The sequence below is a fragment of the Motacilla alba genome, chromosome 15, assembly GCF_015832195.1.
Source record: "Motacilla alba alba isolate MOTALB_02 chromosome 15, Motacilla_alba_V1.0_pri, whole genome shotgun sequence".
Lineage (NCBI taxonomy): Eukaryota > Metazoa > Chordata > Aves > Passeriformes > Motacillidae > Motacilla > Motacilla alba.
This window is the reverse complement of record NC_052030.1, coordinates 8029183-8251759: the sequence shown is the minus strand read 5'-3', so window position 1 is coordinate 8251759 and position 222577 is coordinate 8029183. Positions and strand designations below refer to the sequence as shown.

Sequence of the window (222577 nt, the reverse complement as noted above, 5' to 3'; positions counted from 1 at the left end):
CTAATTCTACTTTGTAATCCACATCCCCTTGGGCCTCCAACACACTGTGGCTAAAGAGGTTTTTGTTCAAGCAGTCAGTAGGGAGGTGACAGCACTGACCACATCAGTCCCAGCTGGTAGGGACACAGCAGGGCAGCCACACCCCAAACAGCTGCCTTTCATTACAATATCATGTAATCTGATTAATATCTGCATTCTAAACATCCATAAGCTCTTCTCAGGTATTTTTTTCCTCCAGCAGCATAATGTGAAGAAAAATAATTTTAAAAAAAAGAGTGCCTGGAAGGGAGCTGCCATCCCCCTTGTTTTGGGAAGCAGGGTTTGTGCCCACACTGTTATTGCTGGTTCAAAGGAGCAGCTTTGTGCACGCACTGTGGGAGAGCCTCGGCTGCCCTGAACAAGAACCACTGGGAGAGGTTTCCAACAGATGATGGAAGTCAGGGGCAAGAGGAGATTGTGGAACCTGTAGTGACTTTCTGAAGGTCACACATTCTGTTTGCACAAATCTTAAGAGCCCTGTCACCCCAGCCTATTTTAAGCAAAATGATTCTTTCACTTTGAGTGAAATTTTCCACCATGATATTTTGTATCTGAACCTACATTTTCCACACAGAACCAACGAAGTTCCTAAGAGCAAAGCCAGTTTGAGAGATGCTTATTTTGGCTGTCTAGAGTTTTACAAAAGAATCTTCTATTTTGGCAGGTATATGACCTCCAAGCTGCTCTGGACACTGCAATTTCCCAGAACCTCAACAAATCTGAGTTTGAAGGACAGGCTGCTGCATTTGCCACTTCTGCAATGTATAATGTCAGGAAAAACACAGTGATTCTGATCACAGTTGTGCTTCACACAGGGCAGAACAAGGGGGATGTAAACCAAAATGCTTTACCATGGATTTTGAATATATATATTGAATAGTGTAACCATGCCAATAACATCAGTGACTGATCTTAAGGTCAAAAAAATAAAACATCCTTCTCACAGGTGTAGGACACCACCCTCATAAGGTAGAGCAGCTTTACCAAACACATTCAAGTTCATTATTGTATTTCAGCCCCTTTTTTGTTCTCTTGGTTGCAAGTTCTGAATCGTGGGATCATCCAGCCAGTCCCAGAGCTTCCCTTTTCACTTGAGCATCACAATAGGACAACTCCCTCCAAAATCCCCCCCCAAAAACTACATTTCAGCTTGTGAAAATCCATCTAGAACACTTCTCCAATGTTGTGTGCTCGTGGCTAGCCAAGAACAGCTCCACTGTAGAATTACAGCTCAGCTATCTCAGTGTTTACTTTGATGAAAATCTAATCCTTGCTCTAGCCTCAGCAGGGCTGTCTGGGCTCAGTCTCTCTGCTCTGATAACCTTGCTCAGCACACAAGTAGCTGCAGCTCACAACTTTCCAGTGTGTGTGTGTTGTTTTGTTAGGTGTATGCTGAGCATTTTAAAAAGTGCTGCAGTCATTAATGAACAGAATTTCAATTTACTATCATCTAGCCATTTAAATGTGGGGACTTTCTAATTCTCTGCTGTTAAAACCCTCACGCCTCATGTTTCGTATTGGTTTCCAGGTATTATAACTACTGGGCTTGCATGTAGAATATTATTTTACAGTATTACATCTTGCTCAAGTCAGTCTTCAGTTGAAGAAGCTGAAGCTAAAGTCCTCAGTCTGAAGTTAAATGAAGCCACATTTTCATTTTCTTCACTGCAGAGACATATAACCAACTTCAGGAAAAAGAAATCTTAAAATACCCCAAGGTTTTCAAAGCCAGGATAAATAAAACCAAGAAGACAAAAGAAAAGACACGTGTTACAAGCCTCAAACAACCTTAAACACTAGGAATACTAAAATGTTTCAGCCCTAGTTCCTTCAATTCATCCATTGCCACCAGAGCAGTGCTCTAAATAGTTCAAATATTTATTTCTCGTTTTGATAACTCCAACAGAGTTCATTGCCTTTAGCACTGGGGAGATACAGACAGAGATCCCTTGAAAGTGAGTTGGACTCATGTCTCCAGTAGCTGAATCCCTCCTGTATCCCAGCATGGGTTACCCACAAAGGTAAGCAGCAAGAATCCAAATAAATTTACCTAAATATATCATCTCACTTTGGGTGAAATTCTCTCTTTGCCAGGGGAGAAGGAGTATTTATTTCAGTACGACACAACTTCTTTCCTTTCCATCCTTTCTGCTCTACTTTCCTCAGAAAGCTGGGAGGGCACAATGGCACCCAGATTCCAGTTTCCTGGAGAAGCTTATGCATATGAAAAACATATGCATAAGGGATTCAGAGTTCAGTCTTAGTACATCAGAATGTCAGTGTCAGAATAGCCTGCAGGAAAAAAAACCTCTAACTTTACTTCAAGTTTTCTAGCACTTTCTTACATATCCACACTATATACTGTAGTAATGTTCTTTTTTTCTTTTATTTTTTTTTTTCTTTGTCTCTTACTGTTTTTGGAAATGGCAAAGGTGAAACTGATGCAATTATCAAATAAAAATTGTGGTTTAGATATTTTGCAAGGTCACCTAAACCTTGGAATAGCTGATGCTTTGGTAGAGACAGAAACAGATGAATCAACACACAGTCATTTTTCAGAGTGTTCAGCTATGAATTGGTGATTAACCTTTGGAACATATCATGAGGGAAAGAGGCTGATTCTCCCTCTCATTGCCTTCAAATCAAAGCTGCTCATCTTCCATAGCCCAGACCGAGCTACTGTGTTCAGCACAGGACTGTCTGTCTGAAATTCTTCACCCCATTCTTCGTAGCAGAAGAGACCACATAAGCATATAATATTTTCCAGCTGAAACTCTGCCTACCATGGAATATCATTTCCAGTGCCCACAAGCCACATTTTAGTGTCCAGCTCACAACCTCATTTCATCTTTCTTTAATACTGTGTGGAGAAATTGCATTGTGTTGGTATTGCCACATTCTAAGCTTCTAGAACCAGTGCACTCGTCCTGAATTCTGAAATTTCCTAATGCCTTTTGTCAAATTAGATAGATAGCACCTTCTCCTGGCTGGGAAGCACTGCAATGGGTAATGGGTAAAAGAGAACCAGAACTGGGCAGGCACAAAACAGAACAGTGGGAGCAACATCTAACATTGGCAGAAAGCCCTGTCCATGCCCTTTAATTACAGAGAACACTATTAATGAGTGACAAATGAATCACATTCCCTACTGGCATTTTTTGATTTTTGGTGTACTTGATCTTCATGGAAATACAGCAGAGACTTCAGATTTGTAATGAACTATGAGGACTTGCCCTTTATACAGGGAATTTTGTAAGAGGGAAAAGCAAATTTGATGTCAAAATAATTCTCAGTTAAGACTGTTTGTTCCTTCTGAAAGTAAGTTTAAAACTGCAGAAATCTTTGTTAGGTGGGTAACCACAATATGTGGTCATGTGAGTCTGTCCAGAGATGCTCTGGCATCTTGCTCTAGGCTGTGCTATTGTTTATTTTGGGAGAAAAGAAGATACAGCACATACTCCTCTCCTGGCACACCTTCTTCAAACTCAGTCTTCTGGGACAGAAGTCAGTGAAGGATTTGCTTTGTACTTGACCTCAAAGAAGGACATTTGACTTTGGAGTAACCATAGTAGAAAACCAGGTTAAGAGAAGAACTGTAATGAGAACCAGATGCTGTATCTGAACTGAATTTTCATGAGTTCATGAATTATAGAAACCCCAGGGGCAGAGGTGGTATCAAACTTATAATTCAATTTCAGCTGCTATTTCAAAGTCCTATTCCAGCATATAGAGATCCAGGGGGAATCTGAACAACTTTTGTGAGGAGTTCTTTTTGTTACATTTGAATACCAAATAATTCACTGATTTGCTTCACACCTCAGATAAGAAACCTCTAGTTCTGATTCTTCCTCAGCTATCACAGCAGGCTGTTTCACATCCAAACACCCTTAATCTGGGTAGATGTCACGTTTCACCAGTGTACACATGGTAAAGAATTTGCAGGGCAGCTGAAAAACAGCTTGTCTTTGAAATCATGCTTAGCCTTGCTTGAAACTTCTCCCAGCTTTGCTGGATGCTTAAAAAAAACCAGTCAACCTACAAAATATTAAATAAAAGCAGGCACCAAATAGCCTTCTCATATTTTTGTAGAAGATTTAAAAAAAAACATTGCACTTGCATTATTTTAAAGATGCTGTTGGTAACTACAGGAGGTGGAAAAGGTTTTTTCTGCCTGTAAAATCTGTGCTTTGTAATTTGCTTCACTCAAACATGAGTGCGTGCACATGGAAACAAAATGCAAAGTTCTGAGCTCATTTCTCTTTCCTTTTCCTGGTGAACTGAGACTGAAAGTGGCTGTTTGAAGTCAGCCCTTTTATTCACAAGCCAGGAAGGTGTTGGATAAAGCAGGACCCTGCCTGACAGCAGCATTTTGCTGCTGCTCTGCCTCAGGTGCTGCTGGTGGAGAAGCAAAGGCAGCAGCGTGGAGCAGGTATCCCGACGTGCTTCAATAAACTCACGGAACACACAGTGCTGTGCATCTGCACAAAGCTGCACTCCCAACCTCAGGCCTCTCAAGCCCAGTTCTGCCTCCTAATTTGTTTATTTCTCAGATCAAGCTTAATAATAATAATAAAAGGAAGGATTTGGTTTTCTGATGAAGAGAGGTTTAACAAGGCTAACAGCGTGCCTGCAAGCTCTGAGGCACTTCAGCACAGAGGCGAACGTTCTGCTGCTCTCTTAATGGTTATGGGTGGTTAGTCATCAGGCATTAACCAGCTGTCATGAATAAAATCTCTGCAATCTACCAATTTCTAGACATATAATCTGGGCTATGGACAAAGGTACTACCTTCTGGACCAGGTGGTAGGAGCACAAGATGCTGCAGTTTACTTCGGTTTTGTTTTGCTGAGAAACTGGCATTCTTTTTGTTTGGATCAACCCTAATGTAACATCTGCTAGGTTTTAATTAAAATAAAATGGAATGCAGTTTCCTGAACAGGTGGAAGCGGGAGATGATATAGCATGGAGCTGAAATCCCTCCATGTGTTCAGAGACTTTGCAGAGTCCCAGCTATCGCATCCATAAACCAGCGACGGAGTGTGTCAAGAACATTTTGATTGTGCACACGAGTCTGCTTAAAAAGGCATCTACTTTGTCAGGGAACAGCAGAAAGATAATATTCCAGCAGCTCTACATTACACCCAGGTAATGGTTTCTTGCTTCTGATGTTCTACATGTGGTATTTTCCAGTTGTGAGAATTTGGACTACTCAAACCACTCACAATAAAACCTTAGTCACCAAAACATCAGCCACATATCAAAGTACATGAAGCACATAATGACTATGATGTTTAAAAAATTGCAAACCCACCAAAATCTTGGTTACTGCTCCCATCCTGTCCCCATCCTTTGCTGCAAAGAGCCACCCCAAGAGGCTGTGCACCTGGAGCCAGCTGCCAAACAGAGCAGGGCAGGATCAGCTGCTTCACTTCATATTTTGTTTAGGCACAGAAGAGAGGTGGTGCTCTTCAACAGTCTGCTGCCCCCTGAATTTGGCATGAGGGTAGGGACTGCCATCTGCATGTGAAAGGAGAGGGAAGGTGATGAAGAGTCAGAGTCACACAGTCCTGGCCTGGCATAAGAGGAAAGGAGCTGATGCTGAGATGTGCCTGGTAAGTGCCCAGTGGAAGAGACAGTCCTGGCGCTATCATTTATGGGCAATTTAAGTTTTCAATGACATAAGTGAGCTTAGTGAGCTAGAAAACCTGTCCCTTTGCCAAGGAATGCTTAATACTGATTGCTTTAAATTAGGTCTGTCCTTTAATGCTTTTATGCATCTACTGTCAGGGAGCCTGTAAATGTTCATCTATTATTACTTTGGTGGGTACTTTCTTCTAAAACTGTAGTTCCAGAACTAACTAAATAACTAACTAGCTATCACACATGAAGTGTGCAAACCTCTCTCATTTCCCTCTGAAGAAACATGTCATGAACTTTTCCTGTTGCAAATAAACTACTGCAGAGATCCTCAGCGTGCACCATGTTCATCAGTAGATAAAAGCTATTTAGTGCATGGGGTATTTAGCTTTAATAAACTTTTCAGTCTATCAGGTTGAAACAGTTCAATGTTATTAAGTAGTCATGCAAGAGTTGCTTTCCACACACAAACATCCACTAGCTCTTGAGACATATCACATAAAGCTTTTCTGATTTTTGCTTTCAAGATATAAAAAGACTTCTAAGGACTAATGGTTTGTAAAATTTCAGTTCAATATCAAAGAATAGGGGAAGGCACATAGCATGCTGCATTTAAAGGAGCCCTTCATTTCAAATAACTGCCAGGATTGTAATTGTGTACAATAAAAGGTAACATATGGAGCTGGAAGTTTGACCTGCAAGCCCCCTGCTAGTTCTGCTTGCTCTGTGCTTTGTACAGTGGGTTGATTACTGGTTATCTCCCATGAAACAAGGACTTCTCTGACACGCTCAACTCTGTAATTTGTAAAATGCCTCGAGTTTGGGCTTTGATTTAGAAAATGAAACAGCAACAGTATAAAAACACATAGAACTTGAGTAAAGTTCTGCTTTCCAAGGGATGCCATCCAGGCCACTGCTCCCAGGCAATGGGTCATGAAGACTAATGAGGCACAAGCCTGACAGAAGCTGGTAATTGAAACAATTTCAGAACTGTAAAAATGGTCTGGAGACAGCAGAGCATTCAGAAGGAAGGATAGCCTTGGTATGAGCCAGGTCCTTACCTAACCCAAACACAAGCTGTCCTATCCAAGGGCAAGGAAGTCACCAGGCCTAATTAATTATAACAGATAATTGAACATGTTTAAAAACATCTGTCTGTGATGTTTCAGTCCACAAGATAATTCAGAAACAAAGCACTTGGAAGGTGGGTTGGTTCTGACCTCCCATATTGAGGGCTATTTCCATAACTTTTCTTGCAACAACTTCACATCCCAGATGGAGTTTAGGGTTGAGCCAGGATTTTTGGACACGCCTCCCACAAAGCAGGCTGCTCTAGCAAAGTGTTTGCATAGTTTAAAGCCATGTTTTTTTTCACTCTCCCTCTGCCATCTACATTTGTAGATCACAACTTCCCTGGCAGCTAGTGATTGATTTTCTACTGGTTCAGATGCACAAAGTAACACTTGATATGGAAAATCCATTTAACAAGTTTGTTTATTTTTTAAATCAGTTTCTGCTGTCCTAAAATGTGAGTGATACGCATTTTAATTGTCACAGTTTATTTTTGAGTGTGAATCCCATTCCACATTAAACAAGAGAAGTCTCTCAAGGAACCTTACAGACAGTGGTGAAGTATAAAGTTGCACACTGTGGTAGGAATATAGTTCCTAGATAAGGATATTTAAAGCTCTGGGCCCGTGTGATCCAGGTCCCTTGATGCCCTGACCCACCTGCCTTTGCTACACTCCTCTGTGCTTTGTACGACCAATGTGTTAAACCTTTGCTACAACACAGACAAAAAGGCAGGAAGATATTTTTGTCCCTTTGTGGTCATTTGCTATGCCAGTTTGTGAAGCCAAATGCTCAAGAACACAAAGAATTTGGTAAAATAATAGTCATGGGGCATGAAAGGAAAGGCAGGGAGGTCCAGCAAATAATTAAACTTTTTGTGATTTGATAGCTGACTCAGAGTTCTTGTAGAAGGGAAAGCAAGCACACCTTATATTGCACAGGAACAGCCACTGGTCTGGCTCATGTTAGACAAGAAATTGGCCAAGGTATACAACAATGGGTAGAAATAGGAGCAAAGATGGAAACAGGTGACTATTGGGTCTGCATTCACTTTTATAGTAGTTCATGATCCAAGTTCTTCAGGTAACACCTACAAAGTAGAATCAAGACCTGGGACTTGCAAAGCAGCCTGCATTTTGGATTTTATTATGTACCATTAAAGTGGATAAACCATTTAATCACAAAGGCACCCATTGTTCTGGTCTGGAAAAAGAAGTAATTTCTACCTCTCATAACACATTAGCATGCAAGCTAAATCCTGTGTGGGGTTTCAATCAGCAACCACAAATGCTTCAAGGAAAGCCAGAGAAGCTCCACAGCAGACAATTATACAACACTCCAGTGGAGATAAAAGTACTTTCTAAAACAGTTAATGCCTTTTTTTGCCCAGAAGCCTGATAATCTGTATTGCACCAAACCAATTTTCTGAGCAACTGAAGAAGGATTTGGCATTTAAATGTGAAAACATAAGGCAAGTTGTGTCATCAATGCTGCAGATAAAAGGGTTGTGCATTTGCACAGGTTGCATCTCTCCAAGCTCTACAGGAGATTACAGGGATAGCAAATCCAACTGGCACCATTCTCTGTGTAAGAAGAGACTTATCTGGAAGACCACTGAGCATGGTTTTCTTGTTTGAGGTTTACAGATAAAACCATACTTGCATCATGAATTTAAATATTTATATTATTTGTAACACAGGCAAGCAGATGTCTCTGGCTTCTTTGCTATATGAACTCTGTCAAGGCAGTAACTTCTCAAGCACCTTCTAAAACAGATTAATTCCTCTTCTTGGACACTCATGGCAAGCAGCAGGGAACACTCAATTTACCACAACTTTTAGCATCAACAGGATGTGCTTCTGAATGCACATTGCTTCCATTCTGTAATTTGGTCTCTCAAGTACTGTAGGTTAAAGGTCTTGCCAGATTAAAAAAGAAAAAAACTTCTGGCTCTCTAGTGCTATGGGGGAAATAAAACACCCCACTTTTGAACTCTACTTGAATACAAAGTGTTTCTCTATGGGCAAGTTCTGGGATTTGTGGGAAGCACGAAAGGCTGGGAATATTTCACAAATCAGGGATTAAGTTTACTCAGAGAGAGTGAGGTGGTTTAGGATACTCTGTCAGTGAAGATTTGATTCTCTTTTCTCACCAGTTTTAATGATGACAGTAAAATGAGTCCCCAGTGTGCCTTGTCACTGACCTATCAGGCAAGTTTAATAGGCTTTCCTCTTAAATATTATATTGCACAGGGCCTTGAGACATCTTTCCCTATTTATAACCTGTCCCAGTCTGGGCTAACCCTTTTGTATTTTTCCAGTCCCATTCTTTTCTTCCCAGAGATAAAAACTTGGAATCTGGAACTCAAGAGCATAGGCAGCTCCTGCCTTCCCCAGTGAGCTCAGCCTGAGCTTTACTTACACCTCTGCTTCCCAGGTGCATAAAAAAAAACAACCCCAAAACCCCAAAATCTCTTCAACACTTGCAATACCCAAGCCTAGCACTTAATTTTACTAAACCAGAACAGATTGCCCTACTTTTTTTACATCCTAGTAACTGTCCATTAATAAATCCTACTCCTGCTCAGCCTTATCCTGCAGTTACCCAGCACCAGGCAGATTAAATCTGAAATTGTTCCCAGGAGGGCAGTAAGAAGGAAGTGAGCTTTTGCCCTTGGCAGATGTCAGTGATAATGGTGAGTGCTGGGCGCTGACCTACATCCATCTCAGAAACACAGGAGCTAAAGAAAGCCTTGAATGGCAGCACTTTGATCTGTTCACAGGTATTGCAATATCACAGGTTTGGAATTAGAGGGGTTTTTAGTGCCCCTCTAATAGGTGGGGGAGGCAGGGAAATTGTGCTGTGTAAGTAAACAAGCCAACAGCTCCTGGGCTGTTCAGTCACTAACTCTTCGTGGCTGTAGAGAGGAGCAAGGATGAGGGAAGAGGACACATCAGCATTAAACCTGGAGCAGAAAATCCCTTCACTCTGAGCCACGGAATTGTTCTCAAGCCCTCTCGTGGTGCTCCCTGCCAGCTGCACTCCAGAGGTGTCACTGCAAAGATGCTCAACACAAGCTCTGCCTACAAAACAGCAGCTCAGGGAAGACCACACTTGGTTTGAGCTAACCCAGAGCCTCTGTGCCCTTCTCATCTGTGGTGTGGGGAGGGCAAAAGTTACAGGAGTAGCACATCCTTGTCCCCATCGTGACCCTGAGCACCCTGCTCTCCAAGGGATGAGGGAGTCCTTTTTTAAAAATATTGTCCAGCAGCTGTTTAAAATTTGCTTTGCTTACAACCCTCTTCTCTTTCCTTGCCCTCCCCTGAGCAAACAATTCTTTCTCTTCATTTGGTTTCACCAGCTTCCAAAACAAAACCTTTAAAAGAGCACCTTGACCTCCACATTTGTGCTGCCTTTTTCAAATCTATTTAAACAAACTCATTCCAGGTTCTGTGAGGACAAATCCATTTTAGTCAACAGACAACTTAATTTTAGACTGAATTTATGAAGAAGACCCAGAATAACCCCAATTTAAAATAAACTATTTTTCCCTGAGATAGTAGAGAGCTTGTATGAAAATGGTTAAATACCACATATTCACAAAGGCAAAGTCTCATCCCGTTCTCAGTATGCCACTAGAATTTCCATCTAAATTGCCGAGAATCCAGAAGAAAAGTCACAAATCAAGGTCCAACTGGGAAAGTTTAGCTCTTTTTATTTCCAAGCTGAAAGATGGTAATAAAGAGATAACATTTGCTTCAGGGAAAAAGCTTTGGAACAAGTGTCACCCATTTGATCAACGTGCTGTCTACTTTGTCTGCCTCTCCTCCTTTAAAAGGCTAATAAAAATTATTTCTTTGGAGACTGCACACCATGATAAGTGCCACAGAGCTGCAGACCTCTAGTGAATGTGCTTATCAGCCACTTACAAAGGGCATGGAAATGAACAACTCCTGACTTCATCAGCAGATTGGGAAAAATTCAAGCACTGGACGTGCCAGGCATTGCCACCAGTGGAGCTGAGTTCTATCTGAAGGCTCCCAGGGCTAGCACTGCAACAGCTATTCCAGCCAGGGACACGCAGGGTAGCAACATTTAGATTAGCTTCTAAATTTAGTTCCCTCCACCTCCAAACAGATTTTCAGCTCCTGCCTGCTCATGTGAGTGCACCCAGCAAGAGCAGCTGGTTCCTGGCACGAGGTTTGCCCTTCTTGGGCTGTGCTCTCTGACTCCAGCTCACTGCTGCTTTCTGTTCACAACTGCATATTTCCAGGCATTTTCTATTATTTTACCCTGGAGCATCTATAATCATTGTCTCACATTTATATCCAGGGAGGAGGCAAAGAACTCCTGAAAAATTAAAGTGCCTCATGCTCCCAAAGATTATCTTAAATTTTGAAGCCTTCCCAGAGCAAGCCCCATATTTGCTGTGGCACTGGAGCTCACAGGATGTTTCCCCTAGAAAATATCACACAACATTCATTTAAACTAAAGATCATGGTGAATTCAATAAGAAAAATGAACAAAGATGACCACTGTGAAAGTGGTACAGAGAGCAATATTTTGGCCACCACAAGAAGCACTCTTGTGCTGAAGGCTGGTGTATTTATGTGCTCCTTTTCTCACTAGTGAACATCACTATTTCTAAGCAGAGCACCTTAGCAGCAAGCTCCAGGCACACATTTTCATTTAATGGTTGGAGGAGAGAAGGAGAAGGCAGAAAAATAAAATAAATGAAAAAGTAGGAATTGATTGTTTCTCAAAAATCAAGGTACAAGCAGGCAATCAAACCCCACAAACATGGTCATGCTGCTGTCAGCCCCACAGCTGCTCCTTTTGGTACCTCATGCTCTCAATCATCCTCTGCATGTGTTCTCTACAAGGCATAACTCTGCTGCACATTTGTGTTTATTTTTCAAGCTCTATTTGCCTCTAATGAGTTCTAGCAAGCTGATCTTGTGATCAAACAATAACCAGGCTAGGACTCATAAAGCAGGTTTATGATGTATTAACCACTGGTTGTGCCCCCTCAGCTTCACTGCTGACATGTCCCTAGTCCTAGAATTTGGCATTTATTCCGTGGTGTCAATCAGGACACTCCTCAAGGGCTCTGTGAAGAAGAGTGATGTTGAAGGAGAGCAAGTAGAAATGATGGACACAGTCTGTCTTTGTCATCCATCAGCAGAATTTTGTTCTGGGAGTCCTGTCCATGCATTTCACCCCACTGCACCTGCAGTGCTATGGTCTTCCCTGCACCCCAATAAAACCCAGCAGTCAGAAGCCCCCAGCCACACACCTCAGCTGCAAAACCAAGCCTCCCTCCACTTAATTTCAATCCTAGCCAGTAAACCTGGCTCCTTTTTCAGTGCTAAAACATGACTTTAAGGGCTTAACCTGACATTGCCTGCATTTTAAAGGGTCTCCCTGCCTCTCTTTGTATAAAATAAAACTGTCAGTCCTTCAGCTCACAGTTAATTGAAATGGGTTAGGCTGTGCAGGGTTCTGCTGAGGCAGAGTCAGCTGTGCTTTAACCACTGCAGGGAGCAGGGCAGGGCTGGCAGAGGATGTTTTATGGGGCAGTGCTAATGGATCCACACCGACCTTGCTGAGCCCAGTACTTGCACAGCTGCTGGTGGGATTGCTGTAACCCTGGGGTAGCTGCTACTGCTCCCAGCCCTGGCTCACACACTGCCTCAGAACTCAATTTACTAAAATAGAAAACTGTCCACCAAGCCATCACATTCTTCTTTGGGGAAGTTACAGGGCTTTGGATTTTTTTTTAAATTTTATTTTTAAAGTATCTGAAGACCACAGTGCCTCAATAGATAAGAATTCCTGCCTGCAAAAGCTCTGTAAGGAAACAAGGGCACTTTAAAGAGGTGCCTGTATAAATGTTTCATGGATTAACTCTTTTTGTTGATCTTTTCTATCCAGCTCTCCACAAATGACCTGCAACTGCCCTGAAGCAGCATGTTTTGGAAGTGCTGTGTTATTACAGGAGCTTGATTAGGGCTTATTGAAACTAATGGAAAAGTTGCCACTGACAGCTTCTTTTTGCTGGGTCAGTTTCAAATGTTTTCACAATAAACCTGCCCATTTACATAGCCTAGTGTCTAATTTTAGATGATTGCTTTTGGGGCAAGCAATAATCAGCCAACCTCAATATTTCACAAAATCCAGTGAGTAAAACTGGTAGTTAATGCCTTTCCAAACAGCTCCCAGTGCCATTTAGTTCTTACAATGGGGAAATTGGTTCTTTCTTGGCAATAAAAAGCAGAAGAGAAAAAGACCTTATAAGACTACAATCAAAAATACAAAACACACCCTTGGCAGGAGTTGCAAAGCAGACAGTTTTTCAGGCAATGAATATAAGTCTCAGTTCAGAATGCAAGGAGCTGCAGAAAAATCAATGCAAGGGCTGAACTCTTCTCCTGACACCTTCCCTTTTCTGAATGGCTCTCATAAATTAGTTTTTTAGCTTCTTGGAGTGCTTAGCTTCATAAAAGATTTAGCACTGTCTGCATCCAGCATTCTAGTCACTCCCCAAAACATAATGTACTTGCTCATCCCAAAAAGAATTCTATAGAAAGCAAATTAAAAAATGCAAGATAGATCAAATCAAGGAGAGTCGGTCTCAAATATTAATGCCTCATGTCAAAAAGGTACAAAATTATAAAAACACTTCTTATAAGCAATTGCAAAAGCAGCAGCTTGGCGAGAAATCAAGAAAACTGAGGCCCTGGTAGATAGGTCTGCTTGAAGTGGTTCAGCAGAAGAATGAGGCTCCTATTCCATGGAGTACATAAACAGGTGCATAAATCCCATGGTTTCTAACTGGATGCTGCCCTTGCTCATATGGTTTGCAGCACAAGGGTGTCAGGGAAGTGAACAAGAATTTTCGGGTAGGGGCTGCAACTTTCCAGAGCATGAATCTGGATTAGAGCAAAAGTTTCACATTTAAAGCAAATTCTTTAGTGAGAAGCCTCTGAAATGTCACATTTTCTGTTCTACTTATTTTGTCCAATTACTAGTACAACACAGGCACAGATTTTAATTCTGTTACCCCTTCAAGTGGACAAATGAATTCTGTTCATTTAAATCTAAATCAAAACTGTCCAGCCAGGCCACAGTATCTCAAAGGCTTGAAGAGAGAGGCAAAAATCTCTATAGCAACCTGTTCCAATTGGTAATTATGCTCAACTTTAAAAATAAAAGTATAAACACCCCATTTAAAATATATTTGGATTTCTTCTTCACCTCTTTGGCCTTTTGAGTTCACTTGAAGTGAATGAAATCCATCCAAACACCAGGAAAAAATTCAAAGTTTTGGTACCCACTCTTGGGAGATCATAACAGTGGGACACTTCTGGGTGGTGACAGTGGTCTTGGTTCCTATTTTTTGTAGTCACCAGCAATTTGTAAAACTCATCAGGGACTGCAAGCAACACATTTGCTGAGTAAGGCTTCCTAAAATACCTTTTACCTGCTGGAGCCCTTCCAGGAAAGTGTCAGTACAAGTCTGCTAGTCAGTGCCACACCACCACCACTGACCTGAAAGTAAATTCACTTCTTCCCCCCTCAGTCAACATTGCTGGATGAACACTGCAAGGGATTCTGGCTTGCACACCATAATGCAAATAAACAACTTCATTTTACCCAGGGCTGAGCTGCCCATGCTCCTGCCTTCTCCTATTTGTTCTTTATCGTGGCTGAAGTTTTTTTATCTGGCCATGAATAAGTCTCCTCTGTTTTTACAAGCACCTTTCATTTTAAAAGACTCTGGTTTTACTCCTCTCCTTCAGGCATCTTCATTACAGAGTACTTAAAAAAAAAACCACCAACAACAAAACCATAGCGCAGCGTGCCAGTCAATAGTGAAATTATGAGAAGTGTAATCTACTCTTCCCACCCTAATGAGCTGATGAGTAAATAACTGTCAGGCCATTGCTCTGAGCTATTGATCAGGGCTTCCCACAGAGCTGATGCACTGCAGAGGCACCTGCTGCTAACCAGCAGGGATCGATGCAGGAAACTTCTGAAAACAATCATGAAAGGTTTCAGGCTCCTTCCACCCCTTCTCCCATGGGCTGGGGCAGCAGATCTTCATTGCAGGATCAATTCTCACTCTTGGATCTCACCTCCCATGCTGCTCCCTGCCTTTCACCTTGCAGAGGGTGAGCTTGTTCTGTAAACGTGCAGTACCTGGCACAAGAGGCTGAGCAGGGGGGAGTTTAGGGCAGGGAGGGAAGCTGAGGAGCTTCACCTGCAGTGAGGGCCCCTCCTCAGAGGAGAATTCCTCAGAGACCCCAGCCTGGCCTTCTCTCCCCTACCCAACACAGCCACCAGCACACACTGGCTTCTGCCATGAGCCAAGGATTCAAATTGCTTTACTCCCAAAAGCTTTGGAGGGGCTTTTCCACTCCTCCTCCATTTTCCACACTCCCTTCCTTTAGTATCATATTTCAGAGCAAGACTTAAATTCTACTGCATGTTTCCTTTTTTTTAACTTGTCTTTTCAAGTATCAGTTGAAAATTTTCTCCCCTTCTAGACCTCAAAGTATAAAATAATCTGGCCTCTGATCCTATTATTCCTTTAGATGGTCCAATTTTATCAAGATTTATCAGAGCTTTTGCTTTTGTCCTCACCTTTTCTCTTTGAAGCCAGGTACAGATGTCAGACTTAAATTGTTATTTTGAAGTTTCCTTTGTATCTTTTTACAAAATTACATTTCATTTGAACTCTTATAATATTTATTCAAGTCCATTACTAAAATGAGAAGGTAACATTTACTTTTTTAATGAAAAATGTTCAATTTACATAGCTCCTGTTTTAGAGCTCTAGAAAGTCTGAACAACAGCAAAGACTTTATTTCATTTGGTCATTTGAAAAACAGTCCAATCCTGGAACGCTTGTATAAGCTGTAAAAATATTCACATGACATTCAAATCTCTCATAATTAATTCAAAACCAGGACTAACTCAAACTTCAAGTGGAGAGAACCAGATACCCTGTCTAGATCAACAACATATGGAAGCCCTTTTCTCTTTCCCACAGATCTGAGAGTCTGTAAACACAAACCATAAGCTTCTTCTTTTATTTTTGTATTGTCTCTCAGTAACAGAAATCCTGAAATAAACATACTGCCTTTTTCTATGGACTATTATCAATCTATATAATATCAAACTGACCACAAATAAAACCAAGTTTTTCTATTAGAAAATGGGGCATGTACTATTTTTGAATACTTTTGCGTAGTATTTTTCAACTGGGAAAATTCAAGAAAACATTTGTGTCTTTCCAAACAAACAACATGTTATTTTGGTAGCCTGGAAAATCTTCCTTGCACAGGGAGCCTTGATGCACAGCACGTTATCAAAAGATTAGGTACGGTGTTTTCAAAATCAGCACAAGTTTCCACCCTGATATATTTTTCTGTGACAGAAAAAAGTTTCAGAGCATCAGAGTTTTCTGCAGGACTGACGTTGCATTTGGTGATTTGTTGTAACAATTCTTTAAGGCATGCACTGCTTCACCATTAGTGCCTTTTTTCCCCCCAGCATTCTTGGTATGCTCTGAATATTTGGCTTCCTCACACACCCCAGGAGGACACAATTGCAACAGTTATTTGAAGTAATGTCAACCTTTTCCTGCTCAAACTCCATAATTAAAGCTAAAAAGGGAAAGTGGATTGAACAAGACACTGTATCCCTTCCTTTTACAGTGCCCCAAATCATTCTGTGTCAGGAAGATACCTGCAGCAGATGGGTACCTGTCTCCATTAGAATGCAGCAGAGGAAAGTCTAAGAATGATCAAGGGGACACATTGGAGTCTTCATGTTAAATAAATAAGAGAATTTGATGTACAACTACGAAAACAGGGAGTGAGAAGAAAGCTTAGACAAGGGATCACAGAGGATAAGCTATCAAACAGAAGACCTTGAAGCAAAGCATATTTTGTTCATTTCAATAAAGAACAGAAGATTACACACAAGAAGATGGAAGAAGATTATTACTTTCTCCTCTGACAGATTCATGCTTGTATCTTTTTTTGAATTTATTTTTATATAGCTGTACTATAATCAATTCCCTCTTTAGTCTCCGCTCCCAGGCTGTAGATCTCAAGTCCCAAAAGCTGGAGTGCAGTTGAAGTTACTCAGTCAGGAGATACTGTCAGCTATGACATTCAGTAAAAAAAAAAAGAAAGTAAGAAACCTGGAAACAACAAGGTTTTTAAAATGAGCAATGGACAACAGAGCAGAATGACCTGAAAACTATTGCATGCAGCAGTATCTAGACTGTTAAACTTGATATAAATAACTTCCAAAAAGTAAAAAGAACAAGTATTTATTCTTAAGAAACAATTTATTGCAATCTAGACTCCCAACCTCATTTGAGCCATAGGTAAAGAGGCATAAAACACTGTGGTATAGATGCTGGCAACATTCAGCATTGGTTGCAAGGGCTCATTTCTAAGATTCTGGTTCATGGACTAGGTGGAATGATCTAATAATGCGGAGTGTGAACTCTGCATCTACTAATTGAGGAGAAACACACCCACACTTCAGTGAAAACAGAGATGATCTATGAACACAGAGGATGGGAGGGACCATGAAAAATGCCAGCCTCTCCTCTGATATATCAAGCAGTGAAAAAGAGAAAGTAAAAGGCATTTTTACACATAGAAAGTAAAGCTAGTGACCAACCTGGACCTTGCTCAACATTAGAATCCCACCAGGTTTCTCCTCATTTCCTTTGTGAGGGTCACCTTCCTCACAAAGCGAACCTCAGCGTCCCTGTGAGAGTGATAATCAATAATTCCAGGATGAAAGATGGAAGATGGTAAAGTTCTCCTCCCATCACCTTGCGAAATGGTGCTAATAGACAAAGAAGAGCTGTGATAAGTCTGCAATCACAAAAGGATAATCTCCCTGTCAAACAGAACGCCAGCAGACATCAGAATACTAATCAAGGGAAAGCTTTTCTGGTGCTCCTGGATGTGACTGGCATTACACTGCTGATGTCTGGAGTACAATGGTTTTACTGCCATAAATCTGGAGATGCCATGTGTTTTCATGCAGTTAAGATCCAGCACAGGTTGGATTTTGCCTGAGAGCTCATGCATAGCATCATAATTGCATTTCCAAAAATTGGATATGCAGAATAGAACAAAAAAGACCCCTCTGTGTTTGAGGCTTGGGCTGCCATATGCCAATCTTATAGCTAGTGGTGGTAGCCAACTCTAATCAGAGCTACAAGATGGCAGATTAGGAAAAAAAAAAAAGAAAACCTACACTATGCAGGCACTTCATCTGTGACAGCGTGTAATTAGGCTGAGAAATTCATTGGCCACTGGATGCTCATTAAGGCTGAAACCATCCATCAAAGTTGAAGGGGGAGTGGGTGTCAGACAGTTATGCAATGTGGGCAAGTGACCCCAAATCTTTAAGGTCCACTAAATCTCCACTTCCTGGTATTAAGCCATGAGAATTTTTTGTTTGTTTGTTTGTTTGTTTTTTGGTGTGACTAGACATAAGGACAAAAGCTTTAAGGCAGGGGAGAGACAGTACAGGTTATTCCTCCTCCTAGCCTTATTCTGGAGTCCCAGGTAACAGGTCAGGAGATGAATCCAGCAGGTACCCAGGAGGATGTAGTAACTGGAAGCACAATCTGGCCATTGCCACATCCACAAATAATTCCCAGAGATTCCTGTTGCCATTGTTCCTGGCATGCACGTTCCCAGGCACAGGAACAGCCCATATCTTGCATTCCCTGTGAGACAGGCAGGCATTTAAACACATTTGCTGCCTTTCCATACACAGCACATGAGCCACCCGTGTCTTTTGCAGCCTCCATCACCCCATCCAGGCAGTGCAAGCTCAGCCTTTGCTGAACCAAAGCTGGGAATCAAGGTAATCAGGTCTTTTCCTTCCTTTCCCCCAGGCACTCTTGTAGGCTCCTTTCCAACTGGAGATCACAGGACAGGAAAGGCTGGTGAGCTTCTTTCTTGCAGAACTGGCCACAATCCACACCCAGGCATCTGTTAGAGAGCTCACTAATGCTCTTTTAGAGCCGATTTGGCCAGTAAACCTGGTAACAGCTGCACGAGCTGTGCCTGTGATCCATACAATTAATTTGCAAGCCTGTCATTGTTCATCACTAGATGACAGCAATGCACTTCTGAGCATGCCTTGAACTGTTCCTGGGGGCACCACTCCGAGTGGCTCTGGGACTTGTTTGCCTGCAGTAATCACAGCTCCTCCAGGAAATGGTGTGAGGAGGATGCACTTGGGGAGATAACTCTGCATGGATGAGGTGCCACAGTGCCAAAGGAAGAGGGGGCATCAGTTCAGGGGAACACAGATTAAAATAAACAGTGGTGGAGCTCAGGATTTATCCCAGAGAAGAGACTGAGATATTGGCTCTCCTCTCATCACCACAGGGACAGAGGAATGACTTTCCCACATCCACAGCACCAGTGCTGCTGCAACACAGAGCAGACATATGGAAAGAGAAACTTCTAACCATTCCAGGCAACTCTCCCTGCCAGAGATACCCATGCTGGCTGAAGAAAACAGGTACCACAGGAGGAGTGAAACCATGGAGATGGGGATGGAGGAAGTAGGAAAAAAAAGTAAAAAACCCCAAACAAATCAAACAGAGTGGATGCATGACCAATTCACAACCAAACACTGCTTCAGTTGGAGCAAGTATCATTTAATCCTCCAATCTCCATAGGAAGGCAGCCTATAAATTTACTTGCATACATATATATGTACACCCACATTCACATAAATCCTTGTGTGAGAACGAGGAGCATGAATATCTGCAGCTTCAGTAATTCCTTGCCCTTCTGGCAAGAGAAGAATAATTTTTTGTTTTTTATGTCTACGACAAGCCATTTATTTACACACAGTTTTTTCATGCTGCCCTTTTTCCTTCTCACCTGAAATTTTGCCTTTGCTGTATAGTTTTTCACTTACGATAATTATTTTAATTCTGAAGTAAGCTTTAGGGTAGACAGTCGTATAGAATATAAATGAAGCCCTTGGCCACTTGAGGTCATTAGACACTCCATGACAAGAAAATTATTTATGAGCAAGAAAAGTTAGTTTTCTCTACCTGCAAGGAATAAATTGATCCCTGGTAAGGGGAAAAAACCCCCACGGAAACCAGCCAAACATAAAAACTTGACCAACAACCTCCCAAACAAATACAAAGAAACACCACCCCCTTCCAAACCAAAACAGCAAGAAAAAGAAAACAACTCCAAAAAATAACCCCCAGCTATAAAAGTACAGGGATAAGTTCAACTGAGAAAAAGAAAAGACTCGTGTTTGCATTGCTTCTGAAATAACAATTTCTCTGGATTATCCACTCACAGCTGTCAGGGAAGCAAGCCTCGTTTCTCTCTCACTTTAGTATAATAATCTATGGTTATTTCCTTCTGGAGTGGGATCATCAACTAACAAGCTGGTCATTTTGTCCTAGTGGAAGCCATCAGCCAGAATTGCTCATCCTGCATAAAATATCTTTATAGAGTTCTCATTACTACAAGAAGAAAATCTTCTTAAAAGAGCTTATTAAGGGAAACTGCCAGTTCAGACACTCACCTTCATGACTCTGATAAAAGTTCCTTTTTTTTACAGAAGTGAGGGAAGTGGAGAAGGTAATGAACATACAAGCAATATTAATGCAATGAGTATTGATGACTGACTGGGAAGAGAAAAAAATAGCAATTTTCAGCCCCACAGTTCCTTGTAAGGTCTAAGAGGACCCAGTCTGACTTCCCACTGGGCAAGGTCCAGAGATCAGAAGGCAGAACAGGAAACAACAGTGGCTGTTCCAGGAGATAAATCTGTGTTATTTTTGCTTTAATTTGTCTAGCCAGATGAAAGAAGTGGGCTGTTTTCTTCGTGAAATAGAATGGGTTAGCAGAAGTTGAATCCTTGATTTTTTTGGCAAAACAGTGAAAATAATTTTCTGTAGAATGAGAAGGCCTTAAATGAACGTCATCCTGAATAGCCCTGCCCTCTTCAAAACTAACCTAATTAGTTCTTCAGTAAATGAACCCAGGTAGCTCTAAAGTCATGATATCTTTTCAAACTGAGCCTTCTCCTCTGGTTTTATGATTGTGCACAACTTGTGTTGCTTCATCCATCAGTGCAACACGTGATCCAGCAGCCCAGTACTTCACTGCAGAACTGCCTCCTGCTTTTTGTGCACTTCCACTCTCCCTCTTGTGGAATTCCCTGCCTTGTGTTCACTCCCCTCCACACCAGCAGCTGCGTTTGCCCCTCAGCCCAGCTGCTGGTCTGCAGGACATCCCTCTTCCAGCAAGCATGACATTTATTCCCACAGCCCATTCAGTACCTTGTATCTTGGAAAACAAGGTTCCTTAAGAAAACCGGAGACAATGTCACTGTGCTTAAAGGATGTTAATGACTGGTAGGGGACTGACTGCTCCCTGTAATGAAAGGGAATGTGGAACCAGCCTCAACTTTTGCAGCTCTTCAGGGAAGGGTTGTTGTTTTCCCTCTTTAAATAAATTTCGAGCAGACGACAGGTGAACTCTAACTGCAACTCCCTCTGTAGGCAATAAAGCATCTGATGGAATTTCTGCACATCTGTGAGTGAAGTGATAGGGATTAATCAACATATATCATCATCTACATGGAATGTATTAAAGCCTCCCCTGGACTGCTGTGCAAGTACATCCTCTTGGCATTATTTTGATATTCATATCTCAGTCTTTATTTGTTCCTCATCTTTTGGGGTGATGGATGAAGATTAGAAAAAACAAATCTCAGGGAAGAGTTTTCATTTGAAAAATATTTGCTCCAACCTTGCACACTGTATGTCAGGGCTGATAGAACCAGATTAATTTTCTTCATTGGTTTTCATTCACGGGATGGTAGGAAAAACTGGCTGGTCATTTCTTGACATTTTCCATCTCCACACCTCCATGGAAAACATGTAAAAGTGACATTTCTTTTCACAGAAAAGGTTTGATTTACCATAAAAATCTCCAGTAAGTGCTTTGTAATTAGTAGAAAGTTAATTTTAAGTTACAACGGGACTTTGGAAAAATGTGATTGCAAGTTAATTTTGCCAATATGAAAATGTGAAACTGAGATCCTCTGAAATGGTTGAAATTTACAAAACAGTGCATTCCAAACTTCATTGGGCTGGGAAGTTCAGCAAACATCAGGTTGTGGTTTGTAAGTTTGAAAAGATATGTTTTTTATCCAGTAGAATACATTTAAATAAAAATTTATCAAAGATCACAGAACTATAGAGGAAGCAATGTTAGTCTCAGACAAACAGACATAATTTGATTAAATCATTGGGATACTGGAAATATCACTGTTGATTTAAAATTTTGGCTTTAACAGCATCTCCCACTGAGTCTTGAGACAGTCTTGCAAGTTTTGGAGGACTTGCTTCAAAGAATAGCAGCCTGTTCTTTGATGTCACATGGGCTTTTCTGTCTCAGACTGATTTCAGCCAACTTTCTCTAAAACTCAGCTTTATCAAAAAAACCCCAGCCAAACTGAAACATTCAATTTAAACCATGATATAAAAGTAAGTCTTCAAATTCCAGTCTAAATTTATCCAGAGCCTGTTTTTACATGATTCAGTGCTTTCTCATCACACCATTGTCCAGCTCAAATAGCTATTTCTTATATTTGTAGTTCCTCCTAGATGAATCTTCTGCACCTTAAAACTACTTTTCAGCCAACCTGGCTAAACAAATGGGCCTATTCATCAACTTATCCTCCAAAATGTTCTCAATTATGAACGTGGTTCAAATGCCAGATCAAATCTTTCTAAATAAGCATCCTCATCAATCTTTGTGGGTAAACATCTGTCACACACCAAAGTAAACGGAAGGGAAAAGGAGATTCATGGCCAGGCAGGTACTTGCTGGGCTCAATTTCTCCTCACTGGTTCGTCCCTCTGGGTTCTGCAGCTTGGCAGGGGCAGGAAGCACGTTTGTAGCAGCCAGCTCTGCATTTGGGAAGCTTTGCTAAAGCACTTTTTGTGGCTGTATGAGGACACAAAGTCACAAGGGAGGTGTTTTAAGGCAGACACAAGTACCTGATCAAATTCCACCAGCAGCAGGACATGCTGGATAATGAGGATATCCCAGTGAGAAGAATGCCCAAGTCCAAACCTAGCCAGCAACTAAAAGAGCTGGTGAAGGTGTTTAACCCTGCCACAGAGCAGCAGCCAAGCCCTAACAAAGAGAGCTCAGAGTTTAATTTCTGCAGGTACCAGAGCAGCAAGGGCTGCAGGTACCAGAGCAGCTGGTGCGACCAGGGCTGGAGAGAAGCCACTGGACACAGCAAACTGATTTTTTTATGTTACAAGCTCTTAGACAACTCCCTCAGCCAGTTCTCACATGTACTTTTCTGCTTAAATCAATGGCAGGATGAGGAAGGACTTGCCTTGTGGCAGGATTGTGGTTTATTGGTGTCACCTGACAGAGAAGAAGAAAGGAAGGGGCATTAAGGAATCTTACAGGCCACCAAAAACCTGCTGCTCCACCTCAGGAGCTTGCTTCCTGACAATTCACATCTCTGCTGCTTGTCAGCTACAGAATAAAACAGGGCATCTTTAGCAGCAACAAGGTACCTTAATTGGAATTTAAAAAGAAATTACTTGCTTAAGAGCTCGCTCAACACTATTAGGAATACACATTACTTTTTGTTATAGAATGGGAGTGTTTTGGTAGTGACAGCCTCTTTTGACTAAATTTCTCTCTACATCATGACAGTGTAATGTTGATTTAGCACTATGCCTGTCAGTTATCTTAGAATGATAATTCTGTCATCCAGCTGGGGAATAAAACTTTAATAAAAATATTTATGGAACATATGATTTTTCTTAATGATGCCTAAGTTAGGCAAGCTCAACTTACAGTAGCTAAACAAACTGCTAAACCCAAAACAATTAAAATCAATTCTTTTCAATCTATCAGCAGTTAGACTTGAAGCATTAACAAATGCCAAACTGGGAGCACTTATAGCAAAGTCACTGAAATTAGATCAGCATCAGGGAAAAGATGTACTAATCAGCAATCTGAAAGGACTACTCTACAACTGCTTGGACATCTGCACCCTTAATGCCTTATGCTGCTTTGGTTGGGTCTTTTTGAATCAAATGCTCAAAAAGTCACTGCTTGGCAGTTCCCAGAATGTGACATTTAAAAATGTGGTTTGGGAAATAAAATGAAATACAACAGACAAGGCTCAGCAAAAGAGGCCATTCATTTTTCACAAATGAGCAGGTGGAGAAACCAGGGCAGACTTACAAACACAGACAAAGGAGGAACCAACTGAGCAAACCAAGAACATATGGTCCAGAGCTGCCATTGCACCATCTGCCTCCATTTGCAATGGAAATGCCAGGGATGGGAGTAAATCCATCTTTTGAGCAGTGGCTGGACAGCCCCTCATTCCACAGGGAATGCAGCTCCTTGAAACAAGACATTTCTGGAAGAACTATTCTTGTTCACTTATGGAAAGCTTATGTTTTAACTTTTGGCTGCTGTCATCTAAAGCCTTTCTATCTTGCTTCCATCCAAACTGCACATCTCACAAAACTTAACTGGCAGCCCTAAAATCAGGAATAGCTGCTGGAACAACTAAAGTAATCTTTGTAGTTGGCTGAAAGTCATCTGAGACTGTTTACAATAGTCACAGAAATGTTGACTGAAAAAACCCCAAAACAAACTAAAAATCAGTTTCATCAGCAGTAACATGTTTACAACTTGAATGTTTTTATTTATCCAGGAACCAGCAAAGAAAAATCAGTGAAAAGGATGAAATGAATGCTGTTCCCCCAGGGCTGAGGACATTTTAGAGGTAGATTTCTCCAACTTTCTCCATAGGAGAAACTAAAGATGATAGCCAAGCCTGATACCACAATCCTATTTTGCAAAGTGGAAATACTCATCAAAAAAGTTTTGAAAAAGGACAGCATTTTCCTGGCAGCTAATCAAGCAAGAACTACTGTTTTGCTCTAGGAATGACCAATTCATTGTTTCAATGTCAGCTTTTATTTGGGGAATTCACCACAGTACATCAATGAAGATGTGCAGGCATGCAAACTATTCTTTCTGACAACTGTCATCTTCAATTACTGTTTTCCTGCCTACCTCAGTCTTCTTGTCTTAACCTGTTGTAGTGAATTCTAAAATCCCCCTTGGGACCCTGCCATTGTGTAACAGTTCCTGGCAAGAAGGGATTCCAGCCTGTCTCAATTAGATCTGTGACTTGCTGCACTCATTACACAATTGCACAGGAGCAGCTGGAAAGAGTGAAAGTAGAATAAAGCACACATGCACAAGTGCAGCCCAGAGACACATTTCTGTGCATTTGTAAGCTGTATTGCTGTAAATTAAAAATTATATTTAAAATTACTCCTGAGTTTTTAGCCAGCAAGCAAGTTCAGCACAATCTCATCCAGAGATTTTAAGAGAGGCAGCAGTGGTTCCACTGGTGGAAACCAAACGAAGGCTAAGTTTTGATACAATAGGAGCACACATGGACTAGAAGCAGAGACCAGGCAGCTACTATAGCGTTGAACTAATCTCAAATCCCTGTGAAAAACCCACTGGGAGTTGAAACAACATTAATCCATTTTCAAGTGCTTGGAAATCAATCAATAGATTTGTACTATTGGCAAGGCTCAGCCCACATCTTCTGAAAGAGCTGCTGATTTGCTTTGGAGAATAGCAGCTTTGTCTTTTCAGGAGAAAATTTTGTTTAGCCACAGGTCCAAGGAATTCCCTCTGAGAAAAGAGATCAGCCTGATCTTCAGCCAGATGTCTGCCATTAGAAGACAAAGAGGCACTTTCTCTGTGTGGGGGTCATTGGTACACCTAGAGGCTTGGAAGGGTCTCCACAGCAAGACAGCTCAGTTTTAGTTCTGCAAGTCATGCAATTCTTGTGCTTCTTGCAGTGTAACCTGGACCAGACAGGCCTTGAGGAGTCAGAGCACTTGTGTTGGAAGAATTTTAAGTACCCTTACAATTATTCCAAGTATGAGCCAGAAAGCTGCTGTATAAACATCCCTCAATGTCAGTGGGACAATAGATGATATACCAAACGGTCTTGAATCCCAGAACACAGGAAAATGGAAGAACTTTTAAGCAGCATTTAATTCTCTTTCCTTCACACCCAAATTGCCTATTCTGTTTAAGAACAGATTGCTACTTTCCCAGTTTCTTCACAATAAATCTTCATTACAATCTGATCGATACATGACCCTTGTCGCCTTGCAATCAACTTTGCCAATAGCTCCAGATGCATGATCAATGCCTGTATTTAAGCCTTTCCCTCTTTGCTGTTAGTTACACTGGTAGCACACCCTCTCACTTGTGTTTACAGTGCAATAAACAGGTTACTGATATAAACTTCACACACATCTGGCCCTACAGGATCTCAGTTTTCTCTGGGAAATGTGATGGCTTTACAACTGAGAAATTCTTGAGAATATTATTGTCTTCACAACCATCAAAACAAGTAGATTCCATGAAAAAATAACTCTGTATGATTTTATTTCATAATTAAATCAGAAAAACAGGAAAATGGTGAGACTGTATAGTAATTAAAGTCATGAAAAGCTTTCATATTCTTATTTGCTATATTTTCCTAGCTTGCCTTGGTCACCAGGAAGTTGTAGTTACTCTGCTTTAAGTGGCAGCTTCCAGTGCTCATTTATATACACACACTGCCCTGCCACACTCACAGATGTGATATTCTCTGCCTCTATCAGCTGCCTTTTTTTTGACTCAATAAACCCCACCATAAATGGACCTATTCTGTCTTAGTTAAGGCTAATCTCCTGCCTTACAGTTATCACAGGCAGCAACATTTAATTACCCACCTGAATTTATTCATTTTCATTTAGGCCTGCTGCACCTCCAGCACGCTGTGACTGATGTGGTCCAGGAAGTAATTTGCTCTAAAGAAGAGTAAGAGTCCTTGGCATTTGTAAGGCAGTTATCACCATCAGGTGCTTTCACTGAAATCACAGGGCAAACTGCTCGCTACAACTGCAATTCATACCAAGCCTAATTTCCAACATGATGTAAATTCAATGTATCATGTAGGACTGTAGAAGAATCCATTTGCCTGCCTGGTTTCAAGGTTCATCTTCGTTAGGACCTAAACTCCACAGTTAGCTACAATAAATCAGCTCTACCAAAAAAAGGCTCTGGTAGCAGCAGGTTTCCAGTCTTTGTTTCAAATCATCTCTACCTGTAATTAATGCTTCATCATTGTCCTTGAGGGAGAGCATCTGTTTTCACAGATCATGCTAATGCTTGGTTAAATACAACCATCTTTACTGTTCCCCAAAACATATTTGGCAGGTCTTAAAAACAGATTGTATCAGATTTTTCAGGAGGTTTTTACAACTGCTTTCCTAGACACTTTATCATTCCCTTTGCAGGTCTCAAGCAACGTTTTTTTCTTTTCATTAACTGACAAGGAATTCCATCCTACTTCCACTGCCTGGAGACAGAGCTGCAGTACAGACCATTAACATTATTATGTTATCATTATTCTCAATTACAGTAAGCCACAGTCACAAACAGTGCCTGATATTAACAGCCCACCTATTAGTACTGGGGAAAGTAAAGGGTGAAGATAATTAGTAAAGGGATATCAAAACTCGCAGCAAGCACACATTCCTCAGTGTGAGAATTTCAAGCCCATTCTGTCCTTGAAAAGAGACCTTAGCCTAGAGACACAATGCAGAAAGGGCAGTAACTCCAACCACAGTTTGCTTAACCCCTCCTTTCCTTCCTTTCCTTATCAGCCCAGCTCAGCTGCAGAGACAGAACTCATGGTCAGTGATCACATGTGATAAGAGACCTGAGCGCCCTTTTTTTTTTTTTTTTTTGTAGGAGTAGTTGTGTTTCTTTTATTCTACAAAATACTGATGCTTTCCCTTATCTCTACCATTTCACCACAAAGCACAAAAACCACCAAAAGACACACCATGGTCTAACAGGGCAATCGCATGCAACGCCAGCAAAAACCCCATAGATTATTTTCCCAGTGCTGTGCAGGAAAACAGCAGCTGGGAACTCCAAGCTTATGGCACCTGACTAAGCTGTCACGAGCCTGAGGTAGGAGCACAAATGGCAGGGCAGGCTCTGACTCACCCTGTGCAGTAATAGCTGCCTGGGCTTCCATGGCTCCCACCACCTTTGTGCTTTCCCCATGCTGCAGGCAGAATGCGGATAAACAACAGGGATGTAGCAGCTGTGGGATGTAACTCCTGCATCCAGCCTAGGCCTGTGCAATTGCTGTGAACACATCAGAAAAATCTCATTCATTAACACAAATTACAAATATTTGCTTGCCCCACTGTAGGTAGAATAAGACTGGCTCAGAATTTCACTCCTCTAATGGTTGAGAGCCACCATTTTGCTGTACATTACTAAGAGAAGCACTGGGAATTAATAAACACCACACTGATCTCCACTGTTACAGATCTGCTGGAATAAAAGAAGATATTTATTTATAGCCAATATCCCAAGTTTCTGGGAGATGCTTAACATCCACTTCCCATCATTTCACTCTACAAGTTGTGGTACTTTGAAGTAAGGTCACAGCACCAGCACCTTCAGAAAACTCCCAGCTTAGACAGATCATAGGAATGTAATATGCTTGAGATGTTTTAGTCTCATATAGGATTAAAAAGAGCATAGACTTCAGGAACTGTTGGTTAGGGCATTCAGGGTTGAGCCAACACAAATCCATTGTCAAGGCAGGAATTATATTTTAACTGCAAAGTGAAAGAGGATAATTCTAATGATCAGAGATTACAAAGGCAACAGTCTTAGAATCAAATAACCATATTGCCAGCAGACCCATTTTATGGAAAGTAAAACTCATGATAGAGTTTGATAAATAGCACCTCATTAGCAGAGACTCAAAGAGCCAGAGGTTAGTGGGAGTTAGAGTCCAGCCAGATTTGTAACATCATTTTCAAATTAAACCATTCATTTAAAACAGCCATCCAAACTAAAAGCTGAGTTTTACACTTCCTGTACATTTGTTACCCTAATCAGGTACCAGCCATCATTTTCTCCCCAGTATACTGCAAAAAGAATGATTTTCCCTCTCCCCCTTTTACATTTGTACGATTGTCTGGTGTTTTCAGGTAAAAGCTTTAATTGTCAGTACGTGGCAAGTGTAACAATGGGGGAATTTGCACATCTGATGTTCCTTAAGCAGGAAGTAAGCCTTGCAATCCAATTAGCTGCCTTTCATGGTAACTCTAATTTCTAACCTTGGGGAAAGCTCTTTCATGTAAACCACTTTGTGCTCTGATCTCCCAGTGTGCCTGGCATTTATTTGTCACTGTCAAAAAAATAATACCATAAACTAACATATTTTAACTCTGAAAGTTAAAAAGTAAGGGTATTACAAATGCGGCTGATAACAGCATTCACAATCCCATTCCAAGCTTCTATTGGATTAGTCATTGTACAGAAAAGGATAATTGAGCAATAATATGACAGGGATTTCTGTTAGGGAAGAGTCTGTTATGAATTCAGACACCCAAAAAAGAGCAGGAGCAAGCTAAGAAGATTTTGAGTCATCCCAGCGAGAGAGCAAAAAAAGCAGCAAGTGATCTCCCACCAGTGGTCCAGCTCCAGCAGACAGAGTGACAAGTTCATGCTCTGGAGCCTCAAACTGTTTTGTCCAACCCATTGAGCAGAAAGTGACAGCATTTAACTACAAGAGTATAGGGGAAGAAGAATGTTAAGCTGTTGTCTCCTTCTAACAATGACTTTCAACTGATTATTACTTCAGAAATTGTAAAGGCAATTTCTGTTTAATTCTTTCAGAAATTCCCACCTGACTCTGAGCTACACCTGCAGGCAAACTTGTCTGAAACCTCTGAGGCAGTGAAAAGAGACTGCACAGACAACAGATCCTGAGAGCTACAAAGCTCCTCACTGTTTTTTCCTGAAAGGCTCCACATGACAAGGATCACAGACAGCACTCAGACATCAAAGACTACCCCAGCACCAGGCACAAATTTTAAAGCTTACTGCAGCACATAAATACCACCTACCTCCCATCCTGGTATCTTAACTCTGACTTGAAGCTTTGAATCCACATCAGGACTTTCTTCTTACTTTGATTCAAACAAAGCAGTGAGGGCATATGTACTTTGCTATCAGCACATAAAATAGCCTTTTATCCAATTAGACTTGTTTTATTGTAAGACTGAGTGATCCTTAGAGAATGAATAAGCTTTTTTCCTCCCCTCATGTACCTATAGACAGATGACACATCAGGTTAATATTTGGTGCAGAATTAGGTCCTAAAGCAATGAATTGCAAAAGCTAACAAATAAAAAGTAAAACAAGCAAAATAAAAGACCAGGTAAAAAAAAATATAAGGGAAAACAAAATGCTCATAGCCCTCATGAACTCACCAGTACAAGTTCCCCTGTAGAAGAAGGATAATTCAGTTCTCTGCACAGCTGACAAGAGTTGCCTCAAAAGCAGTCAGCAGCTCTCATTTTTTTATTTTTTATTTTTTTTTTTTTATTCCTGGAAGTTCTTCCTATTACAATATTTTACTTCTGTGAAACGAAGTCAAAGCACTCTTACATACAACAAGAACAGAACAGAAATAATTTCCCTTTCTCTAATTTCAGAAGGCTTCTCTAAGCTCTTAACAGACTTGAAAAACACAGAGCAGCTCAACCACCATCATTTTGTATTGCTAAAGGCACCTGTTTACCAAATGCTAATGGAGGTTAATCAAACATCAGTTAGAAGGGGCATTTCACCTTTTCAGATCAAAATCCCCAGGACTGTAGCTTGTCCAATTATCCTGCTCTAACTAGAGAAGAAGCTGCCTGTCTGTCTGTCTGAAGTTATCTTCTGCCTTGCTGAACATTTCTTTTTGTGGCTCAGTTTGCAACTTGCAGTTGATGACTTATCTGTTGCAGTTGCAGAATTATCTGTGTACAGTTTCTCTAGTAAATTCCTCCTGGTTAGTACTTTACAAGCAAAATAAACATATTTTTGGAATACCACATAATTTTAGTAAATATTCTGTTAAATCAAAAGTAATTTTCTAATTAAAATGTTTTTTTAGTGAGGATAATTCCTCTTTGTAGGCAAGTCTTTCTTTTTAACCATCAAAAGCAGTTAACAGTGTGTATGCTCTCATAAATATTCTTATATTCCTTCTCAGATATTTAGTAGTGTACTTGTTGTTTACATTTCATTTGTTTGCACTTTATCGAAGCTGCAGTGGAAGCTGGCCTGCTGCTATGATCCATCTCATTTCTGGATTCTCTTTCTAGTCTGATAAAACATTAAATAATATTGAAAAAGAAGAGAAAACAAATGGAGAGTTTTGTTTTATGAAGCCATCCAAATTTTTAATTTTCCCCAATAAAAAGACATCCAATTCTGGAATAAATAAAAAATTAGCTCATTATTATAAAGATAAATTACTGTAAGTGAATAATGTTGATATCATGGGTGCCTGATTTGCAATAATTTACTCATTGAAGAACTGTAAGCCAGACAATTTGCATTAGAATCGTTAAGTACTTTAATTCAATTATGGAATTACTATTGGGTGATAAAAGACTGAGAACAAATAACAAATAAGTCTGAGTTCATTTTATTTATCTACTAGCTGCTAACTACATGACTTAGCAAGCAGTTTAATTAAACTTGTCCCTATGGGAATTTATCTGGTATTGCTAAAAGTAAATACGTACAGGAATCCACCAAGGAATGACCTTGCCTTCCTAGGAATGGTTTGGGATTGAGAAGCAAGAACTTGTCCTTTTTTAAAACCATTGGGACAAAAATCTTTCATGAACTTCAGGTTATAAAACCAAGAAGAAATATCCCCACACTCTCACTTGGGACTTTTATAAATAAATCCACAGAAAACTGGATGGAACACAGAAGAAAATAAAAATTGGACCATAAATCTGTGGCTGGCTTCTCACTCAACATGGGTTTACAAAGAAAGAACAAATGCCTTGCTCGTGCGCAAGGTTTTAGATCAAAGTGAAAACTCTTTGCTATCTGTTGGGACCCTGGCTTAGTCAAGCAGGTACTTAGTGAGGTTCCAGGTTCCTCTTCTGGCAAAAGAGGATTTCCTTGCAATTAGACACCCAGCTTCATGAACAGGCAACTCATGCTCCTTTGGGCTCCTCCTGAGCCCTAAACATTCCTTGGCTGTGCTCACTCTTGGAGCAATGAAAGCTGGAAGTTGGTATATTCTACAGAGAGGCCAAATTGTAAAAATCTCTTTATTTAATGTACTCACCCTCCCATTTGTCCCTTTGGCACTCCAAGGTGATTGTTAATGAAAGTCACAATTCTGCAAAGCATTATTAAATCGGCTTAAGGGGCAGCAATTTGCATTGAATGTGCATGTGTGATGGGAACACTCGTACAAATCCTCCAACACCACCAAGTTATTGTCCAAGTCTTGGATTGCAGTTGTGCTTTTTGGCATGCTGGAGACCACTTGGCAATGGCTGGGAAGCTGGAGTGTTTTGATCACTAATTATAACTCTGCCATAATTGCATTACTGGGCTATTGACTTCTCCCTCACCCCACCTCTTTAACTGAGTCTGTCATGACAGCTCTTATAGATTTTAACAGTTTTTTAGGGCATCTGCCTTTCTATAAATGCTCTGTACAGCACAAGCTGTGATGGGCCTGACTCCTCTAGTCACACAACAGACCAAAAAATAAAAAAATGTAGAGTTTTTAATAACAGTAATTATTAGCATACAGTTGTGTCCCAAGGATAAAATATGAGCCAATGTACATGTGCATTCAAACCTGGCTTTCACAGTATTTTCCATTAAAAGATGATGGCAATTTAAATATTTCTGGTCATTTGCTCTTATTGTACCAATCACATTTCTAATTTTTTCCAGGCCCTTCCAAGAAAATGATTTAATACACAGTGCAGATCTTACATGCAAAAAAGACCAGAATTTTTTAATTACAGTCGTTTCAAAGGATCTAATAGCAATAAGGTTCTCATAAATGTTCAGAATCTAACAAGCTTCATAGTACTTTGCAAGGAGTAGCAATCATTCAGCAGAAACGTTAGAGTGCCCTTTATTCCCTTTCTCTATTTCCCAGCAAGCATCCCAGGAGAATCATGAGTTTTAAATTTGCTCAGGCATGAAGGGATTGTGCTCCCCTTGAGCCTTTGTATTATGATAATGCATACATAAAGGTAAGTTTTATTAATTGGAGATCTATCCACAGGGGTTACTGCAACAAAGGAGGCAGGGGAAAGAGAACAGAACGGAAGAAGGAATGACCCTACTGTGCAATGATTCCAAGATCCAAAATTCAATCCTGATACACTCCCCTTTGAGCCTGCACCTCTTTACTTGTGCACTGATTTAATGTGAACTGTTCCAGGCAGCACTAACTTTTTACAACTCACTCCAATTTATCGTCTTTTTTAAAAAAACTCAATACTCCAGACTCACCTTTGTACTTATCTTAAGAATTGCTCCCAGGCAAGACTGGAATTCATTACTGTAGCCTTTGCATAAAAGTACTGTGAGTTCATGCTCTGTGCCTTCCTAACAGCTCTCGCTGCCTTCTTAACACCAGGAGCACAGATGTGATAGATTTCTCAGTATTTTCCTCATTGCTGTCAAATTACATTATATTTCACTCTTTCTTATTTGTGTCATATCTGTGACTTCTCTCATTATTGCTTCCTTCTTATTTCTTTCCACATTTTAAAATGTGGGACATCCCAGGAAGTTTTGATGGTGCCAGACTCCTTCTCCCATGTGCAAACATGAGTAACCTGTTGCAGATGTTTTCCCCCATCCCCAAAGATTGAGCTTTAGAGGTGAGCTTCTGCACTTTGGGACACAAAATCCTTCATGACAAATACCTTCTTGCTTTCATATCAGCTAACCAGGCTTTAGAGGGAAGGAAGAAAATAAAATGTGGTGTCAAAGCTGCTCTCCTGCTCCATCACTCACCTGCTCCGAGAGCCAGCAAACTTGTGCTGTGAAGACAATCTGTGAGCTCTGATTTGTTAGGGGGAATGACATTGTGAAAATGTTCCATATTCACCAGAGTAAATTAAAAAGGCACCTGCATCCAGCAGATTGCCCTAATTATGCTGTCACAGATTTGTAGTGGTTTCAAGTGAGACACCCAGAGAGCCCCTCAGGGCAGAGGCCGGTCCAAAGACAATAAATACTGCTAAGAGCCCTGTCAAGTATCAATGCACTTGAAGAGGGGAGCAGGAAACAACTGGCATAGGTTGGGAACATACAAATAAGCCTTCAGACATATTTGGACAGGTTAGAAATGTTCTTTAGATAGCAGGAAAAAAATTGTGCTTTAAGGGAAAATAAGCAGGTTTTGTAATTTTTAATAGCTAAATTCAGTGTAATGTTAAGAAATCACACCAATAACAAAATTCCTTCTAAACCAAGACTACTTATGTCAAATTTTAGTTTCGTGCGAAAAGCTAAACTGCGGCATTCAGGCAAAGCTGAAAGAAAATTTGTTTCCAGTTTAAGCCACCAAACATAAAAAAACCCCATTGTTTGCTTGGATCTTCTGTTGTCCTACAGAAGTCAAGATATCAAATAGTCTACAAAGATCTCTTTATACTTTATTTCATATCATTTCACTGGAACAGCAAACACTATGATCAATAAAACCAAACGCTTTAAAGTGTCTGCAGCTTTCTGTGTTGTCGCTTCTGTCTGTGATACTTAAGCAGAGCCTTTTCACAGTTAAAAATTAAAACACTTAAGGGGCTCTTTCCTCTGTTTTCTGCTGGAGACTCATTCTCTTTTGAGCTAAAGGACACAAGCAGAGTGTAGCTAAAATAAACTTTGTAGGACCTTACAGCTGACAGCTGTAGTTTTTAAGATGAGGTTTGACAGGCATTTGGAAAGGCATACAGTGACTTCAGGAAATTCAAGCCGAATCAAAGAAGGCATGAAATGGGCCTCACTCTTCCATCCTGCTCTGTGGCTGGCCCATATGTTCTGGGTATTCCCAAAGCTGGCACTGAGCAGAGAATGCCCTGAACAGCCAGCAATGTTTGTGCATCAACCTACAGCAAAGGGAAATGGGCACTTTACAGATCCCTGTTTTGCAGGAATTGAGCAGGCTTGGTCCCCTCCCTCCATTATGTTCTTAGGGCATTCTGTGCCTTAGAAATAAGCTCCATGTTGTACAGCATATGAGGGCTGGTAAATAAATCTGACAGCACAAGCAGAGCTTGAATCAGGGATGTCTGTCTCATTCCACTATCAGCCTGGCAAGGATGTTGTTTTTCATATCATGCTCACACACATTTGTCTCAATGGCATCTGAGCATCCTTGTCTCCTGTACATTCACCTGGTCACAAAGCAAAGTCTTAGTATTTAACCTCATGTCTCCATTTAGCGACACCCCACAAATCCAGCTGGAATAGAATTATTCACAAATTTTTATCAAGCCCTCCCACACCTGCTACATATCAGAAAAAGAATAATTTATTAACAAAGGCCTTGCATAGTTGATATCTCCTCAGGTAGCTCCAGCCCCGCTTGCCCTTTGAGTTACCTCAGTGCTCCAGCAGAAAACAATAAGCAACATTCCATTTCCTAACCTGGCAAGTAAGGGAAAATTGACTTAGAAAGTTTAATTACTTAAAAAAAAACCCCAAAACTTATGACATTGGTTGTCATGGCAACACATTCTCATTAGGTGGCTTAGAAATGGCAGTACTGGAGAAACAGCCTGTCTTTGTAACTGCTAGTCCCACAATAAAACATTATTATTAACTGTAAATGCTTTTTTCCTGTTTAGAACTACAAATGCAACAGCCAAGGATTGCTTTTGCATGTAGTGTCACAGAAATTTGTGTGCTCATAGTCCTGTGAGCTGCTGCTGAGGTGCTGAGAAAGAACAAACTCTGTGTAGCATACGACAAAAATGATGGGTGGGTTCAGAGAATTGGGAACAGCTCGCCATAGTACAAAGTTTGATTGCTCAGAAAAATATTCATCTGAATGTTCTGGTCTTAGTCTTTCCTCAAAGCTTGCTGAAAACTGTCCAGGGGCTGCCAATGCCTTAGGGAGGGAAGTGCTAAAGCAAACCAACCAATGAATAGGGAGTGTGGAGCAGAACAAGTTGTTGCCAAAGGGGAAGGATGAATGAATGTGGAATCCTCACCTCCTTCTCCAGATTTTCTTCTTTTTCTGGCTCTTCACATTCCTTCTCTCATTTTCTCTCAGGATTCAAGTTTAGGTTAAAAAAAATGTATCCTGGAATAATCATCTCGTGAACCACTGACAGAGTGATGCACTGTCTGAATATAAGCACTTCCTTTTTGTTTAAATATTTTATCATTTAATTATTAATACAATTTTTTAGAGTAGAAAAACCCTACTGTTCTTCTTCCATCATTTTAGCTCTGCCCTTCAACAAACCTGATAGGTATACATGAAGCATAACTCAATTCTTAAATTTCCCTTTTTTACTCTTCTTTCCTTTTTATCCCCCCTCCCTGTCCCCCAGTATCCAGCTAGTGTATTTTTGCTGGCTTAAATTTGGTCTTAATTCATGCTACCTAACCCTTGTTTACTCCAGAACATTTAATTTTGAGGAAACTTGCTGGGTGATAATAACCAAGGTAAGCAATGAGTTCTTTAATAGAACCTGTGTTACTTTTTCTTAGAACAATTGCAAAAGAAAACCAAGAGTAGATCTGAGCTGCAACAACCAAAAAAACCAAAACAGAGGTTCTGTCAATAAGTCTATATTGTGCAAAACAGTTTCAGAAGAAAAGAAATATTTCTGTTAAGTGAAATAAAGTATAATTTTAACCTTCTATATAATGTATGTTTTACATGGCATAATAAGGAAGCAGAATTTTCTTCTTTATTCTTGACAAGATAAAAAAGATACCAACTAACCCAAGTTTAATATTACCATCCTATCTTTCAACTAACATTTCCCAAAATGATATTTTGCTGTTAAAAATTCATCTGGTAATGCTGAAACCTTGCCCTTATCAAACAACACACTGGGATTTAACACAGCTGAAAGATTTTCCCTTGCAGTTATCCCTGGATATTTGTATTATAATAACCAAATGAAAGAACATATGTATAATGAATATATGGCACAAGCTTCCCCCAGCCTCCAAAAGTGCAAACCACAGCATTTTATGATGATTTTTTTTAGCTTCTACATTCCAAAGTCTTGAAATTCACAAATTATATGCATTTTCCCCACTCTACTATTGACATACATCAGTAAAAAGTTGTAGGAAAAGGTTAAGGAGTAGTTTTCCACAGGAGTTGGTAATTTGAGCCTGTCTAATGGCATAAACAAAGTGATGAGTGGATTGAAATTTCTAGAACCCAGCATGCAGTTTCTGCAGCACAGAGCAGCCATTCCAGTGCAATTTATTTTGGTGGAATAAATTGCATTTGGTGGTGCAATTGCATTCCAGTGCAATTTATTTTGGTGGAAGCTTGGCTTCCACCAGCTGCTGCTCCTCATGAAGGGGCTGCAGTCACTGTTGCATAAATCAGCACCTCTGAGCAGCCAATTTGCACCAGTGGGACCCTTCCACTATTCCTGTATTGTTAATATTCAGCTACGATGAGCTGCATAAAGAAAGATCGATGCATCAACTACATTTTGGGCTGATTTGGAATGAATAGATCATCTCCTATCAGCTGGACCAGTACCAGCAGACCACAGCAAAGCACTGTACCACCTACCCAGGACTCCTCAGCAGCTTTCCATCAACCAACACCTATTTAAATTCTCTCTAAGTTATCAATGTAGGGTTTGATAATTGTTGTCTGCCCCGGGAAAAGAGCAGGTGCCAGATGTGGTGTGGAGCTGTCACACTGCTTCTCACCTCTGTTGGTCACTTGGGCTGACCAGCACTAGATCACAGTGATATATGGATCAAGCCTGACATTTATCTCCTGGAAATCAATAGGGATGGTATTAAGAGCCTATCCAGAACAGCATAATAACATGCAGAGCAACTCAGGTGATGGAAAGAATAAAAGGAAAATAAGTGGGGGTCACAGCTTGGTGTCAGAGCTGAGCCACCCAGAGGTCAAGCAGGTCCCTTGCCCAAAGGAGCCCATGAGTGAAAATTTACAAGCAGAGTTCAAACACAATGAAGTAAGCAGTGGAACTGTGAGATGGGGGTTTCAAGAGAAACCTGTGAGGGCCCTATTTCTTTTCAACTGTTAATGCTTCAAGGTGTGGAAATAATTGAGAAATTTTATGTCATTTTGTTTAAATAAAAAATCTGGATTGTTCATAACAATTTGTACAGTTACAGAGGAGAAGAAAGCAATAGTTGGTTTAAGAGTAAACAGCTGGAAGGAAAAAAAAAAGCCCTAAATTATATTGTATTGATTTTGCTCATTGAGATCATCAAGATCCTTTATCTTTTTCTAAAGGAAATAAAAACCACTATTTGCAGCTGAATACTGGGGTTTGGAAAGGACAAGTCTTGCTTTTGTTCTGTCAATATATTTCCAAAAAGCTCTAAGAGAGTCTGCCTGCAGGTGAGGATTTTGCAAGCAAACAAAATAAACATTTTCAAGTGTCTTTCAAAAGCTGACCTGGGAATCCTAATGGTAAGTACACATTCAAGGTATAAAGTTATCCCCCATACAAATGGCTCTGAAATATGCTCCACTATCAATTTTGAAAAAAAAAAAGTCCCAACAGTGTATATAACAGCAACATGAGATTTCCTTTGGAAGGCATTACTCTCCTATTTGTCATCCAGCATTCAGAAGAAACCTCTTTGGGTTTTGCTTTATATGAAGACTAGGAAAGAGCTTGTCATGCTAGCACAGTGTGGAAAACACAAATGGATATTGGATTGTTCCTTTAATGCAAAGGATGAGCAGATAGTCATGCAATATTTATCACTGAAGGGCAGAGGAAGCAATCAATAATGGTTTCCCATGTGGGCCATTTTTCTCATCACTTTATAGAACAGATCCAGATCTCCAAATATGTGAAGCATGGAAAAAACTCACCCCTGCAGTCAAGGCCATTGTTAAGACTCATCTGTTCCTCCTGCCTGATTTGCAGTCTGAACTTTTGCACTGGTTTCTGTTTTGCCCAGCAGATATCAATTACCCGGAAGCAGAGCCATACACAGGCTTCTGAATTTCACCAGTAAAAAGGCTTATGTAGAAAAAGATATCAATGCTCAATGGCTTGGGTTAGAAAAGAGAAAAACAAACCTGAACAAACAAACAAACAAAAAAACAACCCAAAACTACCTAAACTTTGACTTAGAAGCTGGGAATAGTCAGTCTTTCTTACTTCCATTAATCTCCTTACCTCCTACTTCTCATTCTTTCCCTGCTTCCCTTCCTCCTCAAATCCAGGTAGAATTATTCCTGGTGCTAACAAAATTCACCAGCTTCAGCTAATTATTCCAAATATAAATCAGGGGGCAGGAAGATCCAGGAAACGAGATGAAAACACCTAAACAGGAACAATAAGAAATAATTATCCTTCATATTTATTTAACGACTGGGATCCTTAAAGAACCAGAATTGATTTGTATGGGTTTCATAGCATGCACTGTACTTAAAAAAAAAAAAAAAAAAAAAAAAAAAAAAAAAAAAGTTATCACATAATTTGAACTTAAGTCTTAATGAAAAGTCATTAAGAAAAATGCCATCCAGGAGCAGTTCATTATTTGACAGCTACAGGAAAGGAGAGATAAATCCAGGCTGCCCGCAGCTCAACAAACAGTTGTTCTCACCCTCAGAATGTGTATCAAACCAGAACCCTGGGGTTCAGAGTTTAGCAAAATCTCGAGCTTTTCTTAACTCATGAAAAATAACATTTGGCAAAATGTCATAAGTTTGCTTTATACTGCTGTTTTGAGGATTGCAACAATAAAGGTGTTTTCTTTAAGTGTCAATTTAATTAATATCACAGTTCTCATACCTTCCCATATTGCCAGCAGCCTTTGAACTCCTAGAATGGAAACAGTGTTAATTTTTCTAGCTTTTAAAGAAGCAAGCAAGCAAACATTCATCTCAAATGCTTAAAAGAAAAACTGGCATTATTTTTCACTCACATGCATGAGCCTAATCTAGTTTGATCACAGCTTTAGAAATCTTCAGGTTTGAACAATGCATCTTACACCTTGTCTCAAAAAGGATCTTTTCAGCATTTTCTTTTGTTTGCAAGGTCAAGGTGAGGACAAAGCCTGGTTCTCTGATTAAAATCCTTTCCTGTGATTAAAAGCAACGCTACAGAGCAAGAAAGTGGAGTGGAAAAAAGCAGATACCCATCCACACATCATTACACAACCCTTTCAGGAGGCAGGCAATGACCAGCAGTCACCCCTCCAAAGTGACCACCCTGAGCTTTGATTCTGCTGCTCCAGAGCCCACAGGACTCAAAACCCACCCAGGCACTCCTGAGCAAATCTTTTTGCTCTTTACTGCACCTCCAGCACATCATGGAAAAATCTCAGCCTGCAATCTTGTTGCAACTGGAATTATCTTTAGCACAGTAAGCTGAAGTCATTATTTATTTATTCCCTGGCAGTGTAGGTGGATAATTAGCACATAATTTGAGGTTTCCTAGGCATGACAGCCTGTTCTGATAGCTGCCCCTAGTCCTGATTAAATCTCTGCCTCGGATCTCCCAGCAGCACCCATATGAGAAAATTCCAGGCTCTGTCAGTATCAGGTTGCTGTCTAGAAGTTTGAAACCATCATGAATGTTTAGGGAGGGAAAAATGGGGAAGAATTCTTCCCTCATGGGGAGAAGGAAGAATTTTAGGAACAATTTTACTTTATTTTATGAAGATTTCTGTGTCTAAAGGTTGCGTGGCATCCAAAGAACCTGTAAGAACAGGGATCTGACTGGCAGGGGAGCCAAAGGAATATTACACCTGAGTCCTTAAAATAGCTTTGGGAATAGAGACATGCATAGGCTTCAGAAAGGAAAACAAATTTATCTGAGTGCTAGAAAAATGAATTCAGTGCATGTGGTGTATTTAGACTGCTCTAGCCCACACCCCACAGAGAATACACAGGAGCTGCTACGATGAACCCAGTCTGTGTCTACATTTTGTGCCTGCTGCACTGCAGTGCCCAGCTTCCCAAGGGTCCTGCACTGAGCAGAGGCCATTGTCTGGCTCTGCGGTGCCAGCTCTGCCTCCAGGGATGGACAGGATGGGCAGGATCTGTGGCAGCAGATTTCTGGCTACAGAGAGTGGCACACAACTTTCCCAAGCATCGTCCTGGGGAAGGCTGTGAGAAGATCAGAGAAAAGAATGAGAAACAATTCTTATCTTCGCTTGCTGCACCTGCTGTTTTGAACGTGTGGAATGTGTTATGGAGATTTGTTTACCAAAGAGTGATTTCTTAATTAGCCAATGGTGATGGTGTTTGGATTGGAGGACCAGATGTATTGTAACTGTCTATGAAAGCAATGGGTTTCTTCACAAGAATAAAAGAATAATAATAAAGAGATTGATCAGCCTTCTGTGAATCATGGAGTCAATGCTAATTATTACCCCCCCAGGGACCTGCTGTTATGACAAGGATCCTCCAGTTTTCCCAGCAAGCAGCTCAGAGCATCCCTGAGCCTCCTCACGGACACCACGGGGTGCTGGCCACAGCCGACACTCATTAATGCTGCCCCTTTTGGGGGAGTACATGGGACTCTTCCTCCAGCCCCTTAGGAAAAGATCCGTATCCCACCCTCCTCAGGAAAAGACCCATATCCCACCCCTCTGAGGTGGCTGGGAGCTCCTGCTCTCCTGGCCCTCCCCCAAAAATGTCCCTGTGGGATCTGTTCCAGGCCTCCATGTCCAGCCGGGAAGACAGCTGCACCACACCAAGCTCCCCCTCACAGGGACACAGGGACACACAGGGAGAGTGTCCCAGCTGTGTCCCAGCTAAGGGCTGCTCCCAGGCACGACATGGCTCCTCCACAGGCGGAGAAGGCCTCGGCCTTGCTTGAGGCCTGGCCACTGAGGGCCTGTGCTGTGCGGTTCCAGCCATGTCCCCAAACCTTGGGATACGGCTCTGTGTGCCCGCCTGTCCCCCCACCTGGGGCAGCACGATGGCAGCTGTGCTGGGGTTAATGAGGGGACACTTTTACAGATGGTGGCAGTACCGGTTTCTGCCCGCGGTGCCCGGGTTTGTTCGCTCCTCATGAGATCGGCAGCTTTTCTCCGTGGTGCTGGGAAAGGTCACGGCTCTCTGGAGCCTGCAGGCTGCTCTGCTGTCCCCTTCATCCCTGAGCCGCTAAATGCCACTTAGCTGAGCAGCCTCAGGCAACAAATTAAAACCAGCGGGATAAAATGGACCAGCATTCAGGTGCATGAGTGGGGTTCTGTGCAGAAATTTATTTATTTAAGGCTGTTGTGCTCCCATAAAATACCTGAGCTTTTACTGATTTTCCTCCACGCTGCTACTCCTCTTTTGTTCCCATTTTCTTACTGATGGTACTGTGCCTGAGAGCGCAGGAATAAATGATGGCAGAGCCCAGGCCAGGGGCTGCCTGGGTCCCCAATTTTCTGTGGCTCACCAAGTCAAAATTCCAGTCCTGAGAGCCTTCTGAGTGCAGGTGATGAGCATTCAAGGGGAGAGAGAATCTGGCCCCTGTTTCATGCTCAAAGCAAGGAAGATGAGGCAGTATGCAGTCACTGGTCATGCCATTAGGCTCCAGGGGAGATTTTTACTATTTTTTTTAAATTCACAATCTCTTCAGAGTATATTTGGACATGTCCAGAAAGTGGTAGTGGAAGGTAGTTGTGTTATTTATCTGAGGTCTCCCAGGTCTCACACAAAGGCCTTTCCTAAGCATCTTCACAGGAGGTGCAGGACAGCTGTTCTCACCTTCTCTGTGTCCCAGTCTTGCTCATACAGGGACAAAAAAGTTTCCCTTGGGTACCACACCCCCCAAGGGACAGGGGGATTCTGGCAAGCACATTGCCTAAATCACTCTGTGGATATAGATTTGATAAAGGCACCCTCGACAAAGACTGGCTTCTGGAGGCCAGTCCAACATCTTAATCCATAGATGTTGAATAGATGTCACCCCAAACTCCCATCCCAAAAACATTACCTCTCAACACTTTCATAAACACACTTTTTTTTTTCTTTCCTTGGACTGACCCCTTATTGCATTTCAGGGGCTAGCTTGCAGAGGACAGGTTCATTTGCTAATACATGAATCATTATTGCTTTGAGCCTCTGAGCTAGCATTTTTTATGAGCATATTTCAAAATGGATTTGATTGCAGTTAGAAATCATTTCAGTTCACACTCGACAACCAGGCCAACCTAAGGCAATATGCTCTGCCTGGCACTCTGGAAGGATGTTGTGAGAATTTAATTACTAACTGCATGTTACTGTGCATATGGCAAATTTTAAATGTAGTGGGGTTTGGTTTTTGTTTTGGTTTTTTTTTTTTTTCATCCAAGATAAAACCAGCCAGTTGTTAAACCCAGTTGTTTAACTCCAGCTTATTAAGATTTTTATCTAGCATTTCTGATAAAGTTGTTTCACATTGTACAACCTACAGAGAACAGCATGCTGCCTTTTCCTGTCCATGAGCTGCTTGCTGGCCATAAATGTCATCTAAGCCAAAGAGAGCCCTCTTTGCCCTTCTGTAAGCCTGATTTGAACGTTAGAGATTAGATTTACTTCATTGCCTTCATGTGAGAAAGCTTTTGGAAAAACATTTGTTTTATGTGATAAGGTACAACAAAACATCACTAGAACAGAACTTAGTTCTGGCAGCAAGAGATTCACCTTGGGGAATGAAGGGAGGGAGAGAGGGAGGGAGGGAGGGAGGGAGGGATGGTGGAGGTGTAGACTGTAAAAACACACTTAAAATAGTTTTTACTTGTCATCTCCTTTTCCACTATGATGCTGTTGATGCTCTTCTACTGTTTGGCCTCCGTGTGCCATACGAGCTCTGTGATATATGTCACACTGATATTTACACACCAGGTGAGTCAGAACCTTATCTTGAATCAGAACCCATCAGCACATTAACAAGAGGAGGAGAAGTAGTTTTTAGAGTGTTATTTATTTTAAAGTGTTTAGAGTATTAATATATAGATGACAGGTATATATGGCACATTAAACCCACAGGTTTTCATTAAGTCCTCAGGCCTGGCACAAATTAACTGATTAGCAGCCTCATTCTTCTAAGCAGCCAGCATTTTTCTACTTCAGCTCAATCTTCAGAGGGTGTATCAAAGAACAGTTCTGTGAGACATGATGCTGTGTGCATTTGCCTCAGACTAAATTTATCACCCATGCATTTATCAATGCATTACAAAGGAAAAGAAAGAAAGACAACCTAAAAGTCCACTGTTTTGACTTGTGCTCAGGCAAAGAACTTAAGAATTTGCTTCAGAAACCATTAGAATTGTAAGGTCTTGAATAGTTACGCAGGGTCATAAAGAGGAAGAAAAGCCTTGTGTCACCCTGGCCTGATGGCTGGCAAAAGGGGTCTCTGATTCAGACTTAAGAAAGATGGTTTGGCTCCAGGATCAAAACATGAAGCAGGCACCTAAGAGATGAAAAGTGTCATGACTTTTTTTCCAATAAGGCTGAACACAACACAAATCCCTCACTGCCCCTCAGGAGCCCACTGAAGCTTTGAAATTCCTTTCTTTTCAGCAAAAGAAGGCACAATGCAGTATCCTGGGCTTCAGTATTATGATAGCTTGAGACTGTGAGGAAAAAACATGGCTTGAAGATGCTAGGATGTATTCTGAGTATTTGAAACAAAAACTCTAACAGGGCTATCATTCCAAATGTATCTTTCCAAAGAAAAAGGAAAAAACATTTTCAAAATACCTGTGCCACTTTAATGAACCCACACTCTGCTCTCAATAGTGACTCAAAATGACTCGTACTATCTAAAAAGAGAAAAAGTGGAGCAACATTATTTAGGTTCAGATTCACAAAAATATTTAACTGCATAATTGTGGTGAGTCGGACCTCAGCTGACCTGCTGGACTTGCATTTGCACCCTTGATGCAGATTGTAATCTCATAACTCTCCCTTTGGTCAGCAAGACCAGAACACCCAGGATCTGCCTAGCCTTCACCTCCTCTGCAGGGTGAGAGTGGCCAGGTCAGAACCTCGCCCAGAATCATCCTGAGTAGCCCCAACATCTTGCTAATTTCCTTTTTAATATAAAACAATCAGCTTTGCAATGAAAATAGCAGTTTCTCCAGTTTAAACACATCACTTTGGTATTTAATTTCCTCCTTTTTGATGATAAGTGGCACCAGCTTCTCCTCAGAATGCCAATGCTTGAAGTACACGGGGAATTTCAAGAGGTTTTGGCAAATGTTTCATTGCTAACACACCACAGCACTGACCTGTGTGTTTTGGAGCTCTGTCAACAGATTAGGCAGATTTCACTGTAATAAACTGCTAAAGCAGAAAAATCTTTCCTGAATATTGAATAAAATCCCTTTATTAAAGCTCAGTTATTCATGTAAAGATGCCAGGGCCTTATCACCAGGTGAATTGCTGTGTGACAGTTCACGCTTTCCAGCTTGGACAGTGCAGCTCAGTCTTTAACTCTCACTTTTCCAGCTCAAGGGAATCCTGATGTGCCTTGTCCTTCCCTTCCCATCCCATTACTTGAGCTCTGAGTTCCTCAAGAATTTTTTCTGCCAGCTGGGCCCACCCAAAGAGTCATCTTACAGCCTCCACTGTCAGCAAGACAGAGGCTGTTAGGAAGCTCTGCTTGGCTTTTTTAAAATAAATAATATTGCACACATGGTCCAATGAATGTCACACCACTTTGTTAGTTGCAGCCTTATCCCTGAGTTCTGTAAATGACAGAATTTTGTTAGTCAGAAGGCTCATTTTTTTTCCCAGTGCAGATCATCTACATCAGTAACACACCTGAAAGAATGACAGAAAAAGATGAATCCTAAAAGGAAAATGGTGGGATTTTGTTTAGCAGTAAAAGTGGGTTAATGGTAAGAAGAACAAAGTCCAGAAAAACCTTGCACTAAATTTGCATGGGTTTTGTTTGTTGGTTCTTAGGATTACAGTTAGTTTTAAACACTGAAATGAACTCTGGGATTAATTCACAAGTTACAAATGTTTCATAAATTCTAGAATAAAGAAAGGGGGTTTCGTTTGTTTGTTTGCTTTTACCTCAACATCACAGACAGGAAAATACCCCTGTCCTTGTTTCCTTGCTTTAAATTCCAGATGATGAGTCAGAATGCAAAGGCAAGGCTAACTAATAAAGGTGCTCAACTATGTTACAATAACAATAGACAGCCAAAACAAAACAAAACCATGATCAAGCCATTATAAGCTGAAAAATCATTATCACTGCCAGTCAGTGCTCAGTTGCAAGCACATATTAATGATTCACAGTCAATTCATGAAGAGTTATTGAACAAAAGGGCAGCTACATCCACAGGATACATTCTTCACAGTGAAAAGACTCATGCTTAGGAAAACTTCTGCAGTAAAAATGTAGTCAGATGCAGAACTGCTGACAAAATATTTATACAAGCCTAATTTTGCTGGATATTATTCACAAAACATTCTTTCTAGCAAGCATATGGTACCTTCAAAGGTGATGTTTCTCCTTCCAAGAAATGCTGGCTTGATTACAATAGGAAGTTGAGTCTACAGAATACCTTGGCTCTAAACAGAGCAGTGTTTCTACACAGAGTCCTCAGCATGGAGTTACAAAGAAATAGGAAAGAACACAAAGACTGATCCTGGGGATGGAGCTAAATTTGCCAAGGCTGTATCAGGCCATTCCTTCGGAGGCTGGTGGTATTCTCACCCACCTGAAGACTACAGCCAACCCTACCTCCTTTGGGAAAACCAAGGAACCAACAGCTGGTCCTCCACTTAAGTAGTCAGTGTCCTTGCAGAAACTGGGAAGGAAAAAGCTTGGGCATTCAGGTGTCACTCAGCTGATTCAGCTGAACCAGAGGGGTGTCAGAGAGTCAGGAACATGGGCACATGTCCCATCCTGGTCACTCAACTGTAATCCTGGGTGCTCCACAGCCGCCTGACAGCAGGAGCAGCAGAGCAGTGAAGAATGAAAGAAGGACTTGGATCCTTTCTCAGATGCTCTGTTCTCCTTGATCACAAATTGCAAACAGCCTGGCTGAGATCCAAAATCAATGTTAAAGCCAGCAATGTATGTTTTCTCCCACTGAGCAGCTCAGGAACCCGATGGGTTCTCACCCTGCTGTCACCCAGCACAAGAGATGACACAGACCATCTGCTTGTGCAGTTACAAAGTTGTTTGCTGGTGACACAAAAAAAGCATGACAGTCAGTTCAGAAATATATTTTAAAACAGGATGACAGAGGTCAAACTAAGAAGGGTGTTAAAAAAGAGTTGGCAGCAGTTATTCACAGCTTTTTACCATAAGGGAACTACAGGGCATCCTATGGAATGAGAGGCTGTGCTATTGACTCACAGCAACTGTGCTATTCATTACAGAAGGATTTTGTGATACCCAGAGCTCTGAGTGGATTGGATACATACAGGCCCAGTGTCATTACATCTAATAGTTGGGTTGGTGTGTAGAGCCTCTGGCTTGAGAAGGCCTTACCCTGAGAAATTAGGGGGAGATATGTGGTGAAAGGATCATTCTACATTTTCCCTGCATCCTATTTCATTCTTCTAAACACCAATTATTGACTGTTTGCAGTGGTGAGATGCTGGGATATGTAGATGACAGTCTGCACTGTTATCAATCCAGTTTTGGATGTGCACCCCCAGGGCCAAGTCTCTTACGAGTGTGTGGTGACTACCTTTCAGAACACAATATGTGCAATTTAAATTTTAAAATGCCCATATGCTTTGCTATTCTAGTTTTCCTTTGTGTGAATCTTGGAATTTTAATACACGTGTCCAAATGTACAATAATAAAATACATGCAGCTCATGTCAGCAGTAAAATGCATAGTAATTTATTAACTTTTTCAGTGTGAATACAAATTGATTTGATGATGTGCCACATAACGAAAAAATATTTGCAGTCACAACTTGCATTCTAGTTGCTGCATTTTTTTAAATTAAACATTACAAAGAGTTTGAAAACTGCACAACACTTGTTGATGGCCAGTAGGAAACACTAATACTATGAAAAGTAATCAATGCTTCTACATGTCTTTGAAGACACTCTTGATTCAGAAATTGTTCTTCAAAAGCAGATTGCCATATATTGTTTCACTGGGTCTTTGCAAGCATTCTTGGCCAAAACCCATTGTTTTTATTTAGGACAACTCCTGAACTCAATACCTTTTAGTTACATGTCATTAATGCCTTTGTAATGTAAGTCACTATATTTTATGAAGCCATTCTGAAATCCATTAAAATACACTGAAGAGGTCACTGTAGTTTGAGATTCTTTCCAAAGAGAATTTTTGGATGTTAAGTTTCCTGTGGTGGCATCTAGATCTAGAGACATGTGAAGATCTGAACATTCCTTGGTTTCTGTCCAGCCTGTTAGCTAGATTTTCTAGTTTGCAATACCATCTTTTATCTGTGGTATGACCTCTACCATTGACTTTGATCAGCACTAAGAAGCAGGCAGTCAAAATAGCAGCAGGAAAAAATAGAACATCATTGTTAGAAACACCTTCAATCAAGTGAATTCTAGTAGTTGTTCTTCCTCCCAAAGCCTCTCATGAAAAAACAAAGGTATTTGTGCCCTAGCTAAATAATAATATGCTAAACTCCCCCTAAACTACAACTTCTAGTGCAGTTCTTACAGCCCAAATCCCTGGATCCTGAAACTGGCCGTAATGCGCTATTGTGTGGCAGGTAATGAACCATTTCAAATGAATCCTGGGTACTGAAGGAATTACACGCTGTGTAATTGATCTAAAGAACAGATTAGGACTGGTGCTATTTCATTAAATCTGACTAGCTATGACTTAAGTACTGAAAATTGCAGCTATCCTGTGTCAGATAGATTACACCCCTTGTCACATGGCAAGTGAGGTTTTCATCTACTAGATCAGAATTTTTGAAAGGGACAGGCCAATGAAAAGGACTGTAAATGAAGGACCATGAAGGCTTCATCTTCAGACACATTGAGCCCCAAATTATTCATTCAGCTGAGAGAAATACTTCAACGCTTTCAAAATACGTATGAAGAGCTGTTGCTTGTTTCCATATTTTGGTCTTAAACCACTTCTGTGGAACCTGACTTTGGTTTTTTTTGTATGTGGAACAGCCCTGAAGAGTTCTGGTGGGTGAGCACAATAGAGAACTTACATGATTGCAGGGGAATCCAGTGGATCCTTTCTCTTGTTTCCTTCCCATTGGAGCTTTGCATGCTTCAGGAACCAGCAAGCCAGTGAGGCTAGAGGACAGGTCTGGCTGAGAAACAAATAGATTCAACCAAACCAAAATTAAATTCAGCTTGCAAAATAGTTTGTAGCTCTCAAAAAAGAAAGGGCTTTTATTACCTTAGGACTCAAACTTGTTTTTAGGGACTCTAACATGCTTAAAAAAGAATATTTTTCCTGGCTTGGCTTTCACAACAGTGTGCTAGACTTTCTTACCTTCTATTCTTTTGTCCTATGACCTAGTATTTAGCTCCATAATCCCCTAAATCAAACAAAATAGCATAGAAAGCCTTTGATTTGAATTTTCTCCACAAGGCATATATCACAGCGCATTGAATACTTTTCATGAGATCTAGAATGCTGCACTGTGGGAAGCAAGACTGAAAATTTGAACACCATTAAGCAGGATTTCAGATTATACTAAGGGGTGAAATACTGACAAAAGAACCATAGACTTTGGTTAAAACAGATAATACTCAAGGCTTTTTTTATTATTATTCCTTTGACGAGAGAATATTTAAGACCCTCTCACATGCAGAGTCACCATGTTAGTACCACAGCCAAAGCAGTGGTTCATACAGATAAAGAATAAAGTAAAATTAATCCAACAGATGTGTTTTGCAAATATAAGAAATTGTTCCAGCAAGTCTTAAAAAAATGACAATCACATAAAATACCAACTCCACCTTTTAAGAGTTATTTGATTTCTTTTATATTATTATGTAAATCTCAAAGCCATTTATCTACCACAAAAACCTGCTTTCCTTCTTGTACCCTAAGTCTGGTTCTTGCAAGCCTCCTGCAGGCGGTGGCCTTGGCACTCAAACCTGCCAGGACTGACCACTCTCAGACAGTGTGGCCACAGTCAAATGCTCTGCACTGAGCCCTGAGGGGCAAAATTCCAAGACACCCAATTCTCTTTGATCATGGTGGTGCCAGATGAAGGTTTGAAATCTCCCTTGAAATCTCTGCCAGTAAACACAGATCTATCTGGTCCTCTCAGCTTCAAAGCTCCCAAACTGCCCATGCAAGACTCCTTTCAGGGGAGTAGATTGAAACTCTGCTATTCCTCTAAATATTCAGCTTTCCTTTTTCATTTACCCAGGGTTTGAAAGGCTTGCTGCCCTACTGCTAATGAAGGATCAAGTTTAGATTGTTAATTCAAGACAAGGAAAAATAAAAGGGAAAAAGAAAGCACCTGGCATATTTGCTTCTGTTCAGTACTGTAACTTCATACTCTAATAGGTCATACTGATGTATAATTAATTTCCAATTCCTGCCACGTTCATATAAAATAGTTAGCACTTACTCACTGGAAAGACTAAAAATGGGTGTGAATGATCTGTTAGTCCCCCAAAATCTCACCTGGCAAAACCATCTTTTCCTTCTTTTGCTTTCTCACCTCCCTCAAGGAGTAAAACTCCATCAGAGCAAACAAAAGGAGAATAAAGCTTTCATACAGTTTAAAAGGTGGAAATTGTATTTGGAGAGAAGATGAAAACTCACTCACAAACTCACTTCTGTACAAAGCCTTCAACATCTGCTGCATAGAGGTAAATATAATTTTAAATTGTCTGATAGCTTAACATAAGGAGGTTAAATGCAGGGCAGCTGTTCCCAATCTATATTTAGCCTGATGTTTCCTACCTGTTTTGGACCTGCAGGAAGGCTTGAATACTGAGATTGTCCGTGATTTTATACAGTATTGCTTGATTTATTGAAGATACTACTCTCCCTACAGGTCTTATTACACTGTTCAAAAGGTTGTGTGCAACTTAACCACAAACACAGAATTTTAAGTATTTTTTTATCTAGAATCTCACCCAGAATTACTCTTTTCTATATGTTCATGCGTAACCTGGTCCATGAGACATGAATAAAGATCAGCAATTAGCCACAAGTAAACTCCAGGAGAATTGCCTTTGTATTGCATCTTGCACACTCTATTTCAAGTATAAAATTGGGGCAAAACAGTGATATGCTTTCTAGATACTAACCGAGACTTGACAAGACGTGATGGATTTTGCATGTTAAAAGTAAAAATTTTATTACATATCATGCCCTTGAAAAATTAACTTTGTTTCCATTAAATTTTGTTCAGCATGCCTTGAAATAGGAATGGCAAAAGTTATTCAAGGAACAGATCACCAAGATTCACGGTACCACAGTGACTGCAATTACCTATTTTCCTGGCTCAGTAAAACAAAACAATTTTTTTTTAACTATAAAATATTAAACAGTGAAATTAACAGATACCACCTCTGTCTCTCCTTCAGTATGACTGAAATCATCTGTACAGAAAAGCTGTGTGCCATGGACCCACACCCAAAACCTGCTGATGACAGTGCTCATCAATTTTGACAGCCTTTTGGATGAGACCTTGTCACTGCTCTGTCCATATGCACTGACCCTGCATGAACCACTGGATACATTATTAAATTCAGGTTTACAAAGATGCTGCCAATGGGTCAGCTACAGTAAAATATTTATATTTCAGAGTAACAGTATTTATATATGCTCCCTACCTCTTGCTCTAATTTCCCTTCTTATCACCAGGCTTGTGTTTGTTTTTCAAATGCTGAAAAGACTTTGTTGGTTTGTTCAGGAAATTTGTCTAGACAGTGCTCACACAGCATATTTGCTCACATTTGACATTTTCACAGGATGGGAAACAAAATGGAAGATCCAAGTTTTTAAGCTCCACAGATGGCACGTAAGCCAGTCAACTTATTTCCAGAATAAGGAGGATTTGGAATATTCTTGTTCCAGGCAGTCTCTGGAACAACACAACAGTGACCTGCAGGACAGGACACACACTCAGGGCTTTGGGGCCAGCTGAGGCCTCCTGAAATCCATCCATCCATCCACCAGGACATTTACTGCCTCAGAAGAGCTAAATATCCAAGTGCTAAATTGTGAAGTCTCTACAGCCAACAAATGTAAAATGTGGCAATATAACGGAGCATGTGGTTATTTTACCTATTCAACATTTATCTGTGCCTAACTAGAAGAGGTCTCTAAAATGCTGCTCTCCAGCAGCTCAAAGGTTGAGAACCACCTGTAAACATTTGCAGAACAGTCTCTTTCTAGAAACAGAGACTCCTAAACAATCAACCTTGAAATGTATCATATATTATAATATATTTCCAATGTTATTTACAGATTTTCTTGTTTAGTACAATGAACCAGACATGCTGAAAAGGTAGGATTTTTTCCAGTCCTCTTTTATACGAAGTACAATAAAAAAGGCACATAATTATTCACCGTAGGAGTTGTGCACCAGTCCAAAACTTAAAGCTAAAAAGCTACCCATCAGAGAACTCTCTTTTTGAGGCAGTATTGGAGTGTCTCCTTTGAACTCAGCATAGAAAGATCTGTCAATTCCCCTAGGAGAGCTTAAGGAATCCACTTTCCTGTTGTGTTCTGGTCTTCACAAGATTTCCAAATCAACAGAAAACTCTCATTAAGCTTCCCACATCATCTGCTGGAGCAAGGAAGAGTCAAACAGGGCATGGGTGTGTCTGCTTTCCTTTTTCTTCTTTCTTTCCTTGGAATGCCCAACAATGGAGGACTCTTGAGAGCCAAGACCTGTTCAAACTAATTTGCTTTAAGACAAATGCCTCACGAGATATGGCACACTGAGCAATGGACAGCAGCAGGAGAGGCAGCTCAGCCCCACAGTCAGTGCCGACCATGTTTGATCCAGTTTCTAATCATCCATTTCTGCCCCGAGCACCTTTGTACGACTAATCTGAGCCCAAAATTTGCATCCTTTGACATTTCCACTTCTAGACAACGGCCTGTGTCTCTGCTGATGATTGGACCATTCTAGAAAAAAAAAAAAAAGGGAAAAAAAATATTAGAGGAAGGAACAAACAAAGTGTATGGACTAGAAAAAACAGTGCTAGATCTTTAAATCCTTAAAAACCATTATAAAATGCATTTCTGTATATATCAAGTGATAAATGGCCCAGAAAATGCTAGAAATTCCTAGGAAAAGCTAGCTAATATAACAAAAGTACCAAAACAATTCCTTGGTAATTGTACATTTATGAATTGCTGGAAAAATCCCCCCAAATCACTATAAAATCTTTAAAAAGCACTAGTGAATCCCTACAGAGCCCAAGAAATAGGAAATCCCAGAGACTGTAATAATGCTTTTGAAAGTCTTAAAAATGATTTGAAGATTCTAGATCTTAAAAAAAATGCCTATAAAGGTGCTAGAAAAATTCTAGAAAAGTTCTAAATGCAAAAACCTCTTGGACAGTAAACAATTACAAGCATGTTCTTGACAATCAGGACAGAAATTGAGAATATTCCAAAACAGGATAAGTAAAAATTCCTAGAAATCATACTCCAAAATTTCTAGTAATAATGAAAGAATATTCCTGGGTAGCACATGATCTATGGAAAATGTATCTGACTATTTCAAAAAATACTGGGGGGAATTCCTGGTGTAGCCCTCCAAAGACCTCCTTGGCATCATTCCTCTGTAATTCATCTCGTCAAGGTTTCCTCAGCTCTTCCACACCTGTGTGAAATCCCAGAACCTCTGTGCTGGCCTCAGGACATCTTCACACTTCTTGAGGGTGGGTGTCCTGCCCTTGCCATCGTCCACCAGGCATTTGGAGTCGGGCAGGAAGGCGGTGGAGCCCAGTGGCCCCAGCTGCAGGACACCTTCTGAGCTGTAGCGGACAAGCTGGGGGAGAAAGGAGAGTTCTGAGCTGTTGAGGAGTCCTTGGTTCTGCTGCACGCTGGGTCTGGCACATGCTGCTCAAGGGCACATCTTGGCAATGTTGGTAAAACATAGAGCACAACGTTCCCTTCTCCCACACTTCTGCTCCCCACCACTCCCCACCCACTATGTCACTGCAAAAAGGGCAATCAAGGAAGTGAAGTAATCAATATGTAAATCATGCCCACTCAGCAGGAGTTGATTTAACAAGGACACGATGTCAATTTTGTCTTGCAGTTTGTTCTTAAGAGCTCTGTTAGAGGCTATTGATAGCAACAAGTCTAATTAGTTTTCGTAAATAAACATTACTGAAAAAAATCCAACCATGCAACCCATATCCAAAAATATGAGAGGAAAAAAAGAAACCATGAGGGAAATGGCAGCAAATTTGCTAACATATGTTTCAGGCCTACATAATAAAGAATGACACTCTGGTATTTCAGTTTTGTGTAAAGCACATTAAAGTGAAAATGCACGATGCTAATTTGGCAGCAGGCCAATACGTCAAATCAGACTTATCTACTTCTCACTTCTGTACTTAAACCCAGAGTCATTAAACCAGCATAATATTTTGCCCTTCTTACTCTGTAAGTGCAACACCCAGGTGCCAAAAGACTGCAGAGTGGAGTCAGCTACGTGGCTTGTGTGCTGTCAGTCTGGATGCTGCAGGGCGAGGATCTGAGCCACCAAAGAAATGCAATTACCACCCAGGAAATTCACTGCCTGTCTGGTCCTATTGCTGTTATATGGCTGAAATTACTTAACAAGAAAGGGAAGGAAGGTCAGAAGTGCCTGCCATTTATTGGATGCCACTGACCAGTGTGTGAGATATCATTAAGAGTCAATAAAAAACCCCTCAAATTAGAGTCTGGCTTTCTACTGCCATCCTTATTAACCTCAGAAGAATCATGCTGTGAATAATCATTTCTTGCTGGTGGTAAAAAGAGCATGGTCTACTTGCTCCCAGACCAGATGCTCTTTGACATAGTATGTGTTCATTTTCCCACCTGCCACTTCTGTTCAGAGCAGCCATGTGAAGCACAGAGGTAAAAGAGAGCCTACATCAGAGACATAACCACATGAGCATGCTCTGGGTATCAACAACGCCTTTGTCATGGCACAGTCTGGACACACTTAATCAAGACACTTTTGGGGTTTTTTCCACTCTGAGGTTAGGAGTGACATATGTAAAATAAGCTCAAGCAAGCAGAGTAATTCAGAATATGAAGAAACTGCCAGGTCAGACAAATTAACTTTGTTTTTTCACATAAAAAGGAGCTGTTTAAAAAAATGCAAATCAAACACAACATTTTGTCTTCTATTTTTTTCACTTAAATAAAACCAGACTGTATATTTCACACTTCTATTTAATGGGTTTTCAGCAGAATTCAAATGAACTGCAGAGGTACGGCTGAAACACTGACCAGAAAATGTATTCATCTTGCAGTCTTTATTATTTCTCTGTAGTCCTGAAATACTGCCCTACAAGTTTGTTGGTTTTGCCTGATGTACATAATCAGGAGCACTGTTCATAATGGGCTGTCTGCTCTGCAGGATGGGATCGATTTTCCTTTTTGAGATGAGCAGCATTTTCTATACTGGTATTAAAATGGTCTAAAACATTCTTTGTCATCAGAATCTCAGTAGCCAGAGCTCCATGTGCTCTGTATCACAGTGGCCATGCACTTTGTTATAGAGCAGCCTGTCAAAGCAGAAAGGACCAGTCCTGCTTAGGCTTTAGAAGTGGAAGATGCATTAACTCAATTCTAAACTATCTGCAGTATTGGAAGTGGCAGTTCGTGTTACAGCTCAACAGGGTCAGGGATGGCTCCGTGCAGGAGACTCTTATCTGTACAATCTTGAGACAAATGGAACAGCATGGGCCTAATTTCCTGAATCTGCACTTTCTGTCAAGTTTTTCTGGCTGTTCCAACAGTCATGAAAACTTAGGCTTATTCCGCAATAAAATAGAATTCTAAAAAAACCCACCCACAAAGGATTATCTCAGTTCAGACCATATTAAATAGGAAAGCTGTAGAGCCTGCTTCTGCAAAATCAGACCAGAAATTAAGTTTCAAGAAACTACTATATGATTAATAACATCTCTCTCCAAAGAATTCCTGTCTCAACTTCCTAGAGACAACATAAACTGTGAAAATAAAATAAGCATTAAAATAAGTTGCTTATTACTATAAGATAGAAAGCAGGAACTGGGATACAGCCAAGTAAAATTATACCTCCTGTGTTCAAACTTGATCTGAAGTGTCACTAACATATCCACAAAGAAATAATCCTATTTAGGTTAGGACTGTGGGCATGATACATGTATCAAATCCATTCCCAGTGCCAACCAGCCAAAATCAAATTACAAAGTTCCCTTTGTTAAAAATTACTAAATCTTATGAATTTAAGAAAAAAAAAAAATCTGTGCAGGTTTTGATGGGCTGAGATCCTTAGGTATCTACACACTCCAAATTGCAAGCTGCAGAACAGAAGCACACTTTCATACATCACATTGGGATGGACCTTCACTCTTTTATCTAGCAAAAGCTGAAGGATTCAAATGACACTGAAGCCAAGTGCTCTATTAAATACTCAAGATCTAATCCTGATACCATCTGCTTTACTGATGTAAGATAGGAGAGTTTTCCCTTCAACATTCAGAAATCTGAGCAGAATGCAAAAGATGGCAAAGGTTGTTTATCAAAGCCACCACACCTGGATCAAAAATAGTGCTGCTGCCTATGGAATATGATCCTCCAGGAATATTAATGTGGTATGAAAATGGCAGCTTTAGAGGGAGGATTTAATTTCAAAAACATCCTTTTCTGCTAACTTCCAGTCAAGTGAAAAAAGCACTAGATGATTCAGGTAATTGTTTGTAGGAAACAGTTACCAGGATGGGCCTGGTAGCTTTCCACACTAAATTTAACCTCTCTCTCTCACTCTTGCTCTCCAGGCAAAAGGAAATCTTTAATGGTTCCTCAGCCCTGCAGTTAAGACAAGCTGTCAGCTGACACAGGAACTGAAACAGTGAGCAGTGCAGGAATCCCAAACACCCTACATCTCCAGAATACCTGTCCCCTCAAGGCAAACAGATCACAGGTTATCAAACTTCCATGTTTGCTCCAGAATCCCACCCACCACTTCCTGCAAGTGGAGAAAGCACCTGTTCATCCACCCTGCTGCCCTGCACACAAATCTGGGCAGTCACAGCTCTACCCAGCAAAATGTGAAATACCTGCCCTCTAGCAACAGTTTAAGCAGAGCCTTTCATCTCCTCTCGCTCTGTTTGTGCAGCTGCAGCCCCAGGAATCCGAGCAGGGAGCTCTCCCTTCCTCCTGGTCGTTCTCAATGCAGAGGAAGTTCTCTCTTTCACAGCTGCAGTGCCTCCCCTCTCTCTGCTGTGAAAGGGAAGGGAGGAGGGTGGGCAGGGAGGCTGTTCACCCTGGCCCTTCTATCCCAAGATGCCATTTCATTATGTTCTCCTCTCCTTCAAATACCATATAATCAACTCCACATCACAGCACTTTGTGCAGGCTCTGAGACAGTGAATATTTCCACTGGGGCTGTGTAGTGCTCTCAGATGGTTCAAAACATGCATGCCCTGTAACCATTCTATGAAGCTTCCAGAACAACATGTTCCACTTTTGGGGGGTTTGTATCTGTTATTTTAAAAAATAGATACATGTATTTGTTATTTAAAAAAACTCACTTTTTTTTTTTTTAAATTTATTTTACAACAAAAGTGTATAGTACCACTGGGCTTTGCAGCTGATTGCACAATGGAAGCCACACACAGAGGCAGAGCAGTTTGAGACTCCAAATATATTTCTTTATTTACAAATATTCTGTAGCCCTGGACTGTTTCTCCCAGAAGTATTTGCAAACGTTTTTTTTCCTGAAAGCCATTAGACTCAAACTTCAGATCCAATGAACACATAAAAAAAGGACACTACTTTGCTGTAGTAGGTTTTGAAATCGACTCAGACTGATGCAAAACCTTGTCTGGATATTCTTAGCTGTTAGCTTACAATGACTTCACTCAAGTCAAACTCATTAAACTAAATTGATGTAAACTCAGGCTAAATGCATTCCAGAGTATCCATAAAAGAGTTTGTCCCTGTTTGAATAAAGAAATTTTAAAGCTGATATCATTACAAAGATGTGATTTATCAGGGTGAAAACTGGTCTTGAAAATACACACAGGGAAAGGCAGACACAGTGGAGTGGTTTTATTTTGCCACTGTAATGCAGGACAACAGCATCCAAGGGAAACAGAAGGGTAAGACACAGAGAAAAAGAACATTTTATCACAGATGAACAGTAATCTTATTCCTAATCAGCTTTCTTTAAACACCTGCCTGACTTGGGTGGGTTTCAGTGGAACCATGTGTACACTAAAATCACTGGTAATCTGCTTGTCAGAATTGAAGAGTATGAAAAACAAACAGTGCTGTAGCTAAACAGGGAGAGGCTTTCACATTGGTAGGACATATGAACAACAGTGATAACCCAACTGGGGAAAGGGAGTTCCATATTTATAGGAATTTACATTCTGTAGGCATGTACAAATAACCCAAATCTTGGCTCAGTAGGGGTATTTTATGTCCTATCCTTGAGATGAAAAATGTCAGAAATGGAAAGCTAAATGCAGCAGACAACTATGCTCACCCAGGCTGATTAGAAGAGAGGTTTTAAAAATGTTTATTTAATATATTAAAATGCTTGCTGTCAACACCTTTCATGCTGTGTGCTTGAATATCCTTGATTAGGGTTTGTGCAGCTGTGGTTCTCGCACTGAATTAATTTTGTAAATTGTGGTGAGATTATAGAAGTTTTCCAGCTGTGTAATCATTAATTAACTTGGCTGCATTTGAGTGGCTTCAACCCATGCTTGTCTGTGAAATACTCAACTTAGAATAAAACATCACCTCTGCCTTCACTTGGTGTTTCTTGCAGAATGAAAACCCTTTTCCTGTTTTTTGTTGGTTTGTTTGTTTGTTTTAAAGGGAAAAATTCACTGTAACTTGTGCCCTCATCTATTTTCTTCCTGAAGTCAAAGTCAAAGCCTACTCTGTGAAACAGGAATCATGGAGGCAAACAAGTAGGTTAAGGACTTAAATTGCAAAATAAATTACAGTCAGAACCATTTATTTCATTACTCTTCTGAGTGCTAGCACACTATGGTAGAGATTAGATGTTGCTAAGGGACTTTCAGGAAGGACTTAAATTTGCAACTTTCTGTTCCGATTAGGATGGAGCAGGAGACTGAGCTCTCTCTGAGCGCCTTGACATCTCTAATGAGAGTCTTCTTGAGAAGCTAATTTACATCTATTTAAGCAATGCTATTTTGTTACCTTATTCAAAGGCTGCTCCTTCCACCTCTACTTGGAGAGTGTCAGTCAAATACTCCATAATGATCCTGCCAAAGGTGGACATTGTGCCAGCAGGAATTACTGTCTGTCTCACTTCACCTCCGTGGTGATGCACGAGCCAGGACTCCCAATCAATATATGCATGTCTGAACCCCGGATAATTGTTAAGCCTGATAAGGTCAGAGTTTATTCACACATGAGAATGTTCATTAATATAGTTTTGATTCAGATGCTACTTCAAAAGAAACAAGAATTGCATTTCAGAAAAAGCTCAAGTCCTGGATTTAAATAATATCCAACTTGTAGAGGTAAAATCACTACGAGCATGGAAAGAAGAAATGTCATTTTAAAATCTTCAGACATCTGAAAGAAAATAATAATATGCACAGGGACTGACAAAAAAAAAGAAATCTTCTATTTTAGAAAGTCTTATAGGATATTCTTAATTCCCTTTGAAGTTGATGTTAAATATGTGCTTAACTTTTTGCCTACTTGGGGAATCAAATCAGCAGCTTGATAAATAATTTCTGCCCAGTAGCCTGTTGGACCAAGATCCAGTTAAATTAAACAGGTACCATGAATAAGTCATGTTATAGCAAGAAGAACTGCTCACTCACACAGACTACCTAAATTAATTAATCTTCAGTGGATCCCTGTTATTTAAACAAAGTAATGTGATTCTTCTGTTTTCCTAACTGGCAACTTCAAAGTATGGATTCACATGCTGGACAGCCTTGGAAAATGCACCTGACAAGACTGGGATAAAGCCAGACATTTGCCTTTGCAGCTTAGGAATTATACTGCTAAATTCAACCTAAATACATCCATTTACTCTTTGTTTCTTCTGAATATTCTCTAAGTCCAAGGTTTCTCACTCATGATGGGATTTTCACCCTTTACCTGGGAGGACATTCCATGGCAGGGATAAAGGATGGCTTTGTCATCCTCTTCGGCCCCCTGGTCCAGGCAGTAGCCGCTGGCTTTGCTGTTCCGCACCTAGAACCAGATCAGAATGAAAACATTTCAGCTGGAAATTAATCCCTCTTTTAGTCCAGTCTAGCTAGATCTCAGCTGTGCTACAGCTCCTGAAAAAAGTGCTATGTAAAACTGCTCTTTGAGGGACACATGCTTCTCCTTCAGCTATGACAGGGTGCCAGCAGTGAATCTGCTCCAGGAAAAGACATTATTTGGACAACTTGCTGTCTTTACACACCTTGGGTCAGATGTACATTTTTGGCAATTACTCAAGGATCAGAAGTTCCTAAAATTCACCCTAAGAAACTCAGGCCAAGTTTTGCTCCAAATTGCCAAAGTGCAAACATGAATTTTGACCCTGTATGTTGAGAATGTGGCTTGACAAACAGGATAGGAGCTACCCAGGATTGATGTTGGATGTGACATGCTTTTCTTTCTTCCTATTGCTGATATAAAACCAAAAAAGCACGTGAAAATTTTTTATCTGAACTGAAAATATAGTACATTGTTATGTACAGAAGTGACATAAAGCACATTTTATGAAAGGGCACAGGTTCAGAGATCCAAGGAAGTAAAAAATTCCTGTGCCTCCCTAGACAAGAAGAATTTACAAGTCTATAAAAACTGGGATGGAGCTCTTGTGAAAATCCTTCCAGCCTTTCTCTTGAGGCTGGAAGCATTACACACATATTTTGAACATAGAAAACTTTAGAGATATCGTAAACAAGAAGTTATTTAGACAGACACCTCAAAAGACTCAACAGGTCAATTTTGGTTTAGACTGTGAATTACCTGTCTGGCCACCCCCATAATTTAGAAACAGCTGCTGCATAAGGTGTCAGAAAAAAATCAGTATATAGTCCTTCATATTATAGTGTACAAGCATAACAGGGAATCCAATTGGATAAGGGGGCCCACCAACAACTAAATTTCAGGAGGTTTATTTTATGGCTTGAGTGCTATAAAGGCTAAAGAAGATGGAGACAGCTTTATGAGATGGCTTTAAAAAAAGGGGAATTGAGTCACTAGGAAATATATTTTTACTACTGCTTCAATCTGTCTCACATCTACTCAATACATTTCTTTTTCTTGAAACTCACAAAAATTCAGACATCTTTTCCTCAAGGAAAATAACCAGAAGTACTTTACAACAAGTTTGATGTCATCAGGATGAAGCCTAAAGACTGAAAAGGACCAAGGTTGGTTTGTAACAGGTAAATACCTTGTGTGGCTCTATTCTATTAAAAATGTTAAAGAACTTGATATTTGCATCACTGAACTTCCTTTTTGACTCAAGAACCTTCTATATGACAGCTCAAGAGGAACAAAATTTATTTTAGAGCCCAGATTGCTCAGGGTCTGGTATAATTGACACAACATTGGCACTTCTGCCAATGTTCTTCACTGTTAACAACCTTCTCAGAGCTGACAGATACCAACAGCTCCTCTTGAATTTACTCAACGTCTTTTCTCAGTTCCTGATGGGGATAGTTATATTAGGATGCAAAGTGATATTATGGGATAAAACCTGCACTTTGTATCAATGTCTCAAGTGCTTGACTTATTTTTATATGAAGTCAATCAAATGGAAGAGGAAGGAACAGTCTCCATTTAGCTGTCTTGTGGAAAATTATATTGCCTTCGGATTTAATTTCAGCTCATGTAGACATTCTGAGCTCTGTTGACCACTGACATTTTCTTTATGATGTCTGTGGCATCTTATTTGGGAAAATGATTGGATCAAACTTATATCTCAGTGTTTTAAAATGAGAGCCAAGGAGGCTGCGTGTAATTGTCAGTAAGGATGATTCCACCTGTGCTGCAGCATACCGCAGTTGAGATGGCCACGATACACAGAATATCACCATACAATTTCAGAAGGCTTCAACCCATACAGAGTAACATCAGGTCACTTCAGAAGGCTTCAAGCATCTGCCCTTCTTGTTCTTCAGCCCAACCTCTTTTACCCCTCATGTTCATGCAGGGCACCTGTGTGCCCTCTGTTCCCTCTGTGGCTCTCAGTGCCCCTGGGCACTCCACGGCTCACCTGCTTCTCACAGCTGTGCCCACTGGGGATGGGGCTCAGCCCCACTCCCAATCACCACAAACTGTGTGCCTACAACCTGCTGCCCTCCAACAAAAGGAACAGGGCTTCCCAAAGCCACACTCCTTAGTGTTGATTAAAAGGAGGGGAGGGCGTTTTTGTCAGCACTGCTGTGCTGATGTGTAACTGCTCTGTACATCCTGATAGCCAGCTCTGAAAGCAGAGGACTGCTCGAGTGCAGCTGTGATGTGTTTCCAAAGACATGCTGTACCTCTCCATAAGTGACTGTGTTATTGTAAACCCTCATCTCAGGGTACACGTTCTCCAAGTACCACTTAAAGCTCCGGCACTGCAGCCGCTGTCGCAGAGCAATTCTTTCAGAAACGTCTCCAAAGTCAACTCCGGGGTTCTGCAAAGCAGAAAACGCATAAAGAAATCTCACTGCACTGGCTTTATGGTTGCTATCTTTACTAAAATCAAACTGGAGTTCATTTTGTATACCAAGCTGTATTTCCCTCTTTTCCTTCTTTTGTTGTAAGCAGCAGCTCATCAAACAGCTGGTGTTGAGTGCAGACAATAAATATTAATGAAAGCCAGTGGAAAAAGGAGCATAAAGAACAAGCAAACCCCCAAAATAAATCAAAATAATAAGAATACAGTAAGAATGTTGTTACTTACAGCAGTTCTAAGTGTTTTCAATCAATCCTGAAGCCTTTGTTTTCAGATTCATTTAGAATTTAGGCAGTAATTCTGACCTAAAATATGGCAGCTTGGTCATGCTTTACTCCAGTAAGAGATTTGAGTATTCAGTGAAGTAAATGATGTCAGAACAGATCTGTTAAAACTTCAAAGCAAAGCTGCTCAAAAATCATTACGCATTTATATAGACCAGCATTCACTTTTTACTAGAACTGGAGCTCATTTGCAGACTTGAGCCATAGAATGCAGTTAAACTCAAAACCTTTATAATTCTACTTCAGAATTTAATTCATATTTAAATACAAATCCCATGAAAGACACAGGCTGAAAGATTCAAGTTAATATGAACAAAGTCAGCCATTTAAAACTGGTGGGTCCTGAGTTAGAGTCTCTTGATTTAAAGTGTTATAAATCATCACAGTTCAACATTAAGACAGTAAGAGTTACCTCATCCAAAAACCTTTTCCGACACTATATTAATCAAATGGACTGAAACTGGGGAGTTTTGCATGAGATCTCTCTGAAGTGCCTTGTGCTTTTCCTCCAGAAGAATATCTGTACATTTTACAGATTGTTTCCAATGCAGGGTTCCAAGACAGCAGCAAATCTTAGCTCAGGGTTTATTAAGATCCCCCAACAGATGCCTGGTTTTCAGGAGAGAATACAAGTGTAACACTGAACAGGTTTTCCTATTTGCCACATAAAGAGCTTGCCGTGCTCACTGCTGCTTGCTGATGCACGTTCTGTCAGGAGCCCTCAGTGCAGCATCCATTCAAATGGATGTTAATTTACGTAATACTTGAGGCTGCGTGGAAGGAGAGCAATCCTCCAAGGCACTCAGTGCAATAAATCATCCAATGCAAGATTCCTTTGTCACTAAAATTGTCGAGGAATAAATCATAAGTGGGGATGTACCAAGTATTTGGTTAACTGGAATAAAGCTGTGCTGACCTGCTGCTGAAGGTTATAGGAACATGATCTTGCAGGTGTGCCCAAGACCATCTGCTGATCTAGAAAAACATTATGCACACATTCTCAGTAACCTGTGAGTTGTGACAAAGATGGTGGGAAGAAGAGTTAATGTGGAGAAGTTGAGAATGTAAGTTATAGAAGAGGTAATTTGGGTCGGCTTTGTGGTATGGGAAAATGCATGTGTTTTACCTGCCTCTTTTCTGCCCTATTTAAAATGAGGCAATACAGTGCCCTTTTCTGCAGCGCTGTTTCTACAGAGCACAAGAGCAGCAAATGGAGCAGCTATGAAAACAAATTGAGCTGTGCTCACCCTCTGTGGCAGCTGCAGTCACCATGGGCAGGTTACAGTGTGATGGCACAAGAATGACATGTCCACAGAATTTACTTTGTGGACATATTCTTTTTAACCAGCTAGCAAGGTTTCTAATTCCCCTGCAGAAGGTTTTTGTGATAGCTTATGCCAAAACTACAGTATTTCTGTCCTCTGTATTGAATAGTACAGTGAATAATGTCATGAACACTAACAGCTTCCTTTTCCTGAGAGCTAATAGGCTTATTTTTATGATGCACATTTTATCAATCAATCAATTTATTTTATGAAAAGGAAATTTTAATGTTCAGTACTTCTGCTGATTTTATGTCTTTTATTGTAGATATGCCTGGATCTTTTTAAAAGCTCTGCTGTACAGCTCAGTGCAGAAAAACTGCATCAATAAGTAATCTCAGAGAGATTAAAGGAAATCATGTTTTGCTGTAAATGCTTATTTAAATATCATCTTTTCTCAGAATTCATTTGCACTTGTCATCAAGCAAGCAAATTTACAGAGGTTAGTTTTTCATCTCCTAATTGAAAACTGACCATTTTAGCAAGTGTATTTTATGTCTTCAGACAAGGCCAAAATGCTCATAAATTTTAATGGACACTGCACTGTCTTCCTCCTACTGTCAAAGAAATCTTGCGTGGAAAAAGTGATGCAGTATTGCCTTTTGTTAAGGCAAAATAATTCTTTGCAATTACCTCTTGTGCCAAAAGAAGTCACCAAAACCACATTGCACAGAGTGTCCAATATTGAACAGCAGTGAGTGAATTTAGAGCTGTGAAAATATCTGGCATATTCAGACATCAAATGGACAAAGAGGAAACACTGCTCCTTTAAAATGTGTATTTTAAAAACTGTAAGGGGAAAGAACAAAAATGGGGTTTCATGTATTAACTAGGTACCAAAGTATGAGTAGATGTTTAGAACAGACTAAATCTAATGAAGCCTTTGACAAGACTTTGATGAACTCCAGGTCATAACTGAATATTCCCAGACACCTCTGGGTCGGCATATTTTCCTGTTCTGATAGAAACATTCCTGTTCCTATTTGCTTCAGCTCTGGCCAAATCCCTGCTGTAAGGGTTAACTAAACCATCCTTACCTACAAATCAGTGTATGTTACCCCTCAGCTGCTCTCCCTGTGCCCCTTCACATGATAATTTGGATGCAAACACAGCCAAGGAACACACCAATAGCCAGCTTCCACCTGGCTGGGATATAACATAAAACTCTTTTCTTCAAGAATTGTGCTCAGTGCAGATGTAGCATGTGATATACTTACAGAACTAAGTGATAAATGGAACTTACAGTTTATCTAATATTTATATTACATGGATTCCTTGAGGCCCCCACATGCCATCTACAATTCATATGCACAGTGAGAAGCAGAACGTGCCCACATTGCACCTCTCAGCCTGTGGACAATAAAACTATTTAATGTGTGATTCTTTTATTGCATACTTTGTTTTTTATGCTGGTGAGGTCTACTGAGTCTCACAATGAATGATGATATTTATTTATGGACATTTCTGTTGTCCCCACCGTTGTTGCATATGAACACCTCAGAGTTTAACGGCGCCCCAAATTAACGACTTCTGGGGGAGCACATAAACCTGAGACATTTTGCTCTGGTTAAAGTATAAATCTGTGTCACTGCATACACCAGTCAGGACTGAGTGCACAACTAAACTCAGACTGAGGAACCAAATTCTCCTGGCAGAATTTTCCATAGTGAGCATGCATCAAAGCACTTTCCCTGAGCTTTGCCCACTTCGCGCAGCTGTAGTAACACCTTCACCTCCAAGAGCTAAATGGGAGCAGCTTCGTGTTTCTGCCTGTGTTCAGGACAAAGTGTGGGCTGTACTTACTGCCATGGGGATGTTCCAGGCCATGTAGACGTGTGACTTGAAGTCATCCATCCAGACCTCGGCGGCGCGCAGGGCGTTGCGCTTTGCATAGTAGTCGATGTCGTTGTTGTAGGGCTTCTTGGTGCGCTCGATGTGCGCCACGCGGGAGCAGGGCAGCACCTCCATGCTGCCCCCGCACTGCCACACCTGGGGGGACACAGAAAACAGCCACGTGGCTCCTTTTTCCCCTCTAGAGGCAATACAAGTGCTTCTGTGCAGGTGCTGTGTGTAGGGTGTTTGCTGGTCGGTTCAAAAGGAGCGCCCAATTCTCCTCTCGCTGCACACGGCAGGTAGGTCTGAGGGGATGCAGATGGCTCCATTAGGTACATAAGTTTAGAAGCCATAAAGAGAGAAGTCCTTCACCACAATATCTGTGTTCTTGGGACCATCAGGCAGAGAACAAATTGTGAGGTGGCAACCTCTGCCGTGGGTGCTATTTTAATCTAGGGTTTGTTACTGAAACTTCAACAAAAATCAGCTGTGTCATCTGGCTGTGTTTGACACATGAATGGGGTATAGAAAGGGCTCTAAGGTCACCCCAGAGCCTTCTCTTCTCCAGACTAAACATCTCCAACTCTCTCAGACTGTCTCCACAGGAGAGGTGCTCCAGACCTCTCATCATCTTATCTCTGTACCCCTGAGCTGATGAAGAGGGCTTATAGGGGCTGAGTAGGGACTCTGTCACCCAGCCTGCCCAGACACCATGGAACCCACACTGTGCAATTTGCTCCCTGCTGATTATTTACTGTCTGAGCTCCATGGCAGGGGACAATGAGGACTTGTCTCTTTGCATCAGCAAGATCTGGAGTGATGCAGAGTGTGGGAGGCTTATGGATCCATCTTCCTTCAGGTCTGCACCTAGTAGAAAAGTTTGAAAATGGAAGATATTAAAATATAAGCAGTAATCCAGTACTTTCCAAGGTTGCCTTTTACTGAGAATAAAAACACATTTTCAAACAAAATGCATTCCAGAACTATACTGGGGCATTCTCCACCTAACCTGCCTTTTCAAGGACAAAGATAAAGTGCTTGGGAAGTGGCAAATAAAAATCTCTGCTCTGGCTTTTCTTTTTTTAATACTTTGTTAGGTAATATTTACTTGCTGCTTTCCAAACAGTTGTGTAGTAAATCACTGGCCACTGAAATTTACATTTGATAAATGGAATACACTGAAAAACACACAGCTCATAAATATGGACTGATGTGTGCTGAGGGTTTCCAATGCAAAGAGGAAGTGCTAAAAAAAAAAAAGAAAAAGAAGAAGAATTTAGTGATTTTCACAATCAGAAGGAGAAATGAGCAGTAACTTTAGTAACAGCTATGTGCCCAACCCAGCCTGGCAGTCAGCTGTTTAATGCACAGCACATTTTTCTTTCTATTGATATGCTTAATGACCTTGTAACTCTTATTTATGTATTTTGGTACCAAGGGCAAGTACATTATCTGAGTGACAGATTTATTTCCTTTGAATGCCAGTGCTCACACAAACCTGAAAACAAAAAGCTACTTAACTGCAACATTAAAGAAAACAGTTTAGCTCATCTGTAAATTCAACACAAACAGTTATTTATCAGTGATAAATTCTTCACAGATGAAATCCACAGGGAACACAGACACCTGGCTTTGAAGGAAACACAATAAAACAAGGCAGCAGCAGCCTCAGGCCAGATAACTCTCACTCTGTCTGATCCTGGTGCTCAGCTCTCAGTAGGGGTCTGGCTGTGGTGTGTCCCATCCATAATCCCTTGGACTGCTTTTCCCTGACAGTCACTTCTTCTCTTTCCCCTCAGCCCGATTTTGCTCTTTAAAGAGTCAACATCTGCTGTAGAGGAGGAAAGAAGGAAGGAAACAGCCAGAAAATACTCAAGGAAATTTTTCTTCCTTAGAAGATGCTGAAATTTACCCCAGATGACTTGGGTTTTTTTATCGGAATATGTAACTTTTAACACCAGCAGGGGATGTTTCCCTGGATAAGAATGGCATTTCCAATCCCATAGAAAGAGAACTGGATGTGGAGCACAGGGGAAAGAAGTCAGATATCTGTGTGTCACCAGGTGAACATCATCATGCCACCATTTCTCCACATCCCAGACAAATGGCACAGCTCCTCAGTTGTGGTCATTTCTTTCCAGGCCAGACAAGGTCTCCTGTTTCACTTCATGAGGATCAGGTGCTGTTCAGTGGAGCACAGACCTGACTCAGTATCCTCACACCCTTTCAGCACAGTACAGGCTAAGGCCCTGGCTAAGTACAGGGTGAAGATTTTGTCTCCTTCCCTTTCAGCCCAATAATAACTTAAACTTACACTAAATAGAAGAGTTTCTGAAGTAGAATCAAACATGTGCATCCAAAACTGGGCAAGATCCCAGCAGCTGAGAGCCATCGTGTGAGATTTGGGTGAACACTCGAGACTTGTGCTTGAAGGAGGAGGATGGGATGTTCAGCTCACCTTCTCCTCTCTGGATACAGAGTTGAAAGGCAGAAAACCATTCCCTGTCTGCTTCTAACAAAGGGTGAAAGAATGAGAAAACTTTTACTCTATGAGTCAGGTGAGAGAGGTGAGTCAGCAGCTGATCCTGAAACTGGTTGATCCCTGTCCTCTTTTCATTCTCAAAACTGCACTTAATGACCCATTTTAACAGTAGCAGACAACACATTTCTTTCCACATCAAACTATGAAATTATGCCAGGAAAATAATTACATGCCTCTGTAAAACATTTATCAAGCAGGATCCTTAAAGTACCTTACTGGGGGAAGCAAACTATTTCTAACTGTGAACATAAAATGATGCCTGAGGCCCTCCAAAGAGACACATTTCAGGCAATCAGAGGAAACTGCCTTCTGTATCTGTGGCTTATCTTCCGGGATAAAAACACATTTCCAGCCCAAGTTATTCCTCTCATATGGAGCTGCCAACAGTAAATGTGCGTCTCAAGGTTCATTTACTGAGCTGGTGGAAGGGTTACAGTCTTTGAGCTGCTCCCCACAAGGCTGCACATCGCTGAAAATCCCACTCCACCTTCTTTTCCCCCATGCAGAGACAAATCCCTTAGAGCAATTTTGGGTTTTTTTGGCTTCACAGCATACATTCATCAAACCTCTACAGTGGGGCAGCAGCCCAGGCTCCATGGATGGCCAGGAGCAGCAGCAAAGCAAGATGTGTTCTCCTTGACTTGGTGCAGCTGAGCAGCCCAGGGACTCAGCTTTGCCTCTGTGAGCATCTCACTGTGCAACATTTTAAGACATGATCAAGTAATTCCAAGAGACACTCAATTTATTTGCTAATTGTAGCTAATTTCTAATTTCAGCACTACTCTTTAGGCTGCTATAAACAAAATTGATGGCAATTTAAATGTTACCATAGCGTGTTACCTTGGCATTTTTACTGCTAATTATCTCAATCAACTTTTCTATAAACAGACATATTAAGTATTGAGAAGAACAAGTACCCCCATCAGGAGTAAATTACAAACTGAGTGATTATGTTTGTGGCTTGCACTATAATGATTTACTGACACCAATTATCAGCTATTCCTGTACACCTGAGGTGTGGCTGTCCTACAGGAAAATGTTTATTTATGCAGCAGCCAGCTGGACATCACATTTTATGCATCAGAGGAAATCTGAGATGAAGCCGTGTCCTGTCTACCATGGCCTCAATTGTGCATCAGCAAAGTTCTCTGAAAGCAGGTTGGGTACATTATTTAGAAAGGCTAATAGGGTGCCAAGCTTTAATTCTTGCCAAACAAGAAGAAATTTTCCAAGGTAATGCATTTTCCCCCAAGTACTTTCTGCTGAAGATTGAAACCATCTTTATCAGGATTTAAAAAAAATTAAGTTAAAAAGAGTTAAACAAGCCTGGCCACCACTAAGTAGGAAGTAGAGCTGGGCTAATCAATTCCTAAATCTTGGCAATACACATAGAGAGAACATTGCTGATGTGTTCTCCTGCCCTGCAGGTGAGACCTGCTTCCAACAGCATCATGTCCTGCAGAGCGAATGTCAGAGCTCAGAAATATCCTGGAATTTAATATTTGCCATTTTTAGCACTTTAAATATTATTCCTGGGATTTAATATTTGCCACTGGCAAGAGAGCAGCTGCAGCTCCCAAGAGGCTGTTGCTAATTAAAGGGAGGGCTCTTCCCTCTCTATGGACTTGGTGCTCTGTAAATTGAATATCACATTATTGTGTACACTGGAGTGACTGCACAGGGTTATTTAATTTGGCACAGATGATCTCACCATAAGCAAAATCAATAGGTAAAAATAAAAATGGCATCAGTATGAAGGAAAAGCTGGGGAGACAGTTTTAACTTTGAAAACCCAGACTGGAAGTAAAGATTGTGGTCCTTAAGAACTCTGTACCTTGCTGTGAATTTTGCAGTTTAAACACCCTGGGGCTCAGTGAGAGAGAAGAAGAAAAGTCTCAGACTCTCTGTTACAACTCTTTTTTCCATCAAATAGACCTTTGATTTAAGCAGCTGGAGAGATGAGGTATCCCAGAATGTGTAACTGTGGAAAGGACACTTCAGTGTGTGGAGGATTTGCTTCCAAATAATCACCCTTTGCCAACACTTTTGTACCCTCCTGTCTTCATGGACACACCAGTCCCAGACAATCCTCTCAACACCGCAGGTTTATAGATGCCACAGCAGCTCCAATGACGTTCAATCCAGGCATTTACAACGTGTTGGTCTCTTTTAAAACCTGACTGTTCCAGGAGAGCTGGGGTTAGTCCAGCTTTTCTAATAATATAGAGGTAACTCTTAATTCTTAAAAACCTGCTGTTGTTCATCTCTCTCTCCAGCCAGCCATGAACCAACAAGGTCTAAATCAGAAGAGATTCTTCAAAGTATATTTGAAAGATGACAATAAAATCCTTTCCCATCTGAAGCATGGGAGCTCTGTACTTGTCCTCCAGTTCTTAAGGGATGTGGCAATTCTTCTAGTGCCCACCCTAGAAACCAAAAATTAATAGGAATATTGCACACTTAGTGTTCTTGCATTTCTGATATTGACAATTTACATAGTTCACTGAAAACTGATCTTCCAAAGTAATTTATAGCCTGACATTTTCTTGTTTTCTAATGGAGTCTCATGGATATTCTTTCCTGCACGTATTCTCAGAGCTGCCTAGAGAGTTATATTTAATCAGCTGTGCTAGATAAAGTGCTCTCTCTCTGTTTTTCACTTCACATAGGAAGCTGTTAGAGACTGGGGAGCTGTCATAATCAAACACATCATATGGAAAAATTAATCACATGGTCCCGTTTTGTTCATCAACTGCATTTTTATCATCGTCTTTAAAGGCTGCCATAATTATGGTTTAAAAAAGTCCCAACTGTCACTTCTCAAAATAGCCTGTGCTAGTTAATGGTGCACTTCTTGAGCAAAAATCTTTCCGTGCTGGGACAAACCAGCTTACATCAGAGAGACTTATAGCTGCCAAAAAGAGACTTGGACAAAGGAAGAAATCACATCTCAAGATCCACCAGTCTTTGTTTTGTCAGAGGTTTCAGGATAAACTTTTGACCTATGCTTTCAAATTACAGGACCCAAAAGGGTCCTTGGTTGACTGATCCTGACATTGACTCGGTGACAATCCTTCCTTTTTGCTCTCAACTCCTGCTCAAAGCAGTTTGCAGATAATCTGCTCACAGCAGATGTAGAGGGAGTGTGACAAAACCTCAAAAATGAAAGTTAATTCTGTTATTAGGAGTCTTCCCACCCTACGTGTGTCAGTACCCATCCTTTACTCCTGCTGCCCTGGAAGGCTGGAAACACAGAGCAGTGGTTTTGCACTAATGATTTTTGGAGGGTTGAATTTCACCTGGGGCTCTCCTCATGATTTTTTTTTCTGGCTCAAACAGCAAGAACTTAATTTGGAGAGAGAAGAAGAGATATGAAGGATAGAGAAGTGCAGCCATAAAAGTCTTTAGGATATGTTTGACTCTAGTATTACTGCTTTATGATTATTTTTTTATCAATATTTCAGTTGTCCCAATGAGGAATACTTGGAAGCTTACTGCTTTTCCCACAACTATTACAGCAGAGTTCAAGGGTGTGCTGCAAAATCCTCCTGCAGAGTCATTTAATGTGAATTTCATGGCAGACTCAAAATTATACCTTTTCTTTGTAGAAAAGTAAAAGAATTTTTTCACAGGTACTTGATTAGCCTTTAAAATTTGTTAGAATTTTTTGGACTTTCACCTCTCAGCTTTGATCCCTTTGGGTTTTCTGGTATTTACAGATGATTTGCTTTAAAGAAAAAAAAAAGGCAATGGAACAATAACATTCTTGCAATGAGACACTCAACACACGCATGTTTTATATTTGTCTGGTGGCTCTTCAGTGGCAAATTTAGAGGCTGTCCTTCACATGTTTCTTAGAGGTTACACAGAACCTCAAGCCAGTTAAGATCTCAGATGTGACAACAGAGAGAAGATAAAGCCCTTCTGTTAACCCTCGTACAGAGGCAAACAGATAAGCAAGAAGAAATTGAAACATGTTCTAGAGAAACTCACACTCAGCAACTGCTATCTTGCTGTAAAGATAAACTTTGTGTGTAAAGAACTAGGGCTGATAAATTAATAGACTGGCTGCTGTGTGAGGGACAAGATAGGATTTAAAATGATATTAAAAATGCCCCATATGCTTTAAGCACTAATCCCATCTCCATAAACCCATATTTTGCACAACTTTTACAAAGGGTAATGCATCTTGGAAAAGAGCGTGTCTGGGGAAGAAGCAGATCTCTCTTCTGCAAGGAAAATTTCAGACTCTCTGAAATGCCTTGCTGGTGGGGGATGGAAACTGAAAACCCCTTCAAGGCAAGAAGAGCAGCCTGACCCTGAGCTTTGCACATGGACTTCAAATGGCAAAGAATAAAATATCCCAAGCTCCTAAAGGTGGTGGTGGTGGTTCAGGAATTCCTGTTTCCTGCTAGGGAAGTTCAGTCCGTGCAGTGATGCTGGACAAGCTCCCCCTGCTCCAGTCTCCCTGACATCACTGCTCAGGGTCTGGCAGGCAAGCAAGCACAGAGGAATGGGAGAAGAGAGAAAGGACAGCCAAAGAGCAAGGTTTTCATTTTTAAAAGTTTGTTTTTCTTAGCAAATTAATGAGTGTTGGCACCTCGGAATGCTCCAGGAGATGTTAACAGCTCCTATCACGTAAATGACAGGCGTAGGAAAGAGACTGCTTTGAGGCAAACCCTCAAACTTCATAGACTGGAGATAATAACTCCATTTTCTCTGAATTCTCCTCCAGTCTAAAAGAGGCTGCAGATTTCTTCTGGTCTAGTACCATCCATATATGTTGTGTTTTGCAAGCACAAATCATTTTTCCTCTATAAAGTAAATGAAATTTGGTATCTCTAATGTAGTTTGCTAATTGTCCCAGGCAGATGCTTCTCATAATGTATTCTTTCAGAATGCATTTGATGAGAATAATTTTCTGCTTTCTTACAAATTTACTCAACTTTTTTCCCCCCAAATCAATAGAATCACTGTCAGTCATTTCTTTAAATATGCCAGCACAGATCCTGTTTGTACTACAACTGTTAAAATTCAACAAATTGGCCTTGGAAAAATACAGTCTATATGGGATTTATGAAACAGCATTAAAGACCAGCCTGTTATTCTTGTTCCTCACATCTCCTTCATGTGATTGCTTTAGGTTTTTTCTCCTCACTTATCCCAAAAGACCATAGAGAAAATCTCCCTCTAAGTTCAAACCCCAGCAAGGGATAAAGTCTTATGTACACTAAGCTTACATGAGAAAATCTGCAGCTGAGCTCCTGCAACATTTAAGTTCTTAGGAAAATACCCCTTTTTTCCAGACAGTGCTTTATGAACCTGCACCAAAGCACCAGGCAATGCTAGTCAGCTCAGCAGCTGGAACACAAGAACAGGACACTCACTGCCACAGTCCAGCCCACAGAAAGTGCCCAAGATCAGCTGAGCATGGCAGCAATCTCCAAACCACACTTAATCTCTGGCAGGTGCCAGGGGAAGATCAGCAAGAATACCTTAGGTCAGATTAGGGATGCCTTGCTTGTCATAGAGGTGTTCACACGGCCACAGAAATCTCTTGAAGAGCACAAAATTAACCCTCCAACAGCATCTCCCTTCAATTGTCACCTGAGCTAAGCCAGAGAGAAAATAAAAAGTTGTTAAACTTTTTCTTTTTTCCACCAAAGTGAGTTCTCAACTTTCTTGTGCAATACCAGCAGTTCACACTTCCAGCCTTTTGCTAATGAAATATCACTTACTGTGTGCTCAGCCTTCAGGAAGAAGGCTGAAAAATGATAACATGCTTCCTGACATTTTAGCTGAGACCACAGGGAGGGAGAATAAAGAGTGGGATTTATTGATGCTTCAATTAGAATAAAGTCATTCTTGAATGAGAAAATATTGAAACAGACTGACTAATGAAGTGATCACAAAGGGTCTTTTCAAAGGACCCTAAGTGGAGCCATCCTCATTTGTTTTCTCTTTCCACAGCAGACCCTTAAATGATCTTTGCATATTGTCTACACTAAATCCTGCAGGGTTGCTATTTCATTTTAAAGAAAAAAAGCTCTTAGGCTGCAAGGGATTCATTCAGTGAGAGCTATTATGCTTATTGTGGCTTTGCTGCAGAGCCAAGGGATTTACTATATGCTCATTAGATCCTGCTTTGTTCCAAAACAATCTTTTACGATGCAAATTTCAGCATGCTGATCTACTTAAAATAACATTTTCCAAAAAGAAAAAAAAAAAAAAAGAAAAGAAAAAGAAAGAAAAAAAGGCTGTTAAAGTAAAAGCTTCTTCCAAGGCAGGAACACTACGAATTCAGATTAATTACTAATATTTTAGACCACAAAAACATTGATGTCTCAGCTTAAACTCAGCTTTGAACATGGCTACAAGAAGCCCAAAGAACTGGGTGTTAGAGGCACACAGCAGTACCATGGGTGGTCTCACAGAGCTCAGAGGCCACGTTATGAAGCCACCACAGATGAGGCACATTTGTCACTTGGCTGCTTGGTGGCTGAAGCACAAAAGGTTTGATTTGTTCAAGCCTTGGCACCTGAGGCATGCACCAGCAGGGATGTTCACTCACCAGGAGCCCTGAGGAAGATACACAAGATGAGAGCTGGGAGTTCTCCACAGCCCTGCCCCATAGTGACCTCCAGGGCAGTGCTGACACAAAAAAAGAAAAGAAAGTGAGGCAAAAATGGGAAAAATGGCAGAAGTGATGAAACCCACTGCCCTCAGGCTGGATGTGTAGCACTCAGGGAGCTGTGGCAGTTTCCATCTCTTGATCTCTTGTCAGTGCTCTTTAAACTCACCTGCAGATGTACTGAGGGTGAGCGGGACACTCCTCAAAGTTTTTTTGTTTTTCAAAGCATTAATTCCACCTTGTTCCTCCTCTGTGACCTTCCTGAAGGAGCAGTTGTACGAACACAACGATGAATATTATCATCCAGGAGATCTACCTGATAGCTCATCCTTAATAGTTCCATAAATCTTGCTAAGTCTTAGTGCTTTAGGTGTTCAGCAGAGATAATCCTGCTGTAAGGAATTGTGTGAACTCATCCCTCACATGCACAGAGCCCAGCCAGGGTAGTGACACCACATTAAAGCATTCTGTGCCTTGAACAGCAGAACTGAAACTGGAGCCAGAATCTGTGCTGAAAACTGATCTCTAGGAGGAAAATCAGTAAAACATCTGAGGTGAGCAATAAGAAAAAGATCAGTTTGCCAGTAGAAGTACTAACAAATCATTACAGTAATTCCAGGCAGCCCTTCCCACACTCCCATTCTGAATGAGATCAGCAAACTAAACATGCAATTTATACTTAAAAAAACCCTCACAAATCATCACCTGCTTATAATGGACAAGTTCAGCTAGAGCACCTGCTCACTAAAACAACACACAATTACTGAATTCAGCTGATATCCTGTTTTATCCAGTAAGTGCCAAGTCCTTAATAAACACTAGATGCAGATGTTTGTGAGCATGGCTTTCACTGGGAATGCTTATTTACTTGGGATGACAAACCCATGATTAATATTCTCCTCCCAGGGCTATGGGAAAGTGCCAGAGGAGGGGCAATGCCCATAAAGGACTGCAATAGGGTATTTGAAACATGTCTGAAACTTGAAAAATGCCTCTGCTTACACTGCACTCTCACCCAATCCCCAAAAACCTTAGCAGCTACCTGAGCTGCAAAAAGAACATTAAAAAATGCAAAAACCTCCCTCTGGTGAGTCTGTTACAACAGGCTTTGACTTGACTTTCCTCACTATCAGACAGCAGATGTCTGGAATGGCTTTTGGATACCTCAGAGAAAATGCAAAATGGCACAGAAAAGGAACTTTTAGAGAAGAAAGTGCCATTATGTCCTAGTGATTCACTCTGCTTAAATGCTTTATTGCTGCTATTAATGGACAGATATTAACATTAATCGTAGGCTGTGAAATGAGTGACAAATGAAGCTATTTCATACATCACCTAAAGAGCTGGTAAGGGGATGCAATTTGGGTAAAACACAAAGGAAAAAGGCTGTTTGTGATTTTGATGGACAGCTCCCTAAAGAATCTCCAAATTCCAGGACTGCAAAGTAGGCTGTCATGTTTGCAGATTTGTTGCCTCTCCAGGGAAATTTGAAGTGAGGTGTATCACCAGACACAGCCTTTTACTGGTTCTTTTTACTTCATTTCTTCAAGATCAGTTACTCCCATTTACAAATATTTAGATTAGGGTTTGCTGTAGCTGACAAATTGTTTTGTTTGGTGGATTTTCTTCTTGGTTGTTTGTTGCATTGTATAATGAAACCAACAGAAGTTTATCAATGGTGACATAAAAAAGACTTTGCTAGGCACGTTTTTATTCTTTAAGTTACCTAGGCCACATTCCATCTAGCATAAGGATGTGAAAATACACACACACATTTGGCAGTATTTTTCCCAAGAGTTAGAAGTGTCCTCACAATTGAACTCTGCAAATATTAGCTTCAGCTTATTGGGAAGATAGTGTCCCATATTATAAAAGTGCTGAGCAAATATGGGATGTTCTTTGTTTGCAAGAGATTTCTAGAAGTTAAATATATAGAGATACAGATATGGTTTCAAACTGAACCAAAATGGTGCTTGACATTTCAAGGTGTTTGACAACTCAAAGTATGGAATGAAAGTTCATTTCAGATCCAGCAAAATATTTTCTTTCAACAACATCTGAAAATAACCTTTTTGAGGATGTAATATAATGGTTTCTCCTTTCTCAACACATGCACTTAGATACACTTCCTTGCCAAATCTATATTCTTTCTCAGATAAATTATTTGGCAAATTAATGTCCCATTATAGACAAAAAGATCATTAGTTGATTACAAAGAAGGCATTAACATTTACCTTTTGCCTTTTCTCAGCTTCCCTAATTAAGTCATTAATCACAATTCTTCACTTGTATCAGCACAAAACTTACCCTAAAAGCATGTCAGATGTGACCAGAAAAATCCTGCATTAGAATAAATACAGAGCTTACATGGTGACCCACAGCATTTTATGTTCCCAGTCAGTGCCTGTACTTTTACTTCAGAATATACACTTCAGCTTGGCTAAAATAAATAACAAAAACCCCACTCCTCTGTTACTCCAGTAATTTTTTGTTTCTGTAGAATGGCAGTAATCATTAAATGCTACTTTGCTTCATTAAAGTCTGAATTTCCAAGAATTGAAAGAGAGAGTGCCACGGGGTTAAGTAATTCTTTCATCACATGGCTGATGTGTTTTATCCCTGCTGGGTCACAAGTCCTCTTCATTTATTGAGCTCCAGGTTTCATCCAGCTATTTATTTGTGGAGCCTTTGTTGTAAACATTCTAAGCTGCCAAAGAAATAATCAAGAGTCTTTCTTATTCAACCTAAATAGAATTCTGTCAAAAAAAAAAAAAAAAAAAAAAAAAAGGTTTTCTGGTAAAATGGGATGGATGATAAAAAAAATAATCAAACCAACAGAACAATTACAAGGGCTGCATTGCTTTGCCTATCATCTATAAGAAAATCTGAAAAAAAATATAGCTTTACATCATTTTTATGAAGGTATTTTTCTGGACTTGCAGTTCATTTAATTTTGCCCTGGAGCATGTTTGCTGTGAGTAACATGGAATACAAGCCACTTGTCTGTCCTCTTGTCTCTAAATAATCTCTTTTCATCTTCTCAGAGTCAGGCTGTCACAAGCACCTAATACCTCTACAGAGATAAAATAAGACAAAAGCAATATCCACAGTCAGGGCCCCCAGGGATTTCTTCACTAGCTCTAACTACAGTGTCCACTCTATCAAAATCCTGCCTTGTTGCCCTGTGTCAATGTTTACACGCTCTGCTGCTTCTACCACTGGTGTTTTCAGAGGGATTCCAGCCTTATCAACTGCTCTGTCAGGTGATGGCAACAACTATTTCCTTTCCCCATCTCCCCTGCTTCTGTCACCTGCTGCCAACCAGCTCAGGTAACAGCTCCTGCTCTACGACTGAACTGTGCTGAGCAATTCCATTTTTACATGAAGGATGCTGTGTTTAAAGGAATAATTCTAGTACCCTGAGGCACAGCAGCAGGAAGGGCTTTGTGTCCTTTCTTTGTGTCCTGTGTCCCATTGCTCAGGTTAAACTGGAGGTTGGGTGGTTTATTTTGGCTGGGCCAAGTAAAGACCTGATCCCAGAGGTTTTTGTGCCAGTCCTGGGTCATTCCCCCTGCCCTCCATATTCCCCCATCCCTGCTGCTTGAGCTGGCTGTGCAAATGCTCCAGAAGTTGGGATCATTATAATTCAAGATGATAAAGACTAGTTTAAACAAATAATAAGATATTGAATCATTTTGACACTTTTGAGAAGTCTAAGCAAGCAGCTGAGGTTTAAGCAAATGGTAATCTCTGTTTCAGAATGAAGATGAAGAGGAGACATTATTTCTGGTAGCTTTGCTGGAAACAAAATGCCCAACTATAATTTATGTTGGCATGGACTTGTTAAAGGGTAAATTTCAGTTTTTTAAGAGGAGTACTGTGGCTGTTAATGTGGCAGCAGTTATGGAAGCCTCAATTACATCCAGATGCATTTTGAAATACCAGGAGTATTTCAGCCTCTGAAAGATGGTCATGGACAGAAAGAAATGTTTCCTCCCATCTGCCATAGGAAAAAAAAAAAGAATAATATACAAAAATAGAATGTCTTATTCAAAGTCAAATCTGAACCTGCAGCAGAGCCAGAAAAAAATGAATTCAGGTTTCCAAATTTTTGAAAATCTTTAGCCAAATATTATCCTAATGCAGCCAGCTGTGGTGAGTCTCTGGAACAGGCAGAGAGCTGTTGCTCATTAGCAGATCTCTGCAGGATTTCTGGCTAGAAAACATCAGTTCTGCTCAGTATTTCAAAATTAGTGTTCAACCCAGTCTTTCTCACCTTCCTTGTTTTGAAGAGAAATCCCCCTTGGTGCTCTGACAGGAGCTGAGAAGCACTGGCAGCCCCAGGTGAGCCAGGCCAAGGCCCCAGTGAATTCTCAGCCCTTCCATGAGTTTCCAGGATCCCCAGAGCTGCTCATGGAGCATCCAAAGGGGCAGCCAGGCAGCACCAGAAAGCTCTGCAGGTAAACCTGTCCCATGTCTGCACTTGTCAAAGTGCTCAGACTTGCTCAAACAGACAAGAAAAAGTCCTTGTCTTCCTCTGACAAATTCAGTGTATTTTACTAATGTTCCTCCAAAATAGCAGAAGTGTGTTTTTTAACCTCAAAAAATGTGCAATAGAGTGAGATGTAAAAAGTCCAATCTATTTTCTGAGAGAAGGCCAAAAGACAGTTTAATAAGCAGCTGCATGGGAAGAAATTCCTGGTTGTAGCTTTTTAAGGTAGCAGATGAAGACATAATGAAATCTAATAATTGGTAGATCATGCTAGAGAAATTTTGACTTCAGAATAAATTGGAGCTTTTAAAACAACAAGGATAATTATAAATTGAACAATTTGCTGACCCCACTGTGGCAAATTCTCTACTACTTTGAGGGTTTTTGCAGTCAGAGTAGGCATCTTCTAAAACAACCAAAACCAGAAATGATGGGGCTCTCTCTCTGTGCAAGCTGCTGGGTCAGGATCTTGGCCCTTCATCAGCCAGTTGAATTAAAGCAGCCTGATGGAAGTTGGGGAATTTAACCTTGTACATCAAATTCACAGAGTATCAGGGAGGAAGAAAATATCACAGCTCAAAAGGAAGTCCATCAAATGGCAAACTTTACTTCTCCACTGTTTATAAATTATACAAAACTCTTCTGTTATAAAAATTAATCAGGCAAGCTCCCTAGACTGGACTAAATTCAGCCTAATGATCCTTTGATGTAGAATTGGAAATTCTTCAGACAATATTTCTTTCTTCAATTTTCTCACACTGCGATTACTGTAGCTACAGGGCAAGAGATACAGGTGGAGATGTACAAACAACTCCTTCACAAGCTGGAAAATAATGAATGCACAGTGCATCGGGTTCTGGTAATCCAAGATACAAAAGAACAACCTCTTCCTCTGCTTGTCATGGCTAAGGATGTGCAACAAACCAAAAGTGATCAAGCAGAACACACTTACTGCATCTGTGAGTGGCACAGTCATGGTTTTATATTAATAAACTCAAGAGTAGGCAGCAAATAACAGCTATTACTAAAGAGGAGGAACCATGGCCAGGACTGAGCATGCTGTGTGACAACACCTCACAAGCAAATGTTCTGTAAATGCCTCCAGTAGAAAGTGGAAACTTTATTTTGGGACAGTCATCATGTGATGCTAGGTTAAAACTGAAGTAAAGAAAGCTAGCAGCAGAGTTACTGGGAAGAGGGCAGGTGAGTGAGGGGCTCCCAAACCCACCCTCTGTGAGCAGCAGAGCAAAGGCACCTCCCAGCCTGTCAGGGTGACTGCACAGGACTCCAGGGATGCTGAGGTGTCCCTGCAGGGCAAACCTAAGGCAGATGTCAGGACCTTCCCTGTATCCCTGTGTGGATTATCTCAACCCGGGCCTTACTTCCAAACTGCTCTCCATTTTTAACCATTAGATTGCCCTTTGCCTTTGCCTGCCTACATAAGGAAAATGTGCAAAGAAAAGCTTTTTCTATCCTTTGAGATCATTAGGAAATGATGCTTGGCTGCTGCTGCAGCATGGCCTTAGTGAGGGCAGGAAAGCAATTTGCAATTGCCTGTAGTTCCAGATCCAGCCAAGCACTTGACTGCTTGCCTAACTGCACAGCTCTGTGTTATTCCATTGACTAGAGCAGGACCACTCACACAGTTAAAATTAAATGCCTGGTTAAGTGCCTTGTAGGTTTTTGGCTTGTTAACAATTCACAGCCAATACCTCAACCTGCTTAGGCTGTCTCTCCTTCTCACTGCAGTGCTCCTCTGGAGTTTAAAAGCTCCTTTTAACTCCAAATTGAACAAGTAAATGTGATCCTGAAAACACCCCTGAGAAGATCTACTGAAGAACCTGCTATCTTTCCAACTTATGTAATTTTTTATAACAGATCTGTACATCACACTTATCTCATTAGCAGTCATCTCCTCAGGCAGTACATACAGTGTGGGTGGGTTTTCCTTTTTTTGATTTACCTAGGAAGTCTTGCTGTCTCTAATTTTCCATGAATCTCATGAATTGCCACTGAAATCTTTATAGCTACAGTAGCCTGGGATGTAATGTTCTAAACCAATTTTATACCCAATAAAACAATTTAATACCTAATAAACTTTATGAAGAAAGTGGCACATTTCTAAGTAGTGCCTCCTGCTAATGAAATCAAGCCAAAGATGCCTGAGGGAGAAAAGCTCCATGTCTGTGGGGAGCAGCCTCGGGTGTGTGCTGGCACTCAGGACATCAGAGACCCCCCAGACCAACTGGTACAATCTGATTGCCCAGCCAGGTTTGGCAAAGCTGTACCAACAGCTCATCAGTGAAGAATTACTAATTGCAGTCACAGCAGGCACAATCCCCTGAAGTGTCCTGCTGCAGGTATGGAGGGAGAGTCAAAATGCACCAAAGGCCAGTCAGGGGCAAGGAGAGCTCCTGCCTCTGTCCCACTGGCAGGTTTTACTCTGGGTGAGCTTCCCAAAAGCACAGACTTGGCTCCCCAGAACAGCCAGGCTGGAAAAGGCACAGAAACAGTCTCTCACCTTCCTAGTTCAGCTAAGAACTGAAAGTGCCTGAAAACCACCACATATGTGGAAAATGAGAGTTAATCTTGCAAGAACTTTCTGGAGCACTCACACATTGACATCCAAAATTCTGGGAAGAGATGATTTTTGGGTTTCATTTAAACAGAGAATAGCACACGTAACCTCAGGATGAAATTGGCATTCTTGAAAACAGAACTTCACTTGGGAGAACAGTCTCATCATTTTGCTCCACAGAGCAGCATGTAACAGATCTAATCAAATAATTGTAATATGCTTCAGCTAGAAAGAAGGGTAAGGAAGAAAAACTGTGTGTAAAGGAAAAGAGGATGGGTCACAATAGCAGCAATGACTTATGAGGGTTGTTTCTCACATCTGAAAGCCCAATAACTCACAAGTACCCCGGCCATAAGTGAATTATATGAGCCTTTTGTGCAAGTAAAATTTTCCATTATGTACCTAGTCTGATGCACTGTAACAATTTGTCTCTTTTCACAAAATCATAAGGAATATTTCCCAGAGAACATCAAAAGCCACAGAGGGTAAAAAGCTTCCTTGCCTGACAAAATGCCCATACCTCTATCATCAACACTGCTCTACATTTAAAGCTGCCTCAGTGCAGCATGCCCTGGATGGTCTCTAGGAGATGTGCCCACAATACATCATTGACACTCTGTCTATATCCTCTGTTTCCTTCTCTTTTTTTCCTCTGGCACAAAGACTGAACTGCACTTTTAGTTTGGCTGTGGTCAATTTGCATTGACTCATTGACTGTGGTGAAGTTACTCTGAATCTATACCAGCCTAAAGGCAGGACCTGGCCAGAAGAACAGCTTTTGTAATCCTCCCCTGTCACCTGATTTGTTATCACAACTGGACCTGGGAATGCTCCATGATTAAAAAAAAAAGCCTGATAACAAAACTAGTGGTGTATTTCTGCAATTTGCCTTATGGACCTCTCGGAGTAGTTTGGATGCTGTGCTCAGCTAGGTAGTGAGGGGCTTCATGTTTCTAAACTTACCTTAAATAAAATGAACTTTAAAATGAAATTTCTACACTATTTTTTATCTTATGGAGAAGCATTGCAAAGGATGATCATGTGCTTTCAGGAAAATAGTACAGATAATAGACCTGAACTTCATTTCTCAGTTTCTCAGCTGACACTTCCAGGGTTTGAAGAAAAAGTCCTGGATGTCATAGCGACTGTAGAGAAGTAGGGACCTCTGAGTGACCTCATTCTGGACAGAAAACTGCTCCAATTCTATCCTCTGACTGCTTCAAAGGCTAATTCAGAACAGCAGTCCCTGTTATCTAAACCAAACTAGAAAATGCCAGCCCTGGTTCTTCACTCCAGCTCAGGATACTACAACCTGAAGAAACCAATTTGTGGCCCCGAGATACTCAGCCTTGGCTAAATATTTGAAGTCTGTGCTTTATACTATGGTAACAAAATTTGCACATTCCCTCCTGTCCATATTCTGCTCCATCATCCATTTCTTCATTTGGAAAAGAAAAATGAAGAAACAGATGGGTGCACAGACTTAAACACATGCACAGTTTTAAGCATTTTCCCTGGCCTGAGTGGGAAGTTAAAACTGTGCTCAAAAACCTCTGTTATCCAGGAATGGAATGAAGTCTGCCCTGGGTGCTCTTGCATCTCTGCGAGACAGATCTGTGTAATCATCTTCCACTTAATCAAAACACAACGCAGCAGAGCTGTGATTACACAATTTCAGATGACAAGTAACAGTCCTCATCATTTGTTTTGATGAATTCTGAGTTCACTATGTAGATAACATGGTTAATTTGTTATTCAGATATGGCATTTAATCATTGAAGGACATTCTGTGTCTGACCAGGAAAAAAAAAACCCAAACAACTCAACAACTAAAGTAACAATAATGAAAAAATATTTGATAAATGTGATAAGTTTTGAACAATTTTGTTTAAAGTGTTGAGCTTAGCAAAAGCAGGCTAAGTAAGCAAAAAATGTACTAATCAATGAATGGAAACCCTCCCCTAATCCTGCCTTGTTTCACTTCTCTGATATTTCACATCTGCAAGTTGCTGCACAGGAGTTGTTTGGTTTTTTTTCCTTAAATTACAGTCGTTTTGTATTCTGAACAAATGCACTTGCTCAGCAAGAGAAATGACATTAAACTGCTGACAAAATGTACAAAGCAGGGCTGGTTTCAGATATTCATGCTTTAGACTGTGTCAAAAGCACTGCAAACATTAATATCAAACCATGACTACTTCTAATAGAAACTATGAAAGAAGCCAAAATAAAGTGTGTTTTCTAAAGCAAGAAGCTGAAAAAAACGTGTCTCAGCATGATAAGGAGACAGTGGAAAATTCAGGTACTGATTTCATGGGTATTAACTATGCATAATATACCTATGTAAGAAGGCAGCATAACCTTGTGGGTAGGGCATTTTTGTAAGCCTGAGAAGAGAAGCTGCCTGGAATCCTTGCTTCTGTCAAAAGCAGAGCTTTTGAATAAGACACCCCACACTTCAGTGTTCTCCACGTACAGGGCAGATAATAAAATTGCCTTCGGTGGAAGACACAGGAGAATCAGAAGCTGAAAAAATACACAGCAATTAAAAGACTCTGGAGTGGGGTTTTTTGTTTTGTTTTTAACAAAACAACATCAGAGTTTTAAAATACTGACAATTTGCTCACACATTTTTAGGCAGGGCTTTCTGTGTTGACTTAGAGTGAGGGTCCTCCAGATATCCCTGATTATTGCTTTGCATATGGCAGATCTGGGGCTCCTCAAAGTCAACAAATGCATCTCTTTTTTGCCACCTGCATTTATTTCCCAATTTAGCAGCAGCAAGAAGGTGCTGGCTGAGCAGGGTGACCCCTTTAGTGCTACTCCCTACTTCAGCACACTGTGCAGCACCTCACGCCTTCTGCTGGGTGGATCATCACCAGAGGAAGGGCACACACCATTAAATATAATTGTCCCCTAACTGAAGTGTCATCTGTGAAATGGTTACTACTCCCAGCAATTTGAAAAGACACATATTAGGACAAACCAGTATTTTATATCTGCAATAGATGATATCTACACCAAGAATGAAGTAAATTGTTCTTCTTTAAGTCTTTGATCTTTAAGGGCAGCAATTTAAACCATTTATACACAGTGAACATTTCAGTGTATACAGCTTTCATCATTTTCAGCCTTTCAGCCATAGAATAGGCCCTGTCTGTACAAAGGTTGGCATCAGGGTGACTGCTTTCTTCAGCATTTCCCTAAGCAAAATTAAATGTGGCATCAGGTACTGGGAGAGCAAAACTTGGCTCTCAAAGAAGAGGAAATTCAGTGAAAAGAAGAGGTCCAGAAGAGGAAATTCAGTGAAGCTTGAAGGAGAAATGATTTAGTCTCCAGCTCCTCTTGCCTTTTACAACCCTGAAAAGAACCAAAGCATTTACACCCCAGCTGCCTGGTGGTCCCCTGGGTAACCTTAGCACCTGGGGTAGGTTTGAGCACTCACAGTTTGCTCCAAGTTGTATTAGTCTGCCCCATCTGTTGGTGTGGAAAATGTACCTGCAGACACAGAAGCACTGGAAGTGCTCGGCTGTGCCATTAGTGAGGTGATTAGTGGCACTGGCACACTGTCAGGCAACTCTTGTACTCAGAAGGAAACAAAATACATTTTCATCAGCTGAAATACAGAAACTGAACCCATAAACATAAAGCATCTGCTTTGTGAAAGTGAAAGAAAAGAGGAGAAAAACCGAGAGGAACACCGGGGCTTTAAAATGATGAAAGCCCTTCTAAGAACCACACAGTGTATTTGCTGAAATGTCTGCAGCATCATTTGTCAGTTATGAAATTTTAAAGTGAGGATCCGAAGGTACTGAAGATGGAGCAGGTACATGACACCACTCTATCTTTGCTCCCTGAAAGCCTTACAGTGCTTTTAGCACAAGAGGACGTGGAGGTGCTGATCCCATTTGTGGCAGACACGTGGTGGGCACTGACAGCAGCAGTTGGGAACCTCTGGGTGCAGTTAGCAGGCACAGGAGTGACAGCACTGGGCATCAGACCACATCAGGGCTTGCTGCTGAGGAGGGAACCAGCCTGCTCAACCCTCTGTCACAGGGACACCAGCACTTCCTACCATGGTGCCTTCTTCTCCCATAACCACCTTGGTCCTGCCACAGCACCAGGGAACTGATGCTTCCACCAGCTGCTTTTCAAAACTCAGCTAAATATGCAATGGATTCAGGAAAACAAGATCTGATATTTCTGTTTACACTCTTTAAAAGCAGCCCAGGGCTGTAAAATTTTGCAGGAAACATCACTTTCATTTTCTCCAGCTGAATGATACAAAACAAATTTCACCCCTGCTGTAAAATGATGTTTAGTGATGTTACAACCATGCTGTTTAGGGACAAAAAAAAAATTGAAAAAAGGTCTCTGTGCTCAAAAACTTCATATTTTTTCTGTGCACATATGTTAATTAATAAAACATGATGTTCCTATTGAATACATGACTCCCTGTCTGCTTTGACAAGACTGTTTTCGTCTTCCACAGCAGTACTTTGGAAATCCAGTCTTGGACCCACAGACCTTCGTACCCGGCACTCAGAAACAAAGACCCCACCAAAGACCCTCTCTTTTCATCCAGTCACAATCCTGGCATTACAGGGTGACACCACAATGCAAACAAAGACATAAATACCATGGGTGGGATCCAGACTCTTGGCTCAGCCAAGTGCATGATAAAGACACCACATAAGAACTTAAACAAAAATTGTGGCTGAAAATCCCATGAAAAACCCAACTTTCTAATTGTTCTGATATGACCCGAAAGGTGCTTCAAAAGAGAAGAGAGGCAAACTCCACAAAGAACGGCTGTAGCAATGTGGGTAAAGTATTTTGCTGCCTGAAAAAAAAATTAAATGTTTTAAAGAAAATAGAGCAAGATAAAGGTCTTTGGAGAAAACTGCCACAGACTGACAAGAGTTTTGCCTGACTGAATTCAAAATACAGCCCTGCTCAGCCTATCTGCTGAAAGACAATGTTACAAAAAATCCAACTTTTGTGAAATTCTTCAGAAGACAAATCTGACTGAGTTGTCAGCAGTTCCTTATGGTTCTGCAGTTCCAATAGCATATGATATGAGAATCAAATATTAATAACTTTGTTTCTCAGGAATGCTTGTGTAACATAAGGAGGTGTCTCTCATGAACCTGTTGCTCAAAATGATTGTGATTTTTCATCTTAGATGAGCTCTGAAAGCCAGCAGCACTAAGTCAGAGGAGAGCAGCTTTTGCAACTCCTTCAAGTCATTCAGAAGAAACATAGGAGAGGCAGCAATTGGGTGATTTGAGTCACTGAAGAGCACAAGCTGTAAGTGTTCTGCTTTTTAGAAGGTGCATTGGTTCACACCATCACTCCTGGCAGTGCAGCATCACACGAGGGCATCGTTGCACTGTAAACACACTGAGAGGAAAACAGCTCCTACCTCAGATACTCACTGTCCTCTCACATAAATGGAGAAAACAGATGAAACAAAGGCAGGAACTTCCTAAAAGCTCAGTTTTTATCTAAGAAAAGAGCAATGGAGATGGTGCACCTATTGAATAACATCTCCCAATAATTTCTTCCTCCCTCCCAGTGAGCATTCCCTTTCTCACTGTTATTCATTTTCAGTGGAGGACCACGATGGTTTGAGCAGCTCCCTGCTGCTTTCTCACAGATTTCTTTGTGGAGTCTTTGTGAAAATCAATGCTACAACACTTTTCCATATGTAACTGTTTGGTTTGAGGCACTCATTTTTGCAGGCTAACACAGACAGAACAACTCCCAGCTCCCCTGCATTCATCTTCTGCAGCAAAACCCTTCAGCACGTGCTGAACTTTACCCAGGCACTCAGCTCCTGCTGACATCAAGGGGGCTTGCACAAGTGCTGCACTGATGGCAAAGCCCCAGAGGTGCAGTAAAAGTTTGGGTCTGCTCAAATGTCTGGCTGCTGCACCTCCCAAAGCTTCTCCAAGCTATTTAATGAAAAATCAACCTAAACACAAACCACGCTGTGTTTTCCTACCCAGAAAATCAGGTTAGAAAATTTTAATAGAAAGTATTTTTTTTCTATCGTTGTTTTTATATGTGAATCCTGTTATTACTATGTGTAAATCATCAATCAGGCAAACAGGCTACAGGTGCTCTGACACACCATTTCAATTTTGGGAGCATGTTTCCTTGTCAGTCATTAAATTGACATGGTGGTTACACATACTTTGACACAAAATATTAAAATCACATAAACATGTGTAATTTTAGGATATGGTGTGTGTATGTATAGGTATGTGTATATACATATATATATATACATATACACACACACACACACACATATATATATATTTGGGATAGATATATACACACTCTTGGCATCCTTCCACAAAGTGTTTTTCCTTGAGGGAAAATGCCCCAGTGCTAAGTTCCAGATTGTTCCAACTGAACAAACACCTCAGCAAAAGTAACACCACAAGTATGAAATGAAGTCTGAGGTGTGCTACAGTACTGTAAGCTCCCTGCAGAGAGGATCTGACAGAACTGCAGTTAAAGTGTTACCAGAGAAATTTTCAAGTGAAAATTTACTGGATTTGGACATCCAGGTCATCAAACATCCTCTGGAAAATTTCACCCTTTTTACTGATTATTTCTCAAATCAGATGCACACCTAGCTTCATAAAGAAATAGAAATGTGCAGCACACATTCTTGGGAAGGGGGAAAGCAAGGAAAAGGCACTAATCTGCCAGCCAAAAGAATATTTAATATTACAATTACTTCATTGCTTCCACTCCACTTGATTTTTTTGGGCTAGCAATCAAGTCAGGATTTACATTATCAGAAGACCTGACCCTCATTTTTCTTCTGAATTGTCTTTATTGGCTGCACATCAAAATAAATACGTCTTGGGCATTTGACAGGGCAAAGAGCCAAGATTGCAGGTTCATGGGGTTTTTTTTTTGTTTGTTTGTGATTTGTTTGTTAGTTTTCTTAAGCTTCTTTTGGAAAGGTTTAGTGGTATTTATCCACTGCAAGCAAGTGGGCAGGGCTTACAAGAGAAGCTTTGTTCAGCAGGCTTTGGTGTCAGGGAGGCTTGCTGCCTTATTTGAGTACCTCTCCTTTGTGTAAGGGATTTGTTATTTGTTTGTTGTCAAGATGCCTCTGGGCATTAGCCCCCACTCCTTATAAAGAGATTATTTTTCTATTATTTTTCACGCTGCTCCCCCTCAGCAGTTTCAGCTGCTGTAACACTCGAGGGTGTTCCAACAGGCAGACAGATAATGGAGGGACACTGAAAGAATTCAATGTCGTGCCTCCAGATTTTCTTTCCTGACATAATTTTCCTTTGAAGTGGCTTCTCAGTCCCCAGATACTGACTCCCCCTTTGCCTTGCTTGATCTCTACTTTAATAATTTTTTTTAAGTGCTGCAGGTTTACTTGTGTCCACATGGCCCCATACTGCTATTGCCAAACCCTGCAAGATAAAGAAGGATCAAGAAGCCTACCCCTTCTGGCAGGGTTGACCCTGGAAAATGAAAAGCCTCTTGGCATTTTGATGGAAGTCATAAGAACTTCATTTTCTCCAGAGCAGCTAATTTTCTTCTTGAGTCACTTACCTGGGAACTGACCCAGTTTCAGCACCCAGGTCCAATTCCTGTGCTGGATCACACAGCCCTTCACAAAACCCAGTGTGTCTGGTCTTTAAAATGGGAGAGAGAGGTCACTCTGGACAGGAGGCTTAATTTGGAAATAAACCCCCTAGTCAGCAACATGGGAGATGCCATTAGGGTAATCTCAAGGCAAGAGTATGGGGAAGAACAGGCAGGCAGGGGAAAAATTAATATTACAAGGTCCTATTTCACATCTCAGCAGGCACAAGGTATGAACTTGACAGGTTTGTCCTCTGAGCAGCTGAAGGAGCGAATCCCATGCATGGAGCATGAGTTCCAATGGCATAAGGCATTTCCAAGCTGTCAAAAAACCCCCAGCACTAAATTCAAGCTGTTCTGATTCACTGGTACATGACTATAGAAATAGTGAGTCTGGCACCTCTCAGCTTTCTTCAGGATTGCAGCTCTAAAAGGATGATGTCTGGAAAAACATCAACAGCTTTCAGCTTGCTAAGGCAGAAACATTTCACACAAAGCTTTTTAACACATTTGAGAAATAAATAAAATTTAAGTGCTACATGCCTCTGGATCCAGTACAGCTTCCTGGTTTATACCCTGAACTGGTGTGGACTGGCATCTCATTACCAATTTCAAGGAAACCACACTCATCTGTCAACTGAGAATTGGACATCACCCCTTTATCACCGGCCATAACCGAGCTTTAGGACACATCTCAGAAGTTAAGGAAAATGCAGTATCAGCAGGTTTACACAGGGCAGATAAATAAAAGCCTAAAGGAAGTGGTGGGTAATAACTTGCACAAAGGGGTAGTTGAGGTGCATGAAAAAGAAACATTAGGTTGCTTCACAAAAAATCAGACAGTAACACCGTTCAAAAAGAAAGTTATCTTGAGACACTGCTCTAAATCCAGTGATGAATGTGCTGATAACTCAATACTTAGCTTTGTGTCACCGCTGTAAATCAGAGGCAATTTTTCAAAAGTCTGAATGTTGTTCTTTCTTAGTCCATCTTCAGCTCAGAGTTCTCAGCTCTAATGGCAAGAACAAAATTTATAGTCCAGAACTTTGAGTTGATTCTTATGCTAGATGGGAGCTTGTCTCTAAGAGGTTAGGCTAACATATTTCTTACTCTCACAGATGCTTGAAAGTTGTTAAGGCACTCTGAAATTGACAAAAAGCAGAACAAGATATAGCCTCAGACTTGGGGAAGAGATAAGAATCAAATTTTAAACACTTTCTAATATTTGTCATGCAAATTCTTCCTTCTGGAAAGGTTCTCTTGCTCTTCACTACCAGACCAATATTTTAGAGTCCTCAGATATTTGTTTTCACGTTTGATATATAAATTTCTCCACGAAAAAAAGTCACTGAGCCCAGGACTCTCCCACCAGCACAACATGTGGCCCTAGCACAACAGAAAATCCACTTAAGGGCTTGGTGGTGCAGGACACAATATAAAACTTTTCCTTTTGATCCAGATACTTCGGGGCTTTTCAACACAAAGATAATTAATGCTGGTTAATTGATAGATATTGAAGTGAATGTGTATAATTAAACAAACACAGTGGGCCACTATGAAATCTCTAATAGAGGTGGAAGTCTCTTTACATGGCAGATCTGGGTTAGCAGTCTAAGGCAACTTTGCACACAGATGTTTCCTTCACACTTTGAATTGATTCACTCTTTCTGAATCAAATCAGCAAGACATTAGTTTCTTTGACATCTTCACTGAAAGGATGTGTCAAATTCTGAAAACACTTTGAAATTTGTCACAGACATGTAAGTGAGAGAAGTGATTTAGTCTTCAGTGTTGACATGAATAAATGGTTTAGTGGCACCCTCTTGAAACACTGCACAGTGAAACACATTTATGTCAGCTGGAGGAGCAATCTGAAGCAATCTGAAACTGGAGTTGGTAAACACAGAGACAACAGACAAGAAGGAAAACAACCTCACTGAGATGCTTGGAACAAAGGCAGAGAAAAGCCTTTCACACTTTGTCAACCCTCTGCACCCCTCCGTACAGCATTTAAAAAAAATAAAATAAATTAAACCCCATGACCATGCAAATATGGCTCAGCACTGACCAGGGCTGCCCACATGTCCTGACAGCAGCTCACACACCTGACCAGACCAACTGGGCTGGAGATTCTGTCCACAGCAGCTGCTTACAAGATGTGTGTAATGTAGTACTGAAAACTTCACCTGCAAAGCAAGGTAACGTTAGGCTCCAATTAAGATCTCATCACTGAAACCAAAGACATGGATCTACTTAATAGATCCATTTTTTAATAGGCTCATCAGCTGTACAACCATCTTTTCCCACTTGCACATGACAAGGAAGCATAAGACACTTGTGATAACCAGCTCTGTTCACATGTCTGAATCATTCAATTAGCTTTTCCCCTTTGTGACAAAAGAACAGTGCAGATGACACAGCACAAGCTGAGAAAATCCATCTAATGACTTCATGGGTATCTCACATTGGAAGAAGTGGTAGATTGAGCCCAAGGTTTGTATTCCAGCCTGACACTGATATTTTAAGCAGCCTTTTCTAACTCACTCATTGCCTTTCTAACCCTCTCTGGACAGGCTGAGCTGCAGCAACAAACGCTGCCACTGTGTGGTCAGGTTTTTTTAGCATTCAGGTAAACACAACACACTTTTTGTTCTTTATTCCCTCCCCTCAAAGGGGAAACTGACAAGCAAGTTGATTCATCTTGTTCTAGTGATGACCTGGATGCAGGAACAAATTCAGGCTTAATGTGTGTTTCCAATACCAGCACATCCCACTCCACCTGTGAATGAACAAACCCTAATGATCTGCACACAGAAGCAAAGATGAGAGGAGCACAGCTAGATGTGAATAAAGCAGAGAAAATGACTGAAAAAAAAAACCAGATTATTTTTTCTTCTGTATCATAGGGATTATTGAAATGCACTTTTCAATAGAGAAAAAACAAATTACAGAATGAATCAATGTTTAAAATCTGTCCCATTTCAGAAGAGAAAAACAAATGCATACTTTAAATTACATTGATAATGTGTTCTTTCTTCTCATCAAATTGATCTGCACAGTATTAAATATCTAATTAAAATACAACCACTGAATTGCTTCTCTGGAGGACTGGGATTCAGGCAGGACAGGAGGGCAGAGCTGAGGCTCAAACAGCTACAGCACCACAGATTCACATCTGGCCTTAATCTCGAGCAGCTTTCAGGGTGTGAATCACTGAGATATTCTGTCCACGCAGGGCACAGCTAACATTTACCCCTCTGTGATAATTTCTCTTCTGGTCCAAGCCCACAAGGCCAACAGACATAGTGCAATAAACAAATGTTAATGTGGCTCATTCTTGCCAGTTAATTAATAGTTCTTCTCAGAAACCATTTAGTAAATTATTTGGATGATGCATAGTGCTTTGAAGGCATTTTGCAGTTACTAATAACACCATTCTGCCTTCCTATTCCACAGCTGGTTTTATTAATGGAATCTTTTTATGGACGAGGGCTGATCTGCAAGAGTATTCACAAAAATAACAGCCAGAAATACGTTCCATATAGGTTGTTCTGAATGCCTAACCTCTAAGAGGCACAGATGTTTCAGGAAGCCATCAGTTTGCTAGCTGAAGAGACTGATTGCCTTCAGGAGCTCAGAGCCTGCCATTCCTGGGTGAGAAGGTGCTTGCTGTGACTTTTCTAACTTTCCAGAAGACACCAGAGCTCCTAACAAGGAAAAATTCACTTGCTCCATCCCTTATTGAACTCTACCAAGTCTAATGGGCTCTACTGATTCATTTTCACTTAATTGGCTCTAAGATGCTACCTCATTATTAGTTCAGCTGCAGGCATTCACACCATCTTGGAAAGGTAAATTGGACCTAAAACCAGGGAATTACTCCTTTAATTAGGTTGGATTGATCAGAAAGGCTACAAAGATCACCTGCATTAACTACAAATCAGCACATGCACCCAGCTTAGAGTCAGGGAGTGACAAATGACCACAGAAGCCCTGTCTTGTAGCACCCAGCAGTGTGAGACCAAGCTAGGGGACGTTCCAGTAAGGCCATCCATCCAAGGGGCCACAGACTGCAATCAGGCTTAGCTGAAATTTGTTATTGTAATGAACTGAACCTTCTCAAAGTAGCAGATGCCAGGAGGGAAGGATGTTATATGGATTTCCAATACCAGCCAAACAGCCTCAATCTTGGAGCCAAAATCCTGTCACTCTGATGCTCCGTGGAGTGTCTTGTTTATGGACTTTTATTACTTACTGGGCTTTGTAAACCACTCGTTCCAGAGCTCCCCGTGGTATCAGCAACTTATCACCACTTGCCATCAGCTGTTGCAGATTATGTACATTAGTAAAGTTCCCCGCAGAAACACAGAACAACAGAAGCAGTTTGGTTTATTTTCCCCAGCAAGAAGAAAAATAAAAATCAAGATTTGCACAGAAATAAGCTCCTGAATATATAAAAATTAATAACAAGGCACTAAATGTTTCTGTGCCAAATGAGAGAGTGGGCAATGAAAAGCTCTTCATTATGTTGCTGCCTGGCTAACCCAATGCACATTCTGGGAGGGGTTTTAAGAATTGCCTCGTGCTCCTGTAAGTGTCCTTTTCCAATGACATCACTGTCACTGCTGCTCAGGTGATCTTAAGGATTCTCCCTTTTTAGCACCCAACCTCTGCCACCAGACAGCTCTCAGTAAGAGCTGAGCCACATAGTGGGGCATGCAGAAGTCACTGCTGCTGGGATGGTGCCAAAATGTATTTTAAGAAGATTCCTGTTGCTTTATTAATTTCAAGTTCCATTGAAAACCAGTCCTTAGTTACCATACAGATACTCCTGCTTGCAAAAGCTCATAAAGCAATCTTGGTTGCTTGCAAAACATCTGTACTCTGTGTGCTGTTATGGCTATAAATCTGTATTATGCTCCTCTGCACACCAGTATTTATCTTTGTTGTTTAGTGCACCCCTGCACACTGGAGAATTCATTAGGAAAACGACAGAGTCATGCAGTGTGGCTATAAATTACTGTGCTGCTGCCTGAAGAAATGCTATTGATTTTGCATGGCACTCCTGGATTTGCATGTTTGCCAGTCAGCTTAACCATAATACCATCATGTGTGTCAAAAAATATCCTCAAGAGTTGAATCTGCAGCCCAGCTAAAGGTACATCCTGGCAGAATGTGAAGCCTTCACAGAATGCCAGGGAGGAAAAAGGCCTCAAACCCAATCAACTAAATGGCTTAGATTTAATCAAGCATGAAAAAAAAAAATAAAGGGAGTAAAAAGGACACTCCTACACCCAGGACAAAGAAGGAAGCCCCTGCAGGACTGCTGGAGAAGTGTTAACCAGGAGATGGAAGACAGGAAATTCCAAGAAGGAACATCAGCTTGCAAGCCTTGGTTTGTGCTCTCCACAGGCTGCAGCTGCCTTGGCATTTCCACCTGGGACAGGCCCACCTCTGTGTCCTGTTGTCACTTGGCTACAAAAGCTGAGAGCTGGCTTTGACTCTTTGGCAATCAATTATTTCAGGAGAGCCAATTGATCACAGATCATGATTAGCCAGATAATTTGCTTCATATTTCCACTAACGAGCCCAACGGGCATGATTAATTGCTGCAGGGGGTAGAATTTCAGCATGGCTAGTGGGGAACTTGCTTTGTAATATTGTGAATCCCATTACTGTTAATGGAAATTTAACAGCCAAATCCCCTGTGGATCGCTTAGTAAAAATTACCCCTTAAGGTTAAAGGGGATTTCATTAATAGTATTCCAGGATGCTCTGATTTAAAAGTACTGTGAGTCTTTAGTGTCACACAGAAATATGCATCCCACTGTTTTCTGCATATCCCTTGTTATTATATCTATCACTTTACCCTTCTCAAATGGAATTTCAAAACACAGCTCAGCTTATTGAAATGTAAGGCACATTAAGGGTAAATTTTCTAAAAGTTATTCAAGGAGATTTATCTGCTAAATTCCTATTAATATTAATGGGATTTCCTAGACACTGCTCTGAAAATGAACCCCAACAACAATTTATCAGTTTCCTTGGTTCTTGATGCCTACGTACAGCAGAAGGTATACCACATTCCAGCCCAGATTTGGGCTGGAAATCTCGATACCACATTGTCACAGCTGATGACATCTAATGCTTCATCTGGCACTAGTCTGAGATGTAGACAGAGTTTTATAAATGACAGTCTGGAGGCAGCACATGCACGTCACTTGAACCTAGCAAAAGGATATGCAGAAAAGTGTTAAGTTGTCACTCTAGAGTGCCTTCCTGACTGTCAATCACTAAGAAACACCAGTGACAGAGTGCTCCCATTGTTGGGCAGTCAAGTTGATAGAGAGTTAAGTTCCTCTGAAACACAAGGCTCATGTTCTCCAGAAGCCAAAGCCTGCTCAGACAGACACCCAGACGAGTCACCTCCTAAATACACATAAAACAAAAGCATAACTGCAGACACTGGACAGTGTCCAGTGCCCAGACTGATGACACCAATCCTTTAGATTGGATTTGGCCATTTGAATGTCAGCAGTATTGCAGTGTGTGCATGGGCTCACTCATTTAACCTCCACCATGAGCATTCAGTGAAAACACAGCCTTGAATGCAGGCAGCTGCCTGTGCACGCCTATTTGACAGGGTATTCAAATCATGTGGCATTGAACATCCACTGGAACTCCCTCCAGTAACATTTTACTGATGCAAACCAATAGAAATCCACAGGTGACTGCTAAAAAAAAAAAAAAAAAGTACTTTGATGTTTTGGTTCAAAGTGAGAGAAAAGACTGACTAGATCAAAATTCATAAGCTGGCACAGTTAGTGTCAGCCACAGCTTGATGCCACCACAGCCAAGTTATTGGCAAAACCCCTGACTAGTTTGGGAATACTCAGGCACATAAGCTGAAACATCCAAATTAATCAACCAAAACAACCTGTCTATGATATCAAGCAGTTATTAGCATTAAAACCATCCCTAAAACAATTTGGCTGCCCTGGATATGAAGAGGGATTCCCCCAGCCCACACTTCCAGGATTTAATGATACAAGGCACTGTAAGGATTTAAAATTTGTTTTCTGTTCCACTTCTACACCCCATGATTGTTTTTGTACTAAAACTGTGTCCATATTATGCAATCTGCTCCTAGTGCAGTGTGGGGCCTCAAGGTCTGTTTTCATCAAGTGGGAGAAAGGCAGCATTGGATTCTCATTAGCATGAGATAATTCTGAGCTACTCTGTCCAACTACCTGAGGGGAACGAGTGGATGAAAAGAAAGAAGGCAGCATTAAAAAACAAGCAGCCACACAGAGAAAGAGAGACCAAAGGAACAGAAGAGACAACCAGGCAAGAGATAACAGAGACATAAGGGATACAGCAGGCAAACCTCAAAACAGGATTCATTCTTGAGACCTTGAGGGTTTCAGAGACTTCTCTCTGTGCATCTGAGCCTGGCCCTCCTTCCACTCATTAATCAGATTCTATTCACATTCACCTGTGTTATTTCCTGAGGTCACTATTTCAAGTTTTACTTACAAACACATAACACCTCTAGAAGTCTTTACCCCGCTATCTTTCTACAATCAGAAGGGATGTCAAAAGAAAGCTCTATGATCAACAAAGGCTAATTTCCCCACAAAACATAAGCCTCTTCTGCTTTTCCTCTGCATTAATTTCTGTTCAAACTAAAACATTTCCTTCACATTCTCACTTCATGTCACAGACAGGACACCTGGTTATTTGTTCTTGTAATTAAAAAGGCATCTATATTCCTCTACCCTGAGTAATAGTAACCTGAGAAGATTTCCCCCTTCTCATCTAGTTAGGCTTCTCCTATTAGGCAAGAAACTCCTCAAACCTCTAATGCTTCTCTTACTTTGAACATCCATTGTGAAAGACATTTATGAGCTTTCCTGGGAGTTGCTAAGGTGCTTAAGAGGTCTGGTGTCCACAGCAGCACTGAGCTCATAAGTCACTGGCACAGCTAGAGGAGAATGTGGAACATTAAGGCCTGGTGGAGCTGAGCCAGGAGAGGTGGAGGGAGGGAGAGGAGAGTGATGAAATAGAATGAGAAACGTTGGCAAGAGCAGGAGACAGAAGGTGGAGAAAAAGTCTAAAGACTTGCCAGAAAGAAAGGATTTAAGACTGGGAAAAAAGCTGAAGCAAGGTGGGAAAAGGATATGAATTTTCAACACAGCCCTTGGACAGCACAGGATGATTTGCTCCTGGCCATTTGTCTCACACATTTCAGTGCCTCATCTCCACCATCCCCACAAAACACTTTCTTTGTTGCCAGCTCCACGTGCAAAATGCAAAAGATATCCAAACCTCTAAGACTGCCTTAGAGAGGATTTAATGAGTGCTGCTTGCATACCACACCTGCCTGCCAGGGCTGAGAACTGAGCAAAAGCAAACGTGTACCTCCCTCTGCATCTCATTTTCATGGTTGCCTGGCTGGTGCCTGTCACACAACCAGCCTGGTTACATCTACACCTTCCTTAGCCCTGCTTTGGCTCTCTATGTTGAAACACTGCCAGGCAGAACTGACAGCAGATCTGTGTTTAGCCCAGAGACTGCTGTGAAAGCACCTAGGGAGAAATAGGGATGGATGTGGCTGACAGTCAGCCCTCCACATCTAGATTCTAGAAAAAAAAGTCAGTGCCCCACGAGGTATGCAGAATGGCAAAACTTTGTGTAAAGATCTAAAAAAGCCATCTTAATAAGTGTGAGAATTTGCTATATTTTTATGTAGAAACTGCCTTTGACATCTGACATGACAGGAAATGTTGCTCCAGTAAGATGGACAACAGGGCTATGCCTAATTAAAACAGGCAGAGTGAATGGAGAGGGAGAGAAAGTAAGTTATAGCACACTGACACATCACTGCGTCTTCCTGACGAGATACTGAATAGGGATAAATGAGGAAAGAGAAAAATGAACCACATTTCCCTCAGCAATTATTTTTGCTGTGCTTCCAGCTGGAGACAGCCACGAGTAACCTGTTTGAATGAAAGCACCTACAAATGCTACAGAGCACACAGCGACACCAGCCTGGATCTGAATGCAGCTTTCCAAAATCCCTTCCCACTTCTGCTGCAGCCCAGGGAACGCCTCAGCACAACTCCAGAAGCAAAACACATTGATCCTCAAGTTAAAAAATGGCCTAGGGAGGAGATGGGAAGGAGGAGGCAAGGTAAAGTAGGAAAGTTAATGGACTGATTCAGTTGGTACCAGGTCTGGCTTAATACTGAGGATGCTCAGAGCAGAACACTGAGGGCTTGGCTCCATGATCCATTATCCACAACTCCATCCCCTGCAGGGATGGGCCAGGTTCATTTCAAGCAGCTGGTACTACCAGAGGTCGTTTCCAAACTGACTTTACCAAAACTCCACCTCTCCTCTCAGGAGTTTCCTGGCAAAGCTTGGTTTGACACAGAACCAGAGCTATGTCCCACTCTGCTGTCCTGCCCCCAGTCAGAAAAATAACAGATATTATGAGTGGAAGCAGGGAACCACTTTTGTATGGATGCAAAAAACATCCTTAATAACCTCTGCAGCCTTTTTGACTGAAGATCATTCGACTCTTATGAGCAAATCCCTCCACATTTCATTTGGCACGTGTTCAAGAAGCCCCAGTTCTAGCAATACTAATGCTTCTCTCTTATCTGTTTACTTCAACAGCATTTTTTTCTGCAATTCCTAAGTCTGGCACAATACTTCCCCAGCCCTCAAAATATAATCTTCATTCTCCTCCCTATTGCTTTGTAAACATTTATTTTTTTTTCCTTCTAATACCAGTAATCAGAAAAGCACACATTTTGAGGCTTGGAGACACCTGCCTGCATTGGCTAATCTTCCCAGAGCTCCTCTATGATTCTCAAAATCCTTCTTGCTAGGCAATTTGCTTCTTCCCACTCAGAACCATGGCTGCCCCTCCACTCTGTCATACACCCCATTTTCTGTTCTTAACACCATCCTTAGCCCTGTGTGTGCAGGATATCACCCATCTGGTGATTTCTTGTAATAAGAAAGGCCCTTCTTCTTCCCAGCCTTTTCTGTCTTGATCTCCTTCTAGCCCACCTTATTTTTATATTAAAAAAGGCATTTCTATACCAGTAAAAATCCCTTTAGTAACTCCTTCCATTCTAACACTACACTCGTATTGAAGATGCATCAGTTCATCAGAGCACCCAAACATTTTGGCACAGAAACAACAGATTTGTAATAGTCTCTTTTAGATTATACATATGTTATTGATTATGTGTATTAAAGGGACAATTTATGTACACAACTGGTGGCTGTATATTTATAGTTAAGACAATGGAGCTATGCAGAACATTCACAATGAAAATTTAAAATCCACTGAATTTAGACTCCGCTCTGCTTTCATTTTGTAAAATCGATTGAGGCAAACCCAAAGTTTCTCTCTTTAATTCTCTCGCTACAAAATACAGCACATCCATACCTTTCTGCTTTTGGAGAGAAAAACACTGCTGCATTTGAAATTGTGCATTTCAGATTAACTGTACTATGAAGCTCAGTGTCTCATCATAAATCCAAGTATTTCACAGAAACTCTTGTGAGGAAGAATGGCCCAAAATGAGCACCAGTCCACGATCTCTACTTACATATAAATATGAATACACAGACTTATTTACACAAACACACAGATGAGTTGTCAAGATGGGGAGACAGAATGTGTGCATGGTGCTGCAGAAAGAGGGCATGCTTAATTAAAGGATATCAGTAAAAGAACAAGTTGAAATGTCTGTGACAAAGTCTGGCTTTGTGATGTGTCTCATGTTGGAGAGGATTACAATATTCAATTGTTGATTTAAGAAAACTGAAAGTTCTTAGGGGGAGATATATGAAATAGAATCAAAAAACCCCACTCTATCCTCAAATTCTTTTCACATGCTCATTTAGCAATCAACAAAAAAGAAAAACCTCTTATTAAAAATAAAAGTAACTAGTGATTGGCATTGTTAATATTGATGCATAAGAGTGAAATGAAGCATCCCAGTTACGTTTTACAGGAAATCATAGAGAAAGAAAGCATGTAGTTTGTGCCATCTGAATTTCTCTAAATATCAGCATTGGTTTCCAAGTAAAAAGACCCTGCAAGGCCAAGATCTGACATACAGAATTCAGTTGTAGCTTGACAGTGTTCAGCACAGTATGACAACGTGTCAAGAGACACTTTCAATGCCTTCTACTTCTGTTTCACTGTAGTTGGAGACCTGCTTGCTGTTTGGGACCCAGAAGGCCTGAGCCCAGGCCATTTCAACAGCCCTGGAAGAGTGGGGAGGGCAGTGGGTGGGACAGGCTCCAGAGCTCTCTCGCTTCACAAGGCACAGCCACCCAAACTCCTTCTGACAAAGGAAATCAATACCGCAGCTGGAGACGTGCCCTGGCTTGGCACAGAATCTCAAATGAACAAAAGGCCTCCTCCTGCCTGAAGATCACCCCCTGAGCACTGTATCAAAGCTCACCTCATTTAACGCAAGCATCTGCAGAGGGTATTTTCCCCTCCAGGCCTTCCACGTCCTTCTCTAACATTTACTGTTTGAGATCAGTAGTCTATACAATTTATCGCACCTGTCAAGGCTAATTTATTCATGCGATCTGGCACTAATCAAAAAGACTGAGATCGATGTGCCAGCAAACCCTGACATTTATTCATATTTTAAAGTCCTATTTGACCTTGAACTGCAGCTAACTGGAGCTGAACTGTCAGCAGCTCTCTGAGGCTCGGGGGGTCTGGCAGATCGGTGCCTCTCGGCTGCAGGCACGATGTCAGGGCAGCAGACGCTGGGGCCAGCAGCAGGACAGGCTGAGCCACAGACAGAGGGTAGGGAACACAGCACCATTCACAGCCCAGTGGTCACTGACCCACCAGCCAGCCCAGCACATGCACCAGTGCAGCTGATGCCTTAAGATTTTCGATTTTGTATTTTTCAAATCCTATATTGCATCGGTGCCTAGCTCTAACCTCTATAGAAAGTGTGGTTAATTGTCTTCACATTTTAGTTAGGCTAAACAATCCCTCTGTGATCCAAGGACACCTCACAACCTCAGGCCCTGAAAAATATGGACAAAAGTGAATTGGGGAAGGAGCAAACTGGGGGAATATGGCTTCATTAGCTGAAGCCATAATTGGGGGACAAATGCCTGATATGCAAATAGACCACACTTATATCTGTCTGAAAAACTTGTGACCATTGTCCATCTCGGGGGTAGCCTCTGCAAGGCTTTTGGCTGCCCAGGCTGTATCTGTTGAAGAGCTTTGATAAATATCCACTTTTTCCTCCTAACTCTGTCTAGCCTCTGCTCTAGGCAGCCATGCCAAGGCATCACAGCTTGAGACTGCACATTCCTGCAGTACAAGAGTTTGGGAGCCAATGGAATTCTTGATGAGGGATAAGAAGGGTGAGGGAAGGGAGTGAAGCTGGAATACGATGTGTGTGTGTGCACAGGATACTCCACGCTGTCCTCAGCTGCCAGACTGGCCCCAGGGGCTGTTCTTGGCAAGCAGAGGAGAGGCAGAGACAGAAAATGGCACCACCTCTCCTCCCTGGGGAATCAGGGACAGCGGTAGTGAGCTGGCCACTGAAGATGTATCAGAAACTCTGCAAGCCACCAGGAACCTGCCAGCACAATGTGGCAACACCAGCTGGAAACAGGAAGAGGAAAAACAGATCTCAAGAGGATTGCTTTAATGTGCTGTGCACTCCTACTCAGACCCAGAAATTAGGACTCACTCAATTCCTTCTAAAGTCCATCACCCTTGTCCTTTCTTCACTCAGTCAGGCCCTAAAGGAACACAGGAATTTCAAGTGCAGTTCATATAATGTATGTAGTAATCATTTCCAGTAATCATTTCAGGCTTTGAATTCAGACCAATTAGTAGAGAAATACAATAAAGTTTGTTTTAAATAATTTCAGCCTGGCTCTGCCAGCAGATGATTCTCAGACATCCCATGGGGACATCTTTGGAGCCTTCTGCCTCAGTTTCCCCATGGTTAAATGAAACCAAACTCATTTACCTGCCTCCTCAGAGCATGCCAGGAATCACAGATAGGACCTGCTCCCAGGTTATTGAATCATTTGCTTTTCTTTGACAGGAAGGTATTTGTGCAAATGACATTCTCTCATAGACACAGAGGAAATCTAAGTGGCATTTTAGGTAGAAATATGCAGCTACAGTTTTACTAAAACACGTGAATAAATTATTTTATCACAGTCAAAACATTTGACTATGTGATATGCAGTTGCACCCAAAACAGATTTTGCAAATGGATTTTGTTGCTTCTCTGGGTTCTCCTTGGCTGCGTTTCTCATGCTATAAATTCTGTATGTCATATTAAATATGATTTTTCAGTGAGATCTGCTTTTTCTAAGCCTAGAGTACAAATAGAAATGACAGTTATGTCATTTTGTGTTTGTTTTCCCTCTCTTTTAAACAGCTAACACCTTTCCATTATGTTAAAAGAAAGCTACCAATGGAAAACAATTGGCATTTTGACCAATGCTTTTGTGCACATTAAATATATGTCTAACACTGCCATGAAATCTAATCTGATATTCATGGAAGAGAAACAATGACATATGAGGATGCAGAGAGAATTTATCTATGTGAATCTAGACTGGCTGCAGCAGCACGCCAGCAGTGAAACTGCACACAGAGCTGTGTTACACTAAACATGCTAATAAAACATTTCAGCTAACCTGTTTCCCTATTTTTTTCCTGTGTAGAAAACAAAATTTAAGAGCATCTTTAAATTTTGTGGCTATAAGTATTTTAATGAAGTTTTTTTTCCTGTCTGTGCTTGGCCAGATAAGAATCTGGTTTACTGTTCTGGTTTCTCTAAGAAGAGGTGCCAGGTCTCACTCCTCTGGGAGCTCTTTGGGGGAGAAGCACCAACTCACCTCTCCCTGCTGGCTAATCTGCTGCTGCCTTCTACACAAAATGCTCTTTCAAGCACCGTGTTAAGCTGCCTTTTTTCCATGTGTTACACACAATGCAGATAATGATAAATTTGGCACCAAGGAGTGGACCTTTATCCAACAACACAGCTACATGCATTATTCCTCCCCTGCTCCTGCTCCTCAGCTCAGAGGTACCTGTCACACAGGTCAGCTCAACATGCTCTGCCTTATTCAGGTGACGCTAGTGCAAGGACAATTATTAGTCAGTTAGAGATTTCTTTAGCAGACCAAAAATGGTACAGCAAGAAAATGTCACATCACCTTGCAAAGTCTTCCAGGCCGAATTAAAACAGAGCCAAGCAAACCCAGGCCCCACAACTCTTAACCCTCCAAGCCCACAACTCTCAAAGATCAGCTCTGTTACCCTCATGCTCCCAAGACAGAAAAACTTCTCCTTGCCAGTGGTGATAACTTATATGTTTAACATCATAAATAATGGTGACCTCAACACTCCTGCAAGGTTAACACCTCAGGTGTGCATTTAAATATCTACAACCCCACCTTCAGACCTGCACTCAGCCTGCAGGAGCCCAGTCCCAAGGCTGGAAAGCATTTTCCCAAATGAGGTCAGTAGCCCTGGTCACTGCCAAGGGAAGCAGTCTGGGCTGTGACCCTCACATCCACTGGCTTCTCCTCCAGAACTTACCCAGGCTGCTGCTCTGGGCATGACACCACAGGACACTGCCCCAAGCCAAATCTTTGCTCCGACTGCAAAAGTCTAGGCTGAAAGGACCCCTCCCATCTTAAGAGCCTTTTATATTTCTGGGAGATTCCTGATTAAACCTCTCATCCGCAAAAAAACAAGAACCAACTGGGGAGCTACTCAGAAAGTCAATTAGGAAAGGGGCATCCCCTCTCTCTGGGAACAGCTGGTATCCTGAATCACTTTCACATCTTGGGGTTTTTTTGTGTGGAAAAAGGATGCTCTCCACAGAACTGGTTTTTCATTTCTTTTTAAGAGTTCTGAGAGAGATTCAAAATGGTTCCAGAAAAACTCAAAGAAATCTTTTGCCAGGTGTGCTGGGACCAAGCTAAAGACTTACAGTTGGGCACCTCTGTGCACAAAACAGGCCAAGCCAAGCTTTCAGTAATCAGCATCAAAATTTAGAGTTCTACAGACCATTTGGAGTTCTGGATGAGCTGTTATTTTGCAACACAAAATATGTTGTATCAGAAAGTTTCTGAACAGCTGTAGCTCATCTCTAGTGTTTGGTTCAGACTCATCATTAGGCAAGTGAAACCTATTTCAATCTCAATTAACACTCTCCTCTTCATTTCCCCCCTCTCTCTCTCTCATCCAGTTCACACTTGCCTCTGAAGAGGAACACATGTTAGATTGAGATCAAACCTGCAGGAAAGGGGCTGAGAAGAAAGTGGCAAAGACTAAGGAAGCATTTTTTTCCCCTCAGTTCTTTTGCTGTTGATCTCTTTCTGAAATTTCCAGCCCTGTGCTTTGATAATGTCCTGGTACATGAAAGAGTTTGTAACATAAAATGTTACACTCGATGGAGCATGATGTGATACTGGAGCCAAATGGCCAGATGCTCTTTTCTGAGCCATTTCCAAGGCTCCCACTTTAGAGAGTGTTTTTAAGGGCACTCACAAGCTCTAGTTCTGTAGTGTGCTGGCAATTTCATGCTACAGCACCACTGTGCTGTGCTCTGATGAAACCATTGTTTCTCACGCAAGGTTAAAGTAATCCTTATTTTATTAAAAAGAAAAATAATAAAGAAAATAAGAAAGAAAATAAAAGAGGACAGAATGGTTCAAAGAAATTGCAGACAGGGAGGGATTTGGGTTCTGTCCCCAAAACCAGGATCATACATTAAAAGTACAATTAAGACTATATTAATAATCTGGTCAGAGAAAAGCCCAAGTACTCTTAACTTCATCAGAAGAGGCTCAGGGCCATGTTTTAGCTGTTTGGCTCTGCTTTACACTGTTTGCACATCCTGTTCTTTCATGTGGGGAAGACACTTTACAGAGGAGACCCTCTGCTTTGAAATGTGGCTGGGGTCAGACATTTGAACCTGTCCCCAGTGCTGGTTATCACTGCAACCAGCCTGTCCTCACCTGCTTTCCCACCATCTCCCTGGATCTGTTTTGCGGGGGGATCTGACCTCAGGGCTGGGATCAGAGTCCCTGGCACTGCTGACAGCTCCCTCCCAGTTGTGAGCACAGATGTTGCCCTCTGCAGCCCATGGAGCTGGCCACTGCACACTCTGGCCATGGGCAGCCACCAGTGGTGACTCTGCGTGGTTTTGGGTGACTCTGGCTGGTTTTGGACACTCCAGGGCTCAGCAGGCTGGGGTTTAACACCTGCAGGGGCTCCTTCCCTTGCCACAAAGTCTGTCTCCATTTCCAGACAGAATTTGTTACTGCTGGACACAAATGCCAAGCCTGATCCCATCCTGCCTGATCTGTGCAGCTCCGGTGGAATCAGGAGATGCTGAGCCCCTGGATGTGCTGAGGGCCTGGCTCATCACTTATGCACATCAGCTGCTCCAGCTCCTGCTCCGAAGGGGGAAGGGAGCTGGGAATTCATGGAATCCAGGCACCACGACTTCAATCCTTTCATGCTTGGCTCCACAAGCTTAGCATTCCTTTACCTTAGGAAATACCTGTGAAACTGCTAAATTAAACTGGAGATGGAAAAAGGGGACACCTTTCCTCACACACTTTATCTGGAGGGTGAGACCTGGGAGATTTATCACTGAGATCTTTGCAGCCTAAGCACTGGGGCACCTTCCAATCACAGCAGATTACATCACTCACCAGGATTTTGCTTAGGCAGTGTAGAACTGCTCAGAAACATTTTAATAGCATTTAACTTCATGCTGAAAATGCTGATTTATTGCACTCCAGTGTGAATAGGCATGTCTAAGGACAGAGCACACTACTTTTTCAGATGTCAGCAACTGTGGGGTTTTGTTAACATCGTTCAAGTGATTAAAGTCTTTGAACTAAAAGGCTTTAAGACTTTTAACTCAAAACTGAATTAATTTATACTAAAAATTACAGCTTGGGAAAGGTCCAAATAAAAATGAAGTATTTTCAGATTCACCATAATAAGACACTTTGATAAACCTCTATTTTTTGTGCAATTTTCACTTGTATTTTACCACAGCATGTGTGAAAAAATGTTGGAATTTTGAGTAACTCACCAGAACTGAGTTTCTATTTAGCTCTATGACTAGGGACCTGGTCTCATGAATCACACAGAGCAAAAAGCATTGTCCAGAATTCAGAATTAAAGTTTGCTATACATAAACCTTGTGACATTTTTATTACAGCATACCAGTCTGGAATCTGCATTTAAAACACTGACTGCTCAAAGGAATCTAAATCTCTTTAGCTAAAGTAATAAAATGAGGTCAAAAATTCACTACTCAACAATCTACCATTAGCATTTCTGCTCAGAAAAAAATGTAGATCATCTATTTTTAAAGAAAGTAAAGGCAGGGCATCTAACAGAAGCTGGGAAAGTGTAATGATGTGCTTGTGTATGGAAGTCCATTAGGTAACAAGCTTCATTTCCTCATCAAGAGATTTTGGTGCATCTGCATCATGATTTTTTTTACAGTGCACACAGTACTTGTGTAAGCCAGAAGTGGGACTGCATTTCTGTTTACACAACCCATGGTTTCAGCTTGGCCTCCATCACCAACTAAATCACAGCAGCAGAGAGCACACAGGGTCTGAGCTGGGTCCTGGCTGGGGTCAGCTCTTTTCAATCCTGAGGAGCTCTGTGCTCCCACACACATTCCACTGACAGTGGCCACAAAACTGGCCAAAGTTACCTGGGACACACCTGCTGATGCTGCCTCAGTGCTACTGAGAATAAAGCAGCCTGATGCTGGCCATAAAAGAAAAGGAGTTTTACTTGCAGTTACCAATGTGACAACATATTTTTTTAAATTTAATTTGTTTGGATTCTTAATGGTGGAAGCAGAACTTAATTTCTGCTGCAGTATCCTTTAAAATAAATGCTTGATCTCTTTCCACCCACCATAACAGCTGATGGGCACAAAGTAAAAAGAACAGCAATTCATTCACCTTATCACTGGAGCACCAGAGGAAGAGAGGGATCCTTAGTGCAGTGATTAATGACTCACTATAAAAAGATGCATCATAAACTGCTTGTATTAGGTTAAATCATAAACTAGGCTTTTAATGTTTATATAATCCCTTTCTAAATAATTAAGTGTGTCTGTAGCTCCCACTAGGAATGGAACTCACATGATGCTTGCAAAGCATGCAGTTTCTTACAGGGTCATAATCTGGGACCCTCACTTAAAGGGATCCCTGTCTGCCTCCAAATTCAAGCACTGCTTGAATTTCTCTTCCAATTGGGACATCTCTCTGTACTTACTACAGGTCAGAGAGACCATTTGATGTTCAGGAGCAGCAAAGATGATCTACCCTGAATTTAGAGTGACTTCTTCAGCCTCTGCTCATGAAGGGCAGCTCATCCACAGAGGAGTCAGCCAAGAGTGGATGCTGTAATTTCCTGTGTTTAGGTGCTAATAATAACTCCCATCAGCTTCAGTAGCTGGTTGGAGAGCAGTGAGAGAACAGCACCATTTGTCCTAACAGTCCCCAGATTTATCCATCTTGTGGTGAAACTGCCACCTTTAAAAAATACAGTCCAAGGTGACATTATGTAAGTGTCCATCCATTTCCTTACTATCACAGGCCTGCAAATGTGTTCATTTCCCTTTTATTTCCCAGAACAGCTGGTGCTTTTTCTCAACCAAACCAGAACCTCCCTCTCTTGGCAAACAGACATTGGCTTCAGTGTGAAGTCACCCCATCAGGAGAATGTTGCAGCTCTAACCACTCTAACCACCATTATTTACTCAAAAAATAATAGGAGCTAAAAAAAGAGCTGCAGACCCCTAAATAATTTCAATAGGCATAGCAGGCAACCCCAGTCTGTTGCAGCACTGCTTATTCATGCTCAATACAGAAAACCACTCAGGTTAATGATTTAAATATTTCCACCTATGGAATTTAGAAAAGGGCAAAGCCATCAGTGGAATACTCAAGAGCATGATTTTTTAATAAACAATAGATTTCATGGGAATTAGCTGGGTTATCAAACAGTATCCTCCCAAATCAGCTCATTAGTTTCACTGAGTTTCCCTATTTCACTTTATTAAAACAATTTAAACAAGGGTTCACTAGATGCAATGTAATCTGTTTCAGACACTCCAAGCCTAATCCCTTTCCTCTTAGCAGTTACATGATAATAGTTTCCAAAAAAGTAGAAAAGGATTATTGTTACAGCTGTTTCAAACAGGGACTGTTTTTCAGCCAAGCATGGGACACCACTTTCCCTACATCTTATTATTTATTATTATTATACTAATTTTTGTTCTTTACTTATTCATTCATTTATTCCTTCCTTTTGCCATCTTTCATTGCTTCACACAAGCAGTCACACATGGTCAACAGCATCCCTCTGTGCAGGTGTGGGGAGGCACCAAATATCCCTGCATGGGTCACTGCACCAGGCCTTAGGAAAGAAGTGATGTTTTTGCAATTTACTTGGAGGTTCTGGAGTTAAAAAAAAACCCAACTCGGTAAATTCACAGTGGTTTTATAAATAGCCTAGAGAGAAGGGAGAAGGTTCCTGTGCATTTTCACACTGTTAGTTTCTGACAGCTCTGAAAGACTCACAGGAGGGGATCACACATAGGATTTGCAAATTAGGAGGCAGACACTGTATATTACTTCCCAAGCTGGAAACACAGAGTAACAGACCTGTGCTATGGACACACAGCTTATTTCACAACAAACTCATACTCTTGTATTTTCATAAAACCTTTCCCAAACAGTAGGGTTAGCTTTTCTTATAGGGCAAAAAAAAAAATAAAAATAAAACCCAACCAAAATAAAACCCAAAGAAAAAGAGCTGGTTTCTAGGTCCAAGCTTTCTGCAGGCTTTGACAGGTTCCCTATCCCTGAAAACCCATCCTCACTCACCTCAAATCCTTGCCTCTTCAAGCAAGTGCCATTTCATAATCCTATTAAAACCTTTGCCTCTGTTTACCAGGAGCTCTAATCGTACTCAGCAAGTTCTCCTGGCCTAAGGAAGAGCGACAGCTTTCAGATTTCTTAGGAGGCTTATTCATCAACCATGCCAGAGTTTTGCCAGAGTGTTCAATCTATTCTGGGAGCAGCCATGTGGAAAAAGCTTCAAACAGCTCAAAGCCCTGCACAATGATAAAGGAAAGCTCACACAATCCTGGTAATAGCCTGACCCTCTTAAGGAAAATTGGATGATTTGTGGTAGCAGTTTTTCTGTCCCCTATGTGAATTCTGAATGTTAAAGTATAAGCAGTGTATTCACACAGTCCCATTACAAACCCCATCCCTCTTGCAATGCTGGAATAACAAATACACACCCGTATGTGAAAATAAACTCACACCCATACGTGAAAATAAACTCTTGCTGCAGTGACCTTCCTCCTCAGTCCAATGGTGTGAAGGAGTTTGTAGCCATTTTGGAAAAAAGAAGAGCCAGATAAAGAATGGACTAATTTGATGTTCAATGTTTCACCAAGAGTAGAATATATGCTTTAATGAGCACATTACATGCACCAGGGACAAGTTACTGGGAAGCAGGGGATAAAGAGTAAAGGGAAAATAATTAAGCAGTCAGCTTTATAATGAGGAAACTCTGTTCATGCAACATTAAGTGGCCTAATTTTCAAATGCTAAGCAAAGACATGTTCCTTGGGCTTCAGGAGGACTTGCTGGCAAGCACCACCTTGAAAGCAAGGGCAAGGGATCACAAGTATCAAACCTCCTTTAGGTCCAGGCCACAGGGACTGATATTCCAAAGTCATCTGTCCATACTTCACACTGACCTGTCCAACAGGATTGAATACCTGCACCCTGTATTCTTATTCTACAAGTGTGGGGTTTCACCCCCGGATTGGGATGACCCCGAAAGATGGAAAAGTCCCTCCTCCAACCCGTGCCTTCGAAGAAAGACTCAGTAGTCTTCTGTTGTCTGTTCTCAAGGTTGTTTATTGTTGGTTATCTACAAGATTCTTCTCCCTGAGCTGCTGTGGCCCGTTCAGCAGCTCAGACAAAGGCACACTGCCCTTCCAGGGGGCTGGTGCTATCTTTTATATCATATATTACGTACTACATGTTTATGCTTTCTCTCCAATACCTACTATCTATATTGAATGGTGACTTTCTACTCTAAACCAATCTGTGAGTGCCAACATCACCAAAGACATGGAGGTTAGGAAGGAGAAAGAAAGAGGACAGGGCACACCCAAATCCCTCCATCTTAGAACTCCTTACCCCCATGTACAAAACTTGGACCCCTGCGTACAAGGCTTAAAACCCCCCTGTACAGCACTCAAAAATCCTACCCTTTACTTCGTGACTACTTCTACTATGCTATCTAAACTTTTGTGTGTGTGGCTTGTAATTCTTCATACAGAGTTAGTAATTTGCTCCATGGGCTAAGATCCAAACCCCAAGAGTGTCTTTGGCTGCATGCCAGGGTCTCAGAGCCCCCTGCCAGTGGCTCTGGCCATCCAGGACACCCAGAGGAGAATCCTGGGTTCCAACATACAAGGAGGATCCTTAGAGTTGTAAAATATCCCAGCATTCATAATGTGTGCATGATGAACATTACAAGTGACTTCTACCAGCCTGGCCTTAGCTCTCTGTAGGTATTGCATCTGTCAGAGCACAAATGTACAACCTCAGCCAAGGGCAATGAGCACATGGGGCCTGGCTGTTTGCACCAGGAAAGATACTGGGAAAGGGGAAAACCTTTCTCACTGGATTCAGACACTGACAGGATGAACCAATAAGCATATTCCTGACTGTCCTCTCAGTTCTCTCAAGGCCCACAAGGCCAGGAACATTCATTTACTGGCACTGGCACTTCCAGATAGTGCTGCAGCATCAACTTCTCCAGCGTAAGAGCCCATCAGTCAGACAGCAGCTCTGCTGGGCCACAAGCTCCCCAGCACTCTTTGCACATGCATGAAAAGTCTCTCTTTGTTACTCACTCTCATGCCTAACTCGATGTTTTCTCCTCCATAGACCTCCATGCCAGGGTCCAGCAGGCCAATCTCACCAAAATATTCTCTGTCCACCACAAAAGAGCATCCAATCATGGCTGGTGTCCTGCACAGAGAGATCAAAGCAAAAAATTAAGCCATTGATTAGCTATTACAGACCCCACCTCATAACAAATGTACACAGATTAAACAATTCTTAGTCTTCAAGTTTACATTCTAAATTTACCCATTAGCATCAATCACATGGCACTTCACGTATGCAAGAAATTCCAGTACTTCTCTATTTGTGCTGTAATTTCTGAAGACTTTCTGTTGAATCATTCTCTAGTTAGAAGTGGTCTCAAAGCTCTACCAAAACCACACAGGGCCCTGGATACTCCTGGCTGGGCACTTCCATCCTCTGAATGCTGATGAATATATTTATACACCAGGATCTTTATAAATTCAAGTTATTTGACAAAATGCATCTTCCTGATTTTATTTCCCAGAGCCAAGCCTGGAAACAGATTTGCCTAAAAAAGCTGAGAGCTCTCCTGTACACAGGATGAGACACATCCTGTATACATCTTGATTTCACATCTTGTACCACTGAAAAGCATATCTTAGGCTAACAAGGAATAAATTTGGTCTTGGAACTAAAATGAAAGAAGGACACAACCAAGGTAAGGAAATTCAGTAACTTTGCAATGAAATAAGCCTTGGAGGGAATATTTCAGGTATATTTTTTAAGTTTTACCCATGATAAAAGAGGGGGGGTGAGGGGGGAGAAACACACACCACTTTCTTAATTTTCCTTTTCATGTATTCAAAACTAAACACTGGATCAAGGCATTGCTGCTTTGCAAAACTGAGATGCTAGTTTGGGCTTAGACTCATTCTTTTTCCAGCCCTGTCTCCCCCACAGAAATCCTCTGGAGGCAGCTCCTTACAGCAGTAGGATGCTCCCATGAGGACATCTCCTCCCTTTCTGATGAGGTATGGCACTACCAGGCTTTGCAGACTGCTCTCAGGTGCTGGAATCTCTCTCTCTGGGGGTGGATTGCTGCAGCTGTAGGCTCTGTCCATTAAAACCCTGAGTTGTTAATTGAACGGGGGTTGGAAATACATTTTAGATGCAACTGCATAATCATCACTCACAAACAAATGCCATTGAGTCTTTGCAACTCCCTCTCTCCCTTCTAGGGTTTATTTTTTCTCATTATATATAATCAAATATAGACTTCACAAGCTTTCACAGGTTTAAAAAAAAAAACAAAACATGTTTCCAGGAGTGAGCAACAACAGCAGAACAATGAGAGAAAGAACCACATCCAGCTTTTAGAATTTTATACTGGACTACATTGTCACACTGACATATCACAAACACATTCCCCAAAATGTGCTGGAATTAAGCTCAAGGCCCTCACTTGGCATTAGAACTGGGTTTTTCCAGTACCTGAAATGCTCTGGTACATCCACCACTTTTAGTGCAGTGCAGCAGACTTATCTTCAAAGCCAGAAATGGCCACATGAGCAAAAGCAGCTGTGTTAGCACCTCTTACCCCCTGCTCACTGCCCAAGGGGCAGCACATGAGAGGATGAGTGCCCCCAGCACTTCACAGCTTCAGAGCACAACATATTAACCTGCTTTACATAAAACAACCTTTCCCCTCAATCATGCACTCTCTGGTAAAACAGAGACACTTCTAGAAGGAGAAAGCAGCAATTAGAAGAGTACTATCTTTTATCAACACCTCAAAGGTGTTGTGCAACTTAATTGATCTGTGGAATATTCTTTGACACAATTGAGGATGTTATAAGGATTAATTATAATCAACAGGAGCACTCAAAGGATAATGTGGGAAACACAGCAAAATGGGTTTTGCAGCTAAAAGCTTCAAATGCAGCCTAGAATTGTATTGATTCTGCACTGGAGAAAGATACAGCACAGTCAGTTTGGGGGAATTACCTGACAGCACTGCTGTAGCAAGGGAGACAGGAGAGAAACATTTCTCTGGGTAATGCCCTGGGAAAGGGAAGAAGCACAGAGAGGTTTCTGCTGGTGAACTCTCCCTCCCTGCAGCAGCAGCAGCAGCAGCAGGAGAGGCCCTGTGTGGGGAGGGCAGTGCCTGCCATGGGATGGGGCACACTGGCCCGGGAAGAAAGGCATTTGCTGCAGGTCTGAGTCAGGACTGGTTTGTGTCAGTGAGATCCCCAGGAGCACAGCTCTGCTGGTAAAATTCCAGCTGGTGCTGACAGCCATTTCTCCAGCCAGGTGCATCCCTCCCCTTCCCCTTACTGAAGGGACATGCCTGGGGGCTTCACCAGGACCAGTGAAGGAGAAAGGGATGGGGACTAAACTACACACGATACGGTCAGTCTTCCTCTGCCTTATGCATCTTTCTCTCCTGCCTTAAGATCAGCATATATTTATATATATTTATTTTTATATATATTTATATATACAGATGTGCACAATGCAATCAGGTCACATTTGAAACAGTTTCCTGAGCAGCCAACTGCAATTTCCAGGAAAACTGACAAACACTCACAATAAACACATAAATTCAAACACAAATAGAACCATAAATAAATATATAAACATAAATGTATATATGCAGGCATAATGTGAGAGACGAGTTCCAAATGACACATCACACATCCTATCCCTGTTCCACCTCTCCCAGCAGGATGTTTCTTTTATTCAGGTTCTCAAGCAGCACCTCAGCCCTGGTCTGACATGTAAGTGGGGAAACCTGCATGGTACCTGCAGATGTACTTCTATTTTTCTTACAGCTCATATCTTCTGCAAGAAAGAGTCACACAAGGCCCTGAGAACAGAACTCAAGGACAGATTTGCTACTCAGGAGATACAGGGAAAAAAAAAAAAAGACAAGATGACAAGCTAATGCTCATCTAGAAAGGCAGAGCAAATAGGGATGCAGAATAACACTCTGATGCCCTGTGGAAGTAAATTTTTTTGGAACAGGCAGGACACCCATCAGAACCTGGACAAATAAAAGCAAAACTGCTTTGTTACAGGCTTCTGTGAACCAGAAACCAAAAAGATGGCTGTGAGCAGTCAATAAACACTCACCAGTTTTATTATTACATGGCAGCATGGTTTATCATGAAAGACTTTACCTCCTGAGCTCAGGTGGATTTCTTCCCAGAGCAGTGAGAGCCCAGACTGGCTTCATCATTATTGTTACTGCAGAGCAGCACGGGGCCTGACTTGCACAGAGATGGGCACACAAACTCCCAGATAGAAGCAGCAGCACAAAACACTTCACTGGGGGCACATCAAACTCTAATTTATGTCCATGAGCAAGGCACTGGCACTCTCTGGAGCAGCTGATGCAGTGCATGTACATGCACATCCCTGCTGGTACCAAGCTATGGCATATTAAAGCAGTAAGTGAGAACATATGCAACAATGAAATGCACCACTGCTGCTGGAGGAAGATAAAATGGAAAGCTGTGCAGTGCTTGGCTGGGTGAGGCTGACTAATGACTCTAATGTTAGTGGCTGCTGATCAAGGAATCAAATGCAGAGCAGTCCATCATAATCACAGCAGGTGAGGGAAGACGAGTCAGAGCCAGAGTTCAGAATAGCAGAAACCTTCCTTGCTGTTCCAAAACCCGGGAAAAAAAATACAGCATGCATTAAAAAACCCAGCTTGTTTCAATGCGTAGTCAAATTCATTCGAGGCCCTCTGAAAGAGATCCTTTGTTACACAGTGTGTTGCCAGATGATAAGGACGTTTCTGGGCAGCGTGCTCGCAGGAACACGAATGGAAAATGACGTGATGGACACAGCGTGTCAAAATAACAATCCTCATTCAAATCTTCACCTTACAGACATCTTCCTTCTCAAATGTCAAACATGGAAAATGGACTGCCTGCAGAAGCCAACTCGGGGAACATCAATTGTTCTGAAGTTCAGAGTATTATTGGGGGGGGGGAAAAAGAACCGACTTTAAAGTGCATCAGAAATCTGTACAAAATCTGACACCTTGTTCTTACTATTTCTTTACCTTTGTTAGCACTTTGAGGCCACGTCCCCTTTGTCACTTAGCTCACAACAGCTGATGTGACATTATATGGTGCACACTTGACATGAGTGCCCATGAATGACCTGCTGGTGTGAGGGACAGTTGCTGCTCTTTCCCAGCAAGGCTGAGGAGAATCACACCACTGTCAGTGTTCAAGAAATTAGAGGATCAGGCTTCAAATAGAAAAATTCTTAGGAAAGAAGCACATCTTTTGTGCTGTCCCAGAAGAAAACAGGAATTGGACCCTGCTTTCCAAATGCCTCACCCAATTCTGCACACTGATGATATTTATTCACACAGTGCAAACATGAGAAATGCCAGTGCTCTGATCCTCACTGATACCAGGGTACACATGTTCTTTAATGCTGAAAATCTCTAATCCCTTTGGAGATCTGGCAGAAAGTATTCAGCTACACCAACCACAAAACCAGACACAGGGTTATTTATTACCAGACTTTTCTTTCACAAAACACACAGTGAGGCACAAACCAAACCCACTGCCTGCTGAAAACAGTGTCAAACAAAGCCTTAAGAGGGACAGTGGTAGCAAGGACTAAATGAACTTGCAGGTTTCATGCTGGTGGCTGGTGAGCAGCTTTGCAGTCTTATGAACGCACTGGACAGACACATGGATTCAAACACCATCAAAGTGCACAGTTTCTGTCTTGCAAAGTGGACTGAAATGGGAATCATGGTTGCAACGTGTGATTTGGAAAGCTGGTTACAAAATCAAAACCTGTACCAAACCAAGTCACATCTGAGATTTTTTTAAAAGTTTGCTCACTAGCCTGACTTTGCCTTCCTTTTCAAAACGCATTTTAAATATTCCACAGCTAGTTAGTTCCCACTGTGACCACTTTCAAATCTCAGTCCTAAGGACAGACTTCCTTATTGTTTTCATCAATAACACTCACACAATCACTCTTTCCATGGCCATAATTACACTGGCGTATCACTTAAAAGCCACAATATCACATTATTTTTCCACAGGCAGGAACAACACAACAGCCAAATGTTTTAGCAAATCCATCCAGGTGCTAGAGCTTCAGAGGCCCCTCAGCACACACTGCAGTGTGGCCATAAAGGGGATGCTCTGCTCTCCTAAATCCCTGCCTTCAAAGAACTTGTGCCCAGGGAGACATGAAAGTGTTCATGGTTCCATGTGGATGCCTCTGCATTTTAGGGCATGGAGTTGTTAATTTGCAGAGGAGATGCTTGGGCAGTGGCAGTGTGTCAGTGCTCCTGATATTGCCAGCCAGGGTTGGGTGTTCTCCTCCTTCTGCTGCTTGTCTATCTGTCTCTGGGCAGCTCGTGCACTGTTGAACTGGAGGTTTTCTTCATTTGGGTTCAGAATAAAATCACTGCTCTTGGGAGCCAGCTACTGATGTGCATCAGATTTTAACACTGCTCAGTGCTTGAGTTTGGATTTGAGTTTTTGATTTTGGACTGAGTTTGTTCACTCCTGTGTCAGCCCAACTCAGTGCCAGCGTGGCACCAGCAAGAGCATGAACGTAAACCTGAGGGAAGTCCATGGGAAATCAGGCCCTTTATTGCTGAGGTTTAACCTTAGTTCAGTCTTATCTGTTATGTGATCATTGTCTCCAGAACAGAAGATACTAAAATACTGGAGCAATCCATGGGAAAATTACTACAATGATTTCACATATAAATTGTGAGTCATGAAGTGCACAAAACCTTTCAGGAGTAAAAGCTTTGGCTGATTAATTTTCCTTTATCAATAAACTTTCTCAGGGCTGAGTGAAACAGGTATAAAACATCTGCACTTTTAAAACAATGTGAGGCAAGCAGGGCATGTTATCCAGGAAAACTGATTTCCTAAGTAATTACTTCCCTGCTTATTGAGGTTTCAAGCCAAGCAAAAGGTCAGTGATGATGGACTGGGCTGTCCTGCAGTAAATAAGGTTAATATTAGTGTATAGCTCTGTTTTGCAGTCACAGAGCATGAGAATGAACCTGAGTACAATTTGCAACACTTGGTCAAATACAAATTAAAATATTACTCTTCATGAGGGAAGGATCCTGTGAGGTGGTTCCATCCCTCTGATCACTTAGAAATGTGATCAGTGTGCCAGGGTCTTTTCACTCCCAAAAGATCACTGGCATTTTTTTCAGGTGATGTGTTGTTGGAACTGCTTGGCTGAACTTTTCAGGATCTGGCAACTCAAGCTTTGCACAGGAAGGGAAGGACATCAGCTCCTCTGCCAGAGCCCACACTGGGACCATACAGTAGAGTTTTAGCTTGCTTTAAGATGATGACAATAATGAAAAACTTATATTAAAAAATTTAAAAATCAAGATGACTTCAAGCTGGTAATTTGTGTCCTTCTTAAGAAGTCCTAAAAATAAGAGCATCCTAAAGTGCATACTTAGGCTTCAAATTTTTTAACATTTATTTCTAGAGTTGCTAACAGCAGTGCCTTAACCCAGCACAACTCTGTCCCAGAGGAGCTGTTAGACAAACATCTGCACTGGAGATGAAAGGCTAGGAGATGTGAAGTTTCAAATGGAGGAGAGAGAAAGCCCTTTTCACATCAATTCCAGTCTTCCCACCATAACAATTCTTAGAAACACCTTCACAATTCCTGTAATGGCATTTCCTCAGAAAATTCTATTCCTGTAACGTACAATGTTCTCTTGTAGGGAAAAGTAAATTGACACACTGACTACACAGTCTGGTGTAGGTTCATTTTAAAATTCAACCAGTAGGAAAACTCTGAACATGGGCAAAGTTCTCAAAAAAAACCCCCACAAAATCCCCCAAAAACTAACCAAACAAAAAACCAACCAACCAAACCCCCCCCCCCCCCAAAAAAAAAAAACCCTACCCAAAAAACCAAATCCAAACAAACAAAAACAATAATTAAAAATAACAACAACAACAAAAAAAGCCAAAAACACAAAGAAAAGAAAAAAAGAGCAGCTCTCAAGCACAGCTCCTACTGGTGCTCCTGGGAAGCTCTGGTTTGGACTGATGACCAAGACTGCTGCTCACACAACAGGAGTGAAAACAGCCTCTTTGTTATCCCACACACAATACCTTTGTTTCTCATGCACACAATGGGCCAGAGCCCACTGGAAAATAAAAGGTTAGATGAAAAGGATCTTGCTATCCTACTAATGGCCAGAAGATGTGCTTGAAGCACACACCCAGAGCCAGAGTAGTCGTGTACATTGTGGGGCAGCTCTGGAAGGCAGCACACACATCCACAGCTTTTGTGGAGCCATCATTTTCCCCCAGACTGATTTTGTTATTCCTGCACAAAGCCTGTAGCCTCTTTATAGTGCATATTTTTGCCCCTGACGAGGGGATGAGATGAATGCATCTGACTCCTTCTTATCAGAAGGCTAATTAATTACTTTATTTTATACTATATTACATTACATCTAAACTGAATCTGCCAAGCACTCCACTGCACTCCCCTGCCCAGAATCTCATGAATGTCAGCCAACAGTCCCAACACACACACACTCTTGGCCCTAATAGGCCAAGGAAACAAAACACCATCACTTTGGGTAAAAAATCTCCATACTGCGTTCTACTTTGGCACAAACTGGCACAGCAAATGAGATAAGAATTGTTTTGATCATTCTCTGAGGTTCAGAGAATGTGAAACCCAGAAATACTCTTGGGAAGAACTGTGCCTTGCTTTCCTCTGTGAAGAGAAATGTGGCTACACTTGTTCACCCAAATTCCCTTTCGGCAGAGAGCCGAGATGGAAACATCACTCTGCCCAAAGTGACAGCACAGGGGAGATTTACCTGATGGGAGCTGACTCATCCCCTTTATCGAGCCAGTCCTGTGGTGGGATTATGTACATGCACCAGAGCCCCCAGTTGTAGCCGTGGGCTGCGTTGGCGTACTGCTGCACTTCGAAGGTGTTGTACTTGATGTTGTCGATGGCGGGCAGGATGATCCGCTTGCGGTCCTCCTTGATCCGCGTGAGCGCCGGTTCCGCCCTGAGAGCGAGGAGAACAGCACAGCGTGTTACAGCCAGCCTGGAGTCCCAGGGCCTGCTCTGCAGGCTGATAAAATGAGGTTCTCTAACGCTGAGAGCATCAGCACAGCGAGATGGAAAAGGCAGGGCACGGCAGGGAGGGACGGGGTGCAGATCGCAGCCACACGCTGCCGGGACTGCAGCTGGTGTGGGGCACTGCACACAGCACCTGCACAGGAATTAGCACCTCTCTGAAGCTGTGCCAGAGCCTAACAACACAAAATTTGACCTCATATTTTGCCTGTTACCATAAATGTTCTTTTAGGCCAGCAGGAGATATTGCACACGGTTCAGACTCTCAATTCATATGGGTTTTAGGCCACACTTGTGCACCCCCATAGAGCCAGTGTGACCTATCAGATCTGGATAAGCCACTTCCAGTATTAGTATGAGATTATATTTATGAGATTAATTAGTACCTCTGTGAAGCTGTGCCAGAGCCTAACAACACAAAATTTGACCAAATACTTATTCTGAGGCCTGCAGACTGTTAATTCATTTCACAATGGAGAAATGTTGAAACACACCATCACCAATAGCAGCTAAATGGTCTCCTACTGGCTACACCACCAGGATTCCTGGCAGCAATTAAATACTGGCTGGCATGGCCTGAAGAGCTAAACACACACCAGAGGCTGCAAGAATCTGAAGGTTATTCAAAGATTTTAATCCTGTTTCCCAAGACTGACCCCATCACATCTAGTTTGAATGACAAATGTGGCTGCATTATGCCTTCTAAAACCTCTTTGGTGATGAGAAGATTTCAGGTGCCAGATGGTGCAAAAGCAGCAAACTGCAGGAAATGTTCCATCATTTCAAAAGGCTTTAAAACATCAATGTGCTTTCCACAGAAGCTACATCCCAAAAGGAAAGTAAAAAGCTTCAGTGCAAACACTCATTTTTGACCAAGGTAGTCTGAGTTTGCTATGAATTTACAGAGAAACTGATCCAAAGGTAGCAGGCTTACATAAGGGTGGAAATCATTCCTCAAAGCAGTATTAGAAAGAGCCACTGGTTCACTCCTTTGTGTCTTTCCCCTTGAAATGTGCTTTGAAAATTTTGCAGAGCTCTCACACGGATCTTTAAGGGAATGGTGGTTTGCTGCGACTCACAGAGGTAGGAGGATTTGAACACTGATCTCTTCTCACTTTCTTTTGCTGTTGGTCAGAAGACAATTGCTCCTTTGTGGTTTCAAGTGTTACCTCATATTTTGCCTGTTACCATAAATGTTCTTTTAGGCCAGCAGAAGATACTGCACATGGTTCAGACTCTCAATCCATATGGGTTTTAGGCCACACTTGTGCACCCCCATAGAGCCAGTGTGACCTACCAGAGCTGGAGAAGCCACTTCCAGTATTAGTATGAGATTATATTTATGACATTTAGTCTTTTTAAAACCAGTGCGTGTGTAGCAGAAAAACTCTTGCAAATCTGACAAAGAAGGGAAAAATGCAGAAAAGCTGAATCTGCTTTATTCTTTTCATCATGTTATCTCTGTTCAGCAGCAGAAGAAAACAGAGAAGGATGGACATGCCATCCCTAGTCTGGTGACTCCATGTCTGCACAAAGTAACCCTTGGGCATAAAGCTCTCCTTCTCCCTCTAAACCTTGAAACAAAGGATTTCAAAACACCAGACAACAGGTACATGTGTCACTAATTGTTTGCTTGACTCCCATGTCTTGAACAAATTTATTATGTTTGGGTCTGATTTCCAGACCTGCCCTGCAAAGCAGGAAAGCTGCTAGCATGCCTTCTGAAGCAAAAATCTGTAAATGGGTTTCCTTTGCAAGAATCAAACTCTGTCATTCACTACTGTCTGATTCTGGAAGCGGGTCTTTGACAAACAAGGAAAGACTGGGAGTTTTCCAAACTACTTTTATCTCTCTTGGTGGGAATTCTTTGGTCACCAAATCCTCAAGTCCTCAATTAATGGCATGTTAATGTTGATACAAAGCAAGACTGTTTAACCATCATACTCAAAACCATCCTGGAGGTTCTATGTCCCTTCTACAGTTCCTCCTGGGGTGCTCATTTTTCAAGTATTTTACTTTGTAGGGTAGATTGAGATTGTGTAATGAAAAAGCTGAAGAAGATAAGGATTTCTTCTCCCTTAGTGTCAGATACCTGCAATGGACCCCCCACATGCACAGTAATTGCCTCAAACTTTCATTCTCAGCAGAGAGAGGCAGAGGCTGGCACTTTTATAGTCAGATGCTTCTCATAATAATGTAGACACTGAAATTGGGTGAGATTAATAATGTTCCAGAGGAGCCTATTTTGAATATAAAGGGAATTTAGCCTGCTACTTTGCAAGACATCTTAAAATTGGACTGCTGAAGTGTATCTCAAATAATGGTTAGAGAAATAATGTGAAAAAAATATTCAACAGTCACACTGGTTTTTAGCCCTTAATCATATTTGTGATTGTGTTAATCCAATACTTGAGTCTTGGAAATGCTAACCTGGGACCTCATTTTCTTCTTTACATGTAGAACAATCCATTCCCAGCTCTGGAGCTGCTCTCATACAAACTGTCACCAAACTACTCCTGCCACTCTACACCTGAGGAATTTCTGTGTTTTCCCATTTGTGAGGCTCACATTTATTACCACGAAACTTGATGTTTTGCATCTGAATGGCACAAGGGGGTATCTCTGGAGTGTAATACAACAGTTGGGGTCAAAAATGCATGATGAAATTCCATTACTCTCTATCAACCTATTGATGCAAAATCACAGATTCTAAACTTTCATGAAAGCTGAGGCAACTGTCCTTGTGATGGATGTTCTGTTTAAGTCCCCTGCACTTAAGAAATGTAAATATTTAAGATATTACTGCTTCAACAAGAGTTGATTTCTCTACCCTCAGGTTACAGACGAAGTCAAGTGCCATGCCAAAGTTATGGAATCAATTGGTATGAAAGCAACTGCTGGAACTTCATCTTCTAGATCTCCCATCTCACCCATGGAGGTGATTTCCTAGCTCTCTTGGTACCCAGATGTGTGGAAATCACATCCCTGCATGTGTTAGGAGCAGGAAATATTCAGTATCTGGACAGACTGCACAGCTACCTAATTTCCAAAATATTTTCACACCCACAAGTAAGAAAGTAGGCTCTGAGTCACAGATGGAAAGAGAAAATCCAGGACAGAGCTGCTCTTTTAGCAAAAATGCAGAATGGAGGGCCTTTTAATTAAACATTGCATACGTGAGAGATTTCACAGCCTGTCCTGCCCTATAAAAGACAGCAGAGAGAGCAATGGGGTATTCAGAGGCTCAGCCCAAGCTCATCTCTGTGAGATCTGCAGGAACACTCAAATCCCAGACCCTGCCAGTGCCCTCTCACAGCCAGCACTGCTGGTGGGCTGTTTGTCTGCCTGCCAGGATCCCCAGGTAATGGCCAATAAAGGAGGACTGTGAGTTTGAACAGGACTGGGCAATGCACTGTGTTTGCATTGCTTATCTTGAGTAATCCATGGAATATGAGAGGGTTTCATTGCTATTCATGGCTAGCAAAGCCCAGCCTCAGAGCTCCTCTATAATGCTGAGCTGAGCTGCACATTCATCAAATCCTTTGTCAACCTTCCTGCTCACTCTGGCTTTATGTAATTGCTTCAGATTTTAAAAAGAATTATGATTAAATCTTTCCAGGTAATTTCTAAATTTTTTTTTCTAATTTCAAGCAGCTACTTGTGTAGATTTACCCCTCCTCTTTATAGACACCAGAATTCTTTCCATTTTTTTTTCCACTTTGCCTTGTTTTTTCTGCTGTCCATCTGCAGAAGTCAGGTGCTTCTGGCAGCTCACAGGACTGAAAGGATAAGAGGGGAAAAGGTTGCTGAAGTCCAGGGATGCCCAACACACTGAGCTGATGAGCTGCAGTACGTGCTTGGAGGATTGCCTTTCCACATGGCCGCTGCTGGCAACGAGGCAGGATTCAGCCCTGCCTGGTCAGCTGCATAAGCCAGATGTGGATTTTGGGATCCATCTCCATTTTTTGTAGTGCAAAAATGTTAGGTTCCTAGTTTGCATCTGAGTCAAGGTACTTTATGGGCAAAGAGCAGCATGCATTAACAAGGGAGCAAGAGGGAAGGTTCTCCCAGGCATATTCATGGACATGATGGATTTCAGTAAACTAAATATAATCAAAAGATTCTGCTTTAAAGGCGGTGCTTCACATCATCCAAGTGGGGTTTTTTTCCCACTTAATAAAAACGAAGCAGACAATTTGGACTGGAATTTGAGTGACATATGAAGATCCTCTCCCTTCCATCCTCTCTAAAACAAAGTATTTGTCAGTGTCCTCCTCTCTCTCTGAATAGATTGTTGGTGAACAGATAAAACCAGAAGAGAAAGGACAATAAATTTAGTTCTCTTATAGACTCCACTAGGCTAAAGGGTATTTTCACTTCAATTTTATTCACTTTGATTTGTCCAAGTCAGTTGAGCACATCACTAAACAGCACATGCATTCAATGCTTTTGCCTACCAGTGGAAAGATTTCTTCATTAACAGCGGATTTTCCAAGGTGTTGAGCACCCATGATGACTTTATTTTGAGTTCCAGCAACACTGGTTCTGTGGGATTCAAAGAGTAAATGCTCCCAAAGTAAACACTAGAGGTAGGAAGAGAGTTGGAAGGCAGAATTTGAGCCAGGGTACAGAATAAGCCTGTAAGAAGATTGAGAGCAAAGGCAGGGGCCATACTGTGATCACACAGGCCTCTCTAATCCTATTGTAAGTCTATCTCTGAACATATATGCATTCTGTATTTAACACTGGCTTGATTCAGAGCAGCTCAAACCCCACGGGAAACCACAGCAAACAAAAACTCTGTGTTGTCTTACATCCTTATCAGATTGCTGGAGAATTCATGCCAAAGGGAAAGCCTGATTTGTCACAATGCTAAAAAGAACAGCTTCTTCCAGATAAAAAACAGATAAAAAGAAGTTAGTAATGAGCTCCTCGGTGCACATGATTATATAATTCACCTTTTTAAATATGTAAAAACACCTGCTGACTTCAAGCAGACTTTTAAAAAGGCACAATACCAGAATAAATGCACACAATCCAAGGGAATCCACATGCATGCCACAGGCCAGATCCTCTGCTGCCCAGCTCTGCCACTTCAATGGCCTTCCCAGCTTCAGGGATGCTTTGCTAACATGCAGCATCTGAGAAGCAGACCTTACCTTCCAGTTCTTAGTCAGAATGGCTGTGCGAGGCATTTGTCAATAAATTCCTCCCTGCAGCCCAAATGCCACTTTTTCTAAATCTGTTCAAAAGTAAATTCCTTCCTAAATGACAGGAATTACACTGGGAAATGTCTCTCCAATTCTGCCCTATCCCAGGTGGGTATATACCCTGATCTCTGGGTTCTTTTGAGATAAATATGCCTCTTTTTTTTTCTTCTCCACCATCACTATGCTACTTTTTACTCCAATAAAAATGAAGAACTAACATTAAAAAAAATCCAACCTTCTTTGTCCTGCTTTCACAAATCAGAATTTTCTCTTCTTGCAAGCAGTTAGAAAGAGTCCTTATAAGACATAAATGAAAGACAACATGGTCTCATCTGCTAGATTTTATGGCTCACTGGTTTTAACACCGTATTTTACTCTGGCTCTACCACTGTCAGGTACCATGAAGTATAAACTTAACAGAGAAATGTAAGAAAAAAGAAAGCTGTGTAAACTGAAAGCTTATTTTGCATGATTTTACACGCTACCCCACATTTCACTGACAATATACATTTATCAGATGCAGACAAGCAGATCTACTGACATACATAATTCTTCACTGAGGCCATCTACAGAATATTTAATGTGGGATGCCTTTCCTGTAAATAACTGTTCAGAAAACTAAAAAAGAAATAAATTTCAATCTCTCTTCCTCGGTCTCTGAGAGAACTTCCCCATCTGTCCTGCCTGACATCTCTATCAGCATTCCCATGTGCCCAGGGAAGTGTCAGACCCACAGTCCCCAGCTGGAACAGAGGGAATGCAGCACCAACGCCTGCTGGAGAGTTAAAGCTCAGATCTTTGGCTGCCAAACCTCAATGGCTCTTTTCTGCACCACTGAAAAGCAACGAGGATGCTTCAGTGAACATTCTAGGTTGTTGAGGTAGATGAATAGTCAAAGCTGCTTTTCTGGTACATCCTCTGTGTGTAGGCTGGCACCCTCCCATGGCTCCCAAAGGCCCACGTGGCTTCTCTTGCATGCTCCACTCAGATTATATTGGTTTTGCTATCTAAAACATGTATTCCATGAAGTTACCAGAGTGATCCCAAGGCTTTGGATGAGGAAGAACTCCCTTAAAAAACACGTGTCCTTCCCTTTTCATTTGGGTTTCCCAGGGCAGCCTCAGCCCAGGGATGCTCAGTGAACCATGCCCTGAGCATGAGTGATGTGCTGGAATGATCCAGAGGGGAGAGACTGCACAGGAGAAGGAGTGCAAAGGTAATCTCACCTTCACCACTTCTCTCATTTAGAAGGAAAGAGCCACCTGGACCTTGTCATGTCCCCAGAGAGCCACCAGAGCTTGAAAAGGAGGGACAGGGAGTTTACCTGCAGGTAGAGACTGGCTTCCAGTACACTGCATGAAAATGTTACCAGGGAGCTCTCAGGGGGACAAAGACCCTGTGGTTTTGCCCCAAGAAAGCACAACCACGTCTCTGCTACAGAGTACTTGGGATAATCAAAGTCAGCAGAAGATTAGGAGGAAATCAACTTCCCTTCTCCTTTACACACCTTTTTGAGAATCCATTGCTTATGGCCACCACAACAAACTGCATTACTCCTTACAGTATAAAGTGGCATCTGCAAAGTGCCATCCACAGGCCTAGGGATCTTGACCTTTAGCTCTTCTTAGTTTATTAAAACACCATTTTTGTATATTTTTAAAACACTGACAACTTCAGGGATAATCCATAAAGATGGGATGCGTGTGACAAAATCTGATGGATACTCAACTTATATTTCATGTTCTCTTTCTCATGTCAGGCTCTGTCTGGCTGGTATGTTGAAATCTTTTGATTAAATCCTCTTACTTCACTGCTTCCTTATTGAAACTCACCCTTTGTCTGGCAAAATTTTAATTACTACAGAACTGCATAACTCCATTCAGTGCCCTGATAATACCTCTGTGATAGGAGCAAAAGCAATTCCTAAGATAGAATGCAACTATAATACTCTATCATTATGTCTTCTTTTATGGCTCCTAGCACCCTCTTTATGGCTGCTAATATATTGTGGTTTCTGCCTTTCTCGTACTGATTTCTGCTCTCCTTCACTCAGTGTGTCCTTTTTCTCACCCAGAGAATTAACACCCTATCTCTGTAATCTCTTTCCTGCTCCCAGACATAATGCAGGGAAGGTCTCTTCTCCTTGTCATGTTATTCTTTCCCACCTCTCAAAGACAGGGGTTTATACAATGCTCTGCATGTTCTGCAACACAATCAGCATCCAGGACGTGCTGGTCTGCTCTCAGGGTGACTGGGGTGCCTTCAGGCATGCTGGGTGGACCTAACCCAAAAGTCAAAGCAGGAATGCTCTAATCTTCAGAGGACTGAAGGAAAATTGAACTAAACAAGTTTAGCTAGACCCTCAGAGAGGAAAGCACAGCAGCTTTTCCTCCCTCTTGGTTCTGCTGGGTTGCTGACTCCCACTGACATCAAGTAACCATTAAAACAGACCAGGTTCTACTCCAACAGGACAGGTAGAATTTTAGAAATTAAATGTACACGTACATTACCCTGTAATTTGAATTAAAAATGCCATTTGAGAATTAATAGCAATGGCCTCCCTTTCAGGCACTCCTCTCCACTTCCACTCTCACAGCAGCTGTGTTGGCTCACACTATCAAAAGCCTTAAGGGGAGCAGGTCAGTCGAAAATCACTGCTCTGAGATAACATATTTCTACACCTGAGAAGCCAAAAAGCAGCAATTAAGCACAGCAAAATAAATAATTCAATAGCTAATTTGACCTGCCAGGTTGCAGAGTATTTTTTTATATCCTACCAGATTGTAATTTAGTTTAGAAGAAGTGTCCCTGGAGACCAATGCTGTGAGAGCCCATAAAATGCTATAGTATGATATCAGGCAAAAAGCCACCTGTAAATGGGCCACTATTGTTTAAAGAAGTTTTTTTTTGTTGTCAGTCCTGCATATTTCATGAGACAGCGATGAAGTCCTTCTTTGATTCTTTATGAATTAATCTACCAACTGATTAGGCAGGTAAAGCAGCCATAGATTGGGAAACTAAATTGCACTGCAGGCACTTGACTTTTAGATGGAACACAAACCAAACAGAAAACTAAATGCTCTTTTCTGTGGTAAAGGAATTGGCTTCTTTTTAATTGCCTCACAAATAATCCATAGACAGCTTTTAGTGGGAGCAATCCATGTGGCCTCTGAATACATAAATAAGGAGTGAAAATGGGGGGAAATATTCATGCAAGGTGCAACTTAGTGGGAGAATAGAACAGCAGGGCTTTAACAAGAGACTCCCACCTGATTCCTGAGTTTGTAGGGCTGTGCAGTGGGGGCAGTGCTAACCTGGTGGGAAAAAATAGAGCAGTCCAGATGGAAGGACTTCAGTTCCTCCCAGTCAAAGGAGATGAGATGAAAATGGAGATGACAGGCAACCCCATGTGCTCAGGTGAACAGAACTAGAACTGGGAGATGTGGGGGGAGCAGGGTTTGAGATGGCTCTGAGCAGCCACAAAGGTTGGGTGGAACAAGAGGAGAAACACCAGCAGGGAACACTCTGAGCCCACAGGTGCAGCTCTGAAATGGGGACACAGGAGGCTCCTGGAGCAGGTTTCTGTCCCCATTGGTCACCAAGTGCCCCACAGCAGGGACAGAGCCTGGCTGAGACCTCAGAGCTCTGCTGAAGGAGGGTGCACCAGGCAGGGGGCAGAAAACACAAACCTTTTATCTTGGACATACACACTCATTTACTGAGCACTCCAGGTTCTTGCTATGCTGATCTCAACCCTTTCTGACATTAATGCAAAGCAGTACAGTAAAAAACCAAACCCTGACAAACTCCCAAGCAACCACAAAGCCCTTTCCTGCTCACTGACACCATTGCTGAGCTTCCCTGGGTACAGTACATCAGTCAGACCTCAGTGTCCTTCTAAAAAGATAACAAAATTCTCCTCAAGCCCCATCAAACTGCAGCTTGGGCAGTATAAGTACTGGGGACAGCACCCAGAGCAGGCTCTCCCCAGTCCCTGATCCTGTCCCACAGCTGATATTACCCTAGATGAATGTTTGAAAAAATTTGAAAGATCTACTTGCTTTAAAAGCAAATGAATCAATTAAACCAGCTCATAAGCTTCTAGAAAATTACTACAGCTGCTATTACAGTCTAACATAGTCCTAAGGAAAAAAAATGGGATGAACATAAAGCAGGTGCACTACAAGACTTATTTTATTGCATCTCCCATTTTATAAAGATATTCATGAACATATAAAAATAAACACTCTACTCCTTTGCAATTAAGTTTCTCTCTAGTTGTAAGTACAGCTATTTTTAGTTTTAATTTGAGGATATCTCCCAGAATTGCAGAGCATAATCATTTCCACCATAACTCTGCATCATCATTATCAAATACCAGCCTATCTTTGGAAAATGCATGTTTTACATGCTGAAGGTCCCAGAAGTCCTTCTGCAGCTGATGGTACAGATCAGCTCCTACAGTCCCACCTTCCAGTAATGCCAAATATTGGCCACCAAGTGGTGCTACAAAGGTTTATTCCAAATGCAGTTCTGGCCCATTAAACCAAAAGGGGACGAGGAAAGTCATGCTAATTTCAAGCCCTATTAAAATTGCAGGCAATAATTTAATGTTTCCCTCAATTGTAAATGCAAGGAAATTTATGAGGAAATCAGATTGGTATTCAAGTTTCTAAGAAGAAATGACAGAAAATGACAAGGAGGTAAAAGAAACACTTGAAATCCTTCCAGCCCAGAGCCTCCTTAATGGTGTCTCCCCATCTGACTGCTTTGGGATTTCACACCCATTGTGGTTCCAATTACTTCTCTCTCCACAGAGCCGTGCTAGACCAGGCACAACAGCTTTTTTATGGGTCTTGCAGCCATTGCAGGAGCCTGTCAGCAATGTTGCAATAATCAGGAGCACAATTCAGGAGTGCTTGCTGAGGTGATCCCTGCAGCTGAGCACAGCCCTCCCTCAGCCCTGTCCCAGTGCCACTGTCCCTCGGGGCACAGCCAGCACTCACCAGCCAATGTTGAACTCCACGTGGGCATCAAAGAACCCCACCACAGGAGAGGTTGCTGCTTTCCAGCCCTGGATCCTGGCTCGGATCAGCCCCTCCCGTTTGTTGTTGCGCACGATCTTCACCAGGCCTGGGTACCTCTTGTGGACGTACTGGTCCAGGTTAAACTTCAGCTCAACTGCAGGACAAAATCAAACCCCACGCAAACGTTTAGAATGAGAAAGGCCCTGCAATGTTGTGTTTTATTCTGCAACAGAAAGGGAGAGAAAGCCTTAAATATTCCCAAACACTTGGTGAGTCTCAGAGGTACCAACCCAGTACGGCAGCTGAGGCATGAAGCAGTTCCAGCCCAGAGAAATTCCCCACATGCCAGAGACTTGCCCAGCTTTAATATGGCCTGATGGATTTAAGTACAGTGTTGAAGAGGTACTTTGTCTATGTACTTATAAAAAATTACTATTCTGATTCTCTGATGATTTGCATTAGGTCACAGCTGGCCTCTGGAAGAGCAATTCTGACCATAAGCAAGTGTAACATGCCAGACTGGTGATTTTTTTTTTTCTGATTTATGCTGTTCAGTAGGAGTTAGAAAAATAACCTCAATGGATTTTGGGTCAAGAAGTAATTCAGATCACAATTAATTTCCCTAATTTTCAGGGTTTCCCCTTAAATATAATTAAGATTCCTCAATACCAGGCTTCTTTCCTTTTTAACTAAATGGATATTGAAGATCTCAAATAGACTTCTCTTTTGTTCATTTTCAGGCATTCAATCATAGATGGAGCAGAACTCATTCACCCTTTTTCAGCTTTCATTTCAAGAGGCTTATAAACAGGCAAATTACCAAAATGGTCTTTCTTTTTTTTTTTTTTTTTTTAATCAATGTAGTTTGGTAATTCATTTACTCTGCAACTTATTCATAAAGTGGCTTTTGCCTAAATATCTTTATCAGAAAAACTAGTGGAAGCTTCCAGGACATTAGCAGCCTCATTCTCCTGATCTATATTAGACAGTAGGATCATTATCATTAGAATCAAAGACTTGATAAATCTCCAGTTATTTAGAAGAGTGGCAGAGAAAAGCCATATAAGAGTTCACTGAGAAATGATGAGTTCAATTCTCCCCAGGATTGCCTTGACTCAAACATTTTGCAGTCTGACATAATTACTCCACAGGTTACACTGCCATAACTGAAATCTGAATTGCATAAATATTTTCTTAAATCTATAGGTTTAGGAAGTTATTTTCATTTGAGTTCTCTCTTCTCTCAGCTCTCCCTACTCTTCGGGGATCTCAAAGAGTAAGACCAACTTAAAACTGAAAGAACTTGAAGCTGTTGATCTGAGGAGGAAATGCTAAATTTTAGGCTTATTGGAAATAAATATGATTTTAGAAGATGAATCAGTTCTAGAAGTGTGTTGTACAAATTTAAACACGACAACACTAGTCCCTTGTATCCTGAGAATCTTCCAACATGATTGTATTGAGAAACATGCTGATAATAACACCCTATATGCTCACCAATATTTGTATTTTGGATTAAATCATGAAGAAACGATGTGCTGCCATATAAAAGAGTAGCAACTATCTTTAAGGAGAATCTGTAGCCTCACTTTCCTTTGGCAGCAGAATTTAAACTTTTATTCTATTGATGATGATATTCCTCTGGATTTGGAGAAAAGTGCCCTATTAAGATTGCCTACATAAATGCCATTCATTCTGTAAGGATTTCAATGAAATCAACAGGGTTTATCCACATAGTGTTTATTTGTTATACAAATAGGCAATATTTACTCACAGCTTTGTTCAAATACCTCAATCAACCCTCTCATGAACAAACACATTTACATTTCACACCCAGAAATCACACGGGGCACAGTGCTTAGAGGCAAAGTGACAAGAGCTCACCATTGTCACTGTTGTCATCCACCAGGATGATCTCCTTGAGCAGGTGGGATGGGGTGTGGTTCACCACGCTGTGCACCGAGCGCAGGATGACCGAGAGAGCCTCGTTCACAAAGATGAACACCACAGAGATCTGGGGCAGGTCCTCTGGGTAGGTCATCTGCTTGCACCTGGAGACAAAGACACAATTAAAACCCAAACAGCCACTGGCAGGCAAAACAGACTGAAGAGCATCCTCCTCTCCTTGCTCTCCATCCATGTCGGGATTCGCAGACTTTGTCTTTTCTTGATGCTTCAGTTTTAACTTTTATATTTTTCAGATTCTGTGTTGCTTTAGTGTGTAATTCTGAGTTTTATATTAGGGGAGGGTGATCTCTCTTCGCAGAGTAGGGAGACAAAACAATTCCTTCCCTAGCTGGGGACCAAGGACAAATGATCCAAATCTCAGGCCCCAGAGTAGAAACAACGTGGACTGAAGAGAGAAAAAAAAAGAAGGATGGGACTGCACGGGCTAAAGCTGGAATTGGACAATTAACTACAAGATGCAAATGGAGCAGAACTTGGAAAAGTGAGAGACCCCATGACCGGGTGTCCATTTTGTGACCATTTTGGTTCACCTTGGGTGCAGCCCTGGCTGGGCTCTTGTGCTGCCCAAGGTGGATCCATGGAGGCCTTTTAATAAATCCCTGCTTCATTCTTTAGCTCTGTCTAGTCTCTCTTCTAGGTCAGCCTTCACAAGGCCTCATTTTAACCCAAGGAAAGATGTGGTAAAGGCTCAAAAGAATCAGCCTGGTTAGGAGCAGCCCTCTCCACCAGCCCAGCATAAGGCACAGGGTGTGTGCTCACACACAGACTTGGAGCAGCTCTCGTTCCCCGTGAGGTTAAAAGCATCTCTTGAAGACCAAAGGCCTATCAATGACTCTGCTCAAAAACAGCCTGGAGAAGGCCTACAATGGCACACCCTGGCTGTGCTCCATGGGGAACCTCCAGCAGCTCTGCTGCTAACTCACAGCTGCAGCAGAACTTTAAAACCAGCATTGGCTCAAGCAAATTTTGCATTTGCCCAAAGAGAGAGCACTTGCCACCCTTCCTGACAGTGCAGTTTGTGCAGCAAGAACAATCACGTGGTGGTTGTTGTACAGGCCTGCCCTTGCTGAATTATCTGCAAACAGGTCTGCTCCCTCTGAGATATTGCCTTGCTAGGCTGCTACATCCTCATTCACAATTTGCTTTCGTGCTGCTCACTGAGACATATATTTTACCACAGACCATTTTGAGAAGAAAAACTGAGGCCTGGAGAAGTTCCACAGCACAGAGCAGAGCTCCTGCTTCCCAAGTCCTCAGCCCATGCCCCTCTGTAACACCACACTGCCTTATTTCAGTGGGATTCTCTCCCATTAGCAAAGAGGCTAACTTTAAAAACTAGCTACCTGTTCTCACAGTCAAAAAGCCATTCAGAATTACCATAGCAATTGCTGAACTTGCTCTCTAAAATACTGCTAATGATATCACAGAAAATGACTTCTCCTGCTCTTATCAAACTTTCTGACCTCTATGCTCATTACTTTGGCATAACAATCACTTTTTTCCCCACTATCAGCAGTCATGGGGATAGGGCAGGTGACAAATGCTTGACTGCTGAGTAACCTCTGGAAGTCAGTCATGAATTCTAGTAAAGTGTAATTATTCATAATTCCTGATCCCAGCACTATTTGCTCAGAGACCTGAGCACTCATCATTGATTCCAGTGCCACCATAGCTACTTACTGGCAGCTTGCTGGTGGCCTGTGCCACACAGAGGACCACTGTGTAAAACTTCTGGCTAAGCAGCATTCTTACGCAGCCTAAAAATAAGCCTGGAACAAGGAGAGAGGTTTTCAGGAGGCATGAATGTTCTGACACAGCCCTCTTTTTTGAATTTCTTTTTTGAATTTCTTTTTTGAATGCAATTTTCCTCTTGAGCAGACTGACTTATCAGAAGTGCGTCAGGAATACTGCAGTAACAGGAAAGAGCTATCAGCTAAAAACATGGACCTCGCAAGATTTCCTGTGATGAGGGACATCTTTTACCTGACAGCAATTTTCTCTAGGGTCCCACACATCTCAAATTGCACCTCAGGAAATCAGACCAGTCCCCAGGGAGTGGGGGCACTGCTGGTGCAGGTGAGGCAGAGGAGGGAGCCCACCCCAGGCCATCCCTCCTCGTGAGGTCCTGCAGCAGCACTCAGAGCTGGCAGGGAAGGAGGGAGGGAAGGAAAGTGTGAAATCCATCTGTGATGCCTCAGGTTTAGCTTTTATATTTTTCAGATTCTGCACTGTTTTAGTGTGTAATTCTGAGCTTTATATTAGGGGATGGTGAGCTCTCTTCACAGAGTAGGGAGACAAAACAATTCTTTCCCTAGCTGGGGACCAAGGACAAATGATCCAAATCTCAGGCCCAAGAGCACAAACGATGTGAACTGAAGAGAGACAAAAAAGAAGGATGGGACTGCATGGGCTAAAGCTGTAATTGGACAATTAACTACAATATGCAAATGGAGCAGAACTTGGAAAAGTGAGAGACCTTGTGACCAGGTGTCCATTTTGTGACCATTTTGGTTCACCTTGGGTGCAACCCTGGCTGGGCTCTTGTGCTGCCCAAGGTGGATCCATGGAGGCCTTTTAATAAATCCCTGCTTTATTCTTTAGCTCTGTCCAGCCTCTGTTCTAGGTCAGCCTTCACAAGGCATCATCTGGAGACAAAACAAGAGGTTGTGGCACAGGAGAAGGAATTACACCAAGAATGAGAGGCCGCTCAAAGCTGCACTTACTACAGAAGGGACAAGCAGTTAAAGGAAAGGTGGGATCACCACAAATAGAGAGGTTCAAAATAGAGAGGCATGTGTGGAAGGACCAAAGTTGCCTAGGAACAGACAGGGAACCACTGAAATATTACAAAATCTCAGAGAATTAGGAATTTTGCTGAACATTGCTGAGGAAAAAGTATTTATTTTATTGGCAAGTGAAATGAAACACCCAGCCACATGTTCCTGGTCAGACTAAAAGGGTAACTACAAGTGGGAGTAATTTCAGTGCTTTTCTGCCATCCTCCCACTTTATTCAGAGGGAAAAAAAAGAAAGGAAAAAAAATCTAATTCTAGCTTTAAAACCAGCACCTAAACCATAACATCCTAAATTTTGATTTATTTGTTCTTCATCACATTAAATCAATGCATTATTGTCCCAAGTGTGGCTCCATGACCTTGCTGGTTCACAAGACTTTTCATGCCTTAGTTCTCAGTGATTACTTACACTGTAGGGCATCAGGGACTGCTTTAGATAAAAAGCTGGTTTGAATTTCTTATTCCACCTTGATGAAGTCATCCCTATCACTTCTCACTGCAACCTTTTATCTGTTAGTTCTTCCCTTTTTTTCCTATTAGCAGGACATAGTTGAAAAACTGCTTTTTGACTGCATTTGGAAAGAGCATTCCAAACAATATATATCTATGAATATCTTTGGTAGTGCCACTGCAACAGGAACACCTAGATGGGAAAAGCAAACCTCAGAATTTAGCAGTAGTTTAAAAGCTGTCATAAATTTATTTATTGCAGTGAGGATGAAGAACAGCAAAAGCAGCTGTCCAGCTGAGCACTTTCCAAGCACAGCAGTGATTTAAGGGTTTATTTCCTGCAGACTTCAAGTCAACCTTGAACTCCCAACTCCTTAGGTCACTTCACAAAATGAGATTGATGTGCTGAGGTAGTCAGGAGAAATTACTGGTCCACTACCAAACACTTCTGATGATGTTTGAGAGCATGAGCAATCCCTGTTAAGGTGTCTTTCCTTGAAAATCAGTGGGTGCTTTAAGTGCTTTGCTGGATTGTCGCCCGAGTTCTTCCCAAAGTGTTCTCTAATTAGACACCAGCCACAGCAATTTACAGTTAATACTTCCTTCCTTCCTTCCAAGAAACTCTAACCAGAGCTTGACACTCCTAGCCAAACAGTGACATTAGCAAGCCTCACACTGCCAAAGCACACCCATGGCTGTCACCTCAGCCACCTTTGCTCAGCCAGAGGCTGGCAAGTGCACTGCAGTGGGTCAGCCAGTGGTGCCTGTAAGCAAGGGACACAAAGAGTGACAAGAGTCCTCCTTGCAGCAGCCCTGGACGGGCCCTGGAGGAGGCAGCAGGGGACAGTTCATTACAGAGGGAAAGGGGAGGCTGTAACAAGCCTGTTGACTTCCAACGAGCCAAAGGGCACCCTTGCAGAAAAGGGCTGGAGCAGCAGCCTAGACACAGAGGAAATTATCAGGCAAGAAACCTGTGAGCTAATGATGGAGCAGCTTAGCACAACACTAGCCACTTTTATTATTTCTTTTGAGAAGAAAATTACCAGAATGGGAAGAAATCAAACTGTACAAAATGCACTAGGCAAGGCACACCTTTATAGTCCTTCAGCCTTACTGCCAACAGAACCGTGGTAAGAAATTTGGAAATCATCCCTTTTTCAGCCCTGATGCTGAGCAGTGCCTGAGTGTTTAAAGCTCCCAGTGCTCTGCCAGGGAAGGGAGCTCGATCCCACCACAGTCTCCACTTCTCTGCACCAGGTCTGAGCACACTGTGAACTGCGTGAAGAAGAACAATTTCAGCAATTGACAGCTGAAACCTGGCCTGGTTAACATCCAACACTTCTGAGTTGGGGAAGAATTGAGTGTACATTTGACCTCTGGGGTAGCTAAGGATGGTGTGAGCTGGGCAGGCATAGCTTACATTCAGTATTCCTGTGATTTTAAATCAGCATTCAGAACTGTCAGCAGGTCCCACAGAGCACAGCCAGCAGAGGAGCCCAGGTCTCCAGGGCACACAGGTACCTGGGCAGGGACACGCTGCTGGATGTCTGCAGGACTAGGGATTCCAGCAGAGGCTGACAATGCCATGGCTAATCACTTCCATGGGCCAGCTGAGGACAGATTAGACTTGATATGTGAAACAGCTCTGCAGGCTCCTTTCATACAGCATGCCAAGCATCAAACCTGGGGCATCCTGCTGTTGTCTTGGGAAAGGTCTTTGAGTGCTCTCATTCTGTATTTGCTACTGCAGAGCTTGGCTGGCAACCCAGAGGTATTTCCTTTCAGATCATTTTTCTCTATTCTAGAGATGATTTTCACTCATTCATTCCCTTACATTGAACTGGCTCCTTAAATTAACATTTCCCAGCCAGCCTCCTGAGCCCAACTGTGAGAACTGTCTAGCAGGCACAAGAAAACGGGCAAAGCTCTTTGGTTGGTAGATCAGAAACTTGGGGAAAAAATATCATGTACTAACATAAAAAGGTCATAGATCAGAAACTGGGACATGAGAAAACAAAAGGTACTCAGCTGCACATGAACCTGCTCATGGCAACCTTGTAAGCTTGGAGGCATTAAAGGGAAGGAAATTTTCTTCTGTCTGAAGCGTCATCCTCTGATAGATGTATTTACTCTATTTGTATCTGATCCAAGAGAAACACGTGAAGTCCTCTATCTATCAGGCTGCTCTTACAGTCCATTTGGGGTGCACTATTTTTCATGAAGGACTGTCACTGCAGCCATGCAGGTAATTCAGTGCATTACCCAAAAAAAAAAAAAAAAAAAAGAAACATCTTCCCTGCTCTATTTCCCCTGCCCTTTTTTCCTGTCTGCAAACTTGCTAAACTCCAAAAATGAGTTTTGCTCGCAGACCTTAATATACTGAGTTTGGAAATGGATTAAGCAATGCATTTAGAGATTTCTGACAGCTTTACCCTTCAGGAAGAAATGCAAACAAAATTAAAGCTGCTTCATGAATCTTTAAAGTGTTTAATACAAGATATGTTTTTCCAATGAACTACTGGAACGGAGATGACTGAAGGTTTCTCTCCTTCACAAACTTGATGAAATTGCTGGGCTTGAAGAAACATCTGCAGTTCTGGCAAAAAAAAACCCCACCAAAAAAACAACAAAACCCTACCCCTACATGATCTGTTCCTTGAAAGCTTCAGAATGATCTGTGTTCATGTTTTATAGCCACAGCAGGAGAACAAGTTGGAACAGCTCCTTATTTGGTACACGATCAATGAAAGGACAAAGATAAATATTTTAAAAGATTATTGAACTCTTTCTCTTTAATGCTAACAAATACTACTTTTAATCACTAGGTCAATATGTATTTTGAGCCCTGTTAAACCAAAGGCTCAGACTAATCTTACCTACGTGGTTACTTTTTAGCACCTAAATGCTGCTGTGACTCCTATAGGCACAGACGATTTACCACAGCTAAATCACTAAATTTAGTGTCTAGCTCAGTGCCTGATTTCTTTCTCCAGAAACCCACTGAGACTTTACAGCTAGTGCTGGATGTAATAGTAACTTTTGAGCTGCAGAAATAAACTAACATTACCTTCCTCTTCCACATTGGCACGACAGAGGAGACGTGACAAGCTGCAAACGTCTCGTTCCCCAGCATGGGATCCAGCTGCTGACCAGTCTGCAGCAGAAGCAGTGACAGGCCACAAAACTGATTAGCTTCATGGATCATGAATCTGTCAGCCAGAGGCTCCAACTCCTTCCTAATTAATTCTCCTTCTCAGCAGAGGATGTTAACTGTATTATGGCACAACATTCTCTTTCTGTTGAGGCCAGGATTTTCCTGCCCTATCCAAAAACTCAGACAGAAAATTTTTGAGTTCAAGGCTTGTTCTTACTTTCTCCCCCTATTTTGCAGCTCAGGGACATTTCCTAAGAACACATAATATAAATACAACTGCGAACAAGAGAGCAGTGGCACAGAACACTGATGCTCTACGCACCTTGAGAAAAACAGCACATTGTATTTTCAAGTAAGGTAAGAAGAGAAAAGAGCCATTTTCAGACAAAGCCTAGAAATTATGGTGACACCAGAAGATACCTTCTTCACAGTCTGTGTTCTTAATGGAACAGCCTCCATTTTGAAATATCCTACAGCACAAGAATCAACACCTTCTTCCTGAATTTGTTTGGACAATTGCAGGTACAAGATACAGTGCAATTCTTGTTGGTGCTGGAAGTCTGAGGAAATCAACTAAAATAGCCTTTTCTCCATTTTTTCTCATATACAGTGATGCTGATGATCATTTTCTCATAAAGTGAGATCTTAAATCTACTCCATACTGTGGGAATTCCCACCAGCTTTTTTCACATGCTCATATTTCTTTCTTATTTTGCATCCAAAAGTCTAGGAAAGAAATCCCCTATGCTCATCAGAAGGAAATCAGGCCAAGTCCTTGCACCTGAGCTAACCTCAAATACTTCATGTATCAAGGAAAAATGTTCTTTCATGTCAACCACAAACAAATTACTGCAATGTGCAATGAGTTTTCCAGAACACATCTAGTCATGGGAATTTCCCACATTCCCATGCTGAACAATTGGATTTGATGTCTGTAGGATTTGCAGACTGAAGAACAGCAACAGCCTTCCTAAAATAACTGTCTTTTGTACCTTAGGACACTTCACTGTCCTATTTCCTACAAGAAAGACAAATTTACAGGAATTTCTGTCCTGTAATATTTTTATGAAGGAGAGAGCCCTTTTAAGCTGGACACAGTTAGGTTAAAGGTCCCCTTGAATTCTCAATAACACACATTGGACAAGGGTTCCCCGAGAATGACAGATTTGTTTTTTGTTCTTTTTCCTTTCTTTTAAATTCCAGGCCAGTACAACTGTGACTAATTGCTCTGCTCATAAAAACCCAACACATGTTTGTGCCTTTTGTTTTATAACACGTTTGCTCTATTTGGTTTAATTCCTCCTTTCTCTAAGCAAATTATTTTTATATTTATAGTAGAAAGCCCTGAGAACTGTCAATCAGTGACTGATGGCACACTATATATGCATAGTTAACATATGCAGCAAGATGACTCTACTTGCAGAGAATATTAACCCTTATATTTAAGATTATTAGACTTTTCAAAAGTAGCTGCTGCACACATAAAATAAGAGGCCTTCTATTTCACTGAGCTATTTCTGGTTTTCCTCAGGCAAACAATACCAGAAACATGCCATTATGTCTAATACCCTTATTGATTTATACATATAAAAATGCTAAAACTAGTTCCAATCACTTTAAAAACAAGCCTCTTTATTAACATGAAAAATGGCTCAAAGCTCATGCTCACATCCTTCTGTAGTAAAAAGTCTTTGCCTTTTTTTTTCTTTTTTTTTGGTAACTTAACTTGAGTCACTAATATGTTTTGAAATACCATCTGTAAAAAATTTCCACTCTATCCCCCAGTGTGCCTGTCCGGATCTGCCTCTGGCTGTATGCATGCTGCATCACAAAGCATTAGGCTCATTGGAAATTAATGGAGAGGCTGAAATCTGCTTTCAAATGCTTTCCAAAAATCCCCAAAGAAAACAGATCCCCTGTGCAACTTTATTTTTAATGGTGCTGCACTTAAATTTAAGGAGGAGCTCAGCTAAATTCCAAGTGACATGTATTCTGCCTCGTTTTAGGTGATTAAAACAAATGGCTTGTTTAGTGATTCTCAAGATTTTAAAAATATCTTTGCCCCTGTTCCAACTGGATTTGTAGCTTGCATCCTTTTAAAGTAAAAACTAGAAAAGAATTGTCTTTTTAAAAAAGCCATAAAGGCAGTCTTAGAAAATTCTTCTTTGAGATTGGAAAGCTCTCTGAAGTTAAGTGAAATATAAAAATTGGTGAAACTATATTAAACAAAGGCCAAACTAAAGGCACTGTGTCAATTTGATTCGAAGATCATATCAGCAAAATACATTTAGGAAAACACTACCTTTCATGCAACATTTAAAAACTTAATTTTGGGAACCGTGTTGTCTGTGGGGAAGAGAGAATATACCCTCTCATTTCAGCTTTGCCAAGACTAAGATCTCGTATTTCAAACAGGGAAGGTTCACAGGGAGCCATCCAGAAAGCCAGAAGATGTTTTCCAGGGTGCATTCAGAAAATTGGCTGCTGCCCAGTGTCCCTTCTCCTTGCTGCTGCCACCAAGGGTCATTGCTCTCCAGCAAGCCATGTGAAGCCATTTAGCTGCACTTCCAGCAGTGGCTGTTAGCACTTTTCCCATCAAAGAAGTACTTTTCCACTCAAGGTGATGCATCAAGATCCCACAAAGGTTCTTTGTGGCAAAGGGATAATTAATCCCAGCACGTCTGCAGGGAGTGAGATGGTAAAGCCCAGACATCCAGCAGCAGGTTACCTATCTGAAGATACCCCCTCCTCTGAAGCTCCTCTCCTATTGCCTACTGAGCCCATGCCAGACATAAAGGAAAAGCAGTGGAATTGGTGAAATCAAAGGAATTATTTTCAATAAATAATGCATAAGAGCAAACTCACCCTTTTCCATTTCACAGAAGAGTTTGCTGTACCTTTGAAGCTATTTGTTATTCAGATAATAATTTGTAAATACAGGAAGTTATCCTTGACTATTAAAAATGTACTGCAAGTATTTAACATTAAAAATTCCAGATACTTTTGTTTAATTTTGACTATCTCTCTGCCTCAGCTGGTGTTGCTGGTGCTGGACAGAGGCTGAGTATCACAGTGTTACCTGGAAATGTAGGGCAATAAAAAAGTTTTCAAGGTAACTGCTGCAGAGCTCTTCATGAATTTCATTAAGGGTTTGCTGTCACGTTGCAGTGTAGTGGTAAGGAGGAGAATAGAGGAATGCAATATTTTTCCACTATCACTTCAGCTAACAATGTTTTTTATGGTCTTGGGAGGATATACAACAACGTTTGGCAAACAATCCCTTCTTTAATAGGCTCTAGTGTATTTCACAGGAGACCAGCTTTAATCTTTGGTCAAATTCAGTTATGCAGCAGAATGTTTCTTTCTACCTATGTACAACAGGATAGTTGGAGGAGTAAACCACCAAATGGGAGGTCACCCATAAACTGGATAAACTCCACCACTGCCTGCCAAAATTGTACTGAGAAGCTCTTTAATCTTGACTTGTCCCAACTGCTGCAAGGCTGGTTGTAGCCCAGAAAGGTAATGCTCCCCTGGTAATCACAGCACTTTTCTGAGGTGGTGCACAAGCTCATTTGACTAACCAGCAATAGCCTTGAAATGTTTGAACAGTAGTCACGGGCTTCCTCCTACTTTAAATGATCAATTCCTATCAGAGTAAAAACAGAACCAAGTTTATGGTATGTGGGAGGAATTATGGTTCAAATAGAGCAGTGTTCCAAGAACAAATGCATAAAGAACATTGATTTAGCACTGAAAATGGGAGTATTAAATCCACGATGTTTAGATGCTTTATACGGGATTGAGGAGAGAGCCTGGTGGCAGCAGCAGAGTGTTCATAAAAAGTCTGAGTCAGGCAGAGAGGACAAAGGAAGGTGCATGTGCTGTGTGTGGGTAGGAAGCTGCCTGACAATCAGATGATGGAGCACATCCAAAGCTCTCCATGAGCTCTAGGTCAGGATTCCATAGGATAAATCCTTAGGCAAGAGCAGCCAAATCCTGAAGTGCAGATGGGGCTTTACTCTCCCGACATCTTCCCCAGTGATACTTGCAGGGTTGTTCTCTATGCATCACAACTACTCTGTGAAATGTCCTATTCAAGGAAAGCACCTAAGCTTGTCTTAACTTCACTGAGGTTATTCATACACTTAAAACTAGGAACATATTTAAGTGCTTCGTTGGACTGGAGCCTAATTGCACTTTTATAGCTTTTGTTTAAATTAAAGGCTAGTTAGAGGTGAACAGCACAGTATTCAACAATTTCATGCACTTAGAAGTTAAATGTTAACAACAGTTCTCTTCTAACTATTTATATTGCTTTAGTTTGTATAACTTGAGAAAGCTCTTGTGTTTTTATTTAAATTTGGTTACATTTAGAAATGAAAAAAGTCTTAAAATATCCAGCCACATTTACTGTCCAGCACAGATCTGATACCTAGAGCACACACTTTATAGCAGCAAAACAGTGCAATGCATGAGGAGTTTTTATACTTATGAGCTCTTATCCTAATTTAAAGAAAAAAACAGGTCAACATGTGCTTGCTTTTCACTCAGGTTGACAGAAATTAGGCACACGTCCTAGACCAGGCAAGGAACTTGAGTAAAGCTGTGAATTTGAGCAGGCCAAGGACACTCAGAGCCTTTTCCTGGCTCCGAGATTTGGCCATTGCAGCACTTCACTGTTCCTGCACTGTTCCTGCCCAAACCAGCCTGCTGAGAAACTACTTCCCTCTTCACTTCATGTTGTCTGGTATCTTTTCTCTCTTGTCCACAGACCACAAGCATTTTAAATTCACATCCTCATTGTTTGCAGAGTTAAATTAATTTGCCACCAGGAGTGAGTACCTTTACCTGTGCGCCCAGCAATCCTACCCTTCCTCATCCCTCATCTGCAGACACACACATTCAACCAGATCCTTCCAGGCTGTTTGCTCAGCCCTGCACTTAGAGAAACTTTCCCCCCAGTGCTTCCATGGATTCCCAGCTCTGTCAGGCAAAGGAGGGGAGTGCTCCTCTCTGAGCAAACAGAACACAAATTCCCTGTCTCTTGGTACATGGGTTAATAACTCCAAGGCAATAAGCCAATGGAGTAGACAGAGGTCAAGCATTTGTTTTCAGGCAGTGTAGAAAATACAGGAGCAAAGCTTCAATGTCATTTTTATCTTGGGTTTAATGTAAACTTCACCATGACCCTCTGGGAGAGCTGTGTCCTAATGAAACATCCATGGCAGGGATGAAAGCTTACTCCAGTCACTGAATGAGACAACTGCTCGCTTTGTTGAAGGAAATAACTAAAATTTATGCCTTTCCTCTGAAATTTTAGGGGTACAGACTAACTTAGCAACAACACCCCAGGGTATTTTAGTGCACTCTTTTAATTATTATTGCTGCTATTAATATTCCACCATTATTCAAGTCTGAAGTACTGTGTCTGCCTGAGAGGTGTGTTTCATACCACCCCAGAGGCCAGGCCACTGCTGGGGCCCTCAGAAGACAAAATGCATAAATGCAGACTAACAGAAGTCTGGTAGTATAGAATAAATAATATACCCACCCCCTGGAGCAAAGAAGAAAATAAACTAATTAAGGAACTATTTGACAACCTGAGGGCATCTCACACAGGTAAAATGCAATTCCAGAGGGTTTCTTTTCTAGCAGCTGAGAAACAGGGAGCTTGTGCAGAAGTAATACACAGAGATGATATCTCCAGTAATTTAAAACTGCCTAGAGCCTCACTGATAAATCCTGACACACCAACACCAGCTGAGATTGTGGGTGCACTTAGACCAAGCTCCTTTGGTGCAGCATTCGGCAAGGTGGCCTGGGTTGACTGTGGTTTGGTTTTGAGACCACAGCAGAAGGTCTAGAAGCAATGGAGCAGAAGAGAAGAACATTTCAGAAAGCAGCAGGAACAGTAAATAGAGTCCTCACACTTCAATATCATAAAACTTTCAAACAACTTAACTGGCAGGTGCTGATTCAGAGAAACCAAACCTTGGAAAGCATCTAGATCAAGCTAACCAAGACAGAGAGCTGACATTTGCCAGCCTGTATCTGTCAGGTACTTCTGGCTCTGGCTACTTTTAAGAGTCTCTCACTTTTATTAGCACTAAATTCACTCAAAACAGGAGACACAGGCAAAACAAGCACGAACTGACACTATTAAAATGAAACACTGCATCAACCTGGAGTTCACAATTCAGTTTTATTTCAGACAGAAGAGTAAATTGTCTGACATTTTGGCCTGTTCATGTTTTTACCACAAAGACACAAACAACAACAACAACTAAAAAACCTTGAGGTTATGTGACCTGAAACCTTGACTTTCCAATACTATGAAACCTATCCAAATAAAATAGGAATAAGAACTCACTAATTTTTAAAGCTACATCAGGAAGACATCTGGAGATAATACATACCTCACACTGGCAGCAGAACTAAATTTGCATAAACCTTTTAAGAAAGAAATGGGAAATATTATTTCAAACCCTTAGAACTCCTTCAAAACCCTATAAAGAATCTCAGGTATAGTGTAACAGAGGTACATGCAAGGAAACATAAAAGGAAAAGAAATACCACCCTGAATTCATTGCCTGTCTTGTTCTGTTACTTCTTTTCATCCTGTAATGTGATATCATGGAGTGTAACATAACATGACAGTTCAGAAATTTACAGGAATATCCTTTTCTCCCTGGAAGTGATAGCAGGCAACAACCAGCCATGGGCTCAGGAGAGGGAAATGAAAGAAATTCTCAAATGCCAGCACACAGCTGCAAGTCCTGCCTGGATCTCAGCAGTGCTTCTGCACTACAGATCTGCATTTACCTATGAAAGAACAGCTCACAGAATTTGTAGACAGCACCCCACCATTGCTCTTCTTTAGGAGGAAATACTCTTTCTGCCATGGAAATACTGTGGCTTGCTGGTTTCAAGTTCAAAAAATTACCACAGTCTCTAAAGCATACTTTAAAAGGAAAAAAAAACCCAGTGGTGCTTAAGGTGAATGTGCAGGTCACATGAGACACATTTAGTCTGAGGATTGATGAGAAAAATTGGGGGATGCAAAGCAGCTTTTTGATCATTGTTTCTGCTCCTCCCAGCTGACCAGGCTGCCCATGCTGGCAGATCATTCTTCAGTGAGTGTTGCTAGTACAGAAATCTGGTCCTGTTTCTGCATGCCTCCGAGCATGTAACACCTTGGGCTGGATTCACCTGCAATCCCATTTAAGCTGGCTGCCCATGGCTCCTGAGGGAGGGACTTGCAGGGGACATTACACCCTGCACATGATAAGCAATGCTGCCATGGCATCTCCATCCTCTCTACACAGGCAGCCAAATCCATCACCCCAAATTAGAGTTCTAATTTCTAGTCACTGTTATGCAACCCACCTTAGGTAAACTATTCATGTATTCAAGAGTACATTCTGGTGCAGACAACTTGCAGGGAACGGCTCCCAGCCTCGCTGCATTTAAACACAACATTGCAATCAGTTATTTTTCATACTCCCCAGTTAATCAAATTCAGCCTTCGCTAAATCTACATTTATTAGTCCTGACAGTCATGCAGAACTTGTCTTCAACAATTAGTATACACAAAGGCACTGCAAAAATGTAGCACAGGAAAATTACTGCATTTGAACATAAGGTGGCTTTTTGGGAAAGGTTGTTCATTTTTATGGTTCTTTTTAATTTAGCCTTTCTGGTGCTCCTTTCATCCCACGGGTCAGTGTTAATAATCAAGACCTATGTTATACACTGTGCAGTATAATTAAAGTCACTACTTAATTGGAAAGCCTAGCACTAAACAAAAGGGAATCAATAATGAACCTAATGGGAAAAGCCAGGGAAAACATCTATCGAAAATCAGAAATAACTGTGAGACACTGCCATGTGTCCAGCACTGCTGCTATGGAGACAGCATGGAGCCTGCTGATGGGGAGGCTCTGCTCATGAGCCATGTCCTGCAAAGAACTCTGGTAATGGCCTCAAAAAGGGGATGGAAGGTTTCTCAATATCTTTTTTATTATTATTAAGAAACACAGTCACTATTTTAACCTGTTCCTCAGTCTTCTCACTGGAGTAATTTAACATTGCACAACTAACTAAATATAAAAAGACCTAAAGATGGCCAGGGACTTGGGAGACCAAGGTTTGAGCACACATTCCACCTAATCAATCATTATTTGTGCAAGGTGAACAAAGCTCCAGCAGAGGTGGAGAGAAGACCTGAAATACCTTCATAAACAGGGTCAGGTCATGACTCCAGGACTCAGCAACAGCTACAGAGGGCCTGTGCTGATACAGAGCAGCACCTATGATTTCCTCAGAGTTTTCTTGCCCAACCAAAGAAACGTGATTTTTTTTTTCTCTCCTTTGAGGGCTTTGCACAGTTTCAGTCTGAGCCCCTTCAGCCAAACAAGAAACATTTCCCAAAAGGCAGTGACAAGCCTGTGGCGTACACAGGATACACAAATAAGCACAGCTGGCCCAGGGGCAGCAGTGTGAGTGAATTTAGGTTGTCAGCTGATATCCCAAATGATCTGAGTCAGAACTACAACACCAAATGATGAGGAGGAGCTGGTCAGAGCCCAGCTCACTGCAGAGGAGGCAGCACAGGGATTTACTCAGTCCACACCAGCTCCTCCTGCTCTTGGGCAAGGCAAAAGTCAGCAGAAATTGGCTGCATCTCTCAGGGGCTGCATCTCCAGTTGTTCACACAGATAATGTGTGTGCAAAGCTGCTTTTTATAGGGGATTCACAACCTGAGGAAAATGCCCAGCCTATGCAACTTGAAACTCCCAGAGCACGTGTCTGCACCCCTCTCCTTCGTCCTGCTCAAAATCCACATCTGGACATTGATTTGGGATCTAATTAAAACACTTCAGTTAGTTTCATCTCTTACTGAATTTCCCTCCAATAAACAATCTTAATCTGTTGCCCAGAGGTAATTTTGTCTGCTCCATTTTCTCTCTCTTTTTTTCCTTCTCTCTGCTTCAATTTCTGTCATATGTTCAGAGTGGGCAAAAAAAAAAAAAAGGATTTTTTAGACTTTTAGCAGGGTTCTTTAGATTGATTGAGAGTGGGTGCAAAAAAAAATAATCAAATGCTTTCCTATAAAAAAATAAGCCTAATTGAAATCAAAATATCATGCCTATGCTTTGATTGTGAAACACTGTTCTGCTTAAAAAAACTGAAATGCTTAATTTCAATTAATGTTTCATTTTACTGACCTGATATTTAATCTGAAAGTATTGGTAGAAGTTAGTAATGGAAAATTCATCAATTCAAGAGTGATTTTTTAAATGGGAAACTAAAGGTTTCATTGGTCTAAACACTTTGTTTAAACAGACATTTCACAGAAGATGTTTAGCCTAACACAAAATATTTTTAGGCCATTTTTTTTTTCACTTGTCATTTTCTGCTAATCAGAAATTCTGATTCCTGGAAAGCTCTGGACTTCAAATATTCCTTGTTAAAGGCCCATTACATTGCACTCTGGTTAACCTGGAAAGAATCCTAAGGGTGTGTTTTAAATATGGAGTTTCTTGTGTCATTTCTCTAAGTGGCTCAAAGAACACCCAGCATCCCCAGAGGATCTGAAAAACAGGTCAGGAGGCAGAGCAAGCAGCAGCAGTAGGGAAAACCAAATAACCCCAGACCCAGCCCTCTCCAGTGCACTGATCCAAAAGCTGATGCTCTGTGAAAGCCATCTGCCTTCGTGCCCTGCTCCTGCAGCCACGTCCAGCAGAGGATGTGGGTCACCCAAGCCCAGCTAAGCCTCCTCCAGCACAGAGAAACTGCAAACACACCATGATGGGGCTCCAGAGAGCTGCTGACTGATGGCTGAAATAGCACAGGGACTCCCCAGAGATCTGCTGCCCAAAGAAGGGTCAAAGTTGAAGGTGGTGGTTCTGCCTTCACAGACAGCTGGAGCTCACTGGCCACTGAGGACCATCTCTGACAGCAGGGCTGCTGCCCAGCTGCTGGCCTCACTGGAGCTGCTGTTATTAAACCTTTGAATGAACAAATCACAGGTCTATTTACCAAGCCTGCCCCCTTGGTAACAGTATTTGATCAATTCCGGAATTCTTTTTGATAGGTAATTAAAAAAGCTTTTCCTTAGGTATGGAGTGGATTGAAGCATTAATTACACTTCACAGCCCTAGAGATGCAATTCTTTTGCTATTGTGAAATGTCTATGGCAAACCACAAAAATGCTTGCCTCCATAAAAGAATTGAATAAATGAAAGCAATTTCCTCGAGACCCAGATTTCCCTGCGTTTTATGGCTAAAGACTTGAGTTGCCACAGCATTAATAAGTTTGTTCTTTAGGGCTGAATTTTCTCAATACAAACGTCCATGACTGTAACACAAAGAAATATCTTCTTTGGCTGATAGAGCCAGCAGACTGAATCCATATATTAATATTATTGTTATCATTGAACTGCCACAATGCACTCAGCATCCAGTTGCTCAAAAAAAAGATCAGTTAAATTAAAGATCCTCACCAAGCAGCGACAATTTTGTGTAAAAGCCAATTTAGCCATTATGGAAGCTGCAGGATCATATTAACTTTTCTCAAAAGTATGCATAATGCATGACAGCAAGTGGTTTTGACAAGTGCCTGAGTGTGTGTGTCTGCGTGTGTGGATGTGTCCTGCATGTAAAGAAAGCCCTGAAGTTATTTAAGTTGCAAAGTCAAGTGATAGAAAGACAGAAAATGCTGGATTTACAGGTGTTGCACCTGTTCAATTCAACCCCTTGCTATCCAGCCCGTGCATCAAAAAGAGCAGGGGAATTGATGTTATCCTGAGAGACAATGCTTATGTTTGAAAGCATCTGGTTAGCTGACACTTCCCAATTTTCCAGCATGCTACACTGTAGAACAAACAGCTTTTGTGAGTTTGGGGGCCTCTACCCTGTCTTTGAATGACATTCCCGAAGATTTTGGACATTTCTACTTTCTTTAACTTTGATAAAGTCAAAATCTACTGTCACATGGGGCTTCAGCACCTCTGCCTTCATGCATGACTGGGAAGAGTTGAGTCTGATCCTTTGTTATTGGAGCACTTCAATCCATGCTGATATTTTGGCTAGAGCTGGCAGCAGTGGAGGCTGTTATTCCCCCTAAAGGGCAGGAGGATGAATTTTGCTTTCTGTTGTAGTCACACAGGGAAACCTGCTCTCCTCTGCCCAGTGCCTGCAGGGGTTTAGGTGGCTGACCCTGGGAAGTGCAAAATCTCCACCAAAATCTCTGCTCTGTTGCTTCAGGTCTGGTTTTGACTATTCACTCAAATTTTCCCTTTGACATTATGGTAAGAGAGGCATGGACAGGGCCCAGCAGATTTTACAGCATTCCCAGGGGCAGGATTCAGGACAATTCTACTTCTACACATATTGGGAGGGATAGCTGCCAGGAATACAAGTCCTTAGGCTTTCCTACACACAAGGGTCGTTGGCATCAGGAGATTATTTTCACTTTGTGCTCAGGTTTTTTCAATGATGACACTCATTTTATATATGGAAGAACATATATGGAAATCACTCCAATAACACTTCACTATCAAATAACACTTCTCCCAGAGAACCACAGAACAAGCTCTAGCTTAGCCGTGTGCTTGCAAAACAAAAATAACCTGTTCCTTACAAGAAAAGCTTCTCCTTCTTCCATTTCATAGAGGAAATAAGATGTGTTAGTGAGGGCTAGAAGTCCTGCTAATACTTTACTACTGTGAAGAAAAATCAGGACATTAAACATTCTGAGCTCCCTGCAACATATTTTCTACAGTGGTATAGCCCATGAAAAACTTCAAATATTATATTATTTATACATCTCTGATAGATATTTAAAAATCTTTGATACTGAGAAGAAAAAGCTGGGATATATTTATCATACCATGCTAGAATCAAAGTGTAATTTTGTAATTATTGTGTGATTGTAATCACAAGCAAGAAGTTTACTGCCATTGCCTCTAATTGGCACACAAAGACAACATGCACAAAATTTGCTCTTGTCTCCTGTACCAACAGAAATTCGTATCCTAAAGAAAAGGTTTCTGTGCTAAAAGGAATAAAAGCAGTGGCAGCAGCAGGTAGGAAAGCTGAACAAAATGTGAGAAAAGCATCTTGAGGGCAGAGTACCCACCCAGGCTTGAGGCTTTGCTGCAGTGGAAGGACAGGGGGAGGTGACTCCAATTTAGGAGCCTTCTTGGTCACACGGGCTGACTCTGCACCTCTGTAGTGCAACATATTTTTTAATTTGCTGCATGGGGATGAAAATACCTCCTGAAAAGCAATTAAACTGCCAAGTGTTTATGAACCTTGCTTGTAGATGGAATAGAAGGCTTATTCTATCAGAATAAGAGAGTGGACAACGGTAAGAGGGAGCTCAAATGAAGTAAAATGCAATATTTCTCACCAAGCTTGGAATATTACAAATCCTGAGTTTGCATACTGAAATCATGTTTACTTTCATAAATTGTGCCTGTGCAATGTAGACTTGAGTATAAATTCTCCCAGGTCATATCTTTAATACTGGTTTGTGAAAATACATAGATTGAACATTTCAAAGGGAAGCCAGAATGGGGAGAAAACAGAGTTTAATACTTTGGGAATGCAAATTCAGATGGTTTTATTCACAGGCTGGCCATGGACTTTGTACATGGCCTTGGACATTGATTCTACCTTGCTCCTCAATTTAAAAATGAAAAGCCCTCTCCTTTAAAAAATGAACAGTTCTGGGAATGACATGAATATAAATCACAAGCAAACTGAGAAGCTCAGCAATGGAGAGGGGAGACCACTGGGCAAGTGGGCAAGTGTGCACACAGACAAATTGGACAGGAGTGGTATTTCCAAGCCTGTCTCAAGCTCATGGAGGTTCAGTTCTCTCCAAAACTTAATTAGAACAGAGTGTTCAAACCAAAGAGTCAAGCTCAGCCTTGGTAAATGTCCTTCTTATGCTGGGGGCCACAGAGCTGGGTGCAGCTCCAGGTGGGGTCCCACAGGAGTGGAGCAGAGGGGCAGGATCCCCTCCCTTCCCTGCTGCCCATGGGGAGGGATGAGCCCAGGGCACGTTTGGCTTTCTGGACCCTGGGTGCACTGGGCCATGCTGAGCTCCATGTCAGCCAACACCCCCACAGCCTCCTCAGGGCTGCTCTCAAACCTTCTAAGTGGGCAAAAGTCTTCTTATACAAAGATCTTCTACCTTCTCCACTCTCACTCATTTTCCATAGCAAATTCGGTCGGAAGGGTTTTCCTGTGACTCATCTAGAGGCAAGAGCATCAATTGCAGCTTCTGGATCTAACCAGAACCCCCTCAGGAGTGTCCAAACATGACAAGGGAGGCAGTTCCCCCAGTAACACAGATATTTAATCATGTGGCATGGCCTGATGAGATACCCACAATGAGAATGTCAAAGAGCTCATCTGAGTGACTCATCAAAGCTTCTAACAAAACTGTGGGAGAGCATAATCTGAAGTGAAACATCCTCACATTGCAAATGGTCTCATGCCTCTGACAGCTGCTGAGCTGGATTGGAGCTCTGCAGCCTTTGCTTTGGCATTTCCTAGCAGAACACATCTCATTTATCCTCATCCCCCTGCCCAGAGCAGCGAGCAGCAGCCAGGTCAGACCTCAGCAACCCCCATTTGGGAAACCTCACTTTGACTTTAGGGTCTCTGGGCCAGATCGGATGCACAGCTCCAATATTTACATAACTAGAGACTCCTCTTTCCCCAGCATAATTCCATGGGACTTTTATGATACATTAAGAGAGGAGAGGTGAGACCTTTAAACAAATGTGTACTTGCATCAAATGTGGTTTCAAGGCAATACATTGTTTTCTTTTTGCCTCTTCCGATACCTGAGTTTTGTTTTCTGTAGCAAAGGTTTGAGAAAACAAATGCTGAGTCAATACTTCTGAGATCAGTTTAATATGTAGCACAGCTAAAGAAATTTGTAGTTAAGCTGAAGTTTTGTTTTTGGCAGCTTGAACTGCCTAAAATCCTAATTCAATTGCAATCTGCTCACGGACCACAGCTGTTTAGCTTGGCTAAACTTTTCTCACCATTTAATAAGATACTTTTTTATTTAACTTTCAGTTCTGCCTAGGAGCCCCAGTGGGTCTTTTAAAACAGAAGATTATTATTAGAAATTAATTAAGTATTCTTTTCAATTCTGTCTCCTGAGAGCAACTAGGCATTGTTGCTGATCTCCTCTGCATTAAGACATTACTGATTGTCATTCATGGGATGATAGTGTGGATGTCTCATCTGGAAAATATATAACTCCATAAATATGAAAGATTTGAAAGTTATTTAATACAAAATATAATAAATCAGTACAAATAATAAACATGTAATTGCAATGTCAAGCATAGCACAGGCGTGTGAAGACTATAAACACTGGAATAAAAATAGACACACATTCCAAAGACAAAAAAAACCTTACTGCAATTACAGGACCCAATGGATTGCACTTAGTCCATGTTTCAGCACACTGCAAGCCCTGACTAAACAATTCTAAGAATATCAAATGCAATTAAAGACAATTGATTTGCTAAGCTGGGGTTATTTTTAAGGGACCAGTGACTATAAAGTGTTTGTTGCACTGCCCCCCTCCCACTGCACGTGACTACAAGAGGCACAGACTAAATCTGCCACCTCTGAAGGCTTTTTCTAAATGAACCAAACCCAAAAAGCACTAATATACTGATGTAATTTTTGATCTGAGGCATTGAACATGCATATTAATGTACTACTGACAGAATTAGCTAGGCATTTAATTTGGCACTTCATGCTTGAGATGGCAGTTGGTCTGTTTCATTTTCACTCAGCTCAGGGGTGTCTGTACAAGTAACTGCTGTCAGATTCCAGCCAAGAAGGGATGTGAAGAATGCCACCATGGGTCAGCAGAACAACAGTCAATCCCTTACTCCAAATAATCATGCAGAATTCAACTTACTTTTTAGGTCTGTAGTCAGGGATGGACCTGTCCAGTGATATCCTGTCGCTGAGTTGGGCATTGTAACCATATTCTTCATACTTGGTCTCTGATTCATGGCTATCATCTCTCAGGGTAGCAGCCATTCCCCCCTGGCCCAAGCCTCCTGGACCTTCGACTAATCCCATGGGCTTTGCCAGACCTAAATGAAACAGATAAACAAAAAATTAAATTATTAATATAAAGGGTATAGATAGAACCTTTTCTGTGACACAGAATGCTTTCAGAGAAATGAGATCTGAACTCCCAGCTCTGAAACCCTCATGGCTCTGTGGAAATTATCCTCAGCTTCTCAAACCAAAGTCCAAATCAACACATCTTGTAGTATCTGTGCATAATGAGCAAACTATATAAAGAATCAATTAGCAGCTTTCATGGTTCCTTCTTTTTCCAAAATGGCTAATTATTGTTAAGATAATTAAGAAAAAAATTTCCCCATTAGAACTGGAGAGTTTCCCCGTGTAGCCCATTACAGCTTCACTCTTTTTAAGGGAGAGATGTTGAATTTCTGTCACATGTGGGTGTGCCAGTTTAATGCCACATTAATGTCAGTTCTGGTACCTGCTCTGTGACTCCAGGACCACTGCAGCCCTGGTCCAGGTTTGGTTCCTGTGCTGGGGACACAGCTGTGGACTGGTCACCAGCTTCTGCTGGGTAGGAAATGCTGGATAAATCTGATTTCACTGCCTGAGTCAACAGATGGGTCATTTGGACTCAAATACACACCCTGCCCAGCCTGTTGCCACAAAGATGTGCTAAAACTATTTTAATGGAGCTGACACTCCACCTGGGAATCACTCCAGATTTCCTCTGCACTTCACATCTGACAAATGAAATATGTAAGACACTCAGCTCTGTAGAGCTCACAGACAGCAGCAGAAAGTTTGGACACAGTAAGTGCTGAGAAATCAGCCAATTAACAATGCATTTACAGGTTTCAGTCACTGGTCAACTCAAAAATAAAAATAAAAATAAAAATAAAAATAAAAATAAAAATAAAAATAAAAATAAAACAAAACTAAACCAACATAAAAATGCTCATATGATCACATCACCAGGAACCTCTTCCATGGCAACAGGCATTTAATTTGATGCTGAACCCTCATAAATAAGCTCCTCAAATATCCTGTGTTTAATGTCAAAGCTCTCCTTTCCAAAAGGCTCACTATCAACAAGTCATTATAAGTGACAAAGTTATTTATAATAACCCTGGGAACACCATGCAGGAACGTGTGACTCTCCCCCAAATCATTTACCACACCAAGTAAAGCAATTAGAGCTTGACCCACTCAACATTTTTCAAATCAAGACTTTTTCGAGAAGAAAATGTCATTATTTCAACTAAATGAGTAAAAAGAAAGAAAGAAACTGTCAGCATTTGGTAGCCACAAACACACATGGCAGTACAAATGTGGGACTGCTTCTCCAGGTCCCATTAAGGAGGGCAGTCAGACCCTTGGGAAGGAATTCTCTTGCACCTCACTGCAAACAATGTCCTTACTTGTTACAGCTCCATCACCATCTCTGTTTAATGACAGGACAGCCCAGAGAGACAGTGGTTCATTGCTGATCTGAAAGGGTAAAATTTTGCATTTTCTCCTGCAGTGCTTCTGATGAAATCCTGTGCTGAGGTAAAATGCAACAATACAAACAGTCACAAATCAACATGAAAGGAATTCTGCTGCTGAATTTCAGACACTGCCAATAAAAATACATAAATGCTGCAATCAGTGGTCCTGAGTCAGGACAGATCTTGGTTGTGTTTGTGTCTTTGATGCCTTCGTGCTCTTCACCACCATGCACTGAAACATGACTAAAACTCAAGACTAGTCTGGATTTCAAACCAGAGAAATTCTTCTAGCTTATTAAGTGAAGCACTTCAATCCATGCTCAATATTCTGAAAATATTTTAGGGAGCTTAATTTTGAAGAAAATGGTAGCATTTTGTGTCCTTTTTGTTCCAATTTAGGATGAGAGACTACTTGGCACTTTGACTTTCCTTTGGAAAAATTTGAACAGAGGGCCCTGCATGCCTGGCCTGACAATGATTCCTTGCTCGAGTAATTACAGAAATTACATGTCTGAGACTCCAAATCTCTCCCCACTCAAAAGGAAAACCAGAGCAGCCTAATCTTCCTGCATGATACAGTCTTAGACTTAACAGACACCACCTGCAGTGATGCTGCAAGCTCTCCCTGACATGCCCAAGGTATTGAATCTAAAAGGGGCTCAGTTTCTGAGAAAAGTCAGCAGTTCCCTCCAAAAAGAGTCAAATTAAACACTTTAAAAGTCAAAATCCCAGAAAACTTGACAAAGCCTATGTCCTTGAAAGACCATAATGTGGAAATTCATTTGATGCTCATCTGGAATCATCTGGGCTAGGTTCTGATATAACATCAAAGCAAATTCAAGATGACTTCATTAAAATTAACTGACCTGCTTTAATGAAAGGGTCTCCAAGATGTGGTGTGCTCATTTGACTTGAAGTAACAATCTAATTCCAGTGGTTGAAAACTTTATTCTTTATAATTTATTCTCTTGCAGTTTATGGAACAAAACACTTGAGTCTCAATGGCACAAGTAATGTGAGAATGGAGCTCCCACCTCACAGGAAGCATCAAGCACTTGGTTATTTTACTTCTGAGAGAATTGGTTAGACAGCCTGCCAAACCATCCATGATGACAATTATTTCATACACCTTTCTCTACATCTGATATTCTAGCTCTTTGTGCTGCTAATCTGATCTTGTTGTGGGAAGGAGTCATCATTTGTCCAGCTTCCTCTCAGAGCATATTGCTGTGAGCTTTTTGCTCCAGCTACCACATTGTAGCTCAGTCTGACTGACAGATATCCCAGTAATGCAGTAACATTGACCAAAATAAAGCAGCAATTAAATAAATGATATCACATCGCTGCCTTCTTCAAAGAGAACCACTAAAGTGTCTCTGGAAGTCCTTAGGAACACTGAATATATTGTATTTTATATATGTGCATGTGTGTGAGAGGCAGCAATTACAGGCAATGTTCCTCAATGCATGGCTGGTTCTCCAGACCATGCCTCACATATTTGCATTGCATTTTCCATCTCAAAGTTGATTTACTGTTGCTTCAGCAAATGGGAGAGAGCTTTCTCCCATCACTTTCTACATCAAGATGATGACTTGCTAACCTCCAAATCCACAGTTACTGCACTGGTCAGCCTTTAAAAACAAACAAACAACCCCCCCCAAAACAAATAACAATAAACAAAAAGAAAAGAACCAAAAATCCCAAAACCAAACCAAACCAAAACAAAAAGACACACAGAAAAAGGAGTTTCAGTTCAGCAGCATCTTCACAAAAATAGGTTGGTATCAAGAGATGGGATCAGGGGACAGGTGATGGGATGAGCATCCCCAGCTTGGCTGGAGCAGAGGCTGCTGGTGGATACCTCCCAGCACATCCTCCAGGCCCTCATCTGAGAGTACTTTTCTGTTTTCTTCTTGTTTTGAAGCTCATTGCAGACTTCCATCTCCTTCTCTTACCCTTGGGTGACTCACCTGCAGCCCTAACTCTCACCCATTTCTCCACAGCATCAGAAGCCAACGAGGGCAAGGCACAGAGCCAGAGGCAAGGATTGAGATCATGGGGCCAGCTCTGAAATGGGGATGTGCAGAAAGGGGATACCCACTGAGCAGCTATTTTTCAAGCTGTCTTTTCTTTAAATTTTCTAGACTAAAAATATCTGCAGCTGATACACTGGGAATGGTCATAGACTGTTCCATGCTGCAGATGACAATGAGGTCACAAATAATTAGTGTCTGTCATTCATTCCAAATTTATTGCTCTCACTGCAGAGATTTCTGTGTAGGACAGAAATTGCTGGGAGAATGGAGAGCAGAACAAGCCAGCCTTAGTTCCTTAACCAGATTAATTACTCCACAGGATGCATCATTTTCTAGGAAGAAAAGAGATCTTCTATTTTTCATCATAAACCCTGTCACAATGGAAAAAGTACTAAGGAGATTTATGTGAGAAACCATGGCAAAATCTAGATCAGATTATGGCTGTGATTATTTTACTATCATTTTTTTCTTATTTGCAACAAATTACAGGCAGCTGTAAATCAGGTTCAGCCAAGGTTCTCAGACAAAATTAAACTTCTGACAAATCAAAATAAAAATAAGTGATTGAAAATAATAATAGAATGTCAGAACACTGAGAGAACTGCTGCAAAATCTCCAAAATGCCCTTGCTGGCCTGTGTCAGCCCCAGTTTGAGAAGGGCTCCAAAGCCAGACTTCTGAGCTTTATCTACACTTACAACATTGCACACTTGAATAGCTGCAGAAAAGTATTTCAGTTTCCAGCACCTTAAAAGGAAGGGATAAAACATTTCCTTCTAAAACACCTGGCATAGGTCAAAAAACCTGACATGGTCACCCAGTAATTCTTCCTGTGACTCCTGAAACACCTAAACAGGAGCCATAAAACTCATCAGCAAAACAGTTGTTTCCTTCCTTCTCCAAATATTACTTCTCACCTGAAAATACCACTGCATACCATGTAAAGCAATAAAAATCTTTGGATCCTAGCTTATTAAAAAAAAAATAAATAATCAGGGACAATAGCAACTCCACATAGATTGACAAAGCTGACTTTCAGCATTTCCAGTTACAGCTTTACAAAGAAAAGAAAAAGGTTCAGAGATTCTGGAATAGCTTCAGTAACAGCTTAAACAAAACTCTGCTTACAATGTCTTTTTAAGCTATTTTTACATAAACCCACGTGTTTAAAGGCAGGAATTAAAGCAGTTGCAACTATTGAATCAGCCCCAATGCTTCCACCTTGAATTACTGTATTGTGCTTATTTTGTGATCTCGCTCTGTTGCAGCTAGAAACTTCAGCTGAAGGTTACAGCCTCAAAGAATGGCATATCTGGAGGCATGGAGTGAAGCACTGCTCTTCCTCCTTCTGCATGTCAGGAGTGAAGCAGATGCACAAGAAAAGCAGCTGGTTGGAGGAGGAGGAGGAAAAGTGCAATGCAGGTGAGCCATTCAACACTGAGCTAAAGGTCTCAGCTCACCACCTGTTTAGAACTTCATTTTAGTGATCCCTAAAAATAACTATTAGCTGATGATTTCTAAAAGAACACACTCTCACCAGAGAAAGGCTCACTGGGGTAAGCAGCCCCTTTTCTCTCACACACACCCAGCACAGCCCCATTGGCATAAATTCAGAGTGAATGCATTGGCAGTTCATGGCACTAATATTAAACCTGAAAAACTGAAAGCATTTTTCTGTTGCAAGCACGAGGATCAACAACATGCAGACAAAAAAAAATATTATTTGGAACTATTTCCCTATTTGACAGTGTTTCAGCCAACTTTGCAAAGAGTAGCATGCAGCATAGGGAGTTGCTGGGGTCTAGCTCATGATTCAATCTAAATGTTAAACAGATCCTGGCCCTTAATTTCTGCATATCCCAACTTTCCATATCCCAGATCAGTTTCTCCCACCATGACCCTGAAGCAAGCCTACATAATATGTAAGATTTGGTGCCCAGAGAACTGATCTGAATTTTGCCCATATCAAAAGGTGCTCACTTTCTGAGTTAGAAGGAATGCTGAATGTGGAGGAGATTTATTTTACATACAGCAACATTCAGCAAATCACATCCCACAGGGATACAAGCTCCAACTTTTGGAAATTGGAGAGCAACAAACAAAACCCCATCTAATTTAAGTGACTCCAGCACTTCCATTTATCTGAAACCCAAAACACAGTCTTATTTTTTTATAGTTGTGCTCAAGTTTGCTGCATCCTTGCTTGAAAAGTTTATGTCCCCTGGTGCCTGGTATCAGCCCCAAGTATCTCTGCAGATGTATCAGGGAGAAGACAAACAGCATCCTGCAGCTGATAGCTTGCAAAGGACAAAAGTACAGCAATTTGTAAAGCTGGAGCACTTGATATGCAACTTTTTGTCTCTAGAAACAGGAGGTGCAGTGGTTTTGTGGCTTAACCTCATCTCCAGACCCCAGTGGAAAGCCTGAGGCAGCATTTCTCAGTCTTGGTGCCCAGATGAGAGGCAATGCCATAAGACATCCATCTGGGAGAAGATGAATGATGGGGAAGGGATGAAATTATTTGGGAGGTCTGCCTGTAGGGGGGCGCTCCTTTCCCACCCCCAGCAGCCAGTCAGGAAGAGAGTGCAGAACCAGGAGCCTTGGAAATTATGTGGATTATCTGGAAAGTGGACTAATATCCAACCCCTTGTGTGCTTTGCCATATGTTTCTTCTTCAAAATAGGGACTTTTCCAGGTTATAGAGAGCACTCTGAGACACAACATGTGCATATCTGTCAAATGCTCAAAATACATTTTATGGAAAATTCCATGAAGGTGCCCGAGGCTCTTCTCAGCAGCTGGGCTGGAAGCTGACCCTTTTTCCATCCTACACACTCTGCTCCCACCATATTGATGCTTTAATCCTTAAATCCTACAAGGTAACTCCTACCAGGACAGGATTTGGCCAGAACAGTTTTTTCCTTAGAGTTTCCATGGCATGTAGTCCAGACTCAGGATACCCTGCAGCAGATGCTACATGAGCCCAAAAAGACAGGTCCCACCCCAAAGCACTCACCATCAATACAGACAAGAACCAGATGCAAGAAAGATAATGAAGAAAGAAGACATGAAGGCAATTTAACAAGGTCAAGGTGTTTCTGAAATGATCCTTTTTGTAGAATAGCTTGTGATAAAAGCTCCCTAGTCATTCAGGTAATTTTGAGATGATAAAAGGTGGCAGTTCTGTGTCTGTAGAGGGAAGGAGTCCACCTGTGGTGAAGCTGCCCCATACCAAATGCAAGACTTAATACTTTGAGGAAGACTTAATACTCTGAGGAAATAAAGAGACTGAGGTGTAGAAGACAGGCGAAGCAGGACAAACTGTGTTAGTCATCTTGGCACAACGTGGAGAGGGATCTGGTTCATCAGTGTTGACAAAAGGCCTGCTGGGGACAAAAAGGAACAGGATGTCCTTGCAGAGCCATATCCTCTCTGAATCTGCTACTCAGTGGTGCAGCACACACACCACTGCCCTCTTACAGTTGCCTCATCTTTTGTTCCTTGGCTTCACAGAAACTGCAGCACTGCGTAGGCTACTGCCTCTCTAGATACAAAATTCATTAGTGCTTTTTAATTGGAAGAAATACTGTGTTTTTATGTACAGATATCTAATATCAAAAGTAATTGCTTTTATAGAACACTCATTTGGAGCTGGTTACCCCTTGAGATGAGAAAATGTATTCTAATTACAACAGATAATTCAGGAGGAGATAAACAGATTGAGGACTGGAAGGACCAAGACATAGCAGCTGTACAGTCCACTGGAGATGAAGATAAAAGCTCATTTGTGAGGTAGGACACTGATCCAAAATTTACAGATAATAAGAGAGGTGCCAGAGTTTTGCCAGACACTTGATATAAACAAAAATAGATTTCCTCCTTAAGCAAGGAAGATCTATATAAGGATATATTTTGAGAGACAAAATAAAAAGCCCCTACCCCAGATGGATAATTTTAAATTTTATGTGTGTGACTCTGATTTTTTTTAATTTTCCTTTCAATGATCAAAAAGTTCATTCACAGAGCAAGATCACTTTGTTATCTTTAAATAAATAACAAATGCCACGATTCTTCCAGAAGTTTTTAAATCCCAGATGACTCGTGGTTTTTGCTGGTGAAACATAAAATGTATTTTTCTCTTCAGGGCTTTGGAGGAAAGCCAGAAAACTCCTCTGGTGATGGCATAAATCTGGAGTTGAGGGGGAGGAGCTGAAATGTTGGTGTATCTGCCTGGCAGCCCACTGATATTAAAAGGAGACAAAATCTGAGTGTCATCAGTTTGGCACCTGTCCTCTGGCAGTGGCCAATACCTGAGGCTTCAGAGGAAATGAAACACAAACGATAAAGCACTCGGCCAATTAAACTCTGCTCAGTCCCTGGAAGCAGAGCTCCCTTCTGAACCCCACAGGCAGGTAACTAAAGCCCTGAAGCATAATATTAGATTACCCTCATTATCTTAACTCAGACAGGTAGAAACAGGACGTAAAACTACCAGTGTCCTTTAAAAGCCCAGCCACTAATATTAGACTCAATGGGCTCCTGCAGCAATGAATTCTCTGGTACTGTCACGGTCAGAGTGTCACCAACTCACATGAAATGGATCATCTGTATCGATATATTAGATTTTCTTTAATTTTTCCAGGGAAACAGAGGTGAAAACTCCTGGGTGAAGCATCATTAAAACAATAACAGAGCCATTCTAGAGGAGGGGAGAGTAGCTTCTCCTTGAAAAGCTCCACAGCGCAAGAGCACCTAAAACTTTGGGGCTGTGTAGTTAGATTCAGGAACAAGCTGGTTCAGCCAAGTTAAAGGGTTTTAATTTCATAAATGAGGAAAATATCTTTTGAAAAGCAAAGAATTTGCTTGTGTTAGTCAAAGGTAGGGAAGGGAAGCAGTGGACCACTGTGGGAAGGGAATTTGACCCAAGGTCTGACAGGATGGAGCCATAGCTGGAAAGCTGCTGTGGGATGCAATGACATTTCCCTGACCCTACAGAGATGACTGCACACCTCTAATCACTAAAAATACCCCTTTGACTTCTGGTGCAATTCTGGATGAGAAGTCCCTGACTGCTCTGTTCTCAGACCAGCTCCACTACAACAGTCAATCCCACAGGCAAAGGTTCCAAAAGGGAAAAAAAATCTTTAAACACAAGGAATTAAAAAAAAAAATCTATCCAATTTCAAGTCCTATGGAGGTTCATACTGTTCTAGACTCCATTGTCCTGATAATAAGTCCACACTCATCAAAGGCTCTACCACATCTGACATTGCCCAAGCTGCCAAATTACTGCCCTTCAGCCCAGGATTCACCCTCGGGTCTCTGTATCAGAGGGATTTTGTCCAAGGTTAAGGAAGATTCTTCTCTCCTGCTCAAGGGTGTTTGGAGAGCCCTGAAGGGCCAGACAAGCCCATCTCCTGCAGCCTCATTTTGCAATCATGCTCCACATTATTTGCAGACACTCATATGCCTCCCTGCTCATTTACCTAAACAGCCTGCTATTAAATTAAACTAACATAATCACACAGATAGCTTTCCCAACAACAAAGTCATATAGAACACTTTGCTATTTGTATGGCTGAAAAGCTCCTAGTTGTTCAGCTCATTTTGCACAGCAGAGGATGGCAGCATTAAACCCAGACATGGGAGCTGCTGGAACTCAGAGTCACGTCGTGCTTGAAAGTGGATCTCGATTTTCCACTCCTGTGAAATTAGTCACTGAGTTCACCCCTGGCAATGCAACCACAATAAAGAGCCAATGTTAACAACTACAGACCTGCTGGCTACAGCCACTGCTCTCCTTCTGTGCTCCAAGAGCCACTGCCTGCTCTTCCTGTTAGCATCAGAGAATGAAATGATCTGAGGAAGTCCCTGGGTTTGTCAGAGCAGGGCTGGTTCTCTATCTGCTGCCTCTCCATCTCATCATTGGACATTTCTCCTTGGAAACAGGTGGGAGAAGACATCAGCTGCTATTGAGGATGAGAGATTTCAAATACTTCCACCCAATCTCTTGGAAAACAGTTAATTTGGATATTGGTTTTCACAAGAGACAGAGAGAGCCTTGATTCCTTCCCTTTCCTTTCAGTGTGGCATTGCCTTAAAAGCTCTGTACGAGTGACATACCTTTTTTATTTTTGCATCGTTGCACATTGGTTTCAAAACATACTCCTTTTCCTGACAGACTGTCTATTTTAGATCTGTAGATCTGTGTATTTTTCTTGACCTGTCTTTACATTCTTCTTTCTCAGGCGCATCTTTGACACCTCTCAGGGAGCTTGGCTTTTGGCTCTCTGCTTTTCCTCCTCTTTCCTGCCTTCACTTTATTTTCATATCTCATGTCAACATACACCACAGCTGTGCCTTGCTTGCCAATGCCTCCTTCCATCAACCTCTTAATGTGTGTATGATTTAATTTTCAGCCAGCAGGACAAGTCAGCTCAAAACCAAACACAGGACACATTTTAAGCAACAAAAAGACAGTCCTGAACCCAGCACCTAAACAAAAGTGCTTACAAATAAACAAATTATGGCATATTTGAAGCTAAAATGGATGAAGTTTGTTATTCTGCAGACTTCTAATTGATGAGATGAAGTGATGGCCACATTTATAACAGATCTATCTACTGGAGGATGTGCCCAACTAAAGGTCTGAGTCTCTCCTGCTAACAAAGGGGGAATAGAAGGAGATTCCACAGTGCTGAGAATCTCACTTGATTTTGAAGTGCTTTGCCATTGTTAAAGGAAATGTTGAGTCTGGATTTAGTTCTGACTCTAGAAAGGAAAGCTTCAGCTCTTTATATTCATAACAGAAAAGCTATTTAGAAATGAAAGACACGATGTTGCATGGATAGCTTATAACATACAATTAATCAGGGATTTATCAAGGACAAATAAAAAGAATTAGGTACCACATTCTCTGGGGGAAGCAAATCAAAGGATGAGATAGCTTTGCAAAAGAAAGGAGAAATGAAGATAAATAGCAATTGCCAATAAATTGGAGAAAATAAAGATGTAATGTTAGGGGAAAAATATTGGCACAATGTTTTATTTAAAAGCGGTAATAAAAACATTGCTTACTTTGATTTCTGCCCTTTCTGGTTTATTGTTGATATAAAGATAAATTGACTCAGACTTCCAGGAGCTGGAAAGCTACAATCTCCTATTACAGGCACTGTAAAAACCAGCTCTCCTATAATAACTGATTCATTATTAACAAGATTGGCTTCGTTGCATGTGGGTATTTGTAGGAATTGACTGTGACCTAGGGCTGATTTGGGCCCTGACAAACCCACAGCAGGACCCCTGGGCTTGCCTTGGAGAAGACAGGATGCATTTGGTAACAATGTGCTGCTTTGATCTACCTACAGAGCACGTTTAAATTACCCCACATATATAGAATTCAGATCATATATAAAGACAATGGCCACGTTTTTGAAGTTGTGAATCAACCTTCTTCAATTTACCTTCCTAATACCACTGACTGCAACAGTGCTTATCTGGTTTTCACCAAGGCAATGTAAAAAGAAACTCAAGTTTTCAGAGACTCAATTTTTCTTCAAGCTTTCCTCTCCTTTATGCCAAAATTCCATGAAAGAATGAATGTCCCTGTCCCCTGATGTGTCTCCGGTTTGTACTTACGACTACATTATGAGGTGTTAAATTACACAGTAAAAAGAGAAATGAGGACAGTGATAGAAGGTGCCTTTATACAGCAGAAAATCATCCTTCAGTGGAGAGACTGGTATGAATCAAAATTTGAATTTCAGGAACCCGAGTTCTGAGTTTACAGCTTGGGCTCATCACTCCTCAAGGACACAAAGCAGACGCGATCTCCGGTCACGCTTAAACTTCAGGTCACACCCACGTTTCTCCTAAGCAGCAAGAGCTTCCCAGCACCAAGTGGGGCCAGGGAAAGGCAGGGCTGAGCCCTGGGATGGGATGGGATGGGATGGGATGGGATGGGATGGGATGGGCAGCAGGACGTGCGTCACACTGCTGAGCACAGAGCACCGGCATCGCTGCTCTGCTCGCTTGTAATTGAATTATTCACTCTGCTGAAAGGCACTGAGACAGGCTAGTGGGACCCGAGTCTGCCATTTCAGCAGGCTGAAAATAAGGCAGGCTCTCCTGCAGTACTGGTGTTGTGTCAGGGAAATGTCATGTTGCTGTAGTTATTAACTGAAATAAGCAGGAAAGTAGAGAAAAAAAATGCTTGTGCTAACATATTGCCAATTAACAGAGCAAGCAAAGAAGTTCCATGTGGACATCTGAGTCTGGTTCCTTTAAAAGCTCAGAACTTCATTTTCATGATTGTATTTAAATAAGTCCCATTTATCAGCAATATGATTTTTAGCCTGGTTTGCTAAGAAAAAACATTTTGTGGGATCATGCTGTCTCCATTTGTCTATCAGTCTGCCTCTCTCTCTTCACTCTGCTTGTTAGATTTCAAGGACTGCTTCTAACTTCAGCCAAAGCTTGGCAGACAGTCAGAGGTCTCCAAAAACTGCATTTCTGTGAGTGTCACAGAAGCTGACATCTGGGAAGAAAGTGCCATTAAAATGTTCCTACTGAGAGAAGAGGTTTGGTGAAAGATCAAACACAAGAGACCTGTTGGAGCTCTTAGAGACCACCCAAGAATTCACTTGTGGGTTGCCAACCCACAAGAAATTGAGTTTTCTTGGTTTATCTGCTCAAGGAACTGAACACATATTTTTAGGATTAAATGTGTTAATTGCTGGGTGTCCAGGTCTGTTGGATGCCAGGCTGTTATATACACCACTAATTAACTGTATCACACAGTTAACCTGAGGACACAGATGAGGGGAGGGGTTCAGGGCAGCAGAGACATGAGCTGTCACCACAGATAAAGAGCCCAGGACAGCCCCCCTGGAAATGAAGGCCAGGTCTCCTGGGTCTGGGACTTGTATTTCAGCAACTTCAAATATTTTCTTGACCTCTTCTGTCCCCAGTTCCAGTTTCTGTGAGTTCACACACTCTGCTTCTTGTCAGGGGTTAGTGGCAATGATGAGAACCAGGGTAAGGGATAAAAGAGTGTGTTTTCTGGTCACAGATTAGGGGATTCCTAATGAAATAATGAGGATCCCATTTAAAGCTACTTTTCCATATTACAGAAAATTCACATGGAAATGCCTGACTCGCTAGATTAGCACTGCTACCCTTGGAAAGGGAGAACACAGGCTTAGAGGTGAGGCACCCTGACAGCAGGGCACACCACTCCATGCAGCTCTGCCTGTTTATCCTCTGGAATTAATAAAAAATTAATCCTTCTGATTTCTTACGGTAGGAGTGCTTTCCCCCCCACACCTCTGAAAGGAATATAAAGCAAGGTATGATCCTAAAACCCATGAAGCCATGAGCAGAGGAGCAAACAAAACCTCTCTCTCTTTTTAACAGGGAATCTGTCAGTTCAGTATCTGTCAAAATACTTTTGAAAATAATCAACCTCTAGTTTCACAACCATATGCTGAGGCTCTGAGGAGCCACAGGCATGCAGTATTACCCATCAAACAGATTAGAGGCATCTTCTTCCAGCTCAGGGACAAAACCAGGAGATCATACACTGATTTCTGCTTCTAAAATGAATTTCCATCCTGAAATATCATTTTGCTTTATGACAGTAGAGCGTGTCTCAGCCTAGTCATGTCTAATTGGTGCTGATCCTGCATGAGCTGTCCTGTCCTCTGGGCCTGGTTCTGACTTTGCTACTCAGTGCCATAAGGAAGCCCCCCAAGAGCTTTTCTCTCCTGAAACTGGCCCACAATTACTATCAGAACTCCACGTTAAGATGCATTGTCAAACTCTGGTATGGCTGTCCCAGAGTGATTTGTCACATATACCATTGATTACCAATATCACAATATCATGTGGTGCTGCCATGGGGAGCTCCACCTTAGGGCCAGAACAGCTCTGCCATGAGCTGGGCACAAACCCTGACCCCAGCTCACTCATCCCATGAGCACTTCCACCAACTATAATAAGGAAAATTTCACACTGGCCTCGTTCTTCCACAGGCTCCACTGTGTCTCTTTGACTTTATTTGTGCTCCAGCTTCTTGTCAGGCTGATTAAAGGCTGAGAGATGCCTAAACAGTAGTCCTGTAGCATATGCAAAAATCATTCTGCAAAGCCCATCTCCTTCTCCAAGGGCTGCATCACTCAGCCCGTGGCCTTGGCCCGCCGGGCTGCTCCATCCCAGCTTCAGAGTTAGAGCCAGGTCTTTGTTCCCTCACAAACATTTCTCCTCCATTTATGCACATCTTTTGTTCACTCTTCTCATTGTGCAAAGAAGGCTGGAAATTCTCACTTTGTGAACTTTTTAATGTGTGACAGAAAGAGGGAGACAAAGAATCCAGTTATTAGGCAGATCAGGTTCAGAATGAATCACAGAAGAAATTCTTCCTTCCATGATCTCATCTGAGAGGGCTCTCTGCAGCCTGGCTTTGAGTTATGTGGGCCTGGAATGGGAATGTAGCTGTGAATATGGGACCCATACCAAGCTGCCTCTTTCAGGAAACAGAAGGTTTTGCATACAACCCCACTGGATAGAGGCATTATAAAAGGCACTTCCCTTCCGGAATTAGTTTTCTGTTGAATGGAAATGCATTGAGCCAGATGGATCTATTTCAGGAGGAGCATCATGCTGGCACAGGTCTAAAATCAAAGATTATTGGGTTTGTGTATTCAGAGCAGGAATAGCTGAGGGTGAAATGTTCAGTGCAGGTGCTGACATGGTCACGTCTGTGCCTTTTAAAGGAGCACACCACAAAGGATGTGTTGAGTGAGTTTGCCAAATGTTAAATTGAAGAAATATGTGACATTTATAATTAATACCTGCAAACATTTTCACTGCTCCTTGCAATGCTAGCAGTGAATAAACAAAATACATTTTTCAACTGCTAAGTTGCAACTTCTGGCAGATGCAAAAGTTCATTAAAGAATGGTAGAAGCTACTGGGCACCTGGAAGAAAAGTGGCTCCAGTGGAGAATTTGGCTGCCCACATCCCTGTGATGCTTTTGAAAAGTCATCAGCCTAAATCCACAGACCTGGGTCCTGGGGGCTCTCCAGACAACACACAAATTATGTAACAGAACTACCTAAAAAAAAAAAAGTGTTTTCTATAACCAAGGCTAGCATGGGCTCACACCCAAACCACCCAACCACCCATTTTTCCACACCAAACCCACTCATTGCTTGTGAAAATTGAAAGCATCAACTCTTTCAGCAGCTGGGCAGCTCAGCATTAGGCTGTGTAATATCTCCAACACGCTCAGCTCACTCTCCCCTCGTGCCCCGCTCCCATCTGTTCCATGGAGCCACCTGCAATCCATCAGCAGGTTTTAGCATTAACAGCTCTGTGCTGGAAAATCTGTTTTTCCTGTTAGAGGTGTGAACAGTGCCTGGTCCCTGCTCTGGTACCGCAGCCAGCACTCAGCCCCAGCTCACAGCAGAGCAAGGGGTGTCAGCATTGGCCACCAGCTGAATTCTGCTCCTGGCAGCCACCAGTGGGGCTGAGTTTTGCAGATACAGAACTTTGCAGCTATCAGTAGCCTCATTTTACACATGGCTGCATGACCAGAAATCTGTCTTACAAGGAACCCATAGAGCAACTGCAAATTTTCATCCTGAGGAAAACTAACCTTTGGGTTATACAATGCTATTTCAATTGGGGATATTTTTAGTCTTATCACTGCCTTCAGTTCAGCGTGCACGGGAAAGAATACCACCAATCTTTGCTACAACACAAGGCTTGCTTGAAAATGAGTTAATATAACAAAAAATACATTTTTATTTACAAAAGCTGTTCATCCTAGAGGCATATGAGAGCTGTAGAAAAAAATAAACTCAATTTCTAAAAGGGCAGTAAGGCCCCATTGCCAAATAAAATACAAAACCAGCATAAAAAATCCAAATGAAAAACAACCAATTAACCCTACCACCCCACCAAAAATGCTAGAGGGAAAAAAAAAATAATTAAAAAAAAAGAAGCAGCAAACTTCCCCAGTGTTGCAGCAAGGAAAGGGCTTTCCAGCTGTCTTCATGGATATCTTCCAAGAGAAACAAAATCCTATGCAACAAACCCCCTTTTCCTTTGCAAATGTTCCTGCAGTACCATGGGTAGTACAGCCACCATGAAGTGGTTATCTGCCCTGGTCTGAGAACTTCTTTTTGCAAAGTGCAGAGTGGAGCCAAATGGCACAAACACAGAGGCAACAAGAGCCCCCAGGATTAGGAGTCAGAGGCAAAAAAAAAAAAAAATACAAAGTTCACCAGATTTCTACTAGAAAGTGGAATCCTTCCAAAACCTCCAAGGAGGAAGGGCTCTGTTCTCATCCTTACTGAAGCAGTACAGGGACACAGCAAGGCTTCATCCTTTGTACTACATACACATCATCATGACTACCAAACCTGCTCCTCATCCTGTGGCAAAAATGCCTTCACTTGGCCAAATTTACTCCTGGAGTTACTGTACTGATGACTACTGGCTGTGCTGATGCCTCTGGATCAATAGCAAAGATTAATTTAGGCAACTGATTTCTACAGGACTAAGTGCACGGGTGAGCTGAGGAGAATTGGAATCATTGCTGCAGTGATAAAACCTTCTTGAGGCAGTCACCCCGTGCAGGCAGCAGTGTCTGTCACCCCCCACACTGCCACAGCACAGCAGGGCTGGCAGCATCTGCACTTTGCTTAGAAAGCAGTGTCACTCTTGCACCTGGCTTGGATTCCCAGCTGAACACAACTGCTGACTCAAGCACAGACATGGCAACTTCAACAGATCCCCAGGAACAAAATCCAACAACACTGGGCACCCAGAGAGACCAGCCAGCTCTGTGCTGTCAGTCCTGTGACCCACAGCCAACACAGGCCTGCACACAGCTCCTTTCCACAGAGCTGAGCTGGCTTTGCACGGGGGAAGGAGGTGTCAGCAACCTGCTGGGTAAGAGCAAGGCTTGTGCCAGTGCTGTGCCATTCTACAGGGGCTGCTCAGCCCAGGGCAGAGCCTGCTGTTGCAGCAGCCTCTTGGGCTCGTTGCTCTAACCTGCAGCCCCAGAGGTTGAGACTGAAGCAAATGCTCACCAAAGAATCCCAGAAGCCAAGCAAGTCCTTTGTATCCTCACCTACCAAATCTGGGTTATTTAAATGTGATTCCAGACACTGGGATTCCAAACGTTGTGCTGTGAAACAGAGAACACTCTCCTGTAGTACTTTGGCATCCATAATCTCTGCCTGACAGAGCCATTTTTAAGTAGCAGAAAACTACTAAAACAGAAGCTCTTTTAAAAACCTTTTCCTTGGTTCAGTTTTCTTCATCATTGCCCACTCTCCCAGGATGACATGCAAATTACAGCTCATGTATTAAAAGTATAAATCAGACCAGTGGCAAGTGAAAGTGCTTCTAGAGAAAGGCTCCATGGGAGGTGATACAAGGCTTAAGATATTCAGAAATCTATACTCTCACCTTCTCCAAAAACGTTTTGCTCATTTACTTCAACAACTCTTCAGCCCCCAAGAGAACTCTGCGTCCACACTGCGCATGATGACAAAGCAGAATCACTCTATTGTCTCCTCAGCTCTCTACCCTGCTGCTGCCCTCAGACTCTCCTTCAGAGCCAGTAATCAAGGACACATTTGAAGGAAAAAAAAAAAAACCACAAAAAAATTCAGGCCTTTTACCATTTGTCAGGGATTCTCAAGACCAGCCCATTTCAGCTGCCTTGTTCCACTAAGGACTGCCCTCAACAGGGATCCAAAACAATTCATGGCCCCAGGCTCACCCTTGCTTTGTGAGAAGATCCCTCAGAACAAGTCATCCAGGTAAATTAAACACAAGCACAGAATTGTTCAGAAATGAAATGACCTGACAAGTGCAGTAAGAGGGGCAGGGAACTGGTGTGAGAGTTCCTCTGGAACACGCATTCCACTGGATTTCCCACAAAAGGTGCTGCTGGACTCTTTCCATGCACAGCAAGGAGTCCAACTGAGCTAAACCAGATGAAATAAAAAGTCAGCATGAAGAACTGCAGAAAGCAAAGTCCCCTTCCCTCACTGTAGGAGGAGAACATCAAACCAGAGGGATAAGAGAGCAGAGCTCAACTCCAAAATACCACTTCCTTGGATATCTACAGATGTGCACATGCTCACAGATCACTTCATCTGGGCCTACTCCAGATCCTGAGTGTGATATTGCTTCAAGAAATAAGAATTTGGAAGCCCAACAGATCAAACTGAAAAATAACCAACAGAACCAAGGTCGTCACCTTTATCCCCAGCAGCACGACCGTGTATTTGAACTCAAAGTAAGCTCAGACAAATCGGAGGGCCCTAGACCAAGTTGAATCATTGCTGCCTTCTGTTGAGTAAGTCAAGAAATCCTGGCTCAGGAGATGGCCTTGCACTATTTTAATCTACTACAGGATTTGCTGAGTAAGCAGTAAGTGCCAGTTGTGCTGTATGTTGTCTTCAAAACTGTCTGGAGAACCTAGATATTCCAGAACCCCTGAAAGGACAGAAACTCCAGGGCAGAAAGACAGTTTCAGTTTTTAATGTGTTTGCACTTGCCCTGCTGTCCTAGAAATGGGTTTTGCCTCCACCTCTGAAGCTTTCAGATATTCACAGGCATTTCCATGGCACCACAGCTATGAGCTTTAGGAAAAGCAGACACATCCAATTAGCATTTGGCTGGTTTAGCTCTGTGCTCTCAGGAGAAGATGACTTTGGGTCACTGGGAGGGCTTCTCTGGCTTTCTCTCTCAGGAACTCGAGGTGTCTTATTTCAGAGGACAGTTTTGATCAATAGGACTCCAACAAGGTTGGAAGCTGCTCTGCTGTCACTGGCTCTCTTCCTTCCTGTTATCCAGAACATCACAGGCTCCTTTTATTTTCTACTTTTTTTCTGTCCTTCAGTGTGTTGGTTTAAACTAAATGATGGTAATGACTACCAAGAGAAACCCCACAAACAGCAACAATAATAAAAAGTATGCCAAGTATGCTGAGAAAGAGAAACTGAGTGCCCATTAGTAAAGTTAGAGAGAAGCATTAAAAAAAAGGCAGATTTGTTAAACATGACTCATTTATTTTCCTTCCTTTCATAAATCTTAGTATTTCCTTGGATAAATGCCACACTTTCAGTGTCTGGAGCCTCATTCTAAAATGATGCCCCTGGTTCAACTGCTACCTGCCTTTATTTACTAAAAGATCAAACTAACAAACAATAAAACTCCCTCAACTCAAAAACCAGCTTCACCTCTCTCCATCAAGGGTATTAACCTAAAGCCAGGTTTTCTAATCCTCCAAGCCTGTGCTGTGGCTGTAGGTGTTCCTCTCTGGGAAGATGACAGACCCATATTTGCTTTTCCAATTCCAGCTAAATATACAAAGAAATGGAAAGATACTGAACCAGAATACAGCTGAAAAGGCAACAAAACCAACATCAGGCAAAGGTTTCCTTTCTGCCTCTGTAAACATTGCTTTTAATCTCATATGGTACAAATGATTCAAGTTCCACTCAAATGAGTCAATGATAAAATTACCACATGATTTTTTTTCCTGTCAAAATACACTTTCTTCCCAGCTACAACGGCAAAAAGCAGAAACATTACATAAAAAATAGTTACCACTGTATGAAGCACAGAGTAGAGGGAAGACTTTAAAATCACTGATGTGCTGCTGGAATGGAGACATATTTTTTTGCATTTGTCAATATTTTTCAGAGCTGAGTGCAATTTTGTCTGTTTTACAAAAGAGAGCTGCCCTCTTTTTTAACTAAACTTTTAGAACTTTTCTTTCTCAAGTGCCTAAATGGATTATTCTATTTCAAATATTACCTTGTATTTATATAGGGGCTATCCAAATATTGGCTCATTACGTTTTCCTTCTGTTGTTTTGGGGAATAAAACCTTGACCTTCCTGAAAGCACTGATTGTGAGTTCCCTCAGCTGCATAAATCAATACTAACACAACCAAAACAAGTGTGATGGGGAAATTGGTCTGTTGGACTTGACCATCACTTTGCAATACCTTTGAAGGTCAGGCCTGCATTGGGTCAGTCAATGGTGACTTGCCCAAGCTTGAGAAAATGACCCAGCACTATAGAAAACACTGTGTAGTAAACCAAGCAATGGCAGCGTAACTTTAAAAAAATAAACAAACAAACAAACAAACAAACCACCAAAAGTCAGCATTTTCCCCTCCTGCCTTCATGAGAACCAACCTTGCTCTTCTTTAAAAATGTCCTCAAAATGAGACCAGGTGAAGAGAAGCCCATCACCAGAAGGAAAGCACATGGTTGAGAGCAGAGCTCACATGTGAGCTGATGTTTCTGGACATGTTTAGGTGCTAATTTTGCCAGATGTATGTTAGTAGCAGACCATAAACACATAAAATAGAAATAGTTATAAAATGTGAGGGTATGAGAAGGTGCAGTTTCATTGGTACAAGGCTGCAGTCACACTAAATGTGACCTTTGCAGGTGTGGCTTTACCTCTTTCCTCTGCCAAGGAACTGCTCTTCAGCTGAGAGCTGCCAGCTGTAAAAACTTCTTTTTGACAATGTGGACATGTGATGTGGACATTCACATGACTCTCTTGCAGCCTGTTCCCAACCCTTACTTTCAAACGTGGAAATTTGGACCCATTTTCAACCAGTCCAGAGCCTATGAAGAATAAACTGCCCTTTTAAAAGTACTACTGTAACTTTTACCTATGCAGATTGCCAGGCTGAATTTTAAATGCAATCACTTGGCTTCCAGAACACTCTAAAAATCAGGAGTCCCAGTCAGCAGGAATCAGTACTCTGCACCCAGGACCTGCTATTTCCATCATTTTAAGCCTCTGTGCTGCAATTATGTGAATTGTCCACTTTTCCCCCAGCCTCCTCCATGAAATGCATATGTAATGTAAACCCCATTTATCACACTGGAAATTGCTATTGCATTTAATCTTCCCAAAGAGACCAAAATCAAATTATGATGTGTAACGAATGATAACCTGTCAAATTCATGGGAATGCTCCCAACTCATCCCTCCACATCTAAAATAGAACAGGTCAAAGGGGTCCAGTGTAGAAGACATGGGTAGGAAGACATGATGTGAGAATACATAATGAGAAGATGAAAGCTCTCTAAATCTTTGCAGATTGAATGAAATCTAATTACATGCTGTATTGATTGTTGTGTATTACTGGAAAGAGACAGTGAAAAGGGAAAAAGGCAATTAGACAGAAATTGTAGTCTGACCTTCAATTGCTTTTGGCATGAAAGGTTATGCTCTACTTGGAGCATCAAAAATTCTTTATCCTTTATGGTGAATCATTAGCAACAGACTTAGATGCAAAACTGATTAGGGGAAAAAAATTCAATCAATTCAATATTTTTTTAATTTTTTCCCTTTACAAAAAAGTAAGGCAAAGGAAGAAAATACAAAGGTGTTATCATTATGACATTTAGTGAATTGCTACCAAGTCTAGCTGGTAGGAGTTCTGTGCTGAATGACAATAAAATATATCCATCAATAGCAATACCATAGCAAAAAATAATAAAAAATAATATATATCTATTGCTCAACTAGGTCTATAATAACTCTGTTTTTCAAAACAAACATTGTACCCAAGGTCAAACATCAGGAGGTAATACAAAGTCTCACCAAGAAAATTCCACTGACACGTTTCATTGCTTTCCTTTCCCTTTACATGCTCTGTTCATTTGCTTCCACCAAACCCAGCAGCAGCTGAGGGAAAAGAGAGCTTTCAGAAATACCATTTTTCCCAAGTTGATAAAAAACCAGAGCACGAGCCAAATGAAAACTATTGTTTGGGTGTATGTCTGCACGACTCTGCAGGGAATCATGGCAATTCTCATTCATCCTGTTCTAAAAACTCTTGTTCTGCCAAAGATAATGGCAAGGACCAGCTTTCCCTGACTTTCGTCCATGGTCCTCTGTGTTCTGCACACACCTCCACAGGCACTGCACTCACTGATTTCATTCAGACTGAAAAGTTAATGAGTTCTCAAGTGATCAGTTTTGGGTTGCCTCTTTATACATTTGTAATATTACTGCCCGTGTTTCTTTTCCTTGCAGAAGGTACACACTTCTAAATAAATTTTCTTGATTGTCTGTAAACAAACGTGTGACAGAAACAAAATTGTGCAGCTGCAAGGCTGGTCTCTCACAGAGTGGCTTTTTGTTGCCCTGGATCATCAACAGAGTCCCTAGAAAATCCAGGTAAGTTTTATGGGTTCAGATCTCATCTGAATAGAAGAGAAAAATAAAATAAAAAAACACTGAGATATTACCAAAAATATACTTAATAGGTGGCTCTAAATTTGCTGATCTCAAAGAGAAAGGATGAAGAGCAGAAAACTCAAATACTGGGCTGGGCTGACCTGCTGCAATGGTAGCATTGAGCTGGACTCAGCCTCCTGGAGCTTTGAGGGGTTCTGGGTATGCAAGGAACTCAGATTCCTCCTGAATAAAACCTGTCTACCTGTGTCTGTCTCTCCACATAGAAGAGACTTTGACCCACCTCATGAAAAAGTGACATCCAAGACAGCCTCAGCCAGCTCTCTTGTGATCAGGCAGCATGTGCAGGGCTGAGAAACCTGACTCGACACTGAGGTGGAGCTGCAGAGCTCCAGAGCACAGAGTGCTTGTGTCAGAGCAGCCCTGCTGTGTGACACAGCACAGCCCTGTCAGACTGGCTCCCCTGGATCCCACTGATGCCCATTAATGGCATAAATAATGAGTCATGGTATTACAAACAGAACAGCAGCCAGCTAAACCCAAATACAGATGCTTGGTCCTGATTTCACTTACAGCAGTGCAACTCTGATGATTTCAGTGAAGCACCTCCTAATTTCTTAGGACTTTTTCCTTCTGTTGAAACATGATGGGGGGAAGAAGTATTTTTTTTCAGAATTATGATGAAAGAATTAATCTATGTTAATGTGTTATGTTATCTGTGTAAAAATAAGAAACTCAACAATCACATCAGAGAAAAATTAAGGGGAAATAAATAGGAAATTTTAACTGCTCAGCTTGAAAAACTTTCTGTATTTTCCTGCGTAAGAACTTCCCAGAAAAGAAAACTGCTTGCAATGTTTGATATGACCTGAAGAAGCAATGTAACCCTAACTTCAAGTGATTTCACCATGAAGACCCATATCCAATAAACGGAATTAAAGAAGATTAAGAAAGCAGCTCCCAAAAAGAGGCATGCTTCACAGAGAACTTCCAGTCACTGCATGCAGTGGTGCCTGCCTAGCACGGCAAGGACTCCTGCTGATTCTCCAGGGGATGCTGTGCTGAGATGAACACAGAACAGGGAGATCCTTCCCAAAGTCTCCCCTGTGAAGAACACCAAGAACAAATCTATTTGGAACAAACAACCCCATTCACTGAGCTGCAATGGATATATCTTGCAGAGCAATCTAATTTAGTTTGGGAACTTTGTGGCTTGGTGGAATTCACAGGAACGATTTTCCTCTTCAATCCCACATTCTTCAAAACTGTTCCAAAGTATGATTAGAAAACACAGCTGTTGACACTTTCCCTCTAATTCCTGAATGTGTGGGCTTGGGACTAACACCCCACTTCACATTCCCCCTCTCTGCCCTGTTTATCCAGAGGAGAGTGTGAGGGGATTGCTAGTACAAACTGCATATTACCATAACAGCCTAACTTAGATTTATACATTCATTCACAAAGTAGTAATAGGAAACATACTTTATGCTAACCCTCCTATTTGTCTGCATTTTGAGGCTACAGTAGCCTTTCTTAAATCAATGTTACAAGTAAGATTTCCACAAGCAGCCTACAAGTGCATATTAAACTTATTTACGCTGAAAATTTTATTTGCTGTGAAACACTAAATGTTACATTTATATTATAATCTCATGCAAAGTTCACTCCTTCAGCCTTTTCTTGTCCAAAATACTGCTGTATTTGATCACATACTTACTTCTTTGATGGCTCACACTTAGAACTTTACAAATCCATGCAAATACAAATGCAGTCATTTTGAAGAATTAGTTTCTATAAGAACTGTTATCTGTCCTATAACAACTTTGATGGCTTAGCCTGTTTTAACTACTATGGAAGGGTTCTTTGCTTACCTAGCAATATTTTTCAAGGCTGGTGAATTAGAATAGTAAGCCATAAAAAGAACTGGTGGATGCTTCCCTTCCTCATCAATGACAATAACAAAAGTAAGTGGCAAAATCATTAGGAAACATATGGGTGCAATGTTTAAACAGACCATTAACAGTGCACAAGGTAAGAACTCAGCAGAATGTTTTTAAAGTAGCTCTGAAACCAAGTATATGACTTCCAGCTATAATCTAACACTGTATTTACTATACAAAGAACTTCCTATACAGAGTTAATATATCCAGGCAAACTATGAAGCCTGGTCCAGTTTGTAGGGACTTCCTCCGATCCTAAAATCCCTGAACTGCAGCCTCCTGAACTTTGCATCTATTGAGGAAGTCCTGATTTTGGACCAAGAGTTGGCAGAGAGGCAGGGTGGTGGTGGGAGGCTCGACAAACCCCTCCAGCACAGCCCCGCATCACCTCTTGCCTTCGGTTTTCAGCACTTCAGCGCTGGGGTCGGTGTGATTGGCGCCCGGGCTCTCCTGCCCAGCGGGGAGACACTTCGGGGGCTCTTGCCCATCCTGCAGCACCCTCCCGGGACACAGGACATCCCTCCCCGGCCCTCGTACCATTGAGCTGGTTGTAGACCACTTCCTCCAGGTGGTCCAGGCGCTGCAGGATGGACTCCCTGTCGGCCAGGCTGCCCACCTTGGCGCCGCGGCTCCTGGCCCGGCGGTCCGCGCTCCGGACGATCTGCACCAGCTCCTGGGAGCGGTCCTGGATCCTGCAGTACACGGAGAAGAGGATGATGCCCACGAAGACCAAGATGTTCACCGTCAACAAAGTTTTGATTTTCCGTGCCACCGCCATGGGAGCCGCGGGCGCGGTGGCGGGGGGCGCATCCAGGCGCGGCGAGCGGCGGCCCCGCGGCCACCCGGCGAGGGGCGCGCCCGGGGCGCGGAGCGGAGCCGGGGCGAGCGCAGCCGAGGGCAGCGGAGCCAGGGGGAGCGGGGAGAGCGGGAGCGGAGCCGAGCAGAGCGGAGCTGTCCTTCAGCACCGCCGCGCCGCTCCCCGCCCCGCGCCCGCCGTCGCCCCGCGGGGCCCGCGCCGCGGCGGGCAGGGCGGCATGGAGCGGGGCCGAGCGCTGCTGCTCCGCCGAGCCTCCTCCTCCTCCTCCTGCTGCTGCTGCTGCTGCTCCTCCGGCGGCTCCCGCTCGCCCGCCCTCGCTCGCTGTCCGCCGCCCCGAACGCAGAGCGCCGGTGCGCAGTGACGTGCTCCGGGGGATCTCATCTACATGCACACGGCGGGGCCGCACCGCCCGCCCCGCCTCGCCTCGCCCCGCCGCCGCCCGCCCAACCGGGGGCCAGCTTATCGCACCCGGGGAGCGCTCGTCCTGCCCACGGGCAGCTCCCGAGGGCGGCGGGACGAAGGTGTCCTTGGCTGCGGCGCAGCCCCGCAGGGGAGGTGATGCCCCACCCGTCTCGGCGGTGGAGAAGAGAGGAAACAAGTTCGCACGCTCCCAGCAAGAGGGAGAGCTGGTAGCGCGCTCAGCTCCGTGGGTTTCCCAACAGCCCGAGTACGGCACGGGCTTGGGATCCTGCGTGGAAATGACACGGTTGGGACCGCATCCACAGGCAAGAGAAGTTCTTGCCAAGCATCCGTAGAAATATAGACTCACAAAATAGTTTAGGTTGGCAGAAATGTTTAAAAGCCCATCTGCTCCAGGCCCCCCGCAATGAGCAGGGACGTCTTCAACTAGATCAGGTTGCTCAGAGCCCTGTCTGAGCCGACCTCAAATGTTTCCAGGGATGGGGCATCCACCACCTCTCTGGGCAACTTATGACAGCATTTTACCACCCTCATCAGAAAATATTTATTCTTTATATCTAGTCTCAATTGATAATATCTCAGGTCAGAACCATTAACTCTTTAATCTCAGTGCCTACAGGCATTAAATATACCCTTTCAACAGCTTCTCTGTTCATGCTCACAGCAATCCTTTTATACAAAAAGATATACCCATCTCACTTAGAGGGTTGCATACCATAGCATACATGCTGGTACTGGGAATTTTTCTCCTGTCATCCTTCCTTCTTGGTTTCAGGAGCTGCCAACTCAAAACCTAGCAAAGGATACAACCTCCCCGAGTTCATTGAAACTTGGCAACTCCTGCTTAGGGTTTCCTGAGATATGAATTCTCCACTCTTGGTCCTACTTCTTACCTTCCTGCTGCTCACCTTCTGCAACACCCCTGAGGGTGCAGTTTCTTTGTGAGGATGTGTTTCTGTCCTAGAGGAATTCTCCTCTCCCCTGGTCTTCTGAGGATCGCCAGTGAGACCTGTGTTGAGCAGAAAAGACCTAAACTGGAGTTTCACTATCATCTCATCTTATCCTTGGAAGAAGATGCCACAAGTTTCTGCAGTGTCATCTCTTCCAAGTATGGAAATATGTATGGGATTTTATTGTTTCCTACATTACTGGATTCTTAAACACAAATAAAGCCTATGTGCAGGATGAGATCTTTCACTCAAGCTGTAGCAAAACTCTCTTAGCCACTCAGCAGAAGCAGCTCAGAATCTGAAATTTTCCAGTGCTTTGATTATTTCAGTAGTATTCTTATTGCAAATCACTCACAGCACTACATTTTCCTAGCATATAACAGTTTGGTTTAAGAAAATATTGAACTAATGCTCAAGTGCAGCTTATTTGATGGCTCCACAGCATTTAATATATTATAGCAACACCTGCTGGTCTTGATATGGTTAAGAATCTGTTACATCCCTATTTCCATTATAAACTCCAAGTTCACAAGCTAACCACAAGAATTCAGATTGGATTCTGACACGAGTTTATAGCTTGTCCCAAGGCTTGTAAAACACCTTCAACTTTTTCAGAGAATTGACCAAGTTTTGATGAGGATTTTTTGCACCACTGCAGTTTAAAACTGGCTTTCACAGACATGATTTCATCCATGACTGGCTTAGCTAAAGGAAACCACTTTTTGATCTAAGTAAATTTCTTAAATGGTCAGCTTAAAATATTCTCATATTCTTCTGTACACACCACAGACTGTGTTCACATGGCTGAAACCTCACCCAATATCACTCAAATAATAGCTAGCTCGTGTAGCTCCCCGTTCCTTCAGACAACTCAAAGCAAGTTGCAAAAGAGATACCAGAGCTGACTGAAGGACAGCAGAAGTGTTTCTGGACAAATTTCATGATTAAATGATATATTTTATTTTTTCCTTTGAACAAAACAAAACAGCACTGTAATATTTTTACAGGAACAGCACTTGAGCTGAAGCCGCTGTTTCCTGCCCAAAGGGGTCAAGTTCCAATTTTAATTCCCACAGAAAAGACTTATGTTTCCAAAAGAAAATTTGATCAAAATCAATATATACAACAGCTGGATTTCAGTGAAAATGCATTAGCTGAACCCATAGGAATCAGTTCTGATTGCTGATCCATCCTGCAAAGGGAGATCCTGGGAATACATTGGTAGCTGTTCCCAATCAATGGATCAAGCCAGAGGCAATGCTGGGATTGCATTCCAAACCACAAATCCAGTTGCTCTCTCTCACTGATTTTCACTCCTGTTCATCTCCACAAGGCTCCTCTTTCCATTCATCATTGAAGATGGATCAGGAAGATGCTGTAAAGGCACACCAAGACCCTGTGCATTCAAATGGCAGCCCACAGGTGATCACACTCTCCATCCCTGTGCTCCCCCCGTGCTCAGCCAAAGGGAACACCTGGATGAAGGACAGCTGCCTGCAGATGAAAGTGGTGTCAAACAGCCAGAGGTAGAGACTCTGAAAAGCCAGGCAGTGCTCTGAAATATCCATCTGCCACAAGCATCTCCCCAAAAGCAGCAAAGATGGTTTATTGCCTTGGGGCACTTCTGAGCTGCTACTGGGCTGTCAAATAGCTGAGGCTCTAATGATAACAGCAGCATGTAAAACCAAACCTTGTTGTTGTCTGAGGCTCTTCTTGAAGCTGTGCTTGGTCTTGAGCAACATTGACCTCACAACGCTTATGTTTGCTTCTGTTAACTCTGGGTCACTGCAGAATGTTCCATCTTGGCATGGAGGTGTTGATGTAGAGGAAAAATTCTGTTGCGTCTGCATTTGAAATCCTGTTCTACTTGGTTACTGAGATATGAAATAGAAAATTTTACTTAAAACAACAGGGAACTAAAATATTTTGTAAAGAACTTTAGTAAAGCATCAGTCTTACAGCCATTATGTACAGAGCCTATCACACAGCTCCTCAAGGCTACAGACTCCAAGTCCATCTGACCCAGTCGAACTGGAGCTACAAACCTCAACCAATACACAGATTTTTTTTAGCCAGCTACTGAAATCTGTAGATTGTACAACAACTGAGTATGATCAACATAACCACCATCATCTGGACAGTTCTCAAGTTAAGTTTTCCCAGAAAGTGCTCAGAAAAATGTGTTAAAAGAGACCATGTGGAAGTGCCATCCCTACAGCAGAACCCTTGGAGGCACCATGCTTTCAGTCCCAGGTGTGGTGGGTACATGCTCAGATAACCAGTGAGTTTCAATTTTCTATGAGGTGTTTTATGTTGAGTTTCATTTTAAATGAGATGAAGGAACTGGCTGATGAAACAAAAAAAGTAAGATTTTACTTTTGAGAAAAGGCAAGAAGAGGCTGATTTAAAAGTTGCTTGAAAGTTTTTTGAATTTTAAAAAGCCTTGGTTGAAAAAAAAAATTGAATTCAAGTTAATAACCATAAAATAATTCCCAACCACTTTTCCAAAAGGACAAGATTGATTTACCATTTCTAAAGAGACATACCTTTCTGATCATCCTACTGCATGATATGAGACATTTGCAGGAATGAATAATGTGTAGAAGGGAAGACTTTGATGTTTCAAGTATTTGAACACTAGCTTTAAAGAAAGAAAAAGACACCACAGACAAAATATTATGCCAGTGATGATCTCCCAGTGCAGATTCCAGTTCTAGTTACTCACACACAGACATCACCTACCATTTTCCCAGTGAAACCCTAACTGCATTTGCTAGGACTGTGCTTAGAGTTTTAACACAGCCTAATATTTTTCTACTTCATTTTCTACTTTTCTACTTATTTAGAAGAAAACAGCAGCAAAAGCAGCCAGCAGAGTCACAGATCTGTTGAACAGCCAGACACACAGAGCTGAGGCCCTCACCCTGTTGCAAAGAGGCACTGCAGCCCCTCAGATACTGAGATGCCTTAAAATCTGAACACACATTTCAGAAATTATATATAAATATGTAATATATGTGTGTTTGTGTGTGTGTGTATATATACTTTTAATTTTGGCTGTATTAGTCACTTAATAAGATTGCACAGAAGTTTCATAAATGGAATTTGGGATGCTTGCATCCCAAACTGCAGCAATTCCCACTTGCACATGGGACAGTTCTTCAAATGTACAAATCATGCATGCCGTGTTCTACCACCTGTGGCTGTGACACAAATATGCACTTCTTTTATATCCTTCCTGTAGCATTAAAGCTACAGATTAACCCTGCAGAGTGAATTTGTAATGGACAGCACAATTGCCAGCAGATCTGCTGCTTTCAAGCCTGTGAGATTGTGCTGACGACCAACCTGTAGTAAAAGCATGCAGATAAAACTCAACAATTATCCAAACGTGCATTAAAACCCCCAATAAACCTGTCATTGTAAAACCAGAAGATAAATAATGCCAAGACTAAAATATTCAACCCACATACTTACATTTTACAAAGCTCTAATTAATAAACATTACAGCTCTCACCAATTTTAATAAGAATTGAGTGGAGCTGCCTTTTTAAAATCCAACTGCATAGTCCTCCATCCATCTCCTATTATTATCTCCTACTCTAATTCCTGAATAGGTGCTTGTTTGCTAAGAGAGGATTATCACCATTCACCATGATCAAAAATTACTTGCAGGGACTTAGATTTACCCATGCAACAAGAGAAAAAGCATTTTTGAGGACCTTGTCTCCCCTGAATGACAGAGAGGCTCAGCCCACCTGCACCCCAAAAAAGGAAGGTGGCTGGGACCTGCCTGGCAGCTGCTGCACTGGGATCCCAAGCTGCAGACTGATGGTTTTGATCATTCCCACAACTTACTGCAAGGAATTTCAGAGTTGCTGTGATAAGATAGAGACTCACCCTGGAAATAAATCAGGGAAGCTTTTCAAGGACGGCTTCTATGTTTATGAGAGTTGCAATAAAGAAAATAAATGTGCAAGAGATATATAAATGTAATTTAATATCCAGCTATTACAGATATAGAAATTACCTCATTATACTCCTTGAAATCCATCTTTACTTATTCCTGATGCCAGAAAACTTACAAAGCCCTAAACAATGGCTAGGCTGTTAGCATGCTGAGACTTCTACTTTTCACACTGTCCAACATTATCTTCTGGTTCTGCATGTTCCTTCTGCTGCTGCTCTCATGCTCTGCACAGGCTTTAAAACAGAGAATGCTTTTTTGATAGGGCTGTTTTAAAAAAGGGTTCATGAATGATGCTCCTAATTCCAAGAGAAAATCAATTTTCAGCTCTGTCTGTGACATGTGTGGATTATGATCCTCAGCTCCTCCTCGCAATCCATTTGTCTCATTTCCACTTCTACTCTCAAACAGCCAACCTTATGGTGGCACAATTTCCTGTCAGGTCTTTTATTAGCCTTTGATCAGATATTATTTTAGGAAACATGTCCAGATCAGGTTTCCTATTCCAGCATGTTTTTCATACAGCAGTGCTGCCTTTGGGCAGAAGCCTGTTCTCAGAGACACGTGGCACCAAAAAGGAAGGATGGAAGGATGGAAGGATGGAAGGATGGAAGGATGGAATGATGGAAGGATGGAAGGATGGGAGGATGGGAGGATGGAAGGATGTTTCTCCCTGTCCAATCCAGCTAAAAGCTGATGAAAAAGCTGAACATTATCCCTGTCTTAGAATAGTTAAAAATATTTTGCTGCTGGAATTGCACTGAATCCAGCAGGGCACGTTAATCTTTGGCCATCACTGAAGCAGCCCCAGTTCTGCCAGCAGGAACTGGCTTGTGGGCTGGTGCAGGTATTTGTCCAGGCTGATCCTCTGGTAGGAAAAGAACCTCATACAATATTCATTACTGACTCGTCTCTGTCTTGATGCACATTATTAAGAGCTGCCTGGCCCTCCAGCAACATCTTCACAACAAAATTAAGAAACACAGCCAGCCATCATGTCAAAGTCCTAAGAGATTAAATATTCTAAGTGCAGCAGCACCAGGGTAAATTAGTATTGTTACCTCCTGACCCCCAGAGCTGCACCCAGTGCTGGCTTTAAACAATAAAAATAATGAGATTTTTAGATTCCATTTATTTTGAAACAACAACTGGCAGCTTGAGACAAGAAAACATGTTTTGGCAAATAAAGTTGACATTGACATTTCTAGTAAAGAATAGCTTTATGGTGCCTTGTCACTGGGCAAATCTGAAGAATCACTGCTGCCTCTGATGTATGATGTTTTTCACAGGGACAGTGTATGTATGAGTAATAAAGAACATTTAGTACAGTTTGTATCTGCCTTTAACAGAGATGTTCAGAATATTTAAATAGAAATCAAAACATTTCTAGCATTGAAGTCTTCAATGTATTTTTAAAGTATTTCATCTTTTAAAAAAAATAAGTTAAAGGCTGATGCATGATAGAATTCCATCCTAAAACTATGCCAGTGAGAAGCCTTGACAGATGGAAGTAGGATGACAAAACCACATTCATTTAGTTGGGTTGGATTCCCTAATATTTCCAGTAAAGGGCAAAGTCCAATTTAACAGTTTTGGAGAGAGTTTTTGGGGGGTTTTGTGTTTTTTTTAAACACACTTGAAAATGAGCCAGTCAGTAGGAAAAGAAAATTTAAGACTATATTGGACTATGCAAATGCTTTCAGAACTGTTCTGTCTTTTCCTGCTCCAGACCATGCAGCTTCTCTAGCTTTCAATTTCTCCATCTGAAAACTGGGGACAGCTTGCCATAAGGGAAGTGACAGAATTTGCTTTTATTAATCTCCCTCTCAATTGATTTAGAGACCATATGGAGTTTAAAACAAAAAGAAGTCCAAACCAAGAAAAACCAGGAAAACCAAGGTGTTAGGAGGCACCAAAAGTGCAGTGGTGAGGGGAGCTGCAGGTAGGCAGAGAGATATAGGTAATGACATGCCCACATATTCATCACCCTTTTAGCTCTAGTTCCTGGGAAGACATTCTCTATTATTCATTAATTCTGTGGTGAGCAGACAGATTAAGCATTTTTCCCTATTAATTAATCTTGCTCTGGGCTATGAAATTGAAAAGCTTCATTTATTTATATATTTACTTATTTTGAAGGAGAACAATTTCTCAGCAAAGCCCTCCCCAGTGAAACTGCAGCATCAAAGCCTCTGGCCAAGCTCCCAAGCATTCCATACTGTGCCTGCCTTCAGCCACTACATCATGATATATAATTACAGACACAGACCACTCACTGCTTCTGATACTAAATACAGGGAGGTATTTTACACTGGGGGCTTGATTGTGGTACAGACATTAATACCAGCCATAAAGGACAGATCACATCCCACTGATATAAAGGAAATGTGAAATGGGTCAGGTCTGTAGTTTTCTTTATGTTGTTCATTATTATGTATTATATCCAACACACATCCAGTGGTATCAGCTCACCAAAAAATCCTGACAATAAATCCTTTCATGGCCATTGAGCAGCTTTTGATTTGCATGAACCAAAGATGAGCAACAAGCAGTGTGTGGGCTGTCCAGCCCCGAGCAAGGGTTTTATTGCCCTCCATCCCTGAGGCTCACAGACTCCAGGAGGACATGGCTGGACTGAGCTCAGCAAGGACCTGCTGGCCTGAAATCCTGGCCTTTCAGCTGCTGTTTAACAGAGTCTTGCAGGGAGCTGCACTGCTGCCTGTTAGCACACTTTGTTCAACACAATTAGTACAATTCCCTGCCAGAGAAAACACTAAGGGATAGCTCAGTGACAGACTGGGGTTATTCAACTCTTGACAAAAGGTTAGGAGAATTCTCTTGAACCAGTAATTGTCTGTCACATGAAATACTGCAACTTCTTGAGCACAGAAGGAGGACACCATAACATGAAGTGGATCAGGGCAGAAGGAAGCTAGAGGCAGGCAAGATAATAGAGAAGAATCCAAATGGACTTGCCAAAACACTCTAGGGAAGAATGGGCAAAAAAATAAAGAGTAGAAGTTAAGAAGGACCTCAAATTTTCTGATGTTTGTAGGTAAAATAACTGAAGCTGGTTTCCTTCCAAGTCTTCAAGATTTTTGAGGTCAGTATATGCACAGGGAGTTTCTGTGGTATTGCACAGAGGGGCCTCAGAGGAATTGGCACATGAGCTAAAGCAAGACAGAATGGCATTGGAAGAATAATGTATTTCTTGTGGTGACAACATTGACTACACCATAAAAGGAGACTCACATCATCAACACAGCACCCCAAAGCTCCAGAGCCCACCCCAGACAAGGTGCCACTGTTCCTGGCTAACTGCAGGCCAGGGAAGTGGATTGCCTACCCTGGAAAAGGTCCTCCAGCTTTGGTTTGAGGAAAGGAGGTGTTGGAAGCCTTCAGAAGGGGTACACCCTTTTCAAGTACATGAGAGCACAAGTCAGGTTTGGAACAGAGGGTAAGAAAGGCTTGAAGTGAAAATTTATAATTTAATCTTGCAATGAAGCCAGAAGGGATGTTCACAGCACACATTTTACTACTAGCTTTAACTGGTCACAGATCCAACTTCTGATTACCACTAAATTAATTCTGTTGATTAATCCTTCAGTATATATCTTACAGTCCTCTTTTCTTCCCCATGACACTTTCCTAAATTTTTTGTTCTCCATACCTGAATGGAGCATTTATTTGCAACAGGACCCTGATCTTGACTGGGACAGGGAGCTGCTTCCACCTGTCACACACAGACAGGAAAAGTGATAACAGCAGTGGTAAGAACAGAGCATCTTCATAACACCCACTCTATGTAGGACATAAATGAATACATCAGATTATTCTTTAAATAGCCTACTCTAAATATAGATGAGTGAATGCTGCCACATAACACTAATGCTAATGGAAGAGCTGGATACCAGGAGCAGACGGTGTTGAGAAAATTCTCTGCCTTGAAAATGTTAATTCGTTTAATTGCCACTAATTGTACGTAGCATCAGTGCAAATTCAAACACGAGAACGGAACAAGCAGTTCTGAGCCTGACCTTTGCCAGGTAAAACCTTCAGTTTAAGGAAAAGCTATCTCAGAATCTCAGCAATGTATTCTCTTTCATGCTCACCTAGCTTTCCAAAGCACGCTGCAGGTGTGCAGAAAAGCCCAATACTAAGATAAGTGCAGCTCAAATTCTTCTCAAACAAAGTGCAATTTCTGTGGCACACACAACAGTTCTGAGCCACATCTTCCACCACCTTGTTCCTCAACTGCATGATTGTGAACTTGCAGCAAACCTGGTTGTGTCTTAAAATGGCCAGAGAAGGAGCATTTCTATCCACTCCTCTAAACCACAGCAAATCTTGTAATGGATAATTCAGTTTTATGGCTGGACTTTTCAATCCTAAACCATTCTATGATTCTATAAAAATTCCTAGCCCAATGGGATTTTGGGGTACAGAGAAGAGAGAAGTCAAGACCCCTTTGTTTTATGGAGTCAAAAACTGAGATCTGATAGACAAGACACTGAACAGTGCCATGATGGACACAATTTGGTATGCTAGAGGAAAATTCTTTAGTCTTTGGGGAATTTATTGTCACAAGCCAGCTGCTTATACTGGATTAGAAAGGGAATTAGAAAATACACAAACCAATTAAAAAGTAATGTTTGTTTGTTTGCTTCTTGCAGTTCTTTTGCTCTTTCATACTAATTCCTTCTCTTTTTTTTTTCATTTTTACTGAATTCAATATTAATATTGATATTCACAAATAAATCCCAAGATTAATGTCTTTTTAAAATGCCTCTAGCATTTTTTCACACCGTGGCCTGATCCTGCAGCTGTGAATGGAGCTGCTGCTGCAGCAGCTCAGGATCCAGCCCCAGGCATGCCTTCAGTGGGAGATGACCTCAGAGCACAGTGACCTTTCCAGAACATCAGACCAAAATGAAAAGGTGCCCCAGCCTTTCAAGCAAGGACACTGAAAGGAATCAATATCACTTTGCACAGATTTACAGCAAAGCTGAAGGAGGGATCATGCTGAAGGCAAGACAGAAGGGAAATTTTTCTCTGTGTGTTTTTCTGTTGGAGAGAGCTGGAAATGGAGCTGGCATGTAACAAATGCTGGTAGTTAACTCTGCTACCCTCTGGAATGGTCCATTAAAATAACAAGGACAATAACAGGTGATATTTCAAAGTAGCACTGAAATTCCAGCAAACAAACTGTAGGACTGACTGTAAATACCTGCACAGACTTTAAAAAATACCCATCTCAGATTTACCAGATTTGAGGGTAAATTCCCATTTTCCATCAAATACAGCAAAATCAAATTACACAACTCCTTAGACCTCTGAATTCTCTGTTGCTTTTAGAAGCAAAAAGGATTTTAAAGATGCAAAGTTCTTTCTTGTTGAAAAGAAGAAAGAAATGCAGTAATTTATTAGGTTCCTTTAAAACCTGTGAAAAAAATTGCAGCTAGAAAGCTTGTGCCACTCTACTTATTTTTACTTTCATGAAAGAACTCACATGATTAGAAAAGAAACACAGACATTCCGTACTGAGTTGAAAGAAAAAAACTTCAAATAAGAAAAGAAGAAATTGAAAAAGAAAACACTCCAAAATGATGGTCTAGAAAATTCCATTAGTCTTCAGATGAATAAGATGATAATATTCAGATGATAATATTTGATCAGATGATAATATTTGCACCCCATTGTCACATCTGACATTTTGAATGGTTCCAATCCTGATAACTTCTCAATTTGGGAAGTTTATACAGAACAAGGAATCATTCAACACTCACATATTTGCAAGTCCCATTTTTTGGTGCCATTTCTGATGTCATCCCCCAGCTGGGCCACCTGGCTGCAAAGGGGCTCTGCTGCAGCCCTGCAGCACCCTCAGCTGCACTCTGGTGAGCTCAGCAGGGCAAGGCATTTGAATTTTAAATTGCAGAGTTCCCTCCATCTTTCAAGTTATTCTTGTTTAATGCTCAAAGCCAGGAAAGTCAATTGAAACTTAATTCTCTTCTTCTTTGATTTATAGCAGCTGTGGATTAAGAAGCTGATTTGGGACAGATTCAATTGTTTCCTCACTGAAAAAAAACCCCAAAAACATAAGAGCTTTTCTAAAGGTTTGCACCTTGAATAATGGTTGTGTGTGTTTTGTTGTATTGCACCACTATATTTTATTAGAAAGCATTATTCAACCCTTATTTCCTGGAATTTCACCATGGCCCCTTAATGTGTTGTCAGAACATGGGAGTGACTGAACAGAACTCTGTGCTCAAGACGTGGGGACAAGGGGCCTGGCTGACCTGGGATTTCATCCATTGAGAAACAGACTTCAGGCACCCCAAAATGGGCCATATGAATTCACTGCAACTCTTAGTAGGATTTTTTTTTTTCCAAATAAACTTTTAAAGAGTGACTTTGTTTCAACATTTTCCCATCTTTCCACACTTTCAAGTTCTGCATTTCCAAATGATGCCTTGACATGAAGTGGACCAATTCCGACCCTGAAGAACTTTATATATATATATATATTTCACTTTATATTTTAATGAAAAAGCTTAAATAATTCATTTTTGGTCTGGATATTTCTCTTTACCAATGTTTTGATTTAGTCCACAAAGGAACAAACAAACCAATTATTTGTGTATCTCCAGTCTCCTTAGTAAAGCCTTCCCTTTTCAAGTTTATAGGAGACAGCATGCTTCAAAACAACCCACTCTGATCTGGGGCTTAGAGAAAAAGATGTTTAGTTCATATAAATCAATATACCCTCAGTGAGGAACATGAACCTGTGCTTTCATGCCAGGCCAGGAACCTACCTGGTTATGCTATCTCAATTCAGGGTAACTTTTTGTTTGAAAATGTATATGTTTCATCACTCACAAATATTCAGTTAAAAAAAATAATTACAGAAAACATGAATGATGTATTTCCCTAAAATATGAACATTGAAATGCACAAAGTATTGGAAGATAGGGATGTGCTGTACAAAAAAAATAGGACCCCTTGACAAAAGAGGAATGCTTTGAAAAGATAAAGGGAAGATCAATATGTTCCATCTTTACAGGCGCTCATCTTGTATTCTCCTGTAGTCTCAAGTCAAAGCCTACTTTTGTCTGTAGTCTAACAAAGAGTATTGGTGTTATGAAAGGTACAGTGGCTCCTTCTTTATGCTCCCTGATAACTCATCATTTACAATCAGTCTGAGATTCAAACCAGCTTTTTCTTCACCTGCCTGGCTCCCCTGGCAGAGCAGCCCAGGTTCCCTGCAAGGCTGCTGTTCCCTTTGGCTGATCCCTCCCTGCAGAGCCTGGCTCAGCTCCCTGCCAACAACGGCCACAGCAGAAAGCTGGGGAAAAATAAATCTGTTTATCTGATGTACCAGGGACTGCCATACCTGACAGCTGTGTTGCACACTGAATGAAAAGCACACCTCAAAAATACCTTCCCCACCAGTGAGGATGTGGCAAATCCATCCCCATTCACCAGAGCTACAAACACAAGGTGCTGGTGTGGTGCCACATCTGCCCCAAGGATGTGCTGCCTTTCCACAAGCAGCTGAAAGATGAGGCACCCACAGAGATTCAGCTGAGCAGCCAACTTTGCATTGCTCCTGAAAGTCCTGCTAGGTAAATATAAATCAGCCTCTTAACAGGTAAATATAAACCAGCCTCTCAACAGGTAAATATAAAACAGCCCTCTCAACAGGTAAATACAAACCAGCCTCTCAACAGGTAAATACAAACCAGCCTCTCAACAGGTAAATACAAACCAGCCCCTCAAGTGCAACCCAGAGCTGCACAGCAGTTATAGAACAAAGCTTGTTCTGAGAGAAGTACCTGGATGTGACAGCAATCACTTGTACATGGAGGGACACCACTTTCTTCCCTTTCCACCTAATTATCTGTATTTAAGCTGTGCCTGTTTACAGGGAGTCATGCAGGATGGAAAAGGAAGTATAAAATCACACTCGCCTCTTCCACAATAGCCTAAAATAGCTTCCCTGGAAACACAGAGTCCCTGTGATATTCCTTGGTGTCTCAGCCAAGAAAACTTTACCGAGTCCTGAGTCGTGAGGTACACTGTGACTCTGTTATTTTTGCTTGCATTTATAGCAAGGCTTTCCTCTCCAGTTAAATAGCATTGGTATTCAGCACTATTTTGAGAATTTCTGGAGGAGTTGTGGGGAAGAGGAAGGGACAGGGGATGGTGGGTGGTCTGTCTGGGAAGCAACATCCTTCCATTAGCTCATGGCAAGGCAACTTTCTGGACCACCTACATGAGTTGTCACTTTCTGTCTCCACAGACAATTCACTCAAGAAAAATGAATTCTCTTCAAACCCAGATTGATTGATTTCTTTCTTTCTCATGTGTCACCATTCTGGCCAATAACAATTACATCAGGAGCAGACTGGTTAGCTCAGAACATTTTACAGCTACTGCACAAAGTAAAGAGTGAGGTGTTAGAGAGTGCAATGAACTCATGCAAACACAATGTTTGTCCACCACAACAGCTACACTTACAGGAGCCCAGAGCTGGAGGCAGTGGAATGTCCTTATTTCATTTCTGAATCCCAGAATCCAGCATTGTAATATCAGGGATTGCAGGGAATCAGAAAATCCTGTTCCATGTTGGCTCTGATCATAAAACCCCAGCACTATGCACTGATGCAGAAACCCATCAAAGTATAAGATGGGCTTTTCTAATCTGGAAAATCAGTCAGGACCTTCACCTGCTTGCTGCCCTCCTGAGGAAAGCAGGGTGCTCACCCCATGCAGAGGGCAGCCCTTGAGCCTGGGCAGCAGGAGGAGACTTGCACTGCTTCCTTAGCAGAGGCTGGAAATCAGACACTTGCTTTGTCCTGACACAATTGCATTTGATTCTTGTGTTACGGCAGATAAGGAAGTAGCCAGCAGGACAACAGAGTAAATGATACCCACAACCAGCCTGCAACTTGCAAACACACGAGAGCACCTTCTGTAGAAACTCAGAACTCTGCTAGTTGAAAGTCTGAGTTCTTGATAAGGAGGCAGATGTATCCTTGAAAGAAATGCTAAAAAGACAAAATCCTAAGAAAGGCTCTGAGGACTGTAACCCATTTTTTATGTTCCAGAAAACTGTTTTGTCTGGATGCTATTAGCACAGCATTCCCCTGATCATTTGTAAATGCCATTTACAAACTCTGGCACAATTGTTCTCTGCAGAATAGATTACAAGGTCCAGCCTTCCTCCTTTCAGAGTGCAGCCCATGCTCTGTGTTTAATAAGGATGTTGATATTGTGTTTTTCAGTTCATGCCCCAGTGCCCACGACCCACGTGCTGCACTGTAACAAGCACTGCCCAATGTGTGATGTGGGAAGCATCCCACTCCCAGTTTGAAAACTTGCACTCCTCTTCTCCTAGAGCTTCCCTTGAAGTCCCCAGTGATCCTGGCTGGATCAGAGAAGTGGGCTGAGCCACAGGGAGCCAGCTGCCTGAATTCCCTGTGCTCACAACAGTCTCATGCACACAGGGATTTCTGTCCCTTTTCAGGGCTGTCTTCACATCTGGGTTGATTCCTGGCCTCACACCTCCTAGTGTAACATCAATTTGCAGTATTTTTGATACTTGTTTTGTTTTTGCCAAGAATATCACAAATAACAACTGCTGTTTGCACAGACCAGATTGTCATTTGTGTTGTCTCCTCAGAGGTGCTGAGGCAGACAGAAAGAGAAGTTTTGATTTTGATCCTGTGCTAAGAATTGCACATTTCTTGACCCAAATCCTGCCTGCAGAAAGATCTGAAATTCATGCCAGTAGTGTCCATTAAAGAGGTATTTGACACGCCTCATCTCCATTCCCACTTAAACCAAACAGGGCCCAGCTACCACACCATAGCATCTGGTCAGCAAAACAATGAGGTAAGAACAAGAGCAGACATGGGAAATAAAGCTCTTGGGATGGCACAGCCCAGACAGAATTCTGTTCTGGATTTAATTGCTGCATGCAGGCAATCTAGGAATATAGAATACAAGTAGTGGATGCTTCACCAGCCATTCATATGGGGCTGTATCTGCTTGCTTAATTTTAAAATTCCAGTTATCAAATAAACATGCTAAACTCTGGGCAACAAGAAGCAGATGCTGTATGTTTACTTCTGCTTTGAGCTGTAAGGTGTGCTTTTTTTCTTGGTATTTTAGTGACAATGTCCAATTCTGAAAGGCACTGTCTGTTTATTAATTTCAAAGGAAGAAAGGGAACTCTCTGTTGAATTAATTAATTTCCTTCATTTCATGCAAGACTTCAACTTCACAGTTTGTGATCAAAGAAAGGACATCTAAAATAACGTTAAATATGGTTTAGGTTTTACAATGTGCTATCTGCTAGTTTGGTTTCCACTTCTCTAACAAATCTCTTGCAAAAACATCATGCAAGGGCTCTGCAAAACACCACGCAGGAATGACAGAGCGAGGGCACTGGAGCCAATGTTGAAACCAAACAAAAGCCATTTACTGCCCTATTATTACCAGTTCAGAGCTGAAACAGCATAACATCTCCTCAAATCTGCCCTCTCCAACCTCCTCAAAACCATCCATGAACAAACACCTTCAGCAAGGGGACTGGTACCATTTCTTCTGGAGGAATCCAAAGTCAGGTGATTCCCAAATGCTGCCAGGTGCCAGATCCCATTCTGGTGACCCCTGGATTTCTCTTGGAGCTGCAGTGAGCAGGTCCCAGCCAGGAGGGAGTTTGCTCCCTCAGCACACTCCAAAGGTGTGGAGCTGGTGAAACTCCAGCATCAGAGACTCCACTGATTCCAGCCCAACGCAGAGAATTATGCCATGTTTGCCAAGATATTAATGTGTGTTATGCTCCAGTGTTAACTAAAAACATTTCTTAATCCATTGGCTAATCCAAACAAACAAATTAGTATAATTGGAGAGTTGTGCTTGTGAATACAAAGCACAAAAAGAGAGGGAACATGAATTGTCTTGTTGTCATTCCTCTCAGGCAGCATGTGCAGCTAGTTCTGCTCCTTGCAGTCTGAGCATACTGGTATAATTGATGGCAACATTTATCATAACAGCAGCACAAAAGCATCAACTGCTTGATGAATTTATTTACTCCTGCCCAGAAGTGAAGCTATGATTGGACCACTTTATAAACATCAAACTGCTGTAGACCTGGTCTGTTGTTGTTGATTGCACAAGGGGAAAAGAGGGGGAAGAAAAAAGAATTAAAAACAGGGCAAAAAAACCTTGATTGGGAGGCTGAAGGTTCAGTGAAAAGACAAATGTCTTTCATTAGAGGAAAACAACCACTACTTTATCTAATTAAAAAAAATATAAAAAATAATGACTCTTGCATCCATGATCAACAGCTGCAGCATTATCTGCTGCAGAGTTTAGTCCTTCCTCTGGCAGGTTTTTTCTCCCCAGCCCACAGTACTCCTGGAGGCAGAGAGCTGTAAAGAAAGCACCAGCCTTCCAAACTAACATGACAAGGACACTGGGCTTAGCAAAGCAAAGCCAGGAACCACACCACAGTCCTATTTTGTCATCTCTTGTCTTCCACAGAGAAATATGGGGTCATGTTCTCTTTGCCCTGACACAACATAGCCATCTGAACCTATGCAAAACTCTGCTACTTTTCCTGGGTGGATGCTGCACTTTTTGTCCCCAGATGGAAGTTAATCCAATAGGAAATGGGTCCAATGGCTTTACACTTGCTAGGTTTCCGGACTGTATCTCTAAAAGGGTCTGAAAACATTGCTTGAATGCTCTGTGACACTCAGTCTGCACACTAATTGAATATCATTGCGTTTTCAAATAATAGTTTTTAAAAAAATCCCTTTTTTCCTGGTTGGCTCCTCTGACTCCCCTCTGAGAGTATCTGGAGATAAATTTCAAACATCCAGTTGCTGTTTGGAGCAGTCTCTATCCAGTCTACAGCAGAGCCAGCAGCATCATCACAGGATGATTCACAGACAGGGAAACAACATGAATTCCATTACAGGCTTCTGCAGGGTAAAGAGTTCACCCTTAATGAGATCTTAATGTCTTATAACTCACCAGATAAAATTTAGTTTATGATATTTATGCTAAGACACCAAAATGTAGTCAGCCCTGACAGAGTCAGGCTCTGAAGTCCATAATTAAGATTCAGTGCTTCAAACTGCTGAGAAACTCATATCTGATTGAGGGTAGATTTTGTTTTTCTTTAAAATAATAGGTTCTGTGCTCAATGGTGTCAACTTTCACAGCACTGGGACAAGGAGTTCCAAACATGCCTTGCAACGAATAAATTGAAAAGCACACAGGGGTACATCCCAAGGGGAGCAGTGGTGAGCTGTCCTCCAGAGGCTGTGCAAGCTAGCAGGGCTGAACATTGTGTAGGGCAGAGACCAAAGTGCTCCACAAGCAGAGCAAGCAACTGGCAGCTGCTGTGTCAGGCCCCAAGCAGAAATAAGTGGGATTTCAGAAGCATCTCAGGCCTCAAGAGCACAAAGGTCACTCCATTTCTTTGTTGTTTGCATTCCTTAATGACTTGGGAGCTTTATAAAATTCCTGCTGAAACCTTTTAAATTCCCTTCCTAATTATGGTGTATCTAGCTCTGAGGAGGCACACACAAGGCACTTTGCTGGAGAGAGTGGTACAAGCACCATGCTCCCAGGAACAGCCTGGGAAGGAGAATGGCAACAAGCACACTGCCTCCAGTGCCTGCAGGACCAGCCTGGAATGAATCTAAAGATTATTTTTATGAGTGAGACTCTTCTCCCCTTGTTGTTTTATGCAGCACTTCAAACTCCAGGTCAATGTCACACAAAGAACAATAAGATAATCATAGTAATAAAATGCTAATCTAGCCCATTAACCTCTGCCTGCAAAATTGCAGCAGACCTGGCTTCCAATAACAATGCAGGGAGGCCTGAGGAAAGGGCAGATTAGACAGATTCCAGCTCAGGGAAATAACCCACCAAATCCTGCTGCATCCAGTTGCTAATGTTATACACCCCATGGAAAACAGGATGACAGCAGCAAGAACTGCTGGTGGCACAGTTTCCATCCTGGCTGCTGAGCACAGGAATTCAGTGAGCCCTGGGCAGCCCAGCCTGGGAGAGGGATGGCTATTAATGGAAAAGAAAAGCCTGCATCAGTAGGGATAAGCAGTTTCCACCACACTCATCACTGTTCAATGAAAGGCACAGCTGCACCTTTCTCTGAGTTATCAAAGATTATTTCAAAAGAGTACAGAATGACATTTACAGCAAGATACATCCCACCCTCTCCTCTGCTACTCTGTTCTACAAAGCACTGGAACGTGGTTCCCTGCCTTTAGCAAAAGCCTCTGGGCCAAAATATTGCTTCTCACACCAGGTGGCTGCTCACAGGTAGCCTGGCCAGACCCAAGTTCTTCAGAGGCTGTGCTCCTTTTGCCAGAGAGGCAGAGAGGAGACAGATTTCCAACAGCTGCAGTTGGGACTTAGAGGAGAATTTAAAGTCTCAGACAAATGCCTTGGTAGATGAACCAAGGCTGGCTCTGCTTGCCCCTGCTAACAGGAGACAGCCCAGGCCTGGCTCTGCTGGGAACTGCCAGAGCAAACAAATGCTGTGCATGGAGGAACTGAGCACAGCATGAGAAAACCACAAAGTAGGTCCTGTGGCTCCCTTTTCAACATGAATCTCATGGTTACTTCAAAAACCCTGTGAAGGAAGGCAAAGGGACTCTCTACTGGCTTTCAAAATTCAAGAGGCTTTCAACTGCAAGGTACAAATATCTATCAAAGACAATTATTTTTGCTTTTAGTGTAAGTAGCTCCTTAAAAAAATAAAACCACAATAGCACGTAGCAGCTGAGGACTTTGCTTCCCCCATACAAACAGCACCTCTGCTGTAATCTTTGCTTTCCTTCCCTTTTGCATGACAGAATGTTCAATGACAGAATGAAAAGGCAGTGGCATTTCCTTGTGGTTACTGCTCTTCTCACTGAATACAAAGGAGAGAGTTTCTCTGGAGTTACGCCTTCTTGGAAGTCTGAGCAGCTCTTCAGCCCCAAAGGCAGCAGAGGTCCCGGGGAGCTGAGGGGTCTGGAGCTGGGGTGTGCCCATGGCCAGCTGGCCGCCAGCTCAGCACAGAGCTCTGGAGGCAGATGGCTGCTGAGAGAGGAGCAGCACAGATCAGCCTGGCTGGAACTGCTGGCACTGTTCACAGGCATTTCATTTCAGGACAGGCACCAGGGCCTATCCCCAGTGCTGCTCTGAGCTGTTCTGTCTCACATACATATGCCCTCTCACAGAAGAGAAAATCCCATCCACCATGGTTTGCAAAATGTCCTCAGCACCATCAGAGTGAACCCTTCCTTGCTATCCAAATATCCTTCTGAGGGATACTTTGTCATAGCTTTAACAGGGTTTTTTTAATCATTAATATTGATTATGGCTATTAACACTCTTTCTATATGATTTAACTATTTCACAAGCTTGCAAAAGCCCAGCCAATTAACAGGCATTTCTCTGCAAACTACTGATAACCTCTCAGGTATGCCCCAGTCCCCAGCAAGATTATCTGCAAGCAACAGTGGGATCTACAGCTCAGGGCAACACCAGGACCACACAGTCAGAGGCAGGAACAAGGCACAGAGCTGCCAGTCACACTTCCTTAGCCTGGGTCTGCTGAGGAAGACCTTCCCCCCTGCAGGAGATGGAGCTTTGCTGCAAAAGCACAACACTATTAACCACATTAGAAGGTCATGAACAGTTTTGCTCTTCATTTTCCATTGTCTTTCTGCTCATTTCTTCTCTCTGCCATCTTTCTGAATGATCTCATTCACTTTCTCCTACTTCACAGAGCAGAAGGATCACTAAGAATCACTCACCCTCCAGCCTGGGGAGAAAGGGGAGCAGTGCTTTGAGGAACTCAGAGCTGCTGCAGTCAGAGAGGAGCCTCAGGATCCCCTGTGGCCATGGCAGCACTAACCCCTGGGGAGATGAGCTCTCCCAGGTTCCTCTTGCCTTTCTGGGGAGCTCTGCATCCTACCCTGAACTCTGGGCTGATGGAGCTGCACTGCAATGAGGAGTGACTTTAGACCCAAGCTGAGGATGCTGTGCACCCATCTGCAGGCAATGTGAACGAGCAGCAAGGCAGATTTATGCCAGCTGAGAAATCTGCTTTCTCCCCAGCCCATCCTGCAAGAATAAAGTATTTTCTTTCCTCAGTCATGAGACACTAGCAGGGTTTGTCTCCATCTCCCTCCAGAGCCAGCCCTGCCTCCTGAGGCTGCAGCAGTCTCACCCAGGATGTTTGGTCTTTAAATTCAATTCCCTTAAACCAACAGCACTACTGAGGCTTTCCCTTTCCATTCTCATTAGCAGACCAAATATGTTCTAGATGAATTGCATAATTATATCAGCAAATCCAATTTCTCCTGCATTTTTTTTTCCAGTTTCCCAAACTGCGGGGCTTCTTTTTCCCTGCAGAACTCCCCAAAGAGATGCCACAAAGCAAAGCAATCATGCAAAAAGATTTATGACAGTCATTTGTATACATGAGTATGCTCACAGACATTCAAGTTCCTTCTTCTGTCTTCTCCTTTTATTTAGTGTGAAAGCACAAGCTGTTCCCAAGTCACATTTATACATTTTTCATAAATCAGATACATGACTCATATTATTTTAAAGATGGACATGAGGGGGGTTTGTGTGTTTTCTTGTTTTCAGGGACCCAGCATATCTCATGCTTTGCCTGAAATCTTTAAAAAAGCATCAAACTTAACCAAAAGTGACACTCACCTCATCATTAACCATGACCTGGACTGAGCCTTTGCTCAGTGTAGGACTGGCACAAAGTGAGGGGCCTGGGGAAAGAATGGTGCTGCAGACCCAGCTCCTGACTCCCCATCCCTTGTCTGATCCTACAGGCTGCTCTCATGGAGACACCTTCCAGGTTGTATTCCTGCTCAGGAAAAGCAGGACACAGAGCTGAGCAGTAACACCCCAAAAAAGAGCAGGACAAGAGTTCCTGCAGGGCTCCACCACAGCCTGGCTCTTCTTCAGCATTAAACTAGATCTGGTTAAAGCACATGATTCATGAAAACTTACACAGATTCCTGGAGCTGCTGTGGACTTGGAGAACAAACACAGACATCTCCTCTAGGTTTTCCCCCATCTCAGTGTCCTACGTGCAAATGCCTGCCCTATTTCACAACACCACACAGCAAATGTAGAACATTTGTTAGAAACAATTTCATCCTCAGGTTCTTCTCCTCAACCCATCTTGTTCTCCCTGAAGAAATAATGAAAGCTGAATAAATTGGCAAGAAATGTATATTTTTGCCCTAAAAACCCCAGCAGTATGCATACATCTCATCTTACAATCTGCTGGAAGAACAAGCCAGGTCACAGCTCGATTAGCCCATGGCTGTCTTGTGCCATCCTTTGCTTTACTCTGTGCAAGGTAAGGGAAAAAGCTCAGAATGAGAAAAGACAGTTTCATCTTGGAACCCTGATGTCCTGGATGGAGTTTGGGCTGCCCTGTGATGCAGGGAGAGTCCCAACATTTGCACAGGTTCCCTGAGTGCCTCAAACCCAGAAGATTTGCATGGTTGCATGCTTCAAATCACATGCACACAACACAGAGGACTGGAAGCAGCAGGCACTTGCCTTGCTCTGCCTTGGCAACTCTCCACTCTGATCACATCAACATCTCAAAACCAGGCAAACGGCAGAATCCAGGGCAGAATCCTCCCCTGCTTTGCATTCTTGGCAGGGGCACTCAAACTGCAGCACATCATTTGTCCTGCGTGCCTGGCTGTCAGAACTCAGGACATCCCTCTGGCTGCCCTGGATGGCTTGAGCCCCTGGCAGGGGGCTCAGAGACCTTGGCACAGAGCCCAAGACCCCTGTGCCTTTGATTTTAACCCATGGAGAAAATTACCAACCTTATATGAGGCTTTACAAGCCATGAAAGTTTAAGTAGAATGATAGTTAGTTTGTCACAGGGTGAAAAGTAGAATTTTGGGGTTTTTAGGATGGGAGTTCAAAGGACAAGATGGAGGAATTTGGGCGTGGTTTGTCCTTCTTTCTCCTTCTTCTTAGCCTCCATCTTCTGGGTGATGGTGGCACTTTTGGATTGGTTTAGAGTAGAGATGGACTGTCTAACATAGGTGATAGGTATTGGGAAATAATTGTAAATAAAGCACACGTGGTTTTTAGTATAAAAAGACAACACCACCCTAAAGGCAGTCAGTGTGCCATGAACTGACCTGCTGAATGGACCTCAGCAGGTCAGAGAAAGAATGCACTAGATAAGAGAAAATAAACAACCTTGAAAACCACAGCTGAAGAATCCTGACTCCTTCTTTGACTGCCAGGCTGGGAAAAAGAGAATCTCTAACACGTCTTGGGGTCATCTTGACCACAGAGACCCCGAGATCTGGCGAGGAGCTCAGCTCATTGCAGCTCAAACTGGACACACGGGAGCACTGAGTGAGCTCCTGAGCAGGATGTCTGCCCTGTTACCCAGCTGAATGCTTCCCAAGAGTTACCAGAAAATATCAATCTCCTGTGTTCCTGGGAACGTGCAGCACGGAGAGCTGAAGGCCAGGGAAGACTTCAGCCCTGCAGGAATATTTCAGTGCTCAGCACAGAACCTCCTCTTCCAGCTGCTCTCTCAGGCCAGGATTTGACTGACATCAGTCACCCAGAGCACACACACCCATCTTTAGCTCTGTTTATCATATGTTTTGTGCTACTTAAGGCAAGTGTCTTCTCTGCTGCAGCAGAACTGCCAGAATTAGGATTAGTTAGACAATTTAGTTTTTTTTTCCTTTCTTGGGCAGAAGTTGAACAAAGCGTTTTTCATTCTTGTCAAATGTACATTTGCAAAACACTGGCATCTATTAGACACAAAAGCTAAAGAAGGTGACATTAAAAGCTGGGTAAAAAGAGAGTTTGGAGCTGTTCCTTCTGAATAAAAGACAAAGAATTGCTAGAAAAAAATTAGATATTTTCTGAAAACATTTCATTTAATTGGATATCAGTAGTTTGCCTGGTTATGATGTTTGCCTGGTAATGATGTTTTCCTAATACACAGGATGCTGAAGCTCTGTTCAGAAAGGCTTTGAAATGACACTGAAAGGTGCCATTTCTGTAGAAGAGCAGTATCAGAAAATGTTCCATATTTTAGCAGTTCAGAGTATCAAGATCACTCAGCAGTGGAAGGTGGTGAAAGGAAGAGGCTATAAAGTTATCAAAACAAGAGGAGAATCTGTCCAGATTAGAGAGAACTGTGAACAGAAAGTCTCTTTATTTTTAAATACTATGTTATTAAAAGCCTAGCATGACCAAATTATGCTGAAATTGTTGCTAAGTGTTGAAAGAATAAAGATGGATATGACAAGAAGAAGGGGAAAACAAATCACATGTTAGGAAAAAAACCCTTTCTAACTGATAGCAATTAAACCTGGGTATGAAGGTTAGTCTCCTGATGTGATTTTATTTCTAATCACTGCAAAGGTGGCTGTGTGAAGCTGTAAAGCCAGTCAAAATGTGTCTATCTCAAGATCTATGGATTATACACTTGGCAGATTATTTCTTACAGGGACATTATCAAGCTGCCGTTCCCAGTGCTCTTTTAAATAATCCTGCAAAGATAACAAGCAGTACTCTAATTAAAAACATTCTTTTCCATCACGTAAATCACTTTAAAGATATCTGTGACTGATATGATGGACATTACAAATTCTGGTAGCACCCACCCAAGCCTGTGCCAGCAGCGCGCTGGTATATAATTTTATCTAATTGATCAATTAAATTAAAATAATCTTTGAAACAAGCTATAATAAGAGTTGTATCATTCCAGTGCTACCTATTATATTCCTTGCCTCTTTATCTCCTCTGTCTCATTAAAATATTCATCCAGGCCCTGGCTGAGTAATAAAATGGCAGCTCTGATGGTTTCGTGACAGAGCAGTGGATGAGCTATGGCTGAACAGTTCAATTAATTCCAGCCTCTCCCCATGTTAACTGTTTCTAACTGGTATAAAAAGTATTGAACCAGGTCCTTTTCTGCATCCCAGTCATTTCATTGCTGGCAGCAATTCTCAGCCTTTAGCAGACAACCAAAACTAACACACCCCACCATGAGATGGCAGTTTCAGCCAGCAGGTTCTGCATGGAGATGCTCTGTGGCTGCTGGGTGTAGACAGGACCATCTACAGAAAAACTCCCACTGCATGTTTTTGTCTCATCACTCCATGAACAGTGTCAAAATGCGATTACCTCCACCTCTCTGTCTTTAGGAAGAAACAGCACATGTGATAATCCTTTTCCACGGGGTATTCATAGGTAGGTTAAAGTGAGTTCTGATTGCTTTGCATTATTTAGGGACAAAAAAAATCTCGCTCAAGGGAAAGCTGAGAGACAAATGGCCCAGGGGGTTAGGAAAAGAAAAAAAAAAAAAAAAAAGAAAATCAAAAGAAGGGGAACAAAGAATCTGGAGAATCTGGAAGAGAAAAACTGCAAAAATCCCAATGTGACATCTGACAAAGAAAATTTTGTCTTTCATATTAATTTACAATCATTTTTGTAAAATCTCGAAGAAAGAAATCTAAAAATCTCAGTCTTAGTTGGGAAAGAAGGAAGCTAAAAGAGATATGCTGCCCTGCCCAGATGACCACAGCCTTCTTTGGGATGCTGCTCTCAGGAGGGTGAAGTTTCCCATTTTTTCAAAACTCAGTATATTGCAAATGAAATCTATTGGCTCAGGCAGACAGAATGGGGAAATTCTATTTCAGTCAGCCAAGATCGATGAGCAGACTACTGACCAGTAAAAGAGTCAAGAATTAGCAAAGCAAAGGACTTTTTAATGGAACTTTATATTGTCGATCTCCATCTGCCATCCGAAGTCTTCAGTCAAAGCGGGAAATTTATTCAGACATTATAACCACCTAGCCTTACTCTGACACTGGGACTTAACATGCCTTCTCTTGTTAATATCATTCAGCAACAGCTGCATTATATTACCTGTCAAAAATTATTAATCCAATTCTGTTTTCATGTATATTTATCATTTCCCTGCCAACCACAGTCAAATGATTCTGTAAGACACATCGATTTCCTGAATGAATTAAATGAAAAGTGTCTGTCATAAGTTTTACAGACAGTGGAGTGATTTTCAGGTACTCTCAGTTTTTTACTGCATTTCATTCCAAATAACCTGCGGAAAATAATCAGGGAACAGGGATGTACCCATTATGAGACCTTTTTTGCTTCCTTAAATTTTACTGGCTTAGAAGAACTGTGCCATGGAGCCAAATATTCTTACTTTCCTCATATTTTTACTCCATTTCAGGCAAGCTCCTTGTGCAAAATACTATTTTACCACAACTGTTCATCTGAGTAGTTCCCAGAATCAGAGATAACCAAGTTACAGAACCACAAAAGGGTTTAGGTTGGAAGGGACCTTAAAGCCCATCTCATTCCAAACCCCTGCCATGGGCAGGGACACCTTCCACTATCTCAGGTTCCTCCAAGCCCTGTCCAACCTGGACACTTCCAGGGATCCAGGGACAGCCATGGCTTCTCTGTGCCAGGGCCTCAGCACCCTCACAGTAGAGAATTTCTTCCAAACACCTGATCTAAACCTACCCTCTTTCAGTTTGGAGCCATTCCCCCTTGTCCTGTCACTGCAGCTCCTGAAGTTCCATTTTAACACAACCGTTCTGTGCTCCTGCCCTCGCATTCAAATCATGACACCCAACACATGGGAAGTCCCTGCCCATCTCCCAGCACATCCCACAACAGCTCCCATACCCTGTTTGAACAATTCCCCTTTTACAAAACACTGCCCAGGTGCTGCAGTGGAGCACAGACTGCACTCTGCCTCCCACAGATGGGCAGCCACATGGCAAAAAGTGCAACACAGCTCCTGCAGAGGATGAATATTTACCATTTACATCTAGTATCCATAAAGAGAATGTAATGCATAGCAAAAACCAAGTGTGAATTGTTGAAAGACAACTGGAGGTCTTGGTCATTGAACCCAGGAGTCCTGAGGAAATAGGACACTTCTCTAGCAAGTCCCTTTCATTATTTTCTTCAAATGAAATTATAATAAAGTTCACCGTGTCTAAAGCAAAAATTAAAGTCCACAGGGACTTCAAAAGTGACAAAAGGATAAAAGTTATGTTAATATGAACAGAGAGCTTCCTTCAATCCAGAGCAGGAGGTGCCAATCACCTGGAGATAACAGACAGAACCTTTCAATGACATTCAACTGACTCATGAGGAGAAGTTATTTTTCTGGAAATGTTTTTTCCTTTCAACTCCCTTCAAGTATTGATGAACTGAAAAAAAACCTTTACAAGTTTCTTTGTGTCCCCTTCAGCCCATCTCCAAGGGCATCTCGTAGATGCCCCAGTGTTTGGAAGATGCTGCATCACAGAGAGGTTCAGCTCTTGCACGGGACCACGACTGAGTGGGGAGGCAGAGTGACTCTGATTCATCTCAATTTGATCACGCCCGTGGGAACACCCAGGTGACCCCAGGGCTGCTCATCCCTCAAGCTCACTGCCTCCATCCCATTTCCTAGGATACAACTTCACCCATCCTCATTATGTGCAGGCAGTAAATCTTCCCCACCTTCCAAAGGGCTGAGATGCAGAATGAAGCATTGTTTTCAGGGCTCTCACTGCCAGCAGCTGAGTGATGCTTCTCAGAACGACACCAAATGAGCTGTGCAACGCAGCCTTTATGGGTTGGACCTTGTGTGCAATACATCAAGCTTTTGAATGTGAGCCACAGCACTGGGCAGGTGAGGTTTGCTGCACGGGTTGTAGAACAGGCGTGGTGCTGAGCTGGGGCAAACGATAGCTCAGCAAAGCGTTTGCTGCCTGCTGCTCTGGGCTCTGCACTTGCAAAAAGCACAGCAGCTCTGACCAGGTCCCTCTCTGGCAAACAGCACATTCCCCAAACAACTATTTCACATTAGTAAACCGTGCACAATAGTGAGTTTTTCCATGTTTTCCACATCAATATCTAGGGAGAGTTTGTCCCCTGTTATTTGTTCAGATGCAAACACATCTGGGAGATGACACAAGGGGACAAAAAAGGGGACAATCTTCTCCCCTCCCCATCTACTTCTTTTGGTCAGCCTAATCTTACCCTAATAATCCCTTAGCAGGAGAATGTGAAAAGAGAGCCCCGACTTGAAGGAGCTCCCAGGAAAACAGGCAAAGTGAGAATCAGAAAGATGGTTTCGGCATTTGTAATTGTGTCTGGGTCAGGCAGAATTATGCCAATTTTAAAGACACTGAGAGGAAACTATAATATTTTTTATTTGAAGGCATGACAGTCTAGATAGGAAACCTGCCTGAACACAGAAAGAAAAAAGCATTTCTTAGAAGTGATAAAGAGAATAGAGTCTGTCCACTGCCTGAAGGAGGGAAGGGAATTTGGGGTGAGACAATGAAGAGCTGGTGTCTAGGTAATAGGTCTAGGTCAAACTGAGCATATTTCATATACTACCCCTGATGCTTTATTGCTGAGGTAAGAGGCAATGGTTTCAAATCCCTTTGAGGCAAAGCAGATCAGTAATTTCCACAGGATCATTTTGATTTCATTCTCCTCTTTGAATTCTAGCTTTCTGCATTTGGTATTTCCTCAGCAAATTTATCTGTAGCCACCATGAATAACAAAACAATGCTATTCTACTCTCAGTATTCCCTGTTCTGCTGCTGCCATTTGCTCTGGAGCTCTTTGCTTTGGCCATATTGACTCAGGTATCCCACAGCCCAAAACTGCTTCAGTACTGCTTGCAAAATTGAACAGTTACTTGCTGAAATACTTCATTTCTCACACCCACCCTTGCATTTAGAATCATCTCTCTGTGAAACAGCTAGAAAATATTCCTGAGTAAAGCAGGTGGCTTTCCTCCCCTTGTCTGACAAAATGGGAAATAGGAAATCAGAGCACAGTGACAGCAGAGCCTTAGCTCAGGCTTCATTCAGGCCTTTGAGAGGTTTCCTCCCTTCACCAACCTGCAGGGAAAGTAATGTCTCTACAGGTGCATAAGAAGTGCTGCTGACATCCCATCACACTCCTGCTGCACACTGAGTATATCACAGAATGTGGAGCTGTGCAATAATTCTTTCTTTTCCCCTCAATATTACTAGGAGAGCTTATGCAGCTGCTCGAGGAAGCTGAAAAGTAACCTACAGTTGGATCAATGGAGATTCAGACTCAGACCATGAGTTTCCCCGAAAAATCTGTGTCCCCTCCCAGAGCAGTTCCCCAGAGCTGGGGCAGGACCAAGCACTGGGTGTGAACATTTGGGTGTGGATTTGTGCTGTGCTCAGAGGGGATAGCCAGACAGCTCAGCTGGACAAACCCCCAGCTCAGCTCAGCTGCCCCTGGGAAGTCTCACAAGTTGTTATAAATAAAATTGTTATGATTTGAGAGCAAACTGCTCCTGGGGACAGGAGGAGTTTGGAGTTCAGAGCGTGCTGAGTCGCTGCTCTGCGGGGCTCTCGTGCCAAAACCGCCCGCAAGCCCGAGGGGCTCTCCGGGGAGCACCTTGGTTTGTCTGAGCTTCTGTCCCCAAACAACCATCTGAAGCTTCAGCTGGAAGAGGAAACGACATAGTGTACATATTAAAACAGCTACAACGGAGGAGGAAATTGCCTTTCATTAATTTTCCATAAGTAGATTACACCAAGCAGAGTGTAAACAGTCCCACGGGCACCAATTACCAGGCTTATTCTATAACTGAATTGTCCTAAACAAGCACCATTTTAATTTGAATATCAAATACTTTACACAGCAGGAAAGAGAAGGAATAAACCAACCCAACAATGCATTTGTTATGGATTTCCACAAAATTGCTGTGGAAACCTCTGTGCCCCCAGTGGATTGTGCACGGTCTCTTGCCACATGCTCACGCTGCACATCTCCCTCCATCACAGGAGAGGCAGCACGGGCACATGCCAGCCATTGTGCCATTAACAAAATGGACTCAGAATCTAAAGAGAGATCAAATAATGAAAGCAAACCAACCAAACAAAAAACCCACAACAAAGTCCCCCCTACATTTAATTAGATTTGGCATGATTCCCTTGTTTTTCTTTTTTCCTCCTTTTAAGAGACTAACTTACTAGAGCTATTTGCTGCTTCTAAAGGTCTTAATGAAATTAGCCTTCAGGCACAATTTTTCTCTAATAAACTGGAATGAATAAATACCTCATATGTCCAGGAATGAGTGAAGCCAGTGGCATTAAAGAAACAGAACCCAGCATTATCCAGGTCAGTTCTCCAGCATAAAAGTGGCAGCACACATTCCCATGAAGATCTGGAAAATCCTTCTCACTTCCCAAACTCTAGCTTGCTCATGAATGATGAACATTAGCAAAAGGCCAAAGAGTCAATAGATGAAATTAGAAATGGGATAATAAAATGTTCTACTCTGTCCAAAGGAAGGCAGGGAACTTCAGAGGACTCTCCACAACTCTTTCAGTCCTGGTGAAGCACAAAGTTTTGTCGTCATGTGCAGTTGTGGCTCTTCCAGACCAGCCTTTGTGAGTCTTAGCCTCACTCAAACACATTAAAGCCCTGTAATTCCTGTTTGTGGAACTGAGAATGTGCAACCTATTTGGTCTGGAGAAAAGGTCTAAAAGAGGGCTGGGTTATCCCTGTTTAAAAAGCAGGAACCAAGGCATGCATTAACTAGTTCAGCCAATAAACTCAGGCACAAAGCCTGAAGAACATCTGCTTAAACCACAGGGCTCTGAGCCCTTCATCTTCTCTCTCAGAGCATTCATCCTCCAGGAGCAGTAACAACTCTGGAAAAAGCATCAGAAAGTCTGCCTCCTGATCTGAATCTCCAACACACCCTCTGACATGGCAGAGCTGCAAGGGGCTGTGCAGGGCCTTTACTGGTACAAGCTCAGCAATCCTGCCACAGCACACTTGACACTGCAGTGTGTTCCAACAGACCATGCTGTAAATTGAAAGCCAAGTGTTCTCTGTACAGTTTTTGAAGAAATAATTTAGTTCCTAGGTGAGGGCAATGTTGTTAAATGTATTTCAAGCTCTGAATACTAAGCAGTCCCTTTTTTCCTCCTGTATATTTTGGGTTTGTTTTATATCACATAGATGAATGGTCAGGGAGGAGCAGCCTTCTGGAAACCAAGTTTGGTCTTTGCCCAAAAACCATTATTCATTTCCATGTAACAACAGCAAGAACTGCATGTCCTCCACTTGTACTTACACCATTGAAAGGAAAGGCCCTGAAGAGAAATGTGGAGGGAAATTCTTACATGTAAGACAGAAGTTGTGAAGTTTCCTCTTCTCCAATTTCATTAAACAGAAGAAGAAAACACAGCAATTATTTAGACTGAATCTAACCATCCTGTTTTATAACCAGTGTCCAAAAAGGCCACTCCACAGCATCTTTCCATTAATGTCTACATATATGAAGGCAGGATTGAGCCACTGCATCAACAAGGCCCTGCAGGAGAGTTTGCTCTCTGCTCAATCTGTCTGGCTGCTCCTACACAGCAGCAGAACTTGGGCTCCTTTCCCCTCACAGTGGCAGATTAAAGGTGATCAGCCAGAGGGCTTTGTGCCCAGACATGAAGTGCTCAGGAATCCTGTCCCCATCTGTGCCAGCCCATGTCCTGCTGAGGCTCCCCACGAGGGGCTGTAGCCTGGCCATGGCCCACGGGCATGGACACTGCTGTGGAGCACTTCTGGAATTGGCACTTCCTCTTCTCCACTGTTTATTAGGCTGATACATCATTCACAGAAGAGGTGAAGACTGCAAACACCACTGCAGCAGCCATTTCCAGACGTTGTCACCACTGAGGAAGCAGGAAGGGCAGGCCCAGGATAAAATTTTCAGTCTTTCCTGTGGCTGCCAGGATCTCAAGTGCCTCTCTTGCTCGGTGTGGGAAATGCATTTGTGGAGAATTTCTAAAATTGACAGAAGACTTACATAATATGCATCTGTATGTAAACTTTGAGATAAGAAATGGTAAATTAGAAATGTTATAGAATAAGATCTGCTGAACATAGAATAAGAACTGCTGCCTTAGAAATGTCATGAAATAGAACAGACATTGTTGAGAGAGAAATAGAACTAGAAACGAGTTTCAAAGGATGGCTTTGCAAATAAGACTAGATACTTTGGAGAAGTAGAACTATGAAAGATGCATTGTAGCAGGACCCACAAGAGGCAATTTTAGATGATTGGCTTTAAGGCATTTACAGCATGGTGTGACTAAAGCTGATAGGCCAAGAAACATTTATAATGTGTTGTAATTAGGAAATAAGCAACTTCTGATTGTAATAGCATGAATTATAACACCTGTATTGTCTCACCCTTCACATGAGACTGAAAATGGAATAAAAGGTTTTAAAAAACACTTGTCAGTTACCCCATCTCTAAATCAGAAAAGAGTAGAATCCAACAGCTCATTACACAGATTTATTGTCATTTCTTCCATGTTCCTGCATTCTGCTTGCTGCCTGGATCTGACAGGGGCACATACTTCTCTTTCAGCCCCATCCATTACTAATCCAATGGAAAAAGCATTCCAGGTCCCTGCTCCAGCACAGATTTCCATGTGACCTTGACCAGGTCACTGTACCCCAGTTGTTCACCTGGGGTCTTACTTCAATAGATCACTGAAAATATAAACCACAATTTCCTGGAACAGATAAGTTACCAAACACAGGGATAAGGATTAAGGGTGGTTAATGGGCTGTGCATGCTAAGCTTTACTACAGAGGTCACTGGGTTCTGTCCCCCACATAGCCACTGTGTCCCAGTGTCACATAAAGTCACGTTAGCATTCCAAACCACATCCAAAGTCTCCAGTTCAGCCTGTAAGATGAGATCTGTTGGATGAAAAATAGCAGCAACGAATTTCAGGCTCAGCAGAGAAGCTGCCTGTATATTTATGAGCCTAAGTCCAACCTTTAAAAACTCCCTTTTCCCCAGCGCAGTTTTCTTCAACAGGAAGTCATGGATAAAACAAAAAGAAGGTGGTAATGATAGAATAGTCAGGCAGAAATAATAGATTTTTACTTTTTTCACATCCCTAGAAGCACAATTGAAGTAGCAAGGAGCATCAACAATTTATTTACTGGTCTTCAGTACCATATCCTGCTGTTTTTCTACCCCCAAACAAGACCCTGTGGGTTTAATTAAGTTTTCAGAGGAGGCTTGGGAGACACGATTTCAGTCAGTCTATGTCATTTATTCCATGTTTTCTATGGATGCATGGGGAAAAAAACCTACACAGCAAAATAAATCAAACATGTTCCTGGTGAGCAATACACCAGGCAGACATGGCAACCCTCCCCTGTCCTCATGTTCTCACACTGCAAGAACACAGTGGAGGCAAGGCCAGAACATCTGTGCCCGTGCAGGGTGAGGAAGCCCTCAAAACTTAGCTTCTCATGGACACTATTCTTCACCAAGAAATTGAAAGATGCACCTGAGTCCCCTGATGCCCCCTTCCTCCCTCCCTGGCCACGTGCACATGCCACTGCCTTATCCCTCAATGTCTCTAACGAGGCTGGCATTTCCAGTCTCACGTTTGAGACTCCCGCAGGCCAGGAACCAATGCTGTGGTCTGGCCAGATCCCCAGCAGTAGGTCCAAAGCAGCATTGAGACCTCTGAAGATGCAGATGGGCACCTGCAGCTGGGAGTGCAGCACTTCCAAATCCACCAGCACCTGCAGCTGGGAGTGCAGTGCTTCCAAAATCCACCAGCACCTGCAGCTGGGAGTGCAGTGCTTCCAAAATCCACCAGCACCTGCAGCTGGGAGTGCAGCACTTCCAAAATCCACCAGACCTGCAGCTGGGAGTGCAGCACTTCCAAATCCACCAGCACCTGCAGCTGGGAGTGCAGTGCTTCCAAAATCCACCAGCAAATGGATGCGGGTCTCAGGATGAGTTCAAGATTTTATATACTTGTCCCTATATTTCTGCCTCAGTACATCACCTGCACTGCAGGAAAGCAGGAATATCTGACCTCTGTGGGAGGGTAGGAAAGCAGCCAGCTGCTATAGGGAGCTGTGTTTGTGCAGCAGGGTTTGCAGACACAAACATGAAGATGCAAGTGGGCCCTCATGGCAGGCCCTGTCGTTCAGCACATTCAGACTCACAGAAATGATGCCACAAAAAGTATCAGGATTTCTTTTTACACCTTCCTGATGAAAACCTAGACTTGTTAACAGCTCCCTTTCAAGTCAAGCAGCCAGCCAGTGCTCCTGTTTCATAAAATACTGTGTTCATGTTGAACACAACATACTCTGCAGAAAGAATGAACCATTTTTTTCAGGTTATTTCTGGCAGAACTGGTGTCAACAATCAAAACCTTTTGCCTCCACTTTTTCTTTTCTGACACAGTGAATGTTCTGCCCCCACAAAGCACATGCCAAAATATGTCTTTTGCCCCAGCATTTTCAGGTAATCTCCCACCTGCATCATCTCTGTCCTGAAGCTCTGCTTCGTTTTTGACAGGCTCCAGGTCAGTATCAAGAGTCTCTTGACTGTGTTCACTTGTGAGCAAATTGACTCTGCTGTCTCACCAGAGGGAAATCCTCTGCCCTGTCTCATAATTACCAGCAAACCATTTGAATTTCAAGGCAGTTTTGCTTTGGCATCTCAAATGACGAAACAAGAGAGACCATTTCCTGTAAAATACAGGAGTTCCTGTAAAAACAAAGGAGTTTAGCACACCTATCCAAAACCTTAGCTGAACACTACAAGCAGTAAGAGGTTCAGGAATCATGCTTTTAGAGATATTAAGGTCAATGCATATTTGAGGAACATGACTAGAACCACAGGAGAATAACTGGAAATAATTCCCAGGCCTAAGCCTTCTGTCTGCCTCTGCAGACAACCTCCCCCACCCTTAAACTACTTAATCTCACAGGCCCCTGTCAGTGTATTTTTCATGATTTAAAAAAATGACTGGTTTATTTTCTCTCTTTGTTGTTTTTAAGCCAATGTCTTAGAAGCCTAAAAGTGAAATATATTTCTTTATCAATTCTTTGTTTTTCTCCTCCTCTGCCACCCATGCACAGTGGTTTGCTTGCTGAGGCTCATTCATGTGTAGGAGCTGCTGGCATTGATGTATTTTCTACACAGGGTGGAGGGTTTTGTTTTTTATATTTTTAGAGCTGGCTGGCACATTGATTTAGGCTGGCAGAAAGAGCAGACGAAGATGATGTTAATTTTACAAGCAGAAACAAGCAGGGATAGAATGCTGGGCTCCTGTACCAGAGACATCTCAGTTGGCTACCACACAGACAAGCTCAGGACTTCCAGACTGTAATTCCCTGCCAGTTTTACTGTGACTGATGACCCACAGGTAAGGGAGTTCACTTCCCTTTGAAAGAATATTTTGTGGAGATTTTGTAATTGTCTCTACTCTGACTCATGGAACACTTCTGGTCACTTGTAGGTAAAACCTGGATGTGCACAGCGGTAGTGGGAGCTCTCTGTTACTCCAGGAAGATGGATGTACACCAATTTATCCCTTCCAGCCGTTTATCAATTCATTAGCACTACTCAGTGCCTCACTCAAAACTCTCTTTGTGGATATAACACACAGAAACCCAAACCCAAACAAACAAAAGCAGGGATTTGTTTATAAGTGCTCTTTTCACAGGAACACCAGCCTGGAGAGAACACTGCCTTCCTCCACTGCCTTCCTGACTGTCTTGAACACTCCAAGCACTGTCCACAAGCTCCTGTACCAGATGTAAATTACCTCTTGCATAGACCCAGCCCTGGAGGCCCCTTAGGTAGCAGCACATTCCAAGCCTTGTGGCAAAGAGCAACGCTGATAAAAATTGCATCATCTCTGATCAGGTCACAACCTGCTCCCTACAGAGAAGAAATGTAAAGATCCACTGGTCCTATTCCATCCCCAGCATCACTGAGCAGCATCTGAAAACTCAGAGAAAAGTTAATTGTGGCCAGGGGGAATCTGATTACCTTCATTAGATGCCAGCTTTCTGGAGGGAGGAGGGAGGCTTTGTCTTCTCTTTTAGAAAGAGCAGCAATATTTATCTGGAGGAACTAAGACATACCAGGGATCCTGCAGAGAGACTCATGGTGCTCCACTGTGAGACAGTGTCACAGGACAAACACAACAGCTCCAGAGTTGATCTTGGCCACTTCAGATCCTCACTGAACACCTGCTTAAATTTTACAGAAGGGTCTTTCCCCTTGCAAACACCTCAATGCACTGCAGAAAAAAAGGACTCCCTTTTCCTTCGCTCTGCTTCACCCATCTCCAGCCATGGGAAAGCCATGCAATATCAGTAACTTTGAGTTAAAATCCATCTTTTAGCTCCAGTATCTCTCGTGGCTGCTCATCCACATCTTTGCAAGAACTTTGGTTGGTGCATGAAGCCATTTTGCAGCAGTGCTTTGCACACAGATACGAGGCACACGTTTCAGACCTGCCCTGGAAACATGCTCATGGCTCCATCTGGACGTGTTTGTGTGTGTCAAATTTGTCATCTGCCTGGGAAAGGGTGAGTGTGTGAGATCCTGCACCCCAGTGGAGGCTGCCTTGAATGAAGAGCACGCTCAGACTTACACCAGTATTTCCACTTCTCCAACAATAAGGACAACTCCGAAGGAATCTGAGAACACAGAGTTTCATGCATTGCTTAGGGTCTCTTGTAATATCACAGATTATTATCCCTCCATATTTGTTGGAGGAGTTTGGAAGAAAGAGGAAGGATTGCTGGAAATTGGCTTTTAAATCTGGGTTCCCCTGAGAAAGATGGTCATGCTCTGAGGTTTGTGGTATTACTTGATAAGCAGTGATTAAAACAGTAATCCTGAATTGTAATCAAAAAGCAGTCAAGGCTCTGAAATTACTTTTTACTAAGCTTTTTCCCCTTTCAAAGACAGCTCTGTATGGCAAAAGATAACAAAACACCACAGACGCTGTTCCAATTTAATTTAGAAATATTTGAGCCACTAATTTATAGTTTGGAAAGGTTTTTCCTCTTGTCTTTAAATCCACTTCAAAAATAGGTCTATAGTCTAGGAGAAAGGAAGAAAAACTCTTTCCTGTGGCTATATTGCTCTTGAATACCTGATATATTTATATGAAGCAGAGAAAAAATTTCCCCTTACCCAGTGAAATGCTCAAGTCAGCCTTCCCCAAACTTTCCCAGGCAACAAAATGTCAATGGGTGATTGTCAGCAAGAGTCTCTCCTAATTGATATGGCTTTGAGATTTCTGAAATACAAAGCTTCTGCTGACTTGATTTCACGAGGAGAATTCAGCGCTCTGACCTCGGGGTTGATGTCTGCAGGCTCACTGGAGGAGGAGACCCAGAGTGGTTGTGCTCAACAATTCTCCTCCAGCCCACTCAGCCAGAGCTGCGTGTTCACGTTTCCCTCATCAGATCAAAAGCACCAGCAATAGCTCATGACAGTTTGATTTTCCACACAGCAAATGGCCAAACTAGCAACCAGTTTGTTTTAAAACAATGATGTTGCCAGAGGGAAAAAAATAGTAGCACACATGCTTTTTAAAATTTTAGACGTAAGTACAAAGCTTTCATTAAGCTGGAAAATTTTCCATAGTTATGTGGAATGATTTGTGATTTTTCCCCTTTGTGCTGATTTTGCAAGAGAACAGAAATAAAATTCATCAGGCTGTAAAAATCAATAGTGATGCTTTGTCCTGTGTAATAGAAAAACTGCAGAAGTTTATCAAGCTGAACAGCAAAATTCACAAAGGAGTGCAGGTCATATCTGAGGGAGGAACTCAGCCTGCTGCCTGTGTGTCCCAGTCTAACCCCACACTCCAGTCTTAGTCTTTATTAGGGACAAAATAAAGACACTACAAGGAATTGCCGTTTTCCAAACATGCCCTTATAGCTCTGCAACCACATTTACTTATTTTAGAAACAACTTAGAGGTTTCTGCTTTGTAAATGCCACTCATGGGCTACCCTGAAACACAACTCACACCATTCCAGGTCTCACATTTCCCCCAAAGATCAGTTAAGCGTTTTTTTAACCATACCTCTCCACAATGTAGTTTTCAGCCTGACACTTCCCCACTGCACATTTCCTAAAGCCAGCTGGGGAATGCTGAGGAAACGGGATCAGCTGCTCCAGCTGCTGTGTGGACATAGATGAGCCTGAGGATGAACGGGGAAACCTCCACAAGGCACCTCCCCATCCTGAGTGCCTTTGGAAAAATGTGGAAAGAAAAGCAGTAAACTTGTGTGTGTGTTGATTATCCAGGCACATTCCTGACACTAATGAATGCCCTTGTTTTACAGAACTTGATGGAAGCAAAGCTATAATACAAACTTCTAAAAAACAAATTTTCTCAGTGATAAATGCTTCCCCTCTGTTCCATTTAACAGCTGGATAGCGAAGATGAAGACAAAGTACACGTTTTATATGTGGATTAAATTAAACCCTGGATTACAAATTGTAACTGAACATAATTATTTCAATCGTACCAAAATTTAAGGTTGCCCTCATGAGGCAGAATCTGCCCCACAGAGCAGCATTAACATGATCAAAGTGGTTATTTTCCACTAACACACATTCTGGTATTCCATTTTCAAGCAGCTAGCAAAACATCCTCCATTTCTTGTGGAGGAACAAAAAATCCCAAGATACCTTTATGTTTTATGCTACTCTGTAAAACCAGCAAAGTGTAAACTCCATAAAATGGCTTTTAATCTAGCACAAGTTTACTTTATACTGTGTGATACAATCATCTAAAATAAATGTTGTGGGTTAAATTTGGAAAACAGAAGATGAAACCTAAAAAACCTCTCCCTTTTAATGTCTGAAGAACAAACCCCAGCTGCCTTTCGTAACCAGAAGATTTCAAACCAGCAGAATTTTCTACCAGCAATGCTGCTCAGGTTTGCTTTTCTCCCCATAGAAAGCAAATTCCTACTCTTCCTTGGCTACAAGAGTGCTACTGCTCATGTCAGCAGGGCAAACAAGATCTGACTGACAGAAAAATAGCTCTGTGCAGGATACAGAATCTGTGATAAATGCAAACCTCCTTTTATTACTTTATCATTCAATCTCATAATCTTACACTTGTATAATTGAAATAAACATAATGTAAAAACTAAATTAAAAATATATGAGTAGGACTCTGCTAGAAATCATAAAAGTCGGGGCTATATCCAGGAGGAAATTTATTTTTGAGCACTGAGTTCATGTCCTTTAGAGACAAAAATAGGTACTCTGGACAACAGACAGAAGTTGCTAAGCAGGCATCAGGTTTGCTGTAAGGACAGGCAACTCTCTGAACATGTCTAAAGTCATCAGCTCCCAGAATATGGAAAATCACTAGTGAGCAGTATCCTCAAAAACCCTAAAAACCCACATAAAATCACTGGGTTGTTTTTTGATTTAGATTTTTTTAACTACAGCATGGGTCAAAATGTCAGCATATTAAGTGGGATGTCATAAAAGTGAAAGTACTCAAAGGCAAAATTGACTCAGTTACATTTGTATTACAAATAGCAAGAAGCATCTGACTCATCAGAAGATGATTTCATCCAGCCTTTTCAGAAGGATAGGCAGGAATGTATTCAGCATCCCTCAGGATGATTTGGGATGCTATGGGAACACTCAGAGCCCCAAAGATCAAGGGGAGCCCGTTTTTCTGGGCAGCAAGGGACACCAGAGCTCCTTTGGAGGCAGGTGAGTGATTACAGACACAGGAGAGAGTGGGAAGCTGCTTCAGCATGAAGGGCAATGCAGCACTTTTAGAAGCAGTGGTTGCAGTACATCCTGCTGAAGTGGAAGGGAGCAGTGATTTGGGAATGGGAGAGGGATGGCAGCAGGAGGAAATCTGATTATCACAGTGGAGGGGCCTGGCTTGATGGGCTGCAGGAGAGAGGAAGCTCTCCCTCGTGTGTAAAGGAGGCAAAATAACAAAAGAAGAAGATAACTCCATTGTAGACATCAACAGGAGTAAGGCTGCCTCTAGGACAAAAACAGGATCACAAAAGGAAGAATGAAACCTGAGAATAGGGAATACCTAGAAGAGAATCTGTGTTTTGCAGAGAATGAAACTAAACCTGAGACACATTGGAGAAGAAGACAAACCACCAGGGAGGCAGAAAAACACAACAAAGAAAGCTGTGAAACCTTCAGCTCTCTTGACCCACAAGGCACTGATAGAAAATTCTTGGGTTAACCTTTTTGTTTCTGGGATTTTTTGGGGTTATTGCTTTTTAAACTTTGTTTCCATTGCAATAAACGTAGCAATATACTACAACGCAGGATGAGCATTCCTGCCTGATGTTTGTAAGGCATCTCCAGATGGAAATAGAAACCACAATGTACCCACACACCACCCAGACCCATACACACACTGTACAGAAACCTGGATAAAGGTCAGGTTGTGTCATTAATCTGCTTTTAGTATCCTTCACAACACATCAGGATCTTACTGCACTAAAAACTCACAGACCAAAGCAGGAGCTCCAACCATATCATCAGACTAAAAAGGGGTGGATCACAAGGAGGAAAGCAAGGTGTTACTGGCTGACATAAAAAGTAAGCAAAAATGAACTCTGGCTGTGGTCATTTTTTGTGGGCTTCACAGAGGAAGACAGTTTGAAAGAAATGTTTGAAAAAAAAAGAAAGAAAAATTTTGAAAGAAAGAAATGAACAGTAAAGCTCTCTGGACTTTTAACAGAAAGCTTTTCTAATTAATCTCAGAAATCCCAGGTCCTATTTCCCTCCACGTCTCCCTCAGACCTGCTGTAAGTGCAGCTCTATAAATACACAGATCCATGCAGAACACAGGTGTGTGTCCCACTTCTGCCTCTCCCTGTACACAAGTGAATTGGGATCATGATTTGCAAAAAGAGGAAATTCTTACTCTACATTCAAAAGGTAAATAATGACTCTGACCTACTGTTCTGACCCAAGACAGTGCAGGCTGTCCTTTATCCATCACTTACTCTCACAGCATACAGAGCAGTACAACCCAGGGAGTAAATTAATCATTTTCTCTTTCTGCAGTGTACAGGATATGGACTGCTCTACTGAGTGACTACTTCTTTATAAGATAAGGTTAATCAATAAAGATAATTAGACACTTCTGGTTAATACATCCACGTCACTGAAAAAAACCCCACATTATGTCCTGGCATTCCCTGCTGAAAAACAAACAAACACTGGAACAAATCCAACTGGTATAAAAATGACCTAACTGTATGGCATTGAAAAACTCAGATTAAAAACACTGCATGGCTCACTGCAACCTGAACACTCCTGAATCTCAGAGGAAATCACATCCTGCCTTATCTCCCACAGTCTGAGCCACGAGGTTAAACCTCTGTGTTCAGCCGAAGCCTTCCTGATTTTAGTGGATCTTTGAGCAATTTGTAGCAAGTGTCAATTTGTCAAACCCCTAGAGCTGGTATTTGGCATCTGGGCAAACCCAGCTCTGAGAAAACCCAGCTCTGTTTTGGGCACAAGGGATCAGCCACAAATAAAAAAATAATGCACCCTTTTAAGACTGACCCTTTTTCATTGTTTCTGTGGCATCTCTGCACAGCAATTATAAAAACAAAGTCTGATTAACCTCACTCTAAGCCCATAACCTCTGCCTGCTCAGGCTTCTTTTGATGCAAAGAGAGACTGAAGGAGGGGCAGTTTGTCCAGGGCACAAAGAGGTTCTGAGGTGCCCACACTGCTCCTTGGAGAAGTCCTCCTTTGCCATTGCACCTGTGGCACCTACAGCTTTTATTTGTAATTCCTGCGATCTGTCCCAGGTTGCTGCTCAGCTCTGAACAGGGGGGGCAAGATAAACCTCTCCAGCTACCAAGGAGAAATCTATAGCCATGGACAACCAGCAGCTCATCGGGCTAATCTCCTCTTGTCCCACTTTAACTGAAGCTTTTAGCAAACAAATATCGATCCATTGTTCCACAGCCACAAATCCTCAAGTAATTCTCAGCGAAAAGCACTGCTTCTTTTTGTCAGGGAACCTGTCTTTTAACCAAAAGAGAGAAAAAAACCTCAGTCAAATAAAATCTTTTTTAAGATTTTGTAAGACCAGCAGTCACAGATACTTTGCTCCTGCCCACAGACCAAGAGCTCTCACTAAGTCACACAATCCTGTTTTGCTTCCACTTCCCCTGCTTAACATTTCATCCCTAAGTAGAATTTGGGCATAATTTTACTTTTTTTATAGCTGTGCTATTGAGTATGCTCTGATTTTCTTGCTCACACTTCACCTTTTCACTGGCACTGCACTAGAAGCCTTCCCTGGCTTACTCTCCTGTCTGCAGAGTTTTCCCCTTTCTCGATTTCAGAATGAAGGTGGCAGTGCCATGGCTCCATCTGAGATGTCACCCTCTTATTTCTGCAGGCCCCAATACACAGCCACATGCAGCAGTGGCTGCTCAGAGTTCCAGGGATGCTTTGCCATAGCCTAATCTAAAATATCCAAGTTTATTTTTTTTTCAGAAATAAGAGATGGTAGCAGCTTTAATGAAAATGGAGAAGAAACAACAACAAAAACAACATAAACCCAGCAGGAGCCCTGGCTGAAAAAACTGTTGCAGAGAATGAGTATTTTGCTTTTCCTCTTTAGGAATGATAATAGTTTCTTTTCTACCAGCACATCTCAGCATGTCCACACTGGTGTTATTTTCACCTAGGTGGCTGAAATTAAAAAAAAACCCAAACAAACAAACACAAACAAATAAAACCAATAAAACCAACAAAACCACAAACAAACAAAAAACAAACCAACCAAACGAAAACCAAAACAAAACTCAATCAGCTAAAAAAAAAAATAACAAGTGCTATGCTGGAGGTGGAATTACATCACATTGTGAGATGATGACCACAACCCAGAGGAAATGTTCACAGAACTGGATGTACCAGAGGTCTGAAATGATGGAGAGGAATCAAGCTCAAGTTGGCCACCAAGCCCTTTTGATGGAAACCACAGTGAGATGCTCCACACCAGTGAATGGTGTCAGTGATTTCACCAGTGATGCTCTGGTTCAAAGGGAAAGGGGCTGAAGAAGCACAGACAGGACAGTGCCTAGAATTTATCATCACAAAGCAGCACAAACAGGAGGCAAGGGAGGTGGGAGATGAGCCCAACGCCTCCATTTTATTAAACAGAAGAAAATTTTGGCTAACAAAAAGACATTTCAATGTTCTCACAGCTCAAAAGATCTCTGTTGCTTTGTGAAATTTAAGTTGTATTAGTTAGCAGGTGGATCTCTCATGAAAAATTACAGCTCTTCAAACTGGGGCTCTAGGTGACAATACTGCCTGCATTGCAAAAAGGGAAAGCAGATGATCACTGCTGATCCTGAGGAAAATAACTTGTTTTCAGATAAACAGACTTCCACAGTCCAGAAGAATGAGAAGGAAAATGCTCAGCTCTGCTGTTTTTAGTTTTAAATGTATTTTTTCTCTTATTCAACTCTGAGGTCAGAGACAATTTCACTATAATCAAAATCCCAGCTCTACCAAAGATTATTCCAAATCCTTATGTCACCCAGTTTAATTGTTTTCATTATCTTTGGAGTTTTATTATTTTAATTATCTGTGTGCTTTTATTATCCTAAATATTGATCTTTCCTTCTAATTAAGCCTATAGTTAAGATAGGAATATGTTGAACTCATTTGTAACAAGTAAAGCAAACCTTTATCCCCTTGGTGCCATGATGGGAGATGGAATCCAACGTCTGGAAAACTTCTAAACAGCTGAATTTTGTTTACAGGATGTGAGAATCTGAATTTGATGCCAATTTCCACCCAGAACCGAGGAGCAGAGCATTGCCAGCTCCCTGGCACAGCTGAGCTGCAGTGGGGAGCTCTGAAGGGAAGAAACTCCTGATCCACACCTGAGCTGGGCTTGGCACAGCTCATCTCTCCTGGGCTGCACTGGGTGTCACTGCAATGCCAAGGTTTGGCAAGCAAATCCTGCTTTTCTGGGTCTCGCTGCAGTCTTTTGCTCCAGTGCTTAGGAAGTTATCAAGACATGTCATATTTCATTTGGAAAAATCTATTTTGCATGGTTCCTTCTGCAATTTGCATGTGCTTTGCTTGCTCCTCATAGCATTTCATGTGTAACAGGCACTTGGAGTAAAGGAAGAATATACATAGTATGGTTTTCTGTTCAAATTTGGTTTTGTTCCTGCTGAGCCAAGACTTTGATGCTAGACAGCAGTGGAAGGAATGCCTGAACTCACAGCATTTTAATTTTTTTTTGTTTTGAAAGATTTACAAAATGCATTAAAGTGGTGTATAAACACAGAGTACTAACAATTCTGTGGCAAATAAATTATTAGCTCTTTATGTTGTATGATAATATTTTTCTCTTGCATTTTCTTCACAAAGGGACCCCTGTTAAATATTTATGCAATAAAAGATAAAGATGGTGATGCTACAGAGCAAACAATTAGGCTTTCCTAACAAATTCCTCCAGTAAATTAAACAACATGTTCCTGAATTTTGAAATCCTTCCCCACTAATTATTTCAAGCTGTATTCCAGGATTGCATCTAGCTTCCATTATACTGTTTTGCATGGAATTATGTAGGCAAAAATGAAAACAAAACTCAGGATAATGATCCTTATCCTAGAGTGGGTATAGGAATACTGAAAATAGTCCAAATAAACATACAGGCTCTTGTGTCTCATCTTCTAATGCACAGATGGATTTTGGATAAAGCCATGTAGGCCTTCAGCAGAAATAAAAAGTCCTGATCAAGAATTTTCCATCCCGGGGTAGGGGGAACAAAAGATGGATCTTGTGCAACTGCCTGAGCAAGACATTGCACCAAATGAAGCAAA

At 41.8% G+C, this 222577-nt stretch overlaps 1 protein-coding gene across 1 annotated transcript; it reads right to left on the bottom strand.

Annotated features, from left to right (window-relative positions):
- Window positions 1-49622: 49622 nt before the first annotated feature.
- GALNT9 (polypeptide N-acetylgalactosaminyltransferase 9) lies at window positions 49623-178400 on the bottom strand. Its single transcript, XM_038152293.1, has 11 exons — window positions 178127-178400; window positions 153751-153931; window positions 132303-132469; window positions 130398-130572; window positions 119913-120110; window positions 112087-112204; window positions 66154-66339; window positions 62566-62703; window positions 60176-60271; window positions 53694-53861; window positions 49623-52990 (listed from the first exon to the last, which is right to left on the bottom strand). The coding sequence occupies exons 1-11, from the start codon at window positions 178365-178367 to the stop codon at window positions 52844-52846; spliced, it is 1815 nt and encodes a 604-aa protein (XP_038008221.1). The 5' UTR covers window positions 178368-178400; the 3' UTR covers window positions 49623-52843.
- Window positions 178401-222577: the final 44177 nt, after the last annotated feature.

Bases quoted from the DNA above. Each gene is read 5' to 3' on its own strand.
- GALNT9 (XM_038152293.1), bottom strand. From the start codon at position 178,367: ATGGCGGTGGCACGGAAAATCAAAACTTTGTTGACGGTGAACATCTTG. The intron at 130,573-132,302 runs GTGAGCTCTTGT...TTTGTCCTGCAG, and splicing joins GGATGACAACAGTGACAATG to TTGAGCTGAAGTTTAACCTG. The intron at 112,205-119,912 runs GTAAATCTCCCC...CTCTCTGTGCAG, and splicing joins GATGAGTCAGCTCCCATCAG to GACACCAGCCATGATTGGAT.